Raw genomic sequence first — 288,358 nt, forward strand, 5'->3', positions numbered from 1 at the left:
ACTAATATTTTATTTTAAAAAAAATATTAAAAAATTAAAGAAAAAAGGTCTTTGAAATCATAATTGAACTCAATGGTATTTGAAATCATAATTGAAATCATAATTGAAATCAAAAATCAATTATGTGGAAAAAAAATATTAACAACCTACAATGTTCGTTAAGAGAATAATATCTTTATTTAATTGTACAAAAATATATAACTTGACAAAATATTTATATTACTCCTAAAATTATTTTTAATTTTTTAATATGTGAAATTGATTTATTTTTGTATTTTTAATTAAAAAAGAAAAAATTGCATAAAAATTAAGCTAACAAATGATTAATCATTAATCCTTACAATAACATTAAAATGAAAGAGTTATTTAATTAATGTTATCAATTGTAATATACTTATTTTTTACATTTTATCAAAAAACGACAACTTTCATTTTTTTATATGTATTTTATTAAAAAAATATTGTTGTACAAGAATTTAAATTAGCAAATGAATAATTATTAAATCTCACAATCAAATAACATTAAAGGTGAAATTATTATTCAATTAGAGATATTAATTTTTGCACATTCAAATAATTTTTAAAGAAAAATTTATTTATTAAAAAAACTTTATTTTAATTTATATGTAAAATTCATGATAACAAATAATTATTCATAAACTTTACAAATCAAATGACATTAAAGATAATATTGGCTACTCATTTAATATTTATTGTGTGAAATAAAAGTAATATCACTAATTTTATAAATAAGTTAAATTGATAGAATATACAAAGCCAATTTTTTTTATAACTTTTTGTGTACTTTTAAAACAATTAAATTTCTCATTTTTAGTAGAAATCGAAACAATGACATCATAGAAAACTTGCACTACAACCTATTCTTCGAACTCTTATTTGTGAAAAACACAAAACTTAATCATTTTCACTCACCTTTATCCGGTTTGATGTTCACAGAAATAAGATATAAACAAAACAAAAACTAACATAAAAGAAGCACAATAAACCGAATAATACAATACAATACATATGTCTAAAATAATATGGATAGAAAGAAAGTGATGCATCAAAGATAAAAAGTGACGAAAGAAAAAAAATGAAAACCCCTAGACCCTCAAAATATGTTGCAAATCCTTTTGGGAAATCAGAGAGAAATAATGGCACTAAAATTTTTTCGAGGAAGTTTCATTTTTACGTAAGTGCTTTTTTTGTTTTTGTTTTTATGCCCCTCTTCTTCTAATTGTTCCAGGTAAAATTGTTTATTCACAACTACCAATATCCTAAAAATAATCACTTAAACCATCAAAATGAAATAAATATAATTATAGTAAAATTAATATCCAATAACATATTTATATGACTTTAATAACTAGAAACTATATTTACTAAAATATTTAACATCTTTTAAAGGAAACATGTAACGATAAAATTATTTCAAAAAACAAATGTAACGATATTAAAATTAAAGAACCTTAAAATTATCATACTTTTAAATTTATTAAATATGTATTATTATTATTATAACAATAAAATAAATTATTATGTATATACACGAGTTTTTAACTCAAATAATACTATTTTAAATTTTTTTTACCCAATTAGCAACTGTGCAAATTTATTTTCCTAACTAGCATCATTTACTGTTCACGTTCAAAACGGGCCTTTCTGAAATCAGAACGGACCGTTCCAAAATCAAAATTAACACATAAAAAGTGAAACCAGAATGGGTCATTCTGACTTACAAATAATTTTTTTTCTTTTTGATTTTCACTTATCAAATACCAAAACTCAGAAACTAACATCAAATAAATAAATTTATTGAATATTAACATTATAAATATATCTAAATAAATTTATTAAAATTGAATACAACAATAAAGATCAATGGTGGCAGAAACTGATTATGTTGTTCTCTAATGTCCATCTCTGTTTTAATCCTGCTAGACTTTGGCCGACCCTTGAAAGTTCGCTTGAGTTCTGGATTTGGCCACAAAGTTGGACAAGTGTAAGCAGACCAATAATCTTCATGTCAGAGCTCTCCAAACTGTCATTCGTATACCTTTCTGGAACTTGCCGCAATCATACCACATTTTATTTAGCCTTATTGTAAATCTCCCAACGGGTCAAACTTTTCTCGGATGTTACGTTTTTTTTCAACTTTGTGGCCAAATCCAGAACTCAAGAGAACTTTCAAGGGTCGGCCAAAGTCTAGCAAAATTAGAACAGATGGACATTAGAGAACAACATAATCGTGTAAAAAATTATTCTTATTGTCACACCGCTGGTCACACTAGGAAGACATATCCAAATATTGGTCATGAATTCAGTTTCCACCACCATTGATCTTTATTGTTGTAATGAATTTTAATAAATTTATTTAGTTATATTTATAATGTTAATATTCAATAAATTTAATCACTTGATGGTAGTCTCTGAGTTTTGGTATTTGATAAGTGAAAATCAAACAAAAAAAAATTATTTATAGGCCAGAACAGCCCGTTCTGGATGCAGAATGCCCGTTTTGGTTCCACTTTTATGTGCTAATTTTGATTTTGGAACGACCCATTCTGATCTGTTTTCCATGTGTTATTTTTTAATCCGGAACGGTCCATTTTGATTTCAGAACGGCCCGTTCTGAACGTGAATAGTAAATGGTGCTAGTTGGAAAAAATAAATTTGCACAGTTGCTATTTTGACAATTTTTTTTTAAAATAGTATTATTTGTGTAAAAAATTCATATACACACAAGTCTATTTATATTTTTAATTTAGTTATTAAAATTATTTCACAAACAATAATAATTAAAAGTAATGATTTTAAAATTTATAGTAAAATTTGAAATAATTCATAGTATTTATTTCAATTACAAATTAAGGACAACAAAATTATGTGTGTGTAAGTAATTTTTTTTAATATAGTTACTTCAAAACATTTTATGGACAATATTAATAATAAAAAAATTAAGAATCTTAGACATATGAGTTAAATTTAAAATTGGAGGACGATTAGAGTTAAGTTAGTGATTGCTTGGGAGAAAGAAAATTGAAAAGTAGAAGTATGAGAAGTTAGATTCAATCATGACTATTTTTGTAAATTTTTTATATTTCAAAAAAAAAATTTAGATAAGCCAGTAGTAATTATATCAAATTATTAATGATTTGAACCCTAGACTGTGGAGGAGCTAGATGACATGCATAAATTAATAATTTGAAATTAATGTAACAAACAATCAAGGGACTATTCACCCCTCCTCTTTTCTCCGAAAATAAAGTGAAGATAAAAAAAAATATAAAAAATGAAGACCTCAGACTCAGAGGTAGGCAATTCAAACTTGAGAAGATAGTTGTGTTAAACTTTGTCATCCCCCCTCCAAATTATTTATTTATTGATATATTATTAAATTAAACATTGAAGTGCTTCTGGAAATTTACTGGAAACTGTCGTGTTTACATTACACCTGATGAGGTGTGTTTACTTCTGTATGATCATGAAGTCTACAACTACCCTTTAAAAAATAAATAATATTGCTGCATGGTAGAAAATATATGCCAATTAAAATCACCCCAATCTTTTAGGTAAGACAATGTTTTCTTTTCCTATGGAAAAGGAAAATAGCTATAAACATATGCATCATGCATGGTAGACTTTGATGATGTCATAGGACCATTAACCAACCAAGCATAATGCCTGATGAATGAAGTATATATATGTAAATGCCATGGAGTGAAAAGTTAATATCATATAGTGGAGACTAAAAAAATATTTATGGAAACTAAAAAAGAAAATATTTACACCTTTAAGCTAACGTTCAAAAGAATTAAAATAAAACCAAACAAAAAAATATATCATAGAGTGGACAGTAAAAAATTATTTATACTTTTAAGCTGAAGTTTAAAAGAATTAAAATGAAAATAGCTAGAATTAAAATAAAAATAGTTAAAGTTTAAAATAATTAAAATAAAAAATGACTGATTACCGCTAGAAGGAGGGCTTGAACCTCCGACCTTGTGGTTAACAGCCACACGCTCTAACCAACTGAGCTATTCCAGCTTTTGTTACTACACCTGCCTAACATTTAATATTAGACACATCATTTAATAATGTATGTTATTTTATTTAATAATTTTAAAAATTTTCAGATTTAAAATGTTTCGATTTTAATAAATTATGAATTAACAATGAGATAACATGATAATTTTTTAATAGCACCAATTCAATTAGGAATATGATGTACTCATTATATAACAATGAAAATTAACTAAAGAAAAGAGAACGATTCATTAATTTATGCGTCCTATCATTGCTGTTCCGAAAGCATGGTCAAAGAATAAAAACGTAAAATGTTGGATGAAAAATATAAAATTTCAGAAAAGTTACTATAAAAAATTGGATTATATATATATATATATAAGAAGTTTTTTTTAAAATTATAGATAAATGTATTTCAAATTTCTTTTGTAAGTTTTGTACGGAACGGTAGCGTCAACGGTAGTCGTGTTTTAATTACGAAGAAATTTCTAGCATAAAGTCTTGTTTGGCCCATGCCACTTGGAGCACGGCTTCATCGTGTTCATACACATTCATTCAATAATTAAAGTACTACTATTTATTACGAAACAAACTTATAGCTAGGTCAATATGCATTTTTTTTCTTTCTTTTTCAATTTCATCCATTACTTGACTTGGACTTCGTTTTCACCTTTAATTGTTAACAACACTTTTGATTTAGCTTTATATAAAATCTCAACCCAACTTCATTTTCTTCCGCGGTTACCTCTAACCACCTTTGAAATTAAGCATGAAGGTATGTATACATATATCACTTATCAAATGCAATCATATCATATGCTATAATGCTTTTTTTCTTTTTTATTTTTTTGTTATTATTTTCAACAATGAATCATATTGTTGATGATTAATATTTGGTTGTGTTAGCAGCAAAAGATTGTGATGAAGGTGAACATGAGTAGCCAGAAGAGCCGCACCAAGGCACTCAAGATTGTTGCTTCAGCAAACGGTTCGTCACACAAAAATATAATACTACTTAATTAATCTTTCTAATTTCATGCATAAACTTGAAAAATGGTAATGAAGTTGATTGTTAATTACTTGTGATGCATGCAGGTGTGAGTTTTGTGGGGTTAGAAGGAGAAGAGAAGGACAAGTTGGTGGTGATTGGAGATGTAGATGCGGTTAAGTTAACCAATTCTTTGAGGAAAAAGGTTGGACACACTGATATCATTAGCTTAGCAGAGGACAAACCAAATTAGAAGGCATAAATGTTGAGCAAGACAGAAACCATACTTTTCCTGTTTTCATTTTGGTGTGAGCTTGTCAAATTTCTTGTTCGGTTTGTGTTAATTAGGTGGGCATTAAATGCAACCTTAATGGGCAGAGAGGGAGAGAGCATTTTTGGAGTTCAATAATGATATTGTAAATAAGCTAGGGAGTGGCATTCATGCCGCTATGAATGATCATAATATTTTGTTACAAAAGTTTGCATTTTCCTTGCAACACTTTTTGGTTTTCTTACCTTTTATATTATTTTCATATTTTATTTTATTTTTCTTTATATTACTTATTTGTTGAACTGTCACGATTTTGTTTTTGAAAGAGTGTTTCAATAGATTAAGGAGTGAGATTATTTATAAGTTGTCCTTAACCTCAATTCTTAAGTGATGTGAGACTTTTATGTATTATAAAACAGCCTCCTATTGAGACTAAGGGGCAAGAGTGACTTTTAATCAAGTGGTCGTGAGTTCGATACCCACAAACGATATTAAGTAATATTTCAAATGCAGTGATTCTAACGATGTTAATGAACTTATGATGGTAATATTGACATTAGAAAGAATGCTAAAGTCACTCTTGCCCATTAGTCTTAAGGCTTCAAATGAGGAGTTTGTTTTAATATGCCTAAAAATCTCACATTGCTTAGAAATTGAAACTAAAAATAGTTTATAAACACCTTCATTTCTTAACTCATTGAAATACCTTTTCAATGACAAAATTGTGATAGTCCAATGAACATTAAAATAGACAATACATCAAATGTGATGGTCTTAATGAATCTAACGAACTTATGAGTGAAACTACTTCAAACATGAAACACCTTCTTATATAATGATTTGATTGTGCATTTAGATCACAACTTGAAATGAAAACATGTATATTAACTATCTGTTGCTTTCATGAAGAAAAAAACACATATACGCACACAAGTATATAATTAAGAAATATTTATATTGTATCAAATTTCTTATGTTTTACCAATATTAATTGACATAAGTAGTAATAACTTGTGTTTCTTAATCAAGTTATTTAAGGTTTGAATCCTGATATTAAATATGAAATAAATTATGTTAGGATGAAAATACCTATCTTACATACACTTATGATTCCTAAAGATTAGTCATTATTTTTGATGATAGATACTTCATACTAATACCATGATTAAAAATAATTCCTACATTTCTTTACATCTTTTATAAAAATTGAAATCATGAGTACAATATAAAAGTGAAAAAGAAAAAACTCTCTTTCAACAAATATATATAAAAATGAGGGTGAAAGTGATATAAAAAAGAATTCTAAATAATTGTTGAAAATATAATGATGAGTATCAAACAATAATAATAATAATAATAAAAGATATATCAAATAAGAGGACATTACTTAAGAAAATAGGATTTCTTGTATTTGCATACACGCTTTAAGAAGAAGAAAGAAAGGGGTGGGGGAGGGGGAAATAGAAACAAGAAGTGATGAATATAATAAAAAAGAAGTTTTGTTTTTGTTTCATAAAAAAAACTGTAGCAGGCTTTCCTCTTTTTCAGTTCTTTTCTTTTAGAGATAATGTGAACCTCGGGAAGTAGTAAAAAAAGTGCACGAAATTAAGGTTAGGCCATATGAACTTTTTGAAACTAGAAGCAACACAGCATATTAATTCTCGACCTAGGTGGGCACACCAACGTTAACTACTCTAAGGAGGATGGATAGAGACACGCTATTATATTTTTTAATATTTTTTATTTTTAATTAAAATTTACAAAATATTATAAAATTATAAATAAAATTAATTAAATAAATATAACCAAATTTTGCTTTATTCAACAACTACAAATATGTTAAAAAAATGTAGTTAAGTTGGTGAGTCTAATGTGTTTCTAATTTCACGGGCCAAACCTAAAACTCTTCTCTTAGTTACAATGAAGAATCAAATTTTCGCATCTAATAAAAACAATGATCACTTTGCCAATTTTTAATTGTAATCACAATAAAAAAATAAAAAACATACTATTTAAAACATTGATTTAAACATATTTTTATTATTAGTTAAAATTTATTAAAAAATAACAAAACTTGATAGACCATGTATCCTATTTAATGAATATATTTCATAATTTTATAATTTTTAATAAATTTTAATCCATAAAAAAGATGAAAAATGTGTTAAAGAGTATATTATTAATTAATTAGTAGTGCTCATCTCAACATATGAATAATTAGTTACACCACATGTCCGTTGTTTATATATTTGAGGTAAAACATGCCATCAAATAATTCAATCAATATTTCAACATATGAATAGGTTAGCTAGCTTCCTCACCAAACTTAGTTTGTCAATAACATTATTCCTTAATCCTAGTATTTTTTTTCTTACGCGTTAATTAGGTACACATTCTAGAGCTACCATAAATATTCAACAATATCACACCAAGAAGAACAACTCATTCATATATAGAGTTTCTCTATGTGATAGAGACAAAGTGATTGATATACATGTACTCGTAATACTTGCAAAGGAAGTATATAGGTTATTCATTTTCCACATTCACATGTTTGTAATAATTTGTTTCATTGACTAGACTTGACTTCTCTAATCAAACAAGCATATAAAGAGGGCAGGGGATGTGTGTTGTGTTCAACAGAGTGGTTCTTAGCTCTGAGAAACTTGTATCCAAGAATTAATTCTGCAATTATGAAGGTAAATACATATACATATATATATATATATATATATAGAATATAGATAGAGTTTTGTGTTTTGTAGATGTATGTATATGAAATAATTTATATAGATTTTGTTAGTTACTGCATGCATGTGGTTGTAATGACAGCAAAAGATTGTGATGAAAGTGCAAATGAATTGCAAGAAGTGCAGAGCTAAAGCATTGAAGGTTGCTTGTGGAACTAGCGGTTAGTGAAGCTTCACCATACCATATATATACCTTGGTTAAAAGCAAAAATATGTATATTATTTGGTAATGGTTGCAGGGGTAAGTAGTGTGAGCATAGAGGGAGAAAGCAAAGATCGAGTGGTGGTGATTGGAGATGGTGTGGATGCAGCAAAATTGACGAGCTGCATGAGGAGCAAAGTGGGATACACTGATCTTCTTACAGTAGCAGAGGCTAAAGGCTAAAAACTAAATATTCAAGAACACCATCATGCCCCAGATTTTATGCATGCACTTTTAATAATTATATTCCTTCTCTTTCTCTTTTACTTTTTTTTTTCTTTTTTCTTTTTCTGAAGGTAGGAAGTTTAGTTAACTTCTACATGCAGATCAGTGAAGTTTTTATCTTCATAAATGTGAATTACAAACACAGAAATAAGTGTCATTGATCACATTGCAAACGGTCTACGTATTTCATTTTTCGAAAGATTTTTTTTAATGTATAATTCACACATGATAAATTTGTGAGTTTTATAATAATTATATAAAGATTATGTAAATCATGAATTTTAATTTATTGATAGTATATTAATTAAGCTTATAAAAATATGTAAATAATACAAAAACAATACCTATTGTATAATAAATTAAAGTAGTTACTCTCCAAATATAATTACAATTATTGGTACATGCATGTCGAGAGTTTTTATAAACATATTTTAATTAAATCAATCTTATTTCATATTCTAAATCCAAAAATACTCATATAATAATAAATGAGAACATTAAATATGATTAAAGATATTTTTGAAAATGTAGCGTATATTTTATATAAAATTATAAAAATTAAATATATTTAATGAACTTTCTTAATATTAATAAATAATTTTTTATTATTTATATATAGGTAAGGGGAATGAGTATCTTACTAGCCTATTACTGTTACCATTTTTTTTTACAGAAATATCTTTTTTCTAAATAAATTGAAAAAGATTTATTTTTTGGGTAGTTGTCAATTTTATATCTAGATTTCTGCAACCAAAATCTGGTTGGAAGTGGAAACAATGGAATTGATAATGAAGAGTCCTTGACACGTCCATCACAGCTGGTTTTGATTTTCATGACATCCTCCATGCCATCCCAAATCGTGGTTTCACAATCGTACTGTTATGTATATTTAATAGATTTACCTATAAGATACAAAACTTTATATCTATTAATTCAATGAATATATTGAAATGAAGCACTAATCCCTCCTAATACAGGCTTAGCTAGCTGTTAGTCTATGATGAATCACATGAAGTTAAGAAAAGCAATGGTCAACAAAAGAAAACATTTCCTTTCCTCTTTTTTTTTCTTCTTATAATCTTTTTTCATTTTGTGGTGTCATTTCATCATCTTCTGATAAAGCATGGATCAGTCCAACTCCAACGCAGCATTAATGCAAACTATTTTATCTTCTTAACAAGTGCTATAATAATACTTTCCTCTCCTTTTATTTGCTCATCTTAGGATAAACCTTTCAAAAGTTTGGATTGAATCAATCTTGGTGCAAAATCATCACTATTTTTCCTGTGCATATGAAACTATTTGGTATTGTTTCCTCAATCATAACTCACAAAGAGTTCTTTTACTAATTTCTTCTCCCTTCCCATTAATTTCTTCAAATAATAATATCGTAGCCGAAATTTGCATCACCACATTTTCTGAAATGACACTAGTGGACCCTATTAATTTCCTTACATGATGATCTTATTTTTCAAAACCAGCTGCTAATGAGTCCTTTCAGTTTCCCTTTTATGCGTTTCAAATTCCAAATTTCAGCCTATGCTGCATGTCTACATCCCAATCACATCATGGTGACAGAGCTTTATGAATTCTGATGTAGCCTCCAAAGGGGAAGCTTATCTTATCTCCATTGCACTGAAAACCCATCAAACACACAACTTTTGTGTTTCAATTTCTTGCCATTAATTCATAATTAGGTTTGACAAATCAATCCTGAAACATGGCTAAATTTAGCCTATTGCAGAGCATGATTGTTTCCAACTGATAAAATTCTTTGACCACACATAGAATTATCCTTTCAATTCCAGGATCACCGTATTTTAAGGTTTTTATACATATATATATATAAAGAATAATAATAAATATATTATTATCTTTTATATAATTTTATTAAAATAATCCTACTCTCCTAATAAATATATTATTTTTAACAGTAGCACTAGAATAATTAAAGCAACACAAAATTATTCAACTTAAGAAGTAATATGATGATCTTAAGTTTGAGTCTTTAATATGCAACTGCATTAAACATTTAACGAGAGTTTTGCAGAGTTCTACTCGTCTCAAGTGAATTGTCTTCCATAAACGATATACTGTGTAGTCTGTACCAAAAACACACAGAATCATGCATGCATTGGCTATGTTGCAGCAGACGGATGCAGTTTGATGCATGCAATCATTGCAGACCACAATCCTTGTACAAGAAAGAGTTGTAAAGGTGTATGCAGCTACTTTTCTTTCAAAAGTATTTTACTTCAAGATGCAACTACTGCAAAAGATCAAGTATATTAAATGGAAACATATAAAATGATTCATTTTATAGTAACACCTCTAATATGTTCCCTTGAGCAAGATCAATTTGGGGTTGAAGCGGGGATAGGTACATTCCTGCCTATTTTTGTGCAGAAGAATGTGTTATATAAATCTGAAATCTCACTCTAGACTAGTTGGTTGTAAATATTCTGATTCTTGGTCATGAACTAACTGTCAAAAAAGTTTCTGAGTGAATGAACTTAGGCCCTGAAATATGATTTTAAATTTTTAATGGACTAAGATAAGATTTCTTACATTTTAAATCAGTGTTATCCTGTCCATTATTGTGATTAATTAGTAGGCAATGATTCCCCTGGGAAAATTAAGAATATGGTTGTTGGAATGATATGCAAATGCAACCGTCTTTCTGGTAATTATTACCTAAAGAAGATAGAGTGAGTAAAGTAGTGATTGGATTCTGGGGCCATAGAAATCTGCATGATTATTGAATCTATGGAAATTAAATTGCAGAGTCCTAGGTGCAATGTTGATGCAAAAGCAGCTAGGAAGTGATAAGCATGTGCCAATAAGCCTTTACCCTCACTCTTTTTTGGTGGCAGACAGAGCTACTCAACATTAAGTGTTAAATAAGCTTTCTATATTCTATATTCCATACCAACCAGCCCAATTGTTGTTTGGATTCCCTCAAAGTGGTAGTAACAAAGCTATAAAGATCAGAGGGAGGATAAGGTGTCTCTGAAGAGGAATCATCCATGGCATTTGCTAAATTTTTGAATGAAGAATTTTTCATTATCTTGCTTTGCCATGCTGACTTTTATTAAAGAACTCTGAAATGGTAGCAGATACTTTTTTTTCTTCTCTCTTTTTTGGCCCTTTTTTGTGTTGGTTGAGAATATCAGAATCTGTGTTTACCCTGGCCTTGGGAAACGACATGGTTACTTTTGCAATTCTTCAAAAAGCTTGCAAAGTGGTCTCGAATTTTTCACAATGTGTTACAATGAAAATTTGGTTGGTAGAAGGGAAGTAAGAACTGTAAAGTATAATATGATTAAAGGACTCGTTGACTGTGCAAGATATTGATCAATGTGAATGCGATCACATTAAATAAGGGAGATAAAAAATATCTCCCTTTCACATATTCGGTTCATATTTTGAGTCAAATATGTAATAGTTGATTGTATATGGGATCACACAGGTACTTTTATTAGTGCTAGAATGAGATTATTCGGAAATAGTTTTGGGAAGGAAGATGAAGCATTGCTCTTAAGTATTTGAATTCGAACTCTGTACCTGCGGAACCTTATCGTAATTTTCTTTTTATTTTCTGTTTGTCCCAGGAAAAAGTTTGACGTAGAATGACAAGAAACCAACGTTATCGTGTACTCGAAGCACCATGAGGTCTCTATTTGTTTTTATTTATTTATTTATATTATATATATATATATATATTTATATACAATTAACTGCATGTTTTGACTATGGTCATCGATTTCACATGTGAACTTACAATTATGTCCCTGCTTTTAGCATCCCTAGTTGGGGTGTCACAATCTCACATCCACTGCAATTTTTGCTAATCCCTGTTCGAACAAACACTTTACCTTTTTCTCTTTTTGTGTCCAACTTTTACGGGAAACCATGTTCTCGTAAAAAAAAATATGTGTCGTATTGTTAATAAAATTTCTCTCATGAAAAATATATACTACCACGTGAATGTTGTTACATTTCGATTCTTCAGAATAAAAATGTATATAAAGTGAGAAAATTAAATATTTCATAATTTTAATTTAAAATAAAATCCTCTTATATACATAATACCCGTGGAGCGTATTTTTTTAATAAGATATCAATTTAACACTTAAATTTGTTTTTAATCTATTAAATTTAAAATACTTATTTTTAATTTTTCAAATTTAAAATTATTTTTTTAGTAATGTAATTTCAAAAATATTATTTTAGTTATTATACCCAATTTTTTTTTAAAAAAAATCTATTAAATATTATCGTACAAAATCTACTTACTAGTATCTCGATTAGTGAAAACATAATATTAAATTTGGTTGATGTTGTATGATTGTCTTAATTTATTACTATTTTTGTATGTGTTATTAGTGATTTAAAGAATTAAAATATTTTTTTTAAAATTATAAAACTAAAAATAATAATTTTAAATTTAAGATACTAAAAATATATTTACCTTAAATTTAAAAAATTAAAAATATATTTAAATCTTATTTAATAAAGATAAAAAATTAAACTCAAAAATACCAAATGAATTTCTCAATCTTAAAATAGACTTTACAAATTACAATCATTAAGCTAACAGAGATTTATTGAAAATATGACAAGCTTAATTAATTTTAAATAGACTTTTAAAGTTTGAGTTAACAAACTTTTTGTCCTAAAAAATCTCACAATGTCACAAATTTTATTCCAGAGAATATATAAGTTTTGGCCTTCAATTTTTTTTTTTAAAACAAGGCTCAGTTTTCTTAATTGTAGCAATTTAAAGAAAATTGTCACAAAAATATCTTAATTGTGATAATATTTTTTTACGTTAGAATATAGTTCGCAATTTTTTTTTGTTTTTTTTTTTAAACTAGGAGCCAAATTTGAAAGAAGAATTTTTTTGTGAGATTATAAAATTTTACGGGAAAAAATTGCAATTAGGTTTTAAACCTCAAGTTATGTTTGAATTGTGATAAAAGATTGAAATGATATAATATAATATAAAGAAACAAAATTTCAATTTCATTGCCAGTTGAGTAATGCACTTAATTAGTATAAGGAATTACAAATATCAGGGAATTTATTCTTTCATGTGATAAAAATAGGTGAAAATTCTTATTTGGTCTCTTATAATATTTTTTTGTTTTAATTTAGTCCTACTTTAATTTTTTATTTTAATTTAGTCCTTAATAATTTAAATTATTATAATTTGGTACTTCCATCCAAATGATTTAAACGGAATTAACTGTTAGTCATGCGGATGACAGGTGGATGTCACGTAGATGTCACGCAGATGGGTGCAAAATTTCTCGAATACACCTGGAACCAGAACGGCCCGTTCTGGTTACACTATTGGTGTATAAATTGGCATCTGGAACGGAACGTTCTGAATCCAGAACGACCTGTGCTAACACCGGAATGGCCCGTTCTGGTTTAAGAACGGCCCGTCTCAATTAAAAAATTAACACATCATGTGCATGTTGAACGGGCCGTTCTGATTCCAGGTATATTCATGAAATTTGGCGTCCACTTATGCATCCACATGACATCCACCTGACATCCACGTGACCAACAATTAACTCCGTTTAAATCATTTAGATGGAAATCCCAAATTACAATAATTTAAATTATTGGAGACCAAATTGAAACAAAAAATTAAAATAAGACTAAATTAAAATAAAAAAATATTATAAAAGATCAAATAAAGATTTTAACCATAAAAATATCACTTCAACCCATGAAATTATCGAATTATGTTTATTTTAATCTCTGATATTATTAAACAATGGTTACGTTAATTCTTAATTTTTAAAAAATAAAGATTATAATAAGAGTAAAAACTTTTAGACTATTAACTGAATAAAATTATTGTCTGCATAACTTTTAAAAGTAATTATTATAAAATTAATAAATTAATTGTATATAATTATTTATAGTTACATCACAGTAAAAGTGTTTTATATATTATCTTAACATAGCATTTTTTTCTCTCTTAAAATAATGCGTATATTATTCTAATTTCACCGAACTTTTTTCTTCTTCTTTTTTTGCTGAATGCCACTGAACTAAACTGAGGCGAGTGATTCATGACTATTTTTGAATTAATATTTTTAGGAAAATGCTGTATCGTCCGAAAATAAAAGTCGAAATTTCGTCCGAATAATTAAAAAAATTTATTTTTTTATAAATTTATTATAAAATAATTTTTTTATATAATAAATTTATTAAAAAATAATAATTTTTTAATTATTTGGATAAAATTTCGGCTTCCTCATATTTTTATCTCTCAAAAAGTTAAGGAGCCAAATCTCTGGGTGATGCCGACATGAAAGAAAAAACAATCAGAAAGTGAGGACATTAAGGTAAATACACAACCACCCTGCTTAATAATAACCTTGGAGGCTGGAGCTGTTAACAGCAGCACTAACTGCACTCTATCTTGAGCTTTACAAGTTTAGGATCAACAACAACAACCTTAATGCAACACTAATTCATTCACACACCTCTTGTCTTGTCTTGTTTCTTCAAGTGTCTCACTTTGAGATCAGCATTTTGAGTGGCAGCACATGTTGGAACTAAGATTCAGCAGTGGTGTCCTTTTCCTGTGGCTTGTGTGTTGTGGTTTGGTGCCAATGGTGAAATCAGGCATAGGGGTGAACTGGGGTACCATATCCTCCCACAGGCTGAAGCCATCCACAGTGGTTGATCTGCTGAGAGAGAACAAGATCTCAAAAGTGAAGCTTTTTGAGGCAGACTCTGATGTGCTGAGGGCTCTCATGGGGAGTGGCATTCAGGTAATGGTTGGGATCCCCAATGAGATGCTGCCCCTCTTGAGCTCCTCCACTGCTGCTGCTGATTTGTGGGTCCGCCAGAATGTCTCTGCCTATGTGGGCAGAGGGGGTGCTGATATCAGGTTCCTATCTTCTCATTTCATTTTTCAAAATCTCAACTTGTTTTGAGGATGTCTTGGATTTGCTTTCAAGTTTCAAGTGGTGATTTTTAAATGGCAAAGACCCAATATTTTATTTTGATAAACAAATATTAATAAGGAATGTTTTATATATACTATTGTATGTTGCAAAGGAATAGGGTCTGTATTAAGTATAATATATGTTCACCCTTGATTTTTTTTTTCTTTTGTGAAAATAAGAATTTAAGTTGCTATGTAGATTTTTTATACTGTCTTCTAAAGGATATTATCATGTATAGAAAGATCGTTGATTTTTGCAGTAATTATTTTGTCCCATTGGAGGGTAGTAATATACACCCCATTTTGGAGTGAATGGGGTGCAAGGAAAAAAGTTACAAAGAAAAAAGGTAAAGAGAGGAAGTAGTAGATGTGATAAGTGATGTGATAAAAAGGGAAGAAGGGTGGAGGAAGAAAATTGGGTGAAAAATTATTTGGAAAAGGAAGTAAGAGCATGTTTGGACAGAAGTTTAGGAGAGTTTTTGAAAGCTTTCTATTTTGGAAATAAAGAGTTTTTCTAGTAGAAAAGCTCCTAAAAGCTCTTTTAAACTCGTATTCAATCAGGTTGTAAGTGTATGTTTATTACTACTTTTCTTTGGCCATTGACTCCTTGCCAATACATAGATTTTTACTAGTCTTTCAACATTGTATTACAGGTTTGTTGCTGTTGGAAATGAGCCCTTTCTTTCAAGTTATAATGGTCAATTTGAGAACTTGGTCATGCCTGCAATACTCAATATACAACAGTCTTTAGTCAAAGCAAATCTTGGTGGTTATATAAAACTAGTTGTCCCTTGCAATGCAGATGCCTATCAGTCCTCAGCACTTCCCTCCCAAGGGGCATTCCGGCCGGAACTGACCCAAATCATGACTCAGCTGGTTCAGTTCCTCAACTCAAATGGTTCCCCATTTGTTGTTAACATCTACCCCTTTCTTAGCCTCTATAACAATGGAGATTTTCCCCAAGAGTACGCATTCTTCGAGGGGACTACTCATGCTGTCCAAGATGGTTCCAATGTTTACACCAATGCATTTGATGGAAACTATGACACTTTAGTTGCAGCCCTTGTTAAACTTGGATATGGTCAGATGCCTATAGTTATTGGCGAAATTGGTTGGCCCTCAGATGGAGCCGTTGGTGCAAATATCACTGCTGCTAAGGTTTTCAATCAAGGCCTTATCAATCACATTGCAAGTAACAAAGGGACCCCTTTGAGGCCAAATGCTCCACCAATGGATGTTTATATTTTCAGTCTTCTTGACGAAGGAGCTAAGAGCACGCTTCCTGGAAACTTTGAAAGACACTGGGGGATATTCTCTTTTGATGGACAGGCTAAGTATCCATTAAACCTTTTACTTGGAAACAAGGAGTTGAAAAATGCAAGGAATGTTGAGTATCTTCCATCTAGATGGTGTGTGGCAAACCCCTCAAGTGATTTGACCAATGTAGTAAACCATATGAAACTAGCCTGTAGTGTTGCAGACTGCACTACTCTTAATTATGGAGGCTCATGTAATGAAATTGGTGAGAAGGGTAACATATCATATGCTTTTAACAGCTATTATCAGCTACAAATGCAAGATTCGCAAAGCTGCGATTTTGATGGTCTTGGTATGGTTACTTTCCTAGATCCTTCGGTTGGCGATTGTCGTTTTCTTGTAGGGGTTACAGATAAAGGCTCAGATTCATCCACATCTCAAACAACATACCAGTGGTGGATTCTAGTGTTAGTTATGATTTTACATGGGACTTTTTGGCTTTCAATGTGATATAGGTTTCAGAAGTGGGTTTTTCATGGTCCCCTCTTCTGAGACTGTTAGAACTAGAATAGCAGATATACTATTTAGCCTAAGAAATATTCAAAAGATTCATGGTTCGTACCCCAGCATATGATGAAGTCATTGTATCATATAAGAGAGATTACAAACACTATCACTGTGTATTGATTATTAAACATATTTATTTTATATTTGTTCGGGTGATGCCTATTTAATTAATTGAATGAATCAGAATATAATTTTTTAACTCACCTCTCAATGCGAGGAGAGGAGGATGCATTAGAGATTGCATTTCTAGCAGAACCACTGAATTCATATCTTATTGAAATTTAGTTTCTATCTATTATTAATTTTAAATAAATTTAAATGTTTTTAGTTCTTTAAATTTAGGACAATTTTTTTATGTCTCATTTAAAAATATTGTTTTTAATTTTCATACTTTTTAAAAATTTTGTTTTAATTTTTCAGGTTATCAATAACATCTAAAAGTAATAAATTAAAATAGTTATGTAATATTACTTGGATTAAATGTGATATTTTTGTTAATAGGGCATTAGTAGATAGATTTTATCTAACAGTATTTGATAAATTGTTTGATAAAATTTGAGTATAAGGGATAAAACAAGAATTTTTGAATTTACAGGAATAAAAAATATTAATTTTAAATTTGAGAACTTAAAAATAAATTTATTTTAAATTTAAAGAATTAAAAATATATTTAAAATTTTTTAAATATTGTTTAGTTTAGAGGATACTTTCATTTCATATAGGGATGGATGAACTACTTTTTCACTATACGCAATTTCTAACTTTTATTCATCTTATTGCAGTTTAAAAGTAGTGTACTAGAGTCAATATTGTTGCATGAAACAATTCTATAACGCATAGGAAGGGATCATAAGAACATTAGAAAATTCCTTGGATGATTGATGGAATGGAGGGATCTGCAAGTGATTTTTGAATTGAAATTTCTAGGGGATATAGTCATATTCATAGAAAAACTTTGATTACATTAACTTATATATCAATAACACTTCAAACTTCTAGACATGGCACAATTTAATTTTTTGGGTTCCTGGATAATTGTTTAGCATTACATTATTATGCATCTGGGTGGTGAAGAGAAACATATATAGGACTGTAGAACTTATAGGATACTTAAGAGCAACATCCATCTCCACAACATACTTTCCCACATTGTATCATTGGCTTCCATATGAACCAGCAGCACCTACAACCTTCACAGGAAAATGTCATTACAGTTACTTCTAGCTTATTTGAATCTTGGATGGTACTATAATATTGGTTATAAGAATGAGAGCTAAAGCATAAGTACATATTGACTCTACCTTGAGGATAATAAACCATATGCTTAGAAGTTGTGGGGTGAACCTTTGTGTTGTCTGGATAAGCAGAAACGACTATGAATGCCACAAGTAAGAGCCATGAAACAGCAATGATCAAATCTGCTTTTCTCACCATCTTTTGAGTTTTATTTTTTTCTTTTTCTACCTTGCCTATATATTCCACAATCTATGGTTACCTATTTATAGCAAGTTCACTTTTGGACAGTACTTAAGCAAAACGGATAGGATTCTACAACTTGTCTCTTGATATTTAACTAGTGATGCATGTTTCTTACTTGGATGTGGGCACTATTTGTCTGTTACATACACTAGTCCCCATCTCTTATGCTTGCCAAGTTTGACTATCCCCGTATTTCAATACAACTTGCTAGCTCAAAAACCTTCAATGCTGATTCAGACTTTGTATTTGCATGGCTTATTCAGTGTATACTATAGACATGGCTAATATAGTGTTACAATCCTTTCTTTCTTCCATTATCAAGCATTTCTATTGGCGCTGGCCCCCTGTTTTTGCATAAGCTAAAAGCTTGTATATTTTACAATCAATATATGAATATATTTAGATAAGCTTCTTCATAAAAGAATTAAAATGAAGGAAAAATCTCATAAATTAATATCAACTTACAATACATTTCAATTCTTATGTTCTCTCATCTCACACTCTATAAGCTGTATGTTTTTGTGTATAATATGATTCATTTTACCTAGTTAATTCTTTTTATTTCTTTTTCTTTTATAGTGATAGAGAAGTCTGAAAAAATAAGCTATTCATTACAATACAAAATAATTTTACATTGTTATTTAGTTGCAAATTACTATTTTGATAGGTTAAAATGTCTAATATCCCTACAGAGTCAAGATCAATATTAGTTTATAAACATTATCTTTTTTTAATCCACTAAGTTGTTTTTTAAAAAAAACAAAACTATGGTCTAATGACAATAATTCTAATGAAATCAATAAATTTGAGGTCGGAATGAGGACATAGTCGATGCATAGCTGTTAGACTCAAAAAAATTATCTAAATTGACTTGATATATAGTATTACATACAATGATGTCCTTATAAAATCAAATACATTTCATTCTCAACTATTTCTATGATTTTCCTCCTCCATCGAACCGTTTCAAAAGAGACCAAGCGGTATGATGGTGAAAATTGTGTTATCAGCAAAAGGATAACTTTGATATGAACAACACAGACACAACCTCTCTGACATGACAGCTAATGAACTTGTAACTCAACTCTCTGTCTCACACCGACCTTAATATTTTAGATTGGGCTTTGTGGGGCACAACACATGATCCTTATTCATTATCCGAGATAAGTAACCAATGGCGACCTTTCATTGTCTTAAGCAGTAGCCCTATTATTTTCAACTGGCCTTGCCATTCTTCATGCAAAGTAGCAAAATTTGCCAACCATTTTAAGTAAGTAAATAAATTTCAATATGAGCATATTGTTGAAAGATAAACTTAAGATGGAATTTAAAAATCCCTATGTCTGGTTTAAAAGTTAAGATCTTGGAGTAACCAGCAATAGCTTCAATTTGAAATGAAATGCAGTTATGCGGAAAATGAATTAGGGCGTGTTTGTATTTGCGTAAGCTACTCCAGTTTGATTCTCCATCAAATCTTTCTTTTTTGACGTGAAAATATAGAAAAACATGGATAAAGACATATAAACAAATACACAATTAATCTCCTCACAAAAACTTATAAGCAAAAATAAAAATAAAAAATTCATGCTTAGGTTTTTTTTTATTCTCCTCTCAAATCATTCTAAAAAAATCACCATCTCCAAATTTCTTTATATTTCTTCTTTAACAAGAGTATTGGATTAAATTTTAGATTTAATAAGACTCCCCGTCCATTTTAGATTGATGAAGAGAGATAGAATGGAAGGTAATATAATAAAACTTTTTCATTCCGTTGTCAGAAACAATAAATAGATTCTACTAGTTTCCATTAGATTTCATCCTCATTTTTTTCAATCCAAACAATGGAACACAATACCACTAAATTCCATTTCCCCTCCATTCCACCCTCTTTCACTAATCCAAACATAAATGTTATTTTCCTACCAGCATTCATGAATTAAATAAATGCTACAGCCTAATCAAGACCATTGTCAGTGAAGTTGAGCACAAGTTTGCAACAAAGAACTAAAGCAAAACAAACCCTAGAAAAATAACAGACTAGGCTCCAACCATCCACATTTACAGAACATTGCCATCCCCACATAAAGATGCAAATCCAATATTGGCATCGTGTTGCCTTGTTTAGATACATTAAAGTTTTTTTATCTTCCAAACAAACTCAACACTTAGAATTCCTATCAGTTATTACAGATGTTAGATGTTTGGAGCTTGAACTTGTAAGTACTAGCTTCTCCAACAAGGAAAGATGCATCAGATAATTTTCCATGGGCTCTCTTGTTGTCATAACCAGGATAGTTATCTTTGAAGAATGGCACAACTTGTTGCAAGGCCAGTCCTATCTTTTCTGCCTTCTTTACCAGATCCCATTTGTTGTATGGATCACCCTCTTTGTGTGTTACATGAATCTCCCCACCTTTCTTTACTAGAGCTTTGGCATTTGCTAAAAAACCCTTCAGCAACCTTTTGTTCAATCTGCAGTAACCACACACTGGCTCAATATACAAGAATGCATGCATCACTAAATTCTCATTCGTCATCTTAAATGTATCAAAATTAAACACAACTACATGATGATCAAGGTTAAATATCAGTTCCAAAATCCAAAAATTCATTGTTGAAAGGGAAATCCAAGGTTCAGTTGGTTGAGTAGCCGCCGTCTATACAGGTACAATAGATAAAGTGAACATGAATTTCAACAAAAGCTACTGTTCAAAGTGAAAATTAATTATTTTTCATCATATATATTTTGTTGAAACAAGTGCAAATTACCTTTTATTTCAAGTTATCCACCTTCCCACTTTCTGCCTACTAAATTTTGTCATCTTAACTTACGGAAAGTTTAAGAGTGGATATCCTCCTTACTTGCTTACTTTAGAGGAGCCTTGTCCAAAGTTTGTGTTGCTATACACATTTGCCTTAATTTAGAAGTATATAAGATTTAGATATTCAAATTACAGAGTGCAATAAAAGTGTAACTGTTGGATGAGTTCTTAATTCCTAGGTAAGAAGACTTTGAAATAGGGTATATGTTAATAATTGTAAAATAAATGTAACTTCCAATATTTACGGAAGTAAAGAACTAACTCTCTGATTCACTTCTTAACCCTTATATAAGAAGGGACTTGGTATTCTACTTTTAAGCATCAGTTAAAAATACAGATTATCTTTTTCTTTCAAGTGTAATCTTGGGGATAACTGTGACTACTAGCCTGACTCAGAGGCAACTTCCAAAACAACTCTAGAGCTAGAAGTTGCTCGCAATTAGAACTAGTTGACTCTGGTAAACTTTTGTGTCTTTTAGCAGTAATTTAATACCATGATGACAAAAGAAAAACTATGCTGCTTACAGTCAGAATTAAATTATTGATGAACAAACCCAATTATTTGACCTCATTCAAGCCTTCAAGTAGAAGGAATGATCACTAACAAAGTATAATAAGTAAAAAAGAAAAAAGTAAAGCAAGATCAATTATAAAAGGAAAAGAAAAGGCAACCAAATAAGAGATTAATAAAAAAAAAAAGGGAATTCGGGAGGGAAACATAACTGGATCTGGCAGTGGCTATTCTCCGGGTATAGAAAACCAACATGAGGGAAGTTATAGACAATACGATCGAACCTCTGAGTCTTGAGAAAAAAATGCTGACTCATTTCCTTTGCATCAACACCGTGAAGGACAAGGCAGCCTCTTTCTTCAAGTTCCATCACATTATTCAATCCATTACTGTACTTCTTCCCAATGTTATCTGCCAAAACAAAACAAAAGACCATGAAAAGGGTCCAAGTTTGAATCTTTCCATGACCATGCTGAACAAGAGAGGGAAGAATGGAAACTTGATTGGATGGGGCAGACCGTAGGAGTCAAGAGAAGTGGCAACGAGGTTGTGGGCAGAACCAAAAGCCTTTGCCAAAGAAAGAGAGAATGAAAAGTCACCCTCTCCAACAAAGAGAATCCTTTGCCTTGATGAGTAATGTTCTTTCCATTTCTCTGTCTTTGCTGATTCTTCATCTTCAAACTCTAACTCTTGGTCATCGTCATAATCATCATCAGTGTCAATATCATCATCATGATCATCTCTTGTACCCATTTTGATGAATATTGACTCAGATTGGTGGTGTGGTCTACTCTATAGGACTTCCACTGCCAACCCCATTCACCAATGATTTACGTTCACTTTTTATGATAATCCTCACATTCCTAAAGCCTCTCTCTCTCCTCTCTCTCTCTATATATATAATTAAAAAATAATAATAGTTTAATTTTTATGTGTGTAAAATCAATTACCAAAAAAATTACGAATTCTAATTCTAATTATTTTTAAGTTCATTTATTTTTAAGAGTTTCCACTTTTAGTAGAAATAAGATATAATATATATAAGTGAGGAATAATTTTTAATATATATTAAAGTAAATCATAATTTATATTTTAAAAATTATTAATTGTTGTTGACTTACATATCACTCGTTATTAGATAATTTATAAATGTTTGATCTTTAATAAAGGTGTGTGTGAAATAAGGTCACTATAATAATATATATAATGAAAAATAATAAATATTTTATAAATTGATTTGGTAAGAATGAATTAGATAAAAACTTATATTTTATAACTTTTTCATACATGATAATTTATAATTGGATAAAATTTTCATTTTATACACTATTTATAATTTATTTTTAATTTTGTAGTAATTTGAAAAATCACTTTTTTATGTCATGTTTTTTTTACACCAACCTTTTTTTTTGTGAAATACCAAAAAGAAAACAAAATTTGCAAAATTATAAAATATAATATTTTTAATCTAACGGTTGGATTTACAAAATTCACATTTAATATAAAGTTATTGAGTGGTGTAATACTTAGTAAAAATTATACCAGTGTAATTATAACCTCTTATATATTTATATATTATAATTAAACTTTCTAAAAAAATTAATTCATTATTAAGAAGTATTCTTTATCATATATGAGAATTAATTTCTGTTAAAAGTTTAACAAACATCAAATAAATGAATATCTCCTCTAAATTTATATTTTATACATACGATAATTTAAACACATATATTTATTTTATTAGAATATAATTTTATTTTTCAAATTTTTTTTTTGGATAAAATTAATATGTGTGTATTAAATGGTTGTATGGGTACTTGCCTCCACTATAACATTAGTAGATTCGTCTCTATATGCATTAAAAATTTTAATTTAACGTTAAATTATTGAAATTTAATATACATTGTGAATTATTGAATAAAATAACTTTACCAAGAGTTATTCTTAAAATAATTTGATCCCTTCTATATAAAGAGGAGCAAGTCTGCTTAAACTTACTCTACTTAATAACTCATATTTAAAATCAAGATCCAACAATTAAATTAAAAATTTTAAATACATAAATCAAATTTACAAAGTTTTAAAAAATTTAAAAATTATTTAATATTATATTTTATTAATTCAAATTAACAGATATTTATAAAAGTATTTTATATGTTTGATTTAAAATATTAATTATTAAGTATAAATAAGTTTATTATTGTAATATATATAAAACAAATTACATATTTTTCTTTTAAAAGACGCGAGTAATTTAGACATTCAGACACCAATTAATTTGTTTTGCTTTTGCTATAGTAAACGCCACCTTTAGAAATTTTACCACAGAAGTTAAATATAGCTAACATTAGTAATCCCAGGATTAAGAGGACATCTTTGGAATTTCTTGAAACAAATTTGCAACTGACACACTTGTGTTAGATTTAAATAAGCAAGCATAAAATTTATATAACCAAATTAAACATCTGCATAATATTTACATATTTAATAGGGTTTATCAATTATTATATTATTTAAAAATATATATTAGATGTAAATTTTATCGATTTAACCATTGAAGTATAATTTTATAATATTTTATATGTTTATATCAATTTTTGTTAAAATTAAAGAAGAAAATCAAATGATTTATATTTTTGTCTCTTTCCTATTTAGTATATATTCTAGTTTTATTTTATTTTATTTTTTTATAGAATATTTGTATTCATGCAGGTGTATACCAACTATCAATTCATACAAAATTATAGAATTTCCCCAGTTGAAAATCATAATGAATGCAATGAATTCTTTGTGGCAGGCATCATATCTAAAGAATCATGATATTACTAAGAATCTTAAATAAAAAGCGTTCCATACTAGAAGGCCATAAGAAACTGGCTAATGTTCTGATGCTGCCAAGGGAGTTGAAGAACCTATCAGTGATCAAGAACAAAAGTAATCCCTTAGTTTTCTTGTTTCATTTATTTTCAATTCTTTTCCTTTCGGGAGTGGAGACTTTTGTCTTATCATTTAAATATAAGTTAATAAAAACGTTTCTAAATTTTTTTATTAAAAATTATTTTTTTTTTATTTTTAATTATAATTAAAACTTTTAAAAGTGATTTTCATTAATATCTAAACAGACTCTTAAATAGTTATTAAGGCTAACACCACCTTCATTATTTTGCACATTAAGCTTTCAATAATACAGCATCGTATAAATTAAAATATCAAATACCTTAAGTAATCAGATACAAAGCATTATTTGAAACATAATACGCAATAGTTGAAGACAAAATTGCAATAACACTATTCTCCATCAATTTATTATGAAATCTCACTAGTGATCACCAATATATAGCTACTGAAGTCTGAAACTCATTTCATATAAAGTATAAATGATTTATTTTGTGTTTTGGATAAACAAAAGAATTTATTACAAAACAAAGGAGAGAACCCTTGTTTAAATTAATGATAATCCTAAGTAATTTGCCCCTCCACATTCTAGGGCCACCTTGGCAAGATAGGCTCCAAAAGATTACCAACTCCAGTGATAGAGAATCACAACCCATGTTCTCTGGTTTTCAACAAGGAACATATTACAACTTTCATGGGTCATCTCTAACGATACTCTTTTTAATTGTGTTTGTAGATATAGGAATTGATTTTTGTAAATTTTACAGCTAAAACTTGCTGACATAGGTGATATTGGTGTAAGAACCGATTCTTGTCAATAAAAAAACATTATTATTGTCACTTAACTGTTTTAAATAAAAACAAAAATATGTGAGATTTATTGTAAAACCTACATATATATATATAAAGTAAATAAAAACTCAAGTTAAACTCTTTTATTGAACAAAAATAAATGAAATTCTTAAATTCTAAGTGGCATTAAGAGAGATAAAAGAAATTAAGAATAAAAATAAGTTTTATCATGAGATGCTCTTGGACCCTATGGATGTACATGTTATCCATTGACATTCAGCTCAAAAGTAAGGTACATGACTAATGATTAAAATTAATAGAAATTCTACGGTACTTATATTATTTGGGAGGGTACTGGTACAGTTGTAATTATAATTTTATTTTATATTTTATATTTTTAATAATTTATTTAAATAATATTTATGATATTTTATTCTTTAAATTTTTAAATTATTTATTCATTTTATTTTTATTTTATATATTCTAATTTTATTTGTAATAATATTATTATATATTTAAATAGTTTAATTTTAATAATTTTTTAAGTATATTTTTTGTCTTTTCACTTAAAATTTTTAATTTTCTATATTTTAATTTTAGTAATTTTTTAAATATATTTTTGTCTTTTGTCTTAAATTTTTGAATTTTTATATTGTAATTTTAATAATTTTTTATTTTTACTATTTATTAAATTTTTTTAATATTTTATAACATTATTGAAATCTTATAATTTTAATCTCTATAATTTTATCTTATTTTTCATTTTATAAATATAATTTGGATTATTCATTTTATAATTAAATTAATTTTTTTTTTAATTTTTATAAGTTTACATAAAAAAATGTATTGAAATCTCTCAATTTTTGAAGGTACCGTAGCAACTCCCCGTTAATAATATGTTCTCAATTGTCATGTCAACATTTTCATATTTGCCATGTCAGCTTTATGCGGAGAAAGAAAATTATACTCCGCCACATCAACTATTAAGCCACAAATATATATAATTTTGCATCAAATTATTTATTTATTTATGAGTTAATGTTTTAAGAATTTTATTTCTTATTATATGTTTTTACTAAATTAACTAAACACACATAGTTGACTTAAAGATTCTATTTACACTTAAATTAACTAGATATTGTCTATCTATGTTTTCTTCCTTCTCAACTATATATGTTGTTTAGTACTTTATATGTTTGAGATTTTCTGATTTTCAAGTGGCTTGAGCCAAATTCAAGATATGTTTGGTGCAAAATTCGCTATCGTGTTAGATGTAACTTCATAGCATCGGGCGTGACTTAAATCAAGAGTTTCTATCTTACTCACGTCAAATGCATGATTGGTAGCATTGGACGTGAGATGAGAGAATTGACTTTGTCTAGATTGGTGTTGGGCACCAAAGGAGTGTTGTCATGCTTGAGGAGAAAAAATCATCTCATATTGATTTGGGGATGGGTGTGGGACCTTGCCATGCTAGGTGTGAGGGTCCAAAGGGTCTCCACCTAATCCATGTCGAGCGTGGGTTGTATAGTGTTGGACATGAGTAAAATAGAGAGCTCTCTACCTCAATGGTGTTGAGCATAAGGTGTGTAGCATTGGGTGCGAGTTACTTGATGATATCTTGTTGCTTGATGAATTAAATGGTGAACATGAATATGTTAGGTGAATCTATTGCATTTTGTATGTTGATTGATGATAATTATTCTATTTATGTTGATAAGGGATGCATATATAAATGATTGTATGGTTGGATTGTTGAGATGCATTGGTATGCCATAAATTGATTTATGTCGATAATTTTGTATTTATTGCCCTGAGGCAATGCATATAGATGTATGTTGTTGAGGTGTGATGTTGAGAAAGTTATAGACATTTATGCATGATTTGTTGACTTGTTTAGGTGTCGATGTTGGGAGTGTTATAGGCATTTAGGTATGTTGAATGACTTAAGATCAGAGGAGATGTTGTTTGTGAAATTTGAATATCGATTGTGAGGATATTGGTGTGCACTCTGGGAGGCTAGTTATTGAAAAGTCCTTTTTGAGTAGGTGTTAAACTCTTGGAGTAGATTACTGGGTCTCCTTTAGATCCTTAGTCAATATTAGAATAAGGTATGAAGTCGAGAACTACAATCCTAAACTAATTACTAGAGAGGTGTGTGATATCACGAGAATAGTTAGCTGGGTTGTAATTTATAGGGGACTTGGTTAATACATCCAATGTTAAGGTAAGCTCATATTCAAGCTATGTTATACCTGATAGTAGTAATAAACTTTGATAATTTAAATGATGACATTCGAAAAATCATGTGTAGGGATTGACATCCCAATTTAATTGTCAATCTAACAAGCGTGTAAGGTGTGAAAATGATCATATATTGGTTCAATAAGGTCAAACTATTTAGATTGATTAGATGTTGTATGAGATCTTTGTATATGAAAATGTGACGACATATTAGTTGAGATGTATGCATATGATGTAGTGTTGTGTATTTATTATTCATATGCTTTGATGATTATATTGTTGAATGACATGATTGTAGTGTAAGTTTGAATTGCTAGAGTTGTTTGTCTTTCAAATTTATTGATGCCATGTTGAGTGTTGTATGATGTCAACTATGGGGTGCATGTTGGGTGATTTACATTTTGTGGTTGGTAGTATAGTACATTTCATCTATATTTGTTTTTATGTTGATTCTTTTAAAATCTAGTTTATTTTTGCATGTTTTCAAGTAGTTGAATTACAATGATAATATTTATATGAGAGTAAGGCAAAGTTAGTTAAAGACAGACGAAAACTTTAATGAGTCATGTTGTTGGTATTATAACTTTTAACTACATTTGTTTGTTTTGTTGTAGTTGCTTGATTGACACCTAAAATATATAAAATATTGTTTTGAATTACAATATATATATATATATATATATATATTTTTTTATTACATGTTTTTGAGAATCTATAAGTATGTGATTTTTAGATAAGAGTCATGATTTCGTTAAGTATAAAGACGATAATAGATTGTTATATAATTATGCATTATATATCTCCTATAATTAAACTATAATAATGACACGAATCATTTGAAATTCAAAAGGAATATACTTAAAAAAAAACGTTTTAACATATCTTAAAATGATTCAACATGCTTATATGAAGCATGTGGCCCGTGAGAAGAAGCAGGCAACAGACTTGATGGTCTGTTAATTCCTAGGAACTGCAGAGCCTTTATTAGACATCACTAATTCACTATAAAGGTCTTGTCTATTCCCCCTAATTCTGTTTTCTAAACCCCTCCTTTAACAAATAAATAAATAAAGTTGAATTAACCTTAACATTTAAAAATTTAGATTGAATTTACACTAATATGAGTTTTTTGTAATAAAATAGAATTTTTTTTTCTGTTATTACCAAATTATAGTCATTTAACAATTAAAAACTGAATTAATAATATTATAATTACGAAGATTAAATGCAATATTAATTTGAGTAACTAATTTTTATATTTTATAATTGCATAACATTTACGCGATAATTAAGTTCCATATTTTATAGGTTACGATAATTATTTTTCTATTCATGTAAATCATGTTTATCATTATTTTTTAATGTTTGTATGATTTATTTCATCATTTACACAATATATATAAATATATAAATTATTATTGATTCAAAATGTAATTATTTATTGATTCATCATATATAATTTAAATGTATATAACATTATCACTATCTATTTTAATTTAGTTAATTGATATAAAAAAAATCAAAGTCATTTAAGGATAAAATATAAGATTTATTATATTATATAAGAAGAAATGGTATAAATTAAATATTATAATTTTGATAATATTATTTCATACAGATGATTTTAAGTATTTAATTAACGACTGGTGTAAAAAAAGTATTTAATTATTGATATTATTTAAATGTTAACTATTTTTTTATTACTTACTCTTATAATATTAAAACATTTTCTATTTCATTAATAACATTCTCATGTTTCTTTTTATTTTTCTTTTTTTTCCCCTACTTTTATATCCTACTTCTACAAAATTTGTATGAGAATATGAAAAGGAAAAAATTATGAATTTTTTTAATATATTATTATGAAGAATAATAGTTTGGTTAAAACAAGAAATAAGGGTGAATATGAATCGGGTTGGATTAGACTTATTTTTGTCCATAACCAACCTGAATTTTTAATTTGACTATTTTTTAAAATCCAACCAAAACTCTAAAATTAGTTAATTGCCTTGCTACACCATATTAATTTTAATACTATATATAGTTAAATTGTATAATAAAAAAGTTTAAAATTTAATTTAAGGTATATTTTATTTTGCTTTCAAAGAGTAATTAAAAACAGAGATATAGGAGTAGGAAGGTGTATTTTACTATATATATATAATATTAGAATTTTTTTATTATATATATTTTATATTATAAATAATAATATCATGTTATAAAATAATTAATAATTAAATGATTTTTATTGAATAATTCATAAAAAAAAAAACTTATATTTAAATCGAATTGGATAACCCAAAACATAATTTGATCCCATCCTAAATTATACACAAAGTCTAAGTTTAAAGTCAAGACCGACCACATTCGCCTTGGATCTGACTCGGTTGAACAATGTTCATCCCTCTTAAAATAGTAGATTTGAGCCTAACTCAACCCTACAAAACCAGTTTGTAAGATGAAGGTTATCTTAGAATAGCAGATTTAACTCTAACTCAACCCTACAAAAACTAGCTTGTAAGCTGAGAGTTGATTTCCACTTATAATCCCTACCAAGAAGTAAAACAAAGCCTTTTGTCTCATGTTAGTACAGTTCTTTTCTGTTGATTATTAAATTGTTACTATAGTTAAAGGATGAAACATGGTTACAACGGCTAGAACTAGTTTAATCCAGCACAAATTTTGTATTATACTAAGTACTGTTTGATGGTGATGGAGTATGAGTTTCATGATCACATTTGTCCATATTTGATTCAGCTTGGTTTATGGGAGAAACGGACCCCAGCATCAAACTCACTGCAACTCTGGCCTTGTCTTATTCACTGGTTTTGGCCTCGTCTGGAGGAGATACTTCACCCTCTTGTTGTTTTTTCCCTTGGTAAATAAAACGTGTAGATAAGAACAAGCAAGAGTCAATCACCAACCTCTTCAAAGATTTTGAATGAGACTACGCATCACCTACTTCATTTTAATGAAGTCCGCATGAAAGAATATAAAATACAAGAAATTTTTTTGAACCTTTCGCTGCTAATGCTAATTAATAATTTTTCAAATAAATCAATTGTGATAATCAATGAGATTGTGATAATTAATTAAAGATTAAAGGCTGTGCAGTGCCAGTAAGAAAAGAAGATTGAAGTTTGAACAAAGGAGATTTGACAGATAAGCACACCTCATATCTTAGATGTAAGTTACAATTAGGAAGGATGAAAAATGTGATGGTGTAATTTGAAATGAAGGGAGAAAAAATCCAAAAAAGGACTGCCTGTAAAACCCAGGCAGCTTTGGCTTTATCTGATGGCACTTTTTGTTACAAACGAGGCTTGATTGCCGCCTAAGCCAATTGCCCCTCTTCTTTCATGGATTTTCTCCTGTCTCTCCCCACTTATGTCTCTTTAAATACCCCTTGTTCATTGGCTCCAGAAGCAAAAAAAACACAAGAAACTAAAGAGACTCATATGAAGCTCTTTAGAGTCACTAGAGAAAAGTCAATTATTTATGTAGTCAGCAAAAGAAGTAGATTAGTGTTGGCCTCCTATTACTCTATCTGTCCCTCTATAATTGAAGGTATGTAGCTCTTGATTTTGCTGTCAAATGGTACTATTCCTTTTCCATGGCTTATCTAATCACACACACACATGCGAGTGAGTGTATGTTGCTAGTGCTTGATAATGTGTCAGTTTTGGCTAGTTTTTAGCCGGTGTAGGTGTGTTTAATTGTATGCTTAAACTTTTTGGTTTTTTATGATGCAGATTCTTGTCAATTCAGCTCAAGCTCCTTGGTGGAAACTGCTACATCTACTCTGATTTGTATGAAATGAAGGGCTTGCCTGGCTCCCTGAATGCCATCTAAGAAGCTTGTCAAAAAGAATTGGCAACCTTTTTACTTGGCATAAGGGGAGTCATGCAGGCTAATCACTCATTCAATCAGACACAATTTTCAAAAGCTAACAAAACAAGTTTATCAACTTATCATCTTAATTATGATATATCATGCTTTTCATACCATACGAAAGAAAAAAGGAAAATGTATGATTTACTTCATTGTTTTGATGATGCAGATTTCAAGCTCAAGCTCCTTGGTGGAAACTGTTCTCTGATTTGTATGAAAAAAGATATGGAAAAGGAAGTTAGTGTATGTTTATTATAACTTTTCTATGACCATTGCCTCCATGCCAATACATAGATTTTTTCTAGTCTTTATACTTATATTGCAGGTATATCACTGTTGGAAATGAGCCCTTTCTTTCATGTTATAATGGTCAAATTGAGAACTTGGTCATGCCTGCAATACTCAATATACAACAGTCTTCAGTCAAAGCAAATCTTGTTGGTTATAAAAAACTAGTGATCCTTGCAATGCAGATGCCTATCAGACTATCAGTCCTCAGAACTTCCCAAGTATTCATTAAACCTTTTACTTGGAAACAAGGAGTTGAAAAATGCTAGAAATGTTGAGTATCTTCCATCTAGATGCTGTGTGGCAAACCCTTCAAGTGATTTGACCAATGTAGTAAACCATATGAGACTAGCTTGTAGTGTTGCAGACTGCACTATGGGCTTGGTATGGTTACTTTCCCAGATCCGTCAGTTGCCGTTGTCTTTTCCTTGTAGGGGTTACAGATGATGGAGCAGATTCATCTACATCACATGCAACACACCAGTTGTGGATTCTAGTGTTAGTTATGATTTTACATGGGACTTTTTTTCTTTCAATGTGATATAGGTTTCATAAGTGGGTTTTTCATGGTCCCCTCTTCTGAGACTGTTAGAACTAGAATAGCTGATATACTATCTAGCCTAAGAAATATTCAAAAGATTCATGGTTGGTACCCCAACATACGATGAAGTCATTGTATCATATAAGAGACAGTATAAACACTATCACTGTGTATTGAATATTAAACATATTTATTTTATATTTGTTCTGGTGATGCCAATGAATCAGAATATGATTTTTTAACTCGGAACATAATTGAATGCATTTCTAGCAGAAGCACTGAATTCATATCGTGTTGGAATTTAGTTTCTATCTATCATTTATTTTAAATATGTCAAGTTTATAGGATACTTTTATTCAATCTATGGATCGATAAGCTTTTACTTTTCACTATAAACACTTTCTAATTTTTATTCATCTTATGAAACAATTCTGTAACGCATGGCTCTTTGAAAATTCCTTGGATGGTCGATGCATGAAGGGATCTGCAAGTGATTTTTTAATTGAAATTTCTTGGGGAAATAGTCATATTCAAAGAAAAACTTTGATTACATTTTGTATATCAATAATACTTCAAAGTTCAAACTTCTAGGCATGCACATATTCAAATTTTTGGATTCCTGTGTAATTATTTAGCATGACATTAGTTATGCATCTACGTGGTGAAGAGAAACGTATTTAGGACTGAAGAACTTATAGGAGGTCTGCTTCAATTTGTGATACTTAGGAGCAACATCCATCTCCACAACATACTTTCCCTGGTGCAGGATCTATTTCATCTGTTTTATTTGAAGTCGATTTAATATTAGGCCAACACCAAACAAGTCATTTTTTTTAACAAAAAAAGCAAAAGGTCTGCTTTTTTTTTTTTTTCCCCCTCAGATCATTGTAAAAAATACAGGAGGAGTATTGGATTAAATTTTAGAGATTTAAACAAGACTCCCGTCCACTTTAGATTGACGAAGACAGATTGAATAAAATGAATTACATTAAACTAGAATAGAATATAATGTAATAAAACTCTCATTTCATTGTTTAGATATAGATGGAATGAAATAAAAAACAATATTTTTTCTTGCCTGCGTTCATGGGTCAAATAAAAGAGACTACAGCCTATTCAAATCATTGACAGTGAAGTTGAGTACGTTTGCAATGAAGAACTAAAATAAAAAAATAAAAAAAATAAATAACTAGAAAAATAACATACTAAGATCCAATCATCCATATTTACAAAACATTGCCACCCCCACAGAAAGATGCAAATCCAAGATTGGCATCATGTATTTGATTCATAAAAGTTTTGGGGGAAGAAAGGGTTTTTAGAATGGCTTTGGTCTTCCAAATAAAACCCAACACTAAGAATTCTTATCAGTTATTATAGGTGTTAGATGTTTGGAGCTTGAACTTGTAAGTGCTAGCTTCTCCAACAAGGAAAGATGCATCAGATAATTTTCCATTGGCTCTCTTGTTGCCATAATCAGGATAGTCATATTTGGAGAATGGAACAACTTGTTGCAAGGCCAGCCCTCTCTTTTCTGCCTTCTTTACCAGATCCCATTTGTTGTATGGATCACCCTTTTTGTGTGTTACATGAATCTAAGCTTTGGCATTTGCTAAAATTCCCTTCAGCAACCTTTTTTTCAACCTGCAGTAACCATGCACTGGCTAAATAAGTAAATAGATGAAGAACAAATTCTACTTCAAAGAAAAAACAGAACAAAACGTTTGCATGTTTACATAATTACATTGTCCATGCCACGGTACCAAACAAGAAGCATGCATCACTAAATTCTCCTTTGTCATCTTAAATGTATCAAAGTTAAGCACAACTACATGACGATCAAGGTCAAGCATCAGTTCCAAAACCAAAACTTCACTGTTTTGAAAGGAAAATCTAAGGGTTCACTTGGTTGAGTAGGTGTAAACCATGAAGGTGCAATCAAGGAGATAGTTCTCTGGGCATAGAAAGCCAACACGAGTGAAGTTATAGACAATGCGATTGAACCTCTAAGCCTTGAGAAAAAAATGCTGACTCATTTAAATTGCATCAACACCGTGAAGGACAAGGCAACCTCTTTCTTCAAGCTCCATCACATTATTCAATCCATTACTGTACTTCTTCCCAATGTTATCTGCCAAAACAAAACAAAAGACCATGAAAAGGGTCCAAGTTTGAATCTTTCCATGACCATGCGGAAAAAGAGAGGGAACAATGGAAACTTGATTTGATGGGGCAGACCGTAGGAATCAAGAGAAGTGGCAACGAGGTTGTGGGCAGAACCAAAAGCCTTTGCCAAAGAAAGAGAGAATGAAAAGTCACCCTCTCCAACAAAGAGAATCCTTTGCCTTGATGAGTAATGTTCTTTCCATTTCTCTGCCTTTGCTGATTCTTCATCTTCAAACTCTAACTCTTGGTCGTCGTCATCATAATTGTGTGAAGATCGTCATCATTATCGGTATGAAGATGATCATCATTATTGTCTCTTCTACCCATTGGTCATTGGTTGTGTAGTCTACTCTAAGGTTGTGTTTGGATTGAAAGCTGGATCTGGGAGAGTGGAAAAAGAAAGATTTGAAGAGAAAGAAAGTGGAAAGTGAGGTTGTTTGGATTAAGGAAAAGATACTAGAAAGTGAGTGAAAAATTTATGAGAATTTGTGTAGAAATTGATTAATGTGATAAATAAAAATTAAAAATTTAATAAATGAATATGTAATTTACATTTTTACCTTTGGATTAAAAATGAGTAGAATATTATTTATTGTAAATAATAATAATTACAATAAAATTATATTAATAGGTATAATTTATTAAAAAATAATAAATAATGATAATAATAATAATAAATATTAAAAAAATAATAAGAATCATAATAAATAATAATGATACTAATTATAATAAATAATAATATTATTAATAATAATGATAATAATAATAATATTTATAATAATAAATAATAATAACAAAAACTAAGGGTATAATTAGAACCAAATCAATTTTAAAAAAATATATAACTAAACATTGATCTTTAAAATCAACGAATATTTATTTTTAATTTATTTTATTTTTAAATTATTCATAAATATATATATATATAAATTAAATATTAATATTTTCTATCTTCTCACTTATTTATATATATATATATATATATATATATATATATATGAAAAAAAGTATTAAATAACCATTATTCATTAACAAATTAATGTGGCATTTGACAAACTCGAGAGAAATAAGATCCATGCAGAAACAAAACTTTGACTCACATTATATATTATCCACATATAAACCCCACTAATGTATTATATTAAATATTGAATAGGTTCCCTTCATGGGAAGGGACATTATAACAGTGGCCATTTATTTATTAAAAAAAAAGTTGGCAATGACAACCGACAATGGCTAAAGTAACATCAAATTAGAGTACAAATTAATTAATTAATTAAACTAATAAAATAGAATTAAAGAAAGGGATTGAGCTGATTGGATTTTATAGAATTAAAAAATAAATAAACAAATGAAACGAGAAGTACAAAATTATCCTAACAACCCCACAACCCCACAACAGCGACGAGGAAGGAATGCGCCTCGAAGCAAAAGTATGTCACCTTAATCGATTATGTATGGCACATAATCGATTTAAGGAGGGAAGCCAAGCTCTTGCAAGACAACTTTTAAGAAATCCTAGTTGACACAATCATATGCTTTTTGAAAATCAATATTACAAAGAAGGTACCCAGATTTGCCTTTCTTCCTATGCATATGGTGAACAAGTTCAAATGCAATGAGAACATTATACATGTTCCTCTTCTTGGAATAAAGTTACTTTGAAGAAGGCTAATGATATTATCAAGAAGAGGCCGAATTCTATTAACCAAAACTTTCAACAATACTTTATAGAGAATGTTACATAAATTGATAGGTTTAAAATCCTTAACAGTAGTTGGACTATTAAATTTTGAAATAGGAATGATGATAGTCTCAGCAACTCCCTCATAAAAATTAGTTGACATTAGCAACCAACTCCCAAACATCCTGTTTCGTTATTTCTCAAAAGGTTTTATAGAAGACCACCTGAAAACCATCAGCACCTGAACCTTATATGGTCCCATAGAAAGACAGTTACTCTCACTTCTTCCATTGTAACTAATTTCACCAAAGTCTCCATAGCTTGTTAATCCAAAGATGGAATGCTTTGAATAAATAAAGTAGTATAATAAGTTAAAATTTTAATTTTATAAATATTAAAAATAAAAAATACTTTAATTAATAAATAATTTAGATTATAACATTAATTAAGTATCAAACTTCAAATTATATGTTTAACTAAAAATATAATTTAATTCTTAAACTTTCTATATTTAAATTATTTCTTATTTATTATTTACATTATAAAATTACCAACTTAAAATTAATTTATTCAAAATGTATAAATAAATTATAATTATAAAAAAATGTGATAGATTCCTTGTGAGTTCACTCGAATCAAACAAAATTCAGTGTGGTTGAGAATGAATTTTAAAAATATAATCTCATCTTTTTAAATTTAAAACTTGAACCCACTCTACCCTTTATAGGGCACAGACAGAGTGAGCAAATTCCACCTTGATCTGTCTTGTTATCAATTTATCAAATTCTATAAATTATTATTAAATGGTATGAATCTCAATCTATCATTTAACAATACTTTTAAATTTTACATAATTATTAATTTGAAGATATTATTGTTTTCTTAATAAAAGTGTAATTAGAGGTGTTCAAAATCAAACCAACCCAAACGAGAAATCGCAAACCAATCCAAAAAATCAAAAATCGATGGAAAGATGCAAATTAGCAGTTTAGTTCACTTTTTAAATTCCCAAAACCACTTGTTTTGGTCTAGTTTTTGGATTAAAATATGAAACTACTTCAATTAAAATCAAACTATATTTATTTGTAAACATATTCTTTTTTTTCTTCTTTCAAATACATAGTGCATGTATATAAAATTGATACATAACATACAAGGTATTTATAAAATTGTAAGTTACTAAACTGGATTTTAAAATAAAAAATTATAAATTATTTATAATGTTTGAAAATAATATCTTTTAAGAGATAAACTATATATATGAGAAAAATATTTAATATAATTACTAAAATTATGTTAAAGAAATGAGTTTACTAAAATAATAAGATAAGAATTGATGTTAAATTAAGATAATATTATTATTTTAGTAAACTCATTTCTTTAACATAATTTTAGTAATTATATTAAATATTTTTCTCATATATATAGTTTTTCTCATAAAACCCTAAACCCTAAACCCTAAACCGAAATATTTTATTTTTTATGCATGATCTTAAACAATTAATACAATATTACATATTTTTAATTTTTAAGTAACAAATTTTAAAAATCATAAAAACCAAACCACAAAAAATTAGTTTGATTTTATTCAAATTTCATAATTCATTTATATTAAATCGAAATGAACCGCACTCAGATTTCTTATTTATTCAAGTGACTTTTAAGATAAAAATCAAACTAAATTACTTTCGAAATACTCTTAAAAATTATAACTTAAAAAATTAGTTTTAAAATTTGCTTTATTAATCTTTGAAGTATATATATATATATATATATATATATATATATATATATATATATATATATATATATATATAGAGAGAGAGAGAGAGAGAGAGATATAGAGAGAGAGAGAGATAATTTTAAAAAAATAGTAATATTACACATCACAGATGATTCAAATAATTGTTTTGACGTTAAAATGATCGTTAACTTTTTAAGTAGTATAAGAAATATTATAGTTTACAAAAATATCATAAATATAGGAAATCATGTTAACATAAGTATTCACCTTGAGATTCTTTCACTTATATTTTTACCAGAACCTTGACATAAAGTTTGGAACATCATCTTGTTCATTTTTCTTGATGTATCAAGAGCATCCGTAAAATCTCCGTCTATTTCTAACAGATTTTATTGATAGTGTCAACTGTAGCACAGTATAATTCCTATTTTAAAAAAGATATCAAAATACTTTGTTAAAATAAAACTACAAGAAAAATAATATCTTGCATGTCACTATATTATCATTTAATGAACAAGCTATTATTGATCCAATAGTTATTATACCTTTATCCAATCAATAAAAAAATGAGAATGAAGTAAATTAAGAGAATAAGTAAAAAAATAAAATAAAAAATTGTATCGAGATGAAATTTTCTCAAGAAATTTTTGTGAGAATGAAAAAAAAAATATATAAATAAATAGATTAACAACTTTTGTAACTATAATCAAGACTCTCCCCATCTTAGTATTAGGCTCAAACAACTGGCTAGTGATATAATCTCATCATTTTGTAAATAAATGAAAATTTGGACCCCGAAAGAGAGATGTCTACACCTTCAAAGTAATAAGAACATAGAGACAAACAAGTGATGTGTGAAAAAAAAAAAAAAAAAGTGACAATGATTGATATGATATTGGAGAAAAGTTAGAAGCCTCAATAAGATTTTTCATTTATTTAAGTATCCAAAATTCATTACTCAACATTGAAACATGCAATAGAAGTATCATTACACGACACAGCGGTATGATACATAAGATTCAATCAACGGTCCACTGTGAGTGATCTTAATAACCTGACCTTTCTCGTACCCGTAGTAGCGAGCTATGGCATCAGTTTTTAAAATCAAAGGCAGCTGAAAAAAGAAATAATAAATATATTTATGGAACAATCAATTCAAAACTAAAATATTTTTTTATTACAGTACATTACCATTGGATATGAATCTACTTAAATAAGGAAATGCAACAAATAACTGATTTATAATTCGAAAGGCAAAGGACATAAATATGCTACCAGAAATTTCCACGTGTAATATGTATAATTTATAACTTTTTAAGATCACCGAACCACTCTATTCAACCCCAAAACGAACCACTCTTCAACCCCCAAAACTAGGGATGGCAAAACAGGCCAGCCCGGCCCGTTTTGGTCTGGCCCATCATTGGCCCACTAAAAACGGACTGAGCTAGGCCGGGTTACTAATGTAAAACGGGCTGGGGATGCTGGCCTGCCCTGCCTAAGAACGGGTTGGCGAGTTAGCGAGCCAGCCCGCATACAAAAAAAATAAAATAAAATAAAAATGGAAAAAAATATTTTATGTTCAAATAAATTTTTTTTGCTACAAATAAATAAATATAACCATATGAAATTAAAAATGCATACATATTGTACATAATATATGTTCAACAAAAGCAAATTACAAACTTAGAACAAAATCAAAATAGAAATTAGTCCACTTATACCAAAAACAAAACTAAATTATAAACTTACAAATTACTTATAAACTAAATTTTTTGATAGTCCACAAAACAAGTTCAAATATAATTAATTAACTTTGAATTTTTATTTTAAGAATATTATAAACTCTCTTGGAAGAAGTTATCTCTACTTTTTTTCTTGATCATCTTCATCCTCATCTTCTATATCAAAATAAAATAAACATAAAAATAATTAAATTAATAAAAAAAAAATGCGGGCTAGCGAGTTGTGGCCCGGCAGGTTGGCCGCTTGGCAAGACGGGCTTGACGGGTTGACGAGTTGAAATGATGGTCTAGCCCGCCAGTTTTTAAGGGGCCAACGGGCCGGCCCGCAGGCCATGACGAACTTTACCATCCCTACCCAAAACAACTACTCTTCAACTCCCAAAACTTACCATCATTATTATTTTTAGAGGAATGTTAACAACAAAACTCTCATAAACTACTAATTTTAATTAATTAAAATTTATTAAAAATTATAAAATAAAAAGGTTGAATCATTAAATAATGTATAAGGTTCACAAAATTTTATATTTTAAAAAAAATTAATTAATTAAAAATATATATTTAAAATAATGAGTTAAAAAGTGTGTTGATGGCGTTTCTCGTAATTCATTTTTTGAAGAACATCTTTGAAACATACACTACCTGTGATCCACCAAATTAAAAAATAAATAAATAAATACATTACCTGTTTATCTTCCAAACTATACTTGGTGAGCAGTGCTTTCTTTTCATCATCAGTCAGTACCTCATGCTTTGGCTGCAGCACATGCTTTGTAATATTGACCAGCAAATCAGTTATCTAGACAAAGGAGAAGAAATATGTGTAAAAGAACTAAAACCCCGATCCTCATAAAAATTCAAACATAAAGAACCTAATACCTCATCATACTGTAAAGGTTGAATAGAGCAGGATCATCACATGAATTTCATCATTGCTGAGCACTTTTCTTAAAAATATAAAATATTTTGTTGAAAATATAAACCTTCACGGGACAAAGAAATTGGCATGAAATATGTCCCAACATATATAAGGGCCAGAGATGCAACCATTAATGGAATTAACATTCAGATTTATTCTAAAACATGACAAAATTATTTTAGATCCTTTCACAACATTCTCTTAACGCATAAATCAAATTTCAAATGAGTGATCCTACACTATCCGAATCGTCGTCTAAAACATTAAAATTAATATTTTTAATAAATTTATTATAAAATAATTATTTAATTTAATATTTTATTATTTAAATTATTATTTTAATTATTCAGAATGAATTTCGGTACACGCGTTCAGAGACTTAATCATTTTTCATTTCAAATTTATTGTGCATTAGGGTTGAGCACACACATGTTTCTATATTAATAAAATAATATCTATTTTGAGTACATACATTTTTTTATTATGATTTTGATTTTAGACATCATTTAAAAGACCTTTCACTAATGAAGATAATTGTGTATATATAAACTCATATTTATCCTCCATGTTACCAAGATGACACTCCTCCATATATGAATCCATCGTTAGGAAGACTCATTCATCCTCCATGTTTTCAAGAGGACACTCCTTCATATATGAACCCACCATTAGGAATACTTTCGATACAAGGTATCCAGATCCATAAGTTAATTTCGAACTCATCGATAAGAAGACCTATGTTCATCCTCCATGAAACTAGGAGGACACTCCTCCATTCTTCCATATATATGGACCCATTATTAGGAAGAGTCAACTCCAAACCTACCATTAGGAAGACTCATGTTCATCCTCCATGCTATTAGAAAATTTTTTGATACAAGAGATTTTATATTGTCCACTTTAAATCTAAGTCCTGACAGTTTTATTTTTAGACATCACTCAAAATATCTTTTATTAATAAAAATAATTGTGTGTATATAAACTCATATTTATTCTTTTATTTAAATGATATGATATTTTACTTACATCTCAACAAAATCTTTGCATCTATCGACATTATAAAACTTTCACATGATACAGTATCATAGCAATCCTTTAATTATGTGGCTGTTGGGGATTTGATCCCTTAAACACCATGAAGCTTCCTAATTTCCTAGTGAATGGTCAAAACCAACCTCCATCAAGTTAACTAGAGAAAGACATTAATTATTGAACAAGTAAATGAGTAATAAATAAAGTGTGAAAAGTGTAATTCGTTAAAGACTATCCGATGTTTGAATGCAAGAATTGGACGCATACCATAAGAGAACTTTTAAAAATAATCTCATCTTACATAATATTGTGTGCTATGAACCTAAAATATTTTATTAAATTACGACCCTCCAAAGTAAAAGCTTTTTTTTTTTTTAATCTATAGATATGGTTGACAATTGATACTAATATATATATTATAACATTCTAATACTATCTTATCTCCAGTTATTATAAAGTTTTTTTTTAGTTGATGTAAAGTTTAGATTTTTCTTAATACATTTTTTCACATTTAATACTATTGAACTTATGCATAGATAAATAATAAATATGATATGATGAATAACCCTTTTTAATAATTTAAAATAAGTAAAATTTGATATTTTTTCTAATACACTACTAATGATTGATGTATATCAATAGTTGATAACTCTTTTATCTAGATAAATATGATAACATCTTAGAATATGAATTAATAGCCTACCTTAACTCTATCAAATACAATTAACTTAAAAAATAAGGATTATTTCCCATTTACAAATTTTTTGTTTATTTTATTTCTAGTCATGGACATGAAATTTAAATTTTTTAATAAGAATATAACTTTTAACTAAATATGTCGATCCATAAGAGAATTTATTTTATAGATTTTTATTGTGTTATATATATGAAGCACAAGATCTGAAGAAGAAGTAATTAAAATCAGAAAAAATAATAATAATAATGATTATTATTATAAAAGGATTAAACAAGAAACTCACTCTAAATATCTCAACTTTAAATGGGCAGGTCTCCAAATCTTTGCGCGCGAAGGAAGTCATCTTACTCTGCACAATAAGTATGAGCGCTTTCAAATTTTCTCTATCCACAATCAGGTTAAATATTTCACTCACGGTTCCTTTTCTTATGTGATCGGATCCCGTGAACACCACCTGCACCTGCAGAGCAAAACGTGGTCGTGGTTCACTATTAACAAAGTTAGTTAAGTTTAGTTAGTGGTAGAATAGGTAGCCACGCCCACCATGTTGGAGGGATGAGAGAGATGCGAAACGCAGAAACCGAGGGCTTGGTGATTGGGTTGTTGGCCGAAGCGGGAACGGAAGTCGTTGAGGGAGGGAGTGAGGCTGGCATGGTGAAGGACGTCGTAGCCTCTGTCGTGAAGCATCTCCAGCACGGTTCGGCGACTGAGGAAGTAGCGATGGCTCTCCGTGCTCCCTCTGTCTACCCAAGTTGCGACGCACGCCATTCTTGCCTTAGTTGCTCTCTCCAAAATGCCAAATGCTTCTTCGTAATCGTTTCTCACTTTTCTGTTACGCGTGTGTGTATAAGAAGATGAAAGAGCGCGCCTCACTCTCTCCTCCGTAATTACTTTTCTACCCTCAAAACTACTTTTATATCTCATGTCTCATTCTTTATTAATTAAATAATAAATAATATTATGCATATTTATATCAACTAACTACATTGCTCTATGTTTTTCCTTTTTATTTTTCAATACTATTCATTGTGCATAATTCTAGACCAAAAGTAAATTTTAAAATTAAGAGTTTTAAGTTAATTAAATACATTTATAAAAATTAGATGAATATCTCCTAATATTCTCATAGTATTATTTAACAAGATAAAATAGATAAATTTTATTAAAAACATAACAATATTCTTACCGTGATTTTTAATATATCCCTAACGTGATTTATTATAATAAAAAAATCAATAATATTTGCCTATTTAATTTTTCTTTTTAATTAATATGTAATTTTTGTTTATGCGGATAATACTAGTATAAGGAAAATCCAAACTCTTTCAAGTTGCAACCATAGTTTTAAAAACCAGACCGGTCATCGAACCGATTAAGGTACTGGGTCAGTGGGTCAAAGGTTGAACCGGTGGGTCACTAGTTGAACCGCATGACTTGATTTTTATTAAAAATTATTTATATTAAATATATTTTATACTTATAAATTTTAATAAATTCATATCTTATTTTAAATTTTAATTTTTCTATCTTATTTTAAATTATTTTTATTTTTATTTTGTAAAAAAATACATAAAAAATTACATGTTAAACGGTATATTAATACAAATTAAAAATATAAATAATATGTACATATATAATATGCTTGCAATTAATATCACAAAATAATATGTGTAATATTTACATAGATATTGCATTATTAAATATATAATTTAAAATTAATAATATACTATAAAAGTTATTTAAGTTGTATATATTGCAAACAAATATATTAGAACAAGTAGTCATTGTTATATTTAATAAGACTCCTTGCTTTTTCATTAAAAGATTCAATTTTCATTATTATTTTTGTGATTTATGGTCCCTTAAAAAAATTAAAAAAAAAAAATAAGAAAAAAAGTGGTTGAACCAGTTTGACCCACCAGTTCACCGGTTGAACCGGAAAATTGACCGGTTCAATCCAGTTTGAAACGAGTCGACTGCATAACCGATCCAACTTCAGATTCGAATCGGCTGGACCACCGGTTCCCGGTCCAACCGGTCCGACCGGCCGGGTCGGTCCGGGTTTTAAAACATTGGTTGCAACAACAAAAAACGTAATATTTAATTCACTAAATTAAATTTGTTATTTCTTAAGTAAACATTACTAATACATTTGACTTTGTCCCAATGAACCTCTGCCACGCGAATGTTAATGTAGGCACCTTGTAAATGTCTGAATTAATTTCATTTCATTTATTCTCTTAATAATGATATATTTAAAACTTAATTTTCTATTAGGCGTCTATATCAATAGTGAGATATCAATAGACAAATTTTTAACAGTTTAAAATATAAAAGACTTGAAATATTATTTAATTCATATCATGTTTTAAAACTTAAAACATCTAATAAAAAAATTACTAATGCAAGACTAAACCAAAAAGAATATAACTCTACAAATAAGACAAAATAGTAGAGATTGAATGTTAGATTATTGGTGTAAATATTATCAATGTGAAAACTACGAAATCTGTTGTAATAAACTTACATTTCATAGTTCAAAGAAACCACATCTAAAAATAATACATCAAATGATGATATAATATATTCTAACACAACTTTAAATTACTATCAAATAAAATAATTTACTTATTTGTCCACGCATAAGCGCAGGTCCATATATAGTGTAATTTACTCTTTAAGTTACTATCCGATATAAAACCAAAACACGAATATTTTTTTCTTCATATACTGAGTATGAAAATGAGTTATATAATACCCTATCCAAATCTTAACTTTTCTCACCCTAATCTCAAACTAGGGGAACAAAGAACCATGGCCTTGTACATGCAAAATTCATTCAATTGTCATTCACAACTCTGCATCAGACCTTTGTACAGCCTAGTAGGATATGACTAGAAACTAAAAACCGAACATAAGACATGGATTAAAATTTAACATTAGTGTCCAAGTTTGAAAATTGTTTCACATGTGCTACATGTGAAAACTCACCCATGAGCTCTTTCATTACAAGGCTTTACACCGGCCGTCTAAGCTTAGCAAGCTCACTCAACGAATCTTTAAGAACTTGTCTGTCAACGTTTCTCTCCTGAAACAGATACACACCATGAGATGGATTTCCGATTCATTCCTAGGTAACACAAGTCATTTATATAACTCTATTTTTTCTATGAACATGATCCACACAGTATTCCAAAAATAACTATCTGCGCTATCAGGATATAACTTCTATTGATCAAGCATTATTTTAATGTTGACAGGAAATGATTGCAAGAACAACAAGTCAAACCCCTATATCCTAAGATAAGCCTTACAACTATTGGACCAAGAGACTTGTTTTCATTTATGTAACTTTATATATATATATCAGAAAACTAATTCAACAAACACTATTCTTGATGAGCTAAGAAAAGGGTCATATTATAGACACTTGTCCAAAAAATCACAAGACACCTACCCTATCCAAATATTGTTGGCCTAAAATTAAATCAATTTTGCCACTGCAGTTACTTATCCAAGGAAGAGCTCCTTCTTAGTAAACACTAACTTGTAAATAGTGAAAGAACCTTATTACATAATAAGAAAACAACCATATCTCCTTTCATTAATGATTTAAATGAAAGGAACACAAAATGCTCTATGTCATACCTTCAATAATGGGAGAAGAGCAAACACTTCATCAATAGTTTCTGGGCACACATTACCAATCACACATACCTGCAGCAGGTGATTATGTCAAGAAAGCTACATATAACACATGAAAAAAGGAAATTATAATATGATCATTACCTCACTGTCAGTGAGACCACATTTTGCAAGAGGTCTGATATTTGAGTCAAGAGATGAACATTATCAAGAAAAAGAGAAAAGAGTATAAGAATCAACAGCAATGGTCATCAATCTATGCGAACAAAGTCAAGAACTAAACAAGTTGCTTAACATATGTATTAACACACACCACACCAAAAAATTAAGGATACTCAAGAACACGTCTAGTAGACTGCGGATTTGTATACTTGCTATTGTTTTTGGCATACTGCAGTCCCTTGTCAAATGATCTACAACAGGAGAACAAAAGGTTCAGATCACTCAAAAATATCTTCTACTCTAATGATAAACTATTAAATATCCAATACACCCTTTTAAATACAAAAGAAGCTCAGCATCTCACTCACATGGGCATTTTGAAAGTTGAATCTCTAGATAACATGACCATCTGCTCTTGAATTCCTTGTAAAATATCTGCGGCCTCACAGTCCATCAGGCATTTGATATTTTCGGAAAGTTCTGCATCTCACCCAAGAATTAATATTGTTGATATTAGTAAGAGAAAAGTGGGGCATCATGTAATGCAGATTAAGTTTATATGGTAACATAACCTAAATGGCTAAGGACTTGTTTGAATAAACTTCTACAGAAACACTTCTAAGAGAGAAAAATAGAAGAAAAAACGAAATAAAGTTATCTATGAGCTAAAATTAACTTATGCCATAAGTTAATTTGTAGAAGTTCTCTTATTAACTTCCCAAAATCTTATTTTCACCTTATGCATAAACTAGCTTTATCTTATGGAGAGACTTATTTCAATTTTTCTTATTTTATTTTTTTCTACAAGTGCTTCTGAATAAGTTTATTCAAACAAACTCTAAATCCCAATGTGAGACATACAAGCACAAAATAATAACATGATTTACAAAATATAAAAGAAAAAACATATAAAAGATAATGGAGACAGGCACCAACTTTGCCCAACTCTTTGATCTGATGAATGCGGGTCTTTTGACTGAGAACTCTTTCCACCATTTGCAACCTTTCCTCCTTTAATAAAGTCACCATGAAAATAAATTTAAAAAAAAATAGTCCAGTAAAAAGGAACATAACTAAAAATAATAATGAACAATTGATTTAAAGATTGTAATGGAGATGTGCTCAAATGCAATGTTACCAAACAGATAAAAAGACAATAAGAACTTTGGGAATTACACTCACCTTTTCCACCAGATTTTAGTGAAGTAAGTGAACTACTTATTCCAGATTCAAATGCACCTGTAATAGACAACCAAGCAATAATTTCAGTAAGGTTATTGAACAACTTGTTGTAAACAAGATCAGTAGATTGAGTGACAACCGCATCACATAGAAGCTCTAGTACTTGCATACTCCACTGACAAGCAGTACGAAGCTAATAGAATAAAGAAGCTAACCTTCTTTAGAAAACTGAACCTTCCTTCCCTTTGATGATTTTGTTGCACTGTCATCTTTCCCTTTTAGAGATCCTACCAAGAAAAAACAGAAGAAAAAAAAATGAACAATCAAATGCTTAAATCAAAACTGGTTTAGAATATTGCCACCCACCACAAACACACATGTTATGTTATCAAAACATAATACCATATCAATAATAAAAAATAAACAGAAAAATTTAGGAGTCATTTGGTTTTTTTCTGTTTTCATTTTCTATTTTCACTTTTTTAATTATTAAAATGTCTTTATTTTCTGTTTTCAAAAATTTTTATAAGGAAAAGTATGGTGAAAACAAGTTTTTATTATTTTGTGTTTTCATTTTTTCTGCTTTCACTGTTTCCTAAACTGTTGAACTCTAAAACAACAACAACATAGCATTTTTTGTAATTAAAAGTATAAACAGAAAATGAAGACATTAAATGTTCAAAGCAAATGAACCCTAACATGAAAGGACACAAAAGAACACATGCAAAATCAAAGGAAAGGACAAGGATAATATACCAAAGACAAAGACATTTCAACAAAAGGGGTGGGGGCACAAATACATTTCAATAAAAATAAATAAATAAATCAGGTGCAACATCTCATATCTGACAACAGAGAAAAACCCAGCATCAACAACAACCCCATAGGTCAAAGGACTCAAAACCCAACCCTGTATTTGTGCATGCTTACCCAACAGACTAGTCTCACAGAAAATTCATACCCAACAAGAGAAAATCAAATACCCAAAAGCAAACAAGGGGAAAAAATCGAAACTTTACATGCAGGGCAAGACAGAAAACGAACACATACCCCCTTTGCTTAACAGCGAAGCGCCCTTTCCCCCTTTCTCTGACATCGCAAAAACCCACTTCACCCTACAAAATTTAAAGCACAGAACAATGCAGGTAAAACACACAACTCAATGATCGCAAGAACTAGCGCTGTTGGAGGGTTCGCTGTATCAGTGGTACCGCTGTGGAATTCGGATTTTGAATAGAAACGGTTTATCTTATACATGCGAGGAGGAACAGAAACATGGGTTATTCACGAAAGAGATGTTAAGCAACACTTACCACGGAGAAGGGGACACGAGAGAGAGAGAGAGAGCAGAGGAAAAAGAAATGAATAATAAGAAAATGAGAATTTGAGTGAGAGAACAGTGAAGTGCTCCCAAACAACACACAAGTGTAGTTCTACCAGTAAGGGTATGTAGGTCTTTTCTTCATTTATTTTTATGTCACATCATTCATTTCACTTTATACTACATTCTCTCTCTTTTTTTTTTCTTTTTTTTTGAAGAGGACCAAAATTTTTGCAATTTATTTTTGGGTTATTAATCTATTTTTATGAACTTTTCTATATCAATTAGGATTTAAAATTTTAATAAGAGAATTTAACTTTTTGAAGTGAAATTAAAATATTTTATTAATAAGAACTAATTATAAAAGGTTCATAAAACAATTTTTATATTGAGTCATTCACATCAAAATGTTTTAATGATAAAATTTATTATATAAAAACACAGTTATCAGAGATAGTTTAATAAATGTTAGGATCTTACAAAATAGTTAAAGACTCTAATTATATTAGTTATAAAAATATTGTACAATTTTATTTATAAAAATAATCTATCTATTCAGGTAATGTATTGGATAAAATTTTATTTAATATAATTAAAATTATAGTAAATAAATATTTTTAACGTATAAATTATATTGTAAATAAATATTTTTATTGTATTAATTAAATTTTATATTTACAACAAATATTTTATACTGTATAAGGTTATTTTTACCTTTTAATAATTTGTTTTTTAAAATGTTGAATCTATTTATAAATAACATATTTAAATACATTTTAATCTCTCAAGTAATTATACAATTTTGGTTATAAAATTTTAATTAAATAATTTTAATTTCTTAAATATTATTAGGTGGGTAACCTGTGCAATGCACGAAATAATTTTTTTTAATTAATTTATGATATTATTAATATATTTTTAATATATATATATATATATATATATGTATATTACATTGTGTATAAATAACAAATCAATATTATAAAAAAATTAAGTGATTTTATTTTTTAACAAAAATAATACAAAACAAATAAATGGTATAAAGATTTCATAATTTTAATGATGTCTTTAATCAATAAAATTGTATAAAAAAAATATATTTTATAAAAGATTATCATCTTGACACCTTTTTTTTTTATTGAGATGAAATTATAGTATATGCAATCTTTGTTTCATATTAACTTTATAACCTTAAACGAAAATATTTGATTTGCTTGTGTTAGCATTAGAAGAATTATGAAGAAAAATAATTATAATTAACCTGTTTTTAGCATCTATGAGAAAAGAAAATAAGGAGGGAGTCCAAATCAAAAAGTTCACTCATTCTTCATTATTTACAAACTCAAGTATAAATCAGAAAAGCTTTCTTCCTCTATGATGAACTCAAATTCCTTGCAACCCATGACATGTTTTGCCAGATCGGTCTCATTGAAGAACATGATGAAGGGGTTTTCCTCTACAATATTTTGCCAATAGAAAAACAGTGAGATGAGAAGAAATTTAATCAAGTTACTATCTCAAATTGCAACCAAGAAAGAGATCAGGGATGGTGTTGGTGTGGAAGGAGAGAGATAGAGGGATTTTGTTAACTATGGGGAATGGATTGTCTTGAAACTTATGTCACCTTCCAATTAATGATTTTTCATTATGAAAGAATAAGGGAGATCAAGAGGCAAAGGTCTCGGAAATGAAGAATCAATGCTATGAAATGTGTTACTTTTTTTAAATGCAGGAAAATGGAATAGACAATAGTACTTTGAATTGTGATGCTCATTTATGTAGCCTGTGATACATGTGTAACACAATAAATAAATGTGTATTGAATGTAGTATTTTCTTAAAAGGACATATATTTTGAGTGGAAAACGTCTATTGTAGAATTTTATTCTATTTATATATACTAAAATAAGATAAGATAACTGTACATTACAATTTCTTCTTCTGATTAAAAATATAATGTTAGTTGTATGTCAAATAATGTGATAAATGATATACACATCAATATAATGATGTCACATAATATAATTTATATTTATTAATTTATTTATAAATATAATAATATAATTAATATTAATAAAATATAAACTTTGTTTAATTAGTAATAAATGTGAGACCCCCCGTACGGAACCTTTTCCCCCCAACTCTCTTACTCTCTAACTCTCATTTTCCCTCCTTGCTTCCATCTGTGCATTGGATCTCATTTACCATTTTTCCTGTCTCAAGGTGGTGGTGCGGAATAGGTTCAGGATTTTTTTCTAGCTGAGTGTGCGAAGGCCTTCTTCTCCTTGCTGTCCAAGCTTGTACTTCTTCTCCGAATCAAGCTTTTTCCCCCTTCTTCGTTTTCCTTCCCGAAGCTCGGATCTTCAAGCTAAGGTAAGGGAAGCTGGTTCTTGTGGATTTTGGTTGCAAACGAGTTCTAGAAACTCAAATTCTGATTTTTGGTTGTTGATTCTTGGTGGTGATTTGCTAAAATGGGTTTTGGGAGTTTGGAGTTTCATTTCAAAAATTTGGGTTTTCTTGATTCTATGGTTGCATGTTGGAAATGAGAGGTTTTTCGTGATGCTCGATGGAAATGCATTATTTTTGGGCCGATTGCATGTGGGATTCCCTGGTTGTTTTATAGGTTCCGATGAGATTTTCGAAAGTTTGAGGGTAGCTGCTGGGTATCACGTCGGGCGTAGTTCTTCGCGTCGGGCGCATGACCATCAGAGACTCCATTTAGGCAAGCACGCCGGGCGCAATGGTGAATGCGTCGGGCGGACTTCAGGATGTGAGTCTCTGGATGGCCCTCGTTGGGCGTGGTGGAACCGCGTTGGGCGCGTTATCAGTGTATGACTCAAGTTTTGAGTTCTGGTGTGGCGCCAGGCTTGGCTTTGTCTCGCCGGGCGTGGAGATTCCATGGGAGTCTCTGCCAGGGGTGGTGCTGGGCGCAATTTATATTGCACCGAGCGTGAGACTTGGAGAAAGTCTATACCTATCCTACGCTGGGCGCGGGTTCGTACGCCGGGCATATGAAATCCTGTGAGGCCTCTGCCTTCCCTCATGCCAGGCGCAATAAGTATTGCGCCGAGCGTATTGGTTCCTGGTGCTCTCTGGTTGTGGCGCGTTGGGCGCGACCACGAGTGCGCCGGGCGCGGAGATGATAATTCCTTATATACTGAGTTGAATTGGAATGGACGAATATGGTGTGATGATGAGTAAATAATATTGATGATTGATGTGAGTTGCATTAGTTGTATTTTGATTGAAAAATGATATGGTGAGTTGTATTAGTTGTGCATTGTTGAAAATCGATATGTTGAGTTGTACCGTTGTGATGAAACGTGTGCTGATATTGGATGGTGTGTAGGCCGAAAGGCTGAGGTGTGTAGGCTGAAAGGCTGAGGTGCGGTAGGAGATCTCCGAGGTGATATGCGTGACGACGCATTGTGTGTGCATTGATAAACCGTGTGGTAATGATTGACAGGATGTTTATTGATGAATTGTTGATGGTTGTAATTGCTGTTATTACTTAAAAATTTCCCTATATCTTGTTCTTTTTATACTAGCTTACCCTTGTTGTTTTCCATGTGTTTGGACTGCGATGATCATACTTGTATGGGAGCAGAGCAGGGCTAGATTTGTGATAGGAGCAAGCTTATAGCTGACAGAGGACGGGGAGTCTTAACTGGCTGATGTTTTGGATGTTAAGCCACTATCTGGCTATTTTGGATTGTATTTTATATTATACGCCCTAACTCTAGTCAGATTGGAACATTTGTATATATTTATATTCTAGATCTTATATTTATATACTCGTTCTATTCTGTCTAGTGTTTCCGGTGTGCTGCGGTTATGAGTGTGGTGACCTGCCGGGTCGTTACACTTTAGTGGTATCAGAGTAGGTCGAGTCTAGTGGACACTCTTTGGGGTGGTCCCTTTAGGCTTTCGTTGTGTTAACTCTGTGTTGTGTGATCCTGTTTGTTGTATGCTGTGTTGACTGATGTGATGAATTATTGTGTTGTTAATTGTAGTTGGGTTGAATGGTAGTATACTAAAGATGTTGTTCCTTTTTGTAGATGATGACTAGGACCAATGAGCAGATAGCCCGTGCCATAGAGATGATGGCTATGGCTATGCAACAGCAAAATGCCTATTTTGCTAGGATGGAGGCTGAGAGAGCTGCAGCTGGTGCAACAAGACCTACAGGGTCACAGGAAAGCCGGGATCTTGCTGAGTTCCGGAAGTGTATTCCTCCACAGTTTGTAGGAGATGCAGATCCAGAGGTAACTGACCGCTGGATCCGTGAGCTGGAAAAGATCTTTACTGTCCTGGGATGTCCTCTAGAGAGGAGGTTAGCATATGCTATGTATATGCTTGAGGGAGAGGCCGAGCATTGGTGGGGAAACACTTATCAGATGCTTGCTACTAGAGGAGTTGCAGTTGATTAGGAGTGCTTCAAGACGGTATTCATGGAGAAGTACTTTTCGGAGAGTGTAAGGAACGCCAAGGAGGCTGAGTTCCTGCGGTTACACCAGGGTGGGTTGTCTGTATCGGAGTATGCGATGAGGTTCGAGCACTTGGTTCGTTTTTATTCACAGGCTACTTCTGAGGCTTGGAAGTGCAGAAAGTTTGTAGAGGGTCTGAAGTATGAGCTGAAGAAGGTGTTGGTGCCTATGGCCATCACCGAGTTTCCTGCCTTGGTAGAGAAGGCGAAGATTGTGGAAAGGTTGGAAGGGGGTAACCGTGTGATTAGAGCCACCGAGAGACCAGCTGAGTGCAGGAGGGGAGGTGGAAGTCAGAGGAAGCCCTATGATAGGCCCCAATCACAGCAAGGGGGTCCTGTCAGTAGGAAGTCTTCCAGTACTGCTAGTGGAGGTAGACAGAGTGGAGGTGCCACTTTGAGATGTTACAGGTGTCGGGGATCCCATTTGATCAGGGATTGTCCATACGCCGAGAGCAGATGTTACAGATGCCAGCAGATGGGCCACTTGTCGTTCAACTGTCCCACTAGGAGTGGACCGGAGGGGAGTACACCGAGGAGAGATGCGCAGAGATCTGATACTCAGAGGAGTAGTGTGTAGAGGACTGAGACTCAAAGAGGTGACAGACCCACTACAGCTGGTAGGGTATTTGCTCTGACGGGTGCTGAAGCTTCGACTTCTTCTGATCTTGTGAAGGGGAAGGGTAAAGCTGCTGGTAAGGATGTGATGATTCTCTTTGAGTCAGGTGCTACACATTCCTTTATATCTTATGCATGTGTTGCTATGTTGGGTGTGTCTGTGTGTGATTTGGGGTTGAGACTGCTTGTGTCGACGCCCGCTTCTGCTTCTGTGTTTGCTTCTGAATTGTGTGTGGGTTGCCCGGTTGTGGGGAATGAGAAGAAGTACAAGGTGAACCTGATTTGTTTACCTTTGGTGGATATTGACATAATCTTGGGAATGGATTGGTTGTCTGCCAATCGCATTCTAATAGATTGTGCCAATAAGCGGTTGATCTTTCCTCAGGAGGAGGATGAGCTGTTGATCTCAGCTGGCCAAGTTGAGTCCTTGTTGAGAGATGGGGCGGAGTGCTGTCTTCTACTTGCTGCATTGAGTGTTGAGACCGAGCGGGTCATTTCTAAAATTGATGTGGTGCAGAATTTTGCTGAGGTATTCCCAGATGAGGTGCCTGGGTTGCCTCCTGTTAGGGAGATAGAGTTTAGTATTGACTTGGTCCCAGGTGCGGGACCAGTGTCGGTGGCTCCCTATAGGATGGCTCCAGCTGAGCTAGTAGAGTTGAAGGGTCAGTTGGAAGACCTATTGGAGAAGCAGTTGGTGCGGCCGAGCGTTTCACCGTGGGGTGCTCCTGTGCTATTGGTGAAGAAGAAGGACGGGGGTAGTCGACTGTGGGTTGATTACCGGCAGTTGAACAAGTTGACCATTAAGAACAAATATCCACTTCCCCGGATAGATGACTTAATGGATCAACTGAGGGGTGCGTCGGTGTTTTCCAAGATTGACTTGAGATCAGGATATCACCAGATCAGAGTGAAGGAGGGTGACATACCGAAGACTGCTTTTAGGACTAGGTATGGTCACTATGAGTATGTCGTGATGCCGTTTGGTGTGACCAACGCCCCTACAGTGTTCATGGATTACATGAACAGGATCTTCCGGCCGTTCTTGGATAAATTCGTAGTGGTATTCATTGATGATATTTTGATTTATTCAAGAACCCGGGAAGAGCATGGAGAGCACTTGAAGGTGGTGCTGGAGATTTTGAAGGCGAAGCAGCTGTATGCTAAGCTTTCAAAATGTGAGTTCTGGTTGGATGAAGTGAAGTTCTCGGACCACGTGATTTCAGCGGAGGGGATTGCGGTGGATCCGGCTAAGGTGGAGTCGGTGTTACAGTGGGAACGTCCAAGGACTGTCACTGACATTCGGAGCTTTGTGGGTTTGGCGGGTTACTATCGACGATTTATTGAGGGTTTCTCTAAGATAGTAGCGCCCCTAACCCAGCTGACTAGGAAGGAGCAGCCATTCATTTGGACTGATGCCTGTGAGCAGAGTTTTGTTGAGCTAAAAAGGAGGTTAACCACTTCTCCTGTGCTGGTGTTGCCGGACTCTGGTGAGCCTTTTGACGTGTACTGTGATGCCTCTCATCAGGGTCTGGGGTGTGTGCTAATGCAAAACGGGAAAGTGGTGGCATATGCTTCAAGGCAACTGAAGATTCATGAGAGGAACTATCCCACTCATGACTTGGAGTTAGCAGCTGTGGTGTTCGCTTTGAAGATCTGGAGGCATTATTTATATGGTGCTCGGTTCAGCATCTTTAGTGATCATAAGAGTTTGAAGTATCTGTTTGATCAGAAGGAGCTGAACATGAGGCAGAGGCGGTGGATGGAGTTTCTGAAGGATTACGATTTTCAGTTGATGTATCATCCGGGCAAGGCCAATGTGGTGGCAGATGCGCTGAGTAGGAAATAAATCCCTCCACATGTCGAGTATTATGATAAGAGAGCTGGAGCTGGTTGAAAAGTTCAGGGATTTGAATCTCTGTGTGGAGTTAGCTCAGGATCACATTAGTTGTGGGGCAGTTACCATAACTAATGAGTTCTTGAGGCAGGTTGGACTCAAGCAGTTGCAGGACGAGGAGTTGGTGAGACTTCTTGGTTTGCTGGGTACCAAGAAAGCTGCTGGTTTTGAACTAGGAGAAGATGGGATCTTGAGGTTCAAAGGCAGGATTTGCCTACCTCAGGATGCGAAGCTGAGGAGGGCTGTATTGGAAGAAAGCCATAAGAGTAGACTTAGCATACACCCAGGTATGACTAAGATGTACCAAGACCTCAGGAAGAATTTCTGGTGGTCGGGTATGAAGAGGGAGATCGCTGAGTATGTGGCGGCCTGTCTGACCTGTCAGAAGGCAAAGGTTGAGCATCAGAAGCCGAGTGGGTTGATGCAATAGATAGAGATTCCGACGTGGAAGTGGGATAGCATCACTATGGACTTTGTGGTTGGGTTGCCTAGGTCAGCTAGGAATAGTGATGCTATCTGGGTAATTGTTGATCGTTTGACCAAGTGTGCACATTTCTTGTCTGTCAACATCAAGTGGTCCTTGGAGAAGCTGACTCAGTTGTATGTAAAGGAGATAGTACGGTTGCACGAGGTGCCTTCTAGTATTATCTCCGACCGAGATCTGAGGTTCACTTCCAGATTTTGGCAGAGTCTACACCAAGCCTTAGGCACAAAGTTGAAGCTGAGTTCTGCTTATCATCCACAAACGGATGGTCAGTCAGAAAGGACAATTCAGTCCTTGGAGGATTTGCTTAGGGCTTGTGTGTTAAACCACTTGGGTAGCTGGGAGGAGGTTTTACCGTTGGTTGAGTTCACCTACAACAACAGTTTTCATGCAAGCATTGGGATGGCACCATTCGAAGCATTGTATGGCAGAAGATGTAGGACTCCTCTGTGCTGGTATCAGGATGGTGAGTCAGTGGTGGTAGGCCCGGAGCTAATCCTACAGACCACTGAGAAGGTGAAGATAATTCAGGAAAGAATGAAGACTGCTCATAGTAGGCAAAAGTCATATGCTGACAAGAGGAGGAAGCCCTTAGAATTTGCCGAAGGGGAGCATGTATTTTTGAAGGTGACTCCGACCTCTGGTGTGGGTAGAGCACTGAAGGCAAGAAAGTTGACACCGAGATTCGTGGCTCCCTATCAGATCATACAGCGTGTGGGTCCGGTTGCCTATCGGTTGGCCTTGCCACCGTCTCTTTCAAACCTGCACGATGTGTTTCATATCTCCCAGCTGAGAAAGTACGTCTATGACCCGAATCATGTGGTGGAACTGGATGATGTACAAGTGAAGGAAAATTTGACGTATGAGAAGTTGCCAGTAGCTGTAGTTGATCATAAGCTAAAAGAGTTGAGAGACAAGTCCATTTCCCTAGTAAAGGTGTTGTGGGATGCAGCTACCGGTGAGGCTACTTGGGAAGTGGAGCAGTAGTGCAGGGAGCGGTACCCGTTTCTCTTCCCGAGTAAGTTTGTTTTCGGGGACGAAAACTCCTGTTGCTGGGGAGGTTGTGAGACTCCCCCGTACGGAACCTTTTTCCCCCAACTCTCTTACTCTCTAACTCTCATTTTCCCTCCTTGCTTCCATCTGTGCATTGGATCTCATTTACCATTTTTCCTGTCTCAAGGTGGTGGTGCGGAATAGGTTCAGGATTTTTTTCTAGCTGAGTGTGCGGAGGCCTTCTTCTCCTTGCTGTCCAAGCTTGTTATTCTTCTCCGAATCAAGCTTTTCCCCCCTTCTTCGTTTTCCTTCCCGAAGCTCGGATCTTCAAGCTAAGGTAAGGGAAGCTGGTTCTTGTGGATTTTGGTTGCAAACGAGTTCTAGAAACTCAAATTCTGATTTTTGGTTGTTGATTCTTGGTGGTGATTTGCTAAAATGGGTTTTGGGAGTTTGGAGTTTCATTTCAAAAATTTGGGTTTTCTTGATTCTATGGTTGCATGTTGGAAATGAGAGGTTTTTCGTGATGCTCGATGGAAATGCATTATTTTGGGCCGATTGCATGTGGGATTCCCTGGTTGTTTTATAGGTTCCGATGAGATTTTCGAAAGTTTGAGGGTAGCTGCTGGGTATCACGCCGGGCGTAGTTCTTCGCGCCGGGCGCGTGACCATCAGAGACTCCATTTAGGCAAGCACGCCGGGCGCAATGGTGAATGCGTCGGGCAGACTTCAGGATGTGAGTCTCTGGATGGCCCTCGCTGGGCGTGGTGGAACCGCGTTGGGCGCGTTATCAGTGTATGACTCAAGTTTTGAGTTCTGGTGTGGCGTCGGGCTTGGCTTTGTCTCGCCGGGCGTGGAGATTCCATGGGAGTCTCTGCCAGGGGTGGCGCTGGGCGCAATTTATATTGCGCCGAGCGTGAGACTTGGAGAAAGTCTATACCTATCCTGCGCTGGGCGCGGGTTCGTACGCCGGGCATATGAAATCTTGTGAGGCCTCTGCCTTCCCTCATGCCGGGCGCAATAAGTATTGTGCCGAGCGTATTGGTTCCTGGTGCTCTCTGGTTGTGGCGCGCTGGGCGCAACCACGAGTGCGCTGGGCGCGGAGATGATAATTCCTTATATACTGAGTTGAATTGGAATGGACGAATATGGTGTGATGATGAGTAAATAATATTGATGATTGATGTGAGTTGCATTAGTTGTATTTTGATTGAAAAATGATATGGTGAGTTGTATTAGTTGTGCATTGTTGAAAATCGATATGTTGAGTTGTACCGTTGTGATGAAACGTGTGCTGATATTGGATGGTGTATAGGCCGAAAGGCTGAGATGTGTAGGCCGAAAGGCTGAGGTGTGTAGGCCGAAAGGCTGAGGTGCGGTAGGAGATCTCCGAGGTGATATGCGTGACGACGCATTGTGTGTGCATTGATAAACCGTGTGGTAATGACTAACAAGATGTTTATTGATGAATTGTTGATGGTTGTAATTGCTGTTATTACTTAAAAATTTCCCTATATCTTGTTCTTTTTATACTAGCTTACCCTTGTTGTTTTCCATGTGTTTGGACTGCGATGATCATACTTGTATGGGAGCAGAGCAGGGCTAGATTTGTGATAGGAGCAAGCTTATAGCTGGCAGAGGACGGGGAGTCTTAACTGGCTGATGTTTTGGATGTTAAGCCACTATCTGGCTATTTTGAATTGTATTTTATATTATACGCCCTAACTCTAGTCAGATTGGAACATTTGTATATATTTATATTCTAGATCCTATATTTATATACTCTTTCTATTCTGTCTAGTGTTTCCGGTGTGCTGCGGTTATGAGTGTGGTGACTTGCCGGGTCGTTACAATAAAAATTATAATATATAACTTAAATAGGCAACAATTGTAAAAATGTAAAGTTTTATAAAATAAATTATATTTTATAGTATATTAATATGCTACCAATATTATTTGTATTAAAATATCAATTATATTACGAATACTAATTTTTATCTAATAGTAAGTATTAGGATGGTAAAGTGGGTCGACCAAAAATTGACAGTGAAGATGGACATTTTAGTTTATCAACTCACTTAATTCACCAATTCGTCAAGTCAAATAACATATTGAAGTGAATTGATTTGTGTTTAATAAAATATTAATTTTTATTTATATTGTAACTTATAATTTGTCCTATTGTTTAAAAATTATTAGTTGTGATTTTGATTGAAAAATAAAAACTCTAATAATTTATAATTTATTATTAGTATTGTAATCTTAAAGTTAAAGAACAAATTTATATCAATTATTAAAAAAATTATTTGTCAATTTAAATTAATAATTTTTTTTTATAATTTTGACAAATTAGCCTATTAGCCCACCACCCCATCCTAATCGAGACAAATCAAAATTTCTAGTCCATTTTTAGCAAGTGGGCCAAAATAGATTAAATTAATCGTTTTCCACCCTAGTATATATACGTGCAACTTTAGTTTTCAGTGAAAGACAATATTTGATTACTTTTTGCTTATATTTAAAAAAATATATTAATTTATTAGTTAAATCATATTATTATATTGTTAAATATAAAGATCATGGATTATTATCTAATTTTTAAATATTTGAATAATTTTTTCTTTTATTTTTACATCTCACATCATCACATTGTGTCACCAATACATCAATATTTGTGTCATTTGACATATCTTTTGCAAAAAATAGAGTTTAATAGAATAGACTAATTATAAAATTACAATAATTAAAGAACAAAAATTATTTAATTAAAATTTAAGTAAAAAAATTGCACAATTATAATATTTAAAAAATTATACATTTTTTTATGAGTAAGAATGTAAATATCAACAAATAGAAAAGGACTGATACCTTAAAACTTAAACACTTAGCATCAACTAAGATGATATGAAATAAGGATGAAAGATACTATTTCAAAATAATGAAATCAACAAGAGTTGATGATGTTTCTTTAACAAAGGTGTTAGCCTAACAATTAGTCTCTATAGGTATGTTGAAATGTGGCCTGTCAATCCTTATCACGAAATTAATTGAAACTAATTGATTTTTATGATTGAACAATCATAACGATAAATAAAAAATAAAAAAACTGTGTTACTACTAGTGATAAAATCTAGAGCCACTTTAGAGTCAGACTTTATAAGATTTATGATCCCTCTCTCCCACACAATTTTCAACTCATGATAGATTCCAAAAGAATTTGGCATGAAGAGAAATTGCACCAAACTTTGTAACTAGTGTGCCATCGGGTCAATCACAAATTACTCTCTCGAAACTAAACACTTCTAAATTATTTAAACTATTGTCATTTGTGTTCAACTTGAGATACCAACCTGTAGAGGGATAATGCATTTAAGTCTAAATAAAAATAAAGTGATAGATTAAAAGGGGTTAACAAATTTCAAAAAGCACTTTCAGTAAACAAAATTAAAATTAAAATTATTGTTATAAAAAAATAATCCTTAAAAATATTTTCGTTCAAAATAATTTGACAAATAAATAAACGTATAAACAAGATGCATTCGAGATTAGGAAGTTAAACAAGGTATTAAGTTAACAATTTTTAGTTAAACCAACTATCCAATAACATTGAAATTAATCGGATATCTTAAGCATGTAATATTTCTAACTTATATGTACAGAGAAAATCTTGTTAGGAGCAAACAACCTCCTATGAGTGCTAATAAATACTACGATAGAGATTAAAATTTGTGGTAACCGACTCAAATATGTAGAAGAAAAACAAGACAAATACAGTGAAACACTAATAAAAAAAACAATAATTTAAAGATTATAAATAAAACATTATAATAATATATCACATAAATTTACTCATAAGAGAAAATATGTAATTAAAAATAATAATTTATATGTATTGTAGTGTAATCTTTTTAAAACAAACATTTTGTAACAGGTTATCTTCACAAAATAACATTATTTTTTTTCTTTAATTTTAACAAGTCCACGAACAGTTGGTGTCTATTTAATAATAAAATAATATTTAAATAAAAAATTTATAAAGTTATATTAATCTTATATATATATATATATATATAATTTAAACATCAAAATGACTTTGTTATAAATAAAAATATTTTTCTATGAAATAGAAATGTTTTTTTTGTTACATAAAAAAATACATATATTTTTTCGAACGTAATATAGACACTAATAACAGTTATGTCTTTGTCAAAAATATAATTACCATAAAACATATGCCGTACTAACTGATTTATTAATTATTTTTTTTAGAATCGTTAACCATTTATTCTCTAACACATTTTTTATTGTTAATTAAATTTATTTTAAAAAATAGAATCACAAATAGAATCCATTAAATGAAAAGTAACCTCACAATTTTATGTTTCTTAACAAATTTTAACAATACTAAAAATGTGTTAAAAATATTACAAAATATTATATAAAAAGGGCAATGTTGGTTTTAGTCTTATAAAACACAATAGTTGTCACACCTACCATATCATATTTTGAAGAAAAAATCCGATATGTTTAAGTAAGAATGAGAATAGTTTATATCTTAAATATATATATTTATGACTTTACTTGTTTAAAATTTGATTTAATTTATTTAATAAAAAATTTAAGTTTAAATTTTTTTAAAAAAATTATTTATAAAAAAATAATCTTGAACTTTTAAAAAAGCATGTCAATAGGGATGAGAATAAGTCAAATCAAACCACACTTTGAAAATACATGTTAAACTTATTCTATAAAATTAATGCTTAATCTTGACTTATTATCTATTATAGATTTTTTTATATAGATTTGATTTATTAACCTAGTTTGCATTAATAATGTTAAATATACTAAAAAAATTAATTTTAAATAAGTCAACAATTGTATTTTTAAATAAACATGCGAGCCTTTTTTTTTAATTTACATGAGAAAATATAGTTTACTCTATTAGTATTAAAAATTTTAAAATAAAAAATTAACATGGACACCGACGTATAATCACACACAAATCAAAGGTAATTTTAGAGGAAAAAACTTTCTAAATATTCTCTATATCACATTTAAAGTATTTTAAATAACCAACAATGAAGCAAAAAAAAATGTAGCTACTAGAGTTTTTATTTTCAATTTTTTGATTTCGTTTGAACAAGGAACATAAAATGTTAAGCGTAGTATAAATGTAAAAAATATTGATAATTTTATTTTTGTATTAAAAATTTATTTATTTAATTATATTGTTAATAATGTAATACACACACACACACATATATATATATATATATATATATATATATATTATTTTTATTATATCATATAGATAAATAGGTTGACATATCATATCAAACAAATTTTTTTATAAGTTTAAGTTTAACTTTTTAAATAAATAGATTGTTTTAAAAGTTTAAGTTTGACCTTTTTATTAAATAGGTTAGACAAGTCAAACTTTAAATACATCAAACTATAAGCTCTTATTTAAGGTCTAATCTATTCTTATCCCTACATGTTGACTCAAGTTTATGGAGTCATTGAAAGTTGTGGGGTTAAGTAGAGAGTTATGGTTAGTTGATTGATTTAGCTTAGAGGGAAAGGTGTTATAAGTTTTCTTAAAAATGGGCAAAGATCCTCATGCTTAATATGCATGACAATGCATCAGTTGTATATATGTGCTATTTTGTTGAATGTATTGAGTGGATTGAAGTTGTATGAGGGGTTTGATTACTCTAATTATTTGTGATGTGTTGGTGCTTATCGTTGTCTTTACTGCTTGTTCCGTAACTAGTACTGGTTATATATGTACATATATGTACGTAAATGTTGTTAAGCTAAAGGTGTAAAAGTGTATGAGTTGCTATATGATAAACGAACGTAATATTGTATGAAGACGATGTATTGTTTGATAACTATGATGAAATTATCTAAGTTGTACGGGTGTTTATGTACTTTAAGTTGTATGACAATACGCGATATGATGTAATGAATGATGTTCCTTTTAAGTTGCTTATGTTGCATGTTGTTGTATGACATTGTTTTTGTATCACAAGCTTACCCTATATTTTTCCTCGTGGTTTTAGAACTATTATGATCATATTTGGTATGAGAACATGATAAGATTAGCGGATTGAGTTGTATTGTTCAATAGTGAGTCATGTTGGAGGTGGTTCTCTTTTGGATGTTATCCTAAGATAACTAAGTTTTGTATAGATGTTTGACTAGCAACTAGGTTTATTGTGTATACATTAATTATTTCTTTTGTATGAAGTATGTATATATGTTCAAAAATAGTTATTTTATTTATTACATATATGACCACTTGCATGAGATTTACTTACTTGTTGCATGATATATTAGATAAATGTTTGATGTTTGTACTTCCGTTTAGTTGTTGCTAAATTGTAGTAAATGTAGTGATCAAATAGGTCATTACACATGTTATGCCTAATTTATTAGCGTATTTAACTATACAATATAATAAGAGTTAATTTACATATTATATTAATCATAATATAATTAAATAAATAAATTTATAATACAAAAATCAAATTATCTATAATTTTTAACATTTTCGCTATATTTAAACGCTTAACATTCTCTGTTCATACGAAATCAAGAAATAAAAAATAAAAATTCTAATAGTTACATTTTCACATGCTATTTACCATCATTTTCATAGTTGATTATTTATAATATTCTAAATAGAATATAGAAAATATTTAGAGTTTTTATATTCTTTTTATAAGATTATCCTAACTATTTCATCACAACTTGTGTGTAAGTGTAATTAGTGTATATAAATGTGTATGAGTTGTCCTTCTTTTGTTAATTTTCAAAATTTAATATTAATAATAATGGAATAAATTATTTTTTATTTCACAAATTAAAAAAAAAACTCACATACATATTTAAAAACAAATTTGTTAGCTTGTTAATCTAAAATATGTTAATAAACTAGACTTAAGTTTTAATTTTTTATAAAGACCTAACCTATATATTTATGATAATTTTTTAGCTTACTAGAATCATTTTAAAGTCATAATAGAAAATATATTTCGATTTAAAGGTTTTTGGCGCTATTTTTGAAACATTAGTTTATTTTATTTGATTATACTTTCATTCTTAATGAAAAAAATTAAGTTCATTTATTGGACATAATAATATTATGATACAAACAAGTCTCACATCGATAAAATAAGAGAAGAAATAATAGTTTATAAAACGCACATATACTTCAATGATTGAGAAATCTTTTGGATGATGATCAAAAGTAAACACTACAACACAAATAATTTTTAGCAACATTTGAAAAATATTGCCAAAGTATTTTTGTAACATTTTAATGATATTGCTAAGATTTTGTTAATTTTATAAAATGAATTAATTTTAATTTAGGTATCACTATCAACTATTATATATTTATATGCCTCCTAAACTCTTAGGACTTCTTTAAGAGAAGATTAAAGACATTCTTAGTTAGTCACCATTAATTATATATAAAATATCAAATTTTATTTATCTTAACTATAACTATGTGATTATATACACTTTTTATGAGTCATTAATCTATTTAATGTGTGACTTTAATTATGGGTAACAATTAGAAATAAGAGAAATATATTTTTTTTACTCAATGTGAGACTTTGATTTTAGAAGTAATTATAGTAACATTTTTTTTATAAATGTTGCAAAATAACCTATATGAAATTTTTTTATTCGATATGAGACTTTGATTTTAAAAATAATTAGAAAGAATAATATTGAAATAAAAAATGTTATTCTATCTATAATGACATTTTTTAAAAAAGTGTTGCAAAATAAATTATTTATTTAATATATGAGTTAATCACCTATACACTGCCAGTGTAAAGTTTTTTTACACTGACAACCAATTATATCTCTTAATTGTGTCATGTCACTATTAAAAGTAAATGTGTTTACAGTGGCATGACACAATTAAGAGATATAATTGGTTATCAATGTAAAAAAAATTTACATTAGCAGTGTATAGGTGATTAACTCTTAATATATAGTAATATTTTAATAAATGTAAACAAAAAAATGTTGCTAAAGAATTAAAATCTAGTAGTAAAAATTGTGAAGACTTAGATTCAAAGTGAATAATATCTTATCATTGTAGAATTATGTATTAAATAATCTTATAAAAATAATTCTTATAAAATATCCTGCAAACAAATATCTTAAAATAACTCTATCCCATAAAAACCTTATTTATTAAAAAAATAAAGCCAAAGTTCAATTAAATGAAAATATAAATAATCCATTTTCAATTTAACCATATATTTCTCACAAAATTTCACCGCTCTCAAGGGAAACAATATCATTCTCGATCAAGACTAGAGAAACTGACATAGATGATGTAGCTACTTCAGGCATCATCAACTTGTGTGTTAAATACAAAACTAGGAAATGTAGTTGTAATATCTCTGCCAAGAAACAATTTGTGAGATATTAGATGCTAGATCTTGATGACAAAACGCTAGTCAATGTTCAATCTAGCTAATGTTGTAACTGTGAAACAAATATATAGATATATTATAAGAGTTTAATTATGGTATACTGATAATGCAATAATCTAATTATATAAATAATAAATTTATTAACTTTTATAATAATTATTTTAAAAGTGACATAAATCATTATTTTTTTTATATTTTTATTAGTTGATTGTGTAACATTTTTTACTCATATCTCTATTAAACTAATGTTACAAATGTTTCCTAAAACAAGATCAAAGTCCACTTTATTTAAATACAACATAGACCAAAATTTTTATTTATAAGTTAACTTATGATGACTATTGACTATTTTTCATTTTTTTATTATTCTTGAGTTTATCATTCTTTTTATTTCAAAATAATATATTGAGTTGTCAGGTCTTTAACAAAATAGAAATAAGCAAATACTTATCTGCAAATAGTTCAAATAACTAGTTTCTGAGATAAGAGTGAATACATAAAGAGGTCACATTAGTTTAGTGGGGGCATGCATAATTTTTCTATAAACCTATTGAATTTATTTAACAAATTTTGGATTGTTTAAGAATTTAAAACTTTTCCTATAAAAAGTATATATGAATAACTTTTATCCTATTTGTGTCATTAAGCCATAATTGTGATATAATAATATAACAGGCTATTTTAACAAACTAACATTCACTTATATTAATATAAACTTACGACATTTGGTGTTATAAGCAAAAAAAGAAACTCACTTAAGATGCTGAAGAGTCATATGTTTTAGAAGGGATGGATGATGCAAGACAAGGTTTCGCCACTCTTCCTTGTCAATCTTCCCATCATGTTTTGTATCAGCTTCCTCAAAAGTCTGAATAGCTCAAGTATTATTAATGATAACTCTATAGAAAATATTATAATATCACAAGAATGACCTAGTATCATCATCAAGTCAAGAAACATAATTTACTAGGCTCACAAGAATATATGGCTAATGAAGCTTTACTTTATTTAGCAGAGAAATTTAGCTCAAATTTGGTTCGTAGATGAGAAAAATGTCTCATAGAGAATACTTAATTGTCTCACTAATCATCGATTACTATTATATAAGACATAATGAAAGACAAATTTATACCACAAAAATAACACATTAGGGAAAGGACAACTACTAACTGCTCCTAAAAGCTATGTATTGGTTATGCGTGCAAATGCAATAAATATAACTGGCATGCTTGATAAAATTGTTTTTACTTCCTTAGATTATATCAAGAAGAATGAAAGGATAATAAATTTCACACACTAACATAAAATAATCAAGCATAAAATGAAACGAGAGAACAAAAAAAAAGAGAAGAAAATATTGATGCTTTAATATACCAGGACTTGTGAATGCAAGATTAGACACACACACAATGAAGTTGTAAGATAAAGAAACACCTTGTCAATGATGGATTCAACCACGTCATCTGGAAGATTCATGCCAGATTCAGCTAGAGTGGCCACCACCATTTGTTTTAACTATACATACAAAGACAATGACCATCGGTGCATATCCACTATATGTTTGTACAAAAAGTGTGTTGGAGCAAACAAACTCCAAGGAAATAATGAAACAAATTACAAAAATTTATCTATGATTCTAAAACATAATTTTTACTTCATTTGAAATTAAGTTATGGGTAAACACTTAAGTTTATGAAAAAAATAGCAATATTTTGATCCTAAATATGATCTTATTTGGAGAAGCTTCTTTATAAGCATTTGTAAGAAAAGAAAATAAAAAAAAAATTAATTGAACTTTCTTTACAAACTAAAATCAACGTATGCATTTAACTTTTATAGAAGCTTCTCGTCTAACATATCGGGGAAACTTAATTTATTTTTCTTTCTATAAATGCTTATAAAGAGTTTATTCAAGTATGGTCAAAATTGGTTATTTTTATTAGAAGAAAAACTATTCAATTGCGAACACATTCCATCCATGTTTCTAACTACATGTCTAACAATACATTATCCAATGCGTCTAGACTATTCTTAATTTGCCATCAACAAGCTTCGACAAGAAATTATGAAAATGTCTCAAAATTATGAAATTCTCTCAATAAGCAATTACTAGAGCTTTAGACAAAGTTGCTCAATATTACAAAAAAAATTGTCACATAGTGACACATACCTTATAGTGATACTATATATGTCACTAAAAATTATTTTTACTCACACAATAACTATAATATTTGTTGGTATATTATTAAAAAATGTAAGTATAGGCTATAGTGACAAACAAAATATGTTATTAAATCTTATTCAAAATCAACACTAAAATTGTATGTAACTATATGTCAAATAGACATATACTTACATATATTATATCTATAGTGACACTTTTTGTATGTCACTATGTGTAACATTTTTTGTAGTGCAAATCTACCTATGAAAACTCTAACAACCTAGAGTCGCTTTAAATTCAAGGCATAGACAAAAGAATTGAATAAATACATGTAATTTTGAGCTTTAGAAAAATGTTACTAGTTATTGATGAGTTAACAACAAATAATTATCTCACACATTGATTGATAAGTAAATATTAGCATAACACTTGGACTATTGAATAGTAGTCCTACATGCTCAGTGATGAAAACCCTATTCATTCAACGTTATATAGGAGAAAATTAAATTACCTCTTGTCTCTGAATAAATCCTTGTTGTCTAAGATCATACAATTGGAACGAAACTTCAAAAAAAAAAAAAAAAAAAGGAAAGTTAGGAACCAACAAGCATATAGATCACTACCCATAACAAATAACTATAATATTCTATAACCACTCTTTCCTTTCTAATCCTTAATAACTTTGTTGGCTATAATATATCTAAAATCCTAATAAATATTAGAGACTCTTACACTCAATCTTATCATCAATTGATGCGTTGGGATGAAAGACAGAGATAGCAATTGCAAACTCTTTGAATTTAAGCATCCCATGATGGTTTTTGTCAAAGGAATCAAATACCTACAAAATTTAAAAATATAAAATCATGAATAGAACAAATGTTTTTCTAAGTGAGATCATATCAGGTGTATGTGATATAATGTCAAAGTAATTGGATCACGAGATCACCCAACCATCCAACTAATAAACAAAAAAAAGGTTAGATAAGGTCGTCATATATATAGGCCATAAAGTAACTTGATGAAATTATGAAATAGGTCATCAAACTATTTTTTTTTTCTTTGAGTGAGAATGTTAATAGAAGTTGTAGACAAAAAATAAGAAATTAAAGCTTTTACCCTATCTGCAAATAAACTCTCTTTCTTGGTTGTCTTGAATAAGGCAAATTGAAATTCTTCCTGCCATATGTAAAATAAGGAACTTATGATTATATAGGTAATGTAGAAATAATTTCATTGTTCAAAGACAAAAAGATAAATATAATTAAAAAAAAAATCATAGAAGCACAAAGTATGAGATGAGATTACTGACCTTAGTAATTACTCCATCATCAATTATTGTACTATTGATCTTCTTGAATAGTTCATACAGTGCTTCAATCTCACTTACACTAACTACATTTAAAATAAAACAAGTAAAATTCAATGTCTTAATAAGAACCTTAATAACTAAAATGTGGTTAAGTTTATGACATCAAGCGAAATTTTTCCAACCAAACGATTTATAGTCATCAAAGGCCTTCAAAATGTCTCCTATAACTATTTTTATTATCTCTCTTTCAGTCGACTAAACTAAAAATTTTAAAATCTTACTCATTTGTTAAACTTTTACCTTTATTTTTATTAACTCATTTGATCCTCAATAATGTGTATAAGACTACTACTTAACACACAAAACTATATAAATTTAAATAATTGTTGCTAAAGCTTTTTAAAAGATCATGAAAACCAAAAGGGTTTTGCATAACTAGATTCGAAGATAATAAAGAAAAATAAGAGAGCAAATAGATGTTGGAAAACTAACAATGATAATTTAAGCAAATTCATTTATCCAATTTATGTTAATTTGGAACAACTATTTAGTAAGAAAAAAACCACTTGTTTGTTGTGAACTAAGGTTCCAAATATCATATAATAGAAAGAAATAAGGGTAATGACATACAAACTGTTTCTCTTGCAATTGCTTCTGGATTTTGCAAACCTTTAGCCTTTTTGGACAAATCAGTATTACAAAATTTTATCACAGCAGTATACAACTGCTTTAATCCATCTAAGCACCACACCATGATTTTTTTTCCCTGATGTCAAAACACTCCATACCTACAATGCCCCCACACAATAAAAAAAAATTAATTAAATGTACAAGTTTAAAGAAAGCGAATCTCTGAATATAATACTAATAAAAATTACAAGTTATTTTTCTTAACTAAAATAACCTAAGTACACAATAAAAACTTATTATGTAATTTTCACATTATCACTTACATTTTTTAATCAAGGCTGTCTTTTCATATGTTCATATGGATATTGGTCAAACGAAAGATAGGAGAGAGGGGAAGCGGGAGGATAGGAGGAACTTCAATTGATTAATGAAAACGAGGTATTTATATAGAACAAAAGACTACTAAGTTGAACATAAATATATGTAGTTGATATAAGATCCTGATATGATATACAAACAAAAAATGTGGGGAAGTAGGTTAAGATATAAAGTATACATGTTTGAATGACATTGAGTTAATAGGTAAGTATTGTTAACAAATCATATAGGTGAATACTTACTATTGAGTGAAAAAGACACAATGTAGAGTTTAAATTGCTTTTCACTTTAGCCCCATCATAAAAGAAAATATTTCTTGTATTTTAATTAATCCTATTTTTTATACGATTTCAAGAATAAAGAAAAAGGAATTCCTTATCAAATTAATACTAGGTTACATAAAAAAAATATTATTGATCCAAAGGGAGAACAACATTAATTCATTCGTAAAGATTGAAAGACATCCATGACATGGTCCTTGATATGTAGGTAAAACTTAAAATAAAAAAAAACACTATAATACTCCTAGCCATTAGTATATAATTTTATCCTAAGCAATAGTCCTTTGCCTAGTCATTGTATTTATGAGTACACTACCAACAGGAATGCAGACAAAAAAGGCACAACAAACAAGTATTGTGGTAAATTCAAATAAAATTGCTAATAAACCAAGCATGAAGTTATGGTATACTAAATTTGACATATCATTAACCATGCAATACCACAATCAATAGGTGAATTCAATGTTGTAATAAAAAATGAAAAATAAATGAAATGTTTTAATCAAAGATTTAATGATAACATACATATAGTTCCCATTATAAAAACTTCATTAACCATTCGCTTTGGAATGCCACCTTTTTACCATCACCATCACGCTCATACTCAAGAATACAATAGGCATGAAAAAGGATAAAAAAAAAAAATATTAAGGATTGACAACTTTAATATTTTCTTTCACGATCTCTGAGGAGTGAGGCCAAAACAAGTATATTACAAAACAACAAATGCATATATAATTGGTATAACTAGAAGCAAATGTTTGCTCAAATCCTGAAATACCAGCCAAAATCAATAGAATCGTTAATGATATAATTTACATTTCATTTAAGAAACTATTGAAGGAAGCTACCAACTACCGTCGTAATGATACGATATGAATTATTGAATATCCAATTATATTCATACAATCTATGAAACAAAAGGAAGAAAATAGGTGATAATGTTTATTGATAAATTAAAACATGTGCATATATACACAGGCATAGTATTTCCATGTTGTACATAGCTAGTTAATAAATTTACAGTTTCACTGCTAAGAAAGATATAACTCTAACAATAAAGAAAACATGTTTATATCAATGTGTTTGGTTTTGGTTACCCATTCTTGACGTGAAATTTTGTGTTACCCAAAAGTTTTTCACTATAACTTTCATGTTTTTACTATTTGGATTGGTTTTCTATGTTCCAAATGCATGTCGGCCAAACACAACTAACAAATGTTATATATCTATCATTACTTGAAAATCATTCTGGACTTGTCAAAACAAATTCACCGAAATCTTCACTTCTTAAGACAAATATTTAAAAACAACAATTATGAAAAGCATAAACATGATCCTAAAGAAACATACACACGTGTTTAATCTCCTAACTAACTAGGCTAAACAATAAGTTAAAAGCAATCATAATTATTGATTAAAACAATAAATTTAAAAACTACTTACAAAATCTAATAAATGAAATATCAAAGTCTTAATGTACAATACAAAATTCACACTTTCTTCTTTACAAACATCAATCAAGACATACAATTTTGTGATACCATACTCGACTCTGAATTGAATATTTGTTAAAATTTCAAAATGACACTTTTGAGAAGTATTAAAAAAAAAAAAAGTAACACGGACCATGCCATATTAAATAGAATATTCTTTTTGATAACTCATTAAACAAAATAAAAAATTAGAGTTTTCAAATTCTCCATATGAATTAAATATAATAAAAAAAGTCTAACAAACAATAGAGAAGAAGTAGTGCAAAAATGGGTAAAAATGGAGTAGTGGAGGTTTACCTTTCAGAAAAACCAAAGAAGGGAGAAGGGGTGAACATATTTTTGTATGTTATTTAGCATTAAACTAAAAATGAGGAAGAATTTTATTTTTGTATTTATATTTATTTTTCATAAAAATATTATTTATTTATGGGGAAAATAGGATTTTGCTTATATATAGCCACAAAAATTATAGATATAAAATAATTTTCAAAAATGGTAGAATTGTGATAATGGAAAGAAAAATATGGAGATAACTGAAACAAGTGTAATAAATCATTATCGTATTTTGGGATACCAGTTTTGATGAAGAAGAAAGAAAAGTCAACTTTGAACGTCAAAAAATATGAATATGGTTGACTGGCTAAGAAAGTTGTTTCAAAATCAATGATATATGGCTATTGACCAGTGGTTGTTGATTTCCGTTTTTGATGGGTGGTTGAATCAAGGAACCATATTTAGTAATAGTAATGATAATTATCATTCCAAAAAAACAAATGTTATTGGCAATTATTTTATATTTGGTTTTAAACATATTATAACTTATTGAATTCTAAATTCACATTTTTAGTATACATTTGAATAAAATTTATTTTAGATTGTGCTAAAAAGAAAGTATGTGAATATATATTAGTGACTTCCCTCATGTAACTATTTTGTTTTATATTCATATTCTAAACAAAAATATTAAATGAGAATGAAACAATAAAAAATTAAATGTCTTAAAATCTTGTTTGGATTCGTATTTTCTTAATTGCTTAATTAGTAAAATTAAATTATACAAAAATTAATAAATGATAAACTAGACTACAAAAATATATAATGACTTTTTTCTTGAAAAAAAATGTAATGTCTTAAAAGTTGTCTTAAAGGATTTAATATTTTTTAAAAAAAATTTGGTATCATGGTATTATCTATCAGCTTTGTCAAAAATTAGTCTCACACAATATCTTAACTGAATTAAGGCTATCACTCTCATCATTTTTTATCAAATTAACCCAACTTAATATTTTAGAATCTAATCAATTATTTGATAATAATATTATTAATGTGAAGTATTCATTAACCTATATCACAAATCTAATTAATTATTTTTAATAAGATTTTTCTCTACTATACTTTTTTCAACCACAAAAGTTAAAACTCAAATTTGAAATCATGCTAAAAATAATCGAATCCAGTTTCACTTGTAATGTGAACTTGTTGGTAAAATAGTTTATTAAACTATTGCGCCATTATTATTAATATGATTTATTAAAAGCATATGAAATATTCATTTAATACGAATAATCTTATATATTTCAACAATTATACACTATATGCTCATATTTAATTATAATGGCAAGCATTAAATAAAAATCAATATTCACAAAAAAAATTAATTATTAATAAGAATTATGTTTTTACTTATTTTTACTTAATTTCATTTTCATAAACCTTCTTTGTATAATTGATAGATCCATCATTAAATTGTTAAAATTACTGATTAATTAGTAATCCATTAATTGAATCGTTGTTGGATTAGGATTCAAACAATATTATTTAAATACTTTTTTTTTGACAGAATAATATATAAATACTTAGTGATCTATTAACATAAAGTTATAAAAAGTAAAATAATTAAAATTTTAAATTAACATAAAAGAATGAATTGCATATCTTATAAGACAATAATTAATTAATTAATGACAATTTATGCATAAAACTTGTATATAAGACTACACATGTATATATAAATTTAAGAAGACTTAAAAAAAAACTATTAAAATCAATTTTCGAACACTACTTCTTATCTAATTTTGATTGATCATCTTAATCAAATTTTCACTCCACTAAATTCTAAGTTATTCGAAAATGTGACTAAATTGATTTATAGTATAGTGAAACCAATCAAGCTAATTTTATTTTAATCACAAGACATTAGATAATATTTAATTTATTCTTCTTGTAATTTTAGAAATTTAATTAGACAACTCCTTATACATTTATGAAAGATTTATAACTCACTCTTTATATTAAATATGAACTATTATATTGTATGAAAGTGTTTTTAGAAATGTTTTTAATTTCTTATCTAAGTTAATTTTTATTTATGATATTATTGAGATGTAAGCAAAATTTCACATTGTTCAAACAAAAGGATATATATATATATAAGTTTATATACACACAATTATTTTTATTGGTCAAAAATCTTTTGAGTGATGTCTTAAAGTAAAACCATGAAGACTTAGACTAAAAACAAATAATATCTTAGTCGTTGATTCGACCAAGTGATTAACTCAACAAGTATGATGGAGTTGGTAAATGGATATAAGTAGATGATTCTTTGTATCAAATGTCTTCTTAACGATGAGTCCATATATGGAGGAGTGTCCTCCCAGTAACATGGAAGATTAAGAGCTATCGTGAGTTAACACGATTAGGCTCTATAGGTCACCATCGGATAATACAGAAGGTTAGGAGCTATCGTGAGTTAACATGACTAGGCTCTATGGGTCACCATCGAATAATACTTGTGGTCAAATATTTTTTAAGTGATGTCCAAAATCAAAACTATGGCCTAAATGACCGATGTACAACATATATGAATTAAATTTTAATATTTTTAAAATAAATTATTAATAAATAAAAATAATATTATGCTATTATATAAATTATTTATCATAAATATAAAATATAATTTATATCTTTAAAAATATATATTCATACAAATCTTAAATATGATTTTTTAGTTCTTTTTTTATTTTATATATTTATTTTGATCCTTTATCTCTTAAAATATTTATTTTAATCCTTTATTTTTTTATATTTAGAATGATTTGATCATTTTAGAACAATGATCATTTTCAATTTTGTATCATGATCTTAATTCAATTTTTGACTGATTCAATATGTGAAACTTACAATATTATATTCACCTATGTGAAAACTATGAAATTCATTTGACATTCAAATTCAAAAAGGCTATAAGCATAATAAAAATCTTATAAAAGATATACCCCAAGAGCACAAACAATTAGAAAATAATATAGAATTAAAATTTTTTGCTTACTTTTTGGACTTATTTTTATGCAAGTTTCACTATATTTATAACACTTTTGATTTGACCTTCAATTTCATTTGATAGTTTTTATACAAGTGAATAACAAATGATTCAAAATTAATTATATCTCAAAATTAAAAAGAATCATTGTTTCAAAATGACTTGACACAAATTTAAAAGACAAAAGATTTTAAAAGATAAAAGACCAAAAGAAATTTAAAAAATAAGATAAAGAACAAAAAAATATAATTTAACCCATAATTTATATATTTAAACATAATATTTATATGTATATGTTATTTATTATAAGTTTTAGTCATATATAAAAAAAATTAACCTAACTAATTACAATAATACAAATTATCATTACTTTTTTACAATGACACGGTATTTTCAAATTTTCAACTAATTACAATAATTGTTTGACTTTTTTCAAGAAAACTCATTATGTCTTGATTACTCATTTTATTAGTAAAAAAAATTATAATTAAAGTATTAACAAATATATTTTGACTGACTCAATGAGATGTGATAATGCTATGAAGGGCTCAAATTTGTCTCTAGACAGTGTTGAATCAGGGTAGACAACGTAAATACTTCTTTCCTTTATAAATAGAAAAATCATCATCAACTGAAATATTGAGGATGAACCGCTGCTAGAAGCTTCAAATCTCTTGCAAATGGTTTTAACAATTTCATCTACAAATAGTATCTTAAATATTTGAAATTAGAAGTCGGAATCAAGAGTTAATTAACAATGAATTCTAGTTGTGTTTTTTCCTAGAAACTCAAACCCGGAGATCAATATTATTATTTTTTTATTAATCCAAGCATGACTATGCCCAATAATAAAAGACCTTTGAAGTTTGAAGGGCTAAACTTGTTCATTTTCCTCGGCCACAAACATGATAATGGGTACAATTCATTTTTATGTAAGGCAATTGAAATGTGATGAAAATAGTATCAATCTGAGAGAAGTCAACTGCATTTGTTGCGATGACCTCTTTGATAAATACAACTCTTTAACAGTGACAGAAAGTAGAAAGGACCAGACCTTGTTTACATTTATGACATGTAAAAAAGAAATTATAAGAATAGAGACTACTAGGTTCATACATAGGGGAATGAGAATTGCTCAGAATGTTTCAAAGGTTATAACTACTATTATCTCTATCTTCCCTTTTCACGGCCATGTTCTGATTTTTTGCTTCTTGCCCTTTGTATGTTTTTCTTAGAATCCAAGTCCAACTTGGTGCTTGACATCCTTTCTTCTTTGGCTTCTTCAGTGTCTCCTCGTATAACCATCTTTCTTTCCAAGTCCAATGCCAACTTACCATCTGAACGTTTAGTTTTGTGTTGACCCTTTTCTCTTCCTTCAGCATGGGAGGTTCTTCTTGTGACTTCTTCTCTCTTGAATTCTTCTTTGTTCACTAAAGATCGCTTGCCATGGCTATCTCTAGTGGCTGGTCTCTTCTTTGCTCCTAGAAGTAAATCATGAGACTTTTGCAGCTTGGAACTAGTGGTTGCCTTGGAATCTTTTTCTTGTTCAAAGTAGAGGAGCTGCACCACGGTTCTCAGTGGCAGAAATTCATTTTTGACTGCATGTGCACGCACTTCTGGGGTCAGCCTTTGGCACTCCAGAATCCCACATAAGCGCTTTTTCTCTGCCTTGCTCAGGTCAGGATGCACCTGTGTATGTATGCATTGAACATGAGTCACATCATGAATGCATCGTATAAGAACCAAATTTCCAAGAAATAAAAGCTGACCACTAAATTGCTTATAATGAAGTAGTTTAAGATCTCCTTGGATAAACTTCTCCATATGTACTTATAGAAAAAGAAAACCAGCATGTAAAATGAATCAAGTCTCTTCCATAAATTAAAATCAACTTTTGGAGAAGTTAAATAAGAGAATTTTTATAAGTTAGCGCATAAGCTAATTCTAACTAACTTATCAGATAAGCTTAATTCATTTTATTTTATTTTCTTCTCTTGTAAGTACTACTTATTGAGAAATTTATCTAAACAGAATCTGAATGTTTAATGTTACTTTAGAAATTTTAGAGTTTCGATGTGAAAAGGTTGTTTAAGTGTATATAATTGGCATCTCAAGGTCCTCAAAAGGTGTTGAAATGTCGAGTGTTTCATGTGTAGTTGTTATGTATCCAATAAAGATACTGTGAAAATTAAACAAAAGTTTAGACATTGTTTAAGACAACACTGCATGTATTGCAAGCACAATTCACCTTGAGATAAATGTTGATAGCCTGGTAGAGATCATCATGCTCTAATCGGCCAATAGCCGGCACAGTTTCAGCCAGAGAGACAAACTTTGACACTGGCATGTTATCATCCCTTGCCACCACTTGAAGATAGGAATCAATGAGCTTACCAACATTTCTGATTGATTTTATCAAGTGCCTGTTATCCACAGCACCAGGGGAGATTCTTTTCCAAAACTTCAGGAAACTTTCCAACACTGCTAGCACTAACTCCGTGTCATAAAAATTTTGGTCCAAAGAGGATGTTGAAGGATAAAGCAGGTCACTCACTGTTGCCTCCTCAAACTGTATGCTGGCTCTCTTTATTAGTTCTGTTTTGGTCATTGGAGAAACACCAAGAGGGCTTGAAATGCTGAGAAGTCTTAACAAGAAGCCAGCTGAAACTGACCCTCTATCAGCAGGAATCATGCTCACAATAGTCTCCAGAATTTTTCGGTTCACCGCTTTGGATTCTTCTGTTTGTGTTGCTGAACTGAATGAACTTTTAAGCTTTGTGATGCCTGGTAGCCACTTACATGCATAGACATGCAAAGCTTCACCAATAAGCTGTGGTGGGAGCACATATGTCGATCTAATGGCCATTATTATGCACCTGAAAAGATCTATGTTAAGATCAGACACATCCTCAGTCCACCAATCCTTTGGGACTGAATGGTGTTGTTTTCTAGTATAACCAGGCCTAGTGTAGGTGTAGGACCATTTGACCTGCACATAATCATCATTGTTAAGTAAAGAAATGTTCCAATTATCAAATATAGAAATGTGGAGAATTTCGATAGTCTCAAGTTCTTGACCTGTGGTGGGGGTGTAAGAATTTTTTCAATAATTGAATCAATGCATTTTCTTGTTATGCCAAGATTCTCGGACCACTCCGGTAACTTGTCAGTGGCCTGAAGTGTTGCAATGGAGTCCTTCCATCCTTCAAGAATGCATGAACCGAAGAAAGACTCAAGTTTACCTACAAAGTTTCCCTTCTCAATGGACTCGTTCATTTGGAGGAGCTTAGCAGCACACAGAGCAGGTACGAAGTTATGAGCACTGATGTTGATTGAAACTCCATAGCAGAATTTAGCACAAAGTTCAAAAGCATCTGGCTCTCCAGGCATATCATGAAGCTCCAGAGGAACATTCTCTGAATCACTAGAATCTGAAAGTCTTTGCAGAAGGCCACATTTTGGAAGAAGCGAAAACTGTAGCCAACAAAAGTAGATTTATAGATGAACTAAAATTAAGATGTTATTTTCTTTTTGCACACATCACACTCAATCTAATTCTAGTACCTTGTGTAGCAGATAAGTAGTATCATTGATTTTTATCACAAGGTCAGCTGGTATATCTGAAACCACACCCCTGCATATATGATTATGTTAATACATGTTAGTATGTGAATACATAATATATAGAGGGAAAATAAGTTGTATACCACTCTTGGACCAAAGATCAGTATAAATACCTGGTAGCTTGTTCAGTGTAGAAAGTATCTGGCCTTGTTCCAAGTTTCATGAACTTCATATCTACTTATAGTGATCTATATCCAATGGTCAAGACAAGCCTCTACTTGAAAGCCTGCACAAATTCTGAACCCTACAACTTCAGTGATACTACAGATCCCATAAAGTAAAGGTTACATGATACTCTTCTTAATTAATGGGAGAGGGAGAGGGAGAGGGAGAGAAAGAAAGAACTACATGCGTTTTATATGAAACCTTTTCCAGGTGTGAATCAAAAGGGTTATAGTAGTTGCAAGACAGTGGTGTACATGCTTACATGAATTATATCATGGTTCTGATTCATGATTATGCAACACCCCAAAATGATAGCAGCAACTTTTATTTCATGCAAGTAAACTAAGAGGTGGAGAGGGCGAAGAAATCACTATAGATGAAGGTCAAAGACCAGGACATGAATTCACATGATATCATGTCATCTTCATTCTATGTATGAGAAAAATCCAGAAAATAAAAAGAGTAAACAGATATATGCAAGGAAGCCCTACCTAAACTTTCTTATAACTATTGCCCAGACAACCTCATTGATTTGCTTATAACTCTGCAAGAACTTCAATTTATAGATGCTGTGTCCTCATCTGTAGATTACATAAAACAAAAACAATAAATTCCAGTTTTTGCATTCATGCACTGAAAAAGAGTGTGCAGAACACTAATAGTGTAAAGAAGTACTTATGTTTGATGCCATGCACTGATGAAAATTTGTCTATAATCTAATGCCTTTGGAAGTTACTTCCAACTTCAAGCCGAATTAACTAGGTGAAGCTAATAATTGAAAATAGGTGGATGTGGAATACTCTAAGAGAGTTACACCATGTTTCGGATCTTTGTGTCTACTGAGCTAGTTCCAGACATATAACAACTAATAAGAAACCGACCAACTTTAAAAAAATTCAAGAACTGATGGATTTGTGGTGATATATAACGTTATGCAACTCATATGTATTGTTTTGTTCTAAATTATGAGAAAGGAAAACCTATGTCAACAAGAGAGAACAAGGAAACTCGTAATGGGAAAATGCTGATATCAATGTCCCCTTATAATAACATAACTGTTATAAGCCTCTGCATTTGCAGCCGTGCCGACAATGTAGTTTCCATTTGATTTTGATTAGCAGTGTAGTTTACCCTGTTGCTAACCTTAATAGTTAATAGCACATGGTCTTTCAAGAGCTTTGTCTCTTAGGTGATCACTTGATACGGGGAAAAAGCCACCCTTTATTATAAGTTATGCATTCCATTTGGGCAAATATTCAAATGATCTTAAAGGGATTTGTACCAAACTCTCTAATTATGTCTGCATATATTCTTTCTAATATATGCATTTTGGATAAAGCAACAACATGATTTAAACTTGACTTAAATTATTGCACATATCAGCATCCTTTTCCTACTCGAAATATCTTCAATTCAGATTGGAAAAAAAATAAAAAGTAAAAACTCAATAACTACTCTAAAATATAATGCAGCAAACAGCATAAATTTTGAATTATCCTACAAACTGCAAAAGTGTATTATACTATAGCTTGCAAAACTAGTGTGGATAAATATCTAGAACCAATATTTGGTTCCACTTCTCAATCGGATTTTGGAGAAGAAAAATCATCCTTGCATCCAAAACCAACTTTAGGATTTTGTTATTGGACAAATCCACAACGTGAATCTCCTAACTGATGCATATCCATTTCATTACCTAATTAATGTTACTATAGTTTTTCTTTGCTGGTATTCTAGAGGAGGTGGTATGTGATGTCAAATATAAGGGATTTCAATTACTTGTACGTGGTCCAATAATTTATCATGAAGTTTAATGTTTACTGTTGGAAAATGCATGAGTAGTTTATTAATCATATGATAAACATTGGTAACCAATCACTAAAATATTATTGACGAAGTATAGATAACACATTATTTCACTTTACACACTTCTTAACAATACTACATATTCCTTCATTCTCAAATAAATGTCACTTCAGCAAAACTCTTTTGTTCTAAAAAAACCCGTTGCATGTTTTTCACTACCAAAAAAGAATTTATTACCTTTTTTCCACCTTTCCCTTCTCCCTCGAAGAAAGCATAAATTAATAACATATGCTATCAAGAAAAGGACAAGTTTGTACTATCGTGTTTTTTTTTTCCCATTAGTATTTAGAATAATTAAATTGATCGATTCCTTAATCCTTGTACAATACTCTAAAGTGATACTAATTTGAGAATGGGGGAGTATAATAAATTCAATATCATTAGTAAAGGGTTATTTATTTTGATAATCCATAATGAATAAATGGCTGAGAAGTAATTACATAGACACATGCATACATATAATATGCTGAGAGATTTTTATTGTTAAACATTTTCATTATTGTGTACTGAATATTCATCCCCCCAAAAAAATAATAATTGAAGAAAGAAGCAGCATCATCAAAGAGGAAACTTCATGTAACAAAACATAAATGATTTACCTTGACTAATTAATGGCACCCGAGTAGAAAGTAGACAGTGAGGAATAATTATGATGTGTTTGGATTTGGAAGTTGAAATTTAACTATTGACACCAAAACAAATATACTATAGATTCAACAGTACCTCACTGTTGGATCCTAAGTATATATAAGTCCAAAGCAAATATGTACAAATACTGTAATTTTTTCAGAAGATACTTTGATTTCATATATATATATATATAAAGGATGCATGATTATGTTAAGAAAATAGTTTGGAAAACCGAGAGAAAGTGATGCACCATGGAAGACAACTGTGTGACCACAGACCAATAGCTTCCTAAGATAATACAAATATCATCCATGCATCATTTGCATGAGGTTACTTTGCTTAGTCGCTTTCTTTGTATGTCCAAAGAACTTAGATATATATAAACTAATGTAGACTCTCTTTTTTTTTTTTTTTTCTATTGAAACTTATAATTGGTCCTTATCCAATGTATGGTCTTCTCAATTATCCTACCCTTTATTAAGTACATAGGAACCAAGAAAGGCGGAAGAGCACTTTTTCTTTCTTCCATTATTTCACTTTTTCCTCCCAATTTTATTCATACAATTGCTGAAAGAGCTCAGCATTATTAATTTCACAAAAGCAACTCTTTAGACAAGTTTCATATAATATAAGGGAAATAAAGAAGAACCTATGCAATGCTTCCTGAGGTTGAGGCTATGATACATTAGTGCTACTTCAGTGAGGCCCTTTCCACCGTTCATTTGTTAAAATCTGACATACAGTTTGGTCTGTGCTTTCACAGACAAGTGGAGGCAAAGCAAAAAGCACCGTGTTTGTGGCATAGCACCATTGCTTTCAACAAGACAGAAGAAAAAGTGCTTCATGTTTTTCTTCCAAATAATATGGCATCAGAATCTTACAAGGCACCTTTTTCTCAAGAGGTAACTCTCACAGATCCGAATTCCATGATCACCACCAAAATTCAGAAAGTGTATAGTTAATTCGGCTACCTTTGCTCACCACAAAATCAATGACATCTCCATTTGATTCTTGGATGGCATTCAGCAAGGCATTTAGCCAATTATGTGGCTCTTCTCATCTCCTATTCATAAAGTTCTCTACTATTCACCCTCTTCTCACCCTTCACAAGAAGGTTTTACCATTTCCCTTTTTGTCTTTTTTCTCTTGGAATTTTTTAAGCCAACAGAACCTACTTTGTGCTACTTTTTCAAAAAAACAAATTTATATCTGACAAAAGTGCTCTTCATCTTTATAACAGAATGAAAAAGGTTTTTAACTGGATGTCAAGTGGTAAGTCAAACAGAAATGCTTTAATCAAATGTATTTCTAACCCCTACTTATCTCCCTATGCTTTCACAATTAGGCCTTTCATCAAACCACTAAATAGACACATTGAAAATGCCTAAAGAACTTTAAAAAAACAAAGTAAAGAAAGCACAAAACGTACCCGTGAACATATCATTTGAATGATAGGAACCAGAAAAGCATTCACAACTGAAAAAGCTGCAGTTTCGAAGTAGCTGTACAAAATGAAGAAAGTGGATGAAGCAGAAGCATCAGTTTTTGGAAGTAGAGGCAGTGATATGTGGTGGCCTAAAGTCAGAAAAACAAGCATATATGCATGGACATGTGAAGCATGAAACTGAATGCTTTCACTAGTTTCATGCAAGTAATCCTCAGAGACAAAGAAATAGAGAGAAGGGTAGGCTATAGAACCAACCAGGGAGGGCTCCAAGTGAGGAAAAACGAGTACCACAGTGTCTCCTAACCAAGAGTGCTATAGAGTACAAGATTGAAAAGAGAGAGAGGAGTGGTTCGTTGGAATTAGTCAACATAGTAATGTATCAAAAGCATGCCATGATATACCCCTTTGAATGCAATTCAAGAGGAGGAAAATTGAAAAAGAAGTCTTGAGTCTTCACCTCAACAGCTTCAAAATTGGTGCTGTATGATTAAACCACAAAAAGCATGCAATGCAAGTGGGTTAAGGCATTGGAGTGCTCTCTCCTATACTAATTGAAAAGAAGCTTGTGTGGGGCCTAGTCTCAACATAGGTGAAAGATACACTGTGCATTCATCATCATGCTTCCCCCCACTAAACCTTGGGATATTCTTCTTCTCTTAGCCCTAAGCTTGGGCCACCCCTTGTGTGCATGTTGGCCACGTGTCCTTTTTTGTGCCGTTTGTTACATCAACCCTGATGACATTTCTCGGACTTATCTAGTTATCTCTCATGCTTTGTTTCAAAGGGCAAACACAGACAAATTAACACTTCTCTATCTCATTTATGTCACTATTTAATTTTGGACAAAACTTGGCATAAGTTCCTTAAGGATATTTGCTACTGTAATTCTATTAGAATTAGAGCTTGATGTTATTAGTTTATGTTGTTGTTTTCCAAAATACAAATTATTAAAATAAAATTCTAACTTTAATCGAAAAATAATATAAAAACACATATCAAATTTTGTCCTTTTGTTTTTGGTTAATCATTCATGCGTGAAGGCTCTTCTCTCTGCTAATGTTCATTCACTCGTGCATGGATTGTTTAGCATTCCCTTGGGGTCCCCAGATGATTTTATTTCATGTCATGGGCAAGGACTGGGGGCCCCTCACCAATCCCTTCAGCTGAAAGAGAATGGGGTAACCATTAACAAGAGTCTTTTATTAGTGCTAACGGCTAAGTAGGATTCTTCATGTAACATATTTTCTCAAAAATAAAAAAGAATCGATTGATCATTTTATAAAAATAAATCAATTAAAATAGATCCGTTGGATTTTCATAAAAAAAATTAAATCAAAACGGTCTATTTTGTAAAAACAAATTGATTAATTAAAATATTATTGCAAAATGATTAGCTTAAGCTTTTTTTAAATAAAAAAAATGGATCAATTTTAATAATCTTGATCATTTTTCACAAATCCTGACAGTAAGCAGCAACATGGTAGAAGAAGAAAAATGAATGGTTTGGTTTTGGTGTCAATCTTGAGCAGCTATTGCTATGAGAAGAGAATGTATAATGAACATAAGCTGAAAACAATTTCCTTGATTACTTTTTTGGTCCAAGCTAGTCCAACCCAAATGATGTTATGACCAAGGGCTGATGTCGCTGGCCATGATGAACTTCATGATCTCAATAACATATGATCATGATAACAGTGATCATTATCTTCAATTTCTTTTGCATTTCTAAATAAGATCTTGTTATTATTATACAGTGTCCAAACCAATTTACGAACCGACCATGTGCCTTTTCATGAAGATTGTCAGTAATTTTCTGAGAATCCAGTACCAACCTGTTTTTGTTTATTGTGCATGCAGCACTTTAATTGATGTGCTTTTCCTTTCTTTTCTTCGTAGCCTTTGCTGAAATTATATTTCCCCTTACATCTAACATCATGACCAAAGTTTATTGAGGAAAGTATTTCCATATATATATATAGGTTATGTTATGATAGTTGTACCATTATTTTATAATAATAAATTCGCTCACTCGTTATTAAAAGTGAAATAATTTTTTTAAATATCTTATTTATACGAAATCTCATAATTTAGTTCATCATTTTTAGTGTTTGTTTCAACCACATTTATATAATACTTTAATTTGAAATTTTGTTTAATGATATCGCATATTTTATATTCTTTTCATTTTTTAGAAGTATTTTTAGTTTTTATATTAAATGAGTTAATTTTTTTATTAATTAAATGAGATTTTAATTTTCTTAATTTTTTTAATTGAGGTTTCAAATTTATTAATCATAACGAGGTATTTAGATATAGATTATAATTAAAATCATTTGATCACATAAACTAATTTTACAACTTTTTAAAATTGAAAGTTTAAGATATCTATATTGTTATATCTTAATTTATATTTTAGAAGTTAAAATAAACTTTTTAGACTTTTAGCCCCTCATTTTTTATAATTTTTATTTGGCGTCACTAAAAAAACACTTTAGCTCTTTAAAATGTTTTTAGTTAAATTAAATTAGTCATTTATCTGATTATCATATTAATTTGATCAACTTGATCATACGTGACAAATGGTGATTCTTATATCTATATGGAAAATTGTTAAGTTAATCAAATTTAATATTGTTAGTGCCAAAGTTGACAAAAAGGGTTAATTTAATATAAGAAAGACACTTCAAGAAATTAAAATAAAATCTTTTAAGTTTAAAAAACGAAATTGAAAATATAAAAAAATAAAATGAGAGCTTAAAAAGTGTATTTTACTCTATTTTATATTATTAAAAAAGTATTTCGTTGACTAAATCAATTTTTTTGAATATTTATTTTTAACATTTATACTTATATTTACAAATATCTGTACAATATATAGGTATGCTACTAATTATATTTTGATATTTTAAACATAGTTTTAAAAATTAGACTGATCATCAAATCGGTTAGGATGTTAGATCAATGGATCAAAGATTGAATAGTAGGTTACTAATTGAATTGCATGATCTGGTTTCTATTAATTTATTTAAAAAAAAATATTCATATTGAATATATTTTTTACTTATAAATTTTAATAAATTCATATTATATCTTAAATTTTGATTTTATTTAAAATTATCTTTATTTTTATTTTATATAAAGAAATGCATGATAAATTTGTATGTTAAACTATATATTAATATAAATTAAAAATATAAATAATATTTATATATATAATATACTTATAATTGATATCACAAAATAATATATATAATATTTACATATATATTACATTATTAAATATATAATTTAAAATTAATAATATATTATAAAAATTATTTATATTACATATATTACAAATAAATATATTAAAACAAGTAGTCATTGTAATTTTTTATAAGATTTTTTACTCTTTCAACAAGGTTTTGATTCTCATATTATACTTTCTTTTAAATTTATTTTTAAAAATAATTAGAAAAACATTTTTATAATTAAATTAATTTGACTCAAATTCATTAATCAAACCAAAATGTTTTATAATAAATCAAATAGATAATTGATCCAACTCAATATTCGAACTTGGTACGATTCAGCCTGTCATAACTGGTTTTTAAAGCACTGATTCTAAGAGATGAAAGAAATACTAAAGTTTAGATGTACTTTCCAATTAGTACGTTAATAATGCTTGATACTCAATGCAGCTCCAGCTGTCTTCCTCTCATCTCTCATATTTTATGTTTGTTTTATCCTTGACATTTTGAGATAAACCAATGTCCTTTTCTTTTCAAAAGTCTTTATTAGGAATATTTTAATTATAAATTGTTTAAAACAGAAAATAAATTAATCTAAACAATTATTGAATTAATTTATGACCAAACTATCTTTCTTAACACTGCTTTTGTTAATTATATTATATGCACGACTTTGACTATAGGAAAACTTACAACTTTTTGTTACATCAATTATTGTCGTTATTATGAGATGTTATAACATATTGATGAGTCTAATGCTTTTAAGGCAGCTTCATGCTTATACTTTTTCATATGATCATCTGGTTATTTCTTTTTCTGAATTAAGTTACCTAATTTTATATCTCCATTTGACACTTTATTTTTAATTTTATCCACACAAAAGCAGTGAAGAGGAAGTAACTTTATTTTCAATATTGCCCATGCTCATTATTATTATTATTATTATTATTATTATTATTATTATTATTATTATTATGGGGTAGTTAAAAATGTTGTCATGAGAATAATTAAATAATTATGTATATATTGGTGTGGAAATAAATGGCTAAGGTTATTATTATTCACATACAAAATGATTGCCGATTACTAAAATGATGCAACTATATACATGTTTTATTGACAATTAAAATTTCTTATAATTTCAATTAATTATTGATTATTATGTCTATTTATGTTATGTGGGAGTTTAAAACTTGAGAGTTAAGACAGGTCATCACGTATAGAATCATGTCATGGGTTGCTTTGATAATTTCTCAAGATATATGGTCAGGCATGAAACATGAATTAATTGGTCTGGACATTATCAATAATGGCAATGACATTACATATATGTGTAAGTCTCAAATTAAAATACAGTACATAATAAGTATGGTTTGGAAACCTTGCCCAAGCTTTAGATGCATGGTTGTAGTCAACTACTACTTTATCATAATTGGCCCACTACTTCCAAGCAAATTAGGGTTCTTGCATCCCATTTTAGCAGACAAGTAGTTTAGTATATAATAGAATGTTTGACAAGGTACAGAAAAAAAAAATGAAATTCTTTTTTAAAATTATTATTTCTCAAAAACCATATATTCCTAAACAAGCCCTAGGGACCCAAATACCCCACATTTCTGCCTTCATTGGTTGATTCTATTTGAATTTATTGTAAATTTGTAACATGTAATTTGTATATCATGTATTACGTTTATGTGAGATGCTATTTTTTTAAAAGAATGTTACTCTTTTATCACTCTCATTAACTTGACTAATTATACTTTCTTTTTTCTTATTTTTGAAATTTTGAGTTTTTAAAATTCAAGTGTTCACATCGCATTGAAATAGAATCAACTGTAAAAGTCACATTAATGACGAACTTACAAGAAATGGATAGTTAAACGAAAATATAAAATATTTTTCTCTTACTAATATTAATATAAATAAATAATGACTTAAATATGTTTTTGGTTCTTCAAATTTAAAATTTTTTTTTTTTTAATCTTATAATTTTTAAAAATCTTATTTTAGTTCCTCAAATCACTAGTAACATATCTAAAAATATCAGATTAAGATATTTATGCAATATCAACTGAATTTGATGATCGATAATTTTTTACAAATTCTTTAAAAAAATTTAAGTATAAAGATTAAAGCAATAATTTTAGAAACTCTATAGGTAAAAAGATCAATTTTAAATTTAAAGGACTAAAAACAAATTTATTTTAAACTTGATAAATTAAAAACATATTTAAGTCATAAATAATTGAGAGGTAAAAATATTAATTGATGAAACTGATAACTATTGACACAGCCTTTATTTGTGAGTCTTTATTTTTGCCATTAATAGAACATCAAAAAACATAAATATCAAATCACTTATAATAACGATTTTTATTTTTTTTTAAATATATTATAAGTATAAAATATTTATTAACTTTGTCAATGACTAATTTTTATCAAAAATCTTAACCAATCATTTTTAATAAAAATATCTCTTTTTAATCATATTTTTTTAATATACGAAATTCAAACGTAATATCTGAATAAATTTAACTTAAATTCCACTCGTACTAACATAAATGTAATGTTGGTTCCTTAGTTATGGGGTAATTAAGCTGTAAGCCTAACTTTTAATGTAAATGTTCGTTGCATAGGTTATTAAAATAGATCAAATTTTAATTAGAGAATCACGATTACACATTTCAAAGAATTATATAAGTTTATCTTTAAGATGTTATCCCGGATCAAAATGAAAAATAAAACATCATGTTGGTTGCCTTTTTTAAAAAAGGAGGAGCGAAGACATCGTTGCCCTCCAAAGACCACCGATAATGATTGTAACAACTTTATTGTGTGTCAGGACATTCAAAGCAAAACGCTTTCAAGACAAATTACTTCATCAACTTTTAAAAACTCGTTTCAAAATTTCGAAAGGAGGGTGATATCTTAGAATTAGCACAAGGACAAATTTTTTATTTCATAGCAAAAATTGAATTTAGTATTTCAGTTATCGCATTTATCATTAACCTTCCCACTTTTCTTTCGGTTTCCATGTCACCCTTTTGTTCGTCTCAACCACAAATTTGAACCTTTCTAGACTTGATTATAATAGAAAATAAGCAACGAGTAACGAACAAATGAAGGCAAGACAGTCTTCATTGAAACAGATAGAAGAGAGGATAGCTAAATCTAGTTTGTCAATTGTTGCTTTTATTGCTTGATTTGCTCTAAATGCAAGTCAAATAGTTGAAGCAAGATGACCCCAAACATAGGGATTCATTACAAAGTGGTGGTGAATATTGAGGGAAGATAAATATGCAGAGCTAATTTGTAACTTCGTTAGTTTTCTCTAATGGGTGTCTGTGGCAAATTTACAAGGTTTGGATGCGTTTCCAAACACGCTTGTAATGAAAGTCAGTCTAAAAAAACAAGCACTTCACCCTTAAAGTCATGATCAAACAAACATTGCCACTGTACTTGGATTACCATTTGAAACTAAATAAACATCTATTTACATATTCCAATGCACAAACAGTAAAAAATAACAATCATGTGATGTCAAAGAAAATATTCATTTAATCAAATCTCTTGATCTAGTAATTATAAAATTTGCCCCAAGATGCAAGAGATCAGCGTGATGCTACCAAACTTGATTATCATTAATGATAAAATTATGTTTGATTGGCATAAGTATCCCACAAACATAAATCAATCCTTAATCATAGACTTTGGAACACTGAACTATATTTATGAATTAAAAAAATCCATTTTAATTTAATTCGTTTCAATTGTTTTTCAAACACCACGAAAACACATGGGTCACACTAAAGTTACATACCCATTTAAAATTGATTATAAAGTAGAAAAGAGCTGATAAATATCAAAATATGTGACATGTATTGCTAGCAATACAATCTCCAAGTCGAACAAAATCTTTTTAAATACACTCTTATTAGAAAGCGTAATACCAAACTCCACCGACATTGTAATTTCTACCGATAAAAAGACTCCTGCCTAGAGTGTACCCAGGCATACCTAAAGCTTACCCCTACTGATTTGTAGTATCTAAAACTGAAAAATCAACTCTTGCTCCACCGTGACCATGTGGCTTTCTGGTCAATCCTTATTAGTGACGACATGTCAGTATGTGCATATTAGAAAATATTGACAAACCACTACTTAAATGAGCTATTTAATGACTCCATACAAGGATAACATACCATTTAACCACGAGCCTGCTGTCTTTTATAGTAAGTCGGGGCATACAGCAGAAAACATCAATAATTAATGATGCATTGGAAAAATTAACTCCAGACGACAAAAGAAGCATGCAACATAATATTTTGCATGTTTTCAAATCCCTATGATGTAAAACTCGTACAGAACTACTCCAACTCTATCTCACAATCCAGTCTGCATAAGCTAAATGGTCACCCAAACAAATCATCATCATCTCCATCAACAGTGTTACGATTACTGTCTGATTTTCCACCCCCTTCACCATCCTCCTTATCTGGAGCTCGCTCACTAGTACTGAGTGCAGGTGAATATGCCCAGGAAGATCCAACTTTGACAGATAGTGACTCTCCATAAAGGTCATCATAAATCCCAGTTTTAACAGGGGTTTTGATCTTTTTCAAGACTTCTTGTAGTTTATCAGTCACACCTTTTGGGGATGAATCTGCCTCCTTAACAGAGGACTGCTCTTTCCCCTTTGGTATTACAGTAATCTGTACAAGAGATTCATATTTACCGACTAGACTTCCTTCTTTAACACCAACAGGACCGGGTTCTGTTCCTACATCTACACCATCTGAAATTCCAACAACCTCAACTAACTCTCCCCCAACCTGATCCCTGAAGGCAACTCTTGTTTTCCTAATTCTCTTAGCTGCTCTTTCAGATTGATAATCTTTATCTTTGCCACTTGCTGAACTACCAGACTCACCAGATTTGGATACTAGATCAGCCTTGTTGATGCCATAACGATTCAGTAGCGTGTTGTAAGCTACAACAGCTTCTTCGTCAGATGGGTCAGGAGGTGGTGGGAAATTAATCTCTGTTGGTGGTGGTGGACGCGGGAAAAGAGCTGCATCATTCTTTCTTAATATGTATATTCTTGTGGATGCAGCAAACCGCAAAGATTGTCCCACTTCAAGTTCAACTGGTGAATCCTTAGTCAACCGCTCATTTGCAACAAATGTGCCGTGTGCAGATCCCAAATCAATTACATATATGCTGTAATAAAAAAAAATTGTTAACACTAAGGAATCACAATTTGCATAGGATTTTCAATTTCCATAGGACTTGATTGCAACCCAAAACATTGCATGTATCTGCCATTCACTGTCAAAAGATAATGGTTTATTTTCCTTTCAAAGTCCCTAGTGGTTCAGCAAATCATCGATCCTAAATTTTAAGAGAAACGATTTTAGATAATATCTTAAAGTTCCAAAGTCACTCCTGAAATATATTCATTTTTTGGAATGGCTGATTAACAGAAATTAACTTGTTTGAACACCTAAGGTTTGAGACAATGTATTCAAAACATACAATTCAAAAAGATAACAGTGATATTTATATCAGAGTAGTGAATCCCTTCTAGTAATATTAAATATTAAAGATGATAGAGAAAAATTCTAACCTCCCATTCTTGTGAGGAATGACTGCAGCATGTTGGCGAGAGACAGATTGATGATCGAGCACAAAATCACAAGTCTGGATTTGCCTCCCAAAGAGATTCCTCCGTCTGTCCAGATTAATCCGGTCCAGCACCTGGCCATCCTTCAAAACTTCCAGGTAAAAAACACCTGGCCGTGGCTCAATTGCCCAATCCGGGGGCTGCCACGTTGACTGCCCTCCCCCAACCTGAGTCGCCTGTTGATTCTGCCCCAAGAGTGGTGCCGCCTCCACTCCTACGGTCTTCTGAGAAGCATGTTCTTGGGATTGGTGGGCAGAAGCTTGAGACTGCGGAGGCCAAGTAGAGGAATGGCCAACTACTTTACTGGAGGGTTGGACACCATTTCTGGAAGACGAGTTAACAGAAACAGAGAATGGTTCCAAGGTCTGAGCCTTCTTAAACCTATCAAGACCTGATGCCCTTCCATACATCCTCTTCAAATGCACTTACCAGATGAGCTCCTTTTCAGTATGAGCTCACAAACATGTTGCATCACAATGCCACCATGACATCAAAAGGAACCAATAAAACAAGCAATGTTTAAAACATACCTTAAGAACATGCTACAGAGCTCTCTTCGAACATACCCTAAAATGTGATTTAGGGGAAAATATCAAAAACACACCTTGTGAGTAAGGGGACCAAGACATCACAACATAGAAATTCGTTCAAGAGAAAATAAAGAACACATAGTGATTATTAGACAAAAGGGTAAACGAAAAGAAAAACGCAAGAATGATTCTACCCTAGTATAAGAGTATAGTTTAATCTGCTATGAAATTGGGAATAAATCTAACAAGGGGTATAACCATAATCGGAGCCATTCAAAAGAAAATTGAAGCCTAATTTCGAAGCTATAATCGAAATCCAGAAGACAGGGACGATTTTAGTGCTGTCGTGTATTGATTGCTGAAATGGAAAGTTGGAGAATCTTACCGATTAGGGTTTTAGAACGCTGCGTCTATGAGAAGTAGAGAGGCAATGAGAGAATAAGAGAGAGATGACGAATTTAATTTTCTGGGTTAATATAGCAATAATAATAATAATAATAATAATAATATTATTATTATTATTATTATTATTATGTTATTACGGTTATCTCCTCCCCGTGGCAACGCCAGTAAGAATGGATACGAGAACATTAAAATATAAAAAAATTTTACACTGGTAGCCAATCATATCTTTTAACAGTAACATATTAATTGCTTATTTAATAAAATAAGTAATTTTAAAAGATATGATTGGTTGCCAGTTTAAAATTTTTTATACTAGTAATGTATAAGTGATTAGCATATATATATATATATAAATAATGTAATATTCAATCAAGATAATTAGTATTTTTTAAAATATATAATTTTTTTAATAATATTTAATTAAAATAACTAAAAAGGATTTAATGTATATTAAAATTTGATGGTATTGAATAAAAAATTTTCACATAAAAAAATTTAGTAGTTTTTAGAAATAAAAGTTTCAATAGATTATTTTAATGAATGAATTCCATGAGACTTTTAGTTGAATTTATATATAGTTCAATTATCTAATAATCTCGCTAAAATTATTAAAATTTTACATATTTTATTTATTTACTTTTCTTATTTTTTTCATTTATTCTTTTTCTTTTCTCTTTTTATCATGTTACTCTCTTTCATCTTCTCTTTATTTTTTATTTTCTCTCTCCTCAGTCTATCTCATTTTTTTTCTCTCTCACTCTATCTCTCTCTTTCTTCTGATATTTTTTCAATCTCATATTATCTTTTTTTTTTGCTTATGTCTCTTATTTCTTTTTTGTTTCTTATCTTTGTTGAATTTAACAAATACTTATTTTTAATAAAATTCAATATTAAAATATCAAAGCTTTAAATATATATTAAAAATATATTTTAACAATTCTATAAATAAATGAACATAATAAATTTAAATATATTGTTCAAATTCAATATTATGAATGAAAAAATATAAATGCATAGATAATTTTATGTAGAGAAATGTTATTTAAAAGAATTCTTTATTTAACAATCTCACAAAATCATCGAGATTTTGCATTTTTTTTTCTCTTGTTTATTTCTCTTTTTTTTTTCTTTCACCTTTGTTTCTTGATGATTATCTTTCTTTTTCTCTCATCTTCTCTTTTCTCTCTCTTTATGCTCTCTCTAATATTTTTTTTGCCTTGTTTCTCCTCTCTTCTCATATCTTCTATATCTTATATTTTCTTTCTCTTTTTGTTCATTTCTCTTATTTATTTGTTTTTGTTCTCTAACTTTTCTCTTATATTTTTTTATCTATCAATATTTTTTTGTTACATTTTTATCTATTAATATTAAAATAGAAGTTATCAATATTATTTTTGAATTATTAAATATTTAAAATCATTTTTAAATTATTAAATATTATATATTTTATTTTTTTGATTATTAAAATTTAACAAATACTTATTTTTAATAAAATTTAATATTGAAATGTTAAATTTTTAAACATATAATAAATGTATATTTTGTCAATTTTACCAATTAATGAATATCATAAATTTGAACTTATTGTTCAAATTCAATAGTATGCATAAGAAAATATAAATGCATATAGAGGTATGTGGAAAAATGTTACTTAAGAAGACATGAAATCATAATAAATTATTTATTAAAATATTAAAAAAATTATTAATCTTATTTTCTTTATTCAAACCTTATCATTTATGTTTTTTTTATTAATTGTATTTGTTTTTTAAAAGTATATATTGTCGTTTGAAATTTAATAAAATCCTTTCAAATCTTATAAATTCTTAAGATATAAATTTATTAAAATTCATATTATAAAATCTTGATTCAAAAATTCATTTTAAAAAAATATTAACTTTCATTATATTCCTACTAAATTTTTTGAAAAAATCTTAAAAATTGTTAAATTCCTATAAAATCTTTTTATCGGATAATTTTTTGTGTTAAAAAAGTCTTATAAAATCTTAGTTCAATACATTCTTTTACTATTTTTTTTTATTAGATAGACTTATACAAGAATAATTTTATATTTTAAATTGTGATTTTATATCTAAATTATGGTCGAATCTCAATTTTCATTTAAGAAATACTAGACTTTAATTACTTATACTAATGACTTTTGACATTATGTGTTAAACATACCCTTAATCTTTGATATCAAAATGAAAATGAAAAATGTCTATAGATCAAATGCAAAAATTTTAAATCCACCACAACTCAACATTTTTATTTATTTATTTTTTTTTAATAAGAAGATATGACTCTTTTTTCATCTATCGAACTATATGGAGGTGCAATTGCCTTTTATAGTTCCAAAATATGTATAATATTCATTATTCAAAGTAAGATAGAAGTTTAAATTCATAACCGTCTTACATTTAGGAATTGAAAATACTGTGAGTGAACTCTTGAATAACACAGGAATATATTCACCCATGAACTACAAGACCTTAACTAATGAAGAATTTTGCAACCACGAACTTGAATGAGAGAAACTTATCACAAGAATTTATTCATGATTCTTAAAGTTGTTTTAATAGGATTTCTTAATCCATAAGCAGGAGAGGAATCCCACTATTGAATGTGGAACTTTTTTTTTTTTTTGTTGAAGAAATTCTTACCAATTTTTTTGTGTGTTTACTTACTTCCACTTAATTCATTATATATACCTGTATAATTATTGGTGTTAAAAAGCTATACAAATAAGAACATTAAAAAATGATTTAGTTCTAATAAATCCTAATATAATACTACTAATAAATATGAATATCCTAATAAAATATGAACAAAATCTTATTCAAATCCTAATGAAAGTTATGTTCCGCAATCCTAATAAAAAATATGAATCGAGTCAATTTATATCTTATAACTAGTCGGAAAATTTTAAGTTATTAGCTTAAGTTTATAAGTCAACTTATTGAACATTTCAAACTTTAGGAAGCCAGTTTGCATTTTTTTTTCTTAGAAATAATTTTGTAAACAAATTAGTTACCTGTTAGTCCTGTAATTAAATCTGTCAACATTTAACAACAAAATTAAAGGAAGAATTATTCTCATGTTAAAAATCTTAAATATCAAAGTACACAGTTTTAAATTTTAAATACTAAGTCGTACTTGATGCAAATATAAGGTACTGATTTGTATTTTTCCTTGAATAAAAATACAATATTCATTAGCTTGCCATCTAATGAATTTATTGGTAAGTTTAACATATTTGATTAACTTAATATAAAACGATACATCTAAACATATTACAGTCATCTGTGTCCGATTAAATAAAGTGCAATTACACGTATATACAATGTTATCCATTGCAATTTGCAAGCTTGAGTTAGTAATTCGCTATGATGAAGGAAGAAAAGAATGCAATTAAATCAAGTAGTGTTATACTAGTGATTTCATACCATTTGGCTCAAAGAGTTCGTAAATCAGTTTATACCATTAAAGAGTTATGGCTAAAAACCTAATTTGGTCCCTTATAATATTTTTTATTTCAATTTAATCTCATTTTTATTTTTGGTTTCAATTTGGTCTCAAACTAATTAATTGGTTTCAATTTAGTCCCTAATAAATTAACTGGTTTTAATGTGGTCCTTCCGTCAAAATTTCTTAAACGGAGTTAACTTTTGGCCACGTGGATGCCACGTAGATGCATACGTGGATGTCACGTGTGGATGACAATTTTTTTGAAAACACCTGGAACCAGAATGGCCCAATCTGAAACCGGAACGGGCCGTTTCAGACTCAAAAATTAACACACCACCAGTGCATCAGAACGGGCCGTTCTTAAACCAGAACGGTCGTTCTGAATCCAGAACGGGCCATTCTAGTCTCAGAACGGTCCGTTCTGGATTTAGAACAGTCCGTTCCAAAACTGAATATAGAATATTCTTGCTTAATTGTATTTTTGATCGCTCAAGTATTATAATTATGCAATTTTGATCCCTAAGATTTTAATTGAGTAATTTCAGTCCTTAAAAGATTATAGTTGTGTAATTTTAGTCTCACAATTTTTAATTGAACAATTTTAATCTCTCAAATATTATAATTGTGCAATTTTAGTCTTTCTCATTAAAAATTTAATAATTTTAAAATTTTAATATATATATATATATAATGTTTTAAAATTATATAATTATTTGCTTATTTAAATTAACGTATATTATAATTTTTTTAATGTATCAAATGATATATATATTTATTATTACTAAATAAATAAAATTTATATATTATTAGTATTTTAATATTATTGATAAATTAATATCAATAATATTTTTACTATATTTATAAAACAACTAATAATTTGATAAATATAACTTAATATATATTAATATACTTTTACAAAAATTTAAATATATAAGATTAGATATATATTTCTAATTAATATACTTATATTTTTGTAAAAGTATATTAATATATAACAAGTTAAGGGACAAAAAATGCAGTTAAACCAATATTCTTTATTAATTTTATTAAAAAATATAATAATTTTGAAAAATATTTTTTTATGGTAAAGTTGTTAAAATTACTTATTTTTATAAAATACAATTGTCTTATAAATAGAGTAATAATTTTTTCTTTTTCTCTTTTTGTTTGAAGAAATATTTAAATATCACTTTATAATTTTTTGCAACTTATTTAAAATTAGAGGAATAAAATAATAAAAATTAATAAGATAAACATAATAAAATAAAATATAAAAAAATATTAATATATTTATTTTATTAGATATAACAATATAATTAAAATAAAATTAATAATATATATTTTGTAAAATTATTAATATTTTATATATAAAAAAAATAAACCGGAACGGCCCGTTCTGAAACCGGAACGGGCCGTTCTGGTTTCTTTTTAGGTGTGTTAATTTTGCACCTGGAACGGGCCGTTCTCGATGCAAAATTAACACACCAAAAGTGTAAGCAAAACGGTCCGTTCCGGTTTCGGAACGGGCCGTTCTGGGTCCAGGTGTTTTCAAAAAAATTTCATCCACGTGGCATTCACGTATACATCTACGTGGCCAAAAGTTAACTCCGTTTAAATAATTTGGACGGAAGTCTTACATTGAAACCAATTAATTTATTAGGGACTAAATTGAAACCAATTAATTAGTTTGGGACCAAATTGAAACCAAAAATAAAAATGGGACTAAATTGAAACAAAAAATTATTATAAGGGACCAAATTAGGTTTTTAGCCGAGAGTTATTTATCTTAGTCTTACTAAATGCTTTCAACAGTTTCTAATAACTCAAGTTTAGAATTTTCTTCTTCCATGTTTTTCTAAACCAGACATAACATAATCGCCTCAAACCAGAATAAATGAATGCTATATTAGAAAATCAGCTATTAAAGTAAAGTAAATTCTACATGACAAAGTCAAAAAGGACACAATATAATGAATATATTGCAAATTTGAACAAATCAATCTACAAGGAGTAAAGGACCTGTGCTTCATGCCATGATGGTCTCAGGCCTAAAAAATTGTTTACAACATTTCCTACATAACCAAAAGTGTCAACTGTCACAACTTACAGCAATTAATAATTACTGAGGCAACAAAATGTTGCTGACCTTTGTAATAAGACAACAAATCCCAAATTTGAATTGCTAGAAACTGCTGTTAGAAATCTGAGTGTGTATCTTCTGCTAGAGTCAAATGAGTCATGTACAATGGAACAACTAGGTAAGGTAACCTCTCCTATGAAATAACCTGGTTTAAAGAATAGACCCGGTAGCAAGTTAATTAAAGAGCACAATTTTCAGCATTTGATAAAATTCCCCTCCACTAGAAGGTTCTTTCCACCAGTGAAGTTAGGATTGTCATGAAAACCAACCCCAAACAGCACAATCACATGAACCTTGTGATCTGATGCATCATATATTCCAGTCAAGCCCGTAAATGGACATAATAACACTTTTGGTAACAGAATTTCAGCTAGCTCCAATATTTGTTTAAGTCAAATCCAGGATGATTCATTTGCTATTTTGGTTGAAGCTCTTTTTCAGCTAAACTAAAGGTCACCTTTAAACGTTCCTGTATATTTTCTAGGATGTTCTTTGTAATCCTTTTCTGGTTCCTTGTGCTTTTCAGCCATTCAACTCCAAATAATACTTGCACTCTACATCCCTTTGCTTTAGGGGGTGAATCCTCAATTTGGTACCTAAGGTGTATCTGCAGCATATAGGAAACACTGCTCAGTGGTGCAGAAGGTGAAAAACGACAAAAGGATGATAAGAACAGGTAAATCACGGAAATCAAAGATAGAACAAACAGGCAGAAACAAATTACACTTGGCTCACTCACATTGAAATAATCACCGAGAGGAACTCCATGAAGGTTCATAACCTCTTCCACAAGCCAACCCTTTCCATCCAAAAGGGGAGATCTTTGCTGAGTACTTGTCACTTCACCTTTATAACTTGAAATACGCTTCTCAAATTTGTAATATACTGCTCTCTCAGAGATATCAATGTTCTCTGATACCCAAGGGGTATAAGAATAATTAATACAACCGGACTTCTCCATGACCCGACGGTCCAACTCACCCCCACTAAATATCTCCATGAGGTAACTTGCCTGAAATAATTCAAGGAAAAGAACTACAATTAAATGGGAACATTCAAATTTGTAAAGAAAAATGTTGAATAAGGAACAAATATTTGCAGTATGGCAATAATGCATAGATTAGAACATGTGTGTTATGAGAGAGAGCTTACAGGAATTGGAAGAGAGCAAGAATAAATCTCAGACATGCTAACATCATCCACACCAAGGAATGAGCCACTCTCTTCACTTATAAGGCTCTTGGTATCAGATTCTTCTTCAACAAACTCGACCTTCTGTTCTGGACTCAAGGATCTGGCCTTCCAGAGAGCCATGATAGTCCTACATCACCACCCAAATATTTTCTTTATAACACGTGATATCTTCTATACTATTCTCTATCACTATACATTAAGGATTTTTTTTCTGTATGCATCATGCATCATATGGAAGATGAGCCAAAAAAAAATTCCTCCCAAAACAAGGGAAATATTTTTAGTTAAGAAAATATTCACACCAAAATCTATGCGGAGAGTAGGGAAGTTAAGAAGCAATTAGATTTTGTCAAAAATAATAATCAAATATAAATGGAAGGACACCTTTGTCACCATTAGACCAAAATCATTAAATGGTATGGCTTTTCATCCTATTTCATAACTAAGTAACTTGATCTATTATTATGACTGAGTAATACTACAAAAAATGAAAATTACATACAAACAAACTATGCAAGCTATGGGTGTGTTTGGGAACACTCAATTGGAGTTGAAAAAAGAAAAAAACTAGTCACAAAATTTTTCTTTTTTTGTATCAGAACATGCGTTTTTTCGTTGAACGGAGTTTCAAATTAGTATCCAAACATACACTATATTTTCACACATTGCTACTACAATTACATGAAATTACAATTTATAAAAATTTGATTGACAGGTAGGCTATAAACTCTTATGATGAGGTAAAAGGACTTTCATGCTGTTCTGGTATAATAACAGTCAAGATACAAATAAAAGCAGGAAATTTTAATCAGAACGCCATATGAATCAACAAAAGAGTTGCAATTGTGAATAACTAATTCTTTAACACAATACATTGTTCAAACAACCTCAAAAGATTAGATTCAACAGACAAGAAAATAGATCAACAAAAAAGGAAACATTTAAAGGAGTTGTCATAGACCCTAACAAACAGGGCAACAAAAAAAAGAGGCTAAACACAGAATAGGATAGATTTTCAATTGAGTAGCAGGTATATAGGAAATATATTTGTCAAATGTTATATAATGTCCCTTGTCTACCTGTGTGCAACATTAAACGACACAAATGACTGAAAATGGAACTTCAGTCTGCCTTGCTCATCTTGTGTTTTTGCACCATGCCTTGCATCCACACCTCTACCCTTCCGAAGAGTTATGACAATTATTGGACTCCCCATTGATGAAAATGTAGGAGGAATGACCTGAATGTCTTCAATATCTTCCCAAAGAAAAAAGAATTTTGTCTTCTTTCCAAACAAATTTGCATGAAATCCAATTATTCTTGATGATAGGAATAGGCGGCCCTGCAGAGACATATTCACCATTTGATGAGATGATACTAAATAAGCATGTACCAGAAAATACCAAAGTATAAAAATAGATCCCGAATTTCAAAATCACATAAAAGAGTAACCACACCTGCAGGGGCATTTTTCTTTTCAAATGACAGGTAAAGTCATTGATGAGAAATTCCTCAGGTGGAAGCCCAAAGAGTTTCTGAAAAGCTGAATTTGTCTGAGGAGACCGCAAATTTATCTACATTTTTTTAAACAGAGGAATAAGCCACAAAGAAGGGTGACACAACAGGAGTATAACAGAGAGAAGACAAAGTGTTTTTGCATACCTTCTTCCCGACTTCTTTCTCCATTTTACTTAAATACTCTTTTGCAACATTACCACCTCTAGTGTTGTCCAAGAAAATTCTTAGGTGCAACTTAGACTGACATGCCAAAGCCAACTTTCCTTCAAGAGGAACCCATATATCAGCAAGATCTGCTATGTTTGCTTTCAGAAAATTAATTTCAGCATGTCCTAGAGATGCAGCTTCATCAAAAGGCCCATCAAAATCATAAACTACCACATCCAGCACAGAAGGAGGGTCATCCATTGCATCAAACTCAAATATTTCTGCAAATATAGACAATGTTCTTAACCTAAAAAACAATCATATAAATACAGATCATGTACAGTGTATAGGGAAAACTAGAATTATGCATTAGATCACTGGATTCAGAGGTTTGACTGAAATAAAAAATAAACAGAAAATAATAATTAATAAATGATGACGTCATACTCACCATTCCATACAGGATTAGATTTCTGGAACTTAATTGAACTAGTTCTTGTTTTTCCATTGCAAGAAAACACTACATATGGATCAGAGAACCCACTAGAATCAACAGAAGCTAAATTGCTTCCTTCAATTAAGGCAACAGTTAGCAACCACCCATCTCCTTGTGCTTTGATTCCATGATCACTACCTAGTATTTGAGTACCAAAACTAGTCAATACAATCACAGCATGGGCATTAAATTAAGTAAATAGGAACTAAATAATCAAAAAGATAAGATAGACAAAAACTCATAGTCACTTCATTAAAAGCAGCACTAAATCAGGGAGAAAAAAGAAAGCCAGATTGATGAATATGAAGTATCTAAACACTCTGCAAGATTACCCTTTTGTCCTCTGGCCTTTATGAAGCGCGAGATTAAACCCAGCACACGTTCACCTTGAAGAACCAAGACTGCACAGACAACAAATTCACCAATTGAATCTGGCAAGTCAAGCCCACCAAACTCAAGCCCTTGAATTGTGCTGGGTGTAGCCAGCCAAATGTGAACAAGCACATACAACCCAATGAAAACTGTAGAGATTACTGTGAAGTTAGCAAAATATTGCACTGCAAGCTTCCAATCTGATTCAGGTTCTGCATGTAATGATGCCAAAGCTTGTTCCTTATTGGAACTAATGTCCTTCGGATCAACAGGTTTAACAGTCTGAGATAACAAACTAGCATACTGATCAAAGCTATCCTTCATGCCCTGCCGAGCCCCATTTTCTATCATTCCTTTCATCATGGTGTTCTGTATAAAATTCATTCGCCATGATACAACCAGATGTGAACACTGTTCTCCTGTTGGCAACTCTGGTCCAGGTGTGATCACATAGAGTATTTCTACCCTAAAGGTGCTCCCGTACATAACTTCAGGAGTGCTGACACTCGTTAGAACAGCAAAGTTCTTCCCATCAGCTTTTAAATATGTGTGTTCCTCAAAGGCTTTGACAGCCTTAATCAATTTACTAGGAGCCTTAACATAAGTAACTGATCTTTTGAAGATCTCCCCATCATTCTCAAACTTCCAAGGTCCTATTTCCAGTTCTGTATTACCCTGTACATCTGCCAACAACTTGAGAAAATCTGAATCTGATGAAAATAGTAACTCGTTCAAGTCTTCTGGTGCAATAACATATTGCTGATCAATAAGCACTCCGGCTGGTAAATTGCTAGGAATTTCACTGCCTTGATCTTCAGACTGAATTTTTCTCATAGCTTCTTCAAAAGTCTCGTTAGAGGACTGATCCTCAGCCTTCATTTCACTAACTTCTACTTTACTAGTTTCAGGTTGGTCCAAGTCAATGCTTCTACGGGTAGGAGTTGAAGACATGTCAGAACTCTTATTAAAGATTTGGGCAATTCTACCTGTGATTGTTTTTTGTGTACTCGACTTTTCATCCTTGGCAGATGTAATTTCTTCCCTGACAGGAGAAGATGAGCTTGAACGACCTGTGGAAGATCTTGAAGGTGAATCCATCATTCTGGGATGTAATAATAGATCACCACTGCCATTTGACTCAATTAATGCATTCTTTTGTGCAAAATATATGCTCAAACGAATCTCACCTGCCAAGGAAAAATGCCAGAAATTAAGTTCAAGATAACACCAAAACCATGAATCATATACTCATGTTCACAGTTGGTGCTCACATTATTTTCCAAAAGGTGTTTAGGTGAATGACTCTTTGAGATGTATGGTCCATAATAGTCTAAAATCAGACATACATGCCACAATTTACAACATGTTATCAACTTTCACAAAAACAATAAACCTATAGTACGAGTTTAATGGTTTGTTTTGATATATTTTTCTTAAAGCATTTATAAGAGAAAAAAATAGAAAGAAAAAATAAAGTTATTTATTTCTTAAGCTAAAACTAGCTTCTTCGGAAGTTAAAATTAGTTTCACTATAAGTTAAAATTAACTTATGCATAAGTTATTCTGCAGAAACTCTCTAATATTAATTACTTCAAAAACTTTTTTTAACTTATGCACAAGCTAATTTTAATTTATGGGAAAACAAAAATTCATTTTTCCTTCTTATTTTCTTCTACTATAAGAGCTCCAGAAAAAGTTTATCTAAAAAGACCCTAATAAACCCCTCATTTCATCTTAGAAAGGTGTTAGAAACATCAACTTGACTCTTGAAATATTACTACATCAATTTGGCCCTCCAATGATACCTTTTTTTAAATCAAGAAAGACTAACAATAAATGTTCACTAACAAAAAATTGATGTCAAGCAATGACCTAACATCATTTTAGGAGCAATTTGATGCCACTATAAAATAACCAAACAACAAATCTGCTAGTTGAGAGAGAGAGAACAGACATGGCCACTCAAATGTTAGGTAAGCAGCAAACTATCGGAAAAGGTAGAGGAAAGTACAGTTCAGCAGCATAACACACCAGATTCCTTGTTCTTGGACTTCTTGCTTTTAGGCAGCAGAGAATACCAAGCAGTGCCAAGGGACTTGATCTCCTCCTCAAAAACAAGTGAAACTGGCACTTTAAGCTGACCCACAAAATCATCATTGAAGAACTTATCTTCATCCATAACAGATATAACCAACTCCTCATTAAGGTCATCCACTTTAAAGCTAAACTCCTCATCCCACTTTGGATTCAAACACTTCTTGATCACTTTGGTCTTGAACCTGTGCTTCCCCAACTGCAGCCTCACGTACGGATCACTCAACCCATTAGGATCCGTCGGTGGCAAGTTCTTTGCCTCAATCACACGAACCACAAGCTTCATTATCACGCTATAGAACAAAAAGGGAACCAGAATCCCTAGGTAAAAAAGTCAACTTTTTTTACCAAGCTGAAAATTGAAAAGCACCCAAGCAAGATCTTTCAAAAGGGTAATGCCGTTTATGAACTGTAAGTGGAAAAACTAAGAATCAAATTGTTCAACGCAACTCAAAAATTAGACAAACATAAAAACAAAAACATAAATCTTCATTGTGGCAAAAGAAACGCTGAGGACACCGTTGATCTGTGTAAGAATTAATTCGAAACTAAACTCTTGCGGCGAATAAACCGGGAACAGTTGAAACAGTTGAGAAAGAACGAGGAATAATTTCTCAACGACCAAGACAAGAAGAAAAAAATATAAATAAAAGAAGAATTTTGAGACGGATAATGAGGGAGATATTATTGATGGAACCTAAAGTTTCAAAATTAATAGAATGAATGATTGAGGATGAAAAAATAGAAAAAAAGATTGATTTAATAAAAGAAAAATTTGGAGATGAAGTTGTGGAAAAGGGTGATTGTACAAAATGAAATGAAGTTAGATACAAATACTTTTCTTGTATTAAATGGACCCATTTTGTTCAACTGTTAGCCACGACGCGTATGAAGTTCTTCGGTAATATCAGTCATATCATCACACGTCTCAGTTACTTTTATACTATGCTATTATATTTATCATAAGGTGTAAAATAAATATTCAAAAATAAAAGAAAAACAAATTATAAAAAATAATTATTTTCTTTAAAAATAATTATTCCTTTTTTTTAACGGAAATACAAAGTAATTTTTTTGTGCTAATTATTAATAATTCTTATACAAGGTAAGTGTCTTTTGTTTTTGTTTTACTTTTTTTTCCCCTTTTCATCTGCTTATCTAATACACTTGTAAAAAAATTCTTAAAATCAGTTTCTAAGATTGAATATAATAAATTTTATTCTGAAAAATATTTATTATATCCTTATATAATTAATAATTCTAAAAAAATTAAAATACTTTAAATCAATTTTTTATATATCATGAATTTTTTTATTCTTTTATGAAAAACAACCTTGTTTAAGCGGATATGATATTAAATTACAAAAAATCTTGAAAGTGAGGCATTCCATGCCTCATCACAAAAAAAAAAGAAGAAATGAAATAAAATAAAAAATTAAAATTAGAAAAATGTATTGTTAACTTTAAAATAGTGAAGTAGTTATATAAATTAGTTAAGGAAAAAAATGTATTTTAATAAATTTGTTAAGGGATAAAAAATGTAGACACCAAAATAAGGTGTTTTGTTTATTAATTTTATAGATTATACTTGCATAAGAATGTAAGTAGTGTGTTTTTAATAATTTGAGCTCTTTTATTTAATGATATTTAATTAAAATTTATTTAATAATAGGAAATATATTAAAAGGAGTGTTATTATTATTTTTTTACTTACATTACATGTGTCTTAATATGTTTACCATAAAAACTAATTACTAGATTCTTAACAAATTATCAAATAATAAAAATATTTAAACTTTTAGATAGTCCTTATCATCAAATTAGTCTTTTAAAATGATAAAAAAAAATCTATAAATTAAATTTTTTAAATATAAATCAATTCTTATATATTAAATATAACTTTTTAATTTAATTTTTTTATTATAATTACTTATGAATTAAATTTTATTTTTTTAAAAATAAATTATCAATAAATAAACATATTATCATGTTGTAATATAAATTACCTATAATCAACATGAAATAATTTATATATTTAAAAATATTTATTTATATATTTTTTAAATATGATTACATTCAAATATAATATATATATATATATATATATATATAATTTATTATAAATTTTAGTTGTATATAATAAATATTTAATCATTATATTGAAAAAGTTAAAATACAGTTGATTACTAAATTCATCATATTTTTTTTTAGTGTAAGTGATTTTTTGTATAATAATTCAATTAAAAACCAACTTTGATATAACTTTTAAGATGATTTTTATTAAAATTAATAAACTAATAACATCATAATTAATCTCCTATATATCAAATACGAATGGTTATTTTATATGAAAATATTTTTTAAAAAAATTATTTAACTAAAAAAATTTTAGAAATTATTTTCAACTTCCTATCTAATTTAATTTTTATTTATTATAATTATTTATAAATTAAATTTTAATATTTAAAATAAATTATAAATAAATAAATAATATAAATTATTTATCATAAATTTAAGGTATAATTTATATATTTAAACATAATATTTATTTATATACATAATTTATTATAAATTTTGATTATAATTAATGAATATTTAGTCTCTATATTATACATATTAAAATATTAATTCATTATTGAATAATTGTATAATTTTTTTTTTGTGAATTTGTATAAAAAAAATACTTTAATCTATAATTCATTTTTTTTTTCAAAAACTAAACAAAAGATGGACATATCAATCTGTCAGAGAACATCTAGTAATTATGCTAAATTATATTAAAATTCTATGTGGAAATCTTCTAATCCAGAATAATAAATATAGATAGATACTTATGATTCTTCTTGTTTTTTCCTCTTTGGGTTTCATGCCCCCATGAATTTGTCAAATGCCACCATGGGGTCCAATTTGGAGGGCACCCACTCCCCTCTAAGGGCAAAAAGGGTTAAATTATGACTATTCTATATGAAAAAGTCAATTTAGACTCATTGAGATCGAAAAATTGGTGCACTAAAAAAATGTGTATCTTCATCAGTTCATCTAACAATTCAGATTAAATCACATCTAATTTGTATTGTATATACATAAAGTATTGGTGTTTTGCATTTGACTACATCAATTACATACATAATGTATTGGTATTATCAACCATAGTCGTTAGAGAGTTATAATCATGTGAGGCATCATTTAAAAAACATATTATATTTTCTCGTTGGTTTAAAAAATCTTTAATTCAAGTGGTATGCTTGAAATTATATGTCTTCAATAGGCTAATGCGATTGTACAAGTAACATTAGAATTGGTTTAATGGGAGATCAAATTAGGATGCACGTGATGTTAAATTTAAAATATAGTATTGTCATTAAAAATTTGATAAATAAACAAATTGTTTAATACGGTTTTATTTTTCGTGATTAATCCAAATTTAAACTCTTGCAACAAAGTTATGAGACATTTGGCTTATGAGTGATGAATGTGATGGAATTTTGTGTGTCCGAGTCCCTTTTATTCCATGAATTATGTTGCGTGGGTCACTTCCATTATCACCTCCAACAATATCATAAAGAGTGGGTCCAATCAACATTGATTGAAAACGTGTGGCTATTATGAATGTGTTTGACGCTTTTTTTTTTTTCATCCTTCTGACCACATTACATAAGAAAAGTGAAAAAACACTGTCACAATATTTTTAGTTTTTTAAATACTTTTTTTTTATCATCATTCACTTACATATTAGGTTAAGTTGTGATGGATTGACTCGGTTTAATTTATACATAAACGTTATTTTAGATTATGATAATTTAGTTTATATTTTTTTTTTTTTGCAGTTTGACATAATTTATTTTAGGTTAATACCTTAATTTGGTCCCTTATAATATTTTTTTTGTTTCAATTTAATCTTACTTTAATTTTTTGTTTCAATTTGGTCCTTAATAATTTAAATTAGTACAATGTCGGACTTCCGTCCAAATTATTTAAACGGAGTTAACTGTTGGTCACGTGGATGACACGTGGATATCACGTAGATGCATAGGGGGATGTCAAATTTCTTTAATGCATCTGGAACTAGAACGACCCGTTCTGAAATCAGAACGGGTCGTTCTGGTTGCACTCTTGGTGTGTTAATTTTGCACCTAGAACAGGTCGTTCCAGATGCAACATTAACACACCAAGAGTGCAACAAGAACGGCCCGTTCTGGTTCCATAATGTCAAACACAAACGATCGATGATTATAGTTCACGCCTGTGATTCTAAATCACGGTTGTGAATCGTGTAAGGAAAAAGATCCAAGGTACAAAGCATTTCAAATACTGGATTTGATAATATTGTCAATGGAGATTGATAACTTCAATTGCTAAACATTTGGGCTATATAGTGTATCATTAAGGACAATGCAGTGTATCACTAAAGACAATGGTAGCAGGTTTTATTTCATTATTACTCAAACTGGAGTGAATCACTTACTACCAAATTGACAATATACAATAAAGGATGAGACGACATGGTATTTTCCCTTGAAGTCATTGACCGATGTACCCCAACAACAATAACTTGTTCTTGAGGAGGTACAACCTGAACTGGAGGAAGAGGACACACAGGACCAACATTTCACCACACAACACATGTATAGGTAGATAATGTTAATATCCTATCAGTCATTCAGTGTTATATGGTGGATAAGATGTATTATTGGCACCTTCAGTGTTATCTAGATGATTTTCCTTCTCAGTAATTTCTTTGAACTTTCTTAGTATATCTTATGTTATGAATTTTTGTTTTCAATCTCTGAACCATATTTCTGTCTTTGAATTTATGTTATGTTATGAATTTTTATTTTCAATTTTTGAACCACATTGCGGCATTTTGTTGAGCGTGACTTGGTCTTCATCTTCTTCAACAAACAAAACAAAAATGATGGGTTATGAGATAAAGTTATCAAGGGTACAACCACAGTAGCGAAACCCTCATAATAACTAACCATAACTCTAAGTTTGTAACCACAACTTTGTAAACCCTAAAAGATTTTTACTATTATGATATTTATTTTATTCTATCATTTAATAATACATTACAAATTTATATATAGACGATAATTTAAATTATTTCACATATTAATTTAATGGGTCTACCCATAAGTTTGGGAGCTAGCTCAACTTAGACCCATTTGGCCTATCAAACTTAGTGGATTGGGCTAAAATGGTTTGATTCTAGTTAAGTTATCTTTTTTAAGCTCCAATTTGATCTTTTGTGGACTGACTGAGTTAGCCCATCAAGTTAGACCCAAATAAACAATTATAATTATAGTATTTTCCTTAATATAAATTTTTAATTAGTAAAATAAAATTTATTCACAATAATAAAAATAAATGTTAAAAATAAAGTTAATCGAAAGAAAAAATTAATACCCCATATGAAAAATGAAATAAGTATATAATAAGTTTTTAACATGAGTAGAATAAGATTGAATTTCCTTAAATAAGGTATCAAATTTGAGTTTTATAAATTAAAAATATGATTAAAAAATAAAATGTATTAAAAATGAAAAATGAAATTTTTTAATAAAATTGACAAATATTTCACACTAAAAATATAATTAAAAAATAATAATACAAGTTGAGCCACGGACCACGGTCAAGCAAGAAATTTGCACAACTATAGTGTTCTTCATGACTTCTTCCAGTTACATGTTTTGTTCAATTTATTTATAAAAAATAGGACTTTGAAAGACTTTTATTTAAGTAATGTAATGATTCATCATGGCCTTTACACCCTATGAATCATGTAACTATACTAGTCGATTAGGATAACCATTGACTGAATAATAATGCATATATAGATATACGAGTAAAAATAAAACTCTTGTTTATATATACAAACCACACCATAAAATATGTATATAAATATATACAGTCATCCAAAAATAATAGTAATGTCCTGGTGTCAGTTAAGCACTACAACTAATACATCTTATGTCAATCCGACATCAGAACCAAAATCCCACACCTTTGTAGCAATCATCATAGCTCCAAGCTAGTTCTTACATGCTCTCTTACAAAGTATGATTATCGCAGTCCATCCACATGGAAACAGAAGGGTAAGCTAGAGTTCAAAAATCTAAGCAAAATGGTCCACATCTATGATATACAAGCATCATATCACTTAACATATTCATAGAGTCAAACAATGCAACTAATGATAGATATCAATCGTCTAATGCATCGTCACGCATTAACCTAGGAGATCTCTCCAACAATAGAACAATATAAGTGACACCTCATCCTATCAAAACCACCCTAACCGTTTTCACGCCTAATACATCCACTCAGTCACAGCAAATCGGGATATCAAATCCCCACTCAGGTTTATTCGGATGATGTCACTTACACACTAGGAAGTTCGGTTCCACCGTCTGGAATAATACAGTTGGGTACGAGCTTACCACGACATTGGCATGCATTACCAATTCACTTATAGAATTCGCCCACCGCCTATCTGCTAGGAACCACGCAACCTTCCCCAGTACTTAGTTAAGGGAATAACCCCTGACCTTATACCCCACTCCAGCACTAGCTAAGGACTTAGAGAGCACTCACCCAAACTAGTGGCCTATCCGAGCACCACTCTCATCCATACTAGTGGCTTATCCAAGAATCACTCTCAAGAGACTCTATGTAAGCTCTTCCAGTTCAAAAACATTTTTCCCTCTCCTCAAGTCCTAGGCTAGACTCATGCCAAAAGACATCACATACAAATAATATGCATCATACAACATACATGACCAATCCACCATCATGATCAATATCATCCTCATATAACATACATATATGATCCAACATCAACATCAGTACCAGCCAAGACATTTCAACTCAGCCACATCAACGTAACTGTGACTCACGCCCGATGTAGCCCAGCTTGCGCTTAGCCCAATAGAGTCAGAGACTCCTAGGTGTCTTCACACCCGGCGCACCCAGCCATGCGCCAACGCCATATTAGAAGGTCCCTACACGAGCCACTATCTAGTATCGCGCTTGGTGTGGCCTTCCTAACGCCTAGTGAAATTCATCTAAAGGCTCAAATTTCAAACCACACCTGGCGAGACTAACCTCACGCCCAACACGATTTTGGAATGGCTACCTCTGATGAATCCGCTCGGTGCCATAAAGACACGTCTGACACGAATTCAAACAACAATATCCCAACTTGGAATCGACATCACCAAGTTAAAGAGTTTCAAAGGCACCCACACCTAGTGTCATTCATCTCACACCTAGTGTGACCAAGTCAAAGAGCTTTCCTCAAACTCATGCCAACATTACCAATCCTGCACTGATGTTAGTGAGATAAAGAGCCTCTGACCCATGCCACGCTTAGCATCTTGAACCTACACCCAACATGATGATGAATTTTGCACCTGGCAAATTCATAAATTGCGTCAATTTCGCCAAAAACTTAGGAAATCCCTACATGCAAAGCACCAAATAACATGAAACTCTCTTTAATTTCTCTATATGTTTCTTTTAGAAGTAAACTTATAAAGCTCAAGTGTTAAAAGAAACATTATATACCTCCCCTTAGATGTCCAACTTGACCGCTTCTGTAAGACACTCCTAAATAACTAAAAACTCATAAAAAAAAATTAATTCTAGAGTTTCTCAACAATATCACACAATACATAATTAATAAAATCAACACTAATTAGTAAAAATGTACAGTGTTACGTAAAATTATATTTTAAATTTATGATAAATAATTTATATTGTAGCACAAAATTATTTTTAATTATCAATAATTTGTTTTTAAATATTAAAATTTAATTTATAAATAAATATGTTAAATAAAAATTGAATTAGATAAAAAGTTAAAAGAATTCTTAAAAATATTATCTTCTCTTTGAAGAAAAATACTTAAAAACACTATGGTTAGAGAGAAATGAAAATTATTTTAAAATTATTAAAATTTAATTCTAAAATAAATATGATAAAAAAAATAAAAATTAAATTAAATAAAAAAGTTTAAAAAATGTCTAAAAACTCTTTCTTTTAATTTTCTTTTAAAATGCTCACATGAGATAATCTTTTGCATTTAATTTATAGTGTGGGCGAGAGCTAAAATCAAAAGGCATATCTTAAAGAATTTTTTAAACCACACACATAACATATGTAGTGTAAGTTTAAATGAACGTTTGACAAACTTAATTTTAAACTAATATTTTAGCTTGTGAACTTTACAAGTTAAATGTTTATTATATATGTAATGACTTGTCATGATCTTTATATTAGACGATATATCTACTAGCAATGGAACATCCTATTAACTTAGGGTTATATACCTACAAATATGAGAATATGTATTATATCGCATACATATTAAGATAAAAACAACTATATAAATATTTGTAATATAAGTGCAGTAATTCTATAAATGTAAATTATATAACCTAAGTTGTCAATCAAACAACTCATACTATCTATACAAGAACCACCCCAAAAGGTGGTCATCAAAAAAGAACATCCAGCTCCAATACTACTAAATGGCTTCCACTGCATAACTCCATACTTATTCCTGCCTTGCTCTTATATCACATATGGTCATCGTAGTTCAATTCACATGGAAACACGCAAGAGTAAGCTAGTGTTTTAAAGAAATAACATATATACAACATGCAACATAAAAACATTAACAACCTTAAATACATCAACACATCTTCATCTCATCTCTAACACTATCAACACACATCATCACAATTCAATCAACATATATCAACATGAACTACTCAGTCTACTACAACACAACATAAACTCAAACATCATAATATTAACATATCAAATTATTCATCACAAAAATACAATATTTTCAACACAATAATTATATGTGTCGTCATATATTTCAATTAAGAAATCTCCTACAACATAGGATAAGCAGTTTAAGTGGCTTAACCTTACTAAACCAACAATACGTGGTGACCTTTTTGGGTTTGCTATATCAACAACAAATTGGTATAACAATCCACTACTCAACAACTTGGTTTCTCAAATATCACCACTTAAACAAGGAAGTCTAGTACAATTTTTAGGATAAAACAATTGGGTATGGACCTACCACAACATTAGTTAGCTTAATTAAGCCTTCTATGGGATTAGCCCACCGACTACCCTCAAAATACTATGCCCTTCCAATACTCGGTTAGGAACTAAGCTTCCAATTTCGTACTTTACTCGGTTGGTCACTTGTAATCAATATAGCTCAATATGACCCCTATACTATGGTCACTTTATACATGTATACCTCAACCTTGCTCACACAAGGCACCAACTAAGTTCTAGAGGAGATTCAACACAAATATCCACTTCAAAGGTCAACATCCCAAAAAGGATTTTCAATAAATTTGGACTCTCAGAGCACTAAAACATAATATCTACACAATGGGATATGCAACTTTTTAAAACCTCTTTTCTAGTCGCAGGTTGGTGATCACAATTCAATAACACCATGTCTAAATGCCTAGAACATTCTCAATATTCATCTCATGTTCAACAATTCATCAAACAAATCAACATTTTTTCATTTTACAAACAACGTCAGACATAACACACTTTGTGCCTGATGCCATTGAGGCGGGGAAATCTGACTCGACCATGCTCGACACTACACAACATGCACTAAGGATGGATAAGGTAGAGGCCCATGAAACCTTGCGCCTAGCATGGTCAAGTACCATGCTTGACGCCACTTCAAGTAGAAAGTCTTTGTCTAACTCATGTTTAGTGTCACCATATTGGTGCCCAACGTCATCTAGACAGAGAGCTCTGACTTGACTACATTGGGCACCACTCAACCTTGAGTCTGACATCATTAAGTAAAAGATCTCCTAATGCTCTCACGTCTGGCATCATCCAAATCATGTTTGGCGTTCTTTTAACTCAAGATGAATCTCTCTTCTCACGCTCGTCACCACTGATCAATAAGCTTAAAACCCAAAGGCCCACAAAGCCCAAAACTAGGCCCAATAAGCTTAAAACCCAAAAAGTCTTATACTAAGGCCCATAATACAAGACCAAACATTATAAACTCCTATACTACCAAATATATGAGAAAGGTGGTCATCCATGTAAAGACCAAGTAAAGAGAACCTTAGGCCCACCAAACTCATTGGGCTCACTAAGCTCAGAAGTAAACAAAAGCCCAAAGGCCCACAAAGCCCAAAACTAGGCCCAATAAGCTTAAAACCCAAAAAGTCTTATACTAAGGCCCATAATACAAGACCAAACATTATAAACTCCTATACTACCAAATATATGAGAAAGGTGGTCATCCATGTAAAGACCAAGTAAAGAGAACCTTAGGCCCACCAAACTCATTGGGCTCACTAAGCTCAGAAGTAAACAAAAGCCCAAAGGCCCACAAAGCCCAAAACTAGGCCCAATAAGCTTAAAACCCAAAAAGTCTTATACTAAGGCCCATAATACAAGACCAAACATTATAAACTCCTATACTACCAAATATATGAGAAAGGTGATCATCCATGTAAAGCCCAAGTAAAGAGAACCTTAGGCCCACCAAACTCATTGGGCTCACTAAGCTCAAAAGTAAATAAAAGCCCAAAGGCCCATAAAGCCCAAAACTAGGCCCAATAAGCTTAAAATCCAAAAAGTCTTATACTAAGACCCATAATACAAGACCAAACAATATAAATTCCTATACTACCAAATATATGAGAAAGGTGGTCATCTATATAAAGCCCAAGTAAAGAGAACCTTAGGCCCACCAAATCCATTAGGCTCACTAAGCTCAGAAGTAATCAAAAGTCCAAAGGCCCATGAAGCCCAAAACTAGGCCCAATAAGCTTAAAACCCAAAAAGTCTTATACTAAGGCCCATAATACAAGACCAAAACAAAAGCCCAAAGGTCCATGAAGTACAAAACTAGGTTAGTGAGCCCAATGGGTTTGGTGGGCCAAAGGTTATCTTTACTTGGGCTTTACATAGATGACCACCTTTCTCATATATTTGGCAGTATAGGAGTTTATATTGTTTGGTCTTGTATTATGGGCCTTAGTATAAGACTTTTTGAGTTTTATGCTTATTGGGCCTAGTTTTGGGCTTCATGGGCCTTTGGACTTTTGATTGCTTTTGAGCTTAGTGAGCCCAATGGGTTTGGTGGGCCTAAGGTTCTCTTTACTTGGGGCTTTATATAGATGACCACCTTTCTCATATATTTGGTAGTATAGGAGTTTATATTGTTTGGTCCTGTATTATAGGCCTTAGTATAAGACTTTTTGGATTTTAAGCTTATTGGGCCTAGTTTTGGGCTTCATGGGCCTTTGGACTTTTGATTGCTTTTGAGCTTAATGAGCCCAATGGGTTTGATGGGCCAAAGGTTCTCTTTACTTGGGCTTTACATAGATGACCACGTTTCTCATATATTTGGTAGTATAGGAGTTTATATTGTTTGGTCTTGTATTATGGGCCTTAGTATAAGACTTTTTGGGTTTTAAGCTTATTGGGCCTAGTTTTGGGCTTCATGGGCCTTTGGACTTTTAATTGCTTTTGAGCCTTTGGACTTTTAATTGCTTTTGAGCTTAGTGAGCCCAATGGGTTTGATGGGCCTAAAGTTCTCTTTACTTAGATTTTACATAGATGACTACCTTTCTCATATATTTGGTAGTATAGGAGTTTATATTGCTTGGTCTTATATTATGGGCCTTAGTATATGACTTTTTGGGTTTTAAGCTTATTGGACCTAGTTTTGGGCTTCATGGGCCTTTGAGCTTTTGATTGCTTATGAGCTTAGTGAGCCCAATGAGTTTGGTGGGCCTAAGGTTCTCTTTACTTGGTCTTTAGTATAGGAGTTTATATTGTTTGGTCTTGTATTATGGACCTAAGTATAAGACTTTTTGGGTTTTAAGCTTGTTGGGCCTAGCTTTGGGCTTCATGGGCCTTTAGACTTTTGATTGCTTTTGAGCTTAGTGAGCCTAATGGGTTTGATGGGCATAAGGTTCTCTTTACTTGGACTTTACATAAATGACCACCTTTCTCATATATTTGGTAGTATAGGAGTTTATATTGTTTGGTCTTGTATTATGGGCCTTAGTATAAGACTTTTTGGGTTTTAAGTTTATTAGGCCTAGTTTTGGCTTTTATTCATAAGATGTTTGATGTCATTGAGGAAGGGGCTTCATATCTCGCTCAATTGAAAAACTATACTTAAATTTTAAATGTGATTTAGTAGAATGAAAAAAAAAAAAAAAACAAATATGTAGCCAGAACGGGCCGTTCCGAATTCAGAACGGCCCGTTCTGGTTTAAGTAATCATATGTTATTTTTAAAACTGGAACGGGCCGTTCAGATTTCAAAACGGCCCGTTCTGGTGTAGTTTATCACGTGTTTTTTTTCCTTGTAGAACGGCCCGTTCTGGTGCATTATTCCTGTGTTATTTTTTCATCTAGAACGGGCCGTTCTGGTTTCAGAACGGCCCGTTCTGAAAGTGACAGCTGCTTCGTAGTACGTGTTTTTTTTATAGGTAATTTAAAATAAAAAAAAAAATCCAGTAAAATATTCAGAAATTTTATCCAGTGTGTGAAGGTGTACAATATATCTTCTCACTAAATCACAATCTCAACCATTCATTGTTTTTAATATTATATCTATGGTGATTTTAAATGCACCATCCATGGACCACTTATCCAACTTCTCCATCATAGACATCACCCTGAATTATATATATTACACTCAGAAGTTTGATCTCAATATATTTGTGTATACGAAAAAAAATCAATTAAGATAGATTAATTCCGTAGTTGGATCTTCATATCTTTGGAAATTAGTCTTTAATGTTTTTTTTTTATATAAAATAATACATCGAGCGAAAAAAAAAATATTAAATATTTTACGTGCTAAAGTTGTGGTAATCCAGAAAATTGCGATCTTGAATGGAAGATTCCACCACCCTTTTGTCAAATGCAACCATGGGGTCCAATTTGGAGGGCACCCACTGCCCTATATTTAAGGGCAAAAGGTTAAATTAAATTGTGTCTATATAATCTAAAAAGTCCATCTAGACTCACTGATTAAGGTTGAAAATTAACGTTGTTGCACTAAAAGAAAAATGTGTCTGCATCTCACAACTCATATTAAAATACATCGAATTTGTACATAAATAAAGTATTGGTATTTTGCCTTTAACTCATCAATTGCGTATTCTCTTATTTTACTGAATCCAAATCGAATCATAGTTAGAGTTATAATCGTGTGAGCTGTCATTTAAAAATTTAGTATTTTCTCGATGGTTTGAAAATATTAATTCAAGTGGTATGCTTGAAATTATGCCATCAATTATCTCGTTCAAATTTTATTTTTCGTGATTAACTCAAGCAATAGCATAAACCCCTCCAACAAATTTTGTTTCGGGGTCTTTATTTCATGAAGTACGTTGAATGAATCACTTGTATTATTACCCTAACAAAATTATGGATAGAAAGCCCTGTTAACGTTAATCGAAAACCAGTGGTTGTTTTCGATCACACTACATTGGAAACAAAATACCATCAACATACTTGTAAAATTATTGTTAGATAACATGTTATGGCATGTCCCTTAATATAGATTTGAGTTGAAATAATACCAAGTAAGTGGAATAGGTTTGTTTCGACTTAATTAATGATTTTTTAAAATATACAACCTTCTTAATAATTTAAAGAGAGTTTTTGATTTATTTATGTTATGTTTGGTTTAATTTAGAGAAGAAACTGAAGGGGGGGGAATTAGTAGAAAATGAAATGATGTCGTAAGTTGTTTGATTGTGCAAAGGACAGAAAATAAAGAAAATATGTATGCAAAAGGTACAAACTAAAAAAAATGCGACAACAAAGTTTTTTTCTTTTTTCTTTTGAAAAAAACAATAACTCGTACAAAATTGACATGTGAGATATAACTTAAGAGTTTATTCAAAAACATTTCATAAGCATTTATAAATGATGGAATCACCCATTTCAATATATATATATATATATATGTATAACTAACTGATTTGAAAATATTGTAAAGAATGAAATTTCAGAACTTTTTTTCATATACATCAAAGTGATAGAAAAGATTGTTTACATATCCATCAAATTTATCAGCTTTTCAAAAATGATGAAAACAAATTTTATCTCTTTGTGAGTATTATTGTTGCCCGCATATTATCTTCTCTATAACTTTTCTGTAATTCTTTAATGATAGATTCTAAAAATAATGATAGTATAGTTTATAACTTTCTAACAAATGACAACAATGAGAACTTGTGTTTATACTATTTTTTGCACCGGAAAAAAAATATAATTGATATAATAAGGAAAAAAAAATTTAATGGCTATGTATGTGATATAAAACTCTAATAATAATGATCCAAAAGTTTTAGAAGAAAAGAAATTATTAATAGGCAAACAACTGAAACAAGTATCCCAATACAGTTTACAAGGTAAATTGGTAAAATACAACAAGATCTAATCACTGAAAAGACAAGAAAATCAATTTTCAAAAAAAAATTCCAGGCCAAGGAACATGATACAGCTCTAGAAAGAAATCAGGACTCTAGTTTCTATTGCATGTTCAGCAATTTTGGTCCTAGACTTACACTGACTCTACTTCTGCCTCTTGTAAATTTTAGCCAAAAAGGACTTCAATACAGCTTGAACTGCTTTGCTAGAATGAGCTTCAATGGAGGTTACAAGCTTCTCATAGCTCCCTTTCTCATACTCCTCAAATACACCCTATTCATTCGGATTGAGAGTAAGTAATCCAAAGAAAATCAACATCTACCATGATGTGCAGACATGTTTCGAACTTTAATTTGCATGACTTTCTTGCAAAATGTGTGGAAATGTTACTTTTCTTTTAGCATCTTAATTTTGTTTCCTTGCTGTTTGGTTAATAGGTCATCTTAATATGCTGATGTTGCAAAGATGCAACATAAGGGTGGCGTTTCCTAATACATTATTGATGAGCTAGATATGAATGAAGTTCAAACCTGAAGATTAAGCTCGTTATACAGGGCCTTTACTTTAGCAACATTTTCTGGATCTGGCTTTCCATAGTGCTCCTGCAAACCACAAAAAATAGTGATTTATTGCAGTCTAATCATGGCAGAAAATAAGGAAGGAAGCAGGAAATATTAAAATGCTCACTTACATTTAAAACTTTCTTTTGTTGCTCATTGCTAAGTTCCAAAGCTTTCACGACTAACCAAGAGCACTTAAAATCTTCAATATCTGTACCTATCTGGTCCCATAGATAACTAGAATGAGATTAAATAGAAGTTGATGTTTCCAGTATCAATTATCAAGGATGCACACCTTTCCAATTGTTTGAGGATCCCCAAAGCAATCCAAATAATCATCCTAAAATGAGGGGAAAACAAAAAGACAAGATGTAGGTTACAATACAGTTTTTAAAAAATATTTCAAGTTGATAGCGACAATATGTAGTATTACAGCCTTCTAGAGTCCAAATGACTTAAAGACAAACAACAGGTCAAACCTATGCTAACAAATTATTACCTGTACTTGAAAGTACGTTCCCATCTCAACAAGAATGTTCTTTACATCAACATGGTTATCCAGATTCTCACCCGCCATGAGCAATGCACACGCAACCTGTGTAAGGAGGAGATATATACATAGATAAATAACAGATATTCTAGAGTGATAGCCTATAGGACTATTAGGAAATGAATCAAATAGATAATAAAAAAGAAATAACTTCCTTTAGGTGAAGACTCATTAGAAACATGTTGTACTTTCAATTTTCAATTGAGAGGGGGCACGGGTTAAAGGAAAAGATGTGATTTCAAACTGAATAACACAACTTGCATTTTATTATCTTTTTCCTTGTTTGATCAGAAAATATTAGATTCTAGCATTCTGAAATACTTTGTCACTTGTCATTAGCATCTCAAGGAAAAAGGGCAAGGAAAAAACCAAAAATAGGGAGGTTAAACAAAAAAGGTAGGATAATAATACTTACTGGAAGGTAAAATGAATAATAGGCAGTCTTGTACTGAACAATTCGCCGATGCCTGCAGAAGATGTTTTTATGGTGCTAGTCATTAGTATTGATTTCCTAGATAGAATAATGGGCAAGAAATTGAAACATGGCAAATTGCTAGCCAGCTAGAGGAGAAGGAACTGGTAATAAGCAAATTTCACATCTTGTTCTTCAGCATGCTCAGAACATGGCTCCACACAAGAAATTTGCTGTAAGATAGCAATCAAAGTAGCAAATTTACTAGACATCTTTCATTTTAAACCATAAAGATAGCCACACCTATATCTTATAGGCAAACAGTTATCGCTCTTCTGATGTCAGCTTCCAGACAAATTTTACAAAATACTGTTGATTGCACAGAAAGGATGTGATTATTGCTCTCAGGCAGAAATTTTTTTTCTTTTTGCATAGCTATTTTTGTGACATCCACATATGACCCTAGCATTTCATGTTTGTCAAAAAAGAAATTCATCAATAATAAATTCTCTGTACTCACAGTGTTAATGTGTACTTGGACAGATCTTTTTCTCCTTCCAGTGTGGTGATCAGATCTATCATCTGTCCTGAAGCAGTCTGAAACTCAACCTAAAAGAAAAGCGAGACAGTCAAATTTAAGCATATCAACAAGATGAAATCCACATAATTTAAGCATCGACATATGTACAACCTCATTAAACAAATCAAGAAGATCAACATAATACGGCTTTCCCCTGAAGTGTTTCCTAATGATACGTGGAATATGGTTTCTTAGTAGAACTCCATCATTAGCTGCAATCATTCCAACCTACACCATGCAGTAACAAGAACCAATTACTTCATCACAACAGCAGCAAAAAAGATAACAAGACAGATCACATTGATTGCCTCGACAAACCTTGGGTACTCTAAACCAGCACGGCTGACCACGACGTGTGTGAGAGTTATCCATAATGTCATCAAGAACAAGAAAATATGCCTGAAGCTGCAAAACCCATCAACACACCATCATAAGAACAAGTTTAACCACTTAAAAAAAAAAAAAAAGTAAAAAAATTCCAACCAATTAACATACCCATTCAATACACCAACCAAGAACACTAGCAAGGAAAATCTCGTCATCATTTAATGTCTGCCCCTCTTTCAACAATCTATAGCTGTCAATAACCGAAAGTCCCCTGTTCAACTTCCCTGCAGTTAAAACAACCCATCTTTTCGTCAATGTCAACACCCTTTATATTTTCGCCAATACCCTTTATCTCTTTTCACAAAAAAACTTCTCCTTTCTTTCAAAGCAATAAATAGCAACAACAACAACAAATCACTCAGTAAGAACTTGAAAGAAATCATCAAGAAGCACCTCCCGGCACATTGTAGTCCAGCATCTGCGACAAATTAGAATAACACAAAGTAAGTAACAGAACAAAATAAATACGCGTACTTCATTCAAAAGACAACCAAATGTTCAGGAGATCACGTGTACAGTAACACGCACGCGAGTAACGGCATAAGTACACAAGAAACAAAATTTCTTTAATCATTGCAGTATCTTAAATTTCACTGAATCTGAGTTTTCTTGAGTAAACTTTCCGGCATCACATTAAATTAATCTATTGTTACACACTGTAATGAAACCAAATCTACGATGAAAAAAAAAAAAAAAAAAAAGATGGATGAGATGAGATGATGTACCCGGTCGACCCATTGGCGAGCATCATCGGAGAACTCGAAAGCGGGGTCGTGGAGGAGTTCGGATTTGAGGACGGAATAAACGTTTAAGAAAGTGGACTTGAGATCCGCCATGGGTTGGAAGAAGATTTAGTTGAAGCTGTATTTGTGATTGTGAAAGTGATAACTGATTTAAATAGAGGGAGGGTGCACGGAGAGGGAGCACCCGAAGAGGAATTTAAGGAACTACAACTGTGGACTGTGGAGCTTTTCGCCTCGTCACTATTGTGTTAAGTGTGTGTGTTCCAAAATGTCTATTTCTTATTCCTGAAATTTAGAACAAGGTTTTAACTTACTACTTATTCTATTACTTTCAAATTTTTAAAATGTGCGGTTAAAATGATAAATACTAATATATATATTTAAAAACTAAATTAGCATTCTACAAAATTATTTAATATTTTTAAATTTTAATAAAAACTAAAAGTAATAATGATTATTGTAATGAGAGGTTAATATAGTTCAAGTTTTATACAAACACAACTTCATCTATTTAAAGTTTGGATTAAATTCACTTATTTAATAAAAATATTAAGTTAGACTTTTAAAATAATATTTATTTAAAAAATTAGGCTTAACTTTATAGTAAAAAAAATTCATTGAATTTAATAGATTGTCTTATTTAACTATATAATATAATAAAAATTAATATACATATTACATTATTAATAATATAAATAAATAAATAAATTTATAATTAAAAAATTAAATTATCTATATTTTTGTATTTTCACTATACTTAAATATTTTATATTATTTGTTTATAAAAATTAAGAAATAAAAAATAAAATTATGTTCGTTTATTATTTTCTTTTTGTTTTTATGATTAATTATTTAAAATATTTTCAAATGAAATATAAGAGATATTTTAAATTTTATTTTTTTATAAAATTATTCTCTTTCATCACAATATGTACATACATCTGGATGAATTATCTATTTTGGATTAATTTTTACCTTTTCTTTAAAATATACATTTTAATAATAATAAAGAAAATTAATTTTTATTGTGTAATTAGAAAAAAAATGATACATATTTAAAAATAAGTTTGTTAACTTAATTATAATTAAATTTATTAATTATTTTATAATTAATGTCAAAATTTAAACTCAAAATAATTTAATTAAAAAATACAAATCACTACTCCATTTATATTAGTTAATATTAATCAAAATAATAGTCAACTTTTAAAAAATTCTAACTAATTTATAACATAAATTGAATTTAAACTTTAATTTTACAAATCAGTAGACGATAATCATAGTTAAGGTTTACCCATGTCTTCAAATGAGAATTGAGGCGGAAAGAACATGCTAGACCACAAAATAATTTCGTGTATATTATAATTATAGGGCACGCTTACTCTGTTTAGAACTAAAAAAATGTGCGAAATAACGAAGAATAAAATATAAAATAAAAGAAATATAATAGAAAACATGTATTATTTAAATTAATAAATAAATAAAATAGTATATAAAAATGATTCTAAATTAATTAAAAACTAGCAAATGTTGTTTTAAGAAAATAAAATTTATCATCATTATTATCTCTTCGTTCCATACACCCCAACCAATATCAACCACCACCAACTAATGTGTTTGGTTTGCACTTCAAAAATTGCAAAAAAAATATAATAATGAAATTAGTTTAATTATTGATATTTTTTAAAGATTTTTTTTGATGAAGGTGTTTATAAGAATTTTTTTTAATTTATCATTTTTATTATTAAACTTGATTTTAATATAATAGTTAAACAAATTTTTATATCACACAATAAAGTAATTATTATAAATCTAAAATATAATATATATTTTAGAATATTTATTTATTGCAAATTTTAATTATAATAGTATAATTCAAAGAGTGGTGTTATAATATAACAAAATTTGCACCACATTATCTCTTTTCATTACTTTATTTTTGTACAAATTGTTATACAATTTTTTGTTGTATGTGTATATCATTGTTCTAATTTATATATTTAAAAGTATTATTTATATTACCAAAAAAAAATACTTTTTCTTAAATATATATAAAAATTAATTATTTTCTCCTAATGTTACTTTTCCTAAAATATCATCATTTTAATGCATGACATTTTATGAAATCAATAAAATTTAGTGTAATTAATTAATTTTCCTAATGTGTAAAATAATTTTTTTTTTACTTATAATAAAGAAAAGGTAAAGTACTTATTGTAAATTATATATATAATATTGGTACAAAATTCTAACTTGGAACCTAAATATAGCGACTTATGACAAATTTGAAGGAAAGAAAAGAAGTAGGTGAGGTAAAATCACAGAAAGAATATTAGTACATAATTCTAACTTCCAACCTGAATGTAGTGACTTACAACAAATTTTAAGGAAAGAAAAGAAGTAGGTGAGGTAAAACCGCAGAAAGATCTACTAAGCCTCCACTATCATTCATTAAATTATATTTTTATCCTTCAACCTTAAAAATCACATCAAGATGCTCTTAAGTCTTAGCTTACTAAGAGGAAAAAGTTACTGTATTACTTAAGTTAGGACTACTATCATTTTTTATTATATGAAATGTATTCAAAATTAATTTAATAAATTAATAATATTTTAACTATACATCATATAAAATTAATTAAAGATTATATAATTGTGGGCCATTTAATAGTATAGAAGTGAATAATTTTTATTAAAAAAAAATGGTCCAGCTTCAATATTGAGACGTGGCAGGTTCCAATTGGGGTTTGATTTGAAATTGAAGCATGTTAGGCCCACGTCGCCCTCGTTGTAACCCACGAGGAAGGTGCGACAATGAGGACAGAACGAGAGATTATGATCCACTGCTTATTGAGGCATAGAATAGATCAATAGAAGCATAAAGTCCATATAGGAGTACAATTTTATTAATTTAATCATTTAAAATTTGTATGGTTCACGTGGATATTTAATTATTTATTAAAAATAGATATTTCTACACCACCATTTGAGACCTTATTACACCAAAAATAGAGTGATTCATGTAACATAACTAACTCCCTCAAAAAAAAAATGTAACATAACTAACAACTATTTTTAGGTGAGAATAACACAAAATTTACGATGGAGTCTACAAAAGTTTGCTCCTAGTGGTTGGTTTGATTATGAATAGGATTGAACACGCGTAAGGTATCATTGTTTTAAACTACAAATTCTCTATTTTAAATCTCTGTTAAAACTTTTTTAATGTTAGACCAATAATGGGCATACTAAATATAATTGACACTGTGAATTTGAATACTTCAAAATCATTTCAATTCGATTAATTTTCTTTCATTCGTTGGATATATTTTAAAATTTAAATCAATATACTTATTTATTGGACATACTAATTAAAGGTTTACATGGGAGCAAACCATCCCATGTTCTAACATCGTCCCAATAAATAAAATTTAATTCCGTCTAATTTAGTTTTACTGTTTAGGGAGGTCTAACTTAATCATTTGAAAAAATACATAAAATGTTGAAAAACAAAATTTAATAGTAAATTTTGATTTTAATAAATAGACAAAAAGATATATTACGTTATGAGTATCATGATTTTATTTAAAAAAAAAATGTTATGGTAGATTAAGAGAGGAAGATCAAATATTATGTGCCTTGGCATTTGTGAGTCTGCAATTATTTAAAAGCGTCTTGGTAAGCTAATATAAACGTGTTTACAAATTATTAATCCACGAGAGATGCGAAAATTAATTGGTGAACTAGAATATCTACATTTTAGACATTTTTTAATTCACTAATAGTGTTAAATTTTTTACATTAATTTTGTTAAAATTAAATTGATAATAATCATCACCCTAACATTTTTTTATTAGTTGAGCTATTTTATTTTAGCATGCATGGTTCAAGTGGTACATCTTTAGAAAAAAAAATATTTTTAGGAGAGAAATGTGTTTATAAATAATTATTTTATTTTAGTAATTTATTAGTGCGGTGTAAAATCTTTATCAGTGAATCGAAATATTTAGAGGTTGTAACACTGTGCATGGTAAGTTAATTGTTTAGAGTTTAGTTAACTCTGGAGAGAATGCTATATAAGGTTTTTTTTTTTAGAACGAAACCTCATAAGTTCATTCTCAAAGAAATCTAGAGATAAGTTTTAAAAAGAAAGACTCTAGGTCTGTGAGCTTCCTTTTCTTCCAAGTTTCTCTGTTTGATTCCTCTTCTCTTCTAGATCACTAATCTCTTCTATCTTTTCTTGAAATTCAAGTTAGGAAGTTTGAATTTGGCTTCTATCTTTTCTTCCCCTTCTTGGCTGTTATAAGCCAATTTTCAGGTGAGGGAAGATAGGATGTTTTTGGTTGGTTACATGTAAGTTTAGAAACTCAATTGATGCATGAAATTGGGGATTGAACTATTGACTCGAGGGGTTTTTCCCACCTTCATTGATTTACGGGGTTTTTGGGTGATTTTGATGCACTGGATGGGTGCATGGGGGATCTGAAGATATTTTTGGATTCCATAGAGTCTGGTTGTTGAATTTCATGGTTTGCATGTTGTTGCTTCGTCTAAAATTGTAGATGTTTCTAGAAATTTTTGAACTTGGTATGCTGGTTTTTGAATTTGCATCGGCTGTGCCTTCATGGCATCGAATGGGCATGCATCAGGGGTGACCATCTCACGGTCACCTTGGGCGCGAGATTATTATCATTGGGTGTAATTTGAAATGAGGGCTTCTAGATGAATGGCGTCAGGTGTGAAAAAGGCCACGTTGGGCGCAATATCAGATAATGACTTGGTGGCGTCGGGCGTTGGGATGACTATGTTGGAAGTGGATGCCCCTAGAAGTCTCTAACTTGGTGGCGTTGGGTGCGGGGATGACTACACCAGGCGTGGATGCCCCTAGAGTCTCTGACTTGGTCGCGCCAAGCGCGGGGATGACTGCGTCGAGCATGGAAGCCCCTAGGAGTCTCTGACTCTATTAAGTCGAGCATGAGCTAGGCTGCGCCGGGCGTGAGTTACAATTTAGTGTTGTGGCTGAGCTGTGATGCTTTGGCATGTATTGGTGTTTGATGTTGATTCATATATGCATGATATATGATGTAAATTGATGATTGGTTCATATGTATGCTTTGAAAGATATAAATATGAATGTTTGAATGTGAATTATTATGTATGTATGTTCATATGAGAATGAATTTGATCATGATGGTGGATTGACCATGTATGATGTATGATGGATTGTTTGCATGTGGTGTCTTATGACATGTGTCTAGCCTAGGACTTTAGGAAATGGAAAAATGTTTTAAACTAGAAAAGCTCATATAGAGTTTCTTAAGAGTGGTGCTTGGACAAGCCATTGTATGAATGAGAGTGATGTTTGGATAAGTCACTGATTTTGGGTGAGAGTGGTGCTTAGACAGGCCACTGGTTTGAGTGAGTCTCCTCTAAGTCCTTAGCTAGTATTGGAGCGGGGTATAAGGTCGAGGGTTATTCCATTAACCAAGTACTGAGAAAGTTGTGTAGTTCCTAGTGAATAGGCGATGGGCAAAATCCATAAGTGACTTGATAATGCATGTCAAGGTCGTGGTAAGCCTATATCCAACTATACTATTCCAAACGGTGGAATTGAACTTCCAAGTGTGTAAGTGACACTATCCGAGTAAACACATGGAGGATTTGATGTCTCGGTTTGTTGTTGACCTAGCAAGGCGCTCCATGTGTAAAAGCGGTCGGGTTGATTTCGGTAGGATAAGATGTCACTTATACTGCTTTGTTGTTACGAAGATATCCTAGGTGAATGCGTGATGACACACTAGATGATTGATATGCATTGATATTTGTCATGAGTTGCATTTACTGCATAAGTAGTGTATGATAGAGTGTATGATGTGACTCTATGAGAATGATTGGTGATTTGGTGATAGTGTAGCATAAATGTTTATTCTCATGCTTACATGATTGATTATTGAACTCTAACTTACCCTTTTGTTTCCATGTGGATGGATTGCAATGATCATACTATGTATGGGAGCAGGTCAATGTTAAGTTGGAGCTAGTTGTTATAACTGCTGCAAGATATAGAGTTTTGTCTAGTGTCAGAGTTACCATTTTGAGTAACTATTTGATTGTGATTAACTGGTACTAGGAGAGTATTGTTATTTTGGATGACTATATATATATATATATATATATATATATATATATATATAATTTTATTTTGTGCATAGAAATGTAGTTTATTATTACTTTTATATACATGTATGTTTTTTGTTATCCAATTTAATAGTTTATGTTAACTAATTAATGTAGTTAGTACGATTTCACTAAATGTATGGATCACGGCGGGTTGTTACAGAGGTTATTTGGTTTAAAAAAAATATTTTATACTTTTACTTTTTATTTTCATTTTTTGAAATTAATTTGATTTTTAACTTTTTAGATTTATAAAACATTTGGTTTGCTTTTTGTTTTCTATTTTTAAAAATAAAAATATTGAAATTGTGTTTGATTTAATTATTTTTAATGAAACTTTTTTAAATGCATTTTTATAAAGTTTACAAACAAATTTTAAATAATAAGAATATAAGTACATATTTATTAATGAACAATTTATGAATAAAGAAATATATGATCTTTCTTATATATTAAATATAAAATGATTATCTTATGTGATGATATTTTTAAAGACTTTTCTATTTTATATTGAGCATTTTCAAACATTTTTTCTAAATGAAAGGGCTTTTTTTTAAAAAAAATTAAATTTTTATCTATTTTAGTTTATATTATATTTTTTCTAAATTAAATTTAATAATTTTAAAATAATTTTTTTATAATTAAAAATAATCCTCTGTCACTATTTAAATTATTATTCACAAATATAAAAATATTTCATACATTTAAAGATATTTATTTACAGTATATAAATTTTAAACTAATATAATTTATAGATTTATAATATTTAATTATGTATATAATTTTTCATAAATTATATTTATATATAACAACTAAATATTAATATATATCCTCAATTAGATTTTAGACGAATGAACAGAAATTTCCTTGTATTTTTCTCATTATTATTCTCATATAGCATATCTAAGAAATTTAATAAAAGACAAAAAAAAAAAAAAAAAAAAAACTCCAGACTAAAATCATGTGCAGTGTCTCTGTGTTTTCGACATTATTGTTAAATCGTCGAAAACAATATTATTTCATTTTCAAATTCCGACTCTTTTTAAAAATGTTTTCTCCGAAAATATTTTTAAAAACTGAAACTAACATATTTTTAATATTATTTTCTATTCTTATTAAAAATGAAAACAGAAAAATTTGGGAAACTAATTTTACATCATTTTAGTTAATTAATAATGTCAAATTTCTTAGTATGATAGTATCATGGTAAAATTAAGTTAATAATAATAATAATAATCAGTCTACCATTTTTATTTGTTGAGCTATTTTAATTTTACTCTGCATGGTTCACGTGGCACATTTATTTAGTAGATTACTTGTATATGTTGCTATACTGACACAGGTAGGTAGTACATAATTAATTAATTATGGATTTTGTCATTTTGATCCTCTACAGATTTCCTAAACACTGCACAAATCACATCCGTTCATTTTATTTTATTGTATAAAAAACAGTTTTAAAATTAAATATTATTAAGTTTTATGATCAGATGTAGAATTGCATAGGGTATCGTTTCTTTTGAAACTACACACAATCGAGATTCTACTTATTCACATATTTAAATACACCTTTATATCGGTTTAAAGGGAGGAAGAGATAAATGGATTTGAACATAAAAAATAGGCTAAAAACATAATTTGGTCCCTTATAATCTTTTTTTGTTTCAATTTAGTCCCTCATTAATTTTTGGTCTCAATTTGGTCCCAAACTAATTAATTACACAACTATAATCTTTTAAGGACTGAAATTACTCAATTAAAACTTTAGAGATCAAAATTGCATAATTATAATATCAAAAACACAATTAAGCAAAAAATATTTTATTCACAATTTTGGAACGGGCCGTTCTGAATCCAGAACGGCCCGTTCTGAAAGCAGAACGGGCCGTTCTGTTTTTAGAACAGCCCGTTATGCGTCACTGATGGTGTTTTAATTTTGCAACCAGAACGGCCCGTTCCGGTTTCAGAACGGGCCGTTCCGGTCCAGGTGTTTTCAAAAAAAATTCCCATCCACGTGGATGCCACGTATGCATCTACGTGGCCAAAAGTTAACTCCGTTTAAATAATTTGGACGGAAGTCCCACATTGAAACTAATTAATTAATTTGGGACTAAATTGAAACTAATTAATTAGTTTGGGACCAAATTGGAACCAAAAATTAATGAGGGACTAAATTGAAACAAAAAAAGATTATAAGGGACCAAATTAGGTTTTTAGCCTAAAAAATACTATTTATCTATGTTAAGGGAGGTGAAATAGCATGAAAATACATTAAAATAGTAATTTAGCTGCAATGCAAATGCGTATTTATTATATTATATTATATATAAAATATATTATATTTAAATATATAAATTATATTTTAAATAATTATATATAAATATTTTTAAATGTATAAGTTATATTTTAGATTTATGATAAATAATTTGTATTGTGAAATAATATATTTTTATTGATTGATAATTTATTTCAAAGTATTAATATTTCATTAATAAATAGTTATGATAAATAAAAATTAAATTATATAAAAATTTAAACAAATTAATGAATAAAAAATAATGAATTTAATGAAAACACTCACAAATTAATGAATTTAATGACGCCAATTGAAAACACTATGTTTTTAATTATTTTTCATGTCAAGTATGTGTTTTTAATGATTTTTATTTGATTTTTTTTTGTATATTTTATGAGTTTTTGTTAGTGCATTATTTCTATTTCACTTTGTGTTCTCCTCCTTCAACTAATACTTTTTTTTTTTTATGTATTTTGTTAGTTTTTTGTCTTTCATTTTTGTGATTTAGTTTCAATTTTTTTGTTCAATTTCTTTTTTGTGTCCTCAATAGATGATGGATTAATATATATCTATATCTATATATTTATTAAAGGTATAATAGTCTTCGTGAAATTTTTTTCGCTCAAAACTATATAACTCGGACCTAGTTATTTCCTAAAACTCTTTTAACTTTTAAAATTCAACCATTTTCTATTAATTATAAAATTAAATTATTAGTCTTAAATCACATCACCCAACGATCCACATCACCCAATGATATAGGAGATAATGGTTATGATTAATGGCCTGGGGAAGGAGAATGCTTAGAAGGAGATAGGAAGAGATTCGGAAGGAGACTGAGGACATCCGACATAACGCGAAAAAGATGCAAGAGACAATGCATGCCAACTTTAGGATGGCAGAAGGGACCTTAAAATGGGGTTGTCTAAAGATTTTTGGCCATTCTTGGTGAAAATCGAAGTGAAACCCATTCTACGTTATTACATGGTACCAAAAGTTGATCCATTTAGTGGAACATAGGATTCTAACTAGCAATTGACGGACTTCTACACTTAAATGTTGATCAGCGAAGGTAATGTCAAAGTTCAATGTAAGATGTTCATGGGAACATTGAAGAAAGCAACATTAGATTGGTTTAATAGCTTGTCTAATCGATTTATCAACAATTTTGAAGTTTTTTTTGTAACGCGAATCACTACAAAGAAGCATAAACCTCTAACAACCGTTGACTTGTTCGAGTTGAAACAATAGCGGGGAAAGTCTTTAAAGGACCTTCTCTTAAGGTTAAGCAAAGTCAAGATAAGGATAACATCGCTAAATAAGAACATGATGGTTGCAACATTTCAAAAAGGTATATGATCAGGGGAGTTTTGCAAGTCTCTTAGGAGAAGGAATCCTTAGGCGATGGCCAAAGTGAGATCATACACCTTGAGCCACATCAAATTAAAGGAAGGTTAGACTAGCAAGCAGACAAAGGAATATAAAGAGATAGTTCCCTAGAAAGCACCCTCCTAGGACTCTCTTAAGCATAGAAGCGGATGGAACAAGAGGCACAATAACTATTAATTAAGTTGGTATGTAGTTAGTCATTAGGAACGAAAACAGATTGCTAGGAGGGATAACCATATACATATGACTCTATTAAACACTACTCATGCAGACAAGTTTCGTTAAACCCTTGGATCGTTAGTTAAAATCGAATTATGAAAAGTGGTGGGAATTTCACCGAGCTCATGGTCACGATATTGAGAAATGTTACACCTTGATACGACAAATCATGAAACTAACAAGATAAGGGCATTTGAGGCATTATCATTGGAATTTGAAAGAGCACCCATCGAAGAAAGGAAATCAGGATTGACGTGACCCTTCACTTGGTGTCTATGATGCATCTTAAAGTGAAGTCCTCGCTAGAAGACAATTGATTTGTAGGTACTCTAATTTGAGTGGATAAGAAATCAACTTGAAAATGTTATGAGGATAGCATGTGAGGCTAGTAGAATTTTTATAACCCTTATAAGTTCCACGACGTCAACTTGGTGGAGTTGGATCCTCAAAGGGACTTTTGGGAGAGAAGCCCCAAGTTGGCCGAGGATGTGAAGGCGATTAACATAGGAAGTAGGAGGACAGTCAAAATAGGTGTGAGACTGAGCAGTGATATGGAGGATTGTATAATTAATATGCTGAGAAAAAATGAGAGCAGTTTCACATAGAGCCTAGTCGACATGCCCAAGATTGATCTAGATTATAATTAATATGTTGTGGCACAAATTGCCATTGGATTCAAAGGCTATATTTCTCGTTCAAAGGAGGAGGAAACTCTATGAAGAAAAGAATGAGGTGATTTTAAAGGAAATAGACAAATTGTTAGACATGGGTCATATTTGAGAGATTTAGTATCTGACCTAGCTATCAAATGTAGTGTTGGTAAAAAATTCTAGTGGCAAATGGCACATGTGCATGGATTTTATTGATCTCAATAAGGCTTTCTCAAAGGACTTGTACTAGTTACCTAGTATTGATTACTTAGTTAATGGACCATTTGGGGTGCAAGCTGTTGAGCTTCATGGATGCTTGTTCGAGGTACAACCAAATTTGGATGCATCAAAGTGATGAAGATAAGACTACATTCATAGCTAACTAAATAACTTTTGATACCGTAATGCCTTTTGGTTTAAAAAACATCAAGGAAATGCACCAAAGGTTGATGGACCAGATATTGATCAATCATTTGGGTTAGAATGTGGAAACATACTTAGATGAGATGGTGGTTAAGTTAGGAACATGAGATTCTCATTATATCGACCTACAAGAAGTTTTTGATACCTTGAATCGATACCAACTAAAGCTAAACCTAGTTAAGTGTTCATTTAGGGTATGATCTGGCAAATTTTTGGGGTTTATGTTGATACCCTGAGACATAGAGGCCAACTTGGACAAGTGTTTTTCCATTATAAACATGAGAAGTCAAGGGACTATAAAGGAAGTATAAACACTAACAAAAAGGATAACGACATTGTCTCACTTTTTATCAAGGGTGGGAGACAAGGATTCCCCTTTCTTTTAGTGTAAGGAGGCCTTCACACAACTGAAAAGTTCCTAACTACACCATTGATCCTTACAAAGCCACAAACATGTTTGTTGTTGTTATTGTACTTTTTTGTCATTGATCAAGCACTGAATGTTGTTTTGACTCAAGAGGTCAAGGGTGTTCAATCCTCCATATACTTTGTTAGTAAGTACTTCAAGAAGTCAAGATGAGATACTAAAAGCTAGAGAAGTTGGTACTAGTTGTAGTGATGACGTTTGTAACATCGAGCCCTTTTCTTTCTTTTTATCTTCCAGACCTTGGGAGTGTTTAAGAGTGTTGTTGTGACTAAAGTGTTCCTTTTTCCTTCCTTCCTATGGCTAACCTATGAAAGATAGAAAACAAATTGCGGTGGTAGTTGGTGCTACCTCAAAAGCTTAGAGGTTGCAAAATTCTATTCTCCTCCTTTTTATTTCTCTTCTTTTTTTTTTTTGCAGTTGGAATCCAAGTAAGGGAAGTTGGATTCAATATTCATTTGAATTATTTGATTTGTTATTGATCTATGAAGCTTAATCTTGGTTGAAAATCATTGAAATTTATGACTGATTTTGAATTATTTGCATGTTGAAGTTGGGGTTTGGGCTTCTTGAACATGTGGAGGAATTTAAGGTGATGGATGATTGAATGTTGATGCATGTTGAATCTGGTGATGAAAATGAGTTGTAGATGATGTTTAAGAAAAATTTGTGAAGTGCAAGTGAGAAATGAAGGAGAAATTATGAGCATGCGAAAAAAAAATGCTACAGAAAGTGTTGGAGCACTAGTTTCGACATTAGTGTTGAAAATATTCCAAATAGGAGGTTCAAATAGAGATCCAGCACTGCAGCAACAAAATGAGCACTACAAAGATGAAAAACAGGGTTTGGTAGAGATTCAACGCTATAACGACAATTAGGCACTACACAATAGGGAAAATTGATCTAGCAAAAATTTGGTCTTGGAGTCTGCATGAAAGTTGTAGCCCTATATATTAGCTTCCCTATGGCTTTAAAATCACCTTAAAAGAAAGTCTAAAACTCAAGATATGAATTTTTTAGTGAACAAATGTCAAGTTGTCAACATTAGTCCAAACTGTTGTAATTTTTATAATTTTTAACATGGTAGATGATGGAATTAAAACATGAGATCATCATGAGAGTTGTAGAAAACCTTATTGTCTTTCATGTGTGATAAGGATGAGTATGATAATAGTAGAATTTCATGTGTATTATTTTATGTGAAGATTATCATTATATGATAATTGATTTTTGATAAGTGATGTGGTGATCCAGCACCATGATGTACAACTTATTTTAATATTTTTCTAGAGACATAACTAAGACCAAAATGAAATTAAATAGATAATAAAATATAAAAAGGAAACAATAAAGGGACCTCAAGATGGATGTATTGTCGCTAACATGTTTCTAGCATGTATTACTATTTATGTTTTGATTATAATCCATTCAAAAGAATATGAAGAAGATGTACAAATATACAGAATATTTATGTTTATTATAATTTTAACCTAACTTTTTATTCTTTTAAAGGTACATAAAATTGTGGTAATTGATTTAAAAAATATCCACTCGAAAGCTATTTAAATTGCTTTAAACATAGTTCACCTCAAATTCAAAACCTTCAACCTTTTCTATTAAATGTTTACCTCTGTTAAAGATCTTTTTTCTTTTGCCTATGAATTGGATATTATAGCATAGAAACTCATTAAAAAAATCCATAAAATTAATGTCATATATATTCTTAAAGAATAAAAGAACTAGTTGATAAAGAATAAAAAAATAAAATATTAACTTGTGGGAAAAAATTTAATCAACTTTCTGTTTTAAATAGAAATTTTTGTGGGAGTAGTTAAGAAAGTCAAGGGATTCAAACTACATTGTCGATTCATGTTACAATTACGTTTATAACTACAATAAAACATTAATAATGAACAATAAAATCTCATTAAATATCACTAGTAATGAATTACATTAAAAATATTTTTATATCCAAATTTTTATTATTAATATTACATCATGTTTTATCGTTATTTGTTAATATTGTATAAAGTTTTCTTATGTTTTCAATTTTTTAAATTTAATTTTTATTTTAATTTTAAACCAAATAGTATTAATAATTAATAAATATTTATAATTAGTAATTGAACGTTAATTTAGCATTCATTAATATTTAATTACATTAAAAACATTAAACACATATTTTTATATGTTTTAACGAAAAGTTATGAAGAGAAAAAAATGTGACAAAATAGTAAATATATAGAAATATATATTTTGCAAATATATATAATAAATGATATCGAATATAGTAAATATATATATATTTTTTGTATAAACCTACAATAATTTATATATTAAAAATAGTAAATATATTATTTTGTAATATAAATCTATAATAATTTGCATATAAAATTTCTTATTTATTTTTTAAATCATATATATTTTCAAAAATAGATATATAAAATATAAATATTTTGGAGAGATATTTTTTAAAATTTAATTTTTATTTGAATTTTTAATCAAATAGTACTAATAATTAATAAATTTGTATAATTAGTAATGAAACATTAATGTAGCATTTAATAATATTTAATTATATTAAAAATATTAAATACATATTTTTATCTAATTTTTTAGTTATTTACTTTTTAGAATAAAATGTTTATTTTTATATGTTTTAACGGGAAGTTATGAAAAGAAAAAAAAAGTGGCAAAATAGTAAATATATAGAGATATATGTTTCACAAATATATATTGTAAATTATATAAATATAGTAAATATATTAATTTGTTGTATAAATCTAGCAATAATTTACACGCTAAAAAATAGTAAATATTGTATTTTGTTATAAATCTATAATAATTTACATATAAATGTTCTTATTTACATTTTTTTAATCATGTATATTTTCATAATAGATATATAAAATTATAAATATTTTGGAGAGATATGATTTAACTAACATAAAATTCTAAAGGCAATTTTTGAGAAATTTTTTTAATAGAAGAAGTTGTTTAGTTTTTAGAGGAAAAGATATTCCCCTTTATGTCGGAAGAAAGTTTTGGAGGGAAACAATTATTGCATAATTTATTTATATAGAAATGTGTTTCATATTTGACAACTTGTATTATATTTCTACTAATTAGGTTTTATTAAGATTTCAAAAATTATTAAAATAATATTTTAATTAATTAAAAGGATTTTATAAAATAATTATAAGTGTTTTTAATTTTGTTATAAAAAAAATTTAAAAAAATGTATATTTTAATAAATATATTTAAAAAAATGTTTTTTTTTATATTAATGGATATTTAATAATGTTTTTGTTTTAAAAGAAATGAGGAAAGAAGTCTTTTATATATAAAAAAAAGTGGTTAAGTATAATCAGTTTACGTTTTTGGTATTTCACGTTTATGTTTCTCTCTCTATTCTCTAAAGAAGTGGAAGAATTGTCTAAGGGCATCTCCAATGAAAACAACTCATTTGAAGTGCTTCATGTATTGAAAAATGAAATAAATGGTCTCTAGTGTGCCATGTTAGCATTAAACAACTCAAACACAAATTTACTCCAATGGTAAGAAACTTTAAGAAATTCAACTTTTAGAATTTTTTTCTAATTATTTATGAACCAAATTTAAATTTTTATTAAAAAAGATAATTGCACTATAATGAAAGAAAATAAATTACGAGAAAAAATACACAATAAGTAAATATTAAAAATAAAATAAAGCAATAATAAATACATAAAAATTATACAAAATTAATTTTTGTAACGACCCGATTGGCCATTTCACTTACCACTAAACACACCGGAAACACTAGGCAGAATAGAACAAATATATAAATATAGAGTCTAGAATATAAATATATACATATGTCCCAAATCCAACTAGCGTTAGGGCATGAAAACAAAACAATTACATCCATGTCACTATGCCAAGTGAACAAACAGACAAAACATCCATAGGTATCAGCTTCAACTTTCAGCTGCCGACCCATCACAAATCCTCCACCTATCCCTGCTCTGCTCCCGTACATAGTACGATCATAACAGTCCAACCACATGGAAAACACAAAGGGTAAGCTAGTATAAAGAGAAACAACATATGGGAAATCTTTAACAATAACAAAATTTCTGACCATCAACGCTTTATCAATAAACATCTAGTCAGTTATTTCCACACAGATTTACCAATACACACAAAATGCGTCGTCACGCATATCACCTCGGAGATCTCCTACAACACCTCAGCCTTTCGGCCTACAACACCTCAGCCTTTCGGCCTACAACATCCAGAAGCAACACACAGTAACACACAACTATTCAGCTTAACATATCAACTTACAACATTGCACAACTAATACACTCACATATCAACTTACAAGAATATGCAACTAATATATTTCAACATCATCAATACTATTATCTACTATAGATTCCTCCATTTCAAATTAACTCAGCATAAACAACAATTTCACATCATATGATACAACTTCACTCACGCGCCCGAAGCACTAGTAGTTGCGCCCAGCGCAGTACAACCAAAGAGTATCGAGGGGGTCCGCGCGCCAGCACAGGTGTGCCCGCGCCCAGCGGGCTTAACCAGAGAACCCAAGGCTCTCTCGCGCTTGACGCAATGGCCATTGCGCCCAGCGCTGGCCAGACAGAGACTCAATGAGTCTCACGCGCCCAGCGTGCACAACCCTGCGCCCAGCGCGGGGAAGGCAGAGACCTCCCTTGGTCTCGCGCCCAACGCAATTCAAATTGCGCCCAGCGCCCATCTAGCAGAGACTCCCAAGGAGTCTCATGCCCAGCGCGACAAGGGACGCGCTCAGCGCCCAAAAGAAGAACCAAAACCTGTCACAACTGGTATCGCGCCCAACGCGGGCCAAGTCACGCCCAACGCGGGCCAGCCAGAGACCCACAATCTCAAGCGCGCTCAGCGCACTCATCATGGCGCTCAGCGGGCTTGACCAAATAGGTCCCTTGATGGCCGCGCACCCAGGCGCGAAGAACCCCGCTCAGCGCGAAGCTCAACAGCAGCCAACCATTTTCGAACAAATTCATCAAAGACCTACGAAAAGACCAGAAACTTCACATGCAATCGGTTCAAAACACTACATTTTCATCCAAGAGTTCAAAAGTACTACCTTTTTCAACATGCAACAACAATCAAGACTGTTCCCCAAAATTTCTCAACAATCCCCGAAACCCAAAAAATAACAAGTTTCCTTAATCCAGCCACGAATCAGCCATCGACAAGCATCTAACGAGTTCTTAGAATTCGTCCACAACCAGAAATAGCGAAAAAGAACAAAATACTAACTTCCCTTACCTCACTCAAGGAAATCGAGCTTCGGGAAGAAATGGAGAAGAAGAGAGTTGAAAAAGGAGATGAGGAAAAAGGCTCCGCACGATTTCGACCAGAATCCACCCTTCAATCAGCACCTTAAGTTGAAATGGAGCACCAAATTGGTCACAGGGAAAAGCAAGTGAGAAGTGAGTGAATAGAGGGCTAGCAAAGTGATGAAGAAGAAAAATGAGAATGGGTCCGGGGAGAAGGAGAAGAAAAAAAATAAAAGGGGCCTCACAATTTTTATCATTATTATTTCCGAAATGTTCCCAAATATGTTCAATAAAATCTGCTTGAAATCTGGTAAGGAACGGTTGCTTGAGGAAGTAACTCTCTCTCTTCTTCAAGCAACTCATGTTGCCACGTCAGAGTCCTCCAATGGCAAGAAACTAGGGCTTGAGTTGTTTCATGGGACAAACAACTCTCATTGGAGTTGCTCTAAAGATCAAGAAGACAATCATCCTAGAATCTTGCATTCATTGGTGAGTGCTCATCAAGGTAAGGTGGAGTGAAAGCCTTCTTGTTGAATGTAAATTAAATGTTGGGTATAAAGGTTAATCCAATCCTTTTTGTTTATTTATCTAATTCTTGGGGAAATTCATGATTTAACTTGGGGAGGGTCATTTAGCACCTTGCATGTTCGTGCAATTAGAGTTGAAAAAATCCTGTGCATAACAACAATTGGCATCTAAAAAGAGTAAAGAAGTAATGAACTCTGGCGGATCTCTAAAGACTGTACTGAGTGGATATGAAGCCCTAGCTTGGCAAGTCCATCTATGCAGAAATTCCCCTCTCTAGCTAACAATGTCGAAAATATCTCTCCCAGTCTCTAGCAAAGTGGTCACGATATTCATCACCCATTGCATGCCTTGAAAATGTCATAAATGATTGAATTAACTTTTTATGTCTTCATATGAGTTATAGCCTTGGATTTTAACTTTTCAATGACATTAAAAACATCCAAAAAAGGGGTATAGAACTCAAGTTATGATAAAATTAATAAGCGAAGGTCAAGCTATCAGATTTAGATTAAAAAGGTGTGATTTTAACTTTTGAGGTCAACATAGGAGTTATGGATAATTGTATTATATTTCTAACAAAATTGAGATCAACTTATTATTATAAGTATAACTCTATATATCGTGTTTAGACCCACAATGTCATAGGAGTTTAAGATAAAAAAAAAAGATAGTTTGACAGCTGTAATGGTGAGTTGCTTTACCCTTTAAATGTTTACTCTTGGACATGGCTTGGAAGACTTATATCAATGGTTAAGAAAGAGCAAGAAAGAAAAAAGATATTTGTGAATTAGTTATGATGATTATTTAAGATTATGTTTGTGTTACCTTGTATTTGAGGCTTTGAGTTTGTATGCAATATGAGATATTTTTTGTGTGATGTTCATGATATAACATGTTTATGTGTAACATGAGAAATTTATTTGTGATATAAGGTGATTATACATGATGTGATATGACAATGTTTGTGTAATGTGATGAGACGTTGGTGTTTGACTTGAGAATGTTGTGTGCAACGTGTGAAATATTGGTAAATGATATGATGTGAGATGATAATAATGTGTGACATGAGAATGAAATGTTGGTGATATGTATACATGAGATTTACATTTAAATGATGCGTTAAGAGAATGGGATGAGTATGAGTTGAATCCATAAGATAAAATATCATATAGAGTCTTGTACATGAACTATGCATGATTAGAGCCTTTGTGATATAATTTTTTTTAGAGAGGTGCGTAGAGTTTAATGTGATGGGGAATGTGAATGAATTGATGTTACGACATGCATAATGAGATGACATGATTGATTGATAATTTACATGGCATGAGATGTGTGTAATGATTGAGAATGAGATATGATGATTATGAGTAAGAGATATGTGTCATGAGTTTGAAACATGTGTAGCGATTAAGTATGATATGTGTGTTATGAGTATGAGATATGTGTCATTAGTATTTGTTTTCGGGCTATGAGTATTCGCCTCCAAGCTATGAGTAATTATTTTTGGGCCACGAGTAATTACCTTTGGGCCATGAGTAATCGCTTTTGGGCCATGAGAGTATGTCATTGAACCATGGAAGAGTTATTGGAACTTTGAGTTATTTATTACTTATGTTTTTATTAAAGAGGTGGAACTTACTAGTGAGAATGTGGAGTTTGAGTCTATTAATATGAAGGTGTGGACATTAAAGTTGTGAGAATATTATTGTTTGATATAAATTATGAAATATTACATTGTTTTTGTTTATATATATGTTGAATATATTAGAGTGAAATGTTTCTCACTTCTTTTATTTTTTGCTGTTGTTTTATGTTGGATGTTTTGTAGGTAATGATCATCTTGATAATGATGTGGGAGATGAGACACGAGCCTTATGAGGTGTTGCGTTATACTCTAATATGATGTGACACTAGTGGACATAATATAAGATTTCCACTATTTTAAGTTATAATTATCTTAGACATTTGGATGTCATGTCATGAGGACTCTTCAATACCTCAATTCTTAGATGATAGTAATTTGTGAACTCTATGAACATTACTTTGAAACTTATGGACTATTGTGATTCAATGGATTTGAATACCTTATTATTGCCATGTGCGTAGTGGGTGTCACATCCATCACCATAAGAGGAATGTGACTTGACGGCTAAGTTGAGGTGACTTACTAACATTGAGGTGTATAGGTGCAGGAGGAGCATGACATTCTCAAATTAGATTCAATGGATCCAAAACCTAGATGTGCACATATTGGGGAAGAAGAAAGTTATTTAGGATGAAACTAACCTTACAGATGACCAATGACAAACATATAACTACATCAACACACCATAAACCACAAAAACAAACCTAATAACGTTTAGATTAATCTAACTATTTTAAATTAAAGTGAAACTAAATTGAATCATTTAAAATAATGGGATTAAATTGAATCTTCAAAATAAACAAAGAGACTAACAAAGTAAATTACCCTAATTTTTTTCATCACTAACAATAATCTATACTACTTATACTATTACATAAATCTATATTATCTATACTATTACATAATGGGAAATATACACTCTTTAATAATTGCTTTGGTTTTCATTTTTATATGAATTATTTATCTTTTATATTTTACTTAGAAATCTAATTACTTTCTCTCTCAATGTTTTTTTTGGTCTAAAATCGTTTATCCATTTAAGTAATTATTCACTCCATTATTTTTTTATCTAAAAAAATAAAGAATCTGCTTCAAAAAAAATAAAAATAAAGAATCTAGTGAAGCATAAAAGTAACTCTAAGAGAGTGATCATCTTCAAATATTTTTAGATTAAATATGTTTTGATCCCTATAAAATGATCATATTTTTATTTTAATCTCTGTATTTTTTTTTTATCTCTCTAACATTTAAAATTGTTATTTTTGGTTTCTAACAATGAGCAATTTATGATTTTGATTCCTATATATAAATTTCTTAAATTTCCATCCTTTAAGATTTTAATTTATATATATATATAATAAAACTCTCATTCTCAGATTATTCTTCTTCTTCGATGAGTCCCCAACTTCTGTCACCGCACAACTTCAGAGATCTCTTCGATTCCGTCGAAGCTTTTCTGTTCGACTGCGACGGTTGGTATCCACTAGCACTATAGAACTCTGCATTCTCACTTCCTTTCAACAATTGAACCACGCCACGTGGCTTCCTTGCATTGGTCAGGTGTCATTTGGAAGGGCGATGAACTCATCCACGGCGTTCCACAAACTCTCGACATGCTTCGCTCCAACGGCAAGAAGCTCGTCTTCGTCACCAACAATTCCTTGAAGTCGCGCGCTCAGTACGCCGAAAAGTTCCGATCCTTGGGAATTTCCGTTTCGCCGGTTCGCTCTTTTTTCTTTCTCTTTCAATTTTAACTTCTTCGGTGTTCTCTGAGTTGTGCCAGTAATATTCTTCGCTTTGCGTTTCGCAGGATGAGATATTCTCCTCGTCTTTTGCGGCTGCTATGTACCTGAAAGTCAATGAATTCCCTTCACAAAACAAGGTTTCTCTCTCTCTTCTTCTTCTTCTTCGAATGCGTGACTTGTTCATTTTCATCTCTTGCCAATTAGTTATTAGTTATTTATGAATGGAGAATGGTAATGCCATGGCTTGGTTTCGTTTCTGTCAATGTTTCTGCTGCTATAGCGTTGCTTAGTTTTAAAGACGACAGTGTGTTTTTATCATGAAAATCTAATAAAACTACACGAGACATATATAGAAACGTTGTCCATGAACCAAAAATGGAATTATCTTCTTTATACATGATTTCAAGAAAGAAATGAGATTGATATTATTCCTATTTGTAAATAATAGGAAGTAATTTACGATTACAATAATTTATAATATTCTTGTTTTTTAGTAATGTACTTAATTACAGTTATATATTTATTATGTTTTATGAATTTTGATCAAAATTACAATTATATTTATTATATTGTAAGAATATTGATACTAGACATGTATCACACACATATTGTATTCTGTATATTTTAAAATAATTGTATTACCGTATCAGGTAAGTATTGTATCTGATGTGTATCATAGCTGATTTCAAATATTGTTACAAATCGGGGATGAGGAGAAACTGAATCCGAATTTTATTGAATGATCAACAAGCTTTATATTCAGTGTACATTCGATGATGATTGAATAACAGCTAGGCTAACTGAAATAGCAGTAAACTAACTGTATTAATAAGAGAGATAACAAGTTGTATAGGAAGTAATCATAGTGTAGTACAGTTTTTGAAAACGTTAAATAAAATGAAATCAGGATGATGTTTTTGTAGTTTTTAGTGAAAAAAAAATGGCAAATATTTTCTTTATTTTACATTTTCAGTTTCCTTTTGGACTTCTGATGTCACAGTTAGTCACCCATTTACATACAAACAGTTGTGACTTAGGCGACATTTTTGCCATTGGTGTTCTCGATGTTCAGGTTTATGTAATTGGTGGGGAGGGTATACTGGAGGAGTTGCGGCTTGCTGGCTTTACAGCTTTTGGCGGTCCTGTAAGTTCGGCATATTTATCAATTATAACCTGTCTGCCCTTTCTTTTATACTTGTTGAAATTGAAATTTTTGGTTTGAAGAGCTACTTAGGAGTCTTGAACTGCTGTTCTACTGGATTAGTTTCAGTTTATATTCTCTTTTGTTTGTAAATTTTATTGTTTGGATGATTATTCACCCTGGATTGGTTAGGAACTAGGAACTAATTGGGGGTAAACAACATGTACTTATGCGTGTGTTGTTAGAAAGGAAACCCTTATGGCTTATGCCAATCGATTGACTCAAGTGATCATAATGAAGTCTATTATTAGGCTCCATTTTATTAATGGCAATGTGCTTCAAAGTTCAAATTAGACAAAGACAGAGGAATGAAAATCACTTGATTGTCACCGAAGTTATCCTCCTCACCGAATCATTCATTGATTGCAGGGCGATGGAAATAAAACAATAGACCTGAAGCAGAACTGCTTTGTTGAACATGATAAGAGTGTAATGTAACCTTGCACATTGTTACTTGGAGTATCTTCTTTGAGATCAGTGGTTGCATTTAACTGACAGGTTCAATCTTTCAGGTTGGAGCTGTAGTGGTTGGTATAGATCCAAACATTAATTATTACAAGCTTCAGTAAGAAAATCTTTTCGTTTGCTCTTCAGAACTTTACCTTCTGGTTTATGTTGCTTCTGACTTGTGTCATCAAGTTCTTAGTTCAGAAATCAGAACCCTTCATGACATATAGATATATGAAATCCCAAAACAGGATTGTTACTATCAGAATTATATTCCTGTTGCTAGTATTAGCTGGTGTAATTTGAACTTCTAATGATCTTTAGCTTGCCTTCAGAGCATGAAAGTTCTGAAGTTTCTTTCAGTTTCAAATGGGTTGTTTCCTAAATCTTGATATGGTTCTTGAAAGCCCAAATCTTGACCCCTCTTGGTGATCCTGCTCACAGCAACATATATGGGGGTTACAAAGACAGTTTGATGCCTAAGTTAGCAAAGGGGTTGCTAGTAAGAGAATGAAAGAAGAATAGTGTTATCCTACTTGGGGGGTTGCCCCCCCTTATTTAAAGTGAAATCCATGGGAAACAAGAAAGTTAGGATCTTCTATAAGTAAAATTATCTAAGCAAGGAAAGTAGGAAAGTGTGTTATTTAAGAGTGGGTAAATCTGTGTTTAAGATCTTTAGAGATCTCTTTAATCCGCAACAGTCTGCTTAAATTAAAGATTTTTATGGATATATTTGTGGACTGTTGTAATGATTAATAACTTCACAATACTGTGAGAATGATGTAATGAACAAGTTATTTTTCTTTGGGAACATTGATGATGTATTAAAGTAGTTTTTTTAATTGTTAATTAACCCAAAGCAGAATAACCCGTCCCGTGAATGACTTGGAATGTTAAAAATAGGCTCTGCATATTAATTTTAGCATGCTTTAAGTGAATAGGTGGATTTTTCTGTTTAATTTATTACAAATAGGTGGATAGAATCATCAAAATCGTATATATACATGCTCCAACATCATCTTATATTCTGGTGAAACAAAGACGGCCAGGTCCTGTATTGAGAATTTTATCCATATATATTTAATTACTTGCTTGTTTCATATTTTGATATTCCAATGTCATCTAATAGGTATGGAACCCTTTGCATACGTGAAAATCCAGGATGCCTCTTCATTGCCACCAACCGTGATGCAGTTGGACATATGACTGCTTCGCAAGAATGGCCTGGTCCTTTAGTCAACTCCATTTTATTCTTAAATGATGCAGAATTAAGTATTCCACTTGATTGTATGGCCTCATAATTGAGAAAAGTTGGATTTCAGGTGCCGGGTGTATGGTTGCTGCTATATGTGGATCAACCCAGAAGGAGCCTGTTGTGGTGGGGAAACCGTCAACCTTTATGATGGAGTTTTTACTTAAGAAGTAAGAAAGTTAAATGCTTAAAAATTTTAGTTTTATCTGCAGTGTTTGTTGTGTTTTATTTTATATTTTTCTCAGCATTTAACTTCTCTTTTTGCAGATTCAACTTAAGTTGCTCTAAGATGTGTATGGTGGGTGATAGACTAGATACTGATATATTGTTTGGGCAAAATGCTGGTTGCAAAACACTTCTAGTTTTTTCAGGTAACAGTTTTTTTTTTTTTTTTTTTTTTTTTTTTTTTTTTTTTTTTCTGTATCATAGCTGTAACTAAAGAAGTCTATCGTAACATATTGTGATTACTTTTATTGTGCAAGCAGGTTGCACAACTCAATCAGTTCTACAAGACCCTTCAAATAATATTCAGCCTGACTACTATACAAGCAAAATTTCTGATATGCTTGACTTATCAGGAGCATAAATTGCTTCTTCCCAATTTAGACATTCTTGGGTGACCCATTGAGATTATAGAACAATGCTCTACAGATTCACGCATACTTCATTGGACATCTATTTGATTTGCACAATCTAATTATTGCTGATCTCATCTGGATTTCTAATACTTCACTCTGGTGTGAGGTGATGTGCACCAACCATTATTGGAGGCTGTAATAGTTCTCCCGTGTATCAGAATCATTACTGTTGTAATGGTTTTAAAATAGCACCTAGTTCACATAATTCAACTGTTCTCAAATTTCGTTGCAGAATTAAGTCTGTGTGTTTGGTACTCAATCCGTGATTCACGTTTTTTCACATTTTCATGTCATAAGTGCTTTTCCGATCCATGTCCAAATTGATGCGAAGTGAAAACAAACATGCACTAATAGTTTTAGATGTGGTTTGAGGGACCCCGCATCAGCATGGTGTTATTTCCCTGTTTATGATGAAATTTGGATATCCTGAATGCCAGATGACCACAATAGGAAACATAATGCATTAATGGCGCTAGAATAGACGTAAACTAACCAAAACTGAAACAATGTTTGGCACAAATTAGCTCGTAGAGTTATATAGCCCATTGGATATTGGACATTAAGAAATATGTAGAAGCAAGTTTTAAGTCCCAAAATAAATCACTACATGTGGTATAAAAGTATAAGCACGTCCTGGATAAAGCTACAAATAAAATCAGACAATAAAATGGCTATTGTAGCATAAGATGACAAAAACTTATCCAAGATTTCCCACTACAGCTATCTGTTCCTGTTACAAATAAAATAAACATGATAACAACTCTTGCTAAGCACAGTAAAGGAGGACAGAAGGACTATCGTAACAAAACTTAGTACAAGATCATGTATCCGCAGAAACCGGATTATGTTGCACAACATCTCCAGCAAGATGTTCTGTCCCACCTGAAGACTTCATTATGACCTGTCTCTTTTAAGAAGTGCCAACCTCAACTATAGAAGAAGTTTCCAAATGAACAAACACAAACTCATCGTCTGGGTGGTCTATCATGAATAGTGCCTGGTTGAATTTCGAAGCTCCATCCCTTGCCAATTCAAGTAGAACGAACAAGACTATTAATTTGAATAGGCACGTGATATTTTGGTCTTTGATGGTGGCAGGATAGGTAAAGTCCCATCAGAAAGATGACTCTTCAGATTTCAATCCCGAAATTTTTGGTAGAGTTCACTTGGTCACATTTCACCTTCACAAACATCAGTGTCCTAAAGAGTCGTGAATCTAGTAGCCACACCATTTTTTCTTGCACGATCACTTTCCCCAGTACGATGTATGATCATTTAAATATTCACATGCTTGTCACGGTTTTATGGTATGAGCCACATCAGGAATAACAGCATAAGTTGTAACAAGGACATTAGATCTCTTGGTACAAAATCCTTCAAAACTAATCTCCCTCTACTCTTATGATTTGTCACCATGTAAGCCCACCCTTTACCCAAAATATCGGCAACCATATCTGTATTTTTTTTTTTTATAATTGCCCTCTAGTCATTTTTTTAATCATGTTTTTAGTATGACGTATCTATTGATTTGGTTGATAACTAACTTTTGTTGAAAAATTTGATTGATATTTTTAATAGAGTTTTTTCTTTTAATCACGAATTTTCTATATATAACATTCGAACTCGAGATTTTGTTTAAGGAGGCCTAATCCGGTATTACTCGCAACATCTCTTGGCATTTAGTTTATCAACCAATCTCATTTTTCTTTAAGCTAAAATAATTTCTTAATTCTTGCCTTCCCTCATTGGGTATATTGGCCCATTGCCCCTCTGATATTTGATCCAAATTCAAAGTGGGCTCATGTTTGGGTTGGCCTGCAAATACAACTGGATACTCTGACGAGTCTCTGAATTGCCACATTAAAATTTCAAATAGAGGAGGGTCTTTTGGATAAAAAAAGAAAAAGAAAAAGAAAAGGGTGTTGTGATTTGTCCTATTATGAGGAATATTCTCCTGATGCGTTCTGTCACAATAACTGACTTCTTACTCTCCCGCATCCCTCGGCTGTGGCACCAATCAATAGCCATATAGATTTCATGCAGTTCTACAATTACTTAGTTCACATGGTGTCAAACAATATCTTACATGGTATATCTAGTAAAATATTTAACTAGTCAATATTTGAGAACTCAACTTGACTCCTCTATTACTCTGCCTTGCTGTTAAAATTCCATCATTCCAATGAAAAAGATAAGCATGACTCTAAACTCACTAACCACATTAAAGAAGTTTCACTATCATAATTGGTCCACATTTTTTTTTTCTTCCTTTCCAGACAGTTTACAGGTCAAATAGGATGTGAATGATGATAAGTGTGAGAAAGGGACATCAAAGGAAAAGGTATATGGACCGTGTAGCCATGCCAAAACCTTGAGTTGTGCCTTGTTAGTAGGTTACAGGCTCACAGTAGCAGTCAAAATTCTATCCAACCAATTGCCAAAGCCAAAAAATTTTAACACTTCCTTTGGTGGTAGAGATTTTGACATCAAAAGAAACTAAAAAGTGAAGCTAGCAGCCAAATCCCACATATCCAAAGCTTTTTCTCAAAAGCTTTTTCTGCTAGGTGAGACTATCAAACTCTGAATCATCAGAGTCTCCCGCTTGAAGGAATATATTCCCTTCTACCAGTAAAACAAAAAACAATTCAAACTTTGTAGAGACCCAAAGTTTTTTCTTAAAAAAAACTATATATGTAAATCATGTTGAGGGGCCCAAGACTCACATGCATGCCACATGTCAAAATCTAATTGTACTGCTGCTACCATTTGGTAGCTGCTCATATAATATCAGTAATATTTAATCATAGAAACTATAATGATGAGTTTAATATGAACAAGGGGTAGAGGACCACTGCATAAAACTGCTAGTTTTAATTCAAAATACAGATAGAGCTGCATGTGGGCATGCTCGCACCTCTATGCATGGAGCTCAGATCTGCTTTGTTTTTTCTCTCATACTTAATTTCCCCTTTCTATGGTTTATGCATTTGTTTAGTATTCCTATATCTTGTTTCATTGCATGAAGTGAAAATTGAAAGTAGGGTAAGTGCTAAGTAGAAACATATGCAAAGGCTTCCTCAACTTGCATTGGTTTAGAAGGCCACAATAATGTCCTAAAAAGCTCAAAAAGTGCCCCATCACACAATGTTATCACTAAATTTTAATTAACAATTTGTTTCCCATAAACTATGCTAAAACTTTTCAAGTCTGTGTCGGTTTCTGAGATTGTGATCCAATTTCTCACGTTCCATGGGTTGATTATTAATACTCAATTGACACACAACGTTATCCTTAGGTGTTATCTTTTTGGATTCAAGATTCAAAAGTTGCAAGTCATAGCTTGTAAACTGTGATGGACAGACAATTAAATTTTTTTTTTCCCTTTCTTTGTTTGGTTGGACTTTACTGAAACCGAATTTTTAGAATTAAATGACTCGTACCATAAATTTCACAATTATTCCATCTCCACGGTGGTGTTCTTGTTGAAAATTGTTGTACTAGCAGCCATGTTTTAAAACTGAGTACAGAAAAACTAACACTTTTAAAATAAATAATTCTGAAACGAAATGTATACTCTTGTGCAACTTAAATTACAAAAAGCTGACACTATTTTTGTATTTGAGAAAAGGTGCCTTAGTTTGGTTCCACTCACTCTCAAGACATCACACGTTTCCAAACCTAGAAAAATAAAAGGCAAGGAAAAATCTTATCATGATTCAACATTTTCCATAACGAAAAAAGCCTAGACATGAAGGGATAAAAATCGTCCAAATAAAGTTTGGTTTGACCGAGGAAAAACCATTTTTAGGGTGGGGAGGGTCTATAAAAAAGAGGAAAGCAACTGAGAAAACAAAGTGTCTGTTTGAGAGAGGGAAAGGACCATAGAAGCGTGAAGTGCCTTTAGTTTGGGACCGAAACATGGGTACTAAATTGATGAGTCAAATTCCAAAACCCACTAATAATAATCCTAATGTTAATCTCTAAGTTGAAAGCCTTCATTGCCCCATGTGACTATTGCTGAATGACTCTAGACAAGACACGAACCAAGAAAGTTGTCCACTACATGAGCAATCAAACAAAACATTGGTAAAAATTAAAGTCACACTTCTTCAAAGTTCATTTATTGTCGTTTTTCATACACTAGGATTCTGAATTACGTATTTTGATTTTTCCCATTTGGTGCTCAATTGCTCATACGTAACTAGTGTTAGAAAAATATTATATTAAAGCAAAAGTATAGAAAGAAACATTTGGTTGATGTTTGAAGTGGACATTTTTTGTCATATCCTAAATAAAATATTATATATAAGGGGCATGGTATGTGTTATATTATTATTATTGACTAGTGTCAATTTTGTGGTGGATATTTAAGGGAGGAATTATAGTGATAGCTCCAAATAAATTTACATTCTTCTTTTAAACCCTGAACCCAGATTTGGGTTAAAAAACCAGTTGTTCATATTTGGACACATAAATGTGTACTTGTTTGCTTGGTTTCTGGCGCAAGCACATCTCATCCTGGTTGTCAAATTAAGAAAAAGGTTTTTGTGGATGTGCCAGGGTAGAGGTATCTAGATACTTTTTGGAAAGAGAGATATTTGGATTACATGAAACACAAAAAAGGATTAATTAAGGCCAAGTTTTGTTTATTTATTTATTATTTGAGGGGGAAAGTTGTGGGAAAATGGGAAAATGAACTCCAACCACCTTCATTGTTATTATTTATGAGATTTCATACTCAATAGGGACCTTATACAGTTGTGCAAAGCCAGAAAATGAGCCCCTAGACCACTTTGTTAATGCTCTCTCTATACACTAATGAAATCAATTTGAGCCAAACTCTTGGATAAAAAGCTTATAAATTAATGCATCAGCCTATATGGTTTCTCTTTCACATATAGGGCTTGAGTGATCCTTGTGTGATCCCTTGTACCATCATAGGAATGGCATTTAGGATCTGGGCCCTGTTTGGCTAGGATTGCAAAGACAGTGAGAATAATTAAGGTAATTGGTGAGACGTGAGAGGGGTTTTCTTATTATTTACAAACCAACCCTTGTATTATACTATAGGTCCTATTTCACGATGAAATTAAAGCCACTTGTTTTGGTACGTACATAACAATAATAACAATAATCAAAAGCTTTAATGGGTATGCAATGGTTGGTCCACCAAAACTTATGGCATGGATGATTCAGTAATAGATACACCTCTATTTTTCATTGGATCACCCAAACATTCCATCGACCGTTGGTCCATTACTTGGTGATTTTATTGACTGCAAGGGAAAGTAGCACCCATTTTAGGCAACCAAAAATCTTCATGTCGGCTTAAGTGATGGGAATTTGTATTTCCATCAAATGACCAATGCAAACATAATCATAATAACAATTATTGTCTATAGGAAAATTATTTATATATTACCTTCATTTTTTCCTTCCTCGTGGTTTTAGTTTTGCTTCTCATAATTTCTTGTGGGTTGAATTTTGGTTTTGATGGAAGAACATAGGATGGTAGCATGGCCAGAACCTATTAGATTCTCCACACTATAGGGAAGTTGTCGTCTTATTCAACCTCCTCACACTTTCTCCCTCAACACCATGTGAGTTCTGAGTTTTTAAATGAAAATATTCAATTATTAACAATTTAACTAGCCCTTCTAGCACAAAACCTGTTGACATATGAGCAGAATATTTCATAAAATTCAATCCAAGATTCAATTCACTATTTTTTATTCTAATAACAGCTGTCACATCATCTAAAAAATGCCTTTTTCCTCGTAAATCAACCTCTAAATTGGCTTTAATTAAGAATTCCATTGAAATATTAAGAAACAAATTAAGATTTTCAAGTCATTTTAAAACATAAGGAAACATATTGAGTTTATTTATCCATATATATACCTATAAACACATCATTTGACGTTAAAAGAATTTGTGTACGTTTACTTTTGAGTCCTATCACCCCTCACATAATATGTTTTAGAGTTAATCGTGATTTTAGTCCTTCAAAAATAATTTTTCTTTTGATTGTAATTCTCAACTTTTAAAACCACAAGTTTTTTCCCTTACTTTTAAAATATCCAAATTTTAGTATTTAAAGTTATAAGATTTTCTCTTTAATGTTATCTACAGAAACTAAAGTTTAAATATCTCAGAAATATGAAATTAAAACTTATGATTTTAAAACTCGGGTACTAAAACAAAAAATGGTCTATTTTAAGGTTTTTGTTAATTAATATTCTAAAGTCATTAATTAAAAATTACGTTGAGATATACTATTAAAAGTGCTTTAATAAAAAGATTTTTTTAATTCTTTAACTAATCCATAATTAGCACTCACCTTTCTGAAAAATATAAAGATAATATATATTGATATTGATATTCACTAAACATTATAATTTTTTTTTTATTTCACGATTGAGAATATTTTCTCAAAAATATAAGGATAATCTCCTTAGCTGTTTGAAAAATTTAAAATTTGAATCTAACTAATTAGTTAAATGATACAAATAAATTTAAACTATATTTTAAGATAAGAAAAATATGAAAACAAATAAATAATGTTATTATACTATTAACCAAATCTTTTAATGGTTGCAAAAATTGCCTACGACACATACGTTAATGTGATACTTTTATATGATTAATAGAAATTATGTCTCGTAAATATAAATTAATTTTTAATTATTAATTTTAAAATATTATGTAAATTATTTATTAAAAAAAGGAAAATAAAAAAATAAAAAAAAATGAAAAGAATTATTTGGGCAAAGGCATGACAGACAGGTGCAAGACCTCAGAACTGTTTAGTGATTTGGACCTCTCTTGGTTTTGGCGACAAAAAACCATTGAAATTATTGAATGAAGAAAAAAGCTTTGCTTTACCTTTGACCTCTCTCTCTCTATGGCCTAAGCTACCACCAGCTCCCTATCTACACTCTCTCTCTCTCTCTCTGCAAAAGCAACGAAGCTGTGTTCTGATCCTTCAAATTAGGTACTCTTTTGTTCTCTTCTTACTTTCCCCTCTTCCAATTCTTCTCTCCCCATCCTGGGTTTTCTCCATAACCCACCAACTTCAACTCTTTTTTTCATCTGGGTCTCTCTCTCTCGCTTCGGATCTGCTTCAGATTTTACTCTACACCACGTTTCCTTCGTAAAGATCCATTTTTTATTCAATTCTCTCAGGATCACTCTCTTGCTCCTGCTTCTGGTAATTCCCCTCCTCCCTCCCACCCTAGTACCCTTTTATCTCTCCAAAAGCTTCATTCTCCGTTGAATTTGACTCTTACTTTACTCTTTTATCGGTCTTCCAAGTCCAACCCTTTGTGGTTGTTCTGTATTTTTCTTTTTTTTTGGGCTTTTGGGGTGATTCTTGTCTTGTTGGTGTTCCATCACTGTTGTGCTTTGCTAATTTGATCATGCTCTGCATGCAACTTTGCTAGGGATGTATGCTTTGATTTGGTAAATGGGTCTTAGGTTGTGTCCGCTGTTGGTCGTGAGTATTATAGCATGTGGTTTACCACTCGGGTGGAGTTTGAAGTTTTGGTTGGTTAATTATCTTGTGTTTAGGTTATGTTGTGATGCGCTTGTGTTGTTATGTGTCAGTGGGAGGCACTATTTTGGTTTTACCTGTTGATGGATCTGTTTGTCTGTTGTTGAATGTGAGGCAGTTGTGTGTTGATTTTATTGGTGTTTAAGGTGTTTGTTTAATGGATTGGTTGATGAATATCTGTCAACATGTTATTGTTAAACTGTTTTCTTTTATTATTTTTTTTATACTGTGGGGAGAGGGCTGACTTCTTGTTTATGATGTTGATGCCTTTGATAGGTTGTTTCTTATTTTTGAAGATATCAATGGATGCTAAGCCATGGATTTGGTCAATTTGATCCCAATTGAAACTATTTAGCATTTCTGATGGACTCAAAAACTAGTTCTAGAGCTCTCCCTAAACACCATCAGAAGACGGCCGGGATTCAAACCCTTGAGGTGAAAGACGCCAGCTCTTCGTCGCTGAAGACGGCGAAGACTGAGCTGGCTGCTCCTGAGGATTTATCGAAGTCCAAGCAGAATATTGGGGAAACTGCTGAAACCAAGAAGTTAGGGGTTTCAGTCCAAAAGGGGTCTGCTGATTCCTTGAGCAATAAAAGTGGTTCTGGTGCTTCCTCATCTGTTCTCGACAATGTGGATCCTGCTGCTAAGGAGAACATAGGCTCACAGGAAAGCGCAATTGATCAAGACAAGAAGGCGTTGGAATATGGAAGTGTGAAGAACAGTTCTGTTTCTGCCAAAGTTAGTGATGGGGCCAGCAGTCTTGCAAAGACAAGTGGAAGTGCCAAGATCAGTGACCGGGCTGATTTTGTTGAGAGTGGTAAGAGCAGTATTTGCAGAGGAAGCACAAGCAGTGATGTGAGTGATGAAAGTACTTGTAGTAGCTTTAGTAGCAGCATAAACAAGCCTCACAAGGCAAATGACTTGAGATGGGAAGCTATCCAATTAGTTCGAAGTAAAGATGGGGTGTTGGGGTTAGGTCACTTTAGGCTACTGAAGAGGCTGGGTTGTGGAGATATTGGAAGTGTATATCTCTCTGAGTTGAGTGGAACTAAATGTTACTTTGCAATGAAGGTAATGGACAAAGGGTCCCTAGCAAGTCGCAAAAAGCTACTTCGAGCTCAGACAGAACGGGAAATTCTGCAGTCTCTTGACCACCCTTTTCTCCCAACTTTGTACACCCATTTTGAGACAGAGAAATTTTCATGCTTGGTGATGGAATTCTGCCCCGGCGGAGATCTCCATACTCTTAGGCAGAAGCAACCAGGGAAGCATTTTCCTGAGCAGGCAGTAAAGTATGTTTTAAGTTATAACTTAATTTTGGTTCATTCACACTGGTTATAAATTATAATGCCCACTGTATTTCTCCTTATGAATTCCCCTCTTTTCTTATATAGTGTGAAAAATCCAATTATTGATGCGATGCTTTTCTGGCTTGTTATAGTCCACTGAGAAAGGAACTAGTTTTCAGTCTTCTCAGTGTTGTAATTACAACTTTAACATTTATATTTTTACTGTTTTTTAGAATTTTCCCTGTGTATTCCCTTGAATTTTATTGTAGGCAGTTGCAGTGAAATCATCCTTATTTGTGCTCCCATGTATCTTTGTTGCTCCAATTGTTGCTATATTGAAGAAATTCCAATGCTTAGATTACTTTATCCTTGTATGCATAACCTGTTTATAATTATTCTAGCATCTATGACTAATTACTTGATATGTAAAGAACATTGAATTTTAAGCGTAAAATCCTCCTGTACCATGCAAGCATGAAAAGTGTAGCTGGAGGTCATGATATGAGTTCCTTTACATGTGGATTTGCATATATGCATGGTTTACTTTCCATTTTATGATGCCTCTTGTTTTATTCAAGTCCTATATAAGGTCAAATAACGTATTCCAGACAATTTCAGATATTAAATTGTGGGTTTGATTTTTCCAAATGTCCATACAAATACATAACCTCAACCAGAGTAATTAATAGTGAATCTTTGAAAGGATGTTTGTGGAAAGATAAATAAAGTGGTAGTCTTAATTGTCAATCGTCATTAATATTAAACAACCCTGGGCATCTGCTTAGTCCTTTACCGGAATGTTTTACTCAGTACACATGGCTTTTGATCAACTATGTTAATTTGATTTGATGGTAACACTGCTAATTTCCTCATAACTTGCAGATTCTATGTGGCGGAGGTTCTACTGGCTTTGGAGTACCTCCACATGCTTGGAATTGTCTACCGTGACCTTAAGCCGGAAAATGTCCTTGTTAGGGACGATGGACACATTATGCTCTCTGACTTTGACCTCTCCCTCCGATGTGCTGTTAGTCCGACCCTTGTTAAAACCTCATCCATGGATTCTGAGCCTTTAAGAAAGAATCCTGTGTACTGTGTCCAACCTGCATGCATTGAGCCACCTTCCTGCATCCAGCCATCCTGTGTTGCTCCTACTACATGCTTTTCACCACGCCTCTTCTCCAGCAAATCAAAGAAGGAGCGCAAGCCCAAAACTGAAATCGGCAACCAAGTGAGTCCGTTACCTGAGCTCATCGCTGAGCCTACTGATGCTCGGTCCATGTCATTTGTTGGAACTCACGAGTACTTGGCACCTGAGATCATCAAGGGTGAAGGCCACGGGAGTGCTGTGGATTGGTGGACTTTTGGGATCTTTTTATACGAGCTGTTGTTTGGTAAAACTCCTTTCAAGGGATCCGGCAACCGAGCAACATTGTTCAATGTTGTAGGCCAGCCACTGCGATTTCCCGAAGCACCTGTTGTCAGTTTTGCAGCAAGGGATCTCATAAGGGGTTTGCTTGTGAAGGAACCACAGCACAGATTGGCATATAAAAGAGGTGCTACTGAGATTAAGCAACACCCCTTTTTTGAAGGTGTGAATTGGGCGCTGATCCGTTGTGCCACCCCTCCTGAGATCCCAAAGGCTGTGGAGTTTGAGAAGATACCCTCCCCAGCCTCATCAGGTGGTGAAAAAGCTGTTAACCATCACATGTCAATAGCTAATCAGAAAGGTGGTTCTGATAATTATCTGGAGTTTGATTTCTTCTAGAGGTAGACAATATATTGATTGCAAATGGTTTCTGTTAAGAAGGGGGGAGGAACTGTTTTTCAATGTTTCAGGAACAGATATGATGAGGAATTGTATGTTTGTTTTTGTTGGCTATTTGCAGTTTCAAATTTGTATGGCATAATTAATGCATGGCTTCTCTGTCATCCCAAAAAAGGCATATAAAAGAACATTTCTCCACTGGGAATTCCAACCGGCCAATGATGGTGATGGTGCTCTTTAAGGTCTCAATGGTAAGCATGCATGCATGCAATTGTGGAAATTGGAGCACATGGGCATCGAGCAAAATGCAGACTTGAATTTTTGTTTTCTTTGAAAACAAGTGTCATGTCATAGAAGAAAAGGACATTTTTTCTGCCTAGAAACTCACCATATCTACGTCCAAAATCAACTTTAATGCAAAATAGTCAGTTAATGTTTTTTATTATAGCAAATGCTTGGTAAGATTTCTCTTCTTTTTTCATGAGCATTTCTTATGGTCTTTGCACATAATACTGTAGAGTTGTTTTGTTGAGCGTTTTGTATCCTCTCCCAGAAAAGGTAAAGTTCCTCCAAGAAATGAATGTAATGTAATAAGATATTCTTACGCTAATTATACACATTTTGGACCTATCAATTTCATGCCAATCAAGTGTTTTTGTGGTTTAAAATTGGGGCAGTTTTTTTAAAATTAAAAAAAATTATAAGAATCATTTTTTAGAAGCAAAATTGTTTTTTTTTTTAAAACAAAAGTGAAAAATTATGTTTTCCTCTTAGAAAATAGTTTAGACAAATGTATTAAAAAGGTAGAAAACGATTTATTTTATTATTTTTAAAGGTGACTAACTAATAAGTGCTTTTATTATATCTAATTATTTAAATTTTAAAGTTATAGGAATCTAATTTACACATTAAAGAATAAAATGTATCAATATCCAATGACTTAATAATAAATAATTTGAGATTGTAATATCAAAGATAAGCATGAAATTGATAAACTTGATTTTTATTGCGAATTCATCCATTGATTAACAAGCCTATAATTATAAATGTAATATAAATGCAATAATTTATTTAATAATATTTCGTTCCAATTTTTTTTTTCTTAATTATTTGTTATATTCTAAATTTATTTTTTTCCTGTTTCTTTTGGTTCTAAAATTTGTTGTCCAAGAATTATTTGGCATTATAAATATACTTTATGCATTAAAGTGTGTAGAGGAGCCACGCTAGTTCTTGAATAAGGTTTATTTTGGTACAAGGCAACGTCTTAATAAGATTTATACATATTATTTTTTTTTGTTCTCTTATACGTGTCAACTTTTTAGTTAATTTTTTTATTTATCATTTATCAGTTATATTCTTATTTTTACCTAATTTTTTTATTTCATAAATTTATCACAAGATTAAAGAAAGACAAATGAAAAAAATGACAAAAAAAAATTGATTAATAAATAAATACCAATGTATAATAGGAAATTAGTAAAAATGAGAATATTAATTATTTTTCTTAATTTATTTATTACAATTGTGAACGGCAATTAAAACTGAAAAAGGAAGCGACAATGTAGTGCATTGTACTATTGTAGCTTTTATTTTCTATATTCCTATTTATCCATATAAGGACGTGAAGGTAGGTAAAGTATATCTTTTCAACCCTAAATTTTGGCTTTATGTTAACTTTAATTTCTTAGTATACTAAAGTAATATATTGGGTAATATTTTTTTGGTGTGCCTATATTGGGACATATATCATGCGATGACAAATAAACAATTGATGTTAAAATTTAAAAAATTTCGATATATCTATAATTACTTAAAATCTAATATATAATATTCTGATTCTTTAATTTTCAGCAGAAAATACTAGACTGTGGCATTTTTTTTTAATTATATTATTAATTTACGATATTTATTATGACTAATTTTAGTAAAAATTTAACTGTTGACAGCCGTGCCACAATTTAACTTCAAATTGATTCTCCATTTAAATTTTCAAAATGCAGATGCTTTAAATTGTAATTAATAGTAAGAGCCTTTCATTAAAAACTGTTACCATCGACAATCCATGCCTCTACTTCTTAGAAAAGAAGTTGTATCAAGTTACTTTTAGACAAATATTGCAAAATATTCATTAAAAAACACAATCTCCTAGTAAACTTAAAGAGTTAAAGTTCAAGCCAATGCTTTGTTAATCTCATTTTGTACTCTCCCATTTAAACAAGCAACACAATACATACAAATATCATATCATAATCATTGACTACATATGGAAGAATGTATTTGCAAAGCATTCAACAGAAGGGCACTTTCAATAATTTATCTCCATTCTTCACTTTTTGTGACTTTGTAAGCTTTATTTCACTCCTTTTCTTTTGGTTTTGATTATTGTGCTTGATTTTTTTTATTGTGAGAGAAAATCCAGTATAGCCAATTTTTGCATATTGACCCCTATTGAGAGGGTTTCTCCCTAAATTGAAATAAACTTTTTTTATGTGTTAAAAATGATCTTTTCTAAAGTTGCAGTTGTTCCACGCCCTAGCCAAACTCAGTTTCTTTTCTACGCCTCAATCAATGAATTGTTGTGTTGTGTTTAAAATTGATTTGGTGTTGTTGCGTGTGGATCTAGTTTGGCCAATGGCCATGCAAACCAAGGAAGTTTGAAATGCAAGTTTTCATATTTGAAAAAGTCTAGAATATTATGTCGTTATTTGGTTTAATCAAAGACTTGAATTTCAGTCGCTTTCTAAATTGTTGCAAGCTTATAGGCTTTAATTGATGCATATATATATATATATTATATGTCGTGCACTGCAAAAATTGCTTCAAATGGAGATTGGAGAGTGATTGATACGCGACGAGTTTGAAGATATTACACATAATTAAAGCCTTTTATACCGACAATAACAATGTATAGGTGATTAACTCTTTTCATATTCTAACTATGTCATTGAAAAGATACTAATTATAGTAAATAATATTAACATTTAATAAGGTTTGACGAGATTGTACATAATTGTATTTTTTTAATGCTTATAACAACCTCTCTAATAAGAGACACTTAAAGGATGATAGTGTTTTGTTTTTTTTAACAATTACGAGAATTAGTATATAGATAGAAGAAGCCAGATGTGTGTGTAAAATCTCGTGTAATTTACTTTACTAATTAACTATGAATGTTTTAAATCTCTTAATGATAGTGAATTACCTTTGACAAACTAAAAAAATATGAATCATTCAAATAACACAAGCAGACTCAAGTCAAGCATCATTCCGATTATAATGTCAAATTATGCGTATAGATTGTGGAATTATTTTAGCTATTTCAAAAGTTTAACCGATTTAAAATGAAATTAATATATTTTTACGAAGCCTTATATTTTTAAATCCAGACTTCGTCAATTAAATTTAAGCTTAATTATGTTTTTAATTTTTAATTTGAAGTATAAATATTTTTTATCTTTCAAATTTAAAGTTCATATTTTTAATTCTCAAAATTTCAAAAATTATTATTTTGGTCCATCAAATTTAAAATTTATCTTATAAATTTTTATAATTTTAAAAATATTATTTTAATCTCTATATATACTTTGATATTAGTGGTGTTGAAGGACTAAAATAATATTTTTTTAAAAAATAATAAAGTTTAAAAACTTTGAGAGATTAACATATATATATATATATATATATATATATATATATATATATATATTAAAAAGTTATAGAAACTAAAGACGTATTTTTGAATTTAAAAGATAAAAAAATATATACGATTTAAATAATTAAAAACATAATAAATTAATTGAATTTATCTCACCGTCTCAAATCCTATCAATTTATATTCTAATTTTAAATTTAATTTTGAAAGACTAACCACTTCTCTCTCTCTCTATATATATACATAATCTTAATCTTATCTCAAGCTAGATCAATTGATTTATACACCATTTTGGATATACATAAAGTAACATCGACCCTTGTTAATCTAAAGCCATCATCGTCTACCATTCCCAAAAAATTGAGAATTGAACATACGCAATCAAGGTATGTTGTCTCATTATTAATACTATCACTTTATCTAACAAGTTTTTCAAATACCAAGAGCAAATTTTTTCTACAAGAAAGCAAAGGAAACATGGAATTCCTTAACTCAAGTATATTGCCGAGTACTTCGGATAGCAGAGCTTCATAATAATAAAGTAATGGGAGATGGAGGATGGAGGATAAGAACATCAATTTTTCCTTATCTCTTACAGTGATTTATTTTTTAAAAATTAATAACCATCTTTTAGAGTATAATTATACTAATTTGAGTTAATACTAGTGGTAAGAGACTCACATTTTTTACTTAAGTGATTATCATTTGACCAAATGGTTATGAATTGAATTTTAACTCTTGTAAATATAGAAAATTTAAGTTGAAAAGAGATATCACCTATTTGATGTTTATAAAGTCCCTGAAGAAAATTAATTATCATATCCAACAAAGAAATATTCCTAAGCAATAAAAAAAAAATAAAAAGGGTATAAGCTTTGTCCTAAGTAATATATACAGTTTAAGGTGTAACACTAATATTTGGTGGCTTTATTTAAATTAAAAGCATCTCACTTTGAAATAATAAAATAAGACTGGGTTGAGTGTGACCACAAAATCTGTGTATGAAGAATATTTATTCCTAGGTTAACATTTGGATCAACGAAAAAGGAAGAGTTATACAAAATCTTTGATTAAAATTTTGGTCTAAACAACCATATAGGATTGGGCACAAAACGCATAAGAGGAACCACAGCATGGGATTCATATTCTTGTTGTGAAACACTTGAACTGTTGCTGTCATCGGAGCCTGATATAGTGCAACTAATCATCTGATCAATCACTTCCTTTCCATCACATATTATTTTAATATCACAGATTTCTGGTGCATTCTTGAGGACATTATCTGCTATTCCATTTCCCCATCTAGAGACACATTTGCTACTCATCCCATTAATAAAATAAAATAACGACACATTAGTAAAAGACTATTGTTATTAATTAATTTCAGATTTCAGATATTGTAAGCCATGGTTGATGGTACCTTAAATTGGATTTGGTAATTCCTATCACCAATTTCCTTACACCATGATCTCTAACAAGGTCCGTTATAGCTTTGGCAACGTTGTCATCTTCAATAAGCATTATTTCCACCTTAACCTGTGTGTTATTACCATTACATACAATCAAATCAATGCAAAATAGTTTCTCAAACAAAAAAATCACTCGACTCAATTTAGTTTCTAAAGAAAATAAAGTCACTAAATAGTTCCTCAAGATTACAAAAAGTTTAGATACTTCAGTCTTTCAGCTATTTTCTTTCTATTTTTAATGCATAATTATTCACTAAAAAAGTGAATGAGTGAAAAAATCATTAGTGAGTAATTAGTTAAAAAAGATGAAAGTGTAGAAGTGACTCACATCTATAGTTTTGAAAGACTATAATATTTGTTGTTTTTCTCTCCAAATTAAAGATCAAATTTTGTCAAAATGATATTTTTTCAAGCAAATTATAATTTAGGAGAGTCCGGTTTGATTGAAGGAGACATAGCATGACAAACTAAGATTCAAATCTCTACTAGAAAAAATATTTATAATTAGTATCTAATTGTGTTTCAATCAAGATTGTATTCATAAAGATGAATTATTAGGTAGTTTAGGGCTATCAAGTATATATATTTAAAATTTTCAATTTACAAAAGAAAAGTTATTAACATTCGATTTCATATCATATAGATATTAGTTAAGAATTATGGTAGCTAAGATTATTTAATAATTTTTCATTTGAAGATGAATATATGAGGGTGGTGGTGATTTCTTTACCTTTGAATCAAGGCACAAGTCAATAAACTTTTGAAGGAGCAGTTTCGTTTTGCCTTTGTGTTGAGTCAAGAAATAGTTAACATACCCTGGATTTACACGATTCCTTGGAAATTTTCCAACTGCCAATGTCATCAAACATCAGAAGCAATACGATCAACCCCACAAAGTCATAGCTAAATTAATGGCTTCATTAATTAAAATTAAAACAATCACTTCATTCACCCATTGACTTCAGCATTTTTACTAATCAAAATGGTAACATGTTATTCATTCCTTGAATTGCACCAATTACAAGTAACCCTTTTATATAGGAAAAATTATTGTATGGTTCAAAATTACTATATATATGTTTACTGTTCTGATCAATTTTTACCTGACAGATAATAAGAATTTTAATTTATCAAAAAGAATTAATAACACTCATTTGTATGTCACATAAAAAATAATTGAGACCTGGGTAAGAACTACCTAATAATTTCTCTTTATTGAGACTATAAAACATAACATAACTCACATGGACTTGGGATGAACCTGATTTGAGGAAAAACATGTATGAGAGAGACAGTGGTAGAGGGTGTGACAGCATGTTTCAAAGTCCATAAAAGTGCTTCCATGCTTGATTCTCCAACGTGGTCCACTGCCACATGAACAACATCTTTTTCGTTGTTGTGAATATCGAAAGAGAACACACTGCTCTCGCAGTCTTCAGATATTGTATCCAATGGCTCCTTAAGATTGATCTCAAACAACTCCTCCGAATCCTCGTCGTTGGTGTTGCAATCAAAGTCAAACACTTGGTTTCTCCTGAATCCGATGAAACCACAAGAACAATTAAAGGTTTCTTCATTGCAATCGTAGTGCAAACAATCATGCCTCGTTTCATCTGACATCTTGATTGACATCTAATGATTGTCTCCAAGTTTATATGTATATATCAACTTTGGTTTCTCTATGAGTTTGTAGACTTTATGATTAGAGAAAAACTTGACCAAAAAATTGAGTTGAATTTTGGATTAGATCAGAGTTTCATTATATAATCGTAGCTAAAACGAAACTTCAACTATGGATTTGAGAATGCATATAGATTAGAACAATGCGAACAAGGAGTACGCGGTGTACGAACAATTTTTATTTACTAATGAAAATAATGAAAGTGATACGAGGATAATTAATTAATTAAAATAAGAAAGTTATATGAAGTTAAGGACTAGACAGATTTTTTAAAAAATAAAAATAAAAATTGAAAGAGAAATGAAGACCAAGTTAGAGGGTATACGGGCTTCTGCCATGAGGAAAACTATGGACAAACCTCCATTTAAATTAATTAAAAAGTCAAATCACACACATGTTAATATATACTAAATTTTTATGCTGCCTCTTTCACACGGGAGATTAGATAATGACTACATTGGACACTTGTGTTAATTAATTAAAATTTATATCGATAACCTAACAATTGATCATATCGTTTACCCAGTAGGAATTTCCTTATATATATAATAGCCTATGTTTCTTGTTTGGAAATGGAATCACGATTCCAATATGGTTATGAATTATAATATTTATATTTGAATTATGTAATGAATTAGAATTTTAAGATGATTTATAACTTTATTTTACTCATTTAATTAGAAAAAAGTTGTGAATAAAACTAAATGAGATTTTAAGTTAAAAAAAATAATGCATAGACCACAACAATGGTGATGAACAACAAGTGGCATTGAGACAATAATGATGACAATAACATAAAAGGTGAAGGGCTAGGATTATCTCCAATATATATCAATAATAATGATAATTGTGTTGATGAGGTAAAAAGTGAGGATATAGTTAAAAAATGATGAGAGCAAACTAGTGTTAATGGTAGTAGTGTGGTAGCAACAATGGTTGTATCAACAACAAAAATAAAAAGATTATTTGTAGTAAAAAGAATAATTTTAGGTTAAAAATTACAATTCACTTATACTTGTCTAGATCTTTTTTTTTTAAAATTAAATATCTTTATCATTATTTATTACTTTTTATTTTATTTTTTTTCTTCTAATTATTAATTATTTTCATTTATAAATTATAGTTTTATTTTTCTCCTAAATAAAATTTTCTAAAAATATTATTTTAATTTTAATTTCAAATCTTAATTATATACACTTTCAAATTAATTCTTTTTTAAAAAATGCTTTTATTATGCTCATATGAAGTATTATTGCCTAAGATGGGAATCGAACACCGGATATTCCCTTCTAAATAAATGTTCCCGTAATTTTTATTCTTCTAAGATTGTATTATATTTTTTGCTTATTCATTGAATTAATTATTTATATCTCATAATTTTAAATAATGTTCACGTAAATAATTTTAAATAATATCTTAAAATTTAAATTAAATTAAATAAAACAAATACGATGTATAGAATATTTGCTAGTTAAAAATGACTTTTCAGTTTCGTTACATAGGGATTTTCCACGATTTAGGTGGCCCAAATATAAATTACATTTTTTTATTCGTAACAAATAAGTATTTACAAATATTCATATTCACTCTTTCGGACTTTATTTATATGGATTAAATATATGTTTCATCGTCGTAAGGTAATATTTGCTTTTAGTTTCTAATATTTGTATAAGTTAAAATTAAATTATTTCGTTTAATATTTCCATAAAAGAAAAGTTAAAAGATGATTTTATTTGAAACACAATAATTAGCTTGATATATATATATATATATATATATATATATATTTCTATAAATGTTACGATCTTATTAGAAGACTAAAAGCGAATATTTCAAAATTTATAAGGATTAATATTTAATCATTTTTTATTTTCATTGAATATAATAATATCATTTGGATACATTATTAGCTAGTATGAAAAAAGTTTTACTTATAATTCAATGATATGCAATCATATCATTTAATGAACTTTAGAGTCTTTTCATATCTAACTTATAAATCCAAGTCAATCTAATTCAGATACATTAGTTTAGTTTTAGGAGTTGTTTGATTCAACTTAATTTATTCAAACTTAATTTGTAACTTTTAACTTGGTTAAAGAGTTTTTGTTTTTGCATTCACAAACTTGATGACTCAATTCATTGTTATGATATTTTCTTTTTTAATCATTATTTATATATTTTGTATTCATTTATTTATTAACTTTTATTTATATTTTTAGAAAAATTAAACTAATATTTAAGTTTTGGTTCAATAATTAATCATGTTTATTGAATTCAAATTTGACAAAAAAAAACACAAACTTTACTAAACTCAAACCTTAATTGAGTTAAATATGGATGAATTTAGTCAAACTTAATCAAACTCAGTCAAATTAAAACATTACATGTAATTAGTGGAGAAGAGACACTATATATCTTTATTGTTTAAAAAAAAGTGATTATTCATTAATGAGAGATTTATTATATATATATATATATATATATATATAAATTAAATAAATAAAAATAGTAGAAGAGAGTAATTTGAAAGTTGTTATAAGAATAAAATTGTTCAAAATTGTATACATCAAATCATATATTATAGATTATTATTATCAAACAAGTAAATGTCTTCTCCATTTTCTTCTCTCTATTTTTTGTTCATTCTTATAATTTAGAGGATATAAATTACATTAAACGTTTAGCATAAAAAATATTTGTCTTTCATACACCAAAAAATATATCAACGAAGAAGAAATGAAAATTAAATCGAGAAGGACAAATTCTTACAATAAATGTTAAAGATATTTGTTTCATCAATAATATAAATTGATTGATATAGTAAAAGTGGTCTAACTATGACCATTAATTTATAATTATTAAAACCATGAAAGTGTTATAAAACCATTGATACGGAGATATAAGGTCCTATTTGAAAAAAAATTATAAACAATTTATTTATACTTATTTTATTTTATAAATATTTATAAGAATATTTATATTAACTTATAAGATATTTTATAAAGAACACAAAGTATTTTAAACTTATTGTCTAAAAATCTATTTTGGTCCCTTATAATAATTATTTATTTCAATATAGTTTTATTTTTATTTTTGGTCTCATTTTAGTTCCTAATAAATTAATTGGTTACAATGTCGGACTTCCGTTCAAATTATTTAAACGGAGTTAACTGTTGGTCACGTGGATGTCACGTAGATGCATAGGTGAATGCCAAATTTTATTAATGCATCTGGAACCAGAACGACCTGTTCTAGTTCCAGAATGCCAGACACAAATGGTCGATGATTATAGTTCACGGTTCGTGCAAGGAAAAAAACCCAAGGTACAAAGCATTTCAAACACTTGATTTGGTAATATTGTCAATGGGGATTGATAACTTCAATTGCTAAACATTTGGGCTATACAGTGTATCATTAAGGACAATGCAATGTATCACTAATGGTAGCAAGTTTTATTTCATTGTTGGTCAAACTGGAGTGAATCACTTACTACTAAATTGACACTATACTATACAGTCAAGGATGAAACAACATGGTATTTTCATTTGAAGTCATTGACCGATGTACCCCAACAACAACAACTTGTTCTTGAGGAGGTACAACCTGAAGTAAAGGAAGATGATACACAGGACCAACATTTCACCACACAACCACATGTACAGGTAGATAATGCTGATATCCTATCAGTCATTCAGTGTTATATGGTGGATAAGATGTATTATTGACACCTTCAGCGTTATCCAGATAATTTTCCTTCTCAATAATTTCTTTAAATTTTTTTAGTACATGTTATGTTATGTTATGAATTTTTATTTTCGGTCTCTGAATCATATTTCTGACTTTGAATTTATGATATTTATGAATTTTTATTTTCAATTTTTGAATCACATTGCAGCATTTTGTTGAACATACGTATGTGGTTGGCGTTTTGGAACGACGCATTCTGAATCCAGAATGACCCGTTCTAAAACCATAACGGCTCGTTCTGGTTTCAGAATGGACCGTTCTGGTTTTAGAACGTCCCGTTCTGCTTCACTCCTGGTGTGTTAATTTTGCATCTGGAATGACCTGTTCCAAATTCAAAATTAACACACCAATAGTGCAACTAGAACGGGTCATTCTAGTTTGAGAACGGACCGTTCTGGTTCCAGATGCATTAATGAAATTTGGCATCCACTTATCCATGTATGTGACATCCACGTGGCCAACAACTAACTCTGTTTAAATAATTTTGACGGAAGTCCGACATTGCAACCAATTAATTTATTAGGGACTAAATTGAGACCAAAAATAAAAGTGAGACTAAATTGAAACAAACAATTATTATAAGAGACCAGAATAAGTTTTTAGCCAAACTTATTTTAATAAGTTATCCAGTATAACTTATTACTTAATTTATCCAGTATAACTTATTACTTAATTTATGTGAAACTTTGAAAAAATACTTTAGTTTGAATTATATAATTGACATTAATAATTTTTATTTTTATTTTTCTTATTCTTTTACTAAAAACAGTTGTGTTTATTTATTTTTTCTTTCGTTACTCCTTTCAAAAGTTTTCATGTCTTCTTCCAAAAGTTTTTATTCTTACTTTTTTTTATCTCTTCTTTTCAAAATCTACATTTCCTTATTAAAAAAAATCTCATAATATTTTTTCTCCTCTAAAATAGCATATTTGGAATAATTTTGTTGTTAATATTTATACAATAATTTTTCATTCATGATTTTATAAAATATATAAAAAATTTAATTTTTAAAATTTATGATTCTTAATTTTTAATCATGATTATATGTAAACTTAATTTCTAATATTTTGTTTATAATTTTATTTTTTTATAAACTAAAATTAGGTAAATAGAGACTAGTAGTTTTTTTTATTATTGTGATGTACAATTTCATTTTAATTTATATTTTTATTTTTTAAAATGAGATAATATTTTATAAGTGCTTAAATAATGATATATTTAAATATTTTAAAATTATATAAGTGCTTATTAATATATATATATATATATATATATATATATATATATATATATATATATATATATATATATATATATATATAACAACTCATAGAATTTTAAATACTTATAATATAAGTTTTTATTGTGTAATAACTTATTAAATAAGATCTTACGAAAGTTATTTCTCGAAACAGACCCTAAATATAAAAACATTGCAGATGATGACGTTATTCAAAATGCTTTCCTTTAGTTAATATTTTTCCTTTTCTTTATGCACTGTATTAATGTTTGCCGTTGTCATAGACCTACGAAGGTCCACCTATATATGAAAAAGGTTACCTAGATGCATTTGAAAATACACGTTAAGGGCAAATTTGTGATTAGAAATGAGAAAAGCTAACTTTCTACTTGGTTGCAGATAAGACGAGTTTGCCTGAAATTATGCTCTAATTTTTGGGTTTAGCATATAATCAAGTTATATAAACCGAAACCGGTCATGTATGAAAACTTTCCTCTGGCATTGAACACTTCATTTTTCATCATCAACACTGTTGGTTTTTCAAAATCTAAAACCAACATTCATTGAGGGAACTATTCCCTCTGCTGTAATTCATAGTCACACCACACTCACACACAATGGTTATGCAAAGTTTTTGGTCTTAAAAGTTAAAACAAACACAAGAAACCGAACCATTTTGCTGATGCTTGTTTTTCTGGGACATGGAAGTATCATTAGCAATGACACGAGTTATCTGTTCATTTACTTCCTTTCCTTCACATACAATGCTCACCTTGCAACTTTCTGGAGCATTCTGAAGTATCTGATCAGCTATGCTACTCCCTTTCCTTGATCTCAATTTTCTGTGCAACCAAAATGTAAGTGTTGTTATATAGGTCTAAACTGAAGTTGTACTCAAATACATCGATAGTGTGGCATGCAATCTACCTTAATTGTGATTTACTGGCTCCAATAACTAGTTTTCTTATTTGAAGAATTGGAATGAGATCCATTATAGCCTTTGCAATCAAGTCACTCTCAATCAGGATGGTGTCCACCTTAACCTGCTTCATATTTTTGTTACTTCAGGTCTTGATTGAAATTGGAAAGTACTTCCATTGTAGTTGTAGAATGAGTACCTTGGAAGCAGAGCATAGTTGGAGGTATTTGTATAGAAGCTCTCTCCTTTTGCCTCTTTCTTGGGCCATGTAGCTCTCTACTTGCTCAGGACTCACTTGGTCCTTTGGAATCATTCCCACTCCCACTGTCATCATACAAACACAGTAGTAACTTGGTAAGAGCAAGACATTCACAGAGTCACAAATGCATATGGCTAGAAGTGGTTAATTAGAAATGTCATTTGAACTTCAACTTGAGAAAATTCCCATTTGCATTGAGAAAGGAAAATTCTAATCTGAAAAAAATTCCACAGTCCACACGTGTTTTGACTTTTTGTCCTTGAAATTCAGAACCCTTTTCTTCAATCATTGTACTAGATGAGACTTGAGAACTCCATCTTTATTAGTCATTTTTGTTGACTCTTGGATCATTAATAATAACTTCTAAGCCCTCAAAATTAATTTCTGGGTTAAAGTGAAGTAAACCAAAACCTCGAGTGGACTGGGAAAAAAAAAAAGAAGCAAACTTGGTGACCATGTCAAACTTTCAACCATTTCTTATACCCCATGATCCTAGAGGCAACAATTTTTTCTGGTCTTAAAAACAACATGGTGGTTAAAATTTCAACCTGACAGGTAGGACCAGGGTGTGAGCAACTTGCACCTATCTAATCTAGTATCTACCATTGAAACAAAGAAGAAAAGAAAGAGTGATTGAAAATTTATAATCTAAAAACCAAAACAACAAAATAAAAGATAAATAAACAAAAAAGAGATGAGAAAAGTGGAAGATAAGTTACATGGATTTGGAAGGAGCTTGATCTCTGGGAAAACATGTATGAGATAGAGCATGGTGGTAGATGGAGTGGCCAAATTGTTAAGGGTCCATGACAAGGCTTCCATGCTACTCTGGCTCTTACCAACTGCCACATAAATCATGTCTTCTTCCCCTTGGTTCTCTTCTTCACTAATGGTAACCATAGGATTAGAAGCATCATTATTCAAGTGCAAGTGTGAAGAATTCTCTTCCTCTATCTCACTCACGCTGCTGCTTCTGCCATAGTAGTTGTCCTCCACAGACACACCTTCATCTAAATGGTGCAAGGTGGTAGACATTAATTAATATGAGTGAAGACTTTTGTTCTTGGTTTTGGTGAAAATGAGAAGAGAAAGTGAGGGAGAGAGAGGAGAATGTATGGAGTTGAATCGTAGCAGCGGCCTAAGGAGACAAATTTGAGGATGTGAAAGCCATGTGGTTCATGGACTAGGAAATTTTGAGTTTGAATATCAACTTTGACTTTTATTTTTGTCTTGACCCACCCAAATGTGTTACATAAGATATTTTCGGATTAAACCAATATTTTTGTCTCCAATGATTTGTTCTTAAACAATTTTAAATTAAAATTATTCTGTTTATTTTTAAAAATGAAAAGCCACGAATTAATTTAATCTTGTTTATATTAATTTAATTCTGAAAATGAAACTAAGGTGGTGTACTTTTTTATCTTTGAAGAATAAAAAATAATTTTTTTTAAAGACTAATTCTATGGATTTCAATTTTTTTCAAGAATTAAGATGGTATTTTTTATGTAAAAAAATAATATTTTATTCACATTTTAAATGTTCAATATGGCCTCCATGTCCTTTAGAAAAAAACTCGTAGCATATTATAATATGATAAAGTCAAATCAATCTACCTTACATGCGTTTAATTAAAAATGTCTTTTCTATTTATTCAAATAACAAGTTATTATACCTCATAACTAGGATGCATGACTAGTGCAAAAATAAGGATGATTAAAAATATAAAAAAAAAGAGAGAAAAAATATGACAATAAATAAATAAAGAATGTAACAAATTAAAGTTATCTTTTTAAATTATTCAAAACACTCTTAAAAATAATCATTATAAAATAGTAATGAATTATATATATATATATATATATATATATATATATATATATATTTATTTCATATGATTATAAAATGTATTTTTATTATTCTTTAAAGATAGATTATATCATTTCAACTACATTTTCTCCATAAAAAAAAATCAAAATTCGAACATTCAGTTCTTAAAGAGCCAAAGTTCATTACTACTCATACTAATCAAAGGTAAAATAATAATGATTCTTTTACATTTCAATGAGAAAATTACCTTTTTATATAAAAATAATAATTTAATTAAAATATATTAACAATTTAAGATTTTTTACATCATCAATCAATCACAGATTTGAAGTAACTTGATAGGTTGACATAGTAATTAGATATTTTGTACACATGTTATGAAGATGATTTATTTAACAAGAAATTGTGTATTTGATTCATATTATGTGCAAAAATCCTTTGAACTATAACAATCATAATAGTATGAAGTAAAATTAGTATATGATTCAAGGAATTAAGAAATACTATGGTAAGAATTTTTTTTCCCCATAAATTTGAAGTGAATTTAAAAACTACAAGAAACAATGTTAAATTGTGACAAAATTAATAGTTTTTCACCTAATGTGTACAACTTAAATGTTTTTAGGTATTTTTGCTTAAGTATTTTTTTAACTATCTTGAGACTTTTAAGAATGAGAAAATGATTTTTTTTTTTAAATCAAGACATCTCTTAGTTGAAAACTAAGAATTATTCTCTCAAAATATTGAGATCTATTTAAGTCAACTAAGAATTAATCTCTCAAAATATTGAGATTTATTTAAGGAATTGATCTCTTCTAACAAATATTTTTTATACACATCATTAATATAAAAAAAATGATTTGGACTCATTTGAATAAATTTAAGAAAATAAAATAATGATTTACAGCAATCCAAAAATTAAATGGTATAATTAGTAACATATATAATATATATTATTTTTAAAAATGTAAATATTATTAAACTGAATTTTATTTTTATTAATACTTACACATATATAGTGATGAAAAAAATTTATGTAATGTAAAATAGTATTTATATTGTAACCCGATCAACAATTGTGACAAATTTGTTTTACTTTACTTTTACATAGAATATATTTTAAGTCATACCAACAATAAAATTTAATTGGTTGACAATATTAAAGGTTTTATGTTAATTGTATGTAGTTGTCAAATTTGTGCAAAAGATAAAGTATGTAATTTATAATTTTATTAATTTTTTTAAAAAAATTAGTAGTTAGTTTTGACTTTTATATAAAGTCATGTTTTACTTTAATATAAAATTTTTATAATAATAAAAGAAAAGAGCTACCAAACTCTTTTTATTTTATTTTTATTTATTAATCTTTTATCTTATTGTCATCAACCAACCTCAATTCGAATAAATAAAATTCCACTTTTATCACTGTTTGGTGTGAAAGAATTATTCTCTATTTTCTAGAATTAGTTCTGCTTTTACATTCATCAGTTAAAAAAAATTAAAATTTGAAGATTAGAACTTAATAACAACCGGAAGCATTTGACTTCCAGCTTTATTTCAAATGCCATATTTTAATTTGAATTTACAAAAAAAAAAAAAGAGAAAAAGAAAAACTCAAAGTTTCCCAATGGAAGATCCATTTTCATGTACAGTGAAGATATTATGCGAGTTTCATGATTTAGGGGATCACCATAACAAAGTATATTCCATTCTTTTTTTTGAAAGAAAACAAATATATGAATCGATCGATTAGATTTTTGTTCATGATAAGATTAGTAAAAAAAAATTAACAAGTAATGTTTTTAATTTAGACTTTATCTTTTAAGGTTTTATATTTAAAATGTCAAATTTAAATCAGACGGTGCAAAATAGATCTAAGAGAGCGGGATCAAGATAATTAACGGTTAAAAACCCTTGATGCCCGTACAGCCACCACAGTCATATTTACTGAAGAAAAAAAAAATTAACAAAGGCAACGAAAAATAAAATATCTCTTTCTTTTTTTTTTTTTGGAAAATTGTTTCATATCTCTTTATTAATATTTTTTTCTCTATGGAAACTGAAACATGATATTAAAATTTCATGTATCAACAACCAAAAGCGCGTTTATCCTTTGTACAAAAAAACAACAAAAACGCGTTTGAGAAAAATGAGCCGAATATTTTTTTAATTTAATTTTAAGAAATGCTTATATTTTTATTTCAATTATTTTTTACAACAATTATATGTTATGACAGGGCATTAAATGAAATCAAATTGATCTCTTTGACTTTTTGGAAACTGAAATTATCTTCTTATAACAATTATTTTTAATTTACTTTCTCTTCTTGATGTAGTTAATTTACTTTCTTAAAAAATAATAATGACAGTTTCATTCTTTAATTTAATCAAATTTTAAAGTTAATATAAATATATATTTTGTTTTAAAAAGTGAGCGAATCATTTTTTTAAGGATAAAAAATAAATCCAAGTAAATGATCTTACTAACAAGATAACAATGTCGGTAAATAGTTATTGTTTTAGTCTTATATGTTAGATTTGAGTTAAATTGTAAAAAATATTTGTAGAACGTAGATGATGACAATATCAGTTAGTAGTATCACAAAAAGGACAGGTAACCAAACAGTAATTAGGATGCAAAGCAAACAGTTTAAAATACTGAAAAATTAAATTTAAACAGAGAAAGGGAGAGAGAGAGAGAGAGGTGAATGAGATGCTTCATTGAATCTTGGGTATGATATTGATATCTATATCTACCTCTGAGTCACTCACTGTATAATATTAAGTGAAATGAGTACATAGCATCAAACTTTGGTGTGCAGTACTGTATCTGTAACAGTGAAGGAAGGAAATAGGAATGAATGCAAAGACTATAGTCTAGATAGTGAGTGAGTGAAGCTAAAGCTACAAAACAACCAAACAAACAAACAAAAAAAAACTCAATTTTTCTGTTCTCATTCTGGGGTTTTTGCTTTTCCTCATTCTCTCCTCAGCACCACAAAAATGGGCCTTGTTTCCCAGGATGCCCTCAACCAACTCCAAGCTCTCATGGATCAAGGTCTTCCCTTTATCACATATTCTTTTTTGTTTTCATCTTTCTCTATTTTTTTCCTCAGTCCTTTTTTCTTTTTATTGAATTTTTTCTTTCTAATGATGCTAGTTGAGGGTGAGCCACTGCAGAGAACTTTTCAGGTAACCATTTTTAGTAACTCCTTCCCATCTGATTTCAACATTCCAATTTTTTTTTCCTTCTACTTTTGCTTCTTGGGTGTGTGCTTGTGTTTTTTTTCGACATGTGCTGATCCTGATCTCTCTCGTGCCTGACCCGTGTAAATTGCATGTTGTGTTTCTATGGATTTTGTTTACTATGACCTTTGGAACCATGAAATTGTTGTGATTGCTGTGTCTATATATGTTTCATCAAGGTTGTTGACTAATTTGTTCTTCTACATTCTCCATTCCTGTTTAAGTCTTTTCACGAGTGATAATGATTCAGCAAAAAGAAGGGGGAGGGAGGATGAGATCTGATTTCAAGTGTGTATAGTTCCATCAATGTTGCACTTCGGTGTATATCTTCAGCTCTTTGTTAACTTGTTTGAAGGAGACAGTCATTTCTTATGTTTCACACCTCCTTTTGTTTATTTAAGTATACTGGCATTATGACATGTGTAATTGGTAATAAGATCTTTCTGTTTCTGGATTGTTACAAATTTAATCAATTTTCTACATTCCTCTAATGCAATTGGGTTTGATGAAATCTGGTGATCTCTTAGCAGCTGAACACAGCTGCCTAAGGACAAATTTTTTCACTATAAAAGCACTCTATCTCCCGTTTTGGGTTTAATTGCTGTTCTTTGCAGAATGTTCATCAAGGTTGTGTCACTGAAACCTTAAAGCGGTTTCTAAAAGCAAGGGAGTGGAATGCTACCAAGGCCCATAAAATGGTAAGACATGTACAATGGAAGTGTTGTTTTATCGAATACTTTGCAAATGTTGTGTTTGTTGTTGTAAGTTGGCTATGATATCCAATTAATTTATTTGTAACTGTCTGTATTATGATTCAGATAGTTGATTGTTTAAATTGGAGAGTACAAAATGAGATTGACAACATATTATCCGTAAGTCTAGATTCTACTGATCCTTGTATATTATTGTTTAGACATTTCTTTTGGCAGTTCATTTTTTTTTCCAGTTAGGTGGTTGTCCGTAACTGTAAATAAGATATATTTTGTCGTGACCTTTTATGTATTTATTGGCAAAATCTTATTAAGACATTTATTGTAAATGGCAATGGTTTATACTTGTTAAGCCTGGATGTTGTTTCATTTACAGAAACCTATAATCCCTACTGATTTATACAGAGGCATTCGAGATTCACAACTTATAGGATTGTCAGGGCACTCAAGAGAGGTGCTCTTCAAACACGATCTTTTTCTGTCCATTTCATCTTAGTTGTGCTTGCTTGTCATTAACATGCACATTTTTATTGCCATTGATCAAAATTACATAAATTTTTTGTTTTATCTCCTCTTTCTAATCTTAAAGCTTGCTCTGCCTGACATACTTTCTAGGGTCTTCCTGTCTTTGCAATTGGTGTTGGGCATAGCACATTTGACAAAGCATCTGTAAGTTTAATTTATTAGAAAAGGGAAAAGGAACATTACTATGTTTAGAGCACTATCTATCACTTTATCTTAAAGCCTTCTTATCTCTTCTAACATTATTTTGTGTGCTTGAATGATTGACCGCAGGTCCATTATTATGTGCAGTCTCACATTCAAATTAATGAATATCGTGATCGTGTAATTTTGGTGGGTATTACTATTTGGAGTCCTTTACGATTCTTATTTGCTTTTCAATTGACCTGTTAGTTTACCTTCTTCCCATTTGTTTGTTTTCACCCATATATACTTGTAGCCTAATGCATCAAAGAAGCAAGGGAAGCCTATTACCACTTGTGTAAAGGTTTTGGATATGACTGGTCTAAAGCTGTCAGCCCTGAGTCAGATTAAGGTACCTTTTTGGATATCTGGAAGTAATAGGCTTACTCAAATTTGCACTCCTTTATTTGTGTTTAGATCAAACTGTTACACAAGTAGTAGAATTTAGACCTACTTGTGAAGAATTGCATAAAGCAGAAAACCTATGTTAACTCTTTCTTTTTCTTTGTTTTCAAACATTTTCCTATATCTTTGAGTTGTCTTTCACGCTGATGCAGCTGTTAACAATTATATCATCCATTGATGACCTGAACTATCCAGAGAAAACAGATACTTATTACATTGTAAATGCCCCATACATATTTTCAGCTTGTTGGAAGGTATGGAGATATCATTCCTTATGACTTGGTTTTCTGTATGATATTTTTTTTCTTATTATGCTGGTTTAAGCTGAACACCTTTTGCGACCTAAGGATAAACCTAAACAATTTGCATTAACAGGTTGTGAAGCCACTTTTACAAGAGAGGACAAGAAGAAAAGTGCAAGTCTTACCAGGTTGTGGGCGAGATGAGCTATTGAAGGTAAGGTGGTCATTTTTATTTTATTTTAAATTCTTACATAAAGATTAGTAGAAATACACACTCAGAAGGTTTTAAATTGTGCCCTACAGCACTACTATAGTGGTGTAGAGCGGCCCCAGCTTGTTATGGGGCCCTCATATCAGGGTGGTTTAGTGTGGCGGTCATAGCAAACCAAATAGCTGGCCGAATAGTGGCCATTGCATGCGCTATAGCAGTGCTATGTGTTCATTCCGGAAATTCCCTCTGAATAGGAAACTTTTTGACTTTTGTTGATATTTATTTGTATGTTACGTTTAAGTCGCGTATGACTTTTAATTGTTAATTATGAATGCCATTAATTTTGAATAACTTTTATCAGTTGAGAATTTATATTTATATAGTATACATTATATAAACAAAAATTTCAAAATAGCAACTCCTATAGGTTTTGGGGTTGGTTGCTATCAGAGATTTAAAGCATTGCTTTCGCTCAACAGCAGAGATCATGGGCAATAGAATTTTTGTTTTGCCCCATGGCTTGATCTCAATTGTTTGAACCACAGACCCCTAGTTTCATAATAGAAAAGAGAAGTGCAATGGAAGAGGACAAATTTTCCTTTTAATTTAACAAGAAAGGAGGACAACCAAACAGAAAAACATGTTAGGCAACTGGGGAGTATTGAATTTTTTTGTCATAGAGATGCCTTGCACTGTGTGTTGCCACTTGCCATTAAAGTCTTGCCCCCGTTATGCTTCAAGTAGCCTTTAAAACTAGTTGTAATAAAATGTAACACCACGTAAATTTAAAGCATCATAGAAATAAACTATTACTTGTCTCAGAATTAAAAAAAGAACATTACACAGGCATAAGCACAGTATTAGGTCTGTAGATCTATAACATTGAGTTTTGTCCTTATATCAACAATCCATTCAACGCAGGTTGGATGAATTTGTGCAGAAAAAAGAAACAATTCAACATAAAAGAAAATTTGAAAAAAGGAACTGTTTGTTAGTTGTGTTTTATACATTCCCTAATCTCCCTTTTTATAGGGTAAAAATGAGACTATGTTTAAAAAAGAAAGAAAAAAAAACAATAATAAAGAACTAGGGAAACAAATATCTAAAGATATTTAGAGATATTTTTGACCTCTTAAATTGTCTATGATATTTACTACAAGAAAACTATAAATAAAAAAAAAAAAAAAAAAAAACTGAACCCATTACAAGGGGGAAATTGGAGAAATGCAAGTGATGCTAATATTAATGTTACAAATGGTGATGTTCTGTTTGTCTAATATATGTTAAAAACATAGATAATTTGATGTGCTTTCTGTTTTTTATCATCAACTTTAGACAAGGATTATGGTACAACCAAAATAGAGTATATAAGTGAGAAGCAATTCACATCTTACAAGTAGGTTTTGTAAAGTTGAATTAAGCTTAATCTCACATTCTTTAGATGGTAAGGTTGAATTAGATTCAACTCCACATTCTTTAGATGGTATTAAAACCTATCCTAGTGATTATTGTTAGGTTTATCATGCCATCGCTATTGGGTCATATTGAACCACCAATAAATGTTCAGTCAGGAGCCATCTCACCTTATCCTAAATTCATTAAAAATGATTACCCACCATTTATTCACACACTAACTCAATAGTGTTGGATGTTAGGGATATATTAGGAAGAACTTAAAGTCCTATATTGACTAGAGATAAGATCAAAATGAAATATAAAAGTTGAGGACAATTTTTATCTTTCAAGTTGGTTTTATAAAATTGAGTTAGATCACATTCCACTTTTTTAAAATTGTTCGGATTTTAGAGAAAAAGAAAATCATGAAGCTTATTTTCTTCTCTTATAAATATTTATAGGGAAGTTTATCCAAACATGTCATGTGTTTGTGCATTTTGTTTACTATAAAAAGTAGCAGTAGCCAGAGTAGCACAGGTCATTCCTCTGGAAGTGAATGGATTCTTATTCTGAAAAATTCTTTACTTTTTATTCAGTCCCTGTTAATAAGTTTGTGGAGTAGTTCCTTTTTATATTGTAAATAGAAAAAAAAAAAAAAAAAAACTTGACTAAATGTATTTTAACCTGTTGTCTAATTTGATATGTTCAATTGAATTTAACAAATAAAATTCGGCATGTAGATCATGGATTACGCATCTCTGCCGCATTTCTGTAAAAGAGAAGGCTCAGGATCATCCAGACACTCACAGAATGGAAATGAAAATTGCTATTCCCTGGATCATCCTTTCCACCAGGAGCTCTACAATTACATAAAGGAGAAATCTAGAATCAATGAAGCTGTTGAACCCATCAAACAGGGATCATTCCATGTAGATTTTCCTGAACCTCCTGCTGAGAAAGCAGAGATTGTGAAGACTCTAGAGTCTGAGCTACACAAGTTTAAGATCAGCAATGGGAATGGTGTTTGAAGATTGATGCTGTTGCTAATGTTGTCTTGGTCATGTGATCTTTGCAAGTCCTACTAACCATTTGAACCAAACTAATGTAGTACAAGGGTTCCTACTCCACTCTACCATCAGGATTCCGCAGTACTAGTTAGCCTTGTTTATGTTAGCTTCAGAAATTTAGGGAGTAGCAGAATAAAGCGGATCCCAGATTTGCGTTATGCCATAATGCAAGTGAGAAATGTCAAATATGGTTATTACCATCATGTTTCTTCCAAGTTTGATATTTTGTGTTTTCTCTTTATATTGCCTTCTAATTTCTAATGTCAGTTATGTTTGAAGTGCTGAACTTGGAATTAAAGAGTATGTATATGCTATTAGATTTGTGGGACAAAAAAACTAGTTATTTTCATTTATGTGTTTAGATGATATTATTACCTTTAACTCAGAAAGAGTTGTACATGGTAAAGGGAAGGACAAAGGTTCTAATATAGAAGAAGAATTCATTTGTAGAGCGATTCATTCATTTCATTTTATAGTCGAAAGAATTAATTTTATACTTAAAGGTTATCCACTTATCCTTAACAATCTTTTTTTTTATTCTATATTTTTGCTAGTCATATTTTATTTTGCTTAGGCAACAAAAATTTCACTTGCAAATGAGTACTTTTCTATCATAGGAATACTAAATTATTCATTTATATATCTATCATAGAAATAATATTATTTATTATATGTATTTTCTACGACAAACAATTTTGTTCAAATCAAACAAGACAATTTACACATATTTAAATTACAACAGATTTCACTATTTGTATAAAAACACGTTAGTATAGCCAGCAATCTTTAATAAAAATATTTTTGTGAATAATTTTAAGAAAACTGAGTAATTCATGCAACTCCTCATTTCTACCGAAAGTCATACTTTACAATTTCTTATTCAAATTTTACTCAACAAAATGTCAACATGTATAAAAACAAGTAAAAAGTTATTTTTTAAAAAAAACAGAAAATTACCTTTTTATTCTTAAAAACAAGTAAATTTTATTTATTTCATTAAAAAATATTTTAAAAAATTAAACAAACATTTTAACTTAAAAAAAAAAAAAAAAAACAGTTATCCAAGCACAACACAAGCACATGGTTTATTGGGAGACAAACACGTTTTATATTACTGTACTCGAAGCTTCTTCACCTTACCACAATTTGTAAGTAATGAAAACCAAAGAACAGACACATCTAAACATATTCCCTTCAACGTGGAGAAACATGAAACCTAGGAACTCAAGAAACCACGTTGTTCACATTGATCATTCTCATTTGCATGGAATGGAAGATATTGACATGGCTTTTAAAGCGAACTGCGAGAGTTAATTTTCGATGCATAAATGATCGATGATATAGTACAAGGAGCCTCTCATAGTCCCATCTCCCAAGAGAAAGTCACAAACACAAAGCCAATGAATGCTACTGAATATTGATAAGTATAACCCCCCCATATGCATATCCGAGACTGAAAGAAAGAAAGAAAGAGTTCACTTCTAAATACGAAGAGAGATTGATCTTGAAGAGTTGTCTGAGTATTCCATGTTTTGTTCATCTTCACGCCACTTCTTTAGCTCTCCCTCAACTGCATCCTTTGCAGAATCTGCCATCTCAGCATTCCTCAGTGCCATATCAGTTGCAGCTTTTATTTCCTCAATTGCTTTCAGGTTTGCCTCCACTTTTCTGTCAACTTCATTCTTCCTTGTGTTGATTGATTCCACCTGAGCTATGGCTGCTGTTTCTGTTCTCTCAATCAAGTCCTCAGACTCCTTGATTTTCCCACTCAGAGCTGCAAACTCATCAACTGTCAACACAATCTTTCCGTTCACATCTGTCGTTGAGACAGTCTCTGCAGCATTGAGGTCAGACATCATCTTCATCTCCTCAATGGCCCTTTGTTCTGCTGCTTTTGCTTCTTTAGCTTGTTTCAGATAAAGCTCTAGCTTCTTCTCTAGCTCTTCTGCCAATGCTTTCGACTTTTCGGCCTCGTGCTTCAGCTCTTGAGCCTTTGTTCTCATCTCTTCCTCTTCCCTTCTTGCAGCTTCTGCCTCAAATGAAAGCTGCTTGATCTTCAAATCCATGTCAGCACTCTCATCAGATTCTTTTTCCACTACAGAACTTGTCTCTTCTGTTCTGTTCTGCAGTTGATCAGTTAGGTTCTCAGCATGAGCTTCCGCTGCCTTTTCCTTCTCCTTGAGTTCCTCTTGCTCTTTCTTCACTTGTTCTAATTCTGTCCTTAGGGAATCCACTAGGTTTCTCAGGTAGCTTTCTTCTTCAGCAACTTCCTGAAGTGTTTTTGTGGCTTCTTTGATCTCCAAAGTTATTTGTCTCACTGAATCTGTATCTGATTCACGTGCCTGTTTCAAATGCTCTTGAAGAACCTGAATCTCTTCATTTGTTTCAGAAAGTTTGGCCTCTAGATTTTGTGTTAGTTCAGGATCATACTCACTCTTTAAGGCCATCAGTTTATTCTGTACTTCTTCCGTGGCACTCATGTAAAAACTTAGTTGTGCCTCTCTTTCTTCAGTGACCTTAGCCTGATCTTTTTGGGCTAGTGATGAGGCATGCTTCAATTTTTCAATTTGTTCCTTCATGGTTGCCATTTGGTTTGAGAGTTCAGTGAGCTTTTCCGAGTTCAATTTTGCGGAACGTTGAGCCTCGCCTGCTGTTTGGAATGCAGCAAGTTTTGCCTCCAATGCTGTGTCAAAATCCTGCCTGATTTTGTTCAGTTCTTGCTTGGAAGAATCTAGTTCCTTTACTGTTGTTGTGTACTCCTTTCTTGCATGTTCTAGTTCTTGCTTCCAAGCTTCATATCCTATAGCTTTTTGAGATAGTGCTTGTTCAAGCTCTTTGGCCTGATTCTTCACAACTTCAGCAGCTTCTATTGCTGATCGCTTGGATTCCCTCACACTGTTGAGCTTCTTTGTCAACTCCTGAAGTGTCACATTGGCCTTATCAAGCTCGGAAAGTGCTTTGCTTCTTGTGTTGTCAGCACCTTCCAGCTGTTTCCTTATCTTGTTTAATTCTCTTTGGGCCAAGAGAAGCTGAGTCTCCTTTTCCAGAACATTCTGCAAACCACACAAGTTACCAATCGTGAATTATAACTTCACTAAGAATGATACTGTTATTAATGGAAAATGATACAATTGTTGAAACCAAAATCATGCAACGAAAGCACCATTCCAAACTTGGTAATCTCCTCAAGTTGTGTGTGTCTTGAAGAGACACAAGAGGAAATATATTATGCGGAGGAGCTTAATAAACTTATATTTTTGGACTCTATCTATAAATAAAGTGTAACACAAAACTCAAAAAAACTAATAGGACCCTAATCTTAAAATCAAACTGATAACATTTTCGAAGTCTAGATGATAAGAATAATCTTATTTTTTTATCTAAACATATTCAAAAATTTGAAACATAACAAAATTTCTTAAAAACTAAGTTATTCATTTTCAAATTACAGATATTTAGAGATATTTTCGAAAAAATCAATTGTAAAGGTCTATAGTTAACCAGCATCTAGGGTCGTGTTTTTGGCATCAAGCTTCCAAGTGTAAAATGGGAATTTTCCTTGTCTGAGTATTGAATCCTAGTCCTAGATTGGTTTAATGGAAAAGTCATATTTGATGTTTACCTCTGAAGATCTTCTCTTGATAGAACGTCTTTCCTTTGGGACAACTACTTCACCAAATAAACTCACAGCTGCTTTAACGGATTGGAATGGAGCCCTTGTGTCAATCTCTCCGACCTCTCTTGGAGATTCGGTGTCCTTTGGTTGATCTCTAACTCTGAAACTCATTATATTCTTTCTTCTAACTTGTAAAAGGTATCTGCATGCATATGATACATAACAATTAGCACGATGAAGATAAATATCCTAATACGAAACTGCATAACAACATATTTTATATGCTTTCAAACTTCACCACCTTTGATATACAATATCATTGCACACACATGGCATGTTAGATATATTATATATCCAAAGCATAAGTTAAAAGGACTAAAGATATAATTACCTTAATGTTTGATGTTACAACAAAGGTTCTTACGTAAATGAAACAAATATGGAGCCAGAGACTCCTCCTTTCACTTGATATCAGGTAGAGCTCAGATAATGAATTTTCAAAGTGGAGGTGTTGGAATTCAAAAGAACCAAGATGAAAACGTGGGATTCTTTTAAGTCCAAGTTCTATTTACCTTCATGGACCATACAAAACTAAGGCACTTCCTAAAATATGGCTGGTTGAATTTGCTTGGAAATAGAATTGGCTATATATATGTTATTTTTGGTTGTTGGGGGCAGAGAGGTTTGTGGTGGTGCTGCTGACAGAAAATGCCAACCATACAGGATTGTCAAATACAAAAATGACCCTTTTCCATTCTGTAATTGGAAAAAATTGAGAATTATGCGAAAAATATGGAAGATTGAAACGTGCCATGATGGATATTACATAGTAAATACAACTTGGAAAAATCAGCAAAACAGTTTTACCAAAGGGTCAACATGGTTCAACACAGTCCCTATAATGTTAGGATGACACATCATGCATGAACAATCCCTTTAGGATTCTAAATTTAGGATGTGTCCCAAATTGGAGTAAACCTTGCAGATCTAGATCAATTATTAATGCAAGTATAGCAAAGTTGATATGGTTTGGTCATTTGAATGTAACAATTACCCATTTAATGTTACAAGCCTGTAAACCACCCAAGAGGTTGACGAGGCTTTTGTCTAACATGTATCATTTTTTAGGCACAATTGATAAGAAATAGAGAGATTTAAACACTAAGATGAGATTGTGCTTTCGAAGTTCCAATAGGGTGTTTGTCGTTTAGCTTTACAGAGGAAATGCGTCTTCATGTCGTTGATTATAGTTAAGATGTGTGTATTAAGTTGCAGTTTAATTGGTGTATGGAAATTGTGAAAACGTTTTAAGAAAGCTCCTGCAAAGTGTTGATTCGACAAGTCTTCGGAAAGAGAATTGATACTTCATCTATTTTCTTTTCTAAATAATCTTTAGAAAAGTCCACTTTATAAGTAATTTATTAAAATAAAATTTCTATGAATGTCATTGTTACACTTTTAGAAAGGTACAAACCTCTCTATCTTAGTATAAACAGTGATAAATGTATAGAATTTATTTTCCATTAATTGTGCACGTAATTCTAAAAAAATAAAGATAATTTAGTCTGTATTAATTTTGAAAAAAATGTACGTAATAAGAAAACTATTTTTTAAAGATACTATTATGACTCAATTCATCATAATAGTAGAAGTATTCCTGAGTTGAATTGGTTTGAGTTTGGATGAAAATCTCATCCAGGCATCCATATCAGTTAAAATTAATTAGATTGGTTTGATTTAGATTATTGCATATCTAATGAATTTTTAAAAAAAATTAAATTTAAAAAATAATTTTTCCTCAAAATAAATAGATTTTCCAATATTAATGTAGCATAATAATAATAAAAAAAGGTTTAATATTTAAATGATAGTGATTCTTAAATTAATGAATACAATAAATAGTACGATAAAATTCTAAAATTTAATATTTCTTGAATTCTTTATCTGGTACATAATTATTTTTGAAAACTCTATTTTTTAGAAATTAAAAAAAAAATTAATTTAATGGCCAAATAAATGATATAGATACTGCATTAATATTTTACTCAATATGCTTATTGAAAATTCATAGAATTTTTGTAATATTGATTTATTTTATAAATTTGACAACTATCAAATGAATTTGTAAATACTTAAAAAAGAATATTTTCTAACCAACTTAACTGAATATTGATTAATATTTGAAACATAATTCATAACATCAGTTGAATATTTTGTTTTTGGTACAAGTCAGTTGAATATAAACTTTTGTTAACAATTTGTTTTTTAGTAATTGATAATTAAACTATTTAATTAAATAGAACAATAACAATAAACATACATTTAATTTGAAAATACTCACATTATCAATTTTTATCATGGCACGAGTCAAAAAATATATATATATAAAAAGAGAGAAAAGAAAAGAGAGATTTATTTAATATAAAAGTAAGTATAAACAAATTTACTTCAAATTCAGTGGTACAGAGAGTGAAACTTTTGAGTTGTGAGTGATAGACGTTCATTTTCTGGTTGCAACAGTGAACAGTGTACTCTCGCCTTGTCTGAAGCCACATACCTGTTATCCCATCTCATGCAAATCTGCCAAAACGTTATTGCTTATTCAGATCACCACTGTTTGCATAGTTCAAATAAACTATCCAGCAACACTCTCTTTCATATTTTTCTAACTCTTTATTATTATTGATTCAACTTTTAGATTATAAATTTTGATGTTCAGTGTAGAATAACGATGGATTCAGTTGGAAATCTCACATTAATTAATAAAATGGCTGAAATAAAGCATATGAATTGAAACAATCTTTTAATTTATAAATTAGTTTTATAAAATTTAGTTAAACTCAAAATTACAATATTTGCTAATATTAAAATTTATCATAATAGAAGTTGAATTTATCATATTACTTGTTATTGAATTTTCATTCGACTACCCATAAGTGTTCAATTTTATTATAAGAGATGTGTATTGAAAATATTATATTAACTAGTAATATAACTAAAATAATATTTAAAAGATGAATGACATTATTAAAACATAACAAATCAGCATTGTAAAAGATACTTTATTTAACGTTTAAGGAAATGTTTGAATTCACATTTGGATATCCTTAACTTGAGTCTTAAATTAGTTAAACATCATTTTAGTGGTAAATATTTAGAAGAATTTTTTTTTTAATATTTAAGGGTATGTTTGGATGCAAAATTTAATATTGAAGGGTACGTTCTGAATTCAAGTTTTGATGTTTTTAACTAGAGTCCTAGTCAAACATGATTTTTCTATTAGCCATTATGTTTGTCATTAGGTTGAAAACTTAATTTAAAGTTTTAAACTCATCTCGATGAAGATATTACAAATAACTTCTGTATAAACACTAACTTGAGTTGGGATATATATATATATATATATATATATATATATATATATGTGTGTGTGTGTGTGTGTGTGTGTTATAATAACACTGGTGTAACTGTTATTAAGTATTACATCACTCAATAATTTTATATTAAATGTGAATTTTGTAAGTCTAACAATTAGATTGAAAGTTCATATCACTTTATATGTTTATATATTACGTCAGTTTTATTTTATAAGAATAAAATATTAAATCATCTTGGATTAATATAAAATTGTATATATGATCTGAAAATAAGGAACTTTCAAACTAATAGTTAGAATTACAAAATTTACATTTAATATAAAGTTATTGATCGGTATAATACTTAGTAAAAATTATATCAGTATTATTATAACCTATATATATATATATATGTGTGTGTGTTTAGCCCATGTATACCTTTAGTTAAACTCAAGTGATTTTTGTAATTACACACCTAAAATGAACCTTGATCGTAGGTTTTTTAAAGAACATTCTGTATTAAAATCAATTTTATTATCCAAACAAAAATCATGTTAGTACAACTCATGTTTACTTCAATCAATATGTAAAATCATGTTAATTTAAAATCAATTCTACATATGCATGGATATACAATCAGTTACTAAGTCAATGTAATATTATAGATATATATTCGCATCTTAAGGATAATAGTCCTTCAGCATTGCATCACGCACGGGTCACTCGCAGCTAAGTAAAATGAGAATGAGCTTTAAGACCCGCAAATTACATCAAATCTTCTAGAAGCTGTGCCAAATCCAAGTCTTGTTTTTGAGTTTAGGAACCACGATGGCTTTGACTTTTGACTGCACAGTAATGAACGACCACCCTTTTATGTAGTACTATAATTGCTTGCCATTAAATATTTATATGGTTACTTTGGAGAAAAATCAAATGTATTAGGTTTACAAAAAATAAGCCACATGTGATCCACCCACAACCAAAATCAGTCAATGATATCCAATCATGCAACTACCTACCATTATTATTATTATATATTAAACACAAAATCAGTTTCCAAAGATAATATAATTGATTAAGTTCATTTATTTCTATTAATTAGAACTTGGAACTAATTTTCTTGTATTTTATATCTTTCTGAACTTACGCTGAAGATAAGGTAAACTTACACAGAAGATAAGGTAGATGAATTATTATACTATTAAAAATTTTCTACAGTTCAAAAATTAATAGTTAATTCTAATCTTACATGAAGTCATGTCTTGTTTAAATTTAAATTTTTTGTAAAAAAAAATATTAAATATGAAACCCTTATCTGGAATATTTTGCTGCTGACATAGATTTGTATTAGAGAAATACTAGTAACACATTCCGTACCATACTTTTTTAAATACACTATCAAAAATTCAAAACTGCTGACAGGAATCATCACACTCATAATTTAGGACCCCGTATGTTTTAAATTTAAGTAAAATTAACTCATGTAAGTTTAAGAAATTAACTTTTTGTATAAAAGGATGCCCTTGAGTTCAGCCTAAAATGTGGTTGAAGGAATTTCTTTAGTTCTATTAAAAAGGCAATGTTGACAGTAACATTGGCATCCATAGAAAGCTGCAAATATATTATCGAAAGATACAATCATATTACTCAAAATAAGACAAATCTTACAAAATTATAATTTCCATATCAACCTGTCACAAAAAAAAAACAGATATTCCTTCTAGAATGCCAGAAGCAGATTAACCACAAACATGCTTTGGTCACAAGGCAATCAAAAAACCCGCCTAAAGGTAAGGTTAATGCGTGTAGCATCAGCTTTTACACGCTTAGGCACAGAGTGAATCCAATCTCGTTGGGTATAGCCTCTCATCACCAAAAGAGATCCATGCTTAAGTCTAAATGTATGCTGATCAGCATCATGGCTACCCTTCTTCAATCTCTTGTTGGAAGGTTCACCACTTCCATCTGAAACATCCACACCAAATGATAATATGTTCATGCATACCACAAAGGTCCATTACTAATTGTATTACATACTATCACACACACACAAAAACAGAGTTTATGGGCCTATTTAGGTACACTTATCTAAGACCACTTCTAGAAGAAAAAAAATAAGAAAAATGAAATAAATTTCTCCAAAAATTAAAATTAGCTTGTACATAAGTTAATCTGAAAAAGGTCTCTCATGTTAGCTTCTGAGAAAAAATGTTTTTTTCTTTTAACTTATGTATAAATTAAGTTTAGTTTATGGAAAAACTAAATTAATTTTTTCTTCTAATTTTCTCCTCTTAAAAGTGTTTATGGAGAAATTTATCTAAACAGATCTTATAAGGACAGTGATAGCTACTCCAATAACAAAAGAATTCATACCAGAAGATTTTTTACATGGCTTCTTCTTCAAAACAAAGTCACGCTCGCATCCAAAAGTTAGAGACGCAATTTCAGGCGTTGGTCCATAGAGCTTCTCATCATCAGAATGCCAACCAACATAGTCGTTACCACCATTGTACCTATTTAAGAGTAAGCTATTAAAACTACTCCCAGGGAGAGCCTTATGGACCTTCAGAAGTAAGTAGAAAGAAATATTAAGAAACAACACTACAAACATGGGCCAAAAACCTATCAGTCAAATATATTGTCATTATTAGCAGAATTGGTGAAGAACAATGTTGATTAAAAATCATTCTTACAGCCTCCAATATGTCCTTAAGTGGTGGATAATCATCCCAAGAATGTGCATGCGGCTGATATCCACTGTAAGTCAACTCAGTCAATCCTGGCGTTGCAACATAACATGTGTCTCGAGGCTGCAGAGAATTACATTACATTGCATAACATTAGGAAATTTTAGTTTAACAACCGTATCCATATACAAGAGATTAAATTACATTACGTTGCATTACAAATACAAATACATTTAAGATTCATCTTATCATGTGAAAATCTTGTGCCTATCATTATTCTCTTCACTCTCTAAGTTACAAGGACGGGTAAATTCTAATGAGAGGATTCATTGGATGAAGACCTTCTCAATAACTTGGTTTTGTATTTTTCATACACATAAACATGGAGATTGAAACCAAATACTATGTCTTTTGGTCCATAGACATCATCTAACGAGATTAAGCATAAATAAGTTGATCCAAACTGACATATCCCTTTATTGCATACCACTTACATAATAACATAACAGACTACAACTTCAGAATTCACAAAGTAAACCAGATATATAAAAAGGCAAACCCATTGAACAAGAATATTGAACTAATTAGAAATCACTCTATAAAAGAAATTTAAAATAATTATTACAAAAAATAGACAATCTTAACATACATATAGGTTATAATTAAATTGTAAAAAGAATAGATTTTTGAGGGAATGGTGACCTGAAGGAAAGATTTACCGAAGACGCGAATGGTGGGTCTGGTCCATGGAATGTGTTTGTCGAGATAATGGAACCATTGCCATGATTGATCGAAGGGTATTAACCTCTGAACATATACGACGTCGCTTCCGTTTCCGAGATCCACCGTTTCCCTTTTCACGTTATCGTTAGGGTTCTCCCCCGACACCGCCTTCAACTTCAACACACTCATCGCTGATACCCTCTTCTCATTCCGATACGTAAATTGTTTATAGTGCAAACTTTTCACATTCATATCCAATGACAATAATGTAATTTTTTTTTTATATCGATTAACTTTTAAGTAATAATTTTTTATTGTTGATAATATTTTACACTTGCACTACATATAAATTAAAGTCTTTTTTTTTTTTTAAAAAAAAAAACTTTTATTTTAAATAAAATTAAAGTCTAAACATCACTTCTCTCTTTCATTTAAAAATTAACAATAAACAATACTCATAGTAATTTCATTTTAAAAAATACTTTTTATTTATAAATATAATTTTAATATATCAACATTATAAATATTTTTATACGTGTTTGGATTTTATGTATTATCAATATAAAAATAATAATATATTGTTAATTAATTAAAAATCACTCTAACTTATTTTTAAATAATTATTATAGAAATTAACATTTTATTATGTACATTAATTTATAAGTTGAGAATAAGGTAAAAAAAATAATACGACGGTTTTAACTAATTTTTATATAAGTTAATCACCTATACATTGTTAGTGTAAATTTTTTTATATTAATAATCAATTATATTTTTTAATAGTATCATGTTATTTACTCATTTAATTAAATAAAAATAAAATAAAATAATTTAAAAGATATGATTGGTTGCCAGTATAAAAAATTTTATATTAGAGTATATAGATGATTAATTTTTTTTATATTCACATGGTGGATAGTGGACCTTTAAAATAATCTATAGTTTTATTAAAACTATCAAACAGATGAATAAGTATTTATTAAGATAAATGCTTCTGTTCATATTTACAAATGCCACTCTTTTTTTTTGTCCATGGAAAATGCCACCATCTTAACTATGAAAAATAGAGCATTCTTTAAACTAGTTAAATAGAAACAAAAATAGAAAGACTAATTAATTTTGACTAATTAAAAGCACATATATAGATAATATTATGTTAGTTAATCAATAATAAAAGTGAAGTTTGCTAGCAAAACCTTTTTAAGTTTTGGCTCAGCATCTTGATTCTTGAAACTGTCCTTCACAATCATCCATGACATGATCATTTTTTTTTTAATTGAAATAATGAAATCAACACAGGAAAATTCCCTCACATATATCACCATTTAGAAATCATTTATAGTGTGTTTGGATGAGGAATTTTACAAATTCAATGAATTTTAAATTCTTGGTATTTGAATTACTTTGATTTCAATTTCTATTATTTTTAAAATATTTTGTTTGGATGAATCAATTCAAATTTATTAAATTTTAAATTGTTAGGTTGAATATGATAATTTTATTCCATCATAGTAAAATTGATTTTAAAAATATATTTATATGTTGAAATTTTTAAATTAAATTTTATAAAAATAAATACTAATCCATTTTTAAATATTTATTAATTTTAAAAATTAATATTAGATAATATTTAATAATTTTAACAATTAATATTAAATAATGTTTAACAATTTTAAAAATATTTTTGAATATCTAATAATTAAAAAAATGAAGAGATAAGATAAAATATATAGGTGAAATAAGAAAAACAAATATGAAGAATTTCAAATTCTTCCATTTTTGGGAGAATTTGAAATTCTACTATTTTAAGGAATTTCACAAATGATTGAATATCAAATTTTTTGTAAATTCTTCATCCAAACAAAGCATTTCACCTCAAAGAATTTGAAAATTTTCAAATAAATGAATTATCCCATATAAATTCCTTATCCAAACACAACATAAAAGATCATTGTATGTAGTGTTACTTGAGTGCACTTAAAGCTTCATTATGGCAGAGTAATTTATACTTCTACAATCTGTTACCTTACAAGTTATCTAAATCTCTTAAAACTCTCCACAAGTTAAAAAATATCATTTCTTTAAAAAAAAAATAATTGAAACAAACGCATTACAACTTTTCTTTTCTTATATCAAAATCAATACAATAGCATCAAAACTTATGCAATACCCAATGAATGCTCATAGCTAAAATGAAGGACAAATTTTCTACAAAACACACCATAAAACCCAAAGAAGCCATAAATCACTACTTGTTGATTTGAAAATGCAGCTTCTAGTGGCTTTTATCTAACTGGGGGATGAGGTATCACCAACTCACTGCTAAATTTAGCTGCAATATGCATCTATTAATGATTTTTTTTTTTCATTTTTGGTAGAAACATCTATGCAGGAGTTAATCAAAAGCAAGAGTCAACTACACATAGAATGTTATAATTATGATCTTGTTAGAGATCTACACATTGGACACATGCAATTTCTGCACTATGTTGCTGGAGCAACAGGTGTGACCAACTTGATCGTCAATTCCAGTTCCCCAGACTCTACTCCACGAAGCCTTAGCCAAACATTCTGCACCACTTCACCATTAACACAGTTGATACTGCTTTCACGGACAAGACAGTTTTCAGCATCAGGTATGACCTTCCTCAATGTTGTCTCACCAGAGGAGACTCTTAAAATATTTCTTAATCTGGCTGCAGAGACTATTGGTTGAAGGTTGAGGAAAGCATTTCCCATCTTGTCATCAGACTTCAAAAGATCTTTATCAAATACTTCCTATTAAAATAAAAGCAACCCAGGTAGTGCTAACAATCAGTGCCTTGTATAAAAGATTTCAAAAATATCACCAGAAAAATTCACAATATATTTCACAAAAGGCTTAAATATCTATTTAGTTCCTACAGTTTCATAAATCTTACCTTTTAATTCCTATAGTTAAAAACATCCAATTTTAGTCTGAGTATATACCATTTTTGTTTCCTTATAGTCTCCGCCTATTTGTTACAAAACTAAAATAGAATGTTTTTAATTATAAAGACTAAAAGATAAAGTTCATAAAACTATAGGGACCAAATGGATAATTAAACCTTTCACGAACACTAAACTTGAGTACCTTCCTTGCAAAAAAGACTAAAACTTTATTTAGATAAGTTTCACCATAAATACTTACCAAAGAAGAAAAATGATATGATTTTTGTATACAACTGATTTTAACTAGAGCATAAGTTACTTTAGCTTGTGAGAGAAGTTCATTTCATTTTTTCTTTTTTTTTATTTTCTTCTTCTTTAAGGGCTTGTTTGCATAAGTTCTTACGAATTAGCTTATGATAAAGCTAATTTCATTTTTCTTTCCTATGTATTTTTCCTAAAAGTGGTTCCACAAAAATCTATCCAAACAGACCTTATGTACTTCTAGAAAAACTTTTCTGATAGGAAGAAAACAAAGAATGAAGGAGCATAGTAAATTTTAGGTAACTCACCAAATTCAGAAGTCCCAAGGGTTCAGTCAGAGTGAAATTCAGCTCTTCATTCCAAACAGGATTCAAGCAGCTATTGATTACCTTGGTCTTTGCAGTCTGGTACAGTTTAACGAATCATTTCAACATTTGAAGGTTAAAATGTGCTAATAAAGTTAATGTCAAGAGAAACATGCTAAAAATGAAATTGACCTATAAATCATATTTACCTGGTTCCCTAGTTTGAGCACAACATAGGGATCACTGCTCTTGAAGTCTCGGATCACCAACCTTTTGCCTTGCACAACTATGACTTTTAGCAGCCCCAATTCTTCACCCATTATACTCCTACTGACAGGTTAAAATATAATCAAGCAAGGTCAAGACCATAGTAAAATAAAAAATGTAAACTGAAACATCCACAAGAAGAAGAAGGAAGAAATAAAAAAATTAAAAAAAAACAAGGATGCCTAGTACGTATGATGAATGGTGGAAAACACTCCCCCTTTACAAAGAATTCCAAGTTGTCAACCCAAGAGAAAAATAAAACATGGAAGACTCATTTTTTCTTAAAACTCAAATTGGAAAAAAAAAAGAAAAAAAAATGGTTAATAAGATTTATCCGGCAGTAAATTGAATGCAAGCAAACTGAAAAATGAAGTAAACAAGAGAAGAGAATAAACGAAGAATATTCTGGTGGAGAAGGTGGCTTGTAGTTGAAAGGAAAATACCCATAAGAAAAGATGAGTTTTTTCAAGTAACTAAATATTCCAAATATGCTTTGCTACAGTAATAATAGTAACAAAAGCAAAGAAGGGGGAAGAAACAGGGAAATACCGACAAGAAAAGGCAATAGATTATTGAACTGAATGAGAAGAAAAAAAAGTGAGGAATGAAGAGCGTATTAATTAGTTCCTGAGTAAATAGAGGTAGGAGTAGGATCGTGATCCGAATCCGAAGTGAAGTGAAGATAAAAGGAAGAAAAGAAGAAAGTAAGACATGAAAGAAGTAGGAACTCACCAATGGATAATTGTTGTGATTGTGAATGAGAAATGAGTAATTAAAGGCACTGGAAGAAGGTGTTCAGCGGTAGCTACAGGTTGGTAATGAGAGAGGTGTATATAAGGACAAAGGAGTGACACCTCACAGCTGTCGGTCAAAGGACAAGAATTTGACCAGGCCAGGCAAAGCTTGGTCTTCTTTTTGGTTTATGAGTGAGTGCGTGCGCGTTTCAGACTTGGTTCGCTTCTGACTCTGACAACGCTCTTTGATGAATCAAAATTATAACTTTTACTTATTATGCACATATATCACTAGTCTTCTGATGAATCGTCTTTAGTTAGTTAATTATTATGTTACATCAATTGTTGCATGTTAAATGATAAATGTATGTTAACAGATGCTTAAAAGATTGTATTTATATATATTTTTTATAACACGAGAGGAAAGTTTGTGAAAATGAATGCTATCACACCCACCTTTAATAGTAATATATTAATAACTCGTGCACAAGGGATGTGATAGTCGGTGGCTTCGTTTGATCGAGATAACGAGTGTGTTAAGTGTATACTTTTTCGAGACTCGTCAGGTAGTGCCACTGTGATCACGACGAGACTACTTTTTTTTTTTTTTTTGGCATGCAAGTAAAATCATACTTTACGTTCGGAATTATTATGCGAAAGATGTAAGAAATATAATCATTCATAGCCATGAGATGATTTACTTCACATAAGCCACACTTATCGATCCCTTTACTGCTTTTTGTAATCCTTGCTTTAATTAAGAAATAAACAAGTACACAACATAATGGCCTTTTAATAAAAGTATTGCGAAAACAGTGTGTACGCAATATTGTTCTAATAACTATTTTATCAATTGCATTACTATATGGAATAGTTAAGAAGAATTTTGGTGGGACAAAACCGAATCGCTTGCATTGCATGATAAGTCAACGGTAGTTACGGTACTAAGTCGTCTAGGTTGTGGAACTCATTTCAGTTGATGAAATAAAAAACCGCAGGTTCGTAAACCATGTACAACACAAAACAACTAGATGGAACTGATGGTTAGGTCATCTTTTTCACGGATGCTTAGACTACAAAAGTATAACAAACTAAAGTTACAAATACAATTATCCCCACGTATAGCTGTACATGTTGCCCCACTCAATGAAATATCAATTTGGTTGGAAGGATGAAAACATCCTCATGAATCATATGCTAAACCTATCACCTACAATACTAAAAGGTCATTTAGCATAACATAATCCTAAAAAAACCCTAAAGCACCACTTCTTTTTTACTCTAAACGTGGGGATGACAACTGTTATATTACATCTACAAAGTGGCACATCTATTAGTGCGTCAACAAATGACAGTCATCATCCACGCTGATACCTATACTTGCACTGAAACACACTAAATGCTGCCACAGCACCACTGCTACAGAAATCTTCAGAGATGTCAAACTGCTCACCGTTTTTGCCCTGAGCTTTTCTTTCCCGAAGGACGCCTCCATTTGCTCTGCATCAGCCATTCTTAGAGATTATTCATTATCTTACAAAATAAAATGTACTAGAATTTTATCAAGTAAATAAAACTAGGTATGACAATTCCGCAAAGGATGAGCATTTTACCAGCGGCTCATCATCAGAAACTTCAGCAATTTTGGCACCATCAGGACTCACTGACTCTGTAAGTGATTTTTCGACTTCTTTAGGACTAGTTTCCCCATCACTATCATTCTGGTTTCCTTTAGAAACCGATTCTTCCCCATTGTCATTTTCTCTCAAAGCTCTTGATTCATCCACATTTGTCTCTTTTGAACTTCTTTCTTCATCATCATTTTGATCTCCTTGTACGGCACACTCTTCAGAAATCCTCTCACCATTATCCTGCTTCTCTTGATCTGATTCCCGCTTCTCTTCATTTAATTCTTTCCTATAACTCAACCTCTTCTCTTTCTTAAGTTTCTTTCCACGTAAAACAGATTTTGCTTTCTTGTTTAATTTCTTCTCCTTAGTTACGATTACATCCGACCCTTCAGCTTGCTCCGCTTCAGAACCACCTAGAATAGAAAATCAAACATAAATTAAAAGAGAAAAAAGAACAGAGCAGACGAAAAAGAAACAGAAGTCTTACATAATAATGAGGAACCATAAATATCACTACAGTTAATTATAGTTTGAGACTCCAAGCATAATATTCATTTCCATATGTAATTGGCAAAGAATTAACCATTTCACAAAAGCAATACTCCTCAATGATCATAACATGGTAAATGTACATATTGACATGATACTTAATGAACAAAATTTAAGTTAAAACCTATATCAGATTCAATATCACAAGTAAAATATATGCCCAGTTTTGCAGCACAGTAATTAAATGGTTTTTTGTTAACATCAGCCCTCAAGACTGTTGTCAAGAATACAAAAGTGTAAAGTTTTTAATATTGGGGGAGAAAACATTCATTACATTGGAAATACAAAAGTCATTTATTTATTTTCTTTCCTAATAAAATCTTCCCATTTTTTGCATTCTTAACAACAGCCCATAGCAGGTGTCAAAAAAAAAAAAGAGCCATTAGGGGTGACATTAACAAAACAGATAACTAAGAGTTTGGTCACTAACAAGAAGCTTTCTCCTCTTAATCATCAAAAGAGCCCACTCAAAGATTAGCTAATTCAAAACAAATACATTATTTTAGTAATTATAGTTTTCATTTGATGGGTATGGCAGATACGAGGGAGAGCCCTGAACAAACGTTAAGGTTACTACCTTTGGACCTGGTCGTCATGGGTCCTAGTCAGAGGAATAGACTCTTACGAGGGTTAGGCTGTTTCCATTTTGGGCCTTCCGAGACCTCCAAATGCTGGGAGCATCATGTACTAGGCTTCCCTTTTATGGGTAATGGTAGATAAAAAATAATATCTGAGTCTGAGCTTTCACAAACTCCATTGCATTGACAACACAATTTATTTTCCTAACTGACACCAAGATTGCTGTCATTTGATGGGAATTTGGGTATGACACGTCCTTTCTGACATTAAGGCTGTCTATTAATCTGATTGGATAGTACATTTAAACCTGGATAGTTGACCCATATTTTTGTAAAAACAAATTATACTTAATCTGTTACAGAAACAAACATGCCAAACACCTATTTTACAGAAACAAACAATTAAGCAAGCCCAGAGATATATAACCTCCCAGGGGATGAGAGTAGTAGTTATGTTTTATCTTGTACAAAATGTTCTTTTTATTTCACAAAGTTGCATTGAAATATAACTACTAGGTTTCCACAGGTCCTGAAGCATGAAATCAAGAACACAATATTACATACACATAAACATGATCGCATCTAATCAATCAGGAGATGTCAATGACAATCAATATATGCATCATATCTTTTAAATTACATTACCTGAGTTAATCTCAGCTTTAGATATAATGGTATCTTCAGGGTTCGATAACTCAGAACTCTCTTTGGGATCCTCATTATGGAAATTAATTTTTGAGACACCTTTTTGTCCATGCTTTACATTCTTGCTAGGAGATTTCTTACCATTAACTCTACACTCCAAAATGATACAAGTTATAATGACAGAACATTGAATAAAATCATAAATGTACAATAGAGTCTCATTTTTCCACTAACATTTTTTTTGTCTTTTTACTAGCTGAACCACTAGAATTTGTCTGCTTCTTCCCAGCAGACCTATAAAACAATCGAGAAAAACAACCCACAAATTACAAGACATCCTATTAAGCTAGAAGAAATAAAACACACCACACTCATTGCAGATGAACATTCAAAATTTCCAAAAATAACATGGAAGTTTTCGTCTTCAGATGTACAGTGAAACATGTTCCTCCAAATACAACTAAACTAAAAGTAATTTTTAAAAGGAATACTTACAAATCCCGGGAAGAGAGAGGTTTTGAGGGCTTTAGCTTCTGCAAAAATCATTAATATAAAATGGATCAAGCTTCAAAGATATTGGATATCATTCAGTGGAAATAGTAGAAGAACAGCAGAACTGCTTCAGATAAAGAAAGAAGATTAATGGAAAAATGGATACCTTAGTAGGTTCGCAAACCCTGTCAATACGCTCCCATCGTTCCTTTTCCAAATGGAGCACTTCAACATCCCCATCATCATATGATATCTTCCGCATGACATGCCACAGTAAATTGTGTCAGAATTGTAACTGGCAGATTAACTTTGCACTAACTCAGAGTGTAAGCTTACCACATGTTTCCTCTTTGAAGGATCATAAGACTTAACAGTGCCTTCATAGAATCTGTAGAAATCAATACATCAACATGAAACTTCAATTAGAAATCCTAGGAACACGAGAAGAAATTAGGGATTTCAGGTATTTGTTTCTAGGCTTAAACTAAAGAAAGCATACAAATAGTATATTAGATGGTAGAAAGCTGTACACTAATAATTAATCCAGAGCCAGTCAGGAATTTAAAACAGTTAATCAGAACATATGCAGCATGTAAAACCTAAAGAAATAGGAAAACTAAGAAAGGTGCAGTCAAAGGAAGCAGCTAAACGTATGAGTCATCTTCAGAGAATGTGGTCAAGATGCTTCTAGCGTCACTAAAAAATTTATTAAAAAAAAAAAACATTTTTTTTCTTGTCTATCTCCTAGATAAACAAAAATACTGGCATCCATATACTGTTTTGTTTCTACAACTGATCTCTCAAGATTCAATATAAGAACTTACTCCTTATCCAAAGGCCACCAAACTTTAATTCTGCAGCCAATTAGATCTTCAGGATCACTTTCCCCCTCCTTTGTTGTACACTACAGTGGAAAAAATAAAATAAAAAAGTAATATCTGAGAGACTTGCTGGAAGTCTGGAACACAAACATTATAACATGGCATAGAGACGCTACTCATGAAGACAACTGCAACATTGACTACAAAAGGAGTGGAGAAATTTACCTTAGCCAATCCCCCGATACTTTTTCTTTTCAACTTTTTAGCAGATCCTGTAGATGACTTGAAATTGTCACTTTTAGACTTGTCAGTTGGCTTTGAATTATCAGGACTCTGCAAGAGGCATAAAATAAGCAGAAGTCTACAACATTGATAAATTCAACTTTAAGATCCTACAGTACTATAGTAGGTATAAATCCGCCTGACAGTAAGATTTCACCTTCATGCCATGCACTTCAGATTTGTCAGATTCATCATCACGATAGCTCTTGGAGGCCTTAACTTTTGCTTCTGTAGAGAGCTTATTGCCTTTAACCTTTTTCCTTTGCATAGTTTTGCTATGAGTTTCAGGGTTAAATTCTGCACTCAACAAAAACTTCACTCCAGAGGAGTCTTCCCCTGAAAATCTTGGATGAGCCTTCGGTGGAGTACTACTTGACCTTGATTTTCCATGGGCAAAGGAAGACCGCTTGCGTTTAGGCACTGGAGCCAGTGTTACTTCTGCTTTTCGTTTTTTAATTGTTGCATTATCTGGATCCTTCTGCAACTTTTTACTCAATGAATTTTCATGACCGTTACTTGATTCAAAATTAGTGGATACTCCCAAGTTATCTAAATTAATTTGTCTGACCATATTTAAGATATCGATATCATTTTCGGCCTTTTTTGTTTCAGCTGGCACAGCCTTTTTCTTTTTCACTTTTTTGCCCTTGGTTACATGAGATTTTATGTCCTTTATTATTTTTCCAAGGGGCATTTCATTTTTGTCTTTTTCACTGTCCTTTAAAGAGTCATCCTCAGCTAATTGAGCTGAAACCTGACATAGGAAAGAAACATTATCACATGATTCAAGATTTAAGGAGCACTAAAAGTTGTATTTTAACTTTAACCGTTTGCATCAAACATACCATTTCTAATTCAAGTGATTCAAAGTGAGCCAAGACACTTTCATCAGCCAACCAGGATTTCACTTTGCTTACCTGCCAAATGAAATAAATGACTAATAAGCATTTGTTAACTAAAAATAATCCAAGATCTTGCATATATGTTCAAATCAGTCAATGAATATGACTACAAATCCGAGTTCTATGTACAAAATAAAGCTGATAAAAACAACCCCATTCACATTCCATCAAACAATAAGATGCTATCAACCATGTAATCACAGGGAAATGTCTTCTAACTAAATTATGCAAATGTCTATATCAGATATCCAGCATCACAAAAGTTTGATTAAATAAAAAGACCAAGTACCTTACTTTGAGCCAAAGTGACAACAACAACTTAAAACACAGACATTCAAAATGTTTTAACAATATTAAAAACTAATATAAGGTAATATGATGCAAGCAATAGCCATTAGCAATGTTACAAATCAACCTCACTTAATAAAAGTATCTTCAAGAATTACCAAATATTTGGGAGGCATTTTGTATAGCATAAAAAAGTAACACTTGGCAATTTAGCATACCAGAAGGAAGCTTTATAATTTGACAAGATAGGAGAATACCATGGGGTCACTTTCCTTCTCACATGCTTTGTATAGCATTGGAGGGAGAGAAATTGAAGGAGACAATCCTTGAAAATCAATATCCTTTTGTACTAGTCGCTTAGTGATTGCAAACCCAAGGTCACATATGGCATGTGAATTCTGGTCATTCATTGATCACAAATGTAAGATTACAGAATCATTGCTTTGAAATTATCATTTTTTATTTATGAAAAAAAAAAGGATTTATTCTCAACCTTCGATTTTGATGCATCAACCATATCTTCAGATTGCTTAATACTCCAAAAGATAGAAGTGATGGTAGATACAATTTCCTTCTCTTTGTTAATAGCTACTTCTGACTTGACATCAACATCTCTTTGCACTAGCTTTGACAGTATCAAGTGTAACTGCCTGAAAATTCAGGGCAGAATAACAATTCTATAAGAGTGGGAGTTCCCCACATATCCCATATTTTGAAGCTTTATGAACTAAATAGGTAGCGGCCCAAGATGCATGCCAATATCATATTCAAAAACATCATCAACAGTCAACAAAATATGTGGAGTACAACAAATTAGTAAATAGAAAAATTAAGTGTTACAGCCAAACATAAAACAATGCAAATAGACTATAAATGCTGACGGTGTTCAAAAAGGCCAAATAAATTATAAATTGTAAAATAACACGGGAACTCATGAAATCAGAAACCTTTATGGTGTGTTTGGGAAGGTGATTTAGTAAGGAATGGAAAATAAAGGGAGGGATTGTCAAGGAATTAAAAAAAGCGTGTGTTTGGAGGAAATGATTTAAGTGGATTTGTGAGGAAATTGTGGTGGGGTCCATCTGGATGTAATTCCACTCTCTTAAGAGTGAATTTTTGTGGAACTTTTCACCAAAAAATACTTGGACAAGACTACCCATACACTATTGTCTAAATAGTTGGTCAATAAAGGGTAAAAATGTAATTGTTTAAATATATTTTTACATAAAAATTTAATTATGTAAAATACATTTTCAAAATACCAATTTCTCTCTATTCTTACCTAATTTCACTCTACCAAACAACTACAAATTCCACACTATTTCCAACTTATTTCCTATCAAATCAATTCTCACCTATTTTCTTCCTTTCCCCTCAATTTTTCCCCCTCTTCCAAACAAAGCATTACTGCACACGTGTGGATTTTAAAAATATTCCAAACATAGATTATACGAGCTTTTCCATAAACTACTCAGAAAATTTCAAGGAAAGCATGTGGCTTACTTTATATTTTTTAATCAGCATACAACTGTCAATAGCATTATAAACATCATTAATAATATAAATCATAAAATCAGTGTACAACACACTAGCAGTTATGATATACCAGAGCCAACTCAAGCTCCCCTCCCCCCTGGCCCATACGTGTTTCAAGTCTCTTTTGAACCAGTATTAAAAGAATATCTAAATGCATATTTCAATTAACTTATTTTGGATAAATAATCACTTGATTTTTTCAGATTCCAGAGAAAGTTAAAATAAAAAAAAGAAAAAAAAAAAAAAAGTGATTACGTCTCAAAATTAAGTTGTACCAAAACATGGGCTAAATATGAATCCAGGAAAAAGATGTCCTGTATGGGTGAAAGTGAAATGGTACCTGTATATATTATTGAATGCTTCAACATCCTTGCACTCATCAATATTGGGGCAGGATATGTTAGCAAGGGCATGAACTAGGTATGGAAGGATGTGTTCAGGGTAAGCGGTCAAGGAATTTGCATCTGATTGTCCAGAAAGCTGCCAAGCCCTTGCTTGGTGATGCATGTGAATAATGTCATCCAGGTTCTGATTGTCCTGCATTAACAAACACAAGTCACCATAAAGACAAAAAATATTGATGTCAAAGCTGGGAAAATTCACAATTGCAAAAAGATTGAATCAATCAAAATATTACCTCAACAAACTCCTCTGGCTTGGAATCTTTGGATCCAAATATGTTGAATATAAAGGAACATGCATATTTGGCATCTAAAAGGTTGTCTTTTATATATTGATGAACTTTGCTCAAGAAAACCTTCTTAGCTTGAGGGAAGCTAATCTATCAGACCCAAAAGAAGACAGACAAGCAGTTATTTCTACATTGAAATGAAAAGTTCAATAAACCAATTTTAACCTACACATGTAGAAGTAAAGTTGTTTCTTGGTAATAATGTGGTGAACAAATTGTAAATGCTAAAGAAGAAATTAAGTATACACTACAGAAGGAAGAACAGACCTCTGTTGCTCTTAAAGTTAAGTGGAAAATATCAACAGGTATCTTATGATCCCAGAGCCTTGACAACCGAAGAACTGCCTTTGCAGAAGCAAGCCTCAAATGGGCCTTGTCAACTGAGCTGCAAGAGGGCATAAATGAGTACACAGAGTCTGAACCCTAGAACCAAATTGAAATTGAAATGAAAAGAGAAAAACTGACAATTTTCAGATAAATTAATTAAAAAACTTAGCTCAGTGAAGCTGATATACCTTGATTGTAAGTCCTTTGATATTTCACCATAAGACAGCATGTTTCTCAGGATATCCAGAAGACCATCTATACCAGGACGAACATGAGCATCTTTGACTGGCAAGTAGCTTTTCACCATGGTTTTGATGCCATATATCTTCATCAAAGAAAAAAAAAAGACAGAGAGAGAATAAAAGAAAGGTCAAATGGCAAACTTACAAGCACTATCCAAAGTATATAAAAAAAAATAGATTAGAATATCTTTCTACCTTTAAAACACACAGATCACTTTTATCATCCCAAGATATTCTTGAGTGGTCATCATTCTGAAATTGTGAAACAAACATTTAAATAGAAATTAATAACTTCCATGCTTATCTTATAAAAGGACACATCAGCACACCATTGAGTGGAACTTGAAAGTCTTACACTATCACTTTTCAGAATCTTGTTTATTATAAATTCTTCAATTTCACTCTCTCTAGTTTCAAATACAGGCATTGCAGTCTGCGCTATACACCCCAGAGACTGCAATACTGCAGGTAGATGTGTTTTCTCCTCCAGCATATCTACAAGTCTCTGCATATAAGGTTAGAACAATCAAAACAAAAAAAAATAGAAATACGGGGAAAACCACACCAACTTCCTTTGAGGCCCAAATTACACTTGCACCCTTCCTTGTTGAAAAACTAGACCTACCTCCCTAACTTTTTCTGTTGTTCTATACTTTGACACCTTTACTTTTCAAGAAATCACACATACATCCCTACTATTCTATACAGAACATAGAGTCCCCTTAAAAATGACAAACAATGGGAGGCAGGTATAATTTTTCAAACAAGAAGGGTGTACGTGTAATTAGCATTAATCTAAAGGGAATTCCTCATAATTATCTTGTAACAAATAAATTAAATATATGAAACCTTGTACAGAACGGAAAGGGACTTGAGGCCATCATCCTTTGTTATTGCAGCCAGAGCATGTACAGCATACTTGGCCTGTCTCCGACTACCTTCTAAACATAGTCTCTCCAACATAAGGTCTACAGAACTGCATGAAACAAGGAGCAATAAAAATATTATAAAAGGAAATGGGTCTAAAAGAGTTATTAAATTTAACAGTATAGTCTCTCCAACATAAGGTCTACAGAATTACATGAAACAAGGAGCAATAAGAATATTATAAAAGAAAATGGATCTAAAAGAGCTATCAAATTTAAAGTGGCACCTTGATGTAACTGCAAGCTGTTCACGGATAGTACCACCAGCCTTTGCCAAAATATTCAAAACACCCTCTTTAATCGTGTCATTATTATCCTTAAGTAAATTCACCAGCTCCTCCTCAGTGCCACTAAAAAGATATGGACAGAAACGAGCAATTATCTGCATTTCATCGTAAGTGGACCAGAAAGTTAGAAAAGGAGATTCCAATATTTTAAAGTTTCCTGTCCAAAATGACTGAAAACATGTCACTGCTTGATAACAAAATCATAGAAGCATGTGAAATAATTGAAAGGGGAACTACAAAAATACAAGCATCCTATCTCACAACACTGTTTTAAGATATTGATGAAAAATTATTGGGCCGTCTCCTAACAACTTAAATATAAGAGATGAACATGCTTAATGACATGGTATTGATGCCTCTTTAACAAAAAGCACAATCCTTGCCATCCCATGCCCTCAATCTAAATTCAAAAATCATGGTATTTGCAAGACTGTGCTTTCTGTACATTTTAAGCTTAAAGGGGTTCCACATGTTGAACTGTGTTAGATATATCAAGAAAATCATTCATTAGCCTTCTCGGTGACTCCTAAAACTTAAGCTTCTGGGATGAATTAATCATCAGCTAGCAAGGATATAAGGCTTCGCAATCTGAACAAGCTATAGAAAATTGTTTTGCATATACAATACATTATACAAATATCAAATAAAAAAAAAGTGCAATAGAACAATAAACCTAGAAATGGCATATTCTTACCACTAATATATTCATACAAGATTGTGTCTGCTGATCATTCTCTGTGGATTTATGTGTGATGATTTCTGAAAGAATAGCTTTTACATGCTCCTTGTTGAAAAGCAAATAGGAACACTTTATATAAAAGGTACTCAGAAATTCATAGAGCTGATGTTTTTCACCAAGTATTTTAAGCAAATCATCCTGGAGATAAAAAGTAAATAAACAACCAACATCAGTAAATAAGAAACTGTAAAATACAGTTCCTTTCTTTCTGTAACAGAAAAAGAAACAAAAGAGCAGTTAGTCCAAATCATAATGATATATTACTCCATTTGGATGTTCAAATACTACACTCCTAGGTTCCAAATCTAATAGACTCCTGAAGTTGAAGAGCTCTTTGAAATTGCAATGTTTACATCTAAGCAATTCATTTAACTGGTACCTTCTTAAAAAGTTCATACAAGTAACACAAAAGCATATACAAAGACACGTGTAAAATGCATTAGCAACAAGTTCTGAAGCTTATAAATATATCCGACGGGAATGGAGTATAAACTTCAAAGATCCAATTCACAAATCTTCACATCAAAGATCGATTCACATGCAGTTTGTAACTATGATTTCCCCAATAAGTATCTGCAAAACCATATCTATCAGTTTCAGATTATATTACCTTGTATAAACGAGTTTGATGGAAGCTAGTATTTGGATCAACAAGATCTGTCAAAATTTTCCAGATATTAGCATCTTGTAATTGATCAAGAATCTGGAAACTCTCTTCAGCCTTTACTTGGTCAGCAAACGATCGGGACATTACACGGAAACAGAATGAGATCTTTTTTTGGACCTCAGGAATGTCTTTTCCCTGCATTTAAATGAGATCAACCCCTTTTTCCCATCAAATTTCCTTTGAAAGTTCATCTTTCTAACTTCCACAGTAACGTACCTTATTAGTCTGCCTCAAAGCTAGATACTTTTGCATCTCTTCCTGTAACCTGGTTCCAAAGTTGCACCATGAAAACTAAAAGTGTGAGACAACAGGAGGAGTATAAGCCATTACAGAGGTCAAAAAAGCTTACCTTTGTTTTTGCTCAAGTATCTTTTCAAGAGCCTTGACCTCCACTTTATCAAATCCAGAGAAAATTTCAACCCAACGTTTAACTATATCATTGATAGAAAACTCTGATGGAAACAGGGACCCGCATAGAATAGATTCAATTATATCTGATCTGCAGATTGAAGTGGACGAAAGAAATATAAATAAATAGAACATTTTATTCCGAAGAAAACAAAACCAAGCAAATTAAAACATATCAAAAAGGAAAAGAAAGAAACATATAGGACTACAAACAGTTTTCACTGCTAAGACATCCATCACTTTCCATTTGGTACCAGTAAAGTACGTGGAAACTGGAGAAAGTACCAAAAACTCAAAACAGAAAAGCAATGGACAACTTGAAAGTCATTGACCTAGTACAACAAGGGCTTTTGGAATGACAGATTATCTATAACCAGTGGCGAATTGAATTTCATTATTCACATTATCTTTAATCATGAATAATTTTAAATCCTCCTCATTATTAAGTGAAGAAAGTACCTAATGCTTTTTTATGTTCTTGAGACATTAATGCATCAACTTGTCACTTAATAATTTAGTAAGTATTAGGAGGATATACTATCATTATTTCATTAATATTACACCAACAAGTTAGCATCTATGCAAAACGCAACATACTAATCTATATTATGGTAAATATTGAGTTCAATGTTTTTGTTTCTTTGCAATATAATTAATTAAATATAAACTGAATCCTGGAAAAGATAGGAAGTTGTAGTTAGTCATTTAATTATTTAAAATTTTACAATTATTTCATTCTTAGTATTCTGACATTCTCTAAATAAAAACAGAGATTTTAGATTTTATGTACCATCATTGTCAAACATTTTGCACTATAAACCAATCTTGTACTAGTACCATATTTAATGAGTTTGACTATGTATACTATAGATTAGTAGAGAAGTCTAATTGTAATTAAATGATGTGGCAATACATCTTGATGCAAGTACAAAACTTTTTAATATGGTGAATCAAAATTAAATTAAAGAATTTTTTCATAAAAGAAAAAAGAGACCTACTAATACTAACAAAAAACATACATTAACATATATCTCAGGCACATGGTATCATATATTTACTTATAATTGATGATTACACATTCAATAATTCATATAATTTATACAACATCCTTTTTTGTGTCTATCTCTCTCCACCCCATCATTTATTATATTTCAAACTTCTCTCTTTTTCTCTCTCTTTGTTGTAAAATTTGTTGCACAATTTGTTGTACAAGTATCATTTCCCTTTACTTATTTTATTTACTCTAAGATAAAAATCTCAACCTTTTAATAAAAAAAAATAAAAAAACTTCAACATATAAGATAAGAAGCTGCAATTAGTGGTTTTATACTATGTTTTAATGCACATCTACTTTCTTGATAAATCTTACGAGTTAAACTGAATAGTATGTAGCTTCAGATGAATCATGTGAATAATTAATTAGTATTGTTTTATTTGATGATCATAGAATGTCACAATACTGTATTGAAATTTACAACTACAATTAATTTTAAGAAAAGAATGGGTCAGGCCTTATTCTATTCTCACATAATAGTAATGATTTGTTCTCCCTTTGTCTTCATACATCATATGGAAAAGCAAAAAACCTTGTACAAAAAATAATGACCACAATGCAAATAATGGCAAAGATATAACCAAATATTTTATGCAGCATCAGTGTTTCACCTGAAATCTTTGTCATAGAAACATCTAAGGATCTTCCCTGGAATCCAGTCATATTCACTGGGGTTAACTGCATTAGAACTATTCTCACAAAAAACTCGAAATACCTCAGCCAATCTCTCCATGGTATACTTTTTAACAAGTAGCTGGAAATGTAAAGCCAAACAAGGAATTGATAGGGAGTGAGTTAAAAATGTTGGAGTTAAGAGAATGTTATAAAAGGGTAATATAGATTTTAGGGGTATACATACAGATTTATCCTGAAGCCGCTCAGCAACAAGTTTCACAGTTTCAAGAGGTACAGCATTTACCGTATGACATGCCACATCACAAATAACTTCCACAACTTGCTTTCGAAAATTTTCATCAGAATCCAGCAGCCGGTCACAAAGGGCAGCTAAAAAGTTGTACGCAAAAAATTTAGCAAATATAGTAAAAATATAACCTGAGACTGAATATCATGTACATGTATCCAATGGACTTACAGATGATTTGAGGAGCTTCAGCCCTTGAAGGATTTGACAGCAGACATCTCTTTACATGCTTGAGGACAGACATCCAAACTCCAAAGTCCCTATCAGTCAATCTCTTTAAAAACTCTGAAAATGTAGGCTGAAATGCTTCAGCTATAGAGGATCCAGGAAGAGCAATTATATCGCCAACCAAGTTCACTGCTTTCAAACGAGTTTCCAGCTGATCAGCCTGCAAATGTCCAATTAAAAATGAGATTCCTAGCATCAAATTTGAATAACAGTCGAGAGAGTATAATAAGCTATGACACATACAATACATTTGATAGGGAATAGTAAGATACTCCCTCTGGACACATATACAAGCAAAAAATGCTTAAAATTTTTGGACTCAAATATAAGTAAATTTCAACCAAGTTAACTTTATTTAATGCTCTTAATCTAAAAATACCCCTACAATAATAAATGAGAACACTATCTACAATAAATGTGACTAAGGATATTTTAGCAATTGTAGTATATATTTTACATGAAATCGTGAAAATTAAATGCATTTAACTACCTTTCTTAATCTATGTAAAATTGTTTTTTTTTTCTCTTATATATAGGTCCAAAGGGAGTAATAAATAGGGGGAAGTCTTAGAATTTAGGCTTATAGCCTAACTCACTCCCACAAAACCAACTTGTAAGATGAAGATTGCTCAAACCTTACATGGATTAATTAAATGGGTCATTTCTTTAGTCGATGTGAGATCTCAACATCAAGCCTAGGACTGGAGATTTTTGGGGCATGGAAAAATGCAGGTTGACCAATAACAACATTCTCTCACACCTAGGAATAGACATTTAAACTATAGACAAATACAGGTGATCCAATAATAGATTTAGGATAGACTATGATACCATCATAGCATTTGAGCTTTGGGCCTAACTCAATCTCAAAAAACCATCTCGTAAGATGAGGATTGCTCAAGCTTTATAAAGACTACATTGGTCATATTTCTAGTCTAAAAACATACCCCCTCACACTCAAGCACAATGAAGGTGCTCCAAAGAAGTTGCAATTAAGGTGGGTCACAGATAACCACAATTAACAAGACTTTCTATTACACTCCCTCACACCCAGGGCTATGCGCCAAAAGCATGGCAATGTGGGTGGCACAGCAATGGATCCAGGATAGACTTTAATACCATCTTAGAATTTGGGCTTAAGGCCTAACTAGGAAAGTAAGGATGGGGGACTCAATTCAGATTTGTTAGTTTTGGAGAACAAAGAATTAGCAAAGAGGAAACCAGCCATTAGAGGAAATATCTTTTTCCTTTGTTCTGTTATTTTCATTCAAACAATGAAATCATCCATTTCCTTTCTCTGTTTCCTATCCTGGGTTCTTAACAGAAACTCAAATTCTAAAGCGCAACTATTTCAAAAAGCATAAAATGATAACATAAATTTTACATAATTAAATATCTTAATAATTATATCAAGGTCAGTATGATGGAAATAAAATCATACTTTAAAAACTGTATAGAGCATCAGAAAAAACCAACAAATCAGTATTTACCATTAGCTCTTCTGTGACATAGGGAAGAATTGCAGATAGGATCTGAGGAGCAAAGCAATAGAGATCATAGATAAGTTCATGGTATTCAACTTGACTGTTCATTGTCTTGCTGTCTTCTGACATTAATGATAGCAAAAATTGTTTAATGCTTGATTCAAGTTTTTCCATGGATTCCTGTATGACATTCATGGAAAGCTTCTTTGCAGCCCCAGTAACATCCTGCAATTAAGAAAATCCAGACAATCATGTTTCCTGTATAATGTTAAGATAATGCAAAAGACAAGATTCATCCTCCAAGAGCATCAGCTACCTTCCTATAACAGGAAAAACAATATAAGAAAAAGTACTTACTTTTTTGTCACGACCTAATGCTGACAGTAGAATAGATAAAAGATCCTGATTGACATCCTCACTTTCTTCTAAAAGAACGGCCATTATAGATTGCATGGATGACAGAACACTTTCTGGATGATCATCTCTGAGCAAGAAATAAAGTACACAAGTACCACTCATTAAACAAAGAGAACCTTTAATCAAGAAAAGTAATATAGAAAATTTCACATTCAAAAAATATTACTTATGATTAATGCTTAACAACTCACAGAAGTATTACTCAGTACATATGATTGATAAATCAAAAATTAGACAATACAAAGAACTGATAGAACAATGAGGCAATAGATTAAATAAAAATAAAAAATAATGAAAAAGTCATCAAATTAAGAAGCAATCCATCTAAGTACACAAAAATTAGTGTTCTACATAGCATAGTAGCAGATACTATAATATGCCAAGCATCACACATAAAATACCCCAATGTAATTAAAAAAATGAAAGGACAAGTCTTAGACTTATAATTTACGGCCTAACTCAACCCCATAAACCTAGTTACCTAGCTAGTAAAGTGAGGACTACCCAATTTTTATAAACTTTATTCAAGCTAAATCTCCAGTCAATGTGGGACCACACATCAACCTTGAGGTTACAATTAAGGCAGAGCTCCCACAGAGGCAACAACTAAGGTGGGCTAGGGATAACCACAGTTATGGCAGTTTCCAACAACATAGGCAGGACAAAGAGCAAAAGAATGAGATATATTAGTCTCACTATTTCAGAATTGCAATATTATTTCAGGACAAATATGTATAGTTTCTGTTTGTATGAATATCTTTAATTTATTTTCTCATATTTTTCTAACAGAAAAAAGAACAGACTCCTGAACCAAGCACACCAACAATTTATCAGTTTGCAATCTTGGAGCCAAATAGCAGAAGCTTTCAGGGAAACAATATAACTCTTTATCATGTGCCCACACCAACAACTAAGTAAAAGGCTTTGTGATAAACTAACCTGGCAATTGCAAAGAATGTACTGAACATTTCATTCACCAGATCATCACATTCAAGATCCAACATAACAACGCATGATCTATATTTCGCAAGAGTATCCAGTATAGCAACTCTCTGATCAAAGGATGAACCACTTGTATCACTCAGACCACTAAAAGTCCCCACAATCAACTGAAAGATGTCCTGCAAAGTGCAAAGTGATCTAACAATGATTAGGATGAAGGAGACTATGTTCCCAACTAAATTTCTCTTCATGTTTGGCTGAAAGTAAAAGGATAGAAACTATTTACACTTGAAGTTAAAAATAACAAGACAACCTAATTTATTTATTAGATAACTAGATTAAACGAAAGGCACCTTTAGAACATCATCACTGTAAGGAGCTTCAGGTGCGGTGATCCGAGTTATCTCGCAAACACATGTTGCAACTAGAAGCTTGACATCACTATCCTGGTGCTTCAGCAATTCTGGCTTAACAATTGCACTAAAAAAAGACTTCATTGACTCTAATGCTGAAGCTGATGGTGATTGATCCAAGTCAGTAAGGCATGATGCTGCTTGCTGCAGATGGGAGCACATTTTGTTGGGAGGTTAGCAGTTGCCAGTAAAACATTACTTGCATTTAAAAAGAAAATATTAACTCTACACAACACTAACATAAGTAATATATAAATATTAGAAATGTTATAGCAGACATTTAACCTCAAACATTATACACTTAAGGACTGGCTTTAACTGTCAGGAATAAACTTGGTTTTCTGTTTTTTGGTGATAGCACATTTATTTTGCATCAGGAAAATGGAAAACCCATAACATAGAAATGCTATGTACTACTGAGAAGTCCATTCTTGGCAACAACCAGTAATAATGTTGAGCAAAACAAAGAAATTTCTAAAAAAACATAAACAGTGTTTTTTTGGTATGATTAGAGAGTCCGTCCTTAATTAAAAGATCCAGCAGCTAGGTAGCAAAGAACTGTCACAAGACTATGTTTTATGTCTGTATGACCAACCTAAACAGTAGTTTCTAAACCTTAAATAAAGTGTTAATATGTTTCTTAACTCTCTCTTCACGTTGCTGATTGCTTTATCAACAAGGCCCCGGGGTTTTGAGACTAAACCACTATTACTAGTTACTACCCATATGGTTACTGACTAACGGGAACAGCACACATATTGAGCCAACTCAGCCATGTACTCCCTTAAAGGAATCCTCAGATTTTTCCAAGAGGATAAACAGCAACTCTAAAGGAACTAGAGATGTAAAGCCTTCCTAAGGAAAAGGAAGAATTTATTAATACATAAGTACCAAATTGGGCCATGAAACCAGCCAATATGTTTGGTAAGTATATGTCAACTAGTTAGATTTTTAAGAGTAATACCAATAAGCAATCCAATCATTCAGCAAGTGTAATTTACATCTTTCACATTCAATGCTTTTTATGTGTGTATCCTTAAAGTATTACCCTCACACTTTAAGTAGTCCTTAAAGTAATGACATTATAGAAAGAGTCCCTAAAGTATTAAAAATCATGCTTCATAGTCCCCAAGTATTGAAAAATCCTTCAAATTAGTCCGGGTGTTAATAAAATATATCAGATAAGGACTAAATTGATGAATTTTCAATACTTTAAGGGCTACATATATACTTTCATTACTTTAAGGGCTATTTAGGAGAAAGGGTAATACTTGAGGGACCAAATTGATAGTTTATTCTAATTTATCTCATAACCCAACTCGTAGTACACAACACTTTCAACCTCAAACACATTTGAAGATGGAAGTTGGTCCCTAATTCATCCATACATGCCCACTTTCACTAATTCCATCACCTTGATTTGACAAATTATGGGTTTCAATAAAGTAAATGATATACACATTCAAAAACTAGACAATAAGATAAAATCATGTGGTTGCAGCTGCTAATTTCTTCCTTTTCACTTCTAATCCCACTTCTTTCCCTCCACCCAAGTGCAAAGTTGCATACTCAGTAGCTTTATCCTTTTTCCACACAGCCTTTTAAGTTTCCAAAATATCCAGAGTTTATTAAACTTAACTACAGGACAAGACAAAACCAACTTAACAAGCACAGTAAACAGACCTAAACCATCTTGAAAACCACTCACAAACAAACCTAACTCGAGCCGCTCCATAAACACGCTTCAAATTAACCAAACCCTCACATCATGCGCACGAAATCTCCCAATTGTTCTTCTCAATTGTAAAAGACCAACTAACAAAACCCAAAATCCTCAATTATAAACCCCCCCCCCCCCCCCCACACACACACACACGAATAACCACAAAACTCGAAACCAATCGACCCATTTAAGCTCAATTATCTCATTCCAAGGAACAAATCAGCTTCCCGGAGAAAAATCCTCACCGTTTTCCTCGCCGTAGCACCCCGAACAGAAAATAACGGACATAACTAACCCCAAAAACCAAAAAACCGGTTCAAAATTTCCGTTAAAAAACCCGAAATTCCCAAAGCGGGCCACAACTAACTGCGAAACGAAGCAACGAGAAATCCGAATACACACCTTCAAGAGCTCAACGAGAGCGTCGTGGTCGGAGGGAAGAGATTCGAGCTTGGATCCAAGCTCCTGGAGCTGAAGGTGAGGCTTCTGAGCCATGCTGCGGAAAACTACGTCGTTTCAGCGATGCGCGTGCAATTTCATGGAGTTTCGACGACGAAGAAGAAGAAAGCGAACAAGTGAAATACGAGAAGGGTTTTCGTTTCTCTGCTTCACACTCTCTCTCTCTCTATCTATCTATCTTTTGTTATTGTGTTGTGAAGTGGGGTTTTCGATTTTCGAACAGCGAACACAAATCCAAATCTACGCCAATGTTCACGCGCTGACTTTGGTGGGTTTTATTTTTTGGTTTTTGCATCCGTGCCCTCTGATTTTGCGCATATTCTCGAATCTCCCCGTTCGGACCTCGTGGGTTTTGCAATCGCACCCTTCAGTGATTGGTAATTACACAATCGACGAATTTAATGTAGTAAAATTAGACACCATAGACTTGGTGGTTAAACTGTTTTTAGTTGGTGTCAGTTGCTACTCCCTTTTCGGAACATGCATTTATCAGACAATGGTGATTTAAGATTTTTGTCCAAATATGTTTTTTTTTTTCGATTTTTTTAGGTTATATTGTTTATAAAGAAAATCTTAACATCTTCAATTTAAGATTTTTGTCTAAAAATGATGTTTTTTCTAATTCTTTTTTAGTTAATACAGTATTTATTTAAAAATAAAATTTTAATATTTCACATCTTTGATTTAAGATCTTTGTCCAAAAATGAGGCTTTTCTTCTTCTAATTGTATGGTTAATATTCGTTTATAGAAATCTTAACATTTAGCATCTTCTTTATCATCTACCAATAAGTTGTTAATTTAAATAGTTTTGTACTTTATCTCATTAAATAAGGTATTAGATATAGAAAAAAAACTGGTTAAGAGGATGACTCGTCTAGTAGTGACTAGCTAGATTTTTCACTAAATATTAGTCACCAACAAAGTTGATTGTATAAGTTTGATCAACGATCAAATTACTTATTTACATATTTTTATGATGTCGACTTTGATGTTCTAAAATACTATAATATTAAAATTTGGTATAGAAATCTACTTATGGTTGTGGTTTCCAAATTGAGCATTATTCCTTAGCATCAATCTCAATTATTTGTACTTATGGACCTTCTTGGCTTTGAGTCTTTTCTTAGGTGGTTATAGTCTTTTGACTCTTTGTTGCTAGAATGTGATGTGTAATTTTCAACAATTGTTTGAAACAATGTGGTCTAGTGAGTTAATCTCCTTTATGATTACAACATATTTGACATCGTTTTAAAATTTCATCACTAGCACGTGATGAATTAGACTTCATTAAGGATTTGTTCTCTAAGGATGATATTGTATGCCAATGGGTAGCCAACCAGTAAGAATTTAACCTTCACAAAGTTGGCAAGTGACATTGCATCTATGGTTACCCTAAGTTGGACATGCCCTTTGGTTGGACTTTTCCCCCCTTTAAATTGATCACTTTCCCAAAATAGAAGGTTAAGTCATTGATGTGTTGCATTTCATAACATATTTCGCCTAAATATCACTTCCCTTGTCTATTCTCTTGATTTTCTTTTTACATACACAAATTTTGCACAATTTTTTATCCTGGGGTTTGATTTTTCAATAACTTAATAATTGTTATCCTCACCATTGGTGTAACATCCCAAATTTTAGTCAATGAAAAGAAATATTTTTTTTATGTATTTATTATGTGAATAAGTATTTTATTTATGTATTTTACTATTCACATATACGTATTTTACTATTTATGTATACGTATTTTACTATTCATATATACGTATTTATGAATAGTGTTTTACTATGCAAATAGTGAATGGCTGTGCATGAGGGGCGGCTACGAGGGCTGCGGATTCTTAAGTTTCAAAATTATAATTAATTTGAATATTTTAATGAATAGTGCATAGTAACTTCAAAAAATTCTATAAATAGGGACTTAAGGTTTTGAAAATTTAGAATTCTAGAGAGAAGAAAATTCTGGAGAAATAGAGAGAGAAAGTAAGAGAGAGAGAAGGAGAAAGAAAAGGAGGTTCTGCTCTAGTGCCTTGTTTAAGGAGAAAGAGGAAGAGATTCTGCCCTAATTCCGATTCCTTTTAAGGAAAGATAGAGAGGAGGAGATTCTGCCCAAATTTCTGTAAACCCAGGTAAGGGGGGAGTGGGAAACCTCGCTTGGGGGTGTGGGAATAATTGTTAAATAGTTTGTTTGTTGGATTGGCTCCCGATCCCTTGCCTGTTGTTTATTTCTTTGAATATGTATTATTGATGTGTTTTGTTTTATATCTTATTTATTTACATATTAGAATCTGTTATTTGAATGGAAGGCTAAGCCTCCTAAGTATTTATAAATTTGTAATCTATTATTTAAATGGAAGGCTGAGCCTCCTTATTATCTTATATTACCTTTTAAGCTTCCTACTTTACTTAAAAGATCTTAATATATTATTATTGAAAAATATGATACCTAAGCAACCTCTGGACTGTTGGATTGTTGGACTGTTGGACTATTGGACTGTTTGGACTGTTGGACTGTTTGGACTGTTGAACTATTGGACTATTAAATTGGATTATTGAAATAATTCTTAATTATGAAATATGAATATGATATGTGTAACATGCTAAAGGTTGAGTCTGTGAATGTATGACATGCATCATATGCACATATTACTCCAGGTGTGCCGCTGAGGCCGCATACCCACGACTAACAAGGTGTACCTTTGAGTCACCCACGATATGCTAACGAGGTGTATGAACACCAGTGATAGGTGTGCCTTCGGGACACCAGTGATGTAACATGCTAACGAGGTGTATGAACACCAGTGATAGGTGTACCTTTGGGTCACCAGTGATAAATTCTGAAACTTCCGTATGGCGCCACATGCATACATTAGTGAGTCAAGTCAAGAAAATCATTATACATAAGCATATATGTGAGATTGATTATATATGTGAATTATATTGCGTGTGTGTGTGCTATTTAACTTTTATTTCTATATCTGCAACTGAGTGAGAAGTTTCTCACTCCCTTGTCATTTTTGTGTATATTTAAATTATGATGCAGATAATTAGCATGAGGCTGAAAATGTTGGTGGTAAAGCTTAGGCTTCTGTTTGGGTTTCGCTCTGATAGGATGTGACATCGGGATTAGCTAGACTTATTGTTAAATTATTATTATTTTTCTTTTGTAATTTTTATGTTATTTATGTTGAAAGTGTGTATTTTTGTCATATTATAATTTTACTAAAAGATTATAAGTTAATTCCTAACTAGGAGGCTCTGCCACCTTTACTGGGATTAATCTATAATCTTTATTTTATTATTTCTTGACAATTTGATACTTACAGTTGAAAATTATGAATGTGCATCTTTTACCCAATGATACTTGAGATAATTATTTTATATTAGACTAAGAAAGAATTTATATATAGATGGTTTATATCTATTGTATTTATGTTGGGGTAGAGGGTGTCACAATTGGCTTCCTCAAGCATTGATCAAATCCTCTTCCCCAACCTTCTTATGTAAGAATTTTTTGAAGTTAACAAGTGAAAATAGTGGTGAACGATATGTTACTGGCTATAGGTTGTGTGATGAGGAAGAAAAGTTACAGTAGTACAACAACTTGCAAAAGGACAAGTGCATACCAAGCGAATATATGTTGACAAATTCTTATAGAGTTTGTTAACTACTAATTATTTTAGAAGGAATGTTTTAATTTTCGTAAGGCACAGTTATGATGTAATTTGTTAGAATATTCAAGTTTGAAACTATTTTTTTTATATAGAACAAAACCAATTACCTATAAAAAATGAAGGACTCAACTATCCTTTACGGTCCATAAAAATATAGTTATCTTGCTTCTAAGCACTAGAGTTTCAAGACATTAGTATTTTTGGTCTTTGCCATTAGTATTTGTTACATAAATGTTAATGGAATTGACAAACTGACAAGTGTCCATTTTACCTATAAATCAAAACACTTTTGACACTTATTTAACTGTATTTAAAAGAAATATGCATTTTAACTCCTAAAATATTAAAAAAAAAATCAAAAGGATATTCAAATAGGGTAGTTTATGAAAAGTTAGTGTATTTTTAATTTATGAACCCTTATTTTTCATGCAAATTTGATGAAGTCCCCAAACCCCAATATTTCTCAAATCCGCTTAACTATTTGGAAAGGGCTGAATGAGTTTGGTCCAAAGAGGGGTAAAAATTTTGATTCTCTGGGACTTAGAGAATTTGAATTCGCTCAACTGATGGAGTTTTCTTCACTCTAAAGAATTCAAATATTCGTTCAATCATTTGGAAAAGGATGAGTGAATTTGTCTCTTTCTTGCTTACTTTATTTTATTTGTTGGACATATTTAAGGGATCAGGAGAGAGAAAAACATGACAAGTTAAAAGAGAATAAAGCGAAAACAGAGCTAAGGAAAAGGAAACTTTAAGAGTTATTTAGGGATATGAGGATTATGAGTTCTTCATCTTCTTCTACATTTTCTACATAAATGGAGATTGCTCTCGTTATTATGAGTAGCTAATCCACTTTTCTTGTTGGGATTGAATGTAATCTATCAAACTTTCATGTAATCCTTTTGATTTATATATATGATATTCTATTATTCAGTGTTAGTGGTTTGATTTTATTCTTAATGCTGAAGTGAATTAATCAATCATCTTTTGATCTTTGATTAAGATTTTAGTTGGAAAACATTTGTTAAAATTATTTGGATCAAATCTCCTAATGATTCTAAAGGCTATGAATATATTTAAAGTCATTAGTTGAACAAGTTCTTGTACTTAGTGCAGGGAATCTAATTTAGTAAATGAGGAATCGATTGTTAAACTAAGATCCTTAGAATTTCTAAAGACAATGATTTGATTTAGAATAATCTCTGAGAATTCGATAAAATCAAGGAATAGAACCATATGTACACAATATTAGGAGAGCATGAGATAGATGAAATTAAATTCCAACAGCTTCTCAATTTATTACCTTTCAACTTTATATTTGCCTTTTTAGTGTTATCTTCTTTACAAATTCAATATTGAAATGCACAACAACAAGACTATATTCAAAATATATCTTTCTTTTGCAAGTTTTAATTAAAGTATTAGAAAATACAAATATCTTTCAAGTTCTTGTGGATCAACAACCTGTCGATTTATACTATAGTAGACATGGTGTACTTGTTGCAAAATTCCAACACAAACTTTTATTAATAATGTTATTGAACGTTACATTTTTAAAAATGCAATATTATCAATTGTTACATTGTAAAAAATGACACATAATTAAGTGTCACATTAAATTTTAGATCGTTTTACTTTTTTAATTATGTTGTTAGATTACATATTAAAAGAAAATGAAAAAATATTGAGATAATAAAAAATAATTTACAATAATTTAAAGCAAAACAACTAGTGTAGTTTTTAGATATAAAATAATATTTATGCCTTAAATTAATAATGTGAAGCCATGCGCTCTACCAAGCTAAAAAGGCTTATATTTATTTATAATTCTATTAATGATTTTTTTTATTTAGTATTATATTAAAATAGCATATCATCAATTGTTGTTTGGTTTAAAGTGTCACATTATTTTACCTTTTGTGTTTTTAGATTAAAAGTTAAGCCGTCATATTTGATTAGTCTAAATGAGGGGAGAGAGAAGAAAGGAATAGAAATTTTGTTTGGTTGAACAAAATAGATAAATTTTTTCTTATTTAGTTCACAAGGAGAAAAATAAGATTTTAAAAATTAATTTATTTTTATATTTATATAATTTTAAATTTAAAATAATAAATATACATATTTTAGATATTATATTATAAATATTTTAAAATTTTTCTCTTTTTTTTTAAATTTTCTCAATATTAGAGAGGAGTTAAAGTTGGATTAGGAGGGATTTTACTCTCATCTCCTCCCCTCCAGTAACTTGAACCAAATAAAACAAACTTAAAAAATTTCTCTCCTCCATCTATTCCTCTCAAACCCAATACCATGTAAAAGAAAATAAAATTAAACTAACAAACAATAATAGAAATTCATATGAATCGTACTTTTTGATTGATTGCGTAAAAACAATGTATTACTATTAAATTCAAACCTCATATATAATGTTTAAGATAATATTTATTATATAAAATAAAATATATGTTAAAAATACTAGTATATAATATATTTTTGACAACCTAGTAGTGTCTAATATTAAAATTAATATATTATAAATTAATCTACAAATGAGAAAGATTAAAATCTCTGAATTCAGTTGTTTGTTTTTTTTTTTTTAAGATAAAAGTTATTTCCAAAAAAAACCTATGTTTACAACGGTAACTAAAATTTGTAAACAAATATTTTTTAAAAAATAATCTATTTTTTTGAAGATGAAAATCTGAAATTTATAATTATTTTTTAGCAGTTTTTATTTAAATTGATTTATTTTATTTATCTAAAAAAATCAACATTTACAAATTTTTAACTAATTTATTTAAATAAAATTTTATTTTAATTATAATCATTCATAATAATAACCAATTATTAAAATAATCTGATTTTCACTATTTTCTCGATATCCTGACATTCATTTTATCGTACCAAATTAAAGAGAGCAGTTTCGGTGCCAAATTTTTTTTTTTTTTCTCAAAGAGAACAGTTTTGCTTAGAGCGTCTCAACAAATCCCTAACCCGAACAATGCCGGAATCACCCAGCGGCGGCGACGGCGGAACTCCGGCGCAGACGGCGGACACAGAGAATCCCCAAACCACCGCCGAAGAAGCGACTGCGGGCCCTCCGGTGCTGTCGAAGAACGCGCGGAAGAAGCTGGCGAAGCAGCAGTGGTACGAGGCGAAGAAGGCGGAGAAGAAAGCGGCGTTGAAGGAGCAGCGGCGAAGAGACGTCGAGAGGAAGCGCAAGGAGTGGGAAGAGAGCCTCGCCAGCGTCCGCGAAGATGAGCGAGAGAAGCTGCTAGAGTCTCGCAGGAACCTCCGGAAGGAGCGAATGGAGAAGCGGTCGCAGGAGAAAGAGTGCAAGCGCGAGAGACTGTCCTTAGCGAGGGAACATGGCCAAAACGTCGTCGTCGATCTCCAATTCTCTCACCTCATGAACCCTAACGAAATCCACAGCCTCGTTCAGCAGGTTCTTTACTAAGCTTAATTACGTGATTCCGTTACTAATAGTGAATAATGGAACCGTTTTGATTGGATCTGCAGATTATGTATTGTTACGCTGTGAATGGAAGGTGCGTTTCCCCTGCGCACCTTTGGCTCACTGGCTGCGAGGGGGAAATGGAGAGCGCGTTGAAGCGGATTCCGGGGTTTGAGAAGTGGATAATTGAGAAGGACAATAGGTCTTACATTGAGGCCTTGAGTGATCGGAAGGAGGATTTGGTTTATCTCACTGCGGATTCGGAGACTGTGCTTGAGGAGCTTGATTTGAAGAAGGTTTATGTTATTGGTGGGTTGGTCGATAGGAACCGGTGGAAGGGGATAACGTTGAAGAAAGCACAAGAGCAAGGAATCCAAACGGCTAAACTTCCCATTGGAAACTTCATGAAGATGTCTAGCTCTCAGGTATAGTATTCGTCATCTTGTATCAAGATCATGTTTGTATAAATTTATCAATTAAACAACTCTAGGAGAAGATAAAAACGAAAAAATGTAATAAGATTTTCCATAAGCTTAAATTAGCTTATGTTTAGTTAAAAGTTAAGTTTTGTAATTCAACAGATTAATTTATGCATAAATTCATAATTTTAGTTTATGGAAAAAAAATTTTCATTTTTTTTTTCTCTTAAAAATGTTTATGGAGAAATTTATGCAGACAGGTCCTAAATATACAATTTTGTCTCGAGAACGAGTTTTTGTGTTGGTTTAGTTTTTTAAAGTTTTTGTTCTGTAAAATAAGTCTTTGGGGGTGAAAAATGTGTACAAGTTAATTACTTGGTAGAGTAAACTTGTTAGCATGTTGAAGTTTTGAGTACTAACTAAATTATATAGGAGATTTTTGATCTCTCAAATTGAATGTAACATTTGATTTTGCCTCTATGTTAAGCACATACTACATAGAAGGGGCATTTCTAAAATTAGAATCATTACACATCTTGTGGCATTGCACTTTGTTTTTCCTTCACTTTTGAGTTGTTCTTGTTGTATGTAATGGTCTGTTTAGATGAGAGAAAATACAGGTAACAATGCATAAGAGAGGAAAGTTGATTTTTTGAAATAAAAAATTTCAAATTTCTTTTATTTCAATTTAAATTTCAAAATTTTCTTTCTTTCCTTCGTTTTTTTTTTCTCAACTGAAACAAACAGAGAATATGTCAGATTTTGGTGGTTTTGCGTTGTACATTGGGTGAAGGTGTTCTAAGGTTTCAATCTGATAAGTTTCATGCTAATAGAGAACTTGTTTCTTTGGGTGGGCTGTCTTACCCTTCAGAGTCTTCTAATATCTGTCAAGTGACAACACTATAGTCTTCCACTTAGAGCATGCCGATTTCCTTATGGTATGATAACTCATCATATTTCTCATATGGGCCTTCACTCTTCAGGTACTTACTGTGAATCAAGTGGTGGAAATATTACTCAAGTTTTTAGAGACAAGGGATTGGAAAAAGTCTTTCTTTGCTGTTATCCCTCAACGGAAAAGATGCCAATCCGATTCAGAAGGAAATGCAGAAGAGACAGTAGAGGAAGTACATGAACAAGATGATGATGTAACTGCAAGTAAAAAGAAATGTGTTGAGGAGGTCCCTGCTAACAGTTAGAATTGTCTCTTACAAGTTACAAACATGTTGATCTTCAGCTGGCCATTGCTTAGGAGTTAGGAAAACCAACACATGAAGACACAAGTTTCAAATTGGAGCTTCACATGCAGTCTTAATACTGACACATGGATTTAGCGTAATTTTATATGCTTTGTACTAATCTGTAACGGGATTTTCCATCAGGTGTTGCTCCGAAGTACTTGTATGGGAATACAAGTGCCTCCCCGATGATCGTGGGATGGAATGGCTCTTTTTGAACGTATCTCCTCTGGTTTTGGATTCATGAGCAATTATTCTTAATTTCTAAATTATATTTTTTACTTTCACCTTTTTTTTACCATATTTTTCTTCCAATATCTTTTTTTTTTTATTTATTACATTTATTGATATTTATTTTATTTTTGCACTTTTTTTTTATAGATTGGAATCATTGTTGAAAGAGATATTTACATGCAGTAAATAATATTTTGAATATTTATTTTTTATCTCTCTCTATGTATTTGCTAACATTTATTTATGTATTTTAGTTGAAAGAGGCTAATAAGTTATAACTTGAATTATTTTAAATTGTACTTATGGTGTAATTTTAACGAATTCTAACTAAAAATAGATAGATGACTGCGCGAGTGTTGGTGAGATTCGGTAACAATACTTTCACCTTTTTTATTTAATAAGGAGGCCGAAATATAATTTCAAACTCAGAATATCCTTGCTTTTACTCTCTCTTAAAATTCAATTTCAAACTCAAAATATCCTTGCTTTTACTCTCTCTTAAAATTCAATTTCAAACTGCTTAACCACTGCTCTTATTTTTTAATTGTAGTGGCAGTCTACATGCCTAAAAGTCATAGTTGATTGGGCTGGGAGAGGGGCAATAAAAAATAGAGTAAACCAATCAGTGGGCTGATAGTATTTAACCAAGTGACTTAAATTTTTAATGAATCAAAATAAGATAGGTGGTAGAATTTGGATAACTACTATAATTAGACAAGGGACGAACCAAATTCCAACAATAATGAAATACCTAAAATCCTAATTAGTAAAATTTCTAACTTCCCTATTATTCTTTCTACTATTTGAAAACATTCCTAAATTCCTTAGATTATTAGGTTTTTAATTACTTCAACAATTGCTAAAATTTTAGTAGTCTCTACAAGCTACAGAAGTGAGGATGTGACATAATACACAAAATGATGCAGCCAATCCTCAAGGTAAATCAGAGGGCTACTCTCAGTGTGTCTTGGGAGTTGGGACACCCAATCTCGAAGGATAATCGAGAGTAAAATGTATTATTACGTTAAATTTCTATCATAGTTAAAAGAGGGTAGATAAATAATCAAATTCAGAACAAAATGATTTTCTATAATTCCAACAATTGTATGATTTAGACACAATCAAATGGTTCAGATCAAAGGTTAATTTATATCAACTTTCAGCTGGTTGTCTCAACTCAAGAAGAGTTCAATCACTCTTTGCAATCAAATCATGGACATTGTAATTTCAATTTTAAAATCAATTATGATTTTCATCTACAACTTGAAATTGAATTGTTGGTACACCTGTCCTTGATGAGGAAGCAATGGGTTCAAGAGTTAGCGGAAGATATGTATAATGTGTTTGAAAATACGTTGAGACCAGGCATCACAATTTAACTCGCCTACGTGGGTACCCGCCCGAACCCGCCCTGACGGGAAAAATATGTGTTTGTCGGGTTTGATTTTTTCCTGAATGATAAAATTAGGGGCGGGTTTACGGTTTGGGTTTTCCTGTCCCGCCCTCGTCCCCGTCCCCATACCCGTCTCCACACCCGTTCCGCTTAATAATATAATTAAAAAATTATATATATATATAAATTAAAATTAAAAATATTTATATGTAAAAATTTATATTATTTTAATTTTATATATATATTTTTTAAAATTTGTTCATATTTATTTAAATAAAAAAAAAATAGGAGCAAGGTCGGGGCAGGGCGAGGAAACCCAAATCTCGCCGAGAACAGAATGGATACCCAGATTTTACTTCCAGCGAGTATCAGAAGCGGGACAATTTAAATTTACAAAAGCAGGGCGGGAAACGTAAAACTCGCGCCTGCCTTGTCCTCCTTGTCCTGTTGCCATCCCTAGTTGAGACATAAAAAATCACACGGTTATAACTATTTGTTTTTTAACATCACAACAAAGAATGTGAATCCAATATCATTTCTGCACACAAGCTTATGCACTTCCTAATGGTTAAAGACGAGACTTGGTACCTGTAATATGGAGGTGTGGATACCTCAAAATTTTTCCAACTAAGCACATGACATGAAAAATAATTTTACATTTTAAGAAATTGATGAAATTATAAAAACTTATGAATTCATTTAACTTTTATAATTATTAGTAATTTTTTATATTATGATATTGTTTTCAAGAGATGAAGAAAAGGTAGTGGTCATCAGTGCATGAAAGTCATTGTTTTAAGTTAACGCAATGAGTTCATATTACTTAATCAAATTACTAAAATTTGAAATCTGATCGATGAAATAACTAAAATATTGACATATTTATTTCACAGTATATACAACTAAATTTTATAATAAATTATATATAAATAAATATTATATTTAAATATATAAATTATATTTAAAATTTATATAAATAAATATTTTAAAATATATAAATTATATTTTTGATTTAAGATAAATAGTGACACAATTTATTTTTAATTACTAATAATTTATTTTAAAATATTACAAAATTAATCCATAAATAAATTAATAAATAAAAAGTGAATTACAAAGTTAAAAAAATCTCAAAAATGCTATAATGGATAGACACTTATGTAGGAGTTGATTGTTTCTCTCTTTTACTCTACATTTATTCTGTTTTGAATTTGAATTTGAATTTTTTTTTACTTCTCTATGCGTGTTTTCAAATCACATTTAATTTTTTTTAATAAAAATTTCAGTGTTTTATCTATTCATACTTTTTCTATTTTTTAACCTACCATTTCCCTCTTCATGTCTTATTTATTAATCTTCTTTATTCTTGTGTTTTTCTCTTCGGACTTTTCACACATTTCCAATACATTTTATTTAGCCATGTAAATTAAATTAAAGTATATTTATATGAAAAATTTTCAACCATTTTATTTTGATCCATGCATCTCTCATGCCATGTTTAGTTGTCTTTGCCGTGAACATGTTTAAAATATTGTTATAATTTTTATTATCTTAAATTATATTTTTAATCTCTCTATTTATTTTTAAGATTTAATTTAATTTCATTATTTTTAAAAGATTCATTTTACCTTTTACTTTTAAAAATATGTTTAATGTTTCTCTTTTGCTTAAATTGATATTAATGTCATTAATGAAATTGGATAAAAGAATAATATTAAACATTTTTTTAAATTAAAGGATCAAATTGAATATTTTAAAAAAAATAAGATTAGAATAAATATTTTAAAACTAGTAAAAACAAATTGAATAAAAATTTATCCAACATTTTTTTTGTCTAGATAAATTTAAATTTTCTCCCAAATTATAATAAATTGAGTACTTGGAATTAAAAAATGATTACAAAATGAATGAGTTATCTAATAAAATAAATTGTTGAATAGTTAAAAAAAATTCAAATTTTATTAGACAAAAAAATGTTGGATAAATTTTTGTTCAATTTAGTCCCTCTATTTATGAAATGTTTAATTTAACCTCATCTATTTTTAAATGATTTAGTTTGGTCTTTTCAAATGATGTTCAATGTTGTTTTTATCTAATTTTATTAATATGTTAGTGTCAATTTGGACATATAATATTAAATATTTTTTTAAAATTAGATAATTAAATTGAATCATTTAAAAATAATAGGACCAAATCAACTTTTAAAAATAAATAAAAAGACCAAAAGTATAATTTAACTTAAACTTTTTAGGGGTAATTTTTTTAAAAAATATATAGAAAGAAATAACTTTTAATAGAATATTTAGGTCCAAAAATATAAAAATGTAATAGTTATAAAAATATTAATTAAATTATATTTTTGATCTTATAATCTTGGATCCGTAATTTTGATCTTTCAATTTTAATCTAATGACATGCTACTGAGAATAAATAAATATTTATTTTAAAAAGGATAAAAAAAACATTATGTAAAATATAATATAACCTTCCCCATAAAAGTAAGTAAACTACATAACCTATTTAGTTATCCTGAACACTATATTATGCATAATATTACTGCTGAAGTTAACTATTTTTTTTAATTCCTTATTTAATGTTATTCATGTTTGAAATTAATAAATAAATTTATTTAATAAAAATCATAATTTTAATAAAATAATTATATATTTTTTTATTAAAAATTTATTATTTTCATTAAATAAATTTATAACTTATTAATTTAAAACTAGATTAGCATTAACTAAAGAATATAAAAAATAATTAACTCAAACACTAGTGTTATATAATATATTATTTAAGTTATGATAAAAAAAAGTTATTTGACTTGTGGTTTAAATGATTGTTTTATGTCTTCATACTTTTTCATTTTTTTACCTACCATTATTCTCTTAATGTGTTTCTCATTTATCTTCTTTATTTCTTTATAATGTTTTTCTCTTCAATTATAAGTCTCCAATATTTTGGAGGTGTTTATTTCAAAGTTATCGATTTTTTATTTCTACAAATATAATGATGGGAATCATATTACTTGACATCTAAAAAAAAAAGTTTGATTAGTAATGAAAATATTTTTATAAAATTAATCATAAAAAAGTTAAAATGGATATTATAAACATTTTAATTTTCGCATCGTAAATTAACTCACTCACCTCTTTTCTTTAAAATGAAAGCATGAGATGGGGATTATGAAATTTATTTTTTTCCTAAAAATATTTTATACTCAAATATAAAATTTGTAATCTTACAAACATGAAAAAACTATCAGAAATATTATAAGATAATTTAAAAGTTAAAACAAACACACCCTTTTGTATTCTTTCTTTATTTCTCTTTAATTCATTTTTATTAATTTACAAAATTTGTTGTAAAATTTCATGACATAACTAAAATTTAGTCATTTTAATAAAATAAAATAAAATTATATTTTCATAGAAAATTTCTATAAAATTATTTTTATCCATACCAGAATACGTTTATTTTGATCTATGAAAGAACTGTGGTATTAATTTGTTAATCAATAACAATTATCTTGCATAATAGGAATTGTTTTTAGAGGATCTTGAAACATTTTTCTTATCTATTTCAATTTGTAATTATCTTATATATTCTAAATTAAATTTATTAATTTTAAAAAATTATTAATAATTAAAGATAATCTTATATCATAATATAATTAATTTTTTAAATATAAAATATAATTTATATATTAAAAATATTTATTTATATAAATTTTAAAAATTAATAAATTTATATATTGAAATATATAATTTTTTTTTACTTTCATATATGGATAATTGCATAACTTATTATAAAATTTATGTATATATAATAAATATTTAATATGTGTAATACACATACTAAACTTCTAATTATTGTATTAAATATAAAATGTTATAATATTTTTTTTTACTCTTTATAATTTCATTTACTTTGTCTAGTTCCTATAACTTAAAATAAATATTTTTTATCCTTAAATTTATATATATTTTTAATTATTTTTAGTTCATGTAGTATAAGATCGACTTTTTTATTCTCTATATATACTTCTCTTTGTAAACCTTTTTCAATCTTTATTGTTAATTTCTTTAAAATAATGTCTCTCGTTTGTTAACATGATATAGATATTTAATTTTGTGCTTTTGATGTCAAAAATTTTTTTTTAGTTGAAATTATTTTAAAACAGGTCTCTTGACACTTTATGTCTCTATTTTCACAAAAATAGATGTTGCAAGTTAGGATAAAAAAAAAGCTCAAAGCATAAAAGAAATCAAATTTAAAATATTTTTAACAAAATAAATTCGACTTCAGAAACATAATTAAAGTTGAAGACCTCTATTACACCAACACAAAAGATATTACATTGCAAAAAAATTAAAGACAAAAACTAAAAAGTATATCTTAAACCATAAGCACATAAAAAAATTAAAAAGATCTATTTTAAATTATAAAGATTAAAATGTAAAGTAAATGAAACTATAAAAGTTAAAATTATATTTTAACTAATATAAATTTTTTGAAATCATTTAATATGTATTACATATGAGATGCATCTTTTAAAAGTAGAAAATTTTGCACTAATAATGATATTATTAATAAAAAATTAATAATACAACAAATTACAAAAAAAAAAAAATTGAGCTGCATTCATCTATTTAATACAAATGCACATATCAATTCATTCAAAACATTAACATTGCAAGAATCCAACTTCAAATCTATATACTTTTTCTGTTTTTTCAACTAAAGATAAATGCATGCACCCTTTCATTTCGTTTTTGTTAACAGAATCACAATCTATTGTTTAGAATATATTAATATTTTGCTAAAACTGTCTTTCTTTAGGGAAAGTAACTCATTTAAGTTAATGGTTCTTCCCCCATGGTACATACAACAATGAATGTTCAATCAATAAATTTTAATTACAATTCTTTAACGTCAAACAATGATTTTCACATTCACCATTATTTCCTTAATTATAATATAAATTTTTTCTTGTGACACCTAAAATATGAATGTAATTTTGTACTCCCTTTATCAAATTCCATATAAAAGTAATGTCTATCGATACATCACATTATCTCGACATAGAAGAGGAGAACTAAAAGACACATTCTGACGTGATGGGGTATTACAGCAGATTCAAAGACAACAGAGTTTTAGCAACGGTATTGATGGTTTTGCTTTTAGCATCCTCAATTGTGATCTTCCCTTACTTCATGACTCCAGATCCTCCCATTTTCTTACTTCTATGGTTATGTTCTATTCCCATTTTTGTTCTTGTATATTCCTTTTTTCTAGCAATTTTCGTTTGGTAAGATATCGATCAATGATCGTTTGTGCGTTCGATCGAACAAATGATGATTTCGATCGATGCATAGAATTAGGCAATTAGCAAATAATACTTGATTATTTTGTAATGAAAATCAAGAGAAATAAAAAAGCACTGTAAGAATAGAAAATGAAATACATTTTCTTCTGCCACATAATTTCTTAGAGACGTTATGGTACGATTTGTTTGTGACTGTTACGACAAATGCTTACTTTTCTTTTTATTGGTTTATTTTAAATTTATTTTCTACGCAATATGGATGTGAACTTTTTTTTAAACTATTAACATATAAGAATTCATGATGGATTAGACCTTTTTTTAGATGGTTATTATAAAATTCACCAAATTTATAGTATAGATTTTTGAATAACAATATAATTTTTATATAGATTATTTAATGTATTTAGTTATATATTAGTTGTTAAAAAAATATTTTTTATGCAACAGTTAGAGATACATTTTTTAATGAGTTTAACAGATATACATTTTTAACATATGTTATACTATCAATTAATTAGAAATATTTTTAATATAATTTCTTAGATGATTTTTTTTATATATAATGTAATTATATATAGATTTAATTATTTTTATCTCAATACTTGCACTATATATTAGTTCTTCCACTAATACATTTTTTTTTTCAATCTAGTCTCAGCTTTATTTTCTGTCTATGTACAATATTTATGTGATACTTACGTTGTCATAAACCATTAATTTTTCATGTGGGATATTGCCTAGGGTTGTAAACCCTCTATGGGTCTTCTCCTACTCACTATTTATTTTTGCGTGACCACTGTTTGTGCTACCGTTAGCGTGGAAGGTTGAGTCTTCAACATGTAACAACCATTTTAATTTGAAGGTTTGAGCGTTGTGTTAATCAAGGAGTACCACTCCATTCACAAACATTCAACATTTTCATTGTCACGTTAGCAACCTCAAATGACATTAGATATAAACTAAAGCACATACAAATTTGGAAAAATAAATGTGTTTGTGTAGATACTAAAACATATTATTTTTAACAAGGGAGACTGAAAGAAAAAGTTGGTATAAAGTCTCCAACACTCTTATCCCAGATACTAATATAGATGTATAAAATAATGAGAAGAAAAAATGTTCAAAAGTAAACTTTACAAATTAAATAGATGTTCACAAATCCCTTGGATAGAAGTATCACATAGTAACACATTATAAAAAAAAACTAAGATAACCCTTCAATATAGGAATTACAAAACAAAATATAACATTAAAAAGTCTTAAACATGAAGAAATCAACAAAATGGAATCTCACCTAAACTCTGATGTCACATTTTATTAGAGTACAACACGCAATATAAGGCATAAGCCTTTTCTTCAACCTAATCATCTACTTGATGATCCTCATTGCAATATAACGCCTTTTAGCTAATATATATAACTTCTAATTTTGATTCTTGAAATACTTTAGTAATTAAGCGAGGAAAGTAATAAATCCAATAAATTATATTCGTACTTGAAGGTGTAAAACAAAAACATAGAGCGTAAAGTACTTTAAATAATTTTTGCAATGTTTAAAATTACAATCATCTTAATTACCTAGAGGTGAACTAATAATTATATACATTCAAAATGATCGCTTCAAGTCTACCTAAAAAATATCATACAACAAGAAGGGAAAAAATCAAAGTAAAAAAGAGCATGTATATGGTCCCACAACTATACTTATATCTCAATTATCTATACAATAGTAACACAAAAAATATGCATAGTATCCTTATGGGATCCTCCTTCAAGTATAGATTATAGGTATAATGGCCTCTACTAGTGCATTGAAGAGCCATCCTCAACACTGAAGCGAAGCGGTCCATTGTCATCGACTAAACACCAAAAGTAAACATATATAGAAACATGAAAGAAAAGGAGTGAGGTTCGCTACTCATATAAAGGGTTACAAGCAATGCAAACCTTATGCTTCCACTTAAAATCACATCATAGTGATCATATGAAATGTAATGCAAGGGAAAAACCTATTCATTTTCATCTAAGTTATCTCTTATTCATGCATGTGGGCCTACAATGCCTCTTGACCATCCGAATTAGAGGTCTTACATGAACTCTTCCTTTAGGCGACGATTAAGAGTACATGTTCTACTTGGTACTCAACAAAGCACTCTCAACCAACCATGGTTATGTTTTGTATGTGTTGCGGATGCCAAGCCAGTTTCGTGAGTCCCACAACCCCAATGAGATATAACAACTTTAGCACCTTATCTACCCCCAAGGACTCAAGGCCAATGGACATACCTCAAGTACCACTCTATATTCACCCATTTATTTCTCTTCTTGACTCATTCATGATGCTTGTCACTCACTCTCATACCAAGTATCTCTACTCTGCTCCCATATCAAATATGATTATTGTAGTCCAACCATATAAAAACATGCAAGAGTAAGCTAATGTTCAAAATCAACATAATCAATATAAAACTAAAAACTACTATACTACCAACACAAGCAACTTATTATACTTCAACATAACATTTACCTATAACTTGTCAACAAATTGCAACATGATATTCAACTAGAACAACACAACAATGCAACTCAACACCATTCAGATAACATATGAATAACATAAACATCAACACATCACATGCACAAGTTATTATTCAACTTGAACAACACTACAACAATGTCATATGCATTACATAATTCAATAACACAACCACATATACATAACAAATCAACTATATGTGTCATAACGCATTTCAACTAAGAGATCTTCTACAACAAGGTGAGCAACCTAAGTGGCTTGATCCTGTCAAACTAACAACTGTAGACCCCTAAAATTGTCCGGGTCGGAAATAAAGCTTGAAGACTCTCGAAGACTGAAGGAAGATCAGCCAGAAGGACTCCTGGAAGGCCCTAGGAGGGTTCTCTGTAGGTCTAGAGGTCTTAGAATAGCTTAAAATAAGGAAGTGGAGGGAATGAAGCCCAATACGGCCGTACTAAAACTTAATACGGCCGTATTGAAGCTTCAATATGGCCGCAGTGAACTCAATACGGCGTATTGAAGTTTCTGAAACTTCAATACGGCCGTACTGAAATCAATACGGCCGTATTGAAGCTTCAATACAGCCGCAGTGAACTCAATACGGCCGTATTGAAATTTCTGAGCTTCAATACGTCCGTATTGAACTCAATACGGCCGTATTGAACTCAATACGGCCGTATTGGTTTTTCATAAAAATTGTACGAAATTCCATTAATAATCGGTCAATAAAAGAAAATTGGAGGGCTTCCTGTAAAATCCATAATCTCCTGCATAAAGGCTCACAAAAATACTCCCTCGCGTCAATGACAGAAAGTCCTCCAAGAAGAAGAGGATAGGGAGAGCCACTCACTTTTCTAAATAAATGAACAAAAATAAAAAATTGTATTGCATTTGTGCATCACACACACATTAGTTGCACATTCAAAGACCTTATCATGAGGCAACCGCATAAAATAGAAAAATAGAAAATTGCTTGTGTATGACAGCAGCAAGCAAAATGCAAAGATTCAGAAAATCAACAGCATCCCACAGAATAATTGAGCCTGGAGAGGCTTGCCGAAATAATACTCGTACAGAATAATTGAGCCTGGAGAGGCTTGTCGAAATAATACTCCTTCAGAATAATTGAGCCTGGAGAGGCTTGCCGAAATAATACTCCTACAAAATAACTGAGCCTGGAGAGGCTTGCCGAAATAATACTCTCTCATAATAACTGAATTTAATTTCTTTAGCACTTTTAATTTCTGTACAGCAAAAGCCAAAAACATAAAAAAGGCAAAATACAGAAAAAGCCAAATCAGAAGAAAAGGCAAAATACAGAAAAAGCCGAAAATGAAAAAAGGCAAGGATATAGAAAATCCAACAAACAGTTTGTACAGAATAACTAAGCCTGGAGAGGCTTACCAAAATAATACTCCACATCCTCCACAGTATGCAGAATAACTGAGCCTGGAGAGGCTCGCAGAAATAATACTCCCCAGAGGGAACCTCAGCTCAAGCTCACGGAAAAATCCCCAGCGAGAGCTATCAAAGCAAGATCGACGACATTCCCAATGGAAGCACGATCACCCAAGCAGTATATCTAGTCAAAGGACTTAAAACTTCCTCAGTGGAAGATAGCTCTCTGACTCAAGCGCTGAGTGAGGCTAAGCCTGCAGAGGCTTCCTAAATAATACTCTGGGATACATAAGATCCCACATTCCCCAGTCGCCTACTCAGAGGCATCCCTGCAAAAGGAGAAAAATAAAAAAAACATCAATAACCATTCCCCAAGCGGAATTTGGCACTCAGCCGAGCACTGAACTTCAAATCCCCAGTCGCCTACTCAAGAGGCACTCTTTCAAAAAAGAGAAAAAATCGAAAAGATCAATAATCATTCCCCAAGCGGAATCCGGCTCTCAGCCTATCATTGAACATCAAGATGATCTGCCTAACAGAAGAGGCCAATCACAACCAATGACAAAATCCCCTGGCGGATAACAGCCTACACAGAGGCAACAAAATCCAAAAATTAAAAAGAGTTACCCGAATAAGGATAACCGGGATACTCCACCAACGTCCAAAAGACGTCAGCCAATCATAAGGCACTGCTCATCTCAGAAAGAGCATCTTCGTGTCTACACCCCAAGGAAACAGAAATTCCTCAATGGGCGCCAACTACTCAATGGAAAGTTGGGACACAAGAACCTATGAGTAACTGCACATCCCCTAGACGGATCCCTGCGTTATCCAGCCCTCAGTGGCACAAAAATCAAAAACAATCGTCGAAGCAGCATCGTGGACTGTGGAGACAAAATCAACATCCAGAATCCCCAGCGGATAACAGCCTACACAGAGGCAGCAAAAATCAGAAAATCAAAAAGAGATACCCAAATAAGGATAAACCGGGATACTCCACCAACGTCAAAGGACGTCAGCCAAACATAAGGCATTGCTCAATTCAAAAAGAGCATCTGTGTCTACACCCAAAGGAAACAGAAATTCCCCATGGGTACCAACTAAGCAATGCAAGTTGGGGCACAAAAACCTATGAATGACTGCACATCCCCTAGACGGATCCCTGCGTTATCCAGCCCTCAGTGGCACCAAAATCAAAATCAAACCGTCGAAGCAGCATCGTGGACTGTGGAGACAAAACTATCACTAATCCCTGAAGAGGGTAAACACGTATTGCCGAAGTGATCAGAAGACACGGACGCAGACCCTGGAGAGGGCAAAACTCAGTTGCCTAGGTCGTCAAAGACAACCCAAACAAAGTCTGGAGAGACGATACTCAAACAAAGTCTGGAGAGACGGTACTCAAACAAAGTCTGGAGAGACGGTACTCAAACAAAGTCTGGAGAGACGATACTCAAACAAAGTCTGGAGAGACGATACTCAAACAAAGTCTGGAAAGACGATACTCAAACAAAGTCTGGAGAGACGGTACTCAAACAAAGTCTGGAGAGACGGTACTCAAACAAAGTCTGGAGAGACGGTACTCAAACAAAGTCTGGAGAGACGATACTCAAACAAAGTCTGGAGAGACGATACTCAAACAAAGTCTGGAGAGACGATACTCAAACAAAGTCTAGAGAGACGGTACTCAAACAAAGTCTGGAGAGACGATACTCAAACAAAGTCTGGAGAGACGGTACTCAAACAAAGTCTGGAGAGACGATACTCAAACAAAGTCTGGAGAGACGATACTCAAACAAAGTCTGGAGAGACGGTACTCAGACAAAGTCTGGAGAGACAATACTCAAACAAAGTCTGGAGAGACAGTACTCAAGGTCTGGAGAGACAATACTCAAGGTCTGGAGAGACAATACTCAGCCATCAGCGTCGTCAGAGACACGTTGGTGTTAAACTTAGCTACCGAGGTTGTCAGAAGCGCCGAGGTATGCATCAACCTGGAGAGGCTACTCAACAATTTTCCACCAGAAGACATTACAAGTCAGAAGGTTGGCACATTACCCGGACAATTGGGTCAACTCCTTTACTTGTCAATCGGTACACCAAAAGGCCGTTTGACTAAGTAAAGGGGGGGCAGCTGTAGACCCCTAAAATTGTCCGGGTCGGAAATAAAGCTTGAAGACTCTCGAAGACTGAAGGAAGATCAGCCAGAAGGACTCTTGGAAGGCCCTAGGAGGGTTCTCTGTAGGTCTAGAGGTCTTAGAATAGCTTAAAATAAGGAAGTGGAGGGAATGAAGCCCAATATGGTCGTACTAAAACTTAATACGGCCGTATTGAAGCTTCAATATGGCCGCAGTGAACTCAATACGGCGTATTGAAGTTTCTGAAACTTCAATACGGCCGTACTGAAATCAATACGGCCGTATTGAAGCTTCAATACAGCCGCAGTGAACAAAATACGGCCGTATTGATTCTGTAGCCCGTATTGCGCCTATTCCCTATAAATATGACGTCAATTGGACGTCATTCCACACTTTTTACACATAGTTTCAACCCTCTCCTTGAGTATTCTGGGTTTTTGAGCAGTGTTCTGCCCTAGAAATCACTCGGAGAGTTGATCCGACGAAGTTCTTGAGCCCCGAGCCATTTTGCTTGAGGATCGAACCTAGTCGAAGGGAAATCCTCCGGATTTCCGTAGTCAAAATTTTATAGGAGGGAGCGAGCGGGCTTGTAGAGCGAGGGAACGCCAAAAAGCTTCCCAGTTTTACGAAATATATAAAAGCACGCTTCAAAGGTTTCTTCTTCAAAATCCTTCCTTTTACTGCTTTCTGATTGTTGCATAGCATCTCTAATTTATTCGCCATGTAGATATCTTGTTCATAATCGTTTAGAATAAATAGGGGTAATTTAATAATTTTGTACTATTATTTTTAGAAATAATCTGTCATAGGGAACCTGAAAGGGGCGTTGTGGGGTGCTAACACCTTCCCCACGCGTAACCGACTCCCTTACCCAACTCTGGTTGTAATGGCCGAAGTTGATTTATAAAATCAATTGCCTTATCCCTTTTTCCAATGTTTTGAGTAAAACATTGGTGGCGACTCCATGAACCCTTTTTACTACGAAAACCACTAATCCATGGAGGGTCCCGCTTGGGATTAACATGGATTGGTGAGACATTTAATAAATAAATTGGATAAGATCGACAAGGTCTCAGTTTGAGAACAAGTCGTTCTAATAATCCAATACATTTTCAAAACTAAAATAAAAGCGAGCTCGACCGTCTTCGCGACCGCCGAGGCCCGTTTGGGCCGGTGGCGACAACAACAACACGATCTTTTTGATTCGGGTAGATTAACAACCAATTTAGATAGAAATCCACAAGAACATAACTTCTCAGACTTTTCTACTTAAATTAGGAAGGTCTAGTACTCATATCAAGGTAGGACAACTTGGGCGTGAGCCTACCACAACATACGTTAGCATGCATAATTGAGCCTCTTATGGGATTAACTTCTTGATTACCCTCCAAATACTACGTCCCTTCTAGTACTTAGTTATGGATTTTGGCTCTGACCTTGTGTGTTAATCTAATTGGTCACTTTGTACATGTATGTCTCGATTTTGCCCATATACAGATAAACATTGGTCACTTTATAATTAGTATAACTTAACTTAACCCCTATAATATGGTCGCTTATAGTTGGTATACCTCAACCTTGTCCACATACTGCACCAACTAAGGTCATAGAGGAGACCCAACAATCCCTTTCAAGGGTCAACTTCATAAAAAGGATTTTTCAACAATTGGGTTCGTTGAGCACCACATCAATATCCTCAAAATAGGATATCCAACTTTTTAAACAACCTTTCCTTTAGTCCTTAGCTAATCAAATCAACACAACTTTCCACCATTTAATCATCTCGACACCATTCTTTTTACACCTGGTGTCATTGAAATAGTGAGCTCTCGGGCTCGCTCATGCTCAATGTCCCTTAACCTACGCCCAACGTAGATGAGACAGAGAGTCTCTATTGCTTTCATGCTTAGCATGACTGAACTCCACGCCCAACCTTATTTTAGGTAGAGAGTCTCTGCCTAACTCACTCTTAATGTCACTAAATTAGCACCCAACATCGTCTAGGTAGAGCCTCCGTTTGGGTCATGCTTGATGCCTTTTCCATTAGGGTCTAACGTCACCAAATCAAAGATATTTCTCTCTCCTCATGTCTGATACCATTTAAACCACATCCAACATAATCAAGTCAGAGACATTTCTCACCCCTCATGCCTAACATTACCATTCTCATGCACAACACGATCAAAGTAGAAAACTCATGATTTGAGCCATGTTTGACACCATGAAGAGACATACCTAACGTGATGGTGAAATTTGCACTTGGCATAATCACAAATTTGACTCATCCACTTGAAATTCAGAAGAATCCAAGCATGCAATGTACTAAAACATTCAAAGATGCTACAACTAACTCAAATCCAACCTTAAAATCAACATGCAACCATTCAAAACCAAATTCACCGGATTCACTTGCACTTGTTCAAGAACAACACAACTCCACAACATGTAATTCAATTTCAATCATCCACACAACCACGAGATTTAACAATTTCAAATAACACATATATATCTACACAAAATGATTTATAGCTTCTCTTACTTTTAGCTCCAAGAGAATCAAAGGAAAAAGGAGAAAATTGAAACTCTAAGAACTTCGCACCATTACCAATAACAACTCTGATTCTCTCTTAGAAGCTTGAATCACCAATGAGCAATTACAATTGCTTCCAAGGGAAATGGTATAACAAATTTTGTGAAGTTGAAGGAGAAACGTTTCACTATGACTCCAGAGCTTTTCTCTCTAAACTCTTTATAACTTACTTAAGAAATTGAACTTGTAACACCCTGATTAATTTTCCTACCTTATATTAATAATATTTTAGAAATTATTTCAATATGTTAATGTATTTAATTTGGTATTTTTGGTACTACTTAAGTATTCATATGAGCATTATTTTGACATAAAGTATGATTTGTAAATATTATTTTGATATTTAATGTGATTATTTTATAGTTTTGATATTATTTATTTAATTATATAAGCTCTATTGTATTTATAAAACATGATTTGTGATTATTATTTGGATTAGTATTATGAAGGTAATTTTGTGAAATGTATTTTGTGGTGCTTATGTTATTTGCTTAAAGGGGAAGAGTTGTATTTTAATTATATTATGTTATTATTTATTTGATAAGAAGGGAAGGAGGGACGTAGAGGTCTTCTGATATTTATTATTAATATTTATTTTATTAATTAAGCAAAATGATGTTAAGAGAGGTTGTCAGAGGTTACCAAGTCATTTTGACGTATTTACTTCTTCTTGACTCATTTTCTTTCTACGCTTCTAAAGATCAAGGGGAACCTGAAGAAGAGAACCAACCCGATTTCACTTGTGCTTCATCATCTTCTGTTCATCAAGGTAAGGGGTAGTGAGAAATCTCACTCGGGGGTGTGAGAATAATTGTTGGGTATCAAGATTGACCCACAATCCCTTGCCTGATGCATGCTTTAGGAATAAGCAAATTATAAAAGTTTTCTATTTTAATATATGAGTTTTCTGTTGGATTTCTGGTTGGATGTGATGCATGAATATTTGTTTGATTTCAAAATTAGATGAGTTTTGATATGAATTAGAATGCTCTGTGGGTTCTTGTGGAAAACCTTGTCAGAAACAAATAGAGATATGATCTTTTGATGCGAATTGAGGTATTTTATGTAAAATTGAGTATGGATTTATGTTCTAGGTGTTATTTGAAGGATTATTACCGATTGATTTATATGATTCCATGTTTGTTGTGAAAAATTGTTTGATTGCAAAGTGTAGATTCGCATTAAGGGTGCCAAGCGCAAATAGTTAATAGTTTCCCAGGAAAATTGAGCCAGGCTCAGGAAAGTTGCGTTGGGCACAGGAAAGCCATGTCGAGCGCGTGTGAAGCTGCACCGAGCGGGATTCTCTTCTTTAGGCACGACATTAAATTCACTGGGCGCGCCTAGGGCGCGTAGGGCGTGATGCTCTACTTTTAGTGCGACATTTAATGCGCCAGACGCAAGTTGGGACGCACCAGGCGTGATCCCTATGATGTTTTACATGTTTTATGTCTTATTTAATGGTGCAAATTGTGTAGGAATTGCCTTATTACTGTGTTAGCATAAGTGATGTGTTTTATGAGCATGATAAGGACAAAAATCTCCAAACGATGATCTTATGAGTATGACTATGAGAAATGTGAAATGTGAACAAGTGACATGAGACATGATGTGAATTACATGCTATTGTGAATACTATGACTATGAGAATGTGAAACATGATGAAATGAGATAAGACATGAAATCCCATGACAAGTAAAGTGATGAGTCCATGAAGTTTGAATGTGTGTGACATGTATCATGTGCATCTATATGACGGGTACGATATGGAGTACACCGTTAGGGAAGACCCTCCTTGTGTAACAGCTTGGGGAGTCCTAGGGTATAGTGCGGTTTGAATGTCTCAATTCTGCCCGTTTGTGAGCACGAGACGTAACTTGCGCAGCTTCGCTATCCCGATCAGACCCTAACAGTACATCCTTCTAGTTGAGAGTGTATGGGTAGCTCCCTACATGAACTCCTAGACTACCTTAGGTGTGTTATTTAGGCAGCACACCAATGATATGTGATATGTGACTAGCACTACATGCATGCATTTATGAGTTGAGTCCCTGACATCATTACATGATAAATGAGTGTGCTTGTGATACTGATTGTGTATGTGTATTGTTTATCCGTGATTTGTGCTTGTGACTTGTATTATGTTTGTTTTGTGTGTGTTGTTTAACCTTTATTTCTCCACTTGAACCTGAGTGAGATGTTTTTCACTCCCTTGTTATTCTTTGTATGTGTTTAAATTGTGTTGTAGGTGATCATCAACATGATGATATTGGTGATGAAGCTTAGGCTTTAGTTAGGCGTGCTCTGATAGGATATGTGACATCGGGGCATAGCTAGGATTAGTTTATGACTTTAGTTTCTTTCTTTTATTTTGGAAAACCTTTAACTTTATTTCTTCTGTAATTTTCACAAGTGAATTATGATTATGTATGTGAATGTGAATCCTTTACCTCTTCGTTAATTGAGACTTATCTAATTAAGAAAGTTTTTATTCATTCTAATTTATCTTACGATTATTATATATTATGTTGGGGTAGAGAGTATCACAAAACTTATGAAATCCATTTTTTAAGAAAGGTCATATACCTTCCCCTCTAAGTCAAACTAAACATTTGTTTAGAAACATTCCTAAAAGACTAAAACTAAAAAAAAAATCTTAATTCTAGAGTTTCTCAATAATAAATAACAATAAATCACCACACCACAATTATTGACAAAATGAACAATAATTAATAAAAATGTACACTATCACACATTTTTTTTATATAAACAAAAACTTTTATTATTCTATTTTTATATTCTTTGGTTTGGATATAGTTTATTTTCTCTTTTATTTAGATAAAATATTTAAGTCTCATTTATTTTTATGTAAGAGGATTTTCTTTTTATAATATGTTAGTTACTATTTTTAGTTAATATTACAATTTTAATGATCAAAAAATAAATATTTAACTGTGAGACTAAAGTTAAAAATTTTATAAAACTGATTTAATAAAATAATGAAATTAAAATTTAAGAGATCAAAATCACAAACTGTCATATTTGATAAATTTGTTGAATTTATATGAAAATAAGTAATATTTTAAACTAATTTGTAAGTTGTTACAGTTTTATGGAGTATTTAATTAGATTTCGATAGTTAAAAACACTTAAAAAAAAGTCTTTATAATTTATAAAGTTTGTAATTAAATTCATACGTACTAATGTCGTTATATTTGTTAATTTATATGTTTAAACTTTTATCTTTAAATATACATTTGTATGATTTTGATTTTTATAAATAAAAAAATATTTTTGAATCTTTAACCTTCTTCTCATTTATAATAAGTCCCTCCAAATTTTACGAAAATTTAAGATATAATAAAGATTTGAAAGTGGGAATCTAACCCCACCTTTAAAGTCTACTAACAATACTAATTAAAATCAATAGGCTAATGACTTTATTTAATATATAAATAAAAATTACATTATATATTACTTAAATAAGAAGGTTAGGTTCCTTACCGTCCTTTGTTCCGTCTCGTGGCCTGCGGTAGGGAGACCCATTATCTCCATACCTGTTTGTTTTCTGCATGGAGCGGCTAGCCCTTAGGATATCTGAGTTGCTCCAGGAGGGTCGGTGGAAACCGATTCAGCTATCGCCTGGGGGGCTACCGCTTTCACACCTTCTCTTTGCGGATGACATTTTATTGTTCGGTCAAGCTTCCCAGGACCAAGCTTGTTTGGTGGCGTCAACCTTGGAGGAGTTTTCGCGCTCATCAGGCTTGAGAGTTAATCTGACTAAGTCTAAGTTTGTGAGCTCTATAAGGGTTTCTCAGAGGAGGATTGATTCGTTGGAGGGACTGCTAGGGATTAGTCATACGGCTCGGATCGGGAGTTATTTGGGTGTCCCCATGACGCATGGTCAGCCGAAGTGCGCAGATTTTTCTGATGTGATGGATAAGATCCAGGGCAGACTCGCGGCTTGGAAGTCCAAGCTCCTCAATAACGCAGGGAAGCTGTGTCTGGTGAAGTCTACCATCTCCTCTATTCCCATTTATATCATGCAGTCATTGTGGCTTCCTCAAGCAGTGTGTAATAGAATTGATCAGGCTTGCCGTCGTATGCTCTGGGCAACGGCGGATAATACACGATTTTGGTCCCCAGTGAGTTGGGATGTTGTTACTCAACCTAAAGAGTCAGGTGGCCTAGGGGTTAGGGAGGCGCGCAGGGTGAATGTATCACTTCTTGGGAAGTTAGTTTGGGATCTGCTTTCGGCCCCGCAGAAGCCTTGGGTTCAACTTCTCAGCAGCCTCTATCTACATGGAGACTCTATCCTGTGTGCTCAAAATAAACGGGGTGCTTCTCCAATCTGGTCGAGTATTATGAAGGCCCTGCCTTCACTCCGTGAGGGATTCCAGCCTCATCTTGGTTCGGGCGCCTCATCACTTTGGTACACGGATTGGTCAGGTAATGGGCTTTGGTGTGGGAAAGTCCCTTTTGTTCACATTGCGGACACTACCAAAACGGTTGCCGACTGCTGGAGTAGTGGAGAGTGGCGTTTCAATGCCTTGTATACGGTTCTTCCGACCGAACTGATAAACTCGGTCCAACAGTTGAGTGTTGTCCAATCCCCTTTGGGGTTAGATCACTTTGTGTGGGGAAGTGATATCTCAGGTTGCTATACAGCGGCATCTGGATATCGTTTTCTAACCCCAGGGTTGGAAGCGGAGGGGGATGCAGTTTGGAAGAAGCTTTGGAGGATAAGGATCCCTGAGAAGATTAAGTTCTTTTTGTGGCAATGCCTTCACTCAGCCCTCCCAACGAATCAGGTTCGGGCAGATAGGAGGTTGGCCGAGTCAGGTGCATGCTCGCGTTGCTCGTGCCCTCATGAGACCATTCTACACGCTCTTCGGGATTGCCTATATTCGCGAGAGGTGCTCACGGCTGGCGGATGCAGTGTGGGGTGGTCCTTCTCTATAATGGATTGTTTTCAGTGGATAAAGGGGATTGTCTTGCACAAGGATGCTATTCCGATATCCATCATATTGTGGTGGATTTGGCGCTTTAGGAATAACATGGTGTTTAATGATGAGCTTTGGCAAATCTCGGCGGTCCGTCGGAAGATGATACTATCTATGGTAGAGAACAGTGTGTATAACGCTAAGAGGCGTTTATGGGTGGAGCAAGCCCTTTGGAGGCCTCCGGAGCACCCATGGGTCAAGTTAAACACAGACGGGAGTTGGTTGAGTGAGACTTCTGCTATGGGGATGGGTGGAGCTATTCGTGATTGGGCAGGTATGTGGCGGGGGGGGCTTTTCGCGAAGCGCCTTAACTGGTGATGCGTTACGTGCTGAGTTGTTGGCTCTGGAGGAGGGTCTCTCGATTTGTTGGAAAGGTGGGTTTCGGAAGGTGAACTGCGAATGTGACTGCCTGGGAGCTGTTAAGTTGTTTCAAGATCGGCCAACGGATAGGGATTATCTGCACAAGCACTATGATGTTATTCGGCGTGTTCAGCGATGGCTAGCCAGGGATTGGGTAGTTTACGTAAGTCATATCCCCAGAGAAATAAACTCAGTAGCTCATACGCTTGCTAGTTGGGGTGTAAGGAACCTAGGTTCCAATGTATTTTGGAGGAGTCCTCCAGATTTTGTTTTGTTTCCGTTAGGGAGAGACTCTATGTCTTGAGCTGTGTGCTTTGTTTAGTTTTCCTACTTTACCAAAAAAATAAGAAGGTCGGTAGTACACATATTCAATTAATGTTACTGGATTAAATAATCGACTTAACTGTACTTCAATCGATCATTCATGTTTCACGATTTTGTAAATTTTGTTATATAAATAAAAATACATGTTTTTTGTTACTATTAGTTAACCGTTTAACACTCTTAATTGATTACTAATTAATATTATACGTTAATGACTAATATGATATATTAATTATTTATTGATATAAATTACTGATATAATATGTAGTGAGAGGATCATATCAATTATGTGAAATGGCACGTAATGCCTTCTAGGCCATCGAGACAACTTAGAAAAAAGGTATTTTTCATGCAGTAGTCTCATTTATCTCGGCCATCGAGATGGTGGAGACAAATGGTGTTTTCATGCACTAGTCTCGGTCATCTCAACCATCGAGATGACCAGAATACAGGGACTTCTATATCAATTGGTTTGCCACGACTCTCAGACATGTCAGCGGCCGAAATGGCCAAACCTACAAGGCCCCTTGCGCCCACGACATCGAAGACTCGGCCATGTTAGTAACCCAACTAGTCAGCCTGATAACATCTCAGCTCGGTCGGAGGCCGGACCTGAAAGAGCAGCTTCAGTCTTACACCTCTCAGCTCGGCCAACGATCGAGATGACTAAATACAACAATCAAGATGACAATTATGATTAACAAGGACAAACACATGATTAAGGCATAATCAGTCGTTTAGCATCGTATTATCTAATTTGATAAACGTTAGAGGAGGCCCACCACGCTTAGGCTTATTATAAGTAGTATAAATAAGTCACGTAAAACGAGGTATGTCACTGTTTATTTATTACTATCGAGATTTGTGCTTGTCCTGACTTAAGCGTCGGATCGAGTGCCTTTTGCAAGTACCTTCATCCTTTCGGAATGTTTGTCCGGAGCTCTCATTCAACCTTTAAATTTAGAAGATTACAAATGTGCCATCAGATAAGTACATAACATATAAATGATAATATAATATAATATACCATCTTAATATTCAATATATCATATTAGCGATTAACTAATAATATTAGATAGATAGCAAATAATATAATTAAATATTCAAAATTTTAAAAGTTTAGTAATAAAAATGTTTAATTTTAAAAATTAATGATAAAATTAAAAAAATTGCAAAACATTAATGACAAAAATATAATTAAATCTAAATAATTTTAATTAAAATTACATAAAATAATACTATTAAAATTAAATTTAATAAATATAAATTAATATATATTTATTGAATATTAATATTATTAGTAATAAAATTAATATTAATAAATAAAAATTAATTGTATATATGTGTCAGCATGAATGAATGGATTGGGGTTTAATTGGTTTGAATTACCACATCCTAAAATTTCACTAATATATAAATCAGTAAATATTAATAAAGTTCTATAGAAATTAGAGAAACAATATACTATATTCTTTTTTTTTTCTTTCCTTCCCGAATTACCCTCATCCCTTACCTTTTCGGATTTGAGTTTCTCACACACCTTTTCTCCTTCGCCGACTCATTCTGTGCATCAATAACGAAAGCAATGTTTGTCTTCTGAGATTTTGGTTCTCTCGTGTGTCTGAGATTTTTGGTTTGTAGCCTCCCGAGGAACATTTGTGATTTGTATTTTGTGCTTCTCCTCCACAGAGCAAAAAAGGCTGAAAGCAAAATCTGTGGAAACTTTTCTACGACTTTTTTTCACAAAAAATTTTGTAGAATTTTTTTTAAAAATTTAAAAATTTAAAATATATTACTTACAAACATATTATCCGATAATAAAATTTTATAAAAAATTAGTAGAAATAATATTTTTTATGAAATTTTATATAAAATTTATATAAAAAATTATATGTAATAAGAGAAATTCTAGTATTGTCTATTATTTTAGTCACAAAAATACGCACAGAAAAAATAAAATTCAAACAACACAATTTTATAAAAAAAAATTATTTAAAACAGAGTGATTAAGTTATAATTAATATATATGGTGTAAAAAAAGTTATAATTAATATATATAGACTTAAAAGTTAATATTACTTCAATTTACAAGTGATTCTAATCTTTAACACAATGGTTGTGTAGAGGAAAATGAAAAAAAAAAAAAAAAGAAGAGGGGAAGAGATTTTATAGACTTTTTTATATTTGATCAATTTTTAAGAAAAGAAAACAATGGAATAGAGGGAAATAAAATCTCTCATTATCTAATTTTAGTTTCCCTCTTCTAATATTGGAGGAGGATTCGGAGAGAAATGAAGAAATTTTAAAATATTTTAATAAAATGTCTAAAATATATATTTGTATTTTTAAATTTTAAATTATAAAGATACAAATGCAAATTAGTTTTTTAAATACATCATTTTCTTATGAATCAAATTAATAAAAAAAATTATCTTCCTTCTATTAAAATTCTCCCTCTCTTTTGAATCAAATAAACCGTAAATTATTTGTAGAACAAAATTATTATCGAACCATAAATTATTTGTAGAACAAAATCATTATAGTAGTTGAACCCCTATATATAGGGTTCAATTTTTATATTTAATATATTTATTAATTTCTTTATTTGGAGAGACAGTTGTAAATGAGAAAAAGTTAGGAAAATAAAATTGCACAATTTATTTGTCATACTCCGAGTAGTTCTTGGCTAATTAGATTAAAAATTAATCGTATTCTTAATATCATGATTAGTTTGACAAATTTTTTATATGACAAAAATTAAGTACAAGCTTTTTATTAAATAAATCATTCATACAACAACAAAATCACATAATTGCATATACAAAAAAACGCAATTAAAATCAATTATAAATTATAAAGGCTATTATAATTGAAAACTCGTATGTTGAATCATATAGTATATACATGTTGAATTTTATAACAACTATATTAAAAGTTGCATGATTTTTTAATTAATTATCTGCCATATAGTAAAAAATCATAGACCCATAATATATGTTAGTTAAATTAATGATATATTATATATATATATATATAAAATATGGTAGAATGGAAAAATACTCCTTATATTATCGGATAAAATGTAAATGACATGTTAGGATTATTCACAAAAACTTACTTAAAAGATTACTTAAATATATTTTTAGTTCACCTAAAATGAATATATTTTATTTTTGATCTCTATAAAAAAAATTATTTGTTTTTATCCTATCAAAATCTAGAATCCATATTTTTAGTTATTTTAAAATGAATAAATTTTAATTTTAATTTCTATAAAATATATTTATTTTTAAATTACTAAAATCGAAACCTACTCATTCCAAAACACATTCAAATCTAATTAAATTCTATATTGGTTACCTTAAAATATATACCTAATATAATTAGTTGATTATGTAAAAAGTTTACACTAAAAAAAAAAAATGGACAAACTTTTGTTTTTCAATTACTGTTTTAGTAGATAATGAATTATTATTAATTAGCCTTTTAAAGTTCGTAGGTGTGAAAATGCAGCATATGTTTATCAAGAAAGGGTGCGTCTGTGTTGCAGTTGTGTCGCTTGATCCCAGCACCAAACGTTGCCATTGTCATACGCCGCAACCGCTACAACCTTTCAACTCTCTCTCTCTCTCTCTATATATATATATAGGCCATGCATATATACCATACTGCATTCTCTTCACTTGATATATATCTTTAATTTCATTTCAATATCAACCTTCTTTGCTATATTCTGCAGAAACTGACTCACGTGTTGTTCATCAATCTTCTTTTAAAATGAAGCAACCTGAAGTGTGGGGCCATGGTTCCATTGTCATATTTTTTATTATTGCAGCCATTCTTCTGTTTGCTCCACTTTTCATGGGTCCTCTTTCTCCACCAGGAATTCCTTTGCTTTTGGTCTTTCCAGTGGTTCTTGCTGCCATATTGATCTTTCTTATTGTATTCTCAAACTGATGTATCAGTTTGGTTATGTTTTTGTTGAGTAATAATATATTATTTAGGCCTTCAGTTTTTTTTGTTTCGTTTTTTAATTATGCTTAGAATGATACATAGGAAAGCACAATTGTATGTTTAATATTTTTTGTGCTATTGTCAAGATTATTCTATATCAATTGAAGCATATTCTAAACAAATTCCTTTTCTCAATAGCTTCCAGTGCAATTGTTATATGTATACGCTATCCTTTTTCTGTGAATTTATTTTCTGTTGTATTTTGTGGACCAATATTCGTTGTTCTGTGTCCTTGTCTCTCGCTTTTTCTGAAGTTTGAACTTGAAATGTATTAATTGATATTTTGCTCCGTGGAAAGCAACTACATCGTTCTCGTTTGGTATACAACAAAATAAACCTTTTTTTATCCTAATGGGAAGAGAGTTTGAATTTAATACAGTTACGTTTCATTAGTCTTCTTATTATGGTTGCAAATATAAACATTCAGTGCCCCCATCGCTAGTTTCACGAGGAACCAAATCCCTAGAAAGATTTCCACTCCCCCCGCTTTGAATTATTCTTTGATTAATTAATCGTATGTATAAAATTTATGACAGTAAGGTATGAAAATGTTCTGCGAAAAGAACAAGGTATGAAAAAAATTTGAGAAATTATGGTATTCTTTTATAACAATTTCATATTTTCATTTATTTATGAGTAAAAACAAAAAGAACAAAAAAGACATTGAGAAGCGTTTATGTGGTGCTTGGGTCTTCTGCATTGGATGATACCCCTCAACACATTACAAGAACATCATAAATATTGAGAAAACTGCAAACGGGCATTTAACAATGTTGTTATAAAGTTGTCCTTAGAAGGTCCAATGTTGTCTCTGTACATAGAAATAAATGGTGTCACCCATTACTTTACATCGCATATATGCATTTAACTTTCAGGTAAGACAATGGAGCGATTCTGTATATATGTCAGAATGTAACTTTGGTGTTTTCATTGAGATTAAGAACTACTTATAGATTGGACTAAAGTTGTCAAAGGAAAAATGGTTTGGATCTAAAAAGGTGTGACAGTGTTAGGAGTTTAATATTAAATATAGAATAAAATTTTTTATGAAATATTTATCTCAACGAATTAATCTTTTGGAGTTCTCTTATTATATGCTTGATTTATTTCTAACATGTTATTCAATGTATATGTTTGTTTCAATTTTAAGTTGAAATGAAGGATGGTAAAGATTTCCGGATCCGGACTAATTACATGTTGAGGGATATAAAAAGCTTTTTCGTTGAATATATAGATGTGTTATATATTTTTCTTTTGTTTTATATAAATTTAGAACAGTTTTTGATACTTTTTTTACTTAAAAAAATCTTTTTATTTTTATAGAAAAACTCTTAAAAAAAAACCCTCTTTACCAAACCAGCTTAACAATGCAGAGCTAAATTGTGTATTTTGTATAATTTTATTCAGCATTGGTTGAGGACAAATAAATGGAAAATTAATTGTAGACACTATTGGGAAAAATCCAAGTCCCACATCGACTAGAGATTAGACAATTTAATAGTATATAAATAGAAAACAACTCTCACCTTACAAGCCGGTTTTGTAGGGGTGAGTTAGGCTTAAATCTACTATTCTAAGATGGTATCAGAGTTATCCTAGATTCTTAAAAATGGGTCACCCACCATTTATCTATGTACCAAACCCAATAGTGCTAGACGTGAGGGGGTGTATTGAGAAAAACTCAAGTCCCGCCAATCCTAGATTATTAAAAAGGCCACCCACCATTTATCCATGTACCAAGCCCAATAGTGCCGGACGTGAGGAGGTGTATTGGGAAAAACCCAAGTTCCCCCAATCCTAGATTATTAAAAGGGTCACCCACCATTTATCCATGTACCGAACCCAATAGTGCTGGACGTGAAGGGGTGTATTGAGAAAAACCCAAGTCTTACCAATCCTAGATTATTATTAAAAAGGCCACCCACCATTTATCCATGTACCAAGCCCAATAATGCTGGACGTGAGGGGGTGTATTGGGAAAAATCCAAGTCTCGCCAATCCTAGATTATTAAAAGGGTCACCCACCATTTATCCACGTACCAAGCTCAATAGTGTTGGACGTGAGAGGGTATATTAGGAAAAACTCAAATCTCACATGGACTAGAGATTAGGCAATTGAATAGTATATAAGTGGAAAACAACTCTCACTTTACAAGCCGGTTTTATAAGGTTGAGTTAGGCTTAAATCCACTATTCTAAGAGATACCAAATGTGGGAATGAGCAATGAGATGGAGTGGAAGTGACCTTGGTCAAAGGGCTTGAGTTAATAAACGTAGGAGGTGGGTAAAAAGGAGACTTAGTTACGTGGGTGGATATATCATATAGGGGAGAACAGGGAAATATATTATAATTTGATAGATTATTAGGTGAATTTATCCATGTACCAAGCCCAATATTGCTGGACGTGAGGGGGTGTATTGGGAAAAACCCAAGTCCCGCCAATCCTAGATTATTAAAAGGGTCACCCACCATTTATCCATGTACCAAACCCAATAGTGCTGGACGTGAGGGGGTGTATTGAGAAAAACCCAAGTCTTTCCAATCCTAGATTATTATTAAAAAGGTTACCCACCATTTATCCATGTACCAAGCTCAATAGTGCTGGACGTGAGGGGGTGTATTGAAAAAAACCCAAGTCTCGCCAATCGTAGATTATTAAAAGGGTCACCTACCATTTATCCACGTACCAAGCCCAATAGTGTTGGACGTGAGGGAGTGTATTAGGAAAAACCAAAATCTCACATCGACTAGAGATTAGGCAATTGAATAGTATATAAGTGGAAAGGAGCTCTCACTTTACAAGCCGATTTTATAGGGTTGAGTTAGGCTTAAATCCACTATTCTAAGAGATACCAAATGTGGGAATGAGCAATGAGATGGAGTGGAAGTGACCTTGGTCAAAGGGCTTGAGTTAATAAATGTAGGAGGTGGGTAAAAATGAGACTTAGTTACGTGGGTGGATATATCATATAGGGGAGAACAGGGAAATATATTATAATATGATAGATTATTAGGTGGATTTATCCATGTACCAAGTCCAATAGTACTGGACGTGAGGGGGTGTATTGAGAAAAACTCAAGTTCCGCCAATCCTAGATTATTAAAAGGGTCACTCACAATTTATCCATGTACCAAACTCAATAGTGATGGATGTGAGAGGGTGTATTGAGAAAAATCCAAGTCTCGCCAATCCTAGATTATTATTAAAAAGGCCATCCACCATTTATCCATGTACCAAGCCCAATAGTGCTGGACGTGAGGGGGTGTATTGGAAAAAACCTAAGTCCCGCCAATCCTAGATTATTAAAAGGGTCACCCACCATTTATCCACGTACCAAGCCCAATAGTGTTGGACGTGATGGGGTGTATTAGGAAAAACTCAAATCTCACATGAACTAGAGATTAGGCAATTGAATAGTATATAAGTGGAAAATAACTCTCACTTTACAAGCTGGTTTTATAGGGTTGAGTTATGTGACACCCTCTACCCCAACATTAATACACAATGAATTTAAACAAAATATTTTTTTATCTTTGAAGTAAATAAAATCTTTCATAGTTTGATAACATCTTTCATGTATAAAACAATTGTCACAAATATCATAAGGCAGAAGATTCACATTCATAACTCATAAATCATATAAAGTCAACATGTAAGTATCAAAACTTAAGAAGTTATACAAAAGAAAATATAGACTAATTCCAGCAAAGGTGGCAGTGCCTCCTAGTTAGGAATTAATTTATAATTTCCAAATCATGTAATAAAAATAATATGACAAAGACGTACATTTTGGTCTTTTCTCAAGAACGTTCAAAATTACAAAAGAATAGAAAATTAAAGCTTTTAAAATAATAACATCCCAAAATAAGCCTAGCTATGCCCGATGTCACATCCTATCAGAGCATGCCCAACTGAAGCCTTAAGCCTCATCACCAATATCCTCATGATGTTGATCACCTGCAACATAATTTAAACATATACAAAAACAACAAGGGAGTGAGAAATTAACATCTCACTCAGTTTTAGGTGAAGAAATAAAGGTTAGATAGCACACACACGCACAACATATATAAGTCACATGTACACAATACACATAAATAATCAATATCACATATATACTCATTTATCATGCTATGCTGTCATGAACTCGACTCATAAATGCATGCATGTGGTGCCATAAGGAAGTTTCACAATTCATCACTGGTGACCCTAAGGCACACCTGTACAACTGTCGGTGACCCTAAGGTACACCTTGTTAGCATATCACAACTGTCGGTGACCCTAAGGTACACCTTGTTAGCATATCACAACTGTCGGTGACCCTAAGGTACACCTGGTTAGCATATCACAACTGTCGGTGACCCTAAGGTACACCTTGTTAGCATGTTACATCACTGGTATGCGGCCTCAGCGGCACACCTGGAATAATATATGCATATGATGCATGTCATACATTCATTATTTCATTAACACAACATTTGACTTATTACATAATTTCATTAAGTACATCATGTAATCATTTTTCATGTTCTCATAATCACCTCTTGTCTCAATAGTCTATTCTTAGGTCTCATGTCATTTGTCCATATTTCACATGGTCATGTCATAAATACTCATCATAAGGTTCGCATAGGAATTCACAAAGGGCATTCTTATTCATATTCAAACTTATTCATTTTTAACGTTAATGACGTAATCATTTATTATTTCCAACAAAGAATAAAGTAGAGCAAACAGAAAATAAGACAGAACAACGGCAAGGGATTGAGGTTACATAATCATTTATTATTTTCAACAAGGAACAGAGCAGAGCAAACAGAAATAAAACAGAACAACGGCAAGGGATTGGGGCCAATCCGACAATCAAACTACCCAACAATTATCCCCACACCCCCGAGCGAGGTTTCTCACTCCCCCCTTACCTGGATAAGCAGGAGCTGGAACTTGAGCAGAAACTCCTCCTCTGGATTCCCTCTTTCCTTCCCTCTCTTTCTTTCTTTCTTTCTTTCTCTCTCTCTCTCTCTCTCCCTCTAAAATTTTCACTTCTTACTGAATATAAATTTTTTTCACCCCTTGCCCCTATTTATAGGCAACCTGGTGTTCCCGGAACGACCCGTATTGAATTCGGAACGGCCTGTTTCGGATCCCTCGAATCTGTGCAAATTTTTCAACTGGAAGGACCCGTTCTAAAATTGGAACAGCCCGTTTCCAAAAAGCAGAACGGCCCGTTCTAAAATTAGAACGACCCGTTCTGGGGTTTCATTTAACACTCATTGACCATACGTAGAATGGCCCGTTTCCAACTTCATTTTCTAGGCATATTTAGAGTTCCAGAACGGCCCGTTCTCGAATAACAAAAATGGGTCTTTTTACTAAATTGGAACGGCCCGTTCCACTTTTGGAACGGCCCGTTCCACTTTTGGAACGGCCCGTTCTGCCATTTCAAAATCATTATATTTTCATTGTTTGGAACGACCCGTTCCACTTTTGGAACAGCCCGTTCCAACCTAAAGAAACAGAATTTTATAAAATATTTCATAAATAATTTAAATTATTAAAAACCTTTACAATATTTTATAATAACCCATTTAATTAACTAAAATAACTATAAAAATAATCTTCATAAATATATTAAAATAGATAATAATTAATATTGTAATAGTAAAAATTTCGGGGTGTTACAATTCTCCCCTCCTTTTAAAAATTTCGTCCCCGAAATTTACCTGAAAACAAAAATAGATAAGTTTCTCGCATGTTTCTTTCTAATTCCCATGTAGCACTCACTACCTTATTGAGGTACAACTCTATCAATCTCTCCAAGAAATGTCTAATGTTCATAAGTACAAGGTGAGCAAACTTGGTAAGCCTATCCATAAGATCAAATTTCTTAAGAATATCATACATAACTACAACTAAGTCCATAAATACATAATCTTATTTCCAAATTAGGACGTTTAAAGGTTGCATAAATCTGGGAGTTTTTGGTGTTCTATCTTAACTTTCTGATATACAAAGCAAACATACACAAATTCCTCCACTTTCCTCTTCATCTTGGGCCACCAAAACATCTTTTTAAGGTCTTGGTACATCTTAGTGACTCCTGGATGGATACTAAGGATACTCTTATGACCTTCTTCTAGGATTGCTCTCTTAAACTTTGGCACACTAGGAATGTACAACCTATTCTTAGATCTCAACACTCCATCCACTCCAAATCTAAACTCACTCTCCACACCTTGATTCAACTTCTCTACTTGACTCAATAAGAAAAGGATCTACCTTCTGACCTTCTTTAATCTCATCTATCAAGCTATTAGTCACTCTCAAAGCTCCCAACTTAATACTCTTAGAGGTCAACTTACACCCTAAGTTCATATCCCTAAGCTCCTCAATCATATGCAATTCCCTAATCATCAAAGAAAACACTCTCAAATATTTTCTACTTAAAGTGTTAGCTACAACATACGCCTTACATGGGTAATAATTCAATTGAAAGTCATAATCCTCTAACCATCTCCTCTACTTCTCTTTTCACCTTAGACCATCACGCTTCCGCTGCGCCACTCTGATACATTTTAGTAACTCCTAAATGAATGCTAAGAGTACTTTTATGTCTTTTCTCTAAGATCATCTTCCTTAATTTGGGTTTGCTAAACACGTAGACTCTATTTTTGAATCTCAAAACACCATCAACTTCCAAGCGTAAAGGGTTATCTATACTTCTACCAATCTTTTCCACTTGGCTCACTAAGAAAGGATTTAACTCCTGGGTCCTCTAATTTCATCCATTAATCTATTAGTCCTTTCAACATATTCAATTCAATGTTCCTACGGGTGAGCTTACATATTATGCTTAAGTCTCTAACATCCTCAATCGAATCCAACCCTTATATCATCAAAAATGATAGATGAATGCTCATCCTACTCAGGGCATTTGTCAAAATATTAGCTTTACTTTTATAACCCTCTCCAAGGATTAGAAGCCTAAGTGTAAGTTCACTATGTACTCATACTCGGTCTTCAAGTCTTACCACTTCATTAATACCCCAGGCAAACTCTTATTCATTACCTTGTCCTATAGCCTCATACCTTGCCACTAGGGGTGAGCAACGGGTGGGTTTGATCGGGTTCGGGTTAAAAATGTCCAACCCATTGTAAACCGACTTTGAAAAAATGTGACCCATATCCGACCGACTGAGTTTTCGATTTGAGGCGGTTCGGGTTGAAACGGATTCGGATTTAAGCGGGTGGGTATAATCGGGTTTGAATTTTTTTGTAGACCAATTTATCTTAACGAAGATGAAGCTTAAAACGATAAAAAATATTTTTAAAATAGTGTATAAAAATAGAATGAAGGTGACAATAGATGGTGTAAATAGATTCGTAGTTAAAACATTTACAAACTAAAGAAACAAAAATAAAAGATAACAAAATTCATAGTTGTTACATGGAAAAAAAATATAAAGTTAGATTACAAAACCATAAGAAATCACAGTCACACAAAATGTAATCAAAATGGAGATAAGAAGATGGAAAAGAAAGACAAAGAAAGAAGCAAAAAGATAATTCTAAAAATGGACTAGTGTGTTGAGAAGTTGAATGAGAAAGGAGAAGACAAAATAAATATCTAAGTTATGAGAAAAAGGAAAAAAATAAGTTACAAATTGATGGCTATATTATACTTGAAATAAAGACTTTTAAATTTGGACCATTGTTGTTTAGTTATACAAAAGTAATAAAAATTTAAACTTATCTCATTTTCGGTTGGGTTCGGTTTTTAGCGGGTTGAAAAATTCAAAACCGAACCCGCCCAATATAACCCGTATAAAATCAAAATTTTAACCCGATTTACCCATAAGACCCACCCGAACCCACCCAAAAGAAATATTTTTTTTCGGGTTTTTCGGGTTCGATTCGGGTGTCGGTTTAATGCTCACCCCTACTTGCCACAAAATGAATCAACTAATTATGCTTATTCAATACCCTTCAACAATCCACTCGTTACTCGAGTCATACCTAGTCTCTCACTACTAGGAGTAATTTCACAAGTCAAACTTAAATTTCTAATTTGAGCCAAAAGATACATCTCTTCAACCATAAAGAAAGATGAATATAGATGTTTCCTACTCAAAGCATCGACCACTACTTTAGATTTACCCAGATAATAACTAAGATTAAAATCCTAATCCTTACAATTTCCAACTATCTCTTCTGTCTCATATTCAACTCCTTCGGATCAAATAGATATTTAAGATCCTTATGATCACTAAATACCTCAAGCTTAAAATTATATCAGTAATGTTTCCAAAATCTCAAGCGTAACTATCACAACCTCTAATTCAAGGTCATGGGTAAGGTAATTTCTCTCATGAATTTTCCATTACTTAGATGCTTAAAAACATAAGTTACTACCTTTTTCTTGCATCAATAATCCACCCAAACCTGTCTTCAAAGCATCACTATATACCACATAAAACTTACTAGAGTCCGGTACTATTAACACTAGCCAATTTTTCTTAATAGTTTAGAAAATACTTTCACACTATTCCAAAAAGGCAACTATCTATTCCTGATCAATCCAGTCAAAGGTAATGTTATCTTAGAAAATTTCCTCAATAATCTCCTATAATAATAAGTTAATTCAAGAAAACTGATATCCACACTAACTGACTTTGGTATCTTCCACTTAAGCACAACTTCTACCACAGATAAATCTACATTATATCTCCACTAAAAATTACAAGACCTAGAAAGTTCACCTCATACAATAAACATTCATACTTAGATATCTTGGCGTAACGCTGTCTTGGATATATCTTCACCCTTAACTCTAATATGATAATATCACATCCTAAGGTCAATCTCACTAAACACACAACCTTCATATATACCATCCATAAGCATGTACATGAACAACCTTTACCACATAGCATCATACAACCTTAAACAACCTCTCAATCCACAAGAAAACACCCCAAAACATCTTAACAAAGTCAATTATTATTCTTGCATTGCCTACTAACCGAAAACATTATTACAGCCTACTTCTCCTTTCAACAACTATCAAAGAAAACAACACATAGAGAGTTCCACTCATCCACGTGATCTCAACCTATCACCAAAGAAAGCTAAGTGAATAAGCTACAACTCTTAGTAAGACATGAGATTTTAAAAGGATCATCTTCTTAGCTAAAAATTCAAAAATCACCACAGATATATTCAACGCTTACAACTAGACCTTTGATCACCAAAGTAGCTATAACGGGAGTGCAAACATCCCCTACACACTAACGCATCAACATCTAGGCCACAAAATACCTCAGTCTTCTAAACTTACTCCTTTCCACCCCAAATTCATATCAAAGTTTCCCACTACACATCTAAACCAAACAAGTCACATATTTAGTACAAAAGGCTTAGAAAATAAAATTCACATGCAACCATCAAACTCTAGAAATCAACACTTCAATCTCTCCTTAAGAATACCAAAACTCCAATTCTCAACATACATCATCCTTTGATTCAATCGTTACAACTATAGCTTTCTAAAATTTCACCAATCGTAAACTCTCAATATACTAAAAAAAATCAATGTCTTACCCAAATCTAAAGCCTCAATAGTCCCTACAATATTAGCACAATATCTCGTCTACTATTCGTACATATGCTTGCAACACAAGCAATATCACTCAGCCACTACTTCTTACATAAGCAAGAAGTATCAAACAAATAAGAAATCATAAGAATGAAGAAGAGCGGTCATAATGGTATTAGCTAACACTATCATGACTATCATTCCTCTAATTACAAAATAACTTAACAATAACAAACTCTACAATATCAGCACAAGGAGAACATCATCATCATCATTATCAAAGGAAAACATCATCAAAGTATACAACAAACAAAACACTGTCAGAGTACACAACAGAATCACGATAAGTACATAACTCACGGCCGATTGGATCGACCTGCTCTGATACCACTAAATGTGACACCCTCTACCCCAACATTAATACACAATGAATTTAAACAAAATATTTTTTTCTCTTTGAAGTAAATAAAATCTTTCATAGTTTGATAACATCTTTCATGTATAAAACAATTGTCACAAATATCATAAGGTAGAAGATTCACATTCGTAACTCATAAATCATAAAAAGTCAACATGTAAGTATCAAAACTTAAGAAGTTATACAAAAGAAAATATAGACTAATTCCAGCAAAGGTGGCAGTGCCTCCTAGTTAGGAATTAATTTATAATTTCCAAATCATGTAATAAAAATAATATGACAAAAATGTACATTTTGGTCTTTTCTCAAGAACGTTCAAAATTACAAAAGAAGAGAAAATTAAAGCTCTTAAAATAATACCATCCCAAAATAAACCTAACTATGCCCGATGTCACATCCTATCAGAGCATGCCCAACTGAAGCCTTAAGCCTCATCACCAACATCCTCATGATGTTGATCACCTGCAACATAATTTAAACATATACAAAAACAACAAGGGAGTGAGAAATTAACATCTCACTCAGTTTTAGGTGAAGAAATAAAGGTTAGATAGCACACACACGCACAACATATATAAGTCACATGTACACAATACACATAAATAATCAATATCACATATATACTCATTTATCATGCTATGCTGTCATGAACTCGACTCATAAATGCATGCATGTGGTGCCATAAGGAAGTTTCACAATTCATCACTGGTGACCCTAAGGCACACCTGTACAACTGTCGGTGACCCTAAGGTACACCTTGTTAGCATATCACAACTGTCGGTGACCCTAAGGTACACCTTGTTAGCATATCACAACTGTCGGTGACCCTAAGGTACACCTGGTTAGCATATCACAACTGTCGGTGACCCTAAGGTACACCTTGTTAGCATGTTACATCACTGGTATGCGGCCTCAGCGGCACACCTGGAATAATATATGCATATGATGCATGTCATACATTCATTATTTCATTAACACAACATTTGACTTATTACATAATTTCATTAAGTACATCATGTAATCATTTTTCATGTTCTCATAATCACCTCTTGTCTCAATAGTCTATTCTTAGGTCTCATGTCATTTGTCCATATTTCACATGGTCATGTCATAAATACTCATCATAAGGTTCGCATAGGAATTCACAAAGGGCATTCTTATTCATATTCAAACTTATTCATTTTTAACGTTAATGACGTAATCATTTATTATTTCCAACAAAGAATAAAGTAGAGCAAACAGAAAATAAGACAGAACAACGGCAAGGGATTGAGGTTACATAATCATTTATTATTTTCAACAAGGAACAGAGCAGAGCAAACAGAAATAAAACAGAACAACGGCAAGGGATTGGGGCCAATCCGACAATCAAACTACCCAACAATTATCCCCACACCCCCGAGCGAGGTTTCTCACTCCCCCCTTACCTGGATAAGCAGGAGCTGGAACTTGAGCAGAAACTCCTCCTCTGGATTCCCTCTTTCCTTCCCTCTCTTTCTTTCTTTCTTTCTCTCTCTCTCTCTCTCTCTCTCCCTCTAAAATTTTCACTTCTTACTGAATATAAATTTTTTTCACCCCTTGCCCCTATTTATAGGCAACCTGGTGTTCCCGGAACGACCCGTATTGAATTCGGAACGGCCTGTTTCGGATCCCTCGAATCTGTGCAAATTTTTCAACTGGAAGGACCCGTTCTAAAATTGGAACAGCCCGTTTCTAAAAAGCAGAACGGCCCGTTCTAAAATTAGAACGACCCGTTCTGGGGTTTCATTTAACACTCATTGTAGACCCCTAAAATTGTCCGGGACGGAAATAAGACTCGAAGACTCTCGAAGATCAAAGGAAAGTCAGCCAGAAGGACTCCCAGAAGACCATAGGATGACTATCTGTAGGTTTAGAGGTCTTAGAGTAGCAAAAAATAAGAAAGTGGGAGGTTTAGAGCTCAATACGGCCTCCTTGGAGTTCAGTACGGCCGTACTGCATATTTTGTACTCAATACGGCCCGTACTGCAACCAATACGGCCCGTATTGAAACCAATACGGCCGTATTGGTTGTTTTACACTTCAATACGGGCTGTATTGAATCAATACGGCCGTATTGAAGTGTCGGCAAGTGTCGGCGCTTCAGTACGGCCGTACTGAATTCAATACGGGCCGTACTGAAGTGCAAAAATGCAGTACGGACCGTATTGAACCCAGGGGCCGTACTGAGCTCCATTCCTATAAATATAGGGCCATTTGGACGTCCTACCACACTTCTACACTCAGTTTTGACTCCCTCCTTGAGTATTCTGGGGTTTTTGAGCAGTGTTCTGCCCTAGAAATCTCTCTGGGAGTCGATCCGACGAAGTTCTGGAATTCCGAGCACTTAGCTTGGAGATTCGAACCTAGTCGAAGGGAAATCCTCCGGATTTCCATAGTTAAAAGTTTTTAGGAAGGAGCGAGCGAGCTTGTAGAGCGAGGGAACGCCAAAAAGCTTCCCAGTTTTACTCAATATATAAAAGCACGCTTCAAGAGGTTTCTTCTTAAATCCTTCCTTTTACTGCTTTCTGTGTGCATATTTAAACTGTCATCATGTAGATAGTTAATTTATAATTGCTTAGAATAAATAGGGGTAATTTAGTAATTTTACACTATTATTTTTAGAAATAATCTGTCATAGGGAACCCGAAAGGGGCGCTGTGGGGTGCTAACACCTTCCCCACGCGTAACCGACTCCCTTACCCAACTCTGGTTGTAATGGCCAAAGTTGATTTATAAAATCGATTGCCTTATCTCTTTTTCCAATGTTTTGAGTAAAACATTGGTGGCGACTCCACGAACCCTCCTTTTACGAAAACCACTAATCCATGGAGGGTCCCGCTTGGGATTAATATGGATTGGTGAATCATTTAATAAAATTGCTCGTTTGACGAGGTCTCAGTTTGAGAATAAGTCATTTTAGCAATCCATATTTTTAAACAAATAAAAGAGTCCAACCATCCTTCGCGAATGCCGAAAGCCCGTTTCGGGCCGGTGGCGACAGATGGCGACTTCACTGGGGAAGCCTCGAGAGTCAGTCCCATTTAGTGACAGATTAATTTTAACAAATAATAGTTAAAATTACTTCATTACCCCTCGCTTGTATGATAATATGTTTTATCTATTTGGCTTTTAATAACTGTTGTATGTTTAAATTTTCGCAATTGTTTGAAATACAAACTGTACACAAACCTTTGCACACAACAGTTCCCTCTATACCCGGGGGCATGAGTGATTAACCATAGGGAGTGGATGTTAGTACGGCCGGTTGTCGAATGGGTCTATAGGTGCCCGTAGACCGTTGTCGGAAAGCATCACTCAAGGTGATAACCATGAACTTAAGTCCGACGGTGCGTTGGAACTTTCCATCGACCCACGACGAGAGGAATTGGGTCCCTATAATGGGGGCACCTTGGGGGCCTTTGACCAAGTGAGAACAGTTAGATCCTCCTTGAATATGCACTTTTCTGCAGGAGACCCCTACCTCGTGATTCGCTCGTGACTGTTCGTGGATGAGTGAATTGTTTGTGCATTGTTTATGTGACATTGTTTGAGCATACATTGCATTTCTTTAAACATACAACATTCCTTTTTAAAATAAGAATAAATAGGAATAAGAATCTTCCATTGCATGGTGTTAACATCTACCTTCATCACATTCATATAGGTAGTTTCCCTTTTCACCCAAAAATAATAATAATAATAATAATAAAAAATACCCAAAAAAGAAAAAGGGTTATTTATCCAAACCAAGCAATATCATGCATCATCTTAGGGACATCCCGAAAACATGATAATGCTTAGTTGAATAAACACTATGCATGCATATTCACCACCATCATCTCATATCATGCATATAGATCATGGAGGGATCTAGGAGTCATTCATACATCTCTCCTAGTAATCCATTAATAAATATTAATAAAAAGAAAGAAATAATCGATGCGTATGTTCAAAGAATGGATCGCACGCCATTTGTTTTTAAGTGTAAGCCAACAACCGCGCCAAGCGAGTGCGCATCAACTCCGTTGTTGGTAATCAAGACGAATAAAGGGGAAGGTCCGACACCATTAAGGATCACCGCTCCAAGACCTTTCCCCTACGAATAAGGTTGTGCCGTGGATATACGACATCCACTCTTCTGCCGACAGCGATATCTCCAACATCGCTGGACTTGGGGGCATGACTAGGAGTGGCAGGATCTACACTCCCGAAGATCTTCATGATAAAGCCCCCAAGAATAAAGAAAAAGAAGAAAAGAAAACCGAGGAAAAAGAATCCGAGGAGGAGACAGACGAGCTGTTAAAGTTTATCCGACAGAGCGAGTACTCCATCGTGGATCAACTTCATAGGACGCCAGCAAAGATTACGCTGTTGTCGTTGATCCTAAGTTCCGAACCGCATCGGCAAGCTCTAAAGTCTTGAACGAGGCATACGTGTCGCACACTATCTCCCAAGACAAGTTTGAGGGGATTGTTAGTCACATCACGGCTAATGATCACCTCACCTTCATCGACGAAGAGATCCCCGCTGAGGGACCAAATCACAACAAGCCCTTGCACACCTCTGCAAAGTGCAAGGAGTATCACATCGTTAAAGTCTTGGTAGATAATGGATCTTCCTTGAGTGTGATGCCAAAAAGAACGCTCAAGCAATTGGCAATCAAGGGAGTCCAAATGCGCCCGAGCAACATGATCGTTCGAGCCTTCGATGGTTCTAAAAGGGAAGTGGTGGGAGAGATCAATCTTCCAATCCAAATTGGACCCACTATCTTTAATGTCGAATTCTAAGTGATGGACATTACTCCCGCATACAGCTGTCTCCTCGGCCGACCTTGGATTCATGATGCGAAAGCTGTTCCTTCTACACTCCACCAGAAAGTCAAATTCATTGTGGGTGACAAGCTGGTGACTGTACAAGCTGAAGACGATATACTCATCAGCAAGCCATCCACCACACCTTATGTGGATGCAGTGGAGGAAGCTCTAGAAACCGCCTTCCAAGCATTGGAGATTGCCAATGTTGAAACGTTTCCCCGAGAAATGAAGAAGGTAGCTCATATGCTCACAAAGAACGGATACTTGCCAAGACAAGGTTTAGGCAAGGACTCCCAAAGAATCCCGGAGCTACCCATTATCAAGGACAATCCAGGGAAACAAGGGTTAGGATACAACCCTAATAAAGATCAAAGAACGAAGAGGAATAAAGATCCTTCTCGACGTTCTTTAAGCCAGATCTTTAGGAAGGCCGGTTCACAATCGTCAAGGCCGGTTGTCGTCATCAAGTGTCCTTTTCCTTCTAATAGGGATGTGTAAATTCAGTGACTATTAGAGATCACTCCTCGGGGACAGCCCGACCCCCGAGCCTCGATAGGGCACATGTTTCCACTATGATTATAATAAAATCATTCTTCATTATTTCTTATTGCTTCTTTTCTTGCTTGCAATAAATCTCTAGACCACATTATTTAACCCTGTTTGAATAAACATGAATGAGGTTAAAATCATCTTAATAATAATAAACCCACATCATTTTTATGTGGAAGTATGTGTGTCAACTTGGAGCACCTTTTCTTGGCCTCAATAAGTGCCATCATGGATAAAGAAATCCTAAAGAGCAAAAGACCCGCTAGGAATCCCACAAAAGGGTGACCTAGGCAAAAGTTAGGGTTACAAAATGAAGACAAAAACCCGCTAGGAATCCCACGAAAAGGGTGACCTAGGCAAAAGTTAGGGTTACAAAATGAATACAAAAGCCCGCTAAGACATCACAAATGGGTGTTTTAGGCAAAAGTTAGGGCCGTCAAAAAAAAGAACAAAATAAATCCATGATGGTACCATCAATTGAATTCAACAAGGGGCTCAAGAAAAGCTATCCAAGTTGTCAAAGCACAATTATTAATAACAAAGATGTGCTTAACTTCATAAGTGTTTAATCAAACAAACCTAAACACATAAGCCTACCATGGCCAGCCATTCTTACAGAAACCATTTTTCAAAAATAAAATAATCCCCTCTAAAACACAAACTTTTGAAAAATATACCCTTTCCTTCTTTTCTCTCTTGTCCCAACGATTTTTGAATAATCTAGTGGAAACATGGAGATATAGTGGTCAATAGGAGGGTTGACACATCTTCTAAAGAAAGGGAAGAATCACTTGGTTGATGACACCAAAATAATACGCATCATTCCTCGGTAACAGAAATCGGCAGAGCACAGTCCGTCTGGAGGAATGGCAAAATCCAAAAACGCATCGGTTAATTCTTTTGAAAAAAGAATCAAATAGAATTAGGTGCATCATACTGCATACATGCATACAGATGATAGGTGTACTGGAAGATCACTTATTCTCTGTTTATCGAAAAAACAAAAAAAAATAAAAAATATAAATTTCAGAAAAAACAATGCGCCCGTACCATGTTCAGTACACCCGTACTAAAATTGGGGTTATGAACAAATTTTCAATTCAATACGGGCATACTGAAATGGATACGGCCGTATTGGCCATAAAGAAATTTTCAAAGACCTCGTCATGAGGCAATTGCATAAAATAGAAAAAATAGAAAAATTGCTTGTGTATGACAGCAGCAAACAAAATGCAAAGATTCAGAAAATCAACAGCGTCATACAGAATAACTGAGCCTGGAGAGGCTTGCCGAAAGAATACTCTCAGAATAACTGAGCCTGGAGAGGCTTGCCGAAAGAATACTCTCAGAATAACTGAGCCTGGAGAGGCTTGCCGAAAGAATACTCTCAAAATAACTGAGCCTGGAGAGGCTTGCCGAAACAATACTCATACAGAATAATTGAGCCTGGAGAGGCTCGCCGAAATAATACTCTCTCATAATAACTGAGACATTTCTGTACAGAAAAAGCCGAAAAACAACAAAAAAGGCAAAAATACAGAAAAAGCCAAAAAAAATGACAAAAAAGGCAAACATACAGAAAAAGTCAAAAGACGACAAAAAAAGACAAAGATTTCACATCTTTCAGAATAACTGAGCCTGGAGAGGCTCGCCAAAATAATACTCTCAGAATAATTGAGCCTGGAGAGGCTTGCTGAAATAATACTCTTTCAGAATAATTGAGCCTGGAGAGGCTTGCAGAAATAATACTTCCTCAGAATAACTAAAGCCTGGAGAGGCTTGCAGAAATAATACTCCCCCAACTGTACAGAGTAAATGAGCCTGGAGAGGCTTGCAGAAATAATACTCCCCAGAGGGAACCTCAACTCATGCTCTTGGATTCAAAATCCCCAGCGAGAGCTATCAAAGCAAGATCGACAAAATTCCCAATGGAAGTACGATCTCCCAAGCAGAATATCCAAGTCAAAGGACTTAAACTTCCTCAGTGAAGATAGCTCTCCAACTCAAGTGTTGAGTGAGGCTAAGCCTGCAGAGGCTTCCTAAATAATACTCTGGGATACATAAGATCCCTCATTCCCCAATCGCCTACTCAAGAGGCATCCCTGCAAAAGGAGAAAAAAAAAAAAAAAAAAAAAAAAAAAAAACATCAATAACCATTCCCCAAGCGGAATGCGGCATCTAGCCAAGCACTGAACATCAAGATTATCTGCCTAACAGAAGAGGCCAGTCAAGAAATCAATGACAAAATCCCCTAGCGGATAACAGCCAACACAGAGGCTACAAAATCAGAAAATCAAAAAGAGTCACCCGAATAAGGATAACCGGGATACTCCACCAACGTCAAAGGACGTCAGCCAATCATAAGGCATCGCTCAACTCAGAGAGAAAGAGCATCTGTGTCTATACCCCAAGGAGTCAGAAATTCCCCAAGGGTACCAACAATGCAATGCAAGTTGGGGCACAGGAACTTGTGAATGACCGCACATCCCCTAGACGGATCCCTGCGTTATCCAGCCCTCAGTGGCACAAAAATCAAAAACAATCGTCGAAGCAGCATCGTGGACTGTGGAGACAAAATCAACATCCAGAATCCCCAGCGGATAACAGCCTACACAGAGGCAGCACAAATCAGAAAATCAAAAAAGAGATACCCGAATAAGGACAACCGGGATACTCCACCAACGTCAAAGGACGTCAGCCAAACATAAGGCATCGCTCAACTCAAAGAGAGAGCATCTGTGTCTACACCCCAAGGATTCAGAAATTCCCCATGGGTACCAACAATGCAATGCAAGTTGGGGCACAGGAACCTATGAATGACTGCACATCCCCTAGACGGATCCCTGCGTTATCCAGCCCTCAGCGGCACAAAATCAGGAAAAACTGTCGAAGCAGCATAGTGGACTGTGGAGACAAAAATCATCTCAAGACCCTGGAGAGGATAAACTCGCATCGCCGAAGTGATCAGAAGACACGGACGCAGACCCTGGAGAGGGCAAACTCAAGTACCGAAGTGTTCAGAAAACATGGAGGTATGCAACTTCCGGCTCGGGCGTCGAGTGAAGTTGTATCTGGAGAGACCGTACTCGCAGCTTCCGGCTAGGGCGTCTAGTGAAGCTAACCCTGGAGAGGGCAAACTCAAGTACCGAAGTGTTCAGAAAACATGGAGGTATGCAACTTCCGGCTCGGGCGTCGAGTGAAGTTGTATCTGGAGAGACGGTACTCACCCGCCACATGTTGAGTGGCAAAGTCTGGAGAGACGGTACTCACCCGCCACATGTTGAGTGGCAAAGTCTGGAGAGACAGTACTCACCCGCCACATGTTGAGTGGCAAAGTCTGGAGAGACGGTACTCAAAGTCTGGAGAGACGGTACTCACCCGCCACATGTTGAGTGGCAAAGTCTGGAGAGACGGTACTCACCTGCCACATGTTGAGTGGCAAAGTCTGGAGAGACGGTACTCAGGGTCTGGAGAGACGGTACTCAACCATCAGCGTCATCAGAGGTGCGTTGGTGTCCAACTTCCGGCTCGGGCGGCGAGTGAGGTTGGGCCTGGAGAGGCAATACTTAATCATCAGTGTGATGATAACACTGGTGTCTAGCTTCCGGCTCGGGCGGCGAGTGAAGTTAGGTCTGGAGAGACGGTACTCAATCACCAGCGTCGCCAGAGGCACGTCAGTGTTCAACTTCCGGCTCGGGCGTCGAGTGAAGTTGACCCTGGAGAGGGTAAACTCAGCTACCGAGGATGTCAGAAGCGCCGAGGTATGCACTCACCTGGAGAGGCTACTCAACAATTTTCCACCGGAAGACATTACAAGTCAGAAGGTTGGCACATCACCCGGACAATTGGGTCAACTCCTTTACTTGTCAGCCGGTATACCAAAAGGCCGTCCGACTAAGTAAAGGGGGGGCAGCTGTAGACCCCTAAAATTGTCCGGGACGGAAATAAGACTCGAAGACTCTCGAAGATCAAAGGAAAGTCAGCCAGAAGGACTCCCAGAAGACCATAGGATGACTATCTGTAGGTTTAGAGGTCTTAGAGTAGCAAAAAATAAGAAAGTGGGAGGTTTAGAGCTCAATACGGCCTCCTTGGAGTTCAGTACGGCCGTACTGCATATTTTGTACTCAATACGGCCCGTACTGCAACCAATACGGCCCGTATTGAAACCAATACGGCCGTATTGGTTGTTTTACACTTCAATACGGGCTGTATTGAATCAATACGGCCGTATTGAAGTGTCGGCAAGTGTCGGCGCTTCAGTACGGCCGTACTGAATTCAATACGGGCCGTACTGAAGTGCAAAAATGCAGTACGGACCGTATTGAACCCAGGGGCCGTACTGAGCTCCATTCCTATAAATATAGGGCCATTTGGACGTCCTACCACACTTCTACACTCAGTTTTGACTCCCTCCTTGAGTATTCTGGGGTTTTTGAGCAGTGTTCTGCCCTAGAAATCTCTCTGGGAGTCGATCCGACGAAGTTCTGGAATTCCGAGCACTTAGCTTGGAGATTCGAACCTAGTCGAAGGGAAATCCTCCGGATTTCCATAGTTAAAAGTTTTTAGGAAGGAGCGAGCGAGCTTGTAGAGCGAGGGAACGCCAAAAAGCTTCCCAGTTTTACTCAATATATAAAAGCACGCTTCAAGAGGTTTCTTCTTAAATCCTTCCTTTTACTGCTTTCTGTGTGCATATTTAAACTGTCATCATGTAGATAGTTAATTTATAATTGCTTAGAATAAATAGGGGTAATTTAGTAATTTTACACTATTATTTTTAGAAATAATCTGTCATAGGGAACCCGAAAGGGGCGCTGTGGGGTGCTAACACCTTCCCCACGCGTAACCGACTCCCTTACCCAACTCTGGTTGTAATGGCCAAAGTTGATTTATAAAATCGATTGCCTTATCTCTTTTTCCAATGTTTTGAGTAAAACATTGGTGGCGACTCCACGAACCCTCCTTTTACGAAAACCACTAATCCATGGAGGGTCCCGCTTGGGATTAATATGGATTGGTGAATCATTTAATAAAATTGCTCGTTTGACGAGGTCTCAGTTTGAGAATAAGTCATTTTAGCAATCCATATTTTTAAACAAATAAAAGAGTCCAACCATCCTTCGCGAATGCCGAAAGCCCGTTTCGGGCCGGTGGCGACACTCATTGACCATACGTAGAATGGCCCGTTTCCAACTTCATTTTCTAGGCATATTTAGAGTTCCAGAACGGCCCGTTCTCGAATAACAAAAATGGGTCTTTTTACTAAATTGGAACGGCCCGTTCCACTTTTGGAACGGCCCGTTCCACTTTTGGAACGGCCCGTTCTGCCATTTCAAAATCATTATATTTTCATTGTTTGGAACGACCCGTTCCACTTTTGGAACAGCCCGTTCCAACCTAAAGAAACAGAATTTTATAAAATATTTCATAAATAATTTAAATTATTAAAAACCTTTACAATATTTTATAATAACCCATTTAATTAACTAAAATAACTATAAAAATAATCTTCATAAATATATTAAAATAGATAATAATTAATATTGTAATAGTAAAAATTTCGGGGTGTTACAATTCTCCCCTCCTTTTAAAAATTTCGTCCCCGAAATTTACCTGAAAACAAAAATAGATAAGTTTCTCGCATGTTTCTTTCTAATTCCCATGTAGCACTCACTACCTTATTGAGGTACAACTCTATCAATCTCTCCAAGAAATGTCTAATGTTCATAAGTACAAGGTGAGCAAACTTGGTAAGCCTATCCATAAGATCAAATTTCTTAAGAATATCATACATAACTACAACTAAGTCCATAAATACATAATCTTATTTCCAAATTAGGACGTTTAAAGGTTGCATAAATCTGGGAGTTTTTGGTGTTCTATCTTAACTTTCTGATATACAAAGCAAACATACACAAATTCCTCCACTTTCCTCTTCATCTTGGGCCACCAAAACATCTTTTTAAGGTCTTGGTACATCTTAGTGACTCCTGGATGGATACTAAGGATACTCTTATGACCTTCTTCTAGGATTGCTCTCTTAAACTTTGGCACACTAGGAATGTACAACCTATTCTTAGATCTCAACACTCCATCCACTCCAAATCTAAACTCACTCTCCACACCTTGATTCAACTTCTCTACTTGACTCAATAAGAAAAGGATCTACCTTCTGACCTTCTTTAATCTCATCTATCAAGCTATTAGTCACTCTCAAAGCTCCCAACTTAATACTCTTAGAGGTCAACTTACACCCTAAGTTCATATCCCTAAGCTCCTCAATCATATGCAATTCCCTAATCATCAAAGAAAACACTCTCAAATATTTTCTACTTAAAGTGTTAGCTACAACATACGCCTTACATGGGTAATAATTCAATTGAAAGTCATAATCCTCTAACCATCTCCTCTACTTCTCTTTTCACCTTAGACCATCACGCTTCCGCTGCGCCACTCTGATACATTTTAGTAACTCCTAAATGAATGCTAAGAGTACTTTTATGTCTTTTCTCTAAGATCATCTTCCTTAATTTGGGTTTGCTAAACACGTAGACTCTATTTTTGAATCTCAAAACACCATCAACTTCCAAGCGTAAAGGGTTATCTATACTTCTACCAATCTTTTCCACTTGGCTCACTAAGAAAGGATTTAACTCCTGGGTCCTCTAATTTCATCCATTAATCTATTAGTCCTTTCAACATATTCAATTCAATGTTCCTACGGGTGAGCTTACATATTATGCTTAAGTCTCTAACATCCTCAATCGAATCCAACCCTTATATCATCAAAAATGATAGATGAATGCTCATCCTACTCAGGGCATTTGTCAAAATATTAGCTTTACTTTTATAACCCTCTCCAAGGATTAGAAGCCTAAGTGTAAGTTCACTATGTACTCATACTCGGTCTTCAAGTCTTACCACTTCATTAATACCCCAGGCAAACTCTTATTCATTACCTTGTCCTATAGCCTCATACCTTGCCACTAGGGGTGAGCAACGGGTGGGTTTGATCGGGTTCGGGTTAAAAATGTCCAACCCATTGTAAACCGACTTTGAAAAAATGTGACCCATATCCGACCGACTGAGTTTTCGATTTGAGGCGGTTCGGGTTGAAACGGATTCGGATTTAAGCGGGTGGGTATAATCGGGTTTGAATTTTTTTGTAGACCAATTTATCTTAACGAAGATGAAGCTTAAAACGATAAAAAATATTTTTAAAATAGTGTATAAAAATAGAATGAAGGTGACAATAGATGGTGTAAATAGATTCGTAGTTAAAACATTTACAAACTAAAGAAACAAAAATAAAAGATAACAAAATTCATAGTTGTTACATGGAAAAAAAATATAAAGTTAGATTACAAAACCATAAGAAATCACAGTCACACAAAATGTAATCAAAATGGAGATAAGAAGATGGAAAAGAAAGACAAAGAAAGAAGCAAAAAGATAATTCTAAAAATGGACTAGTGTGTTGAGAAGTTGAATGAAAAAGGAGAAGACAAAATAAATATCTAAGTTATGAGAAAAAGGAAAAAAATAAGTTACAAATTGATGGCTATATTATACTTGAAATAAAGACTTTTAAATTTGGACCATTGTTGTTTAGTTATACAAAAGTAATAAAAATTTAAACTTATCTCATTTTCGGTTGGGTTCGGTTTTTAGCGGGTTGAAAAATTCAAAACCGAACCCGCCCAATATAACCCGTATAAAATCAAAATTTTAACCCGATTTACCCATAAGACCCACCCGAACCCACCCAAAAGAAATATTTTTTTTCGGGTTTTTCGGGTTCGATTCGGGTGTCGGTTTAATGCTCACCCCTACTTGCCACAAAATGAATCAACTAATTATGCTTATTCAATACCCTTCAACAATCCACTCGTTACTCGAGTCATACCTAGTCTCTCACTACTAGGAGTAATTTCACAAGTCAAACTTAAATTTCTAATTTGAGCCAAAAGATACATCTCTTCAACCATAAAGAAAGATGAATATAGATGTTTCCTACTCAAAGCATCGACCACTACTTTAGATTTACCCAGATAATAACTAAGATTAAAATCCTAATCCTTACAATTTCCAACTATCTCTTCTGTCTCATATTCAACTCCTTCGGATCAAATAGATATTTAAGATCCTTATGATCACTAAATACCTCAAGCTTAAAATTATATCAGTAATGTTTCCAAAATCTCAAGCGTAACTATCACAACCTCTAATTCAAGGTCATGGGTAAGGTAATTTCTCTCATGAATTTTCCATTACTTAGATGCTTAAAAACATAAGTTACTACCTTTTTCTTGCATCAATAATCCACCCAAACCTGTCTTCAAAGCATCACTATATACCACATAAAACTTACTAGAGTCCGGTACTATTAACACTAGCCAATTTTTCTTAATAGTTTAGAAAATACTTTCACACTATTCCAAAAAGGCAACTATCTATTCCTGATCAATCCAGTCAAAGGTAATGTTATCTTAGAAAATTTCCTCAATAATCTCCTATAATAATAAGTTAATTCAAGAAAACTGATATCCACACTAACTGACTTTGGTATCTTCCACTTAAGCACAACTTCTACCACAGATAAATCTACATTATATCTCCACTAAAAATTACAAGACCTAGAAAGTTCACCTCATACAATAAACATTCATACTTAGATATCTCGGCGTAACGCTGTCTTGGATATATCTTCACCCTTAACTCTAATATGATAATATCACATCCTAAGGTCAATCTCACTAAACACACAACCTTCATATATACCATCCATAAGCATGTACATGAACAACCTTTACCACATAGCATCATACAACCTTAAACAACCTCTCAATCCACAAGAAAACACCCCAAAACATCTTAACAAAGTCAATTATTATTCTTGCATTGCCTACTAACCGAAAACATTATTACAGCCTACTTCTCCTTTCAACAACTATCAAAGAAAACAACACATAGAGAGTTCCACTCATCCACGTGATCTCAACCTATCACCAAAGAAAGCTAAGTGAATAAGCTACAACTCTTAGTAAGACATGAGATTTTAAAAGGATCATCTTCTTAGCTAAAAATTCAAAAATCACCACAGATATATTCAACGCTTACAACTAGACCTTTGATCACCAAAGTAGCTATAACGGGAGTGCAAACATCCCCTACACACTAACGCATCAACATCTAGGCCACAAAATACCTCAGTCTTCTAAACTTACTCCTTTCCACCCCAAATTCATATCAAAGTTTCCCACTACACATCTAAACCAAACAAGTCACATATTTAGTACAAAAGGCTTAGAAAATAAAATTCACATGCAACCATCAAACTCTAGAAATCAACACTTCAATCTCTCCTTAAGAATACCAAAACTCCAATTCTCAACATACATCATCCTTTGATTCAATCGTTACAACTATAGCTTTCTAAAATTTCACCAATCGTAAACTCTCAATATACTAAAAAAAATCAATGTCTTACCCAAATCTAAAGCCTCAATAGTCCCTACAATATTAGCACAATATCTCGTCTACTATTCGTACATATGCTTGCAACACAAGCAATATCACTCAGCCACTACTTCTTACATAAGCAAGAAGTATCAAACAAATAAGAAATCATAAGAATGAAGAAGAGCGGTCATAATGGTATTAGCTAACACTATCATGACTATCATTCCTCTAATTACAAAATAACTTAACAATAACAAACTCTACAATATCAGCACAAGGAGAACATCATCATCATCATTATCAAAGGAAAACATCATCAAAGTATACAACAAACAAAACACTGTCAGAGTACACAACAGAATCACGATAAGTACATAACTCACGGCCGATTAGATCGACCTGCTCTGATACCACTAAATGTGACACCCTCTACCCCAACATTAATACACAATGAATTTAAACAAAATATTTTTTTCTCTTTGAAGTAAATAAAATCTTTCATAGTTTGATAACATCTTTCATGTATAAAACAATTGTCACAAATATCATAAGGTAGAAGATTCACATTCGTAACTCATAAATCATAAAAAGTCAACATGTAAGTATCAAAACTTAAGAAGTTATACAAAAGAAAATATAGACTAATTCCAGCAAAGGTGGCAGTGCCTCCTAGTTAGGAATTAATTTATAATTTCCAAATCATGTAATAAAAATAATATGACAAAAATGTACATTTTGGTCTTTTCTCAAGAACGTTCAAAATTACAAAAGAAGAGAAAATTAAAGCTCTTAAAATAATACCATCCCAAAATAAGCCTAACTATGCCCGATGTCACATCCTATCAGAGCATGCCCAACTGAAGCCTTAAGCCTCATCACCAACATCCTCATGATGTTGATCACCTGCAACATAATTTAAACATATACAAAAACAACAAGGGAGTGAGAAATTAACATCTCACTCAGTTTTAGGTGAAGAAATAAAGGTTAGATAGCACACACACGCACAACATATATAAGTCACATGTACACAATACACATAAATAATCAATATCACATATATACTCATTTATCATGCTATGCTGTCATGAACTCGACTCATAAATGCATGCATGTGGTGCCATAAGGAAGTTTCACAATTCATCACTGGTGACCCTAAGGCACACCTGTACAACTGTCGGTGACCCTAAGGTACACCTTGTTAGCATATCACAACTGTCGGTGACCCTAAGGTACACCTTGTTAGCATATCACAACTGTCGGTGACCCTAAGGTACACCTGGTTAGCATATCACAACTGTCGGTGACCCTAAGGTACACCTTGTTAGCAAGTTACATCACTGGTATGCGGCCTCAGCGGCACACTTGGAATAATATATGCATATGATGCATGTCATGCATTCATTATTTCATTAACTCAACATTTGACTTTTTACAGAATTTCATTAAGTACATCATGTAATCATTTTTCATGTTCTCATAATCACCTCTTGTCTCAATAGTCTATTCTTAGGTCTCATGTCATTTGTCCATATTTCACATGGTCATGTCATAAATACTCCTCATAAGGTCCGCATAGGAATTCACAAAGGGCATTCTTATTCATATTCAAACTTATTTATTTTTAATGTTAATGACGTAATCATTTATTATTTCCAACAAAGAATAAAGTAGAGCAAACAGAAAATAAGACAGAACAACGACTAAGGATTGAGGTTACATAATCATTTATTATTTTCAACAAGGAATAGAGCAGAGCAAACAGAAATAAAATAGAACAACGGCAAGGGATTGGGGCCAATCCGACAATCAAACTATCCAACAATTATCCTCACACCCCCGAGCGAGGTTTCTCTCTCCCCCCTTACCTGGATAAGCAGGAGCTGGAACTTGAGAAGAAACTCCTCCTCTGGATTCCCTCTTTGAAATAACAGAATTAACAAGTTTTTAAGTGACAACAATTCGTGAATGAATAATATAATAAAGGAAAAATATGTGAAGAGATACTATCAAAGTCTTCAGTAAGTTATATTTACAAGAAAAACTACTTTCCTCCATAAATCCCTTATTCGTAGCATCTTGATACTTTCCTCCCTATCTTCTTTCTAAGTCTCCTCTTATAGCTTTTGCTATTAACATTTCTCTTAATTGATTTTTTATTGTGTTGTAGCATATATATGTTTTTTTTTTTCTTATTATCTTGACCGAACTTTCTTGCTTTAATCAAAAGATCAGCAAACTGATTTTAACATGTCATGATGAATGCTCCTGTTTGCTGAAATGGTTATATATTGAAAGAATATAAAGGGAAAAGAAAGACTAAAAGATAATTAACGAAATTAAAACATCTTGCAACAAAATAAAGGACTTTTATTTAACAACTTTCAGAAACAAGACGATGAACAAAGATAGCGGGGAGAGATAATATCCCCATATATATATATATGGGTGATAACAACATCAGCACAATATTGTATTATTGTATAGTACTCCATTATTCATTATTATCTATATATGGACGTTTAACGGTAACGTCCTAATTAACTTAAACACACAAACACACACCATGATAGACGATTGACAGAATACGTTGTTAATTGCAAATGAGGTTGGTGGTGTTGCGTCCACAAGCGTTGAATATAGCGATGAGGTTAATGTCAAGATTAATGGGAAGTCCAAGGATTCGGGACCTGAGTTGGTCGCAAATGCAAACCACTGCGTCTATGTCAGCAAGACCATCTAGGAGGGGGCAACAATCTGATGGGGACCCAATAATGTTGCCACCCAAAATATTTAAGCATAAACCTAACTCGGGACACTCCTCACCTTGTGCCGGAGGAGCAGCGGTTTGGGAGCTAACCATGGAAAAGAAAAAGAGGTTGAGAGAGAGAAGGATAATGGATGCAACACTCTTCGAACCCATTTCTTTAACTGATCGATACATGTTCAATTTCTTTACAATTCTTAATCAAACTGCTCTTGCTTCTGCTACAATATCAACTTTGCAAGAGAATTTATAGGCCAAGGATTTGTACTTTTTTCTTTTTGTTTGTTTTACTTTTTTGCTGAATGGGTTAATTTCTTAAATTAATGGAGGTTGAATCTTTAGGCATATATGTTTACGCAACTTGGTACCCCCAAAATAATGAAAACAAGACAAGTATTATTTCTTTAATTGACTGGACCATTCCTTAATTTTAATCCTCCGGATTAATCCGGTTATGCATCATGAGTTAGATTAATTTATGTTACTTTATTTCAATATTTTAGTTTGTTAAAATGAAATGGATGTGTGGCAAATAATATTTACTAATGCATTCTATCTAAAGTTTCAGTTTATAACTACTTGTTTATTAATTATTAGTTTTTTTAAAAAAATTTAAAATACACCTATTTATTTTGGAGAGATAAAATGAAAAAAAAATTGTATAGACTAAAACCATAATTAGTAACATATATTTTTAGTTCTTATATTGAAATTTGTTTTTAGTTGTTCTAAAAATAAGAGATTTACGCAGAGGCATAAAAAAAGGATTTTATAAGCAGGTGCATATAATTTAATTTACACTTTAATTTATGGTGTAAAAAGAAAAGAAAAAAAAACCATCTTCAATTTGTAAACACGAAAGTCGTTTACTTCATTCGCCCTATTTTAAATTAATTAAAGGACAGAGGAGAGTTTCGTTTCACTAGGTTGGGCAATTGATAGCAGGGCAGGCTATACTGCTATAGTGAGGGGAGGGCCTGTGGGGGTTGAAGTACAATCCTAAAAAGAGAAAAACAAAGCAAAATAATGGATATTTTAATTTTCCTTTAAAAAGGAAAAAATGTATTGTTACGAAAAGCTTTTCATTAAAGTTAGTATAGTGTTTTTTTAGATTAAAACACTTGTTTCTTTTTTGTCAATTCTTTTATCAAAAACATTTCCAAAATAAATAGTATTAGAAAGAAAAATTATTTATTTTTAAAAAATTAATAAATAAATAATCTTTTAAACTAAGGATAATTATAATTACATTGATTTATCTTGAGGTAAAAAAAATTTCACTGATACTTCATTGATTACCAAAAATAAATTACACGTACCTTTCACAAACTTTTAAATGTTTTACGTTTAATTATTCATAAAAATTCTTACAAATATTCATACAAGATTTCTTAGAATTAAAAATATTTATATTTGATTATAATAGTATATTCCTATATGAGTATATAAATATTTTTTTATAAAAATATATTTTTTACTAAATAAACATATTAGATATATTTATTTACTCAAATTTTATTATAAATATAATATTAAATTATTTTAAAAAGTTAAAAATTTATTAAAATTATGTAAATATATAATTTAACAAAATAAAAATAAAAATGTTACATTATACTTAAGAAGAATAAAAATATATTACTTTATTTTATTCAAATAAAAAATATCAATAAATACCATTAAAATATAGCAATAAAATAGATTTTAATAATATTATTAAAATTTACAAAGTTAAAAACTAATGAGATATAAAAGAGAAAGAGAGATAGAGATATGAGAGAGAGAGAAAAGGGTGAAAGAGAGAGTCAAAGGGAGAGAGGGAGAATGAGAGTTAGGGTTAATTTTTATTTTCAAAAGAAATATTTGATTTTTTTATACATATAATTTTTTTTCTTTATTTTAAAAAATTTGGATTCTCGTTCTTTATACAAATATTTATTATTTTAGTGAGAATATATGAAATAAAAATAATTATGAGAAATTATATTTTTAAATTTTTTTAAATAGTTATCAAACATTAATATATATATATATATATATATATATATATATATATATATATATATATATATATATATATATATATATATATATATATATATATATGATTTCAAAAAGGATAATTAGAACATGCTCTCTGACATAGCTTTTGTTTATCAATCAGTGGGGGCAACGACAAGTATTTCCCTTCCGGTACTAGTGCAAAAATTAGATTTAAAATCGGAGTTTTAAGATCGGTTACAGGGTAACCGATATTAAAAGTGATGCAGTGACAATTTTGTAAATAATATAAATACTTTTAAGACCGGTTACAAAAGAACCGACACTAGTGGAAAAAAGGCTTTTAAAATCGGTTATTTTGGACTTTTAAAATCGGTTATGGAACCGATCTTAAAAGTTGTACCAGACATAACTTTTAAGATCGGTATAAAATAACCGATCTTAAAATTAAGTACTTTTAAGATCGGTTAAAGTGCTACTTTTAAAATCGGTTATTTCAAAACCGATTTTGTAATGTAGTATACAAAAGCAGTTCTTAAATAACCGATTTTAAAAGTATCGTCAAAAACCTTTTATATTTTCCTCCATTATCATTCTTTTTAATCTTTCCCTCCATTCCTTTTTTTACTCTCTCATGCTTTCATTTTCTAAAGTTTCTAATAAGGTAAATTTTGTTTTCATTTTCGTCTTCTCATGCTCTTCTTGTGTCTCTTTTCATTTCCTGATGCTCTTCTCTTGTCTCTATTTTCGTTGTAGGTTCATTTTGGGCAAATTTCAACTCTGGAACGGCCCGTGTTGCAAGGAGAACAGTCGTTCTCCCTGAAGAACGGCCCGTTCTTCAGGGAGCACGACCAGTTCTTTACAGAGAATGAACCGTACTGAAAGGAGAACGAGCCGTTCTGGTGTCTGTTCTTCAAGTAGTTTTTTTACAGCCTGGAATGGCCCGTTCCAGTTTTGAAATGGCCTGTTCCAGTTTAATTTTTTTCATGACCAGGACTTTTGAGATCGGTTGTAAAACAACCGATCTTAAAAGTCAACTTTTAAAATCGGTTATTTCACTGATTTTAAAAGTCTAACTTTTAAAATCGGTTACGGAACCAATTTTAAAAGTTAAAAATAACCGATTTTAAAAACCTTTTTTCCACTAGGTGTTTTCTATATCTTGTGTATAAAATAACATACTGTTTAAAATTTTCAAAATTAAATTAAAATACTTACTATAAGCAGATTTGATATATATATTATTATAATATTTTAATGAAAAGCTCAAGATTTGACTGCATGCATGTGATGGCGACGGATAGCAATATTCACCTTTTATGATATTATGCCAAACCCTAATAAGCTCAAGAAGGTTAGCGTACATGCTTATTGATTTAATGCAATTTTATTAATATATATAAAATATTAAAATACAACATTAAATATAATTAATATATTTCCAGTGTAATTTTTAATAAAAATTTCTAGTTATTGATTCTTTAATTTTACTTTAAATAAGGTTTTCTATTAATTTTAAATCTCAATCATTAAATTAATCAAATGGTTTGTAAGTGTGTTTGAAAGAGATTGAGGAAAAAAGAATGCACCAGAGGATCTCGTTATGAAAACTAGGAGATGATAGGTTGAATATATTTGTGCCTAAACCACATAAAAAAAGTTTATAAAAATAGAAAGAATTAATGCATTTAATATACATAAATATTATGAGATTTTTTGTTTCATGAAATTATAACATATTTACTTATTTAATCTTTTATTTTGATTTTTAACATTCTCCCTCAAATTAGAACATATAAATTATATGTACCTAACTTGTTATATTTGGTAAAAAAAATGTTATTTGATCACTAAAGTTGATGAAGTTAATGATTTTTTCTTGACTTGATTTTTTCTTTGACGAAGTGGCAGTCTAACTCAATATATTTAGTTCTTTTTTATCAAAGATAAGATTAATTAGATGCAATATGTAAGGTGACTTGATAGTGGTGGATCAATGACATTTGCATTGTCCCTTCAAATTTTAGCTTTTTAATTGGAACCACCTCAATAACCAAATTAGCTCATAAGTCACTAAAGTCATGACCTAGTAGTCTACTTGGTGCTTGATCTTGTTCTACAATATTCTATTTCTTGCTCTTCTAGGATATACAACTCACTAAAAAGGGAGATAATATAGCCTGAGATGGGAAAAATATATAAGAGATAAAAAAGAAAGGAGAAAGAGAACATATAGGAGATAAGAAAACAAAAGGGAAAGAAGGGGAAAGATATGATAGAAAGGAGATAAAGAAAGGATAGAGGGGAAAAAGAAGAGAGAAAGTGAAGAGAGAGAAATGAGAAATATATATAAATGAAACAAAAAGAGAGAAAATAAGTATGAGGAATTTTAAGTTTTTATATTTTTTTGGGATTTGATAGTAAATAATAAAAAAAAACTTTCATAAATTACTCGAATTTCAATTTATCAAACGCAATATTTCACTCCAATGCACTTTAAGTTCACCTTAAAAAATAATTTACTTTTTTAAAATTCTCTATACAAATGCAATGTAAGGCGTAATTTACTTTTTTTACTTTTTTTAAATTTTCTAAAAATAATAAAAATATATTTTTAATTAATTAAATATGTTTTATAAAAAAAATATAAAAGCTTTTAAATAATTAAGTGTCACTAGTAGAAAAATGTCATTTTCTTGCAAATTTTTCTGCAAAAAAATATTCGTAGAAATTTTTTACAAATTTTCTTGCAAAAAAATATTCGCATAAATTTTTTGTGAATTTTCCTGCAAAAAAATATTCGCAGAAATTTTTTGCGAAAATTAATTTACAGATATTTCTTACAAATTTTCCTACAATTTTAATAATCATAAAAAAATATTTTCCATGGTATAATTTTGCAGAAAATATTGTAAGAATTTTATTTTGTTTCTTGCAAAAATAAATTTGCAAGTAATGTTTACTCAATGGTAGAAAAAATTTGCAGGTAACTTTTCCTGCAGATTTTCCTACAAATTTTAATCTGCAGGAAAAATAAAAAATATATATTTAAATTTATAAGTTTAATATTTTAAAAAAATTTCAAGTCCCACATTTATTGAAAATAAAGCAATTAAAGAGTATATAAATTGGGTCAACACTTACCTTACAAGTTGATTTATATGGTTGAGTGTTACGCTTATTGTAACATCCCAGTTTTCAAAATGGTTATTATTACTATTATTATTATTATTATTATTATTATTTGGTCATAATTTTGTGATTATATTTTACTTCAATTGTAGCTAATTCACATTCCATTTATGCTTAATTATAGGCTTTAGAAACATATGTATATTGTTGGGCTTAATTAGATAGTTGTAAACTTTCTTTTTGTTAAAATCGTTTTCGCTGGGCTGACTGGCAAGCCTCGGTTTTTGGGGCATAACTCGGTCTGTGGTTGTCCAAATGATACAAACTTTATATCAATAGAAAGCTAAGATAAAATACTATAACTTTTATGAAGAAACCATTTTCAAATTCCTTCATCTACCATGTTGAATATTCTAAAAACCGCAACATATTTAACTCACGCTGGCAGCCTGACCCCTGTTCACTAAAACAGTCATATCTGGAGTTATAGATCTCCTTTTTCGGTGATTCCAAAACGACTGAAAAGATAACAGCCACGGCTAAACCTTTCATGAAGACCACCTGACCAAATTCTGCCATCTAGAAGGTCTAAATCATCGTGCTTAAGAACGTGTCCACTAAATCATCCACCAGCACCACTAACTCATCCAATAACTCCACTAATTCTTCTGCCAACTCCACCAACTCCACTAATTCATTTCATATTACTCCACTAAGCCCATTTTACTTATATTTTAATGTGTTATGAAGGCTATAAATAGCCCTTCACTTCTCCATTGCAAACCATCCCTCAATTCTCATTCTCTCTTCTCTTCTACTCTCTCTCATTTCCTCTTCTTCTCTTTGAAGACCAAGAGGAATCCATAGGAGGAAGCTCTGGTCTATTTACAGTTCTGGTCCCTATCTAAGAAGAGAAGGTTTTGCTCAAGTTACTATTCATCCAGGTACGGGGGAAAAGGGGATTATTTATATGTAGAGTACATGAGGGAATTGGGTAGAGGAAGAATTTCTTAGGATTATGATTTTATAATTATTTTATTTGAAGAATCATTAGTTCTATTGAAATTATGTGTTGAGGTCTATAGATATGCCAAATTGTAGGAATAATGATCTGGGAAGAAAGAAGAAATCATAAGTGCTGTGAACTAGAATTTGGAATAATTATGAGTTTCACTGTTATATTAAATTGATTATCTTATTGATTATTATAATTTATGAATATTATTGCTATATTACTCGTTAAGAATGGATGATCTTGATGTGAATTGCTTGAGGGGTGTGTAAACCCTCATTTTGTTGGGCTTATCTGTTGTGTATGTGATGTGTATGTGATGTGGAATTATGTACGTGATGTGAATTTGAGTTATGAAATGAGAAGTGTGGAATGTGATTGAGATGTGAATGAGATGTGATTATGGTACTGATGACCAGGGGTGAGCACGACCCTAAGCTGATGGGTAGCGTGACCTTGGCACAGTATTATGTCAGGGGTGAGCACGGCCCTAGGCTACTAAAAAGGGTAGCGTGACCTTGGCACAGTGTTATGTCAGGGGTGAGCACGACCCTAGGTTGGAAAAAGGGTAGCGTGACCTTGACATAGTGAAATTTGTGTGGATTATGAATGAATTGTAATGTTCAAGTGGATTGTGATGGATTGATGTAATTGTGAATTGAGATGTGAATATGATGAATGGTTGATAAATTATGATACACACACATATATATATATATATATATATATATATATATATATATAGATAAATGCTTATGAATATTTTATTAAATAATGAGTTATTATGAGATTATATTGTGATGTGTTTGTATGTACTTTGCATATAGATATTTTCTTTTCTCACCGTATAAACTGTGGATATTTTAGGAGAAGAAGATACAGCTACGAGTGGCTTCTAGGATGCCAACAATTAAAATTCTGGGAATGCTCTGATAGTGTGACATCGGGGCAGAGGATTTCTAGGATGAAATATTTATGTGTATTTGGCACTGTAATATTGTTTTGAAAACAATTTGTAAAACTCTTGTGTTTTATGTTTTATATCTCTATTAATGTGATTGTCGAATTTTTTTATGTGAACCCTTTTACCAACTTAGAAAATTTAACCTTCTTAAATGTATTATAAATTTTTATATATGTGTTGGGGTAGTAAGGGTGTCACATTTAGTGGTATCAGAGCAAGTCGATCTAATCGACCGTGAGTTATGAGTCTACTATGCTTGTTTGGTAGATTAATAATGTGATGAGTTGATTGATGTGCTAATATGATGATTGATTATGTTGTGTGCATTGTGTTCTCAGGATTTGTTTGATAGACATGATATAATTTGATGATGCTATTTTTGATTGCTCTTTTCATAATTGCTTATTTGTTTGATACTTCTTGCTTACGTAAGAAGTAGTGGTTGAGTAGTATCACTCGTATGGTGAGCTTATGTACCAATAGTACGGATAAAGCCTATTGAGACCTTAGAATTAGGAGAGACATTATTGTCAAAAGTTTACGATTAATGAAATTTAGGAATCTATAGTAGTAGCGATTGAATCCAAGGAGGTTGTATCTGAGAATTGGAGTTTTGATATTTTGATGAGAGGTTGAAACGTTCCTTGAGTATTGGTGCTTCATGTTAACTTTTATGGTTTAGGTAATATGTGAATATTATTCTCTAAGTCCTTTGCACTAAATATGTGAGCTGTTTTGGTCTAGGATTGTAATGGAAAGCTTGAATATGAGTTTAAGGTGGAAAAGAGTGAGTTTGGAATGGTTGAGGTATTTTGTGAAATGTTAGTACACTATTGCTGTATAATATGGGGATTATTTTCGTTAAAATTTTGTTGTGCATGTATGAGTATCATATTGACAGAATCAGATTTTATGGTCTTCACAAAAGTAGTAGCTTTGGACGTTATCTTTCTAATGGAACTGGAATCAGGTAAAACGGAGGTATAGAACTCTAGTTATAGCTACTTTGGTGATCAAAGGTCTAGTTATAAGCACTGAATATATCTGCTGCGGTTTTTGAAATTTGTAGCTAAGAAGATGATCTTTTTAGAATTCTATGTCTTCGTAGGAGTTGTAGCTTATTCTCTTATCTTTATTTTGAGATAGGTTTGAGATCATTTGAATAAGTATAACTCTCTAGGTATCATTTTCTTTAAACATTGTTGAAGGGATATGTATGGTTTCATGATATTTTTGAATCGTTAGGCAATGCAAGGATAAGAATTGATTTTGTTTTGGGGTGTTTGCATAAGGATTGAGAGGTTGTTTAAAGGTTGTATAATGCTATGTGATAAAGTTTGTTCATGTACATGCTTATCGATGATATATTTGAAGGTTTAAAGATGGTATTCTAATATGATTTAGTAAGCATGTATGTTGATATGTGGATAGATTACCTTAGGGATCAATTGGTGAATGTCGTGTGGTTAGTGAGATTGATCTTAGGGTGTGATATGATCATATTGTAGTTGAAGGTGGAGATATATTCAAGACGGTTGTATGTTAAGTATTACTATTTTATTTTATCTTATTTATTGATTGATTGATTTATTTATTTATTATTTTATAAGATAAGTTTTCTAGTTCTTGTAAATTCCAGTTAAGGTAAACATGGATATGTCTCAGGTAGAAGTTGTATTTAAGTGGGGAGATATCTAAGCCAATTAGTGAAGATAAGAGTTTTATGATGTTAGCTTATTATTGGAGATTTATTGAAGGAATTTCTAAGATAGCTTTGCCCTTAACTACATTCACTAAGAAGAGTATTGTCTTTATGTGGGATAGTAAGTATGAGAGTAGTTCCAACTCTTAAGGCAAGATTGACTAGTGTTAATACTACTAGATTTTAGTAAGTCTTTTGTGGAACATAGTTATGTTTCTAAGATAAGATTGGATAGAGTGTGGATGCAAGAAGGAACAGATAAGTAGCTTATGATTCTAGAAAATTGAGAATTTATGAGAAGGAATTACCTTACCCATGACCTTGATTTGAAGACATTACCTATATGATTCTAAGCTTGAGGTATTTAGCGATCATAAGAGTTTTAAATATCTATTGACCAAAAGAGATAGTTAGAAATTTTTAAGGAATAAGATTTTGATCTTACTGGTTATTTGGCCAAAGCCATTGTGGTAACCAATGTTTTGAGTAGGAAACCTTTATATTTTTCCTTATGATTAGAAAGAAGGATCTTTTTAGGGATTTAAGTCTGACTTGTGAGATTACTCCTAGTGGTGAAAAACTAGGTGTGACTCGAGTAACAAGTGGATCATTGAGATAAATTGGAGAAATACAATTAGTTGATTCATATTGGTAACAAGATATGAGAATATAGAATAAGGTGATGGATAGGGGTTTGAATTGGTTGAAGATGGAGCAGTAAAATTAGTGATTTGATATGTATAACATGCTTAGGTGCTTGATCTTTACAGATGATCATAGAAGTAATATCAATATTATGACAGATGCCTTGATTACGATGATCACTAATATATTTAAGGATTGGATTTGATTGGAGAATTTAGGGACTTATGATTGATGTGTGAGACTACCTTTAGGAACATTGAATTGACTGTGGTTGAAAATAACTAGTGAATTAATGGATGAGATTAGAATCTTTTCTAGTGAACCAAGTGGAAAAGATTAGTAGGAATATGATTAAAATTTATAATAAAAAAAAAAAAAAAAAAATTGGAATTGATGTTGTTTTGAGGTGCAAGAATAAATTTGGGTGCTTAGTAATCTTGAAATTAGAAAGATGATCTTAAAGGGAGTTTTAAGAGCTACTAAGGTGCATCAGAGTGGCGCAGCGGAAGCGTGGTGGCCTTAAGTAAAGAGAGGAATAGAGGATATTATGTACTTATATTTAGTATGGTATAAGTATGAGACAGAACATCAGAAGCCTTTTAGGACTTTTGTAGCCTTTAGATGTTCCTGTTTGGAAGTGAAATAATATGTCTAGACTCTGTTGTGGATTTTCCAAGGAAATTTAAGAAGAATCTTGAACGAGTCATAGTCAAACCTCTTCGTTTCAAAAATTCGAGGACGAATTTCTTAAAAGGGGGGAAGTATTGTAACATCCCAGTTTTCAAAATGGTTATTATTACTATTATTATTATTATTATTATTATTATTATTTGGTCATAATTTTGTGATTATATTTTACTTCAATTGTAGCTAATTCACATTCCATTTATGCTTAATTATAGGCTTTAGAAACATATGTATATTGTTGGGCTTAATTAGATAGTTGTAAACTTTCTTTTTGTTAAAATCGTTTTCGCTGGGCTGACTGGCAAGCCTCGGTTTTTGGGGCATAACTCGGTCTGTGGTTGTCCAAATGATACAAACTTTATATCACTAGAAAGCTAAGATAAAATACTATAACTTTTATGAAGAAACCATTTTCAAATTCCTTCATCTACCATGTTGAATATTCTAAAAACCGCAACATATTTAACTCACGCTGGCAGCCTGACCCCTGTTCACTAAAACAGTCATATCTGGAGTTATAGATCTCCTTTTTCGGTGATTCCAAAACGACTGAAAAGATAACAGCCACGGCTAAACCTTTCATGAAGACCACCTGACCAAATTCTGCCATCTAGAAGGTCTAAATCATCGTGCTTAAGAACGTGTCCACTAAATCATCCACCAGCACCACTAACTCATCCAATAACTCCACTAATTCTTCTGCCAACTCCACCAACTCCACTAATTCATTTCATATTACTCCACTAAGCCCATTTTACTTATATTTTAATGTGTTATGAAGGCTATAAATAGCCCTTCACTTCTCCATTGCAAACCATCCCTCAATTCTCATTCTCTCTTCTCTTCTACTCTCTCTCATTTCCTCTTCTTCTCTTTGAAGACCAAGAGGAATCCATAGGAGGAAGCTCTGGTCTATTTACAGTTCTGGTCCCTATCTAAGAAGAGAAGGTTTTGCTCAAGTTACTATTCATCCAGGTACGGGGGAAAAGGGGATTATTTATATGTAGAGTACATGAGGGAATTGGGTAGAGGAAGAATTTCTTAGGATTATGATTTTATAATTATTTTATTTGAAGAATCATTAGTTCTATTGAAATTATGTGTTGAGGTCTATAGATATGCCAAATTGTAGGAATAATGATCTGGGAAGAAAGAAGAAATCATAAGTGCTGTGAACTAGAATTTGGAATAATTATGAGTTTCACTGTTATATTAAATTGATTATCTTATTGATTATTATAATTTATGAATATTATTGCTATATTACTCGTTAAGAATGGATGATCTTGATGTGAATTGCTTGAGGGGTGTGTAAACCCTCATTTTGTTGGGCTTATCTGTTGTGTATGTGATGTGTATGTGATGTGGAATTATGTACGTGATGTGAATTTGAGTTATGAAATGAGAAGTGTGGAATGTGATTGAGATGTGAATGAGATGTGATTATGGTACTGATGACCAGGGGTGAGCACGACCCTAAGCTGATGGGTAGCGTGACCTTGGCACAATATTATGTCAGGGGTGAGCACGGCCCTAGGCTACTAAAAAGGGTAGCGTGACCTTGGCACAGTGTTATGTCAGGGGTGAGCACGGCCCTAGGTTGGAAAAAGGGTAGCGTGACCTTGACATAGTGAAATTTGTGTGGATTATGAATGAATTGTAATGTTCAAGTGGATTGTGATGGATTGATGTAATTGTGAATTGAGATGTGAATATGATGAATGGTTGATAAATTATGATACACACACACATATATATATATATATATATATATATATATAGATAAATGCTTATGAATATTTTATTAAATAATGAGTTATTATGAGATTATATTGTGATGTGTTTGTATGTACTTTGCATATAGATATTTTCTTTTCTCACCGTATAAACTGTGGATATTTTAGGAGAAGAAGATACAGCTACGAGTGGCTTCTAGGATGCCAACAATTAAAATTCTGGG

General features: G+C 31.5%; 22 protein-coding genes, 3 long non-coding RNA genes and 1 other non-coding gene across 44 annotated transcripts in view; 9 read left to right on the plus strand and 17 right to left on the minus strand.

Moving 5' to 3' along the window:
* Positions 1-3,976: 3,976 nt before the first annotated feature.
* Positions 3,977-4,050, minus strand: TRNAN-GUU (transfer RNA asparagine (anticodon GUU)). The gene has a single exon. It is a non-coding gene; the product is annotated as a tRNA-Asn (tRNA).
* Positions 4,051-4,651: 601 nt separating this feature from the next.
* On the plus strand, positions 4,652-5,562 carry LOC109803184 (heavy metal-associated isoprenylated plant protein 47). 2 transcript variants are annotated; one of them, XM_020364639.3, is made up of 3 exons: positions 4,652-4,804; positions 4,939-5,017; positions 5,125-5,562. In XM_020364639.3, the coding sequence occupies exons 1-3, from the start codon at positions 4,799-4,801 to the stop codon at positions 5,268-5,270; spliced, it is 231 nt and encodes a 76-aa protein (XP_020220228.1). In that variant the 5' UTR covers positions 4,652-4,798; the 3' UTR covers positions 5,271-5,562. The 2 variants fall into 2 exon arrangements, with proteins under 2 accessions (XP_020220228.1, XP_082923417.1); XM_083067291.1 differs by having other exon boundaries at positions 4,701-4,804; positions 4,936-5,017.
* A 2,162-nt stretch (positions 5,563-7,724) lies between these two features.
* On the plus strand, positions 7,725-8,629 carry LOC109804605 (heavy metal-associated isoprenylated plant protein 47). The gene is made up of 3 exons (XM_020366459.3): positions 7,725-7,987; positions 8,121-8,199; positions 8,278-8,629. Exons 1-3 carry the CDS (start codon positions 7,982-7,984, stop codon positions 8,421-8,423), a joined length of 231 nt encoding a protein of 76 aa, XP_020222048.1. The 5' UTR covers positions 7,725-7,981; the 3' UTR covers positions 8,424-8,629.
* A 6,155-nt stretch (positions 8,630-14,784) lies between these two features.
* LOC109803162 (glucan endo-1,3-beta-glucosidase 5) lies at positions 14,785-17,433 on the plus strand. Its single transcript, XM_020364614.3, has 2 exons — positions 14,785-15,381; positions 16,092-17,433. Exons 1-2 carry the CDS (start codon positions 15,035-15,037, stop codon positions 17,203-17,205), a joined length of 1,461 nt encoding a protein of 486 aa, XP_020220203.1. The 5' UTR covers positions 14,785-15,034; the 3' UTR covers positions 17,206-17,433.
* Positions 17,434-18,203: 770 nt separating this feature from the next.
* Positions 18,204-20,320, minus strand: LOC114916161 (uncharacterized). Its single transcript, XR_003804500.2, has 2 exons — positions 18,564-20,320; positions 18,204-18,452 (listed from the first exon to the last, which is right to left on the minus strand). It is a non-coding gene; the product is annotated as an uncharacterized LOC114916161 (long non-coding RNA).
* Positions 20,321-20,486: 166 nt separating this feature from the next.
* Positions 20,487-22,940, minus strand: LOC109803962 (uncharacterized protein At4g26485). 2 transcript variants are annotated; one of them, XM_020365678.3, is made up of 3 exons: positions 22,593-22,940; positions 22,359-22,485; positions 20,487-21,213 (listed from the first exon to the last, which is right to left on the minus strand). In XM_020365678.3, the coding sequence occupies exons 1-3, from the start codon at positions 22,825-22,827 to the stop codon at positions 20,919-20,921; spliced, it is 657 nt and encodes a 218-aa protein (XP_020221267.1). In that variant the 5' UTR covers positions 22,828-22,940; the 3' UTR covers positions 20,487-20,918. The 2 variants fall into 2 exon arrangements, with proteins under 2 accessions (XP_020221267.1, XP_020221266.1); XM_020365677.3 differs by having other exon boundaries at positions 22,287-22,485; positions 22,593-22,937.
* A 10,817-nt stretch (positions 22,941-33,757) lies between these two features.
* Positions 33,758-35,719, minus strand: LOC109803851 (uncharacterized). The gene is made up of 3 exons (XR_014429844.1): positions 34,964-35,719; positions 34,470-34,856; positions 33,758-34,369 (listed from the first exon to the last, which is right to left on the minus strand). It is a non-coding gene; the product is annotated as an uncharacterized LOC109803851 (long non-coding RNA).
* A 3,173-nt stretch (positions 35,720-38,892) lies between these two features.
* On the minus strand, positions 38,893-45,267 carry LOC109803852 (DNA-directed RNA polymerase V subunit 5A). The gene is made up of 4 exons (XM_020365521.3): positions 43,256-45,267; positions 42,996-43,172; positions 40,750-40,863; positions 38,893-39,433 (listed from the first exon to the last, which is right to left on the minus strand). Exons 1-4 carry the CDS (start codon positions 43,634-43,636, stop codon positions 39,308-39,310), a joined length of 798 nt encoding a protein of 265 aa, XP_020221110.2. The 5' UTR covers positions 43,637-45,267; the 3' UTR covers positions 38,893-39,307.
* A 140-nt stretch (positions 45,268-45,407) lies between these two features.
* On the minus strand, positions 45,408-49,108 carry LOC109804048 (DNA-directed RNA polymerases IV and V subunit 4). Its single transcript, XM_020365797.3, has 10 exons — positions 49,015-49,108; positions 48,752-48,816; positions 47,917-47,988; positions 47,702-47,758; positions 47,456-47,530; positions 46,888-46,999; positions 46,693-46,770; positions 46,502-46,535; positions 46,361-46,429; positions 45,408-45,800 (listed from the first exon to the last, which is right to left on the minus strand). Exons 2-10 carry the CDS (start codon positions 48,795-48,797, stop codon positions 45,729-45,731), a joined length of 615 nt encoding a protein of 204 aa, XP_020221386.2. The 5' UTR covers positions 48,798-48,816; positions 49,015-49,108; the 3' UTR covers positions 45,408-45,728.
* A 5,102-nt stretch (positions 49,109-54,210) lies between these two features.
* Positions 54,211-57,487, plus strand: LOC145955866 (uncharacterized). The gene is made up of 5 exons (XM_083071184.1): positions 54,211-54,393; positions 54,508-54,816; positions 55,324-55,683; positions 56,108-56,260; positions 56,963-57,487. The coding sequence occupies exons 1-5, from the start codon at positions 54,211-54,213 to the stop codon at positions 57,485-57,487; spliced, it is 1,530 nt and encodes a 509-aa protein (XP_082927310.1).
* A 9,219-nt stretch (positions 57,488-66,706) lies between these two features.
* Positions 66,707-70,185, minus strand: LOC109804281 (calcineurin B-like protein 3). The gene is made up of 7 exons (XM_020366086.2): positions 70,062-70,185; positions 69,432-69,514; positions 69,239-69,298; positions 68,852-68,960; positions 68,631-68,683; positions 67,390-67,470; positions 66,707-66,823 (listed from the first exon to the last, which is right to left on the minus strand). Exons 1-7 carry the CDS (start codon positions 70,183-70,185, stop codon positions 66,707-66,709), a joined length of 627 nt encoding a protein of 208 aa, XP_020221675.2.
* Positions 70,186-76,440: 6,255 nt separating this feature from the next.
* LOC109804124 (BTB/POZ domain-containing protein At5g47800) lies at positions 76,441-83,896 on the minus strand. 9 transcript variants are annotated; one of them, XM_020365901.3, is made up of 9 exons: positions 83,728-83,896; positions 83,526-83,582; positions 83,253-83,325; positions 79,819-79,908; positions 79,276-79,399; positions 79,103-79,172; positions 78,617-79,012; positions 77,787-78,527; positions 76,441-77,227 (listed from the first exon to the last, which is right to left on the minus strand). In XM_020365901.3, the coding sequence occupies exons 5-9, from the start codon at positions 79,332-79,334 to the stop codon at positions 76,709-76,711; spliced, it is 1,785 nt and encodes a 594-aa protein (XP_020221490.2). In that variant the 5' UTR covers positions 79,335-79,399; positions 79,819-79,908; positions 83,253-83,325; positions 83,526-83,582; positions 83,728-83,896; the 3' UTR covers positions 76,441-76,708. The 9 variants fall into 9 exon arrangements, with proteins under 9 accessions (XP_020221490.2, XP_020221491.2, XP_082920404.1 ...); XM_020365902.3 differs by lacking the exon at positions 83,526-83,582; XM_083064278.1 differs by lacking the exon at positions 79,819-79,908.
* Positions 83,897-90,699: 6,803 nt separating this feature from the next.
* Positions 90,700-93,252, minus strand: LOC109804253 (SMAD/FHA domain-containing protein). The gene is made up of 3 exons (XM_029272464.2): positions 93,099-93,252; positions 92,127-92,750; positions 90,700-91,720 (listed from the first exon to the last, which is right to left on the minus strand). The coding sequence occupies exons 2-3, from the start codon at positions 92,591-92,593 to the stop codon at positions 90,913-90,915; spliced, it is 1,275 nt and encodes a 424-aa protein (XP_029128297.1). The 5' UTR covers positions 92,594-92,750; positions 93,099-93,252; the 3' UTR covers positions 90,700-90,912.
* A 5,292-nt stretch (positions 93,253-98,544) lies between these two features.
* Positions 98,545-105,377, minus strand: LOC109803270 (C2 and GRAM domain-containing protein At1g03370). 3 transcript variants are annotated; one of them, XM_020364774.3, is made up of 9 exons: positions 104,485-105,377; positions 102,414-103,640; positions 102,037-102,219; positions 101,583-101,866; positions 101,378-101,494; positions 101,000-101,262; positions 99,879-100,047; positions 99,466-99,738; positions 98,545-99,333 (listed from the first exon to the last, which is right to left on the minus strand). In XM_020364774.3, the coding sequence occupies exons 1-9, from the start codon at positions 104,831-104,833 to the stop codon at positions 99,142-99,144; spliced, it is 3,057 nt and encodes a 1,018-aa protein (XP_020220363.1). In that variant the 5' UTR covers positions 104,834-105,377; the 3' UTR covers positions 98,545-99,141. The 3 variants fall into 3 exon arrangements, with proteins under 3 accessions (XP_020220363.1, XP_029128298.1, XP_020220364.1); XM_029272465.2 differs by having other exon boundaries at positions 104,465-104,628; XM_020364775.3 differs by having other exon boundaries at positions 104,408-104,628.
* Positions 105,378-118,939: 13,562 nt separating this feature from the next.
* On the minus strand, positions 118,940-122,502 carry FPS1 (farnesyl diphosphate synthase 1). Its single transcript, XM_020365108.3, has 12 exons — positions 122,239-122,502; positions 121,907-121,931; positions 121,622-121,737; positions 121,445-121,531; positions 121,238-121,354; positions 121,067-121,155; positions 120,550-120,601; positions 120,084-120,179; positions 119,880-119,924; positions 119,716-119,805; positions 119,555-119,626; positions 118,940-119,297 (listed from the first exon to the last, which is right to left on the minus strand). Exons 1-12 carry the CDS (start codon positions 122,347-122,349, stop codon positions 119,169-119,171), a joined length of 1,029 nt encoding a protein of 342 aa, XP_020220697.1. The 5' UTR covers positions 122,350-122,502; the 3' UTR covers positions 118,940-119,168.
* A 20,161-nt stretch (positions 122,503-142,663) lies between these two features.
* On the plus strand, positions 142,664-146,879 carry PGLP2 (2-phosphoglycolate phosphatase 2). Its single transcript, XM_020365267.3, has 10 exons — positions 142,664-142,809; positions 142,898-143,058; positions 143,148-143,219; positions 144,155-144,226; positions 144,653-144,712; positions 144,796-144,848; positions 145,860-145,957; positions 146,053-146,152; positions 146,250-146,353; positions 146,468-146,879. Exons 1-10 carry the CDS (start codon positions 142,731-142,733, stop codon positions 146,566-146,568), a joined length of 900 nt encoding a protein of 299 aa, XP_020220856.1. The 5' UTR covers positions 142,664-142,730; the 3' UTR covers positions 146,569-146,879.
* A 6,577-nt stretch (positions 146,880-153,456) lies between these two features.
* Positions 153,457-157,710, plus strand: D6PKL2 (D6 protein kinase like 2). Of its 3 annotated transcripts, XM_020364998.3 has the most exons (4): positions 153,471-153,614; positions 153,748-153,830; positions 154,449-155,464; positions 156,344-157,710. In XM_020364998.3, exons 3-4 carry the CDS (start codon positions 154,536-154,538, stop codon positions 157,227-157,229), a joined length of 1,815 nt encoding a protein of 604 aa, XP_020220587.1. In that variant the 5' UTR covers positions 153,471-153,614; positions 153,748-153,830; positions 154,449-154,535; the 3' UTR covers positions 157,230-157,710. The 3 variants fall into 3 exon arrangements, with proteins under 3 accessions (XP_020220585.1, XP_020220587.1, XP_082920438.1); XM_020364996.3 differs by lacking the exon at positions 153,748-153,830 and having other exon boundaries at positions 153,457-153,614; XM_083064312.1 differs by having other exon boundaries at positions 153,471-153,830.
* Positions 157,711-161,790: 4,080 nt separating this feature from the next.
* Positions 161,791-164,364, minus strand: LOC109803853 (U-box domain-containing protein 33). The gene is made up of 4 exons (XM_020365523.3): positions 163,598-164,364; positions 163,084-163,202; positions 162,305-162,420; positions 161,791-162,201 (listed from the first exon to the last, which is right to left on the minus strand). Exons 1-4 carry the CDS (start codon positions 163,983-163,985, stop codon positions 161,955-161,957), a joined length of 870 nt encoding a protein of 289 aa, XP_020221112.2. The 5' UTR covers positions 163,986-164,364; the 3' UTR covers positions 161,791-161,954.
* Positions 164,365-169,504: 5,140 nt separating this feature from the next.
* LOC109803134 (U-box domain-containing protein 35) lies at positions 169,505-171,386 on the minus strand. Its single transcript, XM_020364586.3, has 4 exons — positions 170,922-171,386; positions 170,143-170,267; positions 169,952-170,067; positions 169,505-169,866 (listed from the first exon to the last, which is right to left on the minus strand). The coding sequence occupies exons 1-4, from the start codon at positions 171,235-171,237 to the stop codon at positions 169,665-169,667; spliced, it is 759 nt and encodes a 252-aa protein (XP_020220175.1). The 5' UTR covers positions 171,238-171,386; the 3' UTR covers positions 169,505-169,664.
* A 3,336-nt stretch (positions 171,387-174,722) lies between these two features.
* LOC109803981 (uncharacterized) lies at positions 174,723-180,462 on the plus strand. The gene is made up of 11 exons (XM_020365700.3): positions 174,723-175,090; positions 175,193-175,224; positions 175,893-175,976; positions 176,097-176,150; positions 176,365-176,442; positions 176,604-176,657; positions 176,784-176,843; positions 176,950-177,045; positions 177,251-177,352; positions 177,474-177,554; positions 179,687-180,462. The coding sequence occupies exons 1-11, from the start codon at positions 175,036-175,038 to the stop codon at positions 179,972-179,974; spliced, it is 984 nt and encodes a 327-aa protein (XP_020221289.1). The 5' UTR covers positions 174,723-175,035; the 3' UTR covers positions 179,975-180,462.
* Positions 180,463-181,078: 616 nt separating this feature from the next.
* On the minus strand, positions 181,079-184,318 carry LOC109804249 (WEB family protein At1g12150). The gene is made up of 3 exons (XM_020366043.3): positions 184,021-184,318; positions 183,636-183,831; positions 181,079-183,066 (listed from the first exon to the last, which is right to left on the minus strand). Exons 2-3 carry the CDS (start codon positions 183,798-183,800, stop codon positions 181,495-181,497), a joined length of 1,737 nt encoding a protein of 578 aa, XP_020221632.1. The 5' UTR covers positions 183,801-183,831; positions 184,021-184,318; the 3' UTR covers positions 181,079-181,494.
* A 4,287-nt stretch (positions 184,319-188,605) lies between these two features.
* Positions 188,606-190,662, minus strand: ALKBH2 (oxidoreductase, 2OG-Fe(II) oxygenase family protein). The gene is made up of 4 exons (XM_020364812.3): positions 190,375-190,662; positions 189,679-189,795; positions 189,359-189,548; positions 188,606-188,950 (listed from the first exon to the last, which is right to left on the minus strand). Exons 1-4 carry the CDS (start codon positions 190,645-190,647, stop codon positions 188,757-188,759), a joined length of 774 nt encoding a protein of 257 aa, XP_020220401.2. The 5' UTR covers positions 190,648-190,662; the 3' UTR covers positions 188,606-188,756.
* Positions 190,663-192,491: 1,829 nt separating this feature from the next.
* On the minus strand, positions 192,492-195,030 carry LOC109803301 (Calcium-dependent lipid-binding (CaLB domain) family protein). Of its 4 annotated transcripts, none has more exons than XM_020364813.3 (4): positions 194,874-195,030; positions 194,084-194,204; positions 193,878-193,973; positions 192,492-193,173 (listed from the first exon to the last, which is right to left on the minus strand). In XM_020364813.3, the coding sequence occupies exons 2-4, from the start codon at positions 194,192-194,194 to the stop codon at positions 192,880-192,882; spliced, it is 501 nt and encodes a 166-aa protein (XP_020220402.1). In that variant the 5' UTR covers positions 194,195-194,204; positions 194,874-195,030; the 3' UTR covers positions 192,492-192,879. The 4 variants fall into 4 exon arrangements, with proteins under 4 accessions (XP_020220402.1, XP_020220405.1, XP_020220407.1 ...); XM_020364816.3 differs by having other exon boundaries at positions 194,084-194,201; positions 194,874-195,024; XM_020364818.3 differs by lacking the exon at positions 194,874-195,030 and adding an exon at positions 194,691-194,867 and having other exon boundaries at positions 194,084-194,201.
* An 873-nt stretch (positions 195,031-195,903) lies between these two features.
* Positions 195,904-214,744, minus strand: LOC109803299 (sister chromatid cohesion protein PDS5 homolog A). 2 transcript variants are annotated; one of them, XM_083064337.1, is made up of 33 exons: positions 214,472-214,744; positions 212,287-212,490; positions 211,931-212,112; positions 210,932-211,058; positions 210,581-210,799; positions 209,034-209,250; positions 208,800-208,945; positions 208,552-208,694; positions 206,828-206,977; positions 206,695-206,743; positions 206,422-206,613; positions 205,767-205,949; positions 205,013-205,167; positions 204,709-204,835; positions 204,215-204,364; positions 204,055-204,111; positions 203,806-203,942; positions 203,558-203,675; positions 203,237-203,380; positions 202,940-203,136; positions 201,557-201,713; positions 201,321-201,461; positions 200,719-200,790; positions 200,031-200,627; positions 199,817-199,924; positions 199,595-199,674; positions 199,107-199,158; positions 198,937-199,023; positions 198,774-198,811; positions 198,513-198,572; positions 198,279-198,427; positions 196,489-196,919; positions 195,904-196,375 (listed from the first exon to the last, which is right to left on the minus strand). In XM_083064337.1, exons 1-33 carry the CDS (start codon positions 214,562-214,564, stop codon positions 196,325-196,327), a joined length of 5,013 nt encoding a protein of 1,670 aa, XP_082920463.1. In that variant the 5' UTR covers positions 214,565-214,744; the 3' UTR covers positions 195,904-196,324. The 2 variants fall into 2 exon arrangements, with proteins under 2 accessions (XP_082920463.1, XP_020220399.2); XM_020364810.3 differs by lacking the exon at positions 198,513-198,572.
* Positions 214,745-221,120: 6,376 nt separating this feature from the next.
* TRM10 (tRNA (guanine(9)-N1)-methyltransferase-like protein) lies at positions 221,121-223,601 on the plus strand. The gene is made up of 3 exons (XM_083064360.1): positions 221,121-221,648; positions 221,723-222,082; positions 223,060-223,601. The coding sequence occupies exons 1-3, from the start codon at positions 221,205-221,207 to the stop codon at positions 223,273-223,275; spliced, it is 1,020 nt and encodes a 339-aa protein (XP_082920486.1). The 5' UTR covers positions 221,121-221,204; the 3' UTR covers positions 223,276-223,601.
* Positions 223,602-281,453: 57,852 nt separating this feature from the next.
* Positions 281,454-288,358, plus strand: part of LOC145952130 (uncharacterized) — a 7,056-nt gene continuing 151 nt past the window's right edge. Inside the window, exons 1-3 of the long non-coding RNA XR_014429847.1 lie at positions 281,454-282,332; positions 283,268-287,373; positions 288,303-288,358. The exon at positions 288,303-288,358 is cut by the window's right edge and continues 151 nt beyond it. This is a non-coding gene — a long non-coding RNA (uncharacterized LOC145952130). The remainder of the gene's footprint in view (positions 282,333-283,267; positions 287,374-288,302) is intronic.

Source organism: Cajanus cajan, chromosome 1, assembly GCF_000230855.2.
Source record: "Cajanus cajan strain Asha chromosome 1, NIPB_CcT2T_4, whole genome shotgun sequence".
NCBI classification, from domain to species: Eukaryota; Viridiplantae; Streptophyta; class Magnoliopsida; order Fabales; family Fabaceae; genus Cajanus; species Cajanus cajan.

Bases quoted from the DNA above. Each gene is read 5' to 3' on its own strand.
- LOC109803962 (XM_020365677.3), bottom strand. From the start codon at position 22,827: ATGGGTACAAGAGATGATCATGATGATGATATTGACACTGATGATGAT. The intron at 22,486-22,592 runs GTCTGCCCCATC...TTGTTTTGGCAG, and splicing joins CACTTCTCTTGACTCCTACG to ATAACATTGGGAAGAAGTAC. The intron at 21,214-22,286 runs GTTATGTTTCCC...TGGTTACTGCAG, and splicing joins AATAGCCACTGCCAGATCCA to ATTGAACAAAAGGTTGCTGA.
- LOC109804605 (XM_020366459.3), top strand. The intron at 8,200-8,277 runs GTTAGTGAAGCT...TAATGGTTGCAG, and splicing joins GGTTGCTTGTGGAACTAGCG to GGGTAAGTAGTGTGAGCATA.
- FPS1 (XM_020365108.3), bottom strand. From the start codon at position 122,349: ATGGCGGATCTCAAGTCCACTTTCTTAAACGTTTATTCCGTCCTCAAA. The intron at 121,532-121,621 runs GTATGTTAATTG...TGGGTTTTGCAG, and splicing joins TTGGTTGGTGTATTGAATGG to CTTCAGGCATATTTTCTTGT. The intron at 120,602-121,066 runs GTGAGTACAGAG...CATCTTCTGCAG, and splicing joins TCCAAGTACACATTAACACT to GCATCGGCGAATTGTTCAGT.
- LOC109804249 (XM_020366043.3), bottom strand. From the start codon at position 183,800: ATGAGTTTCAGAGTTAGAGATCAACCAAAGGACACCGAATCTCCAAGA. The intron at 183,067-183,635 runs GTAAACATCAAA...TGTGGTTTGCAG, and splicing joins TCAAGAGAAGATCTTCAGAG to AATGTTCTGGAAAAGGAGAC.
- LOC109803981 (XM_020365700.3), top strand. From the start codon at position 175,036: ATGGGCCTTGTTTCCCAGGATGCCCTCAACCAACTCCAAGCTCTCATG. The intron at 175,225-175,892 runs GTAACCATTTTT...TGTTCTTTGCAG, and splicing joins CACTGCAGAGAACTTTTCAG to AATGTTCATCAAGGTTGTGT. The intron at 176,443-176,603 runs GTGCTCTTCAAA...CATACTTTCTAG, and splicing joins TGTCAGGGCACTCAAGAGAG to GGTCTTCCTGTCTTTGCAAT.
- LOC109804281 (XM_020366086.2), bottom strand. From the start codon at position 70,185: ATGGTGTGGTGCTTAGATGGATTAAAGCAGTTGTATACTGCTGTGATA. The intron at 69,299-69,431 runs GTCAGTAATCTC...TACATATGGCAG, and splicing joins ATGATGGAGTAATTACTAAG to GAAGAATTTCAATTTGCCTT. The intron at 67,471-68,630 runs GTAATTTAATTT...TTGTATGTATAG, and splicing joins GATTTATTCAGAGACAAGAG to TTAAAACAAATGGTGGTGGC.
- LOC109803270 (XM_020364774.3), bottom strand. From the start codon at position 104,833: ATGAAGCTTGTGGTTCGTGTGATTGAGGCAAAGAACTTGCCACCGACG. The intron at 100,048-100,999 runs GTAGACAAGGGA...GTGGTGATGTAG, and splicing joins TCGTTTAATGTTGCACACAG to GACTATCATGGCTCTCTGGA. The intron at 99,334-99,465 runs GTGAGTGAGCCA...TATATGCTGCAG, and splicing joins CTCTCGGTGATTATTTCAAT to ATACACCTTAGGTACCAAAT.
- PGLP2 (XM_020365267.3), top strand. From the start codon at position 142,731: ATGAGTCCCCAACTTCTGTCACCGCACAACTTCAGAGATCTCTTCGAT. The intron at 144,713-144,795 runs GTAATGTAACCT...TCAATCTTTCAG, and splicing joins TTGTTGAACATGATAAGAGT to GTTGGAGCTGTAGTGGTTGG. The intron at 146,354-146,467 runs GTAACAGTTTTT...TTGTGCAAGCAG, and splicing joins AACACTTCTAGTTTTTTCAG to GTTGCACAACTCAATCAGTT.
- LOC109804048 (XM_020365797.3), bottom strand. From the start codon at position 48,797: ATGTCAGAGAAAGGGGGAAAGGGCGCTTCGCTGTTAAGCAAAGGGG. The intron at 47,989-48,751 runs GTATGTGTTCGT...TTTTCTTGGTAG, and splicing joins TTCGCTGTTAAGCAAAGGGG to GATCTCTAAAAGGGAAAGAT. The intron at 45,801-46,360 runs GTATGACATAGA...TATCTGTTTCAG, and splicing joins CTCTTCTCCCATTATTGAAG to GAGAGAAACGTTGACAGACA.
- LOC109803853 (XM_020365523.3), bottom strand. From the start codon at position 163,985: ATGTCAATCAAGATGTCAGATGAAACGAGGCATGATTGTTTGCACTAC. The intron at 163,203-163,597 runs GTGAGTTATGTT...TGACATTGGCAG, and splicing joins CAGGTTCATCCCAAGTCCAT to TTGGAAAATTTCCAAGGAAT. The intron at 162,202-162,304 runs GTACCATCAACC...TGGGATGAGTAG, and splicing joins ATTACCAAATCCAATTTAAG to CAAATGTGTCTCTAGATGGG.
- TRM10 (XM_083064360.1), top strand. From the start codon at position 221,205: ATGCCGGAATCACCCAGCGGCGGCGACGGCGGAACTCCGGCGCAGACG. The intron at 221,649-221,722 runs GTTCTTTACTAA...TTGGATCTGCAG, and splicing joins TCCACAGCCTCGTTCAGCAG to ATTATGTATTGTTACGCTGT. The intron at 222,083-223,059 runs GTATAGTATTCG...TTCACTCTTCAG, and splicing joins TGAAGATGTCTAGCTCTCAG to GTACTTACTGTGAATCAAGT.
- LOC109803299 (XM_083064337.1), bottom strand. From the start codon at position 214,564: ATGGCTCAGAAGCCTCACCTTCAGCTCCAGGAGCTTGGATCCAAGCTC. The intron at 208,946-209,033 runs GTAAGTCCATTG...ACAACTTTTTAG, and splicing joins TGAAGCTCCTCAAATCATCT to CTGCCCTTTGTGACCGGCTG. The intron at 208,695-208,799 runs GTATGTATACCC...TTACATTTCCAG, and splicing joins AGCGGCTTCAGGATAAATCT to CTACTTGTTAAAAAGTATAC.
- LOC109804253 (XM_029272464.2), bottom strand. From the start codon at position 92,593: ATGTATGGAAGGGCATCAGGTCTTGATAGGTTTAAGAAGGCTCAGACC. The intron at 91,721-92,126 runs GTTAGAATTTTT...TTTTTATTACAG, and splicing joins ATTCCTCACAAGAATGGGAG to CATATATGTAATTGATTTGG.
- D6PKL2 (XM_020364996.3), top strand. From the start codon at position 154,536: ATGGACTCAAAAACTAGTTCTAGAGCTCTCCCTAAACACCATCAGAAG. The intron at 155,465-156,343 runs GTATGTTTTAAG...CATAACTTGCAG, and splicing joins TTTCCTGAGCAGGCAGTAAA to ATTCTATGTGGCGGAGGTTC.
- LOC109803852 (XM_020365521.3), bottom strand. From the start codon at position 43,636: ATGAGATATAAAAGTAGTTTTGAGGGTAGAAAAGTAATTACGGAGGAG. The intron at 43,173-43,255 runs GTGGGCGTGGCT...TTTGCTCTGCAG, and splicing joins TCTCTCATCCCTCCAACATG to GTGCAGGTGGTGTTCACGGG. The intron at 40,864-42,995 runs GTGAGTTTCTTG...TCCTTTGTCTAG, and splicing joins TTAAAGTTGAGATATTTAGA to ATAACTGATTTGCTGGTCAA.
- LOC109803184 (XM_083067291.1), top strand. The intron at 5,018-5,124 runs GTTCGTCACACA...TGATGCATGCAG, and splicing joins GATTGTTGCTTCAGCAAACG to GTGTGAGTTTTGTGGGGTTA.
- LOC145955866 (XM_083071184.1), top strand. From the start codon at position 54,211: ATGATTCTCTTTGAGTCAGGTGCTACACATTCCTTTATATCTTATGCA. The intron at 54,817-55,323 runs GTGCGGCCGAGC...GATGAAGTGAAG, and splicing joins ACCTATTGGAGAAGCAGTTG to TTCTCGGACCACGTGATTTC. The intron at 56,261-56,962 runs GTATTGGAAGAA...TGCTGGTATCAG, and splicing joins ATGCGAAGCTGAGGAGGGCT to GATGGTGAGTCAGTGGTGGT.
- ALKBH2 (XM_020364812.3), bottom strand. From the start codon at position 190,647: ATGAATGTGAAAAGTTTGCACTATAAACAATTTACGTATCGGAATGAG. The intron at 189,796-190,374 runs GTCACCATTCCC...AATTCTCTGCAG, and splicing joins TCGGTAAATCTTTCCTTCAG to CCTCGAGACACATGTTATGT. The intron at 189,549-189,678 runs GTAAGAATGATT...TTACTTCTGAAG, and splicing joins TTAAGGACATATTGGAGGCT to GTCCATAAGGCTCTCCCTGG.
- LOC109803134 (XM_020364586.3), bottom strand. From the start codon at position 171,237: ATGTCTACCACCTTGCACCATTTAGATGAAGGTGTGTCTGTGGAGGAC. The intron at 170,268-170,921 runs GTAACTTATCTT...GTATGATGACAG, and splicing joins CAAGCTCCTTCCAAATCCAT to TGGGAGTGGGAATGATTCCA. The intron at 169,867-169,951 runs GTAGATTGCATG...TTGGTTGCACAG, and splicing joins GCCAGTAAATCACAATTAAG to AAAATTGAGATCAAGGAAAG.
- LOC109803301 (XM_020364813.3), bottom strand. From the start codon at position 194,194: ATGGGTGAAGAATTGGGGCTGCTAAAAGTCATAGTTGTGCAAGGCAAA. The intron at 193,974-194,083 runs GTAAATATGATT...AAACTGTACCAG, and splicing joins TGCTCAAACTAGGGAACCAG to ACTGCAAAGACCAAGGTAAT. The intron at 193,174-193,877 runs GTGAGTTACCTA...TTATTTTAATAG, and splicing joins CCTTGGGACTTCTGAATTTG to GAAGTATTTGATAAAGATCT.
- LOC109803162 (XM_020364614.3), top strand. From the start codon at position 15,035: ATGTTGGAACTAAGATTCAGCAGTGGTGTCCTTTTCCTGTGGCTTGTG. The intron at 15,382-16,091 runs GTTCCTATCTTC...ATTGTATTACAG, and splicing joins AGAGGGGGTGCTGATATCAG to GTTTGTTGCTGTTGGAAATG.
- LOC109804124 (XM_020365902.3), bottom strand. From the start codon at position 79,334: ATGAAGTTCATGAAACTTGGAACAAGGCCAGATACTTTCTACACTGAA. The intron at 79,173-79,275 runs GTATTTATACTG...TCATATATGCAG, and splicing joins TACACTGAACAAGCTACCAG to GGGTGTGGTTTCAGATATAC. The intron at 77,228-77,786 runs GTGAATTGTGCT...ATACATACACAG, and splicing joins CTATCAACATTTATCTCAAG to GTGCATCCTGACCTGAGCAA.